The sequence below is a fragment of the Notamacropus eugenii genome, chromosome 7 (assembly GCF_028372415.1).
Source record: "Notamacropus eugenii isolate mMacEug1 chromosome 7, mMacEug1.pri_v2, whole genome shotgun sequence".
NCBI classification, from domain to species: domain Eukaryota; kingdom Metazoa; phylum Chordata; class Mammalia; order Diprotodontia; family Macropodidae; genus Notamacropus; species Notamacropus eugenii.
Genome location: NC_092878.1, coordinates 57,753,821 through 58,042,178, shown reverse-complemented (window position 1 = coordinate 58,042,178; position 288,358 = coordinate 57,753,821). Strand labels below are relative to the sequence as shown.

Below are 288,358 nucleotides of genomic sequence, written 5' to 3'. Positions count from 1 at the left end.
TGAAAAGAGGGATGACCTGGGGAGGCCTGTGCTTTAGGAAGATTACTTTTGTGGCTGAGTGGAGGATATTCTGGAGCAGAGTGAAATTTGAGGCAGGGAGACCAATACAAAGCTACTGCAATCATCCAGGTGCGAGCTAATTAGGACCTGTACCAAGGTGCCAATATCAGAGGGGGGAAAGAAAACTATGTAGCTCTTATATAAGAGAGAGGCATAGAGGAGTTAGATGGCAGAGCTGGCATTTGAACTCAGGTCTTGACTTCAGGCTTAAGCACTCTTCTGAATGCAACAAGCTATCTCTAATGCCCTCATTTTACAGAAGAGGAAACCAAGGCTCAGGATAATGGCAACTCACCCATGGTCGTTTAAGTAATCTTCTTGTTGAGTTCTTTTATCCAGAGGCATCTGACTCTTTGTGACTCCATTTGAGGTATTCTTGACAAAGATACTAAACGGTTCATTTCCTTCTCCAGCTCCAAAGGTAGTCTTTAAGGAGAACAAGAATTGGAACCCAGTTCATCTGAGTCAGCATCCTAAGCCGTCCAGTCCTAGAGATTTTAAACTTGGTATGTACTAAATCAGTGGAAACTGTTTAAGGAATTTGCTGAAACAGATCGAAAGACAAGAGTAAGAACTCTGGAAATAACTGGGCAATCTAAGAACTGACATGGTATTTCAAAAATGTGAGTGAGTAGGAAGATCTTCATGTGGGCTCTATTTCCATTCATGAGAAAAATTATTTCATATGGTCCCCAGAGATTATGGTTACAAATAAGGCAACCCACCAGGAATAACTAAGATCTATACCCTATTTCTATGTTTTATGCCTTGCTTCATATTAATGATAGAGGGTTCCTAAACAAAGTTATCTCTGTTGTCAAAATGGTGAAAGACTCTATAATAGTTTTTTTCCTCCAATCCAGATGGTCTTTTAAAAAACTTTGTAAAGCCAAAACTGAACTGCGTATTAGAATTCCTTAGCCACTTCAAATTGTATTGATATTGTATATCAATGGAATAAGCATATTTCTACTTTTAAAAAAAAGGATAATATAAAAGGAAATTTTAAAGAACTTCTAAATTTGCAAGTCTATTTCTAGGTAATTTACAGTATACAATAAAAATACTTTTATTCAGATTGGATAGACAAACAATTTCTCTTTAGACATATCAAGGAGTTTTCTTCTCCATGAACCCTTAAGACTGCATTCCTACCTTAATACACTAAAGGAATGTTACAAAAAATTGAAGGTAACTTAATATTTAAAAAAAAACAAAACAAAAACCTCTATGGTTTGTTTAATTTCTAGTGAACAATGTATTAAAGGTGCTTTTCTGTTTCAACAAAAACTGAACCTCAAGCCCCCAACTTCACAAATTCAGTTATAAAAAAAAAAAATTAAAAAATTAAAATAAAAAAACATACCTTGGCTCATGATGAAAAAAAAATAAATCCAAATTGCCTTCAAAAACAATTTTTCAAAACCACTTAAAACACTTGGGAATAGATAAGGATTTTCTTAAAAGAAGTCTAAATAGGCCATCTCATGTCAAAAGCTGTCAGAGTGTATTTAATAAGATCAGAACTGATAACATATCATGAAAGTGACCCAAGTAGATGTGTACCACACAAAAATGATACAACAGAGCTCTAAGAATTTGGGGATATGGAGGTTCCAGAGACTCTTACAAGAAGAATCAGGAATCAAGGAGGCTAGGAGATTTTTAGAAGGTTCTTAGAAAGACAGGATAGTTGAACTATACAAAATGAGTAAAAATCCTTCCTGAAGGAAGGTCATTCTTCCAGTGACTGTATTCAGAAAGATTTCTGAAGCTTGCTTCATCAGTATTAGGTGATACATATCTACTTCTCATCACTTTCTTCATTATTATTATTATTTGTATAACAAAACTTGTGAAGTTGGAGCTCCTAGCTGTTAGCAGCATCAAGATATCAGAACAAGTCACGAGCTAGGATCAGTTCCCTGAGGGTAGTTCTGTACAGAAAGGATTTAATCTTGGAGAACTTTCATAGTTATTGTGTGCTAATAGGAAGAAAAGGGAGAAAAAGAGAAAAAGGGTAGAGAGAAGGGAGAAAAACCAGAGGTATAATACCATGGAAGCCAAGGGGAAGGAATCTTTAAAAACAAGGGAGTGGCCCCCAGTGTCAAATGTGATGGAAGAGCTGATGAAAATGGGGACTGAGCAAAGGTCAATGGATATGTGAAAAGCAGGATACTAAGACCTAAAGGGACAATGCGGTCTAATAGAAAGCTTTGGAGCTAGGGTCCTGAGGTTCAAATGCAAGCTCTGCTCCTTGTTACCCGTATGAACTTAGGAAAATCATTCAGCTTCTCTGGACCTTTGATTTATCATCTATAAAATTAGCAGGTTATATTAGATAATCTCTAAGATTCTTTCCAGCTCCAAATCTATGATCCCACGAAACACAAGAGAGTGGTACAGGCAGGTCTTCTCTCAAGACCTCATTTTTGGCATCCTCTGCAAGACTCTCTTATTCATGTAGCCTAAGGTTACCATGGCACCCATTGTGGTGTCCAAAAAGCTTTAATCTCTCACCGGAGGGCTCTGTTTTGGCTTATGTGGATGCCTAAAAACATTTCCTCTCGTGAAATAGGTTGAGCGTCTATCTGACTCCACTGTTGCCTTTTCTAACTTGCCTTCACACAAGTGATTACTTACATTGTACATATAGGATCTAAGCATACTCTCTCAACCCACTTTTAGACTCCAGGTTGGATCCCCAGAGCTAGGTTCTAGGTATAGCCCTGAAGGGCTGAAGGGTATCATTCTAGTGCTACAGTTCATAAGACCCCATCCAGCAATATTTCCACAATATCCTCCAACCAGTAATTACTATCCCAATATTAATAGACCAGTTTCCATCTCCTTAATGTCAACTAACTAGTGATGCTGCTTCAATATCATTTTGGCTAGTTGATCTCTCCTCATTATCAATCAACCAATTAATATCCATTAGGTTTTACAAAGAGATATTTACTGAAATGATATAGCAAGAACAAAAATCTCCAAAACTGGGAGTCCATTCTCTTTCTCCATCTTGTTCCTTGGAGACAGAGGTAGTAGTACTTAAAATAGTAACTAACAATATATCCACACTATTTCTTGGCATCCACAACCAGAACCTCCAGTGAGAGATTAAAATTCTCATCTGGGTGTGGCATAGGCAATAAATTAGTCTCTTCCCTACTTCCTTACTTGCAGGACACAGTGTTCTCAATAGCTGGATCAATTCACTACTGGTCATGGTCAAGCAGGTTGTTCTTCAGGACTGATTTCTCCCTAGACTCTGTTGCTATGACTAGCAAACTCTGCTGTTGACTCTTAATTGCTGGATCTTTGGTGGCTCTTCCTGCCTTTCAAAGTTCACAAGGTTATAACCTGTCCATTCTATCTCTAATACACATTTACCTAAAATTAGGGAAGAACAGACAAAACACGGACAGAAGGAACATAGGGACTATGGGTTCATGACCTGTGGCTACCATTTTATCTTTATCTTTCCCCATCCAGAGGCCTACAACATTTCTTTCTCCTTATTCAAAAGCCACCAGGGAGAGAGAGTTTTGTTTTTCCAAGTCTTTTGTACAAATACTCTGCTCTAGCTCAGCAGCCAATTAAAAAGCTTTCACCATAAAATAAGCCAACAGGAAAGAGTGGAAGGATACCTGTATATGCTCTGAACTGGGTAAAGGCCCCTAGGGAAAAGGTCACACATTTCTAGATTCACATTACCAAGTTTCTGTAAAGGTTGGTACCAAGCAGAGCATATTATATATGCTCTAAAGATGAGGCCCTCATGGGCCAGTCTCCCCATTACACATCTTTCAATGATCTTTGGTTTAACTGGTGTAGTTTTTTCCTATAAAGCAGTAATAGGTATAGGTAAACACCTATGTAGGTCACAATCTTCCTATGTCTCAGTAGATGATCTTCACTAGTTGCTATGGCTACATAACTAATCATCTGGTGGTCAATCAATTAGTGATGGATTTCTTTGAATTTGGGCTACCCTGTAAACCATTACCTACAATTTGTCTAGCTGGTAGAGTCAGAGCTTATGTACCACTAACATGGTCTTCATGAATAAACGAACATCCCTATGCCATGATGCACTGGAGGAGGACTTTGTTTTTTTAAAGGAAGTGATTGCAGTCATTGAGTGAACAAGATATGACTGGGAGCATTTCATAAAAAGGCTAAAAAAAAAAGCAACCATGTTCACTGAAATGTCTAGCAGGAAATTAAAGAGGAAAAATGAGCTTATTTCAGAAGCAAAGCTGGAGATATAGTTTTGAGGAAGCTACAGAATTTGAGGAACTAAGAAATAATTCCTCCCACAATGTCTAGAAACTCATGACTTTTTTTGGAGACAAAAAAAAAGAAGAAATATGTTGGATTTGGAAAAAATAGCTTACTTTTATTGATATCTTTTGTTTTTATATCATCTTCATTTCTGAATATATTCCCCTCCCCTGCTCAGCAAACCAGTCCTCATTAACAAAGATTTTTTTTTTAAAGGAGGGGGAAAAGCATGTTGTAAAACTAATTGATGTATTAATCAAAGTACCATATTTTTTGTCTATGGTCATACCAAAGTTACCTCCCCTGCAGTATTTTCTGGCACATGAATAGTTAGGTGAAGTGGTGGATGCTACTCTTGCTTTTATGCACAGTTGCTGTTTGTCATTTTTGTATTCTTAGCACCTAGCCTACTGTCTTACACTTAGTAGTGATGATTATGATAGCGAATATTTATATACCCCCTACGAGATGTCAGGCATTTTACTAAGCACTTTATAAATGTTATCTCCTTTTATCCTCATAACAGCCCTGGAGGGTAAGTGCTATTAAATGCTATTAAAATGAGGATAATCTCACTTTGCAGATGAAGAAACTGAAGCCAACAGAGGTTAAGTAACTTGTCCAGGGTGACCTGGTAAGTGCCTGAAGCCAAATTTGAATTCAGGTCTTCCTGACCTTAGGCCTGGCCACTCTATACACTATACCATGTAGGCACTTAATGTTTGCTGGAAATCAATGCAACCAAAATTATAAGGAAAGTGGAAAACTTGGAAAACAATTTTGCAATAAGTATTTCTGATAAAGGCCTCATTTCATATAAAGAACTGAGTCAAATTTACAAAAATATAAGTCATTCCTCAATTGATAAATGGTCAAAGGATATGAACAGGCAGTTTTCAGACAAAGTCATGTGTCTATATGTCAAAGGATATGAATAGGCAATTTTCAGATAAAGTCATATCTATAGTCAAATGAAAAAAATGTTCTAAATAACTACTGATTAGGGAAATGCAAATAAAACAGCTCTGAGGTACCACTTTACATCTTTCAGTTATGATAAAAAGGGAAAATGATGCATATTGGAGGGGATGTGGGAAAACTGGTACACTGTTGCACTGTTGGTGGAGTGTAAACTGATTCAACCATTCTGGAGAGCAATTTAGAACTATGCCCAAAGGGCTATTAAACTGCATACCCTTTGATCTAGTAAAACCACTGTTGGGTCTATATCCCAAAGATATGTTTTAAAAGGTGGGGTGGGACCTATTTGTACAAAAATATTTATAGCAACTCTTTTTGTGGTGGCTAATAATTGGAAATTGAGAGGATGTTCATCAGTCGGGGACTGGCTAAACAAACTGTGGATATGACTGTGATGGAATATTATTGTGCTATTAGAAATGACAAGCAGAAAAACCTAGAAAGACTTACATGAACTGATGCAAGGTGAAGGGAACAGAACCAGGAGAACACTGTACACAGTAATAGCAATATTTTATGATGAAGAATCGTGAATGACTTAGCAATTCTCAGCAACACAATGATCCAAGACAATCCCAAAGGACTAGTGGTGAAGCATACTATCCACTTTCGGAGAAAGAACTGATATTGTCTGAATATAGACTGAAACACGCTATTTTTCACTTTGATTCTTTTTCTTTTGAGTCTTCTTGTACATAATGACTACTATGGAAATGTTTTACGGGATTGCACATGTATAACCTATATCAGATCGCTTACTGTCTCAGGTAGGGGGTAGAAAAGAAGGAAGAAGGGAGAACAGAATTTGGAATTCAAAACTTTAAAAACCATGTTAAAAATGGCTTTAACACGCAGTAAGGGGAAAATATATTTTAAAAAATAAATGTTTGCTGGACCTAAATGAAAGTAAACAAATGTTTATGAGGAATTATCTGGATTCATTAGCATTTGGAAAGGCTCATTTAGTGCCAAATTTGGAAGAGAAAATACCCTTAGAGAGATCAGTTTGTGTACCAAATTAAATAAGAACTTAAGTATTTTACATGGGGCCTCATATAGGTATACTTCAGTTTAACTGTTAAACTCAACATAAAGATTAAACTTAAGAACTGACAAACTAGGAAATAAATTTACTTCAAAAAACTTCACATTTCAAACTTAAGGAATTTCAATTGAACTACAAACTCCCTATTTAAATTTCTAAGGGCATTTTCTCTGTCTCTGGCTTTTCTTTGTCTTTCATCCCTTCTCCTATGTGTTTTAGCTATTTGAGTACTTGTTCTCTACCCCCTAGTGGATTATAAATTCTTTAAATCCAAGGCCCACTCATAGCTATCTTTATATAGTAGAAACAGACAGGAGGCACTTAAGCTTTGTTGCAGTCAACTTCTATTATGCTAGCAAGCGTGATACTGCTGTGTAGGGTCACTAGACGCCATAAGTATCCAAACAAAATGAAAAGGAGAGAAATTAGCCATGACCATTGAGATATGGATCCTCAAGAATGGGAGAGATAACAGAAAGCTAGTGGCAAAGGCAAAGTGTTTGTTGAAGAAAACAGTGGTATAATAAACTGGTTATTATTAGCCTATTCCTTAAAAAAAAAAAATAATTCCTCCCTAAGAATATGTCTCCAGTTGTATAATTGAAGTTAGTGGGAATATAAGATTTGCTTTACAGATAATCTTTTTTTTTTTTGAAGGGGGGAAGGCAAGGCAATTGGGGTTAAGTGACCTGTCCAAGGTCACACTATAGATAACCTTATTATAATTATTTTGTAAGGTGAGACACACCTATATTTCAACTCTTGATTATTCAAGAACTGATCATTCATTCTGGGAACATCCATGCCTCTTTTCTTCCTTCTGGCTGACTTCCTGTTAGATGTTTCACAGATCATTAGCACCTCCACTAGTGTGTGAGTAAGGGGAAGAAAAAGTCGAGACTCAGATCATTCAGATGTGTTTACTTATTGGTCCATATCAAGTTGCTCAGTTAGTTAGAGCATGCTGTTAATGAGACCAAGGTCACAGGTTTGAGTTCTGTATTCGGGTTGGCTACTTTCACGTAGAGAAAAAAAATGTTTTTTGAATAGCCATAGAAAACCTGGAGGAAAGAACAAAATGGGCTACTATTTCCTAAATCCCATAAACCTACTAAGAAAACAACTGAAAGTTCATAACCTAATGATAATGGGTGAGTATACTCTCTGCATAGATCATAAGAATTTATAATTTCCATTCAAAATGGTGTTTTAGAGTTCAAAGCACTTTACACATATGGTAGGAAAAATTCTGGTTCTGGAGTGAAAGGACCTGGTTAAAATCCTAGCTTTGCCACAAACTGCCTCTGTGCCTTGGGGAAAATGGTTCCTTCTCTTTGACCCGTGGTTTCCCCATCAGTAAAATAAGGGGGTTGGACTAGATGACCTCTTCCTTACCTATTCTAAATCTATAATCCTGTGATGATTTGGTTCTCACTACTACCCCACGAGGTATAGGGCAAATATTATAATCTCTATTTTACAATTCAAAAAAACTGAGATCCATAGATGTTAAATTACTTGCTCAGAGTCAACAGCTTCTAAGCAGAACTGGAATATAAACTCAGGTGTTTTTAATGTCTAGTGCAGAATTCTTTATACCACAGCATTCTGGCCTTTCAAGATATCCTTTTACTGCTACATATGAGCAGCTTCTGTACATGTTTGGTGGGAACTATATGTGAAATTTTTCCTTATGATTTCCTTCACTGGCATTTTAAATTATCAACAAATATTTCCTGAGCATTTGCTATAGGTAGGACCTAGTATCCTTGGGGAATGCAGAGATTGCCTCTGCCCTTGAAGAGCTTACAAGCTAGTCATAGAAATAGAACACATACATAAAATACTAACATACATGATAGCATCTGCTTAAAGGCAATAATTGTCAAGGCCAAAACTAGCAACTGATGGAATGAGATAGGATAGGACCAGGAAATCAGTTAGACCAGAGGGGCCTGCTTGAATTACAAAATCTCAGAATCATAAGGGACTACAAAGGTCTTCTAATCCAATCAGCATTCCTAGTCTCTCCTTGAAGACCTTCACTGATGTAGAACTCAATATTTCTGTGTTATAGCTGACCACACTTTTATACTGGTCTATTTGTTAGGAAGCTTTTACTAATCTCACCAAAGTCTCCAGTGTAGCAAGTTGGGGATAGGGACATGATGGAGACTGCTGACTCCTCTCCTGTCACCTTCTTCCCAGAGTTTTTTTCCTTCAGCAATCTGCAGTGGGGTTGGCATCTTCTATCTTCTTTCCTGAAGCTGGAAGCCAGAAGTTTCCTGAAGTGAATGCAAGGCTTAAAGAGACTGAAGATACTCCTGAAAAGGCTGAAGAAAAGTCTCATGCAGGCATAGGGCATTTATCTCCAACAATGAGGAGAGTCCCTTACCTATGGGCTTTGGGACTTGGGTTATAATGTACTTAGAAAGAGACAAAATCAGTCTCTGAGCAATCACTTTCCCATTGTTCCTATATGCTGTCTTCTGGGATCAAGCAGAAAAAAATCTAATCCCTCTTCTTTTTTTTTTTTTTTGGATGCAATCAGGTTTAAGTGACTTGGCCAGGGTCATGCAGTTACTAAGTGTCAAGTGTCTGAGCCTAGATTAGAACTCAGGTCTTCCAGATTCCAGGGCTGGTGGTCTATCCATTGTCCCACCTAGCTGCCCCTTTCTTCTTTTCTATATAAGCTTTTCAAATACTTGAAAACTCCCAGCATACTTCACTCTCTTTTCTAGGCTTTAACAACTGATTCTCTGGGACATGCACAACGAGATACATTTTTAAGTTTATCTTGCATCATTAACATTTTCCAGGGGGTATTCCCAAGATGGTGAAGAAAAGTCAATGACTCAACTGAGCTCTCCCCAAAACCCCTCCAGACACCTTTAAATAATTCCACAAAACAATTCCTGGAGCAGCAGAACTCACAAAAGGATGGAGTGAAATAATTTTTATAGTCAAAGAAAACTTAGAAGGTTGGCAGGAAAGGTCTGTCACACCTGAGTGGGAGTAGAACACAATCCAGCACAAGCCTCACCAGCGCAGACCCAACCCCAGAAAACCAGGAGCAGGCCTTGGAAACTAATGAATCAGCAGAGCCAGCAGCTACTTCTGAAGCTCTCAGCCCATAGATGGTAAAGGGGTGAAAATAACTCGTCAGAAAGAGATTACAGGCACTGGGGCAGGACTCTCTTGCTTTGCCCATACTCAGATCTGGGTAGCAATCTTGAGTGGCAAGGAGGAAAAAAGCATATTAGAGCTTGCAGAAGCAGTGGAGGAGGGACCCTCCTCATAGTTCCAGGGCAGAAAAGGGTGCTTTGTGGTCACAAAAAGACCAGAGCATAAGCCAGGAGAGTAGTAAACACACCTCTCATATCATACCACCTTGGAAAAACTGAAAATTCAAAAGTTCCTAGAAGTATCTCTGAAAGCAGCTACAAAAAACCCTCTGAAGCTTGGGACAGTGCACCCTCCACCCTGTAAGTACAACCATCCTTTAACTAAGAGCTAAAAGTCAAGAAATAGGCTGGGAAATGAGAAAATAAGAGAAAAGAATTTCTGACTATAAAAATTTACTATGGTGACTAGGAAGATCAAAACATAAACTCAAAAGAAGATAACAAAGTCAAAGTTCCTATATTCAAAGTCTCTAAGAAAAATATGAATTGATCTCAGGTCATAAAAGAGCTCAGAAAGGATTTTGAAAATTAAGTAAGAGAGGTAGAGGAAAAAATGGGAAGAGATATGAGAGTGATGCAAGAAAATCATGAAAAATGAGTCAATAGTTCAGTAAAGGAGACATAAAAAAATACTAAAGAAAATGACTTCTTAAAAAACAGACTAGGCCAAATGGTAGAAGAGGCACAAAAAGCCAATAAGGAGAAGAATGCCTTAAAAAGCAGAATTGGACAAATGGAAAAAGAGGCACAAAAATTCACTGAAGAAAATAATCTCCTTAAAAATTAGAATTGGTCAAATGGAAAAGAAGGTACAAAAGGTCACTGAAGAAAATAATTCCTTAAAAAATTTTTTTCCTTTTCACTTCAGTTTAGACAATCAGCCAAATAATAAATCAAGCCAATTTGTGGGTTTTTTTTTTTTTTTACTGATTTCCAAAATTATAGATTTTATTTAGATTTTCCAAAATTTATTTTCAGAACTTCCTCAAGAGCCAGTTCATGCTGCCTCCAGTGTATCACTGAGAGTAAACCTCTCCAGTTCATTCAGGAGGCTAAGTAAGGGAGCTACAGATGGAGAATGGAAAGGTCTACTCAGTATACAGAAAATGTTGTGAGTACCATGCAGTCAATGGATGAGGTTGAAATCAGAGTCTGGGTTGTCATGCCAAAACAAAGGAGACAAGCAAGGTGTGGAATCAAAATAAATAAGCTATAGTCAATATCTGCAGATTCCAGTGAGTATAGAAGCACATTGGCAGGAGAGACCAAAGCAAGGCTTGACATTTTTTGCCCTCAAAGATCACATGTTTTACATGATTAGTGGAAATCAAGGTTCCACACAAAAAGTCTGGAGTCAAAGGGGGAGGAGCTAGAAAGTAAGACAGAATCCACCAACCAAAAGGATGAATAATAGTGGTCTTGACTTTTGTCTTGACACTGGACTTGGATGACTCTGGCAGAGAGACTGAGACTGAGAACTTTATGCAACTCTGCCTCACTTAAGTCCAATTAACGAACAAGTCAGGATATGACCCTGTGATGTCATTGATCCACTTCAAAAATGAAGGATCAATAACAACAACAACCAGGAGTGTGTGTGTGTGTGTGTGTGTGTGTGTGTGTGTGTGTGTGTGTGTGAAGGGGAGGCGTTTGAAGGTAAATTGGAAATAAGATGATTAATGTCAATCAATCAACTCTCAAGAAAGATTTTCATCTTTCTTCAAACTTGACCTAGGTAGCTTTTGGCACCAATGATCACCCTCTCTTCTTTCTAGGTTCTCAGGACACTACTCTCCCGGTTCTCCTTCTACATATCAGACTGCTCCTTCTCAGTCTCCTTTGCTGGATCTTTATCCCAGGTTACACTCGCTAACTATGCATGTCCCATGAAGTTCTGTCCTGGGCTCTCTTCTCTTTTCCCTCTATACTACTTCACTTGGTGATCTTCTTAGCTCCCCTGGATTTAATTACCATCGCTATGCTCATGATTCTTAAATCTGCTTATCCTGTCCTAACCTCTCTGCTGACAGTCTCACTTCTCCAACTGCCTTTCTTATATCTCAAACTGGATATCCTGTAGATATTTTAAATTCAACAAGTCCAAAATTGAACTTGTTATCTTTTCCTCTAAACTCTCTTGACTACCAAACTTTCCTGTTACCATTGAGGATACTATCTTCCTTCTAGTCATGCAGGCTCATAATCTGGGAGTCATCCTTGACTCTCTCTCTCTATCACCCTCCATATCTAATCTAGAGTCAAGGTCTGTCAACTTCACCTTTGCAACGTCTCTCAAAAATGCCCCCTTCTCTCCTCTGACACTGCCACTACTCTGTTACAGGTCCTTATGACCTCATTTGAACTATTGTAATAACCTGTTGCTGGGTCTGCCTGCCTCAAGTCTCTCCCTACTCCAGTCCATCCCCTACTGGGCCATCAAAGTGATTTTCCTATATAAGATATTGGAGTTTGGAGAGACCTTACAGATCATCTATGTCAATCCCCTCATTTTACAAATGAAGAAAGGAACAAATAGACACAAACACAGGGCTAAAATATCCAGACAACATTTTTCAACCTGTGTTGAACCTACCTTTTCCTTTGGTTTAATAAATATTTTTGAAGCTCAGTTACTTCTTCAAAGACTAAACTGATTCTGGTGTCTCAGATACCTGGGAATACTCCATTTGAATGGACCTACAGAGTATCATATGTCATGCCATGATGTGAACTAGTCCATCAGGACAACCAGTGGGAAAAATAGAAGTTTGACTTGGCTCTAAGGCAGCATGCATTCACAGTTCAGTAGCTTTCAGAAATTTCAGTGCTGGGTGTGTTTGTTATGGAGACTTACTGTATTGAAAATGTGTGAGAACATAGGGCTATTCTAGTCCATGGAAAAGCTGGCAAAGTGACAGCCCAGAAGTCTTTTGCAAGCACTACATACTTCAGGCATGCAAACAAAACAAGGTATTATCTAGGAGTCCTAATACCACTTTTTACTTGAACTTATTCCTAAGATTTGACAAGAAATATTGCAAAAACTATAGATATGATTCTACATATGAGTATAGATTGTGAGTATAGAAGGGTATAGAACAGTTAAAAACTACTTAAACAAAACTTTATCCTACTGATGCCAAGATGCCAAGGTAGATTCCCTACTACCACCACCACCACCTTGGCTGCCATGAGCACATAACTGCTAAAGCATATATCCTGCATCGGCAAGCCTGAGCTTGAATTGGAGCTGCCTCTTTTACATTTGTTCTTTCCTGATCTTGGGTGAATGAGCTCCTATCTGAAATGAATGTGTTCAGGCTTAGAAGTGACCTTGTGAATTCAAGATGTCCTAAATTTCTGAGTTGAAGCTGAATGGAAGTTAGAGAGGTGTTCCCAGTAACACTCCAGTCTTCTTGGTGAAAATGGCCACTAGTAGAATTTTGCACAGTGCAGAGCCAAGGTGAAACAAAAAATGTCTAATCAGCAGTTCTGAAAACTTCTTAAAGTTATGATGAGACTTAATCAGTCTCTCAATGAACAAATTATGGAATACGAATGTAACGGAATACTACTGCACCATAAGAAAGTGTAAAAAGGACAGTTTCAGAAAAACCTGTAAAAACTTGTATGAATTGATGCAGAATGAAGTGAGAAGAATCAGGAGAACAATGTATTCAATAACAACTACGTTACAAAGACAAATAATTTTGAAACTGATCAACACAATGACTAACAGTGATTGAAGAGGATCAGTGATGAGTATGCTTTGAGAGAGGGTGGACTCAGTATGAAGAGTAAGATAGATATATGGGTGTGTGTGTGCGTGTATGGACATGGCCAATGTGGGAAATTGTTTTGCTGAACTATGTACGTTTGTTGCAAAAATTTTGGTTTTGTTTTTTAAATTCAGAGGTAGATTGGGAGGAAAACAGGATAGACTTTGTTAATTTAAAAAAACGTATTTTTTTTTTAAGTATCAGCATCCCAGGAGATTGCAACTATAATCGCAAGTTGTTACAGAAAAGTTTTGTTTTCGTCAAATGTAGGCTTGTGATTGTACTACATTTAGCATTCCTTTTGTGTCAGAAATAACCTGTCCTATATCTGATTCATACAACATACTGCAGATGTTTCTACCCCCCACTTTTGGGGATATTCTACATATGTACCATAATTTAATTTTCTTTAAGTAAAATTGTCTCCAGGGTACTAGGGTGGGAGGCTTAATGAACCAAAAAGTGTGATAAGAGGGAAGCTAACCATTCTCATTAGAGACCAGGCTCCTTCCTCCCTCCTTTCCTTACCCTATTCCACTTCCTCCACCCCTCACTCCCCCTGCCACTGAACACAGTCAAAAGCAATGCCTGGATCCTCCCAGTCAACAAAGGAATGGCACTGTAACCCACTCCCTGTGGTCTCAGCAGTGGTTCCTCAATGTTCAGACATATAACAAAAGGAAATTCACAGTCGGACACGTGGAAGCCAAATTAAGCGAAATGCAACATTACGCTGAGAGTAAAAGAAAACAATTCATAGTTAATTTTAAAATTTGGAGACAGGGCTAATTCTAGATATTTTCCTTTATCTGGGGCAGGCCTAGTGATTCTTATTCATAACCCCGCTCCCTTCCCTTACTCTCCTTGCTAGCCGAAGTCACCCCTTAGCTAGTAATAATAGCTAGAGTAGCACCTCTCAACCTTTCTCAGTCTATAGTTCTATAGACGCGAAGGTGATGGCTAAGATGAGGAGTAGAAAAGAGGTTAATTCTTCCTGCCAGGTATTTACTCATTCAGCTATCTTCCCATTCATATCTCACAGGAATTTAATATATACTTATTGACAAATCTCCCAAAGAAAAAAAGAAAGGGGAAGAGAAAGGAAAGCAGACAGAAAAGTCGAAAAATAAGTGTTTACTAAGAAGTGAAAATGAAAATATTGGAGAAGTAATGTGGCTTAGTAGGAGTGTGGGAGTCTGGACATCTGTGTTTAAATTTTGCCTCAGATACCTACTAGCTGCATGACCCTGGGCAAGTCATTTAATTTCTCAGAGGCTGAATCTCCTCATCAACAAAATCAGAGTAATATTTTAATACTTGTACTATCTATACCACTGGGTTGTTGTGAGGAAAGCATTTTTTCAAACCTTAAAGCAGCATATAATTGTGTGTTATTGTTACTATTATTATCTCCACCTATGAGTTTATTGTTCTGGGGAACCCCAGTGTGGAAATTCTCATTATCAGTACAGATCAGCCACTCCTCTAATTTGTAGGTTTAGAGAGTTGGCTACATCACCGAAAAGTTAAGCAATGGTCACCAGTTACTTTGTGTGAGAAGTCAAACTTGAATTCAGGGCATGCTGACTCCAATGCCAGCTTTCCATTCATTCAGTTGCTGTGCCTGTAATGTGTGGGCGTGCGTGCGTGCGTGTGTGTGTGTGTGTGTGTGTGTATACACGTACAAGACAAGTTGCAAAGCAGAGGCTGGTCTGCTTTTGTAGAGGACCTTTCCTACACCTTTGAAATTACAGACGTGGTTGTAAACATACATACATATATATTATATATAATATATACACATATGGCTATACAAAAACAAAATATACACATGAAGCACAAAATTATAGTCATGATGAACCTTTGGTCAATTAGTTTAACTCTAATTTTTAAAAATTTAATTAAAATGTTTTCAGATCTACATTTTCTCTAATCTCAATTAAGAAAGCTAGAAAAACAAAACCCTTGTTATAAATATGTATAGTTAAGCAAAACAAATTCCCACACAATCCATGTCAAGAAAGCAAACAAGCAAGCAATATTTGTATTCTGAGTTTATCACCTCTCTCTAGGGTAGTTAACCCCCTAATTTACTAGTTCAGCATGAATGTATGAATGAAGGGAAAATTCACATCTTAACAGGTTGCTGTTGAACAGGTTTGCTTATATATTTCAGTCATGGAAAGCTCACCAGGCAAGCCACGCTACTCCCTCTTAAAGCACTCTGGTCAGAGCCCTTTCAGAATGGAGTATTGGAAGAGTGATAAACAAAAGAAGTAACTAGAGAGGAGACTGGGGAAAGATTGGTGCCTTTAAAACCAAAGATGGTGAGAATAACCAACAGAAGGGCTCTTAGTATCAGAAGCAGCAGAGAAGTCACCAAGGATGAGGCCTGAAGAAAAAAAATCATTGGAGTTGTCAATTAGGAGGTCATTGGTCCAGTCTAAGAGTCGGTTCAGTAGAGTGGTGGGGGCTGAAGCCTCATAGTAGGGGATTGAAGAGGGAATGAGTATGGGGGAAATAAAAACACTAACATAGATGACTTTTCTAAGAAGTTTATGGGAGGAGAATTATGGGACGCTAATGAGGTAGAAGACTCAAGGTAAGGACCAGAGGATATTTATAGGTTGATGAGAAGGAGCAACAGGAAAGGGGGAAATACATGAGAGAGAGAGAGAGTGGATGATTATTGTAGCAAGGTCCTGGAGGCGGCAGGAGAAAACAGCTGTACCGTGATGAAAAGAGCACTCACTGACAGACTTTGGAGCCAGAGGACCCAAGTTTAAATTTTGGATTTATTACTTACCACCCATAATGGTATTTAATGGCCTAGAGCTGTGATTTTATCAGGCCAGATTTGTATTCCCTCTGTAATTTATAGTCTCACTGAATGTCTAGGGGTCCCTGAAGGTTTATGGTTACAACACTGGTATGTCTCAGTGGCAGGACTCAAACCTATCTCTTTTTGAGTCCAAGGCTAACCTTCTCTACAGAAGAATATACAAAGATACATACATAATAAAAATACATACATAAAGTATATGCTGGGAAATGCATACCTATTTCTTCAAGACAACCAAAGATATAGAACCAACTGGAAAACCTCCTAGGTTGACAATAATAGCTGAAGAAAAAGAAATAATCAGTGAAGTAGGAATAAAGCTTTGAAAAGCTAAAAGCACTTGTGGTAAGTAGCAATTGTACAATGAAAGGGTTAGACTAATTGGCCTCTGAGGTCCCTTCTAGGACTAACTGATCCTATGAGCATAAAGCTTGATGAAAGATTTAGAGGTGAATTCATTCAGTTACTGGCTCTGTTTTATTCCTTCTTAAGGTGAAGAAGTGATAGCATCCCACAGGCTAGTGGAAAATTATCTGACTAACCTCTGGAATCAGTTGTGACCTTGACTTGATCAATAATATTAAATGTCTCTCCAATTCATGCCCCATCTAGGTGCCAAATTCCCAAGCACAGATCTGACCAAGGTATCCCCTTCTTCAGAAGGTTCTAGTTGCCTTTAAGATTAAATACAAATTCTTCTGTTTTGCATTTAAAGCTCTTTAAAATCCGGATCCAGACTACATGTCTTTCACACCTTTGATTTTTAAGCTACTTTGCACTACTTGGATATCCAAGACTGATGTGGGGTGGACATTAAAAGGGTTTCCATCATGAATATTGAAAACCCTGACAAAGATAAGATATAGAACAGAAAGGAACAGAAATATAGTCAGGTTTCTATCTTAGAACCTGATCACTGAGGAAATGAAGAGGTTGGTAGATAATAACAAACCCAACTATTCCCCCTACATTGCTATTTCTCTTCTTTAAATTTCTAAAGCACTTAGAGCCTATACCCCCAAAATGAGCATTTTTACATACCAAACCACAGAATATTAAAACTCTGAGAAGCCACGTAATCACGTAATTCAGCTCCCTCACTTCACAGATGAAGAAACTGAGGCCTAGAGTAGTGAAGGTAGTTGTCTTTAGTCACACAGAAAATGAAAGGGCTAGGAGTCCAACATTCTTTTGACTCCAGATATTTTCTCCTATATCAATTTGAATCAATTCAATAGACATTCATTGATCAGTGGCAAAGGGCAAGGCAAATCATCCCACCTTCTGGAAATTGATTCTTAGTTTTAAAACTCCTACACAAAAGTCTTATTCATAACATCATGTATGAGCTAGTAAAAAAATAAAGTAAACCCAAATTTCGATTGTTGCATTCTTGTCACATAATGTTTGATTATCTAGAGTCACAAATCATTGTCTCTGTATTTAGTAGCCGCCTAATTCATAGGATCCTATACAGACAGTACAAGGAGGCACCTTAAGAGATCATCGAATTTGACCAGAAGCCCAGAGAGGAAGTGATTTTGTTACGATTATAGCCTGACTCATACTAGCTCATATCTTCTAACTCCAAATCAGTGTAATCCTAACCACACCATGCTGCCTTATCTTGTAATGTTGTCTAATCGTTTGTATGTGTATTTAGTTTCTCCTCCAAATAACTATAAAATCTTTTAAGAGCAGAATCCCCTCCTCATGCTAGTACCTAGCATATAAGCATGGATTCCAGGTTTCCATGTATTCTTCAATTCTGTCCTTTTCCCCTTTTCTTTGCTCAGTCAGAGAGGTTGTGATAGCTATCGTTAGGTCTTTTAACTCTTGACAATTTTGCTTTGGACAAATATGGCATTTAACCTCTAGCACAGAGACTCTAATGATGCTCTTCCCCATCTCTGATTTGAGATGCACTTTGAGCTCTTGGGAAACTGCAATTCATAATGCAGAAGTTGACCATCTGGAGAGTTGACAGCATTGGTTGTGGTCTATGAGACACCAAATCCTGGAGAAGTACCTCTTTAGAAAAGTTATTAATACTTCCTTGGTCCACGTGCCAGGATAACCTTTGGCAAGGAAAAAAAACTCTCATGTGCTTGTGGAAAAAGGTCCTCTTTCTCCTTCCTTCTTCTTGTTTCCTGTTCCTATCTCTTTGTTAAGAGAAGTACAGCATCAACATATAAATGAACTGTGTATTTCAGGATGTTGTTTGAGGTATGTCATATATGATTGAAAGTAGGTGGGATATGGGAGGGAAGAGATTTTCTTTTCCTCTATCCATTTTTTTATATTTTGTTTAACTCTCCTCTCAGTACTTCCTTAATGACTTTTTTTAATTCAGGTATTCTTAGTGATATCATCCAGCAATATTACTATGAGAACTCTGATCCTGGTACTTCCTGCCTTTAGTATATAGGGCAAGGTCCTGCTAGTTTATCTTCAGGACATAGTGTAGATAGCACTGATGAAGGACACCGAGCACAATGCAGAGTTGGTATGTAGTTCATGTTTCATGCCTAGAAAACAGAAAATCTATCTAAATAGGAATATATAGATATTATTTTTCGAGGCACAGTTATCTGTACAGTTGAAGGAAGTATATAGTGGATGTCATGTGTCTTTGTATTAGATATAAACATCTTCATTGATGTTCTAGCAGAGCAAAAGGCACTGATAAAAATCATAAAAGTGTGTCATGAATATCAAAGAAAGACAGCCAGTCAGTCAATCAAACCAGAATCTCCAATCAATCAAAAAGTATTTATTAAGTGCTTATTAGTATGTGCCAGGCATTGTGCTAGGCACATAAACTGAGTAATGTGGGAATTAAAAACTAAAAACCAAACAAGGTTTATAAGAACATACATATGTATAACATATGTATATAAACAAAATACACTCTAAGTATTATATCAATCTAGGTTGAAGTCAGGGGACCAGGTTTTTATTCTTAGCTCGGGCAATGATACATTATATGATTTGAGGAAAGTTTACTTAACTGTTTTAGGTCTCAATTTCTCCACCTGGAAAAAGGAAATAAAAATAACTGAAAGAATGGGAAACTAGAAAATTCACAAACTTCTTAGAGATAAAAGCAAAAACAGTATTTAACTCGAAATATAAATGATAAGCTTCCATATCACTCCCAAACCCCAAACTACCAGGAAGATTCTGATTTATTCAGCAAATATTAAGTGATGCCTCTTCCTCCCATTATGTAAAGCACCTCTTTTACAAAGAGGTAAAAGATCCCTGTCATCCAGGATTAGTTGCCACTAGTAGCCAATAAACAAATTACTATGACACAAGGCAATGTAAAATAAGATTGAGATGTATTCTTTTGTAAATATTCAAGTAATAAAGGCAAAGATTTTTGCTAATGTTTATGTAAGCAAAGATATATCATTAAAACAAGAGTACTGGTAGCAGAGAGGAGTTCATGGCTTCTCAGCGGCTGGCTGACAAACAGCTTCCCTGTGCAGCCCTATCTGGTTGGGAAAACTGGAAAGCGGTGTGGCAGAAATGGGAAGATCAACATCTCATATCACACACCCACAATAAGCTCCAAATGGATAAAATATCCTAGATATAAAAGATTGTGTCATACAATTACAGGAGGAAGGAAAAAGACGCTCTTCACAACTATGGATAGATGAATTCATGACCAAATAAGTGACAGAGGTCATGTACAGTAAAATAGAAAATTATAATTACATAAATTGAAGTTTTTACACCATCAAAATCAATGCAGTTCATGTTAGAAGGGAAATAGTTAACTGGGGAAAAAAATCTTTGCAGCAAGTTTATTTGTTAACGGCCTGATTCTAAGATTTAGAAGGAACTGATACAAATACATTAGAAGAGCCATTCCCCAACAGATAAATAGTCTAACAGGCAATTCTAAAAAGAAAAAATCCAGGTTATCAACAATATTAAAAAATGCTTCAAGTCACTAATAATAACTGAATTACAAATTAAACCAGATTTGAGGTTCTACCACCCACTCATAAGATGAACAAAGGAGAAGTAATACGACAACAGTTGTAGTGGGTGTGGGAAGACAGACACACCAAAGCTTTGTTAGTTGAACTATGAAATGGTCCAGTCATTCCAGAAAGCAATTTGCTTTATTGTTTTGTTTTGATTTTTCCCCACTTAATAGTATTTTATTTTTTTCCAATTACATGTAAAGATAGTTTTCAACATTCACTTTTACAAGATTTTGAGTTCCAATTTTTTTCACCCCTTCCCCAAAACAGCATGTAATGATATAGGCTATACATGTACAATCATATTAAACATACTTCCACATTAGTCATGTCATGAAAGAGGAATCAGAACGAAAGGGGAAAACCACAAGAAAGAAAAACAGTTAGTATGCTTTGATGGGCACTCAGACTCCATAGGTCTTTCTCTGGATGTGGGTCCATCATGAGTCCCTTGGAACCCACTGCATTGCTGAGAAGAGCTAAGTTATTGCACAATGTTGCTATTACTGGGTACAATATTCACCTGGTTCTGCTCACTTCATTTGGCATCAGTTCATATACATCTTTCCATGTTTTTCTGAATTCTGCTTGCTCATCATTTCTTACAGAACAATAGTATTCCATTACATTCATACACCACAACCTATTCAACCATTCCTCAATTGATGGGCATCCCCTAATTTCCAATTCTGCAAAACCAGAAAAAGAGCTTCTATATTTTTGTACATGTGGGTCTGGAAAGCAATTTGGAACTATGCCCCTAAAGTTACTCTGTTGTACACTATTTGACTCAGAGATAACATAAAGCATCTATTAAGCCTTAACCATGTACTAATGTACCAATACTAGTCTATACTCCAAAGAGATCAAAGAAACAAGGAAAGGACTTACACATAAAAAGAATGTTCACGACATCCCTTTTCACTATAACAAAGAATTGGAAGCAAAGTGGGTGCCCATTAATTGGGAAATGGCTGAATAAATCATGGAATATAATGGGATTTTATCGTACCATAATAAATGACAAAAGAATTGATTCAGAAAAACCTAGATTTAAAATTGATATAAAAAAGCAAATAGAACAATTTATATAATAACATTGTAAAGAAAAACATCTGTTTTCATCAATTTGTCTATCATCAATTTGTTGGCTAAGCATGACTCCAGAGAGTCAATGGTGAAATATCACATCTACCGCCTGACAAAGAGGTAAGGGACTCGAGGTGCAGACTGAGATATACATTTTCAGGCATGGTCAATACATGGATATGTTTAGATTTACCATGTCTATTTGTTACGAGTACTTGTTTTTATGGAGGTGGGGCAGATGGGGAAGGGAACAGCATTGACAGTAATATCCCCAAAAAAGAAAAGAAATAAAAGAGGATTAGTGTATTTGTTTAAGAATGGAGGAGAGGGAATTTCAGAGGGAGAATAGGACAGCTTTGAAACTAAAGCAGAATTTATTATAGTAGTTTTGAAAAGAAAATCAAGATGAATGTAAGGGAGATGCGAGTTTCATACGCAATCCTTTTTCTGTTCTTTGTATATGGAAATATTAATGCTCATCAATGTTTGCTAAGTTAAAAACAAGAAAAGAGTAAAGGCTTTTTTTTTCTAATGTGATGCCCAGGAGTATGAATCCTGTCCCTCAACTCCATGAGGATTAAAATATCTCCTAAGAATTCTATGAACTGAGAAGGCATTCTCCCAAGGAAACACTAAGACACAGAGGGCTGTACAGAACTTAAAATAAAAAACCATCGCTTTATATCCCATCTTATTAGCTATGTGACCCTGGACAACTCATTTAACTCCTCTGAGCCTCGATTTCTTCATCTACGAAACAGGGACAATGAAAATAATATAATAAAAAATATTATGACCACATTGGTGAAGATCAAATGAGATAACATATAAAATGTTTCGCAAACCTTAAACATAAGTTTTTATTAAAGCAGCAATACTATATTGAACGACCTTGAAACCTAACAAGTATTTATAACATTTCAATAGTGTTCCCCTTTAAATTCACATACATACACACATACCTCCTGTAGACAGTCCTTTCACCTACCTACCTACATATATATGCAAATGTTTATGTATATACACATACATACATACATACACACATACACTCCTAATACATGGGACTTTCATCTACACATACAGAAATACCCACACCTTAGAGATGGATCTTTCACCTACACACACAAGCACACACACCTTATAGGTTAGGACTTTCACCTACACACAAACACACACAAGACACATGAAATGGGACTTTCACCTACACATATACACCTTAGAGATGGGACTTTCACCTATACACACACCTTAATGACTGGACTTTCAACTATGGACATACCCTAGATATGAGACTTTCACCTACACACACACCTTAGAGGTGGGACTTTCACCTACACACACCCCCCTTATAGACGGGACTTTCACCTACACACACACACCTTAGAGGTGGGACTTTCACCTACACAGACACACCTTATAGACGGGACTTTCACCTACACACACCCCCCTTATAGACGGGACTTTCACCTACACACACACCTTAGAGGTGGGACTTTCACCTACACAGACACACCTTATAGACGGGACTTTCACCTACACACACACACCCCTTATAGATGGGACTTTCACCTACACACACACACATACACACCCCCCTTGTAGACGGGACTTTCACCTACACACACACCTTATAGACGGGACTTTCACCTACACACACACACCCCTTATAGATGGGACTTTCACCTACACACACACACCTTAGAGGTGGGACTTTCACCTACACACCCCCCTTATAGACGGGACTTTCACCTACACACACACACACACACACACACACACACACACACACACACATACACACACACCTTATAGACGGGACTTTCACCTACACACACACACATACACACACACCTTATAGACGGGACTTTCACCTACACACACACACACACACACACACACACATCATAGAGACACACACACACACACACACACACACACACACACACACACACACACACACACACACTCTCCGCAGGTACCAGCCCCCGTGCCTAGCGCACACTCCGAGGGTCACCCACAACCTCCCCCGTATCGGGCTTTCACTTCCACAATATCGGGCCCTGGGGGGAGGGGATCAGAGCCCGAAGGGGCGCCTCGCCGACACCTCTCCAGCTGGCCAAGCAGGCCAGCCCGACCCGGCCCAGCCCCGGCGCCCTTCCTCTCCCCGGAGGCTGCAGGCCAGCCGGGCTCAGACGCAGGCCCAGCTCACGAGGAGTCTTTCCGGTCCCGGCTTCCTCCCCAGGACTTTGGGGCGCTCGGTAGCATCAGCACACCACCACCCCCGACGCCCCGCCTCGGGCCTGCGTCCGTGACCCCGCGCTCCAGCACAGGCTGTAAAGCCCGCTCTCTGGAGACGTCTGGAGCGCCCCAATCGCCGAGGCCCAGGCCTGCGTGAGCGGCAGCGGCAGCCACATAGTCAGCGCCGGCGCGCGGGGCGGGCCCTCAGAACGACTCCGTGGCCTTTCCCCATTGGGGCTTGGTTGTGATGGTATCAGTGACCCGAGAAGTCTCGGGGACAGTTTCCGGAAATTAGAGAGAAATTACTTCCAGGGTTGCCCTTAGTAATCATGGCGGATAGCGACGTCTACAATATCAGAAATGCAGGAATTTAAGCCACTGACATTTAGCTCAAGTCCCTGTCTGTAATGTACTGCTTCGCGCGACTGTCGGTGTTTTTGCTCTCGTCCGCTTTCTCTCCAGGTTTCCCTACCCGCCGTCTGCCAGTCTCCAAGATGGCGTCGGCGGCGTCTCTGTGTCGGAGGCTGGTCCCATGGTCCCCCGGTTCCGGCACGGTGGAGGCCCCTGCAGCCGAAGCGGTCGCCAGCACCATGTCCCGGTTGTCTGATCCTCGTGTTCTCCGCGGCCCCGGCCCGCTGGCGTTGCTGCTCCTGCTCCTGCTCGGCCCCAGCTCGGTCCTCGCCATCTCTTTCCACCTCCCCGTCAACTCCCGCAAGTGCCTTCGAGAGGAGATCCACAAGGACCTGCTGGTGACGGGCGAGTACGAGATCACCGACCAGTCTGGGGGCGCCGGCGGCCTGCGGACCCACCTCAAGGTGCGGGGGAGCAGCGGGCCGCGAGCCCGCGAGGGCGCTCCCGCGGTCGGGCACGGACTCGGGCCGCGGTGCAAGGGTTGGGCGGGCCGAGGCCTAGGCCTAGGGACTGGGCCGGGCCGCGGGGATCACCTGGGGCGTGTCAGCGGGGCAGCCCCTCACCCGCTTCCCCTTTCGTGTTAAGGGGAACGGGGGCGCACGACCCCTGCCCGAAAGCCGGAGCTGGAGAACTTTCCGGAAGTGCCCCGGCCCTTGTCCCGCCTCTTCGGGGCCGGGGCCCAGTCTGAGGGCGTCCCCGGGTTTGGGCTCCCGTGGCCTGTCCCTGGTGGTTCAGAGAAGCCCCCTGCCAGGAGGCGCGGCAGGCTCCCCGCCGGCTGGTCACATCCCCAGCAGGGGGTCCCCCTCGCTGCCCGCGGGATCCTGAGAAAACCACTTCTCCTCCATCAGCCTCAGTTTCCTCATCTGTTAAAAAAGGCGGGGTGGGGTGGGGTGGTGGTGGATTAGATTATCTCAGAAATTCCTCCCCGTTTCAGAACTTCCAATTGAGTGCGGTTTAGTCATAGTGGGGACTTCCATATGTTCGGGGGGACTGCCGTACTCGGGGAAAGGAGACGAATACATTCTATTTTTTAGTGTTTGGGGAGGACTTGGGGGAGGGGATGTTCACTTTCTGCATCTCGATGCCTTCCCCTTCCGAACCTGACCCCCCAGGAACAGCAGCCTGTCTTCCCGCTGTTGTCCCCCAGCTGTTGGCTGCCATCTGGTCTCCCATGCTTTGGGTGAGCGTCTGGGGTCAGGGTGGGGGGTGTCTGCCCCCCACCCCAGCTGGTTACCCCCGCTCACACCGAAGAGTGAGGGCAGCTTTGCTGTAGGAGAGGCTCCCACAATGTTACAGGAAGCCCCAAGTCAAGGCAGCAAGCTGGAGTCCAGGTGCACCTCTCATCCAGTGAGCACACTCCACTCCCTATTGTAGCACAGTTATTTTTACACTGTTTTAGTTTCCCGTCTAGATTTCAGATGAAGAGCAAGGATCATATTCATCTGCGTGGCTCCCTCATCATCATCGAAATTCTTTGCACATAGTTGGCACTCGGGATGAAAATGAATGAATCATCACCACCCTCAGTAGCAGTTTTTTGAACTAGAACTAGCTTACTCTGCTTTTTCCTTTCATGATTTCTTTAAAAAAAAACAAAAGGAATAGAACTTCCCTGTGAACAAAGCAAAAAATTCTAGGGCAAGGCAATTATTTTCAGTTGTTTCAAAGGCTTACCACATAGTTTTTCAGAGTTTCTGTAAGACCATGACTTGTGTCTGAGGTCTTGGTACCCAGCCATTGGTGTAAAACTTTTTTATTTGAGTTTATCATGGCACATAAATAAAAGACCCGCTCCCTTTTCTTTGTTCTACCTTTTGTTACAAGTGGTCTTTTCTTCAGTTACTATCCTACCGCAAACTTTTGTCTACTCTAGATGGATCAAGAAAGTGATTGGGGAGAAATTTTAGAGGCTCAGATATGACTCTGTGGGGTTCATATTTCAGTTTTAAAGTGGAAGTTCATGGTTACAGCATCTCATAGACTCAGAAGTTTAAAGCTGAAAGGAACCTTAAAGCCATGTAGATCAGAGTTGTCTGAACATGTGGCCCACAACGCTTAGGACTGTGGCCCATACCAGGCTAATAGTGAGTGGGAAATATTGAACAAAATTAATAAAAACTGTAATAAAGCACAAATAATAGTGTGTTTTAGAACTCTCCGTATGCGCCTGCCAGGGTCCTCACGTGTGGATTCGTGGCCTGTTTCTGTTTGAGTTTGGTGTCGTTGCTCTGGATCAGGATTCACTGGAGAGATGACGAAACTGAAACTCAGGAAGGTTAGCGACTTACCTCAAGTCACATGGCTTCTTAGTGGCAGAGATGGGGGTTTTATATCTGATTCTATGGTTCTGTCAGTACAAGACACCTAAGTAGAACAGTAATAGTGTTTTGGATTTACCTAGTGAGAGAGCGAGAGAGAGAGAGAGAGAGAGAGAGAAAGTAAGTGTGTGTGTGTGTGTGTGTGTGTGTGTGTGTGTCTGTCTGTCTGTCTGTCTGTCTGTCTGTCTGTTTGTCCTTCGTTGCCAAAGAAGACCATGCCATCAGAGAAATAATGTCTGCAGGTCACCAGCCTCACTTCCCCTCCACAGCCATCTGAATCCAGTGACCAGATATTCATCAGGATGACTGCAGATGATCCAGGATGAGGCAGTTGGGGTTAAGTGATTTGCCCTACTCACAGACAGCTAGTGAGTGTCAAGTGTCTGAGATGAGATTGGAACTCAGGTCCTCCTGACCCCTGCACTGGTGCTCTATCCACTTAACCACCTAGCTGCCCTACTTATTATGTCATTACATTTTGAATGAGTCTACTGCTAAACAAAGATGAGATCCCAAGAAATGTAGCTAGTATTTCTCAGCTATACATTGGGGAATGGTAAAATGACAGTTTGTCAAAGGGCATACACCACCAACTCAGTGTCTTTAGGTTTTGTTGTTGGATAGAAAGAGGGCCTGATAAAGGCAAATAGCTCTACAGTGCCATACAACAATAGTCAATAGTAAACATTTATTAAGCACCTACTATGTGCTAGGCACTGCTCTAAGTGCTGAAGATACAAATATTTTTAAAAAGACATCTTATATAATACATCTTATGCAAAGAAGACTCTTAAGGGCAAGGACCATATCCGATCTCTACTTTAAGTAGTAAGATACATCTTAGGAGTGCTTAACTATTTCACAGTAAAATGTTAATAGTATTTTCCCCCTCTTGGTTCAAAACTGAGTGGATAGTCTGAATCTCCTATTCTATTTGAGACAAATTTCTGTGACAGTGGCAGGTAAGGGATACTTTTGACCACAACGAATTCTAAGTATTATCTTTCTGAATTCAGAATCCTAATGTTGTACTGAACAAGGAAAGCTTTGCTCTGGAGACTCCAAGGCTTTCAGTTAATGGAGTCTCCAGTTTTTCTAGGCCTGGGCTACACTACATTGTGTGTCTGTTAAGTGGTGCTACCTAAATTGGAGGTCAAGTAAGTCAGTCCTTACTTCAGCCCTCTTATTTTAGCTACAACCAGATATGCTTCCTCCCATTCATCAGGACAAAAGGGCCTAGCTGTCATGGGCATCTTGTCATCTCCCCTCCTATTCCTGGGGGTTGGAATCCCTTTTACCCTTCTCCCTTACCCCCACAGACTTTTCAGCTCTTGATAAGAAAACAGTAATTAAATATCCCTGCTACTGGAAATGGTGAGACAGTATACCTCACCTTGTATATCTTCCCAACTGCCTAGGTCAAAGATCCGTTGCTTGGCCAGCGCTCCCCAACTTGTGTTGTATCTTTCTAGTAGAATGTAAGTTTGAAGTCAGGAATCATCTATCTCTCTTTTGTATTTATCTCCTTAGTGCCCAGCACTGATTTCAATACTGTAGGAAACTCCTTGAGGAGGAGACTCTCATTGTACCTTCTCTGTGACCTTGGAGCACTAAGGGATTGAGTGACTTGCCCAGGGTCACACAGCCAGTTTTGAGGTCAGCTGTCTACCTGCCTTGTGTTGGATATGGTAGATACTCAGTAAATGCTGATCTAAGCTATAAAATTTACAAAGCATTTCACTTACGTTATTTCATTTTAGGCTTACAGCCGTCCTGTGAAATGAGTACTTCAGGTATTAATCTCCTTATTTTGCAGATGAGGAAACAGACTCAGAGCAGCAAATTGAGTTACTCAGGGTCTGTTCATAAAGCTGTTAGTGGCACAGCTGAAATTCAGACTGAGATCTCATTCCTACTACACCTTAGCTCTTTTTCCACTACAGTATCTGGTCCCATTCTTTTAGACTTATTGTTTGAGTAGCATAAGCCAAGAGCAACAGATAAGTAAGTATATCTGCTGTTGGATTCAGGCAAATGAGTAGCTTTTGATGCCCAAGGCCAGAAACAACTTCTTTGTGACAGAAGAGAGTTGAGTGTTAATTAGACATAAGTTGCAGTTTAGTAACCGATCATCAAACTATAAACAGTCCTTGTCCTTAAGGAGCTTATGTTCTAGCTGAGGAGATGGCGTTTACAGAACTATATGAAAAATAAAAAGGTAGATTTCTTGTAGCAGGAGGAGCTGAGGGCATCAGGAGGTGCTTTACGAAGATATCTCCCAAGCAGAGTTCTGAATAACAAGAGATTCTCAGAATCAGTGGTAAGGTGGGATTACATACTAGGCAGTCTCTAAAGGAAGTGCTTCTTGTTTGGAACAGCACCAAGGCCAGTTTGGCTGGAGCAGAGTGACAGAAAGGGAGTAAGAGTGTAAATTAGGACCAAGTTGGGGAGGGTTTAAACAGAGTCTAATTTTGATCCTGAAGACAGTGAGAGCTACTAGAGTTGATTTAATGGAATAACATGGTCAGATCTGCACCGTAGGAAAATCATTTTGGCATCTGTGTGGAAGGTGAATTGGAGAGGGGAGAGACTTGAGGCTGGGAGACCACTTAGGAGGCTACTGAAATATTATAGGTGAGAGGTCATAGGCTTGTTCTAGGGTGCTGGCTGTGTGAGTAGAGAGAAGGGGACTGATTGAAATGATGTGGGAAGTGTAGACAAGATTTGGCACCTAATTGGTTGATGGAGAGTGAGGGGGAGAATAAGGAACCCGGGGACTTAAGGGTAGGGATTTGGGGACATCATGCTGTTTCTCATATCCTGTTGGGGTCATCATCCTGTATTTCCAACTTTAAAAGATTATGAAAGAAAATAATGTTTGTAAAATGCTTTGTAGACTTTAAGTCCTATATAAATCCACTAAACTTTTTTTAGTCGCCGACTGTGTACCAGGCATTACGTTAGACACTGACTGCAAATTCGAAAGTGAGATAGTCCTTGCCTTCAAGGAGCTCACATTCTGCTACGGACTGCAGGGACGCTGAATTCTTTTGATTTATATCTCATAAAAATTTGTGTTTATGGGTAGTTCTGTTCATCATTTATATTGTGTTAAATGAAGAGCTTCATTGCCAATCAAAGTAAAGAGAATTTTAATTTTTCTATTAGATGAACTTAACAGGATCCAGAGATAATTTACTTTTTTTAAAAAAATTTTAATTTATGGAATAAAACAAACATTTCTATAACATAATATAATTAAAAAAAGATGATTGCAAAAGATAATTTACTTTTTAAAGTGTTTGGATCAAGTTCAAAGGAAGACTGGCTTCTATTCCCACCTCTGATGTATATTAGTCCAACAACTCTGGACAAGTCACTTAACATTTCAGGACCCCCATGCAGCTCTCTAAGACTTTTAAGTTGTAAATCAGGTGTGGCTCTGCATTTCTAGAGGCAGGGGTTTTTTTGTGTATTTCCCATTAATGAAATCATTTGGTCCTGTCCAAAAATGTGTTTTTTATCACAAAATTTTGGCCAGGTGGATACCAGAATCAGTCAAATGACTGCAAGAACTAGAACTGCTTTTGGGTGATATGTACTGGGGAAGCTTCACTGAAAAGTCCTCTATGAAAGACTTTACAAATTGTGTATAAATCATTACTGAGGAACTAAAACTAATGCTAATCCAAATCCCTCGTGAGTTACTTATTTCATTAGTACCTTCTTTAACAGTCTCATTGATCTAATACTTAGAAATAGTTATTTCTCATAAATGCTAATTAATGATGTATTTAATAATGAAATTATCCCTTGTGTTGTTCACATGTGAGACCCTAATAAATAACTGCCAAGTGGCTTATAAGTAGGGAGAGCTAACCAGATGACTGCAAGAGCAGCCCAGGCTTAGATTTTTGATACTCCACCTAAGACCAAACTGAAAGTGTTAATGAGACAGTGTGGCATATGGAAAAACATTTCGCCAAAGGCTTCAAATGCTTTTTTTTTCTTAACTGCAGTTTTCAAACAATTTTTATTTGGAATCAAAACAATTCAACTTACCGTAACAAGTAAATGTCTCCTCCAAGATATTGTCAAGAAAAGGCATGTTTGAAGAAAGGGAACAATTCTTGATTTCAATTCAGAAGCAGAATCATTTATTTTTATTGACATTTTTCCTGAATCCTTTACTTATACTAAATTGTCTTCCCCATCTCCTGCCCTCATATACTAGGGAACTTTAACATACTCGTTTCCCATAAACTACACCATTTCTCTGCTATACACAGAGGTGGTTTCACCCTTGATATTGCTATTTCCTATAGCTATTCTACTTAAATATTCACTAACTGAAATTCCTTCGTTTGATCATAATCTTTTTTCTTTTCATTTTTACCTGAGTTATGACTCCTAACTTTGTCCTCACTGTGACCTACATTTCCTCCACTCCTTTTCATCCCCAGGCCATCATGCTTCACCTGTTTCCTCCCTTCCCTTTCTCAGCTCCTTGGTGGACCAGCTTAGTGTTAAACTGTTCTCTACTATCAAGTCTGCTGCCTTTTTTTCCAGTTGCCAGTAATACATACCTTGCCAAACCCCAACCCTGGATCAGTCCTACCACTTTGCTTCTATTCATGTGCTTCTGAATGGAGCTGGAGGAAATCACAATAATTTTCTTACTCTGTCCACTATAGATTTATGTTATTGCACCTCACATTACTATAGTGAGGCAAATGAGCCCTTCCATTCACCACAGGGTCTTTGATAACCTTTTTTTCCCACACTTTCTATAGTACTTCCTTCCTTTCCTTCGAACTGAGAACCTTGACTCCTATTTCACCAAAAAAAAAAAAATGAGGCTATTTAGTGAGCATAACCCCCTTCTTCCCACTCCCTTACATATCATTCAGAGAATTTCCTCATACTATCTTCTTTCACACTGGTCTCTGATCAAGAGATAGTTCTTGCCAAACCCTCTCTGTGTACATTTGTCCCTGTTATCTCCTGACCTTTCTGACAATTATCTGCACTGTCAACTCCATGCTCTTATTTTCTGACTCTCCCTGTCTACTGGCTCCCTCCCTGCTTCCTGAAAATATGTCCATGCCTCCCCCATTCTTTAAAAGCCCTCACTTGATCATTTATGTCCTCATCACCTCTTGCCTGGATTATTACCCTAGATTTCTGATTGGTCTCTCTGCCTCAGGGCTTTCCAATTCACTATCACTTCCTTTTTTAAAAAATTATCACAATATTCTTTTTTTGTAAATAGTGTTTTATTTTTTCCAGCATTGATTTTTATAAGATTATGAGTTCCAAATTTTTCTCCTTCCCCAAGACAGCAATCTGATATAGGTACATGTACAGTCATGTTAAACATATTTCCACATTAGTCATATTATGACAGAAGAAAGAGAACAAAAGCAAAAAACCACGAAGAAAAAGTGAAAGTGGTATGTTGCATTCTGCATTCAGACTCCATAGTTCTTTTTTCTGAATGTGGAGAGCATTTTCCATCATGACTCTTGGAATTGTCTTGGATCATTGTATTGCTGAGAAGAGCTAAGTCCATCAAAGTTGTCAATATCACTCCCTGTCACTGAATTCCAGTGACTCCTTTTTCCTTCCAGGATCTAACAAACTGTTGGGCTTTTAAGGATTTTTATAACTTGAGTCCTTCTTGCCTTTCTAGTGTTCTTATCCTTTACTTTCCTCCATACATTCTACTGTCTGGTTACCATTCCTCAAAGCATAATATTATTTCCACATGCCACTGTGCTGCATGTCCCTGTTATCTAGAGAACACACCCCCTTGCGTGTGCCAAGTTGTTTATGTGTTGCCTCCCCTATTAGAATATAAGATCCTTGAGGGCCAAGACTAGTTTCTTTTTTCTTGAATTTCTTTGTATCCCCAGGCCTTATCACAGTACCTGGCACGTGGTAAAGCCTTGAATAAATATTTGTTGACTGAAGGGTAGGTGAGATTAAAGGAGAGGGGAGGGAAGGGCCCTTTTACCATAGGCTCCTGGTCATTGGAACTCCTGGGCTTCAGTGTCCTGGGGGCTGAATGGCTTAAAGTAATAAATGACAAGTTTTCTTTTGTCTTTTTACAAACAAGCTTATAAATTTAAATTTAAAAACTAATACTTGTGCTTCCCTTTAAAGAGGTGGTCATTTTAATATTGTTTCTTACTTACTGAATGAGTTAATTAATACTTAATATTAAACTGTGGAGATTGGCTTGTTTCTTTAGCTATGATAGAAAAAAAGACATACTTTACAGTTTGAGTTTGCCACTTTATTTCTTTGTGTTGGCCCTGGAAATCAAGTATGACTTATAGGGAAATTTAATTTAAATTTAAAACATTGTCATTAGTGTGTTAAAGCTTGTTCTTTTTATATGAAGTGCTGACTAGTGGTTAGTCCCAGGGTACAGACTCTGTGTATGCACACACCACATGACTGTTCTGTCAGTGGAGCTCTGTGAAGTCAGCCAGCTGACCAAGAACCAGAACTTGAGCTCTCAAGCTTCTGGGCTGAAGGAGGCTGATGTCATCTTCTTTATCCTGGGTCCCCACCTCATTGTTCAGTGTAACCATGTTCAAATCAAAGGAATGGTTGTTAAGAAAGAATAAGGCTTTGCTTGTGACTGAAAGGGTCATGCTGAAGGTTTTTTACCGTAAATAACTTTGGAACAGAGTAGAGAAAAAAAACAACATTTGATCTGGCTTCACCCCCGCAACAGCATTGTCTGGGTGGCAAATGGTCTTTGTTGCTCTGTTTAAGCTGAGCTGAAGTGACGTATTGTCTATGTTTGGGTATTGTAGCAAATGCTGATTAAAGCTGGGAGAGCTGCTTCTGGCAGTTATCTTACAAGTGCCAGGAAAATTCTATTTCTGGGTTTGAACATGTTTGTTGTATAGAGTGTCTCCTAGCTCTTGATCATATACTAGTTTTAGTAGTATTTCACTTTGTGGTGCAAAAATGAATTATGTTCTCGGGTTAAAAGCGTTTGGTGTAGTCATATACTACTTCTGGCCTATCTGTGCCAAATTTGACTTTCCTTATGGAAGTATACTTATGTGAAAGAATAATTAATGGTGGGAATGTTGACTATAGAGTCAATGTTAAGTATAAATTAATTAAGGTGGGGATATTGGCTCTGGAGTCAGAGGATCTGAGTTCAAATTATAGTTTTGCTACTTAATACCAGTTTGACCTTGGAGGCAAGGCATTTTATCTTCTCCAGACCTTAGTTTTCTTATCCATAAATAACGAGGGTCGATGATCTCTAAATTCTGTTCCAGCTCCAAGTCCTGTGATCCTTGGTGTTAAGAAACAAACCCCTATATTGGATGCTGTGGATGATTTAAAAACAATAATTGAGATTCATTCTGTCTATGCATGGGTGTTACAGAGAAGAAAGAGGTGAAGGAACCACAGAATCTCAGCCCCTGAGAAGCCATCATAAGGGACTTTTATATAGCTCTTTAAGGTTTCCAAAGCACCTTATACATATTATCACAGTAATTCTGTGAGGTGAATACTTGTAGATGTGGTTATCATCACTTTACAAAGGAGAAAACAGGCACAGATACGTGACTTTCCTATGTCTTTCCAGAGCCAGAAAGTGTCAAGAGACAGGACATAAACACGGGTCTTTCCGACTCCAGTACTGTTTCTACCATACCACACTCAGCACAAAGTTCTTTCTACAGTACACTTGACAAGGGGTCATCTGGCTTTTGCTTTAAGGAGGGGGAGTTCCTGCTTCCATTTGTATTTTGCTGGCTCTGATTGTTAGGTTGTTGTTCCCTACATCAAGTTTAAATCGGCCTCCCTGTAGCTTCTGACCATTGCTACTTGCTGTGTCCTCTTTCTTCCACATGACAGCCTTTCATGTTTTTGAAACGACTATCATGAGTCCTTCCATGCTTCTTTCAACAGCCTTCATGACTTGGCCTTGGCCCGTCGTTGTCTTAGCCATTTTCTTTTGACCATTCTTCAGCTTACCAATGTACTTCTTCCAGTGTGGCCTCCAAAATTCAATATTGTTTTAGCTACAGCATGGCCAGAATGAACCCGAGAGGCTGTATTATTGACTTCATTCAGGATGTTTTGGGCAGTGCAGACTAAGATCAGATGAGCCTTTTTGATTGCTGCTCTTGATGCATTTTGAACACCTACCAGATCTTTTTCAGAGATACTGCCTCTTAGTCATGATTCCTTCATCTTACAAATCATTGATAAAATACAAACTTGCATAGGGCCAAGGATCTCAGTCTCTAAGGTACTCTAGTAGAGAACTCCTTACAATTTGACATTAAGCAGTATATGACTTTTCTTTCTGAATGACCATTTAGCCAGATCTGTATCCAACTAACTGTACTATCCTTGAGACTCCATCTCATCCACCAAGATACCATTAGAGCCTTTTAATGCTGTGTAGCTTAAAAAGGTAGATAAATTACTGTTATTGTGTTACCTTGATCTGCCAGTCTAGTATCTTGGCAAAAAGGGTTAGTGTGATATGATGTGTAATTGTCACTTACTTGTCTAAATATATACATTATAGAAATTTTCCAGGCATTGAAATCAAACTCATTGGCTTATAGTTGATTAACTTCATTTTCTTCCCTTTTTTTGAAAATGGAAACATTTGCCCCTTTCCAGTTCTGGTGCCCCTAGTCCTGTTCTCCAGTCTTTGTTTCTTTTTTTTTTCTTATTTTTTGAGTTTTCTATTTTTTAATGTATATTAATTTTATTTATTTTTAGCGTTCTACAATCACTACCATAAAATTTAGATTTTCCCCCCTCCCTCCCCAGTCCTCTCCCTCCTGAAGATGGCATACAATTCTATACAGGATCTACACATACATTCCTATTGAATACATTTTCACTATAGTCATGCTGTGTAGAAGAGTTAAAATGAATGGGAGAAATCATATAACAAACCAAAACATAATACACACACAAAAAAATGATCTGCTACATTCTGTGATTGAATTCCATGGTTCTTTCTCTGGATGTGGAAGGCATTTTGCCTTAGAAGACCATTGGGAATTTTTTTTTTTTTAAGTCCTTGCATTGATATGAAGTTCCAAGTCTACCAGAAAAAACTCTCACACACTGTGGTCGTTGCTGTGCACAAAGTTCTCCTGGTTCTGCTCCTTTCACTCAGCATCAGGTCATATAAATCTTTCCAGGCCTCTCTGAAGTCTTCTTGTTCATCATTTCTTATAGCGCAAAAGTATTCCATTACATTCATATACCGTAATTTATTCAGCCATTCCCAATTGATGGGCATCCCTTTGATTTCCAGTTTTTGGCCACTACTGTTCTCCAGTCTTTCAGAGATCATTCACAATGGTCCACAGTCATATCCACCAGTTCTTCCTGTAGGTTATCTAGGCCAGGTTGCTTGTATGCCTCAAGGTCAGATACATCTCTCTACTAACCTCATCTTTCAACTCCCTATTAGTCCTTTTTCCCCCTACTTCGTTATAATCCAAAGCTGATTTTCCTTTCCAGAGAAAGCAGGCAAAATAAGGACTTTTCCTCTGTTGCCATCATTATCAGTTATCACTCTGAACTCCACACAGCAGTGCTGTCCCTTAATAGAGCCTCTTTTCCCCCAATGTAGCTTTATAAACTCTTTTTTGTTGTACACATAAAATGTGGAAATGAGCTTAAAGAGGTACACTGTATTAGTTTAGAGAACAGACACAGGAATTAAATACCTTTATACCAGAAGTGGTATATCTATCTAAGCAGCATCCTAAGAATAAAAACTAAAGTAGATCTGGATTAGACAGAGGAAGGATGTGACCATTCCTTAAAGATGACTCCAATCATCTTAATCTGGTCACAGTATGTGTAGGAAGAATTGGAATAAGGAGAGCTTGGAGAGAGGGAGATCAATCAAGAGGCAGTTGGAATATCCTAGGCAGGAGATGATTCAGGCTGAAACTAGGGTTGTAGCTGTGGCACTGGGAATAGGGACATAGAGAACAAGAGGGCAGTGTGCAAGGAACCTAGAATACAAGGACAAAAGTAGAACTGTTCCTGCCCTTAAGGAGCTTGTAATCTTTTGGAGATGGAGGGTTCTGTAAGAAAGCTAGTAAGACTGGAAGTTATGAAGAGGAGTAATGTAATACAGGATTGGAAAGGTAGTAGAGGGATAAACAGAAATAGGGAAGCTTGGGGGAAGAGTCGATTTGAAGGGAAAGATTAGTAAGTTTGAGGTGCTGAATACATACATATTCCAGAAAGGAGCTGGAAGTATAACTCTGGATTTCAAATGAGAGATTGGGTCCCAAGGTGGAGATTTGAAAGGCATCAGCCCATAAGTGGTCATTGAAGTTGTGGAAATGAAAAAAATCAGAAAGGGAGAGAGAGTGAGAAGAGTGCCAAGAATGGAACCCTAGAATAGTTAGCTTTTAGAGAATAGAAAAAAATAGTCCACAAGGTAGACAGAAGGCACAGCCAGAGAGGTAAAGAGAATAAGGAGATCACATTGCACAGAGGTCAGGGGAAGAATGGGTTTCAGGAAAGATGGGCATGATCAGCAGGGTCAGGTGCAGTAGAGAGGTCAAAGAGGAGAACTAATAAAAGGCCATCAAATTTGATGAAGTCTTTGGTTATCTAGACCCCCTGCCCCTCCTTTTCACCACTCACTTCTTCAGCCCCTTGCAGTCTGTGTTTGGTTCCCCCCCCCCCCCCCACTAGAACTACTGGCTTAGAGAATATATTGACCTCATTTCATTCTTCATTCTCCTTGACCTCTCTGACGTATTTGATATTATTGACTGCCTCTCAGAGCCTGTGTATAAGAGAATATGCAAAAAATTACAGACTACTTTGTGTAGACTGCATAGCACCACCGACTGATGATAACTCCTCTCCCCCCTCCAAGAAAAAGAAACTGATATCACATAGCATTGTACACTGGGGAAATAACATATCTAAAGATTTCATCACCGATACAGAATTGTAAATTTCTTCATTATCAAGTGAAGCAAAGTAGGAAGGGAGGCTAGCCTGTTCTTAGAATGTGTCAAAAAAAAAAACCCAAACAAACCCTCAAACCTATAAATAGAACTACAAACTACCTTAATGAGCAGTTAAGAGTAGTTCTTTTCAACTTTCTTACAGGTAGGAAGAGTTGGACCTATCACCTCTTCGGACCCTGCATAATTGTGAAAGGGGAGTGATAGGCCTCTGCTTTGTTTCAGCTCAGTCATCTAGCTTTTTCCTGATTTATGAGTATGCGCTTGGTGTGTCCTAGCTAAATTGTAAGCTTCTTGATAGCCTGAACTTTATTTATTTTACAGTTACCTTTTAAGTCAGGAGCTGATGAGAGAGACTGACCCTTTTTGATTCTTAAAGAAAGGACATGAGAGACCCTGTAGGACAATAGAACCTTGCCTGGGGTACCTGGGAGGGATTCATATGCAAAGTATAGCTAATGTAGTTCCCCAGATAGCCTGTTCCCATTCACTTTTTACTCCTTGGTACTGCTCTTGTTTTTTATTACCTTTCATGGGCATTTCAGCATGAATTCAGTGATTACTAGTGGTAGTTAGCTGCACCATCCCAGTATGCAGCAAAAGAGAGTGGCAAAATTAAATAGGGCTGGGCAGCTGTATGGGAAGGTAGCAAGCAGGGCAGTTAGTTATCCAGGCCTATAATAGGACAATATGGAAAACAGGATAAAATATAATGTTTATATAGATTTCTCCCACATTTTGTCCTTTAAATTGAATTACCAGAAAGGAGTTGCTAGAGCTTATCCCCACAGTCCTTAGAAATGCCTTCATGGAGCTACAAAGTCACACCATGGCCTCTGCCTGTAGAACCGCCAATTTAAACAGTTCTCCCTCATCAGACTCTAGTTGAAGATATAGTCCACTGTGTTAAGTATCCTTTAAACAAAAATCTTCATTATAAATTTCTTGATGAGTTTTTAATTTCATGAAATATTTTGCCTGTGCTGATGAATTTGTTTGCTTTCTATCAGAAAATGAAGTCTATGCAATTCATTGTTTCCGTTTTTTTTGCTTAGTTGCCAGGGAACATAGATAATTGCATTGCCTTAGTATCTACTCAGTTGAGGTGCATAGTAATACCCACTCCTGTTTCTTCATATAGATTCTTTTTTTCTGTTTTTTTCTCATGTTTGCTTTTGTTTCTTAAGAACACTTCAAATTTCTTTTATTGTCTATCTTCTTTTCATTGACGATTAGGCTCAGGTTTGCATAGTATGTCATTTTCTATTGCATTTTGGAATACATTATTCCATTCCCTTCTGCAGTCTCTGATGGGTGCCTACTAATCTTATGTTTTTCAAATCTGAGGCAGCTAAGTATTACAGTGAATATATTGCTGGGCCTAGAATCAAAAAGAACTTAGTTCAAATCTGGCTTTCAACACTAACAGTGTCACAACTAGTGACACTGAGCAAGTAAGTTTTTGCCTGCTTGCCTCAGGTTCCTCAACTGTAAAATGAGGAATAATAACCCTACTTTCCAGGGTTGTGAGGATCAAAGGACATGCGTGTAAAATGTTTAGTACAGTATCTGGCATGCTGTGTAAATAAATGCTTCTTTTCTTTCCTCTATACTTCATGATCTTTTCCCCTGATCACTTGCAGAATTTGTTGTCCTTGGACAACAACTATTGTTACCATAGTAAATCTTAGAATTTGAAGTATTGAGTTTTCTTCTGGAGGCAATCAGTATCCTTTCAAATTGAGTTCTTTGTTTTATATATTCAGAAGTCCTCCTCAGTTTTCTTGTATTATATCTTGAATTACGGTGTTTGTGGTTTTTTGGATTATTATGAACATCTGTAATTTCTTTCTATGTATTCTATCTTCAAATCAATGTGTTTTGCTTGTATAGAGATCTTATGTTCTTTTAATGTTACTGCTTTTTTCTGTTTTTCTTTCAGATTGTCCTTTATTTCAATGTATTTGAATTCCCAATCTGTTTTCCACTTCTTTGGAGAGACTGTCCACTGTGGATTCAAATTTTTCTATTCTACTGATTATTTCTGCTTGTGCTACCCATAAATTCTGCCATTTGTTCCCTTGTGACTTCTCAAGATTCTGATTTTTCTCTTCCATGGTTCTTTGCTCTTTTGAGAATCCATAGGGTTCCATGTTTCATTGAGTGTTGTCTGATTTCCTTTGGCTTGCAATATTTGTTTAGAGAGGTTTGTAATTTTGTGGATATTTTAGTATTCATCTTTCCTTCTACTTATAGCATCATCTGTTGATTTATATGCTTCTACTCTATTTTTTTTATATAAATTAATTTACTTTTAGTTTTCAACATTCACTTCCATGAGTTTTAAATTATCTCTGCCTACTTCCTTTTTCCCTTCCTAGGACATATACGTTCTTATTAAGAATATTTTCACATGTTGTACAGAAAAATTAGCGTGAGTGGGAGGAACCATGAGAAAAAAAACAAAGAGAGCAAATAGTATTCTTCAATCTGCATTCAGACTCCATATTTCTTATGCAACAGAGATTAAGTTTTTTTATCTTGAGTATTTTGGAATTGTCTTAGATCCTTACATTGCCGAGAAAGAACTAAGTCTATCAGACTTGGTCATTACACAGTGTGGCCGTAACTGTGTCCTAGTTCTGCTCACTTCTCTCAGCATCAGTTCATGTAAGTCTTCCCAGGTTTTTCTGAAGTCCATCTGCTCATCATTTCTTATAGCACAGTAGTATTCTATTACATTTACATACAACTTGTTCAGCCATTCCTCAATTGATGAGCATCCTCTCAATTTCCAGTTCTTGGCCACCACATAAAGAACTAAATAGAAATATAAATATTTACAAATACTTTTGTACATGTGGGTCCTTTTCCCATTTTTGTGATCTCTTTGGGATAGAGCCCTAGAAGTGGTATTGCTGGGTCAGAGGGTATGCACATTTTTATAGCCCTTTGAGCATCGTTCCAAATTGCTCTCTGGAATGGTTGGACCAGGTCACAACTCCATCACCAATGAATTAGTGTTCCAGTTTTCCCTACATCTTCTCCAACCTTTATCATTTTTACTCTTAAGTTTTTAATAGACACTTGTTCTTCTTGAAATCATCGGTAGTTTTGATATTTTTTCTTGTTACTCACTTTCTGACTCCTCACCCATGAATAGTAGCTTTCCTACCATGGTTACACCCCAGTGCTGTCCTAGTCCTTAGAGGAATTTACTTAACAGTCATCTTAGTCCCTGATCCAGGTAGGTTTGGGTGGGATAGGACTGTACTCGTCTCAGCTGAATTTCATTCCCCTTACTTTCCGGCCTGGTATAACCATCCTCACTAATCTCCTACTCCAGTTCCCTATGTTCTTTAGTTCACTGGCTCAGCTAAGTCTGCCCCAGGCAGAAAGAAAGCATGTTCTCCCCCTTTGATACACATACAGGCGTGTTTGCCGGTATTCCTGAGGTTAGGTAAAGGCGAGGCTTTCTGCTTGTTGTTACAGGACAATGGGGGAAGGCCAAGAATAGGATGTGCTGGCAAAGAACTTAAAGCAGTAGGGAAATCCCTGAGTGTCTCCCAAAACACAATCTCCAGAATTGATTTGTGGGTCTTGCCTTGTTAGACTTCTTGTTGTCTTGTCCTGTGTGTACAGCTATAATTTCTTAATCTTTGTTACATAATTTTGTTTTGGTTTGGTTTTTTTGAGACGTAAGAGGACTGGAGAAAATATCTACTCTTCCTGACGAGGTTCAGGGGTGATGGGGACCCCAAAATACCGACAGTCTGGGTCGTGCAAGCCGTCTTAAAGCCAGAGAAAACAAAGTTTATTAAAGATTCACCAAATTGGATTGCCTCTTAAGGAACCTAAGCATTTCCAGATAGAATCCCAGCTAGACAGAGTCCGAGCTAGATTGAATCTGAGCACCTTCATGGAGGCGAGATGGAACTTAAATACAGAAAAAGAGTATAGGAGGGATCTGGGGGGGTGGTCTGGTAGTCCAGGGTGATGGGAGAAGGGGTTTAGGAAGGGTCTTGAGGAGAAATCCAAAGAGGGTCAAAGGCTGGAGGCTATCAGGAGATATCCAACTAGGGGGCACCTAGGTGGGAGGCAGGTGGGGCAACCAAGAAGTAATAGACCATGGCTACAGATTTGAGTGTGAAAAGCCAGGTTAAGTGAGGAGATTCCAGGAGAGTTCAAGAAAGTTCCCAGAGTCTGAACCCCATCATTCCATCTGGTTGGTCAAGCGACCAACTCTTCTGTAGCTTTCTGCTTTATTCTTAAATGTTTTGTTAGTACTATGTTTAATATGAAAGTATCTGTAGATCCTTTTAGAAGTAAGGGGAAAACAAGTTTAGAATGAGTGAATGGCGAGGGATTGGGGAAGTACCTGAGAGCAGAGCTGAGCTAGAGGAAGCAAAACCCAGAAAACTTTAGAGCTACCTGCAGAACGGGTTGCATAGCAGTTCTTTATGTGTCTCTTCTGTTTGTCTCTTTCATTTTTCCTCTCCAGTCTGTATTTTCACAGTTATTTAGGGTGAGTATTCACATTACAGCACATTCTTGACATCAGCTACAATGCAGGTGGCAGTTGGCACATTTTTTTTGTTTTCTTACCTTTTAAGTTGTGAGCTTTGGTTGACTTTTTTCAGAAGGTGTTATTTTAAAATAAATCTTTGTATCTTTGTATTACTTTCAGGATATGATATGGGATAAGCAGAATGGTTGAAACAAATCTATAGTTTAATATCACTTTCCATCTAAGCAAAGGTTAATATCATGCCTCTATACCTGAAAACTATGTTTTGATTTGTTTTTTTACCAGAAGGATAAATATAGAATCCCTTTGAGGGTATACTATCCATACATAAGAGGCAGAGGGAGAAATTACCTAGAATATTGCTGGATATGTTACCTGAATAGCATTTAAACAGAAAATGTGAAATTATCAAGTTGAACTCGTGAGAAATTGGGTGACCTTAAGTCATCTGTAGTTAGAAGATTTTAATTAAAGAAAATTAAAAACAATCATTTTATCCTATTAGCCTTTGCCAATTCTGGTTAGTCACCAAGCTTGGCCCAGTTTCCTATTCTCTAATTTTAGCTACCTGCTGGTTTGTGTAAAGAGATTGCCAGGGAGGGAGCAGGTCAAGGAATTTTGAGAAGATCTGTGGCTTGATGTCTAAACAGCCTCAAAGTGCCATGTGAGAGATGGAAGAGCCTACTGAATCGAGGGACAGGAAATCTCTAGGACATGTAAAAATTCCAAACCATCCATATCAGTTAGCAGGGTCTCAAAGGTAATGAGTTGTCTGGCTTCATATTTAAAAGTTAGTCATCAGAGATGTGTATGATGCCAGTAGTTTTGTCAGCTTGAGAATGTATAGGGAATATAAAAGTGAAACACCTTTGGGGAATTATGGTCATTAGACACACCATTTCTGGTTAGCAAATTTCTTGCTAATAAAACGCTTGAGTGGAAATAGAGCTACTTTTTGCCTTGAAGTACTTCTTTAAATAAATGTGTGTGTATGTGTTTTCATGACTTGCACAGGTGTATGTATAAGTTGTTTTGGGTTTGTTGTTTTTTTTAAACATCTGTATCACTTCCCAGTTCATTAGCTTCCATGGAACTTCCCTCCAAACAAAAAAAAGAAAAGTTAGACAAAATAAACATACTGACCGTGTCTAACAACATGGGCTCCATTCCATACCCATAGTTACTCATTTGCTGAAAGGAGGGAAGTGTATTGTACTGCCATTTTTCTGGAGTCAGTATTGGTCATGATGTGAAAGAAGAATCAGAAAACTACCAAGAAACAAAAAGGGAGAGAGAAAAGATTTCAGTCTGTATTCAGCCTCCTTTGTAGTTCTGTCTTTGGATGTGGACAGCATTTTCCATCATGAGTCTTTTGGAATTGTCTTACATATTGCATTGCTGAGAAGAGCTAATATCAAAGTTGGTCATCAAACAATATTGTTACTGTGTACAATGTTCTCCTGAGTCTACTTACTTGGCTCAGCATCAGTTCATGTAAGTCTTTCCAGGTTTTTCTGAAATCTACCTGCTCATCATTTCTTATGGAACAGTAGTATTCTGTTACATTCATATACTACAACTTATTCAGGCATTCCCCAATTGCATATTATGTGTTTTAAAAGGGACATTTTGGAGTATTTTAGTAAAGCAGAAAGGGGATGCCTGTGCCAATCTCAGCTCATCTTAACCTTATTTCATTTGGTTCATTTGTCCTAGGTCAGTGACCTGACTTGATGAGATTAAATCTCTGCTTAATTTTTTTCCATTCAATAGCATATCTTTAATGCATGAACCATATTCATTTGCACTTAAATATTGCTTATCACTATTTAATCATTATTACCTTCCTTAAGAACTAAGCTAGTACAACGAGCAAGTCTAAAATATTATCTTTTATACAAATGTACTTTGGGGGAGAAACTGACTTTATTTAAAACTTTGGGTCTTAGCTGCTAGCTGCATTCAAACTGGGATTTTTATCTCTGTTCAAAATGTAGAAATCAAATATCCTTATTCACCTTTTAGAATTTTCTTGTTCTTAAGAGCAGAAAGGTGATACCTGGTGAGAACAGCTAGTTTTCGTGGCCCTATGTATATACAGATTCTTAGCTTCTTGAACTTTTCTGTTATTGAAACATTTGATTCTGGGGTGATGGAAGAATGGCATTAGACTGGATCCTGAAGTCTTGCCATTAGGAATTCTGCCCAGGCAACTTTTTGGGTGTTTTGCCCCTACCCCCAATACTTCCAAATTGAAGATCTTTCTGATCAGTCAGTAAGCCTTTAATGAATGAAATAAATCCTGTCCTTAGGAGATTAGAGGGGTAGAGGATATATGTGAAACAGTCAAGGCAGTGATTTCACCTCTCCAAATTGTTAGATGGGTGCTGGTTTCACAACTTTTATCATGTATCCAAGAGTTGGTGATGCAGGCTAACCAGTGTTCTGATCAGTTTACAGATTCCTGACATTTATTGGGCTCTAGGCATGCCTCAGATTATTTTCAGCATTCCTTGGCTATGTGGGTGTTGAAGCATAGAGAACTCGAAAGAGACCTAACAAAATCTTGGTTATTTCCAGTATGGGCTGCCTAGCTTCCCTCGGTGGGAAGGCAGTTTTTAAAAAGCCTTAATAAGAATTTTTTTATGTTTACATTTTTAAAAAAAATTTTGAATGGCAATTTCTCTCCCTCACTCACTTAGAAAGTAAGCAGTATATACTATACAGAGGAAGTTATGCAAAAATTTCCATAATAGGCATGTTGGGAAAAAAAGGAAAGAAAAATAAAGTGGGGGGAAAATGCCTCGATCTGAACTTGGAGTTCAACAGTCTTGATAGAGTTTCTTGAATTAAAATGGACGAGTTTTCTATTTAACAATCTCACTAAATTTATATAGTAGAATCTTGCTTTTAACTTGTGTGCTGTTTGATCCAGTGAATCTTGTTTTGATGATACTTTAAGCATTAATGGTTGAAAAGATGTCTTTAAGGCTCTCCTTGACTAGGAGTTCCATAGTCCAGGCTGTAGACAAACTACCAGATGTTCATAAAGCTTTGGTTACCAGGATGGTTCACATTGCAATAGAGGACTCTCTGCCATTTGTTTATCTATATGCTGGTGGCCCTCAAAACAGTGATTCCCCTAGGACTACTATAGGTTAGGCTAAGAACTCTTATCAGCTAGTTACTATTCTTTAGGGTGAAAGCCAAAATAGAATACATTGCTGTAGCCCTCCCCACCCCACCAAAAAACAAAATCAAATGGACTTTAGAAAGTTTATCTTCTTGAAATGACCACTGTTTCCAGTTTCTTTCTTTGGTCCTATCTCTTTTCCTATTTTCAGTTCTTTCCTCCTGGCAGGTGTGACAGTTACCTCCCCTGGAGGTAAGAATTAATTCCACAGAGAAAATTTAATTATCCTTAAAGTTGTTGGGTTTTAACCTTCTTTTTCATGGGTTATCATTTAATTTTTTATGGAATTTTTTTTTTTTTTTACAGAATGAGTTTAGACCCAACTATTTCTGTAAAAATGAGATTTTTGCGTTAGTACTAAATTTATAGACTTCTAGAATTTCTTCCTCTCCCTTCCCCCATCAATATTGGGTCTCCCTGTCTCTCTTAGGCTTGAAAGTTCAGGGACCATTCTCACTGCTAATTGTCACAGAAGCTTCGACCTACTCTGTATCTGACCTGGGCTACTTCACCCCTCCCTAGGCATCTCAATGGCCCTTACCCCTCAGCCTCATACTAGCACCCACTTCCCCCCATCCCAGAGGCTCCCCCTGTAGAGTCAGACCCAGTGCAAACACCTGATTGGCCCTTGTCCTACTGTAGCTCAGAACTTCAGACTCAAGTAATCCACTTTTCTCAGCCTTCTCTGGTAGCAGGGATTAGACTACAGGTGTGTGCTACCACACCTGACATATTCCTAAAATTTAAGCATGAGGGGAACTCCTCCTCTTCTCCCCACCACCACCCACTTGAAGTCAAGAGTTGTAGGAGTTGTAACTCCCTAGAAAACTCAAGTTTTTTCCCCAGCTTTCCTGCTTCAGGAAGACTCAATCCCAGGGTACCATTCTAAGTCTGAAATAAGTGTCCTATGCAGTGACCTAAATAGGTCACTGAGGGAAGAGAAAGTTCAATAGAGAATTTATTAACTACCTATGAGCTTGACTATGAGCCCTATCTATAGTCTTGGTTGTATTTAATAAATAAAAAAGGAATTAATTTAATCACATAAGACATAAATGTTATATATAGTGTGTGTGTGTGTGTGTGTGTGTGTGTGTGTGTGTGTGTGTGTGTGTGTGTGTGTGTGTGTGTGTGTGTGTGTGTGTGTGTGTGTGTGTGTGTGTGTGTGTTATGGCAACTCTTCAGTGTGGTAGGAAAACCTGTGGGAGAAAACTCAAATTTTGCACGCTGGAATCTACCCAGACTTCTTGCCTCAGTCTAGAGCCTGTTTCTGGGGATGGTTGGATAAACCCTAACAAAGACAAGTGTGAACTACTTTCTTTGGTTATACCTTAGAGATGACAGGGAAGGGTTTCTACTGCCTGTTGTTCCCTTCCAGAACTGTATTTATGATCTACTTTTATTTTCTTTTGCAGATTACAGATTCAGCTGGCCACATCCTATATTCTAAGGAGGATGCAACCAAAGGGAAATTTGCTTTCACCACTGAGGATTATGATATGTTTGAGGCATGTTTTGAGAGCAAGGGTAAGTGACCAAAGAAGGGTCTTCCTAGATGATAGGTGCTTTCCCCACTTTTGATTAGTTGTCAGAAAGGCAGGGAACTCAGGAAGGGCTCTCAGAAGTTAGGCAGAGCGTGAACTTCCTGTGTCCTGGATGGCTATGAAGAGGAAATGAGATCTGAGCATATACTCACGTAAATAGAAGTGAAAGTTAGCCAATTAGGCCTCTTCCCTCACGTGCAGTAACTGGAATTGCTGTGTGAGTCCTGTGACGTAACTTAGGTTATATAGGTAGGCCTGATTTTGGTATAGATATCTGGAAAACAATACATTGACATTGAAGCACAGTTTTTTATCTGTAGTTTGGAACAAGATTTGATACATTTCTTTCATTATGTGATAGAGCCAGGAACTCCTTCTTGGTCTTGGCTATTTCTGGGTATGAGTGCTTCAGTTGAAATTCTTTTACTTACTTGTTACATTTTTGTCTTTTTATTTTTGAATTAACAGACATTCATTTTCTCTTCTCCCCTAATTTTACAGAAAAACAAAACTCTTGTAACAAATATGCATAGTCAGTCAAAACAAATTCCCATAATGTCGGTGTCCAAAAATGTAAGTCGTTCTGCATCTTCAGTCTGTCACCTCTTTGTCAGTAGGTAGGTAGCATAGTTCAGTCCTCTGGAGTCATGGTTGGCTGTGCTGTGCCTTTAAAAATAATCTCTTATTGATAGTTTTTGTTTTCACACCACTTATGTTTCCCAAGATAGATACACTCCCATTCCCTAAGAGCCATCCCATGTGAAAAAAGAAAAAACAGTTCAGCAACACTGACCAGTACATCCCCCAAGGCTTACATTATATAGTAGGCCTTGGTTTTAAGACCGTTTTTTAGCAGCTCATGCCCCCAAATTCATTATACTTTCTGAGACTCAGCTAGGAGAGTGGCCTTTGCGCAGTAAGCAGCACATGCAGCTTCATTAAGCTGGTTAGAGTTCCTGGTAACTCAACCAAGAACTGCTTAGCTTGAAAGCTAGTGGTGATATTAACAGTGGTAGTAGCTTACATTTCTACACACCTTTCCAGATTCAAAGTACATACATCTTATTTAATCTTCATAACAGTTCTATGAGTAGGTATTGTTATTGCTTATTTACAGGTGCAGTAGGAGCTGAACCCCTAAAGAGGCTATAAATACCTTGCTTAAGTCCACACAGCCAGTGAATGGCTGAGCAAGGAGCTGGCTGCCATGCACATTTGGTGCTTTTCACATTGTATCATACTATGAACTGGCTTTTAGGTAAAGAAGTAAAAAACTACAGAACTTTTTTTCTCTAGTGTTAATATTCCATCAGGCCTCATAAGACCCTTGCCTACTAAATATTTTCACTTGCTAGCAACTCAAATGTAACACATTTAAAAATTCTTTATATTCTTTTTTCAAACTGGCTCTTTCCTGACATCCACATTTCTGTCAATGGCACCATCTTTTTCTCAGTCATGATATACTTAAAATATTGAAAGTCATCTTGGTCTCCTTCCCCTTCACTGCATATATCAAATATGTCATCAGTTCTATTAATAATTCCTTCAAAATTTTTTTAATTTTATTTGTTTCTTTCTATTCTCACTTTAACCACTTTAGTCCATGCCCTAATTATTTCATTAGCCTCTTATTACCTTGCTTTAACCCATCCTGCAAACCACTGCCAAATTAATCTTCCTCCAACTACTTTCATCAGCCTCTTCCAACCCTAAATCTTGTGATACTATGATCATATTATTCCCCTGTTTAGAAACTGTTGGTGAGCTCACTGATGCATACAGGATTAAGTTATAGAATTAAAGAATTTTAGACCTGGAAGTCTGCCCTGAGCCTCGAATTTACTATGTTATTTAAGTATTCCACTGGCAGCTCCAGCTAGACTCCTGAAGGATAAGTACTGGGTCTTACATTTATTACATACTTTCTATAGTGCTAGCGTAGTTCTGGGCAGAATTCAGCACTTATTAAGCATTGTGCTAGAAGACAACACAAAAACAAAATGGGATGTATACGAAAAATGAGTTAGAGGAAGAAGAATTTGATGGAAGTTGGAGTTAAGGGTGGAAGGCACTTTTAGAAAGAATACCCATACCCTACAGAAGACCATTTTCACACTTGTTAATATCTGACACCACATAGGCTCAAGTCTATCCTTACAAACTGATACAGTGCTGGAATAGGTTTTTTGAAGTGGAAAACACTGGACTTACTAGGGACTATGTTATCTTGAGTCAGACCTGGCAAAGGGCTGTAGTTAGTTAATGTATGCAGTGGCAAAGTGGAAGATGGTTAGAAGAAACTGTTAGGGAGAGGATATCCTGGGCAATGGACCAGGTGCCTTTATGAGCTGCTTGGATTTCATGAATCTTTCAATGAGGAAGGGGAAATGAAAAAATGCTTTTATATGTCCTGTAGAACCTACAGCAATATAGGGTTGCATTAAAAAGTCCTAAGACATCACCACTTACTGATGAGATTAGGAGTCAGATATTTGGCTTGGCATTGAAAACTTTCTACAGCTCTATCTTAGCTTGCCTAGCTATTATCCAGTGAACCTACTGTTCAAGCCATGTTTGACTGTATTGTCTTCTGAACATGCTGGGGTTATTCCCAGCTTTGGACTGTGTCCACCCTTCCCTCCTTTCATTCCCTTCCTAAACGTTTACTATCTCATCTCCTCCAACTTGAGTGTTGTACCTAATCCTTTCCAAATTCTCTCAATCCTCCCAGATCCTTCTCAAATTCCGACTTCTTCATGAAGTCTTCATTCCCTACATTGTTCCATATTCTCCTTCCTCTGATCTTTTGTAGCATTTATTGTTTATGCTGCTGATTTTGGCATTTAGTTGGTGAGATTCTTGAGTGTAAGTATCTTATCCCTGGCACATAGGTTATCAGTACATATTTATTGAGTTTAACTCCACACTAGTCCTAGTACCAACTCTTGTTTTCAGAGGATATGTTCCTTACAGCTTGGTTGGCTTTCTTGGTATAGTAGAGAGAACTTTTGACTCAAGCAGAGCCTTGATTCGAGCTCGAGGTCTGTAGGTCAGTGAATATAACCTCCTGATTTTACTGATGAGAGAATTGAGGCCTAGAGAGTTTGAGTGACTTGTTCACAATCATTGGCATCCACTCTGATTGTCAAAAGGTAGAGTTAGAATTCGAACTCTGGTCCTTGGACTCCAAACACAGAATTCTTTCCACTCTGCCTGAATGTCACTTGTAAGAGGTGACTTCCCTTGCAGGACTGCTATAAGAAATCAGGTGAGATAATATATGCAGAGCACTTTGTGCTATAGAAATGTGAGTTAGTAATTTGATGCCTGAGCTGCTGGATTTTAAGGTCTCAGATCCTAGAACCTTCCAGTTGCCTTTCCCTTTTCACCTACTTGATGAATGAGGAAAGAATTCCATTTCACCACTCTGGGTCAGAAATGAACTTTTTGTTAATATGAGCATTGTTTTGTTGATCCCTGCCATCATAAATAGACCTCTTCTTTCTGAAGAACAGAGACCTTCCTTTGCAATGACATCATCTCCACCAGATCAGAGATCATAGAGTCATAGATTTCAAGTTGCAAGGGACACTCAAGGCCATGAAGTCCAACCCCCTGATTTTACAAATGCGAAAACTGAGGCTAAGTGATGTGCAAGCTGCTGGTGAGTGTCTGAGACAGGGTTAAACTCAGGTTTTCCTGACTCCATGCTCAGTCTACTACCATCCACTTTGCTACCAGGCTGCCTCTTTGTCCTTGCTTTAAGTTGTTCTAAATTTTAAGGGTTTTAAAGTTATGTGTAAGGAAAGAGAGAGAGATTTCTGTTGCGTTGGTGTTGCGTGATGGAATCTGTGGTCTCTCAATTTAGTGTCTTTATTGACTATGTTGTATCTTATTGGAAACACTTTAAAACTCCTCCCTGGGGGAATTTCTCATTGTAGTTCCTTCAGATGAGTATAATGTATGTTTCTGCCTAAGCCTAATTAATGGTCACCACCAGTTGATTTATCTTCCCACCAAATTCAAGTTGTTTTGACTTTGTGAGCTTTATTTCATATATCCCTGTGTTGGTTTTTTTTTTCCTCTCCCTTGTATCCCTCTACCACCAGCTGCAGTATTTTGTGTCTTTATACACTTACTACTGTTTGCCAGCAGCTTGTTCTCTTTGCTTTCCGGAGTCCCACACAGATCCAGGCTTTGTCTGGAGTGCCTGCGATTTTAAGCAGCGACGGGAATTCTCTACAGCTGAGTAGGGGGAGGGACTGCCTGTTTCCCTCTATTGAAAGGGTGGGGGCAAGGAGAGAGTGGGTGGGTGATTTCCTGGAATGTTAAATATTCCACACAATGAATCCTTTCATTTCGTTTCCAGGAACAGGGCGGACACCTGACCAGCTCGTGATCCTCGACATGAAGCATGGGGTGGAAGCGAAAAATTACGAGGAGGTACGTCCTACAGTGATACCCAGTTAAGTGGCAGCCAACTATGCTACTAGGACTCTGTGACCCACTAAGGCTAGTAGGCTGTGCTTTGCCCAGAATACTGTATTTTTCCCAGCAGTCACATGACAACCAGCTGTTTGTAATCTGATGTCTTACTGATACGGAAAGTTGGTGTAGTAGTCTTGAAAAACATTCCAGGCTTGGTTGTTTTAGCCAAAGAGACTCTGCTGACAGTCCTTTGGAAATGTTGGGGTGATAAAACCCTCATATGCTTGCCATTAATTCTCTTGAGGCAGACTTCAAATGTGCGTAGTTCTAATTTTAAAAGCTGGAATTTGTTTCTGTGTTGAAGTCCAAGGCTGGGAAAAGTGGTTTGGTTTGGCTTTTTGAATGTCAGTAGAGCAGTTTTCTTGGGGGAGTAAATTCAGTACTATTTAATCTTGAACAACAGTACTCTTGAGACACAAAGGACAGAAGTCACTTTTAGTGAAAATAATATTAAGTACTAACAATTAGAAAACTGTGAAAAATTGTAGGAAACTAGTTTGGTGATACATGGCAGTAAGATGCTGACATAAAAGTGTGGTAAAACCACAAACAAGTCATTGCACTTGGGGGCAGAGGTTAGGAGAGAGACCAGTTGCATATAATGAATGAGGCATCACATCATAGAACAAAGGAGCACAGAGATTCATCTCTTCTTATAAGGGCCCAGCTGGAAGACTTTGGAGGTGGCAAAAAGGATTTACTAAAGTAAAAGAGACATGGGGGAACCACAAGGATAGGAGAAATTAATCTCTAATTAAAGAATATGTTTTATTTGACTGAGCAACAGTTTGGTCTGTGGAAAAGAGGGGGAGAACAGGAAATATAAATTATTTTGAAGACTAAGGGAGGATAGTTGTTCAAAACCATTTAAAGAAATCAGGAGGTAAGATAATCTTATTAGAGAAGTCATGAGAGCCTCTGCCATATGAGATTTGTACCTTTGAATCAGACACTGGAAGGGAGATGCTCTGACATGAATGAGGAGTAGAACTGAACAGTTAGTTTTGAAATGGGAAGTAGTCAAGTGGGAATGAGTTCGTTGAGATGTTTCTGCTTTTTTCTGTCCTGGGCCCCAAATAGTTTGTCCTGTTCAAATGAAACCATTCTGAGTTATTTGTCAGCAGTAAATCTGAGCAAATGATCCAGCAGATGCTCCCTGGAGACACTGCAATGCTTGCCCCTGACTACATTCTGATCAATAGAAAAGAACAAATTTTTGTTTTTACTAGATAGTTTAAGAATTAAGAGAAAGATCTCAAGTCTTCACAGTCCCAGAGACAAGGAACTCTATAAAGTGAGGGAGGAATAGGATATTTTCTAGTTAGTAGTGAGTGTCTACGTCCAGATCTTTCTCCTTTTAGTCAGACACTAAGCAGGTATCCTCAAAGACATTTAAACTAGCTGACTATGACACTATGAAGGTACAGTAATTTTTCTGCCTAATCTCTTGTTCTGAATTGTAGCAGCTCCCAAGGAAACACTGCTGGATTTTTATAGCTTAACAAGCAACAGACTCTCTTATCTGGGTTTTTGAGTTACAGTTCAGATTGATCTCTTCTTTCTCTCAGCATGATGGAGAACTATTTTACTAGCATCAAATAATATTTATTAAGTTTCCAGTAAGACTTTTTATGTACCAGTTTCTTTTGTTCTCTAAATTAGAAGACACATGGATGGTACCTTTCTCTAACATTTTGGTGCCTCTGAACCTCTCGGAATTCCCATAAGCTTTGAGCTTTGTTTGTTAATATTGGGGAGAAGAGCTTTGTGTCCTCTGACTCCTAGTTAATCCAGCTGGGGAATCCCTAGTAGAAAGGAAGCCGCCACTCTTCCTTTCCTTACTTCTGCTTTGCATGTCTGGCACATCCTCAGCTTCTCCTCAGCCTGTCTTTACGTACGTGGTTACAACATAGCTCAATGCTTCTGCTTCCCAATTATGAAACTCCTCTGCCCCAAGATGGTATGCCATTATTGGGGCTCTGGAAAATGGGAACTTAGCAGCCACCAGAGTTTGGTCATTATTGTTATTATTAAACAGGGAGTGGTTGTGCTTTATCCCAAAGACTGTGCTTCTGTGTTTTTGCCCAGACCCTGTTGTTCTTTGTTTAGAGACAGCTGTTGCATACAGTCTTTAGAAATAATGGTAGCTCATATGCAGTTTTCCTGTGACATGAGATCAGTAGTATAAGTATTTTTATCTTCATTTTATAGACAAGGGAACTGAGGTTCAGAGAATTTGTGACTTGCCCAGTGTTACACAACTAGTAAGTATTCAAGTCTAGTGTTGAACCTAGATGTATCCTCCTAACAGCCCTGTGAGGTGGGTAATCTCTATTTTATAGATGAGGGAATTAAAATTCAGAGAGGTTAAATGACTTGCCCAGCTGGGGTCACATAACAATTTAAAGATCAGGAATTGAACGCAAGTCCTCCTAACTCTGAAGTCCATGCTTTTCCCACTGCATTATACTGTTACTGCTGTGAGCAAAGCTGTGACAGCGTTTGCCCTTATTGTGTACTAGAATAAAGTGTGAGGCCGTGAAAAGTGGGAGGAATTAACTTTCAGGAACCCACTCAGATCCAGACTCTGTCTGGAGAGTTCATGTGTTCCTGAGATGGCTGATGATAGGTCTTAATGTGGTAGAGAGTATTAGACAAGAAGGTCAGAATCTTGAGTCTGTTATTGCAGTCTGAGAAGGTGATATGTGCTCAGGCTTTTTAGTCTTCTGATACTCTATACATCTCCCCCTCCTTTGAATTCATACCTTAGCACCAGGGTTTGAAGGTCATCCATTGGTCGTCTTTTGCAGTCTACCTGCAAGTCCTTTTAGTCAGTCTCTCCTACGTGGTCAGTTACCTTTTGGGTCTCTAAGAAATGAGATCAGCACAGCTGAGATGAAATATTTAGTCCCCTACCCTAAAAGGTATAAAGCTGCCCAGCTTGATGGTTGTAAGGAGAAAGTGCACTTCTGTCTGAAGAAGGATGGTACTTATGCTTGATTTCTCAAGGTGCTTTTTCAAGGAGAGCATATCCATGTGTCATCTGACTTTGTCATTAGAGTGCCTTGCCTTTTGCTTGATTCATATGAATTAGCATGTTTCTGGTCCTTTATATGTTGGAGCAGGAACTAATCCTGATCAAGTACATTTCTAGGAAAGATAGTCATTCCTTATCAAGAAAGCATTGATTAAAAAAAAAGAATACTTTAATTGCTCTAAATTTTAATTCTTAAACCCTACACACACACACACACACACACACTCACACTCACACTCACACACTCACACACTCTCGCTCTCTCCCTCTTTCTTTCCCCCAATCCTTATGTCTTCTCATGATATTTTTTTTCCAGCAGTTTTAATACTTGTAGCCTGCTTGTGAGCTCCTCAAGAAAATATAATTATAGAACACATAACACAGTTTCTTGGTTTGAGGACTTTCCCCATAGCTCTCTTCCCTAATACTTAGCAGGAAAGGAAGAAGTATTGTTCTAAAACACCAGGACCAAAATCTGATGTTCCAGAAAGTGTCAAATTTCATTTCAGATATGAACACTTGCAGACCTAATTTTGCCAACATTAATTCTTAAGACGCCAGTAGACAGGCCTTTGCTTTGTTTTCCCCAGACACAGGTAAACGTTCATGGATTTTGTCCATAAGAATATTTTGTTCCTGAATTTGTGCAAGTTGTGCTTGTGTGGTTAACACTTATTGCTGTGGTCTGGAATCCATCATAAGAATGTTCTGCCACTTTCAAAAGTCAGTTTCGGACTGATATAATGCTTTCATTAAATCTGGCTTGTTACAAAGAAATTTCTTTCTTAGATCTTGATGCTATATGAGGGGAAAAAACTACATGAAACTCTTCAGTGTAAAATCTAGAGACTTTCAGGCTGTCTTCACACATCCTCTTCAAGAAACTATTTTTTAAGGAATTAACACCTTTCTTTGGTAGAACTACTTTCATATAGATTGTACCGAAAATACAGCATCAGTAGTAATTGAAAAGGCTTTGATTTTGGACAATGAAGAACTCCATTTTTGCTGATTTGGGGGGGAGGCGTTACCTAGATAGACATTTTTCAACAACTAATGAATAACTTCTGTGGGGAGGTGGTTTGGTATAATTATAGGTTCGAGTCACAGTCTGTTTGTCAATCATGTGACCATGGGAGAATTAATATAAATTTCTTCAACACAATGAATTATTGAATTTTGTTGCTGAATGGAATTCTCCATGATATAAATCTTTAGTTTGCTTCAGGGCTTTAACAATCACAACAGTTTATCTTCTGTACTTTGATTCACTATCTTAAAGGCTGTATCTTTGGCTTTAGGTTTCTGTGGTTGCTCTCCCTGCCACAAGTCTCTCCCCACTCCAGTCCATCTTCTCCTCTGTTCTCACAGTGATCTTCTTAAACTGCAGGCCACACACGCAGTCAATAAATTCCAGTGAGGCTCCTTATCCACCTCCAGAATGAAAAATGAAATCCTTTCTTTGGCTTTCAAAGCCATTAACAACCTATACCTTACACTGCTCCACATATTCTGAGATTCAGTGACACTGAATCTCCAAGCCACTCCATCTCCCAAGTTAGTGCATTTTCACTGCCTGTTTCCATACTTAGAATGCTCTCCTACCTCATCTCTGCCTCCTGGCTTCTGTCAAGTTCCAGCTAAAATCCCAAAATCCTGCAAAAGAAGCCTTTCCTGATCCTTCTTGACTGACTAGTTTCTCTTCCAAAATTTTCTTTGGCTTAACATTGTAATGATAGTGAATATACTGTACCAGGTTTTCTCTTGCCTTGCTTTTCCTTTAAAAAAAATACCTTCTTACTTGTGTTTCCTTAGCATATGAGGACATGAATGGTCTTATTGATGTCACACATCCTGCAGAAACAGTTTTCTGTTGTATGAGTCCCTTTACAGTTCTTCAAATGGCATGATGTAATAAAGTGCTTGCAAAGCTGATATAAATGTTAGTTACTGCTATTCATGTGGACTTTAAATAGAAAGTTAGATAAGCTGCTCTCGGGAGGGAGAGCCAAGTGAGAGGTGTAAGTTAAGGGTATGCTAAGATAGTGATAGAGAGGTATTGGATATTAATTCATTCAGAAAGCATTTATTAAGAAATCCTCTCTGTGTCAGGTATCTCTTAGACATTCTAGATTGTGGAGATGCAAAGACAAAAATAAAACAGCTCTTTTCATCTATTGGAGTCAGTCACTGAACATGTAAGTCCCCACTATATGCCAGTGTACTGTGCTAGATGAGAGTAGAGGAGATGTTTTGTTTGAAGTTTTACCTTACTATAGTCAGTAAACTAGGAGATCATTAGTATTATAATTATTTTAATCTGAAAAGGTTGTGCCTTGTCTTGTATTTTAGATAGGAGTGTGTTTTATTCTTCAGAGGTGATTTGGGTACTGTACAGTATCAGTCAGTACTGTATCAGTCAGTCCACTATTCCTTTCTTTCCCAGATCGCCAAAGTGGAGAAGCTAAAACCTCTGGAAGTTGAGCTTCGACGTCTGGAGGACCTTTCCGAATCTATTGTTAATGATTTTGCCTACATGAAGAAGCGAGAAGAAGAGATGCGGGACACTAATGGTCAGTTGTAGTTAGCTTTTCCCCAGGTATTTCCTAGAACTTTCTGTGTTGTTCTTGGACTTAGCAGAACCTCACAAAATTCACTGGACCAGCTAAGGTGAAGTAAAGGAGTTCCCTTCTCACACTTTTATTTGCTACATGTGAACAAGTAGGAATCAAGTAGTAATTTTGCCACTTAGACATTTTAACTCACTTCAAAGTCTTTTTCTTTCTAATTGATATAAACTCATTCATCTAGTTTATTACAAATCAAATTAGTAGTAGTAGAATCAATATGCAATGTTTACTGTATTTGTAAAGATTTTACAGTTTTTTTCTTATTCCTTTCATCATACTATGAAAGAGATTAGTGTGAAGGATAAAAATCTCAGTCGCCATGTAAATCAGGGGTATTTCCACCACAGTCAGTTGGCTGCTCTGTCTGTTCCAGGTACAAGCTAGTGAAGAAAGCTGAATGGTACTTGAGAAATGCCTCTCCACAATCAGGCTGATAAAGAAAATGAAGTGTTCATTCCCTTATACAAAGCAACAGCAACAAAAAACCCCAAAGAGACAGAAACAGAGCTTCACTGGAGGGAAAAGAGACCCGAGGTGAAGGAAGGGGAACTTCACCCATGTCAGTAAGTTAGAGAGGAAAAGAATGGCACGAAAGGGAGGGAAGCAAAAGGGGCAGGTGTACATCGGATTTAAAATGTAATTTTAGGCTCTTCCTAAGGAGGTAACTGGATACTCTGAGGAGGAAGAACCTGTTTATAGTCTAAAGAATGATGTAGTAGAGCCACAAAACTTGTGAAGAAGTCATCCAATACGAGTAAGAAAGATAGAAAAAATTGTGGTGATTGGTTGACTCCTGTCCAGGGATTCTGAGGAAGCTTTTGACCTGATAACGAGAGGTCTGTTGTCTTTCTGGGGCACAGATCCAAGGCATAGCTAAGAATTTTCCAAGACTTATAAAAACCAATGACTAGTATTCACTTCCAGTGATTCACTTGGGCACAAATTATACTGCCAGAAGAGACCTAAAATATGTTGCCAAAGATAATAAAGTCTCGGGCATGGGGGATAGAGGAGCTGGTGATAGGATCACCAAAAAAAGGGGATCAAGAAGCATTTTTAAAAACACATAGACATTAACTGAAAGAGGTTAAAAAAAAACACAAGTAGGACATTTTTTGAAAGTAACATGTTGAATTGACATGCACAAAGAATATATTTACCAAGTGTCATGCAGATCACATCAAAAAAGCTTCATGGTAAAAAATGGATGAAATAGAAAACTACCTAACTTTAATCCATCAGATATGATTCTGTAGAGCATAGTTGCAAGAAAAGAAGAGGAAAAGCAGTTGTAATACATAGAAGTGTACAGGAAACACAAATCCAAGAAGGGAGCCAGTAGGAAAATGCTTGTTCTCAAAAATAATATATAGAGATGCCCAGAGTTTTGGCAGCAAGCAGAAGGAACCAAAAATCCCAATATCAGGTAGGAAATTTGACTTCATAATGGTACCACTGAGATTTTGTGGAATGTTAGAAATATGGTTCTTGGATGGGTTCACCTTATTTGAACAAAACATGATATGTAAAAATGTTAGCACTGTATATTAAAGGGAACATTTGTGAAGTAATTAAGGAAGCGTAGTGGATGGCATTTGGGTGAAGATCAGAGAGCTGAAACACACACAATTTTATCACAATGCACTATGCTGTATATTGCTTGGATAGAAACAGGGACTAGATGAATAGTTCCCAAGCTTGGCACAGAACCATGATAGAGAGCGGTGACAGGAGACTTCAGTTATCGAGACCTCTTAAGGCACTCCCTCTCTACCAAAGACAGGAACCAATGACTTTTTGACTTGCCTTAAAAATAATTTTAAATCTTTAAAAATAATGCCAACAAGGCTAAATTTTATCCTGGATTTGGTTCTCGTTAATTAACAGGGAAGAATTAGTTACTAGGCTGGGAATGATAGGTGAACCTTGAGGAAAAGTGACAGCTATCCTGGGCATAGGTTATCGTGCATCTTAGAATTTAGGAAAGCAGATTTCTAAGCGTTCAGAGAAAAGATAGGGAGGATTCTATTTCTAAAGGGGAAGTCAACCCAGGAAAGATAGGAAACTCAAGAATGAAATTCTGAAGACAAAATGGGAACTAATTCCATTGAGAAGGAAAAATGGAAACTTTCTGAAGTGAGATAGTTGTGAAAGCCCAGAGAGCCTACAACCCAATTTAAAAATATGAACAAAAGGTAGAAGCGAAGAATGTGTAACTGATTGAATATAATATTGTGGTCCAATAAAACTGAAGTTGGGAGGTTCAGAGCTTCAAAATGAACTAAGTCTATGGGGGAAGGATAGGACAGGACAAAGGTTTGAGAATTTTTTAAGCTTTTTAATAGGTCAATGATCAAAGAGGGAATAGGTCCCTGCTCCAGATGAATGGATAATAGTTGAGAACAATTTTTTTGGTTCTGTTTCCCCTGCCAAGTAGAATAGTGTCTGCTTTGGCAACAAAAGTTGCTATCAAGGATTGGCTACCCAAGATAAGAAAAGAGAGAATAAGAAAGCTCTTACCTAACCTTGATGGACTCAGGTCTCCTAATCCAAATCACATCCTCTGATATTGAAAGAACTGCTAAACCGTTGTCTTTAAAGGGATCTTTAAAATCTTTAAAGGGATGTAGAAAATGGGAGTGGACTGGCAGACAGGAGAAGAGCAGATGTTCCAGTTTTCACAAAAGGGAAGAGAACAGGTCCTATAAAGTACAGGCCAGTGAACTTTGAAATTCTAGAATAGATCATTAGTGAACTCCCGAGAAAAAGGTAGTTTATATATAGCCAATTCTGGCTTCACATAGTAGAGTCTACCATTCTGCAGACTTTCCTGCACCTCCCCTCAAAGGGATCCACATGACCCCACCTTCTCCACTTCTCTGAGGTTGTGGAACTAGGATCCCTAGCACTGGGCTGCATCTCCTCAGCGCCTGTCCCCATCTGTCGAATTTATGTAAAGTGAGATCTCTCTCCCTCTCCCCCTCCCCCTCCCTCTCCCTCTCCCCCTCCCTCTCCCCCTCCCCCTCCCTCTCCCTCTCCCCCTCCCTCTCCCTTTCCCTCTCCCTCTCCCTCTCCCTCTCCCTCTCCCTCTCCCCTCCCCCTCCCCCTCCCCCTCTCCTCTCCTCTCCTCTCCTCTCTCTCTCTCATTATATATTACAGAAATACCCAAAAACTCAGCATGATTTCATCAGGAATAAATCATACCACATTAATCTTCATTTACTACGACACAAAAGTGGGAGGGATGGCTAACATGCTAAATGATAACATCCAAAAAAATCTTTACAAGCTAGAACATTGTGCTACATCTGACAGATATGCTTGGGTTCAAAAAAAATGTCACGGGTACAAGATGGGGAAACATCCATAGATGTTTAGATAACAGTTTGTCTGAAAAAGCTCTCTGGGCATGATTAGTGAACTGTGATGGGAGTCATCATTGTGATATGGGAACTAAAAAAGTTAATGCATTCTTGGACTGCATTGAGAGGCATTACTTTCAGGGATAAAGAGGTGATAATCCTCCTAAAGTCAGATTTCCATGATCAGAGTATATCTGGAGTGTTGTATTCAGTCCAGGAAGCCATAGTTTGGGAAAGGCATTGATTAGCTGCAGGATGTCCAGAATGGGCAACTAGATGACAAAGGCCTTGACTCCATGTCATAAAGTGAGAAGTTGGGAAAGCGGGGATGCTTACAGACTGCTAAGGGAAGACATGATAAATGTCTTCAATTATCTGAAAGGCTGTCACGTGGAAGAGAGATTAAACTTGTTCTACTTGACTCCAGGGAGCAGACCAGGAACAATGGGCATTAGGTACAAAGAGGCAAATTTTGGCATGATATCCAGAAACAAAATAGAGCATTCCAGAAATACAGTGGGCTGTATAAAGGGATGGTGAATTCTCTTTCGCTGGAGGTCATCAAGCAAAAATTCTGTGACTGTTTCTGGTGTGTTATAATGGGCCATCTGGGTATCATTGGACAGTGAAGCTAGGTGGCACAGTGGATAGAGCACCAGGCTTGCAATTAGAAAGAGCTGAGTTCAAACACCACCTTGCATAGTAGTTTGTGGCAAGTCACTTAACCTCTCTCTTCCTCAATTTCTTCAGTTGTAAAATAGGGATAATAATACCTACTTCTCAGAGTTGTTGTGAGAAGCAAATGTGATCATATTTGTAAAGTGGCTTGGACATAGTAGCACATCAGTAAGTGTTTTCTTTCCCTGTTCCTGGGTATGGATTGGATTGAGATCCTTCTAACTTAAAAGTTCTATATTTTTGTTTTTTCTTTGTATCCTGAGCACTTTACACAGTGTGTGGCATGTAAGTGCTTAATATGTTTTTTGATTGGTTATTATTATCTCTTTTTATACATTAGCTAACTGAGATTAAGTAATTCACTTAAAATCACGTAATTAGAGATAATAGAATTTAAACTCTTCTTTGAGTCTTCTGCATAGTTTAGCCAACTGAGCTTTTCTACTTCCATTTCCAGAAGGACATGTTTACAGCTTTGTTTTTTATCTTTTAGAGTCAACAAATACCCGGGTCTTGTACTTCAGTATCTTTTCCATGTTTTGCCTTATTGGATTGGCCACCTGGCAAGTGTTCTATCTTCGACGTTTCTTCAAGGCCAAGAAGCTGATTGAATAATGAGGCAATCCTTTCCCACCCTGTCTTGCAGCCAGGAGGACACCACTGGGACGTACCTGGCCTGAGCCACACCACAGACAGCACATTCTATCTGCTGACCCTGGAGTTTTCTTGTCAGAACTGGCCTCTTTTGGGGTGGGAGGAATGGGGAACTGCCTAGACTCCAATATAGGCCAATAAGGGAGACTCTTTTTAACTTGTTGGGTAGTAGGGGGTTGGGCTGGTTTTGCAACATTGGAACTATCATTAAGGCCACCTATGATAAGAAGTAGGTTTCCCAGATGCTGAAGCCAGCATTGCCACTGAGTTTCCTCAGAATGATCTGTTTGAACCCTGTGACTTCTTTCCTTTTCCCACTCACCCGTTGGCTTGGACTTCCAGTCTAGTTCTGTCACCAAGATTTCTATGACCTTGCTACAGAATGACTTGCTGTGTTCTGATTGTCCTGTTTGTTTTCTTCGTTGAGGTTACTTTAGCAGTATGAACATCATATTTTAGCTGGGATGAATTTGGTTGGGTGGCTTCTAGTGGTATAAAAATCCAAGAGCTGAAGGAAAGGTGAAGGATTAGATTCCTGATAGGCCTCAAATTTGGAGCTGTAATACCATAAAAAACTCAGAGCTGAATATAGAACTAAGCTTTATATACTCTGTCTACTAGATTTCTTAATGTAACCTACAGAAGCAAAGTTGAATAACTTTTCTTACCTTAGCTATTTAGTTTCCATATTTTTATGTTACATTTAAGAATTTGGTTCATTGAGGTATAAAATTGTACAACTGGGAGCATCATGAATAAAGTAGGTGCCAATAATACATGGAGGGAATGCAGGGCCAAAAATCAGTGTGAGATTGAAGGGTGAGGAGAGGCCATTGTCAGGTGTGTTTATGTATGTACGTGTAGAGAAGGATGTAGTGACCATGTTCTTATAGTTATGAAAAATCGATACTGTTTTCATTTTGAAATAGAATTTCTCAGTTGATCCAGCATTAGGAGGAATATGCTCTTTATGTAGTCTCTTCCCAAAGTTACACATCTACAAAGCGTTTTTAAATAATTGGGAATTTTGAGGCTTTGTAACTCCTTTGTAGGCTTACTTCATCTTGGCAAACCAATTTCTAATTAAGATTTCTTAAGCAGCAACTGGAAGAACTGTCCCCTCAGTCATGTGATTGATTCTCATTATCATAACGTATGAGAAAGAATTGAGAGACTCCTGAGGTAAGAGGAAGGGGACTTACTTAAAAGGGAAATTGAACAATGTTCAGACTGGATAAAGTGACAACTGTTAAGTGTGTGAGGGCCCTTTGTGTGAATTCCTCTTTTCCGATTTTTGAGAACTAGTGCAGCATCTCCATCTGCTGGTAAAAGCTATTAGTTTCTGCTCCTAGGAATCCCGCAGTGGTAGATAATAGCAGTCTCAGTGTAGCAAAAATCCACAGTAAAAATCGTCATTGATCATCTACCATATTCCACATGGAATTTTCTAGGGCTAAATGTCAGTGTCCAGGAGGAAGAGAAAAAGTACATATCTGTCTGAGGCACCTTCCCCAGAAGTCTGAAGGTGAACTGCTAGCATATGCCACCAAGGGCTCCCTACCAAAGCAAAACGTGACACCAGCTGTTCACTACTGGTCTCTGATTGCAGTATCTTTCCTCCTTGTCTACCATGGTCATCACCGAGGTGACGATGCCATCATTTGACAAAGTGTCTGTCTGTGACAGAAAGGAGAAATCTTCGTTTTATTAACTCTCTCCATCCCCAGTTACTTGAGAACCCTCAATTTGTTTGTGCAATTTGAAATTCTGTTTCATGTTTGTTCCCTTTTTAAACCATGTGGAACTTTCTCCTGAACCTTCTGCTTTTATTCTAAAGCTAATTAATACTCTGCTTGCTTTTATCTAAGAAGAATTAATTTGCTTTGAAAGACTGGTGCTAGACTAAGTCTGCTTAGAAAATAAGAGCATATTGTGTGTTCTCTGCTTTCTCTCTCATGTGTATGTTATCAAAATGACCTCTATAATGTAAATGAGGTGGTAAGGTTTACAGTAAACTTTACTTGTACCATGGTCATAAATTAAATGCAATTCTTGTCATAAAGCTGTTTTCACACAACTTGTTTTATAGGAAAGAAGCATGTGGGATTTGTACAGATTTACCTGTAAGTATTGGATTGGGTATTTTTGTGTAAATTTTCTGAAATAAAGTTTAGGGGAAACCATTGTAGTTGTGTGTTTATGAGTCTAGTTTATATCTTTGCCAGAGTTTATATAGTCTTATTTTTGTGAGATTTCCTCGATTCTCATGGGGCACATATACGTACATACATATATACATACTTACATGGATTTTTAAGGGTGAAAGTATTGCTTTCATTAATTTCAAGCTAGGCTGAGGAAGATACAAGTATAAGTGAGCTACTAAACATTGAATAACAGCGCCACCTGCTGTTAGAATGGATAGATCACCCCCCTCAGGATCTGGAAACAATGCTGCTCTAGGTGTAGTAAAACCACAGTGGGCAGAGCTGTTGAAAAATCATATCTGTATTATTACATATGATATGATGCTATGTTGTGTCACCTGGAAAACTCAGAAGATAGCCTTTAAGCTGAATTTTCCCTTCAGAAAAATTCTTTTCATGTGAATTGTTGCTAGAGGCTTTCTTCTCTCTTCCAATTCCCCAAAAGGTACCCCCAAATTATACCCACACCTGGAGTTTACTTCTGGAATGAGTAGTCTGTGGCAGCTAATGTTAGATTCCCTAGCAAGTGAGATAGTGTATCTTCTTCCCTTATTTGCTATGTAAAGCATTCTTGAAGTCCTTGCCTTAACAATAATCTTGAAATATGCATATTCACTTAATCCTCTTAAGATCAGATAATAAAAGTTATCTTTTATCTAAAAGTTTATCTTTAATAAACTGAGAAAAGTTTGCTGTGAGGTAAATAGTTCCATAGCTGATTATTGTTCTTACATAATGAATAACTCAGTATAGTTATTCCTACTCAGTTTAGTTTCTTCTAGTGTAGGCAAAGATACTTTTCGTGAGGGTGGATATCATTTGCACTTATATTCTCTATTAATCACAGCTAATGCTTCTCAGTTAACAAATTTGATGGGCTGTTCAAACAGAAGGCTAAATAGTAAATAAAGATGTGTCCGTCCCCCCCTCACTCAGCTTTTCTTTGTGAATTTGCAAAGCTAATGGAAGGTAGTTACCAGGCTTTCATCAAGCCTATCTCTGGATTATGTATCTTTAAGCTTTTGACTGTGGGCAAATGCAGTTATTTTACTCCCATCATGAATGAAATCTATATCCCCTTGTTCCTTAATGAGTCTCAACACAGTCCAAACTAAAACTTGGCCCTTAGAAATTTCTGAAATGTAAATTTTCTTCCCTACACCTGCTAAAGCTAAATCACCAAAAGTTGTTCCAATGCCACATCAAACTATTAAGCGAAGTTATACCAAACCCTATGTCCATCATTTACTCTTACCTAGACTGAGATTTTTAGACTTCTACTTAAACTTAGACTTTTAGTTTACACTTTGGTACTGTGTAGTACTGTTTGTTCAGTCATTTCAATTGTGTCTGACTCTTCATGACCTCTGTGTGGGGTTCTCTAAGCAAACATACTAGAGTGGTTCCAGCCCTCCCTCACTCAGAACAAAGTAGTGCAAGTCGTCATTATTTCTCTGATGGCATGGTCGTCTTTGGCAATGAAGGACAAACACACACACACATAGAGTGGTTTGCCATTTCCTTCTCCAGTTCATTTTACAGATGGGGAAACTGAAGCAAACAAGGTTAAGTGACTTGCCCAGGATCACACATCTAGTAAGTGCCTGAGGCTGGATTTGAACTTAGATCCTCCTAACTTCAGGTCCAGTGCTCCATCTACTGCATTACCTAGTATTTAGTATCTTTAGTATTATAGCATGGTCATATCATAGAGAACAATATAAAGAAGTATGGACTGAATGCTAGAGTAGACAGGTAGATATATAGCTAATCAAACAGTCATACCCCAAAACAAGTACCAACTTGGAGGGAGCTTTTTTATAGTGTGCTATCCTTCGCTCTCTTCTGTATATTAACACAATTTTTTAGTGACAAAGACTTTGAATCTATGCTTAGTGAATTTGTTAGGCTGGAATGGCAGGGTGGTTACTTTATGGCAGAATCATGACTCAAAATCATTTAAAACTTGGCAATCATTCCCCCAAGGGAAGAGTTTAAAGTGACTGGGAGGGGTGATGAAGAGAGAATCAGTTTTTCTCACTTTTTTAAAAAGCAAAGTTGGATTCAAATTAGGTTTATTGGTATTTAAAACCAATTATGATTTTTCCACAGTACCATACAACTTCATGAGACCTAGGGGGTCATGTTAACAAGCATTTATTAAACACCTACTATGTGCTAGGCACTGTGCTGTGTGCTGAGGATACAGAGAAAGGCACCCCTTCCCAAAAATAATTGCTGCTCAAGCTCACAGTTCAATGAGGAGGACAACATGCAAAGGATGTACAAGAAAGAATACATACAGTTGGTATAAGTTGGAGATAATCTTTGAGGGAAGGCACTAGCATTAAGGAAGATCAGGAAAGGCTCCTTGCATAATGTGGGATTTTAGGTATATGAAAAAAGCTAGGAGATGGAGATTTGAGTTTCCTGTTCAAGGAGCAGCATGGATGCCAATGTCCCTAGATTGTAGTGGACAGGGAAGGGAAAGGAATAAAATGTAGTAAGATTGGAATGGTAGAAAGGAACTGGTTGTAAAGGACTAAAAGCCAAACAGAATTTTATATTTAATCCGATAGGTAATAGGGAGCCAGTGGAGTTTTGAGTACGGGCATGACAATCTCAGACTTGCACTTTAGGAAGACCACTTTAAACAGCTAAGTGTATGATGAGGTAGAGCCAGGAGATAACCAGAAAGCTATTGCAGTAATCCAGGTGTGAGATGATTAGAATCTGCACCGTTACGGCAGCTGTGTCAATAAAGTGAACATATAAGAACTCTTGGAATAGTAGAATTGACAGGACTTGGCAACAGATTGGATATGGAAGATGGGTGAAGAGTCAAAGATGACACTAGGTCTTGAACCTGTGTGACTGGGAGGATGGTGAGAAGTTTGGAAGAAGGGAGGGTTTGGGGGGGAAAATAAGTTGTTTTGGACATTTCAAGTTTAAGATTCAGATTGAAATGTCCTATAGGTGTTGAAGATATGAGACGGGAGGTCAGGAGAGAGATTTGAGCTGGATAACTACCAGTGGGGCCAACAGCTAGTGACAGTTAGTGTCAGAGCTAAGACTGCAGCTTAAGATTTCTGGTTTGAAATTTAATTTTCCATTATACCATTGTGTGGGATGGCTCAGGTCCCTACATAAATCAATTACTCAGAGGCCTCTCAAAGTGATGACAGAAAGTTGATTTACTAGATTCTCGAGAATCGGGACAATCCTACAGCAGTTCACCTGGAGTAGGAAAGCTGAAGACAAAGAAAAGGCAGTGATTTATACAGACCCTAACACAAGTCCCTCCTCCCCCACTGACCATTATCCTCATTAGCTGAGAATATGATCTTACATTCTAGACACGAAATCTAACCAATCCCCTTTGAAATGAAGACATTGAAGAATTTGGTAAACTTTATCCAATCATTGAGACCCTAATGTACTACACAGTTTTATGTCCTTATATGGAATTATTCTGTTCTAAAAATATAGTAACCTTGAGCCACTCAGTCTTACCTCACCCCTGGGAGAAGAATTCCAATCTGAGAAGTCTTCACTAAACCTATCCCACTCACCATTATTCCATTAATATTCCATTATCTATATAACTGTCCAGATTGGGATATGGGCACTCCCACTATATTCTGTACTTAGACTAGATCTGAAGAACTGTGTTTAGTTCTGGTGGCTACACTTTAAAAAAAAATCAGTAACAGATAATGAGATAATGGAAGTTGAAAGAACTAAGAGATGGTTACCCTAGAGAAGACTTTTAAGGTTGTGATAATCACCTACTAATATTGCAAGTGTTATCATTGACTTGAAGATTCCTAAGACCCCTCTTAGATCTTCAGATTCTGGGGGAAATCTTGATTCTAGAGAACTGATCATGAAACATTCCCCATCTCAAGACATTTACTAGCTGTATGAACCCTGTGTGACTTTCAGAGTTAGGATGTACCTCAAGGGCTTTCTAGTCCAGCAATTACATGAAAAATAATTTCTCAACAAGAAGTCATCTAACCTTTTCTTGAAGACCTGTGATCAGGGGGAAATGATACTCTGAGGCTCTTCATCTTGTTTTCTCCACCTCCCTCCACCAGAGTGATCTAAACATAATACCCAAATGTGACCTGACCAAGGCAGAGTATAAAGAATGATCACTTTATTTCTGGAAGCTATGCCTTTCTTACATAGCCTAGGATCATGTTAGCTTTCTTGACTGCTTTATTGCACTTAATGATTCACACTGAGTTTAAAGGTCCCTGAGTTTAAAGGTTCTTTGATTCTTTTCAGATGAACTACTTTCTAGCCATACCTCCCACATCTTATAAGCATGAAATTGATTTTTTTGAACCCAAGTCAAGCTTTCTACATTCTAGCCTATCAAGATCTTTTTGAATCCTGCCTCTCATCTAGAGAGCAGAACCAGGAATATACACAATGACTGTATAAATGAAATATAACATATAACAATAAGATGAAACTAAAACAACATTATATCAACCAATGTTGGCCCTAGAGAAGAAATGAAGAAATACAGCTCATACCCTTTGTTAAAGAGATGATGATTTCTCGATATGGAATGTTGTATGTATAGTCACACATGTAATATGCCAGTTGGTTTTGCTTAGTTTTTTTTTTCTGTTATAAGAGGAGCATCACTGCAGCAGAAGAAGAAAAGGAAGAATATAGAGGGAAATACCTAGTGAAAATGAGTTATCAACAACTTTTAATAATTCCTTTAACAATCAAGTATTTTTTTAAATTATTTTTTAATGTTTAACAATCACTGCCATACAATTGAGATTTTATCCCCCCCACACCTACCCCCCACTACCCCCTCCCTCCCCATGTCTGCATACAGTTCTGTATAGGTTCTACATATACTTTCCTGTTGAGTACATTTTCACTATAGTCATGCTATGTAGTCGGACTAAAATAAATGGAAGAAATCATATAACAAATCAAAACATGATACACAAAAACATACACATACACAAACATGATCTGCTACATTCTTCGAATGACTTCCATATTTCTTTCTCTGAGTGTGGAAGGCATTTTGCCTTGAGAACCACCATTGGGATTTTTTTTTTTATAAGAAGTTCTTGCGTTATTACAAAATTCCAAGTCTACCAGAAAAAACTCTCGCACACTGTGGTCGTTGCTGTGCACAAAGTTCTCCTGGTTCTGCTCCTTTCACTCAGCATCAGGTCATATAAGTCCTTCCAGGCCTCTCTGAAGTCTTCTTGTTCATCATTTCTTATGGCACAATAGTACTCCATTACCAATCAAGTATTTTTTAAGCATCTACTCTGTATCAGGCAACTGTGCTAATAAGCACTGGGGATACAAGTCCCAAGACTGAAAAGATCTGTATTCACAATGAACTGATATTATAATAAGGGAGACAACATATACAGATACAATATAAAGCTAATAAATATATGCAAGCATGTGTGTGTACATACATATGCACATATATACCCACAAAGTAGTTAAATACTAGGTACTATAGGAGGTAGGGCAATAGTATTTGGGGGACTCAGGAAAGGCTTCATGCAGGAGATGGTGTCTGTGCTGTATCTTTAAGGAAGAAAGGGCTACCATGATGCAGATGTAAGGAGGGAGCGTATTTCAGGCACTGGGGATAACCCAGTTCTTTATCCAGTACTTTTCCTTCTACCCTAAGGCCATGGTATCCAAGCATATGTGTAAGATTACTCAGTTAAAGACTTGAGCTATAAACACATCCAAATTTAAAAATATTTATGCAGGTAGTACTTGGAGTATTTAAGCTATCCACTGCTTTTTATGTAGTAGACGTCTAATAAATGTTTGGTGATCAACTTGACTTTTGTGTATGTGAGTTGTTATTTGAATTGAGTTTACTTTAAAATAATGTTTGTAAGTTGTGACCAAATCATTTATATCTTAGGCAAAATTTATATAAACACACACACATATATATATGTACATGTGTGTGTATATATATATACATATATATATATTTTTTTTTTGCTAAGAAGTTATATGGATAATAGTATTGAAGTGAAAAAGTGTTAACTTAGGAAAAGTACTAGAGCACTGGACCGTGAAATATAGAACCATGCGCATATGGATGTTCTGCATAACATGCAAATAATATACATTTATACCTTTTCTATTCAATGATTGTCATCCTTCCTGCCAGTTCTGCACATCTGGTTCTCAGCTTGCTTATTTGTTTACTTACTAACTGGTTAGATCTGTAATTTGGATTAAAGCTCTATCTTTAGCTGCCAAAATCCTGTCAAAGGGTTCAACATCAGAAATGAAAATGGTTTTATCAATGGAAATAACATTTTAAAAATGTATTACCATCTGCTTTATCACTGTACCCTAAGAATCATGGCTCCTTTCCATTTGACTTGCTGCTGAAACTTCCTATGTGTTGTCTCTCCCTATTAGAATGTGAATTCTTTATAAGCAAGGACTGTATAGTTTTTCTATTGGTATCCCTAGTGATTTGCACATAGTAAGCACTTAATAAATGCTTTTTAATTCCTCCACTCATCTGACTCATATCTTTCCATCTTTCCCATAAGAATAGCATTAGAAATTTATTGCTTTGCTACCACATAGGTAAATCATATTTACAGCATTTGCCTCATCTACCAATGTAGTGACTGTCCACAAAGGAAATACATTTATTCAGGATGGTGTTCTTTTTTTCCTACTTTTGAAAAAAAAAAAATCTTAACAGACTTAAAATAAAATGAGCACTTTCTTATATACAGAACAGAAATTGAATTGTACATGAAAGTACAAATATCTATTATGTACAATTTGCTTTTCTTTTTAAATATATGATGAATTCAACATGTTACTTTCAAAGATGTCCTGCTTATCTCTGGTTCCTTCTGGCTTTGCTTCTGTTCTTGGGTATGTTTCCCTTTTTTTTTTTGATTCCTGCGAAAATTGGATTTAAGTGAGGCAGAGTTGCACGAAGTTGTCAGCCTCACTCTCTCTTCCAGTCATCACAGTCCAGTGACAGCACAGGGAGTCAAAACGGCTGGCAATGGCTCAGGATGCGGTGGATTACCTTGGTGTCTTTGGTGTCTAACCAAGCTCTAACTGCTCCACATCTTTTGCTTCATCTGCCTTAATGGCATTGGAACAAATTGTTCTCATCCACCCAGAGGAAGTCTTCACATGCTTAGGGTACACCCCTCCCCAACTCACCAATGGGTTTGAGAACCCTTGGTTACCCTCAACATAGTTTGGCCTGTCTGCTGAAACAGTTTACTCAGGTGTGGCCGCTGCGCATGCTGCAGCTTCTTGGAGCCACAGGTGAGAGTTAGGTGGAACAGGTGGACACCAAAGATGGAAAGAGCCTCAAAAAGTGTTCAGCAGCCATCACACCAAAGGTATTGGTCCTCCCTGAACACACCCAATGGTATGTTTCCAATACATATTTAAAGAGCCCCTAAAAAAAAGAAGCCCTATCCCCACTTTTCCTCTACTTTCCTATCCTGCATCCTCAAATTGAGAAAAAGAAAAACAAAGCCATTGTAACAAATACTCATAATCAGGCAAAATAAATTCTCACATTGGCTATATCCAAGAAAATGGATTTCTCTTTCTGTGACTTGAGTGTACCACTTATCTGTCAGGAGGTAGGTAGCATGTCTCATCAATAGACTTCTAGAATTGTGGCTGATCATTGCACTGATCAATATTCTTAGGTCTTTCAAAGTTGTTTGCATGATATGTTTTTGAGGAAGCCATGTTGGTTGACTCTCTCAAATAACTTTCTTCTAGATGTTCACTAACTATACCTTTTAATATGTGAAGTTACTGATTTCATCTAGAGGAATAAAAGATTAAGAACATTAAGAGAAATAATGAAAAAAGAGGGATGGAAGAACTTAGATCTCAAATTATACTAAAAAAATAACCATTAAAAGTATTTGGCATTGAATAAAAAAATAGAAAAATTACTACAACAAAGATTGTAGAGAATGGGCATGAAATGAGTTGAATGAACTTTGTCATCTCACCATTTATCATCCTACCCTGGAATGGGGTGGTTCAATCCCTTCTTTGATCCTCCTTTTTTCTTAATACGACTTTTAAAAAAAAGAAGTCCATGCTCTCCCCCCTTCCCGCCCCTTCTTTATCCTTTGCATTAATTAGCTTTGCCTGGCAGCTTTGGCTCATCCTAACCCCTTTTTTACAGGACCTTGATAAATTCTTTTATTCATCTTCTGCTATGTGCATTTATTTTCATCTTCCCTAAATGCACTTGCCTTTATTTTTTAAACATTCTATGGTTATAGATCAATTTCCTGTGCATCTACATTAGTTTCCTTTAGAAAACACAGCTATTTCTATCTAAAGAATTTCATTCTTGACAGCCTGTCATCTTCTGCAGCTGACTTCCCCTGTAGAATTTACTCTTTGGGTTCCTACCTGTCTTCTCTAAATCATTTTAAATCTACTTCCCTAAGATCTAGGATACATTTTAAATCTACTTTCCTAATATCTAGGATACATGTCATATTACCTCTCATCTTCCACTCTTCTTTCCCAAGTGGAGTGGTCATTTCCTTTCCTTGCCTGTTCCCATCACTTCCACCCCAGTCAACCCTTCCTCCTGGCTAGTGAAAATCACATGCAGAATAGAATTTTCCTATTCTTGCCCCTTCACGTAAAAGTTCCACAGGTGGGACTGTTATTATAGTATGATGTTAAAGCAGCTAGCTACGTAGCACAGGGACAGAGCACCGGACTTGGGATTCCAAGACACTTTCCAACAGAGATTCTCCGGAGAAAAGTCCTTGAGCCTCTTAGACTCACCGTAAAATAGGGGAGGAATAATGGTTCCCAACTCATAGGGTTGCCCTTAAGGATCAAAGGAGCTAAGTTATTTATATCCATGTTATGTAAATACTACCTATGAGAAATCATGATTTCAGCCCAACATAAGGAGAAACAACCAACAACTAGCCCAGGGTCTGGCCCGTAACAGACGCTTTAATTAATAAACGCTTGTTGATTTCACCTGTGTTGATTTCGCCTGACTTATCCACACGGGACGGGCTGCGCAGAGGACAAGCAGGGCTGAACTGGAAGCCCGCCGAGGCCAGCGCTGGTCTGGCAACAATGTTACTGCTCACGATACAATTGTTGCTAACAGTATCACTGAAACCAGCAGGAGCTGTCCGACAAGGCGGCAGCCTCGGGGGGCTAAGGTCCCCGTCTCCAGCCTGGGGTCCCCGCGGGGCGGCCGTGGCAGGCAGGGTGACCTCCCAAGGTCCCTCGTGGCCCTACAATAGCTGCAACCCCTTCCCCCGCCCCCACTTTCCCCTGTCCCAAAGTCCCCGGCGCTTCGTCCTCCCGATCGACGCGCTCTCCCAACGCCCAAGGTGCCCTAACATGCCGGCATTCCCTCCACTCCCGCCGCGAGGGCAGGAGGAGAACGACGCTTTCTTCCGCAGGTTAGGAAGGACTACGACAACACCAAACAGGAGGGGAGGCGGCGGGGAAAAGACTCGGGACCGGAAGAGGATACAAGTACTTCCGGGTCAGACGCAGAGAGGGCCAACATGGAACCCTGCGCATCTCGGAGCCTAGCGGAGCCGCTCTGCGGGCGCTGAGACACGGGCATCCGCCGCCGCCGCCGCCGCTCATCCCGGCCGGGCCTTTGCGGGGGCCTCCCTTCCCCGCCCCCTCCCCTCTCCAGGTCCGCGCCCCTCCCCTCCGCTGCCCTGCCGGTCCCGGCGAAGCCGCTTCCGCCATGTCAGTGCTGGGCGAGTACGAGCGACACTGCGACTCCATCAACTCCGACTTCGGGAGCGAGTCCGGCGGCGGCTCCGTGTCCAGCCCCGGCCCCGGCTCGGCCGCCCGCCCGGGTGGCGGCTTCCCGATGGAGCAGGAGGAGTTGCATTACATCCCCATACGCGTCCTGGGCCGGGGAGCCTTCGGGGAGGCCACGCTGTACCGCCGCACCGAGGTAGAGCGCAGCCGGAGCCTGCGAGCCGTGCCCGCGGCCCTGCCCCGCTCCGCCGCCTCCCCGTTCTCCTTCCCCCCTTCCCTCTAGGCGGAGAAGCGGAGGCTCCCCGCCTCTGCAGAATGAAAGGGCTCCACTGCATCGTCTCTGCAGGCTTTTCTCAACTCTAACAAGAAAAACAATTCGCCTAATCCTTCCGTTTCTCCTGACTCTTCCTTTTCTTTTTTTCTCTCTCTCTTTCCCTTTTCTTCTTCCTTTCCCCCCTTTCCCCATTTATTGTCTGTTTTGGGGAGATAGGAACTGAGGCCCTTCATCGTTCCGTTCCTCAGTTTCCTCATCTGTAAAATGAAGGGACTTTGCCAGATTACTGCAAGAGCCCTTTTCAGCTTTAAAAAAGAGAAAAGTTTCCCCTAATCCTCTTTCCCTTGTCTCCGATTCTTCCTTTTCTTCAGTCTTTCTTCCCTTCGTCCTCCCCCTTTCCCATCTATTATCGCCATCCTATAGATGTAGAAAGTGGACTCTTGATCCCCTTGTTCCTCAGTTTTGGCATCTGTAAAATGAAGGAGCTCTGCTAGATTATCTACAATCGTTTCTCAACTCTTAAGGAAAAAAAAAGATTTTCCCCTAACACCTCCTTTCCTTTCCCTGCCTTTCTTCTCTCCCCTTTCTTTTCCCTTTTCTGTTCACTTTTCTTTTTCATAGAGCATTTTTAACCTATCCAGTCTCCTGTCCCAACAGGGGTGGGGAACCTAAAGCCTCAAGGCCACATGTGACCTTCTAAGTCCTCAAGTGCATCCCCAATAAAAAGATTTGGATTCAGTCAAAGGGCAGCACTTAAGAATCTCTTAGAGGGCTACATGTGACCTCGAAGCTGCATGTTCCGCCACCCCAGCTAGCATCATCAGAGCTCCACTGCAGTTGAGTATTTATCAGATTTCCACAGGGTATGGCCCCTGGTGTCATCTTCCCTATCTGGCTTTCACATTGCCTTCACTGAGAGACTAGAGTCATTAGTTACTTGCCATTTTGATAAAGTTTGGACTAGGGTATTGTCATGAATGCCTGCTGTCTTGTCTTCTCACCAATTAATTTTTCCTTCCTTTCATCCATGTCTCTAAACTTTTTGATCATATATTTCCCAAATGGCCTTATTTCTCAGTATTCTTCCTAATCTTGTGCCTTTCTTTTCCAGTAATCACTCTCTGATACTACCCCCTTCTCCCCCCACCCCAAAAGCCCTTGCAATTACTGTTTTTAAATTCTTACATACCCACACACCTAGGACTGTTCTTGAAGGCCACTGGGAAGTTCCATCTACTTTAGGATTCTGATTGGTTTCTCCTGCAGTGTTTATCATAAGAAGCCTGTACCCCTGCATTGATGACTCAGAGTCCTAAAGTAAGCTAAGGACTTTTGGTTGTATCCCTAAAGCCAAATGTTACAGATCCAAAGAAGTCCAGATTTCTGAAGACTTAAACATTTATTGATGACCTAAATGTCTTGGGAGCATTATATATTTTGTTCATCCATATTTCTCTGTCTTGAACTTAAGCTCTGTTGTGTATTTATAGTTTAGTCCAATTTCTTCATTTGAGAATCAGGAAACTGAGATCTTCAAAGTAATGGTAAAAAGAGGAGTGGGGCAGAAGAAACCTGTTAGAGAATTGTTTTGAAAGTTCTTTCCCCCCAATACTGGAACTTTTGGAAGAGGTGCATAAAGATCCTATATTCATGAAACATCTTTTGTGAGAATATTGCAGGGATGCTTTGAAAAAGTAAAAAAAAATATATACTTTGCATTTGTAAGATATTGTTATTTCTCCGTTGTTTTAAATTTGTCCTCACTGTAAGCTTATTGGGAGATGAAAGGCATTATCTGACCAAAGTCAGAGAGCTGGCCCAGGGGGCCAGTGAGACTCAGGTTCAGGTTCTATCTGACACGTACTGGCTATATGATCCTGGGCAAGTTACTTAAAACTCTTGATGCTCTAAGCCAGAGGTGTCAGATTCTGTGCAGGCAGTTGGCAGAACTATCCGAACCAAATTAAAATATAATCTAGAAATGCAATATGTTAATTTGTGGTTTTCTGAGACCACTGCCACTGCAGTGATCCATATTTTTTTGAGTTTGACGCCGTTGTTCTAAGTGACAGAGAAGGTGCCACTCTGCATTGGTAGGAGTTTTCTCATGGAGTAGTTCCCTATGTGATTGAAATTATAGGTTCAGTTCTGGTCTTTATCTCACATTTATATAGCACTTTAAGGCAGGGGTGTCAAACTCAAATATAAATAAATCCTGTCAGCCATATATTTACTTAGAAAATCACAAGTTAACATCTCTTGTATTTTCATTTTGTTAAACTTTTCCCATTTACATTTTAATCTGTTTCAGGCCTGCTGCTGTTTGCAGCCTATGAGTTTGACACCTGTGCTTTAAAGTTTGAAAAGCCTTTTCTTCAGAACAGTCCCCTAAGGCAGGTAATATTAGTACTATTATTCCCATCTTATAGATGTAGACACTGAGGCTTTTCATCCCCCTGTTCCTCAATTTCCTCATCTGGAAATGAAGGTGCTCTACTTGATTAGAGTCTTTCTCAGTTCTAAAAGTTTCTAGAAGAGATGAATTTTTGAGTTTACTTCAAGAATTGGAACAATTTTTGGGCAGGGGAAGTGGTAAGGGGAGTAGCAGAGAGCTAATTCCAGACCTGGGGAGTGGCACGTGGGTTTACATAGTTGTAGAATGGAAAAATAAAGTGCGTTTGTACTTAAGCTACAAGCTGAAGACAGTAGCTTAAATTTTATAACACTTGAGCTTAATCTGTTGTTTTCAGGTTATTAAGAAGCTGGAATTAGAGTAGTTAATGCTCTCTTAACAAACATATGTAAAGCCTTTTGCAGATCTTAAAGGGTATATAATGTTAATTGTTATCACTACCTTCCTCCCCATTACCTCTTCTACCCCCACTGTTCTCATAGTGTCACTCTGTTGGATCTTTGTATTCTACCTTGTTTCAGACCTAGATCTTGCATTTCATAAATCAGCGGCATACCGGTTTTTTGTTTTAATATTTTCCTTTCCCTAACCAAAGATTACTAATACAAATAATCCTCTATATAGTTTCTGCCTAAAGTCTGTTTTGTTCCTTTTAAAGGAAAAAAAAATAAGCAAGTGTCCATCTGGCCTTTCTAGGCTTGTGGACACAGATGTGGATTCATTGACTTCCAAGAAAGAAGAAAGCACCATACGTATGTTACTATGTTGTAGGATGACTCATTGGTTGTGTGGAAGGAAGTTGATTTGACCCGATTGTCTGAGAAAGAACGTCGTGATGCCTTGAATGAAATTGTTATTCTGGCTCTGCTACAACATGACAACATTATTGCCTACTACAATCACTTCATGGACAACAACACCTTGCTGATTGAACTAGAGTATTGTAATGGTAAGCACAGATCTTAATGACACTTCCTATAATTGCACAAAATAACTGTCATCTGTAGAAGGGAGTTTAAATGTTTTCGAGAAAAATAATGTGGTCCCTGGAATGTTTTGAAATGATAGTAAATAAATGGGACTGCTGATTGTGTCTGTGATTACAAATTTCTGCCCAGTGTCATAGCTTTGTTTCTGAAGCATAGTTCTTAGACATGTTTTTAGCCATTTTTGTTTCAGCACATAATACAGATCTCCACCATAATCCCATTTTAATCCCTTACAATGTACAAACCCCCAAAACAGTTAAGTGAAATAACTTGAAGAGAGTACTTGCAACCGACAGCCTGCAGCTTCTTTCTGAAGTGGTTTCCCATCATTTAATAGAAAAGATGAGATATGCTTTATAACTTTAAAAGCAATCTTATCTCATGCTTTCTTTCCATTCAAAGATGTCTTCACTTACATTCTTGTAGGAAGTTGTAGTAATTGTGTTTATGGTCATTTAGATAATGCTTTGTGTTCTCTCCACCACTTCATACAAGTCTTCCCGTATTTGAATTCTTCTGCTTTGCCATTCCTATGTCCCACTGCATTTATAGACCACAGTTTGTGAGCAGTTTCTCAGTCTTAGGCATGTTTTTTTTGCTATTACAAAAAGTGCTGCTATGATCATTTTTGTGCAGCTAGATCAACTCCTGTCAGATATCTCCTTCTCGATATCCTGTAAGCATTTCAAAAAACATGTCCAACCTTCCACCCCAACCTACCCCAGTCTGCTTTTCTTCCAAAATTCCACCTCCAAAATATTTCTCTAACTAGCACTTTCAGTCTGTCAGCTTCCCAAATTCAGAGTCACCCTTAACTCTTTCTTCTTCCTCATTCTCCACATGCAGTCGTTGGTAAGCTTTGTCTCTTGTTCCTCCATAACATTTATTTTATTTGTCCCTTTCTCTGTACTCATAACGCCATGACTTTAAATGATGAAGCTAGGTGATACGGTGGATAAAGTGATGGGCCTAGAGAAAACTCAGGAAAACCTGAGTTCAAATTCAGCCTGGGACAGTTTTTAACTGTATGACCTTGTGGAAGTCACTTCCTCTCCATTTGTCTCAGTTTCATCGTCTATAAAATAGAGATAATAATAGCACCATCCCAGGGTTATCTTGATCAAATGAAATAATATTTGTAAAGCACTTAGAGTTCTGGGCACATAGTAAGTGCTGTATAATTTCTGGTGATTAGCCATTGTTATTATAAATTCATACCCTCATTACTTTTCATTGTAAAAGTCTTCCTTTTTCTCCGTTTTCTAATCTATCTAATCCATTGCCCATATAACTGCTAAAATAAGATCACAGGTCCCTAAGTCACAGATCTAGCTATGTTACTTCCTGCTCAAAAACTTTTAGTAGTTCCTCAGTGTTTATAGAGTAAATTACAAACTGCTTAGCCTGAAATTTAGGGACCTCCTCAATCTGGAAGGCCCTTCCACCTATTTTTTCTACCTTATTTTTTACTGTTCCCCTTCATGAACTCTTCATTCCAGCCAAACTGTGCTACCACCTGTTCCCTGAACTTAACACAGTCTCTTGCATACATTCACACAAACCATTTTCCAGACCCAGAATGCCTTCCTTGCTTCCACCTTTCAGAATTATTGGCTTCCTTTAATAGTCAGCTCATGTGCTTCCTCCTTTGTTAAAGCCTTCTCTGATCTGCCCAGTTACTAGTACTCGCCTTCTTATTTCCTTATACTATATTTATATAGTGCTTACATGTGTACATATCATTATTCCTGGAGAAGAATGGGAATTTTTCAGTGGCGAGGACTGCTTTCTTTGTGTCTTTGTTACTCCCAGGGCCTTGCGTATAGTAGTTACTCAATACATTTTTACTGAATTGAAGTATAAAACCAAGAGTACAATTGCAGGGTCAAAGAGTATGAACAATTTGGTAACTTTTCTTGCATAATTCCAAATTGTTTTTCAAAATGGTTGAACCAGTTCATCAGTTTCACCATCAATGAATTATGTTGCCTATTTCCCCATTACCCCTTCATTACTGAATGTTTCCATTTTTTTCCACTTTGGTAACTGTGAGTTAATAGCTCAGTTATATTAATTTGAATTTTTCTGATTACTGATTTTTAAGCACTTTTGTATGTGGTTGTTGGTATTTTTTGAAAACTATGTCCTTAGACATTTTCTGTTCTTAGGCTCAGTTCTTAATCTCATAGATTTTTGCCAATTGCTCCTAAGTTTTGAATGTAAGACTTTTGTTAAAGATGTTTTATGCAAGGATTTTTATTCCCTAGGCTATAACTTATAGGTGCATTTATTTTTATGTGTACAAGAGTTTTTTATTTACGTGTAATCTAATTAGTCTGTTTTGTCTTTTGTAATATCTGTCAGCTGGTCATAAATTCATCCCCTAACCATAGGTATGAGAGCACTAACCCTGTATTCTCCTCTAACTTTATAATTGTATGACTTCGTATATTTAGTTCATTTTTCTCTTTTCCTTTTTAAGTTGTTTCATTTGTCATCATGGCTAAATAACTTATTGTTTAGTGATCAGCCTGTGAGGAAATCCTCAGTTTGGAGTCCCTCATTTTGCTGGGGAGATTCAGGAGTAAAAGTGTTTTCTCTTAGTCTGTAAATTCTTTGAATACAGGGATCTCTTAACCTGAATTTTGTATGTCCCCAGTCCATAATAGAAAGTAGGTACTTAATAAATGTTTATCTTGTTTCTTTTCCCTCATCAGAAAAAGGTCTCAAAGCATCTTTTCAGACAGTTTCCCTTCTTGCGTATCTGGATTATTCTTGATCCCAGTCATACGTAGATCTGGAAAGTTGTGATTTTCTGAATTAGTAGAAATTGCAGTAAGTTAATTTCTTTACCATGATTAGGACAAATGAAAGCAAATGATAGAGTTGATGAAACTTTTATTTGCTAAATTTCAAGGAATTAAAGATGCAAAGTTTAGCTAAGTTTGAAATATGATTTAGAAATGCAGGTAGAAAGTAGGCAGTCTTTATAGGGAAATATGCAAGAGAGAGATGATCAAAACCACTTATTGAGTGGGAAGAAGATAACTTAGGTAACAGTTAATGACTGGGGAGAACTTGAGGGCAGACTTTGCATACAGAAACATTTTTACTTAGCAAGAAAAAAAAAACTTGGTCTGGTAAAAAAAAACCTAAATATGTCAAAACAACTCAACTGCGGAAAAGGTTGGTAAAGGAACATCAAAGGAAGCAAAATAAGTGGTATTGATCATATCCAAGGCCTGATCTAGAGCAGCTCTTAAGATCCTTTCCCCCTTTAAATCTTAGGATCAATGTGACCTGAGTTTTATTTTCTGTATCCAAAGGATCTTTTGTACTCCGTCATCTTTTCTAAAAACACTACTTTTGCCTTTTGGGCAATTAATCTACTTGTTGGGGTAAGGAATACTTTCTTTAGGGCAACTGTGTTCTGTGGAACCTTAGTACTTTATGAAAGATGCATTGGGATTTCACGAGAATTTTAATACATTCCTCCTAAAATGTTAAATATGAAATTATATGCATATATGTGTGTATGGCAAAATTTTCCAGTGTAACAATAGACTTAATTCCCTCTATTTCGAACTAAAATTTCCTTGACTCACCCACCTTATTTTAAAGGTGTTCCTCAGTTTTCCCTGAGCAGTATTTATGGGTTCCATCCATATGTTTTCAGATGCAAAGTTTTCCATAGTTTGGAAAATGCTGCCTGAGGGGAAATTTTGATAAGATATTTAAGAAGTGAAAAGCCAAGAGATGTTCTTTCCTGTGAAGAGGCTTTGAGAGCTCTGCCTTTCCTATGTGGGTGGATAAAGCACTGAAAGGTAGAGGAGCTAAACATCAGTTTGTTAATAAGCAGAGTTTTTCTCTGAATGTTCTTTTTTTCCATTGTTTAATTTTAGGAGGAAACCTATATGATAAAATCCTGCGTCAGAAGGACAAATTGTTTGAGGAAGAGGTATTTCAACATGGAAGGGGCGAAAATTGTTCTTTAATCATTCTAACTTCCGGGGTTCTTTGCTTACGTTTGCTGTCCTCTCCCCTGCTCCTTTCAGTCTGCTGTCAATGCCTTTCTAGGTTTGGGGTATTCAAGAGACTACGAGTACAGTCACTCATGAAGAGGAGGACTGTCTGTAGCTGCTTTTAAGTTTTTCCTCCCACAAAATGATGCTTTATGAGCTCTCCCCGGCTGCATTTCTGCTTACTGATTGCTTTGTTATCTGTAGCTCTCCTTAGAAATCTGCTTAGTTTTCTTGCCACCATGTATCATTCTGAAAGTTCACAAAAGTCTGTGTCACTGGTGTACTTTGTAACTGCATAAAAGCTATATTATGATGATGATCTGCTTTTGCCTTCTCTGTCTGCTGTTCTGTCTAACCAACAAGAAGGACATTTACTTTGACTCGGAATCCAACTTTGGCTGCAGCTTCTTTTGTGTTTTCTTTTCAGTGAATTTGTTTGTTTCAATACAAAATGTAATTTCTTCTGTCTTTGTAGATGGTGGTCTGGTACCTATTTCAGATTGTCTCAGCAGTGAGCTGCATCCACAGAGCTGGGATACTCCATAGGTAATGAATGAAGAGAAGTTCAAGGAACTAGGAACCCAGTGCTTTCATAGGCATTTTTTTTGCTTTGTTGGTAGAGTAGTAACATCTTTTCCCATAGAATAAAATTCAGAAATGAAAGAATGGCTAATGGTGGGTGTTGTCCTTAGTTCCTGAGACTAAACCATGTTTGGGCTATAGACACATCTTCCTAATAAGCTAAGCACTAATTAAGACTACTAGTGTTCATTTGCTAGTGAAAGCTGTAAAATTTAGAGTTCAATAAATTCATGAACATGTCCCACACTTAAACAGGAAGTTGTGTTAGGTTAATTAAAATAGAAAGCAGATTATGTTCTCTGAGCCACTCAGACAATTAGAAAGTACTGTTCTTTTGCACGTACATTATTTTTGTTTAATTTAAATAAAACATTCTTATTTTTCCTGCTATAATGGTCTATTTTCACTATTTCCTAATCAAGGAACAAGACCATTTTGAGACCATGGCCAATTTGCAGACTTTTATTGAGTAAATCATTAACCAGTGAAGATTAATTATAATAATCTTCTTTTTGATAGTTGTTGAGTGGTGGTTGCTACATGCTCCTTTTTTTCTCAAAGCAGTCAGCTGTATTACTATGAATCGTACAGCCCTTCAGCAAGGGTAGCCAAAGAAGGAACTAGATAGAGCTTACTTTAATCTGATCATATAGAAAACATATTTAGAAATCTAGCTCTGTAGGCAGCGATGGTAACATGTTTGGCCACATTGCTTGCTGGGACTTAAAATCACTTTTCTTTGGTATGGTAAAGACCCTGAAACTAATCAAAGGGAAGATAGTAAAATGACTATAATAACTCTTGATCTGAAGCGGCTGTTTGCCAGAAAATTGTGCTTGAAAAGGCAGCCTCGCCCACAGGAACCAAAGTGACCTAGAACATGGGTTTTATCATCTTTCTGTCCCACCCTTCTAGAATGTGGGAGACATTCCTATTGTTTGGAGAGTTAAGGATTCAAGTTATTTGTTCGTCTTTTGGATGTTAAAATACAGTTTCTTAAAAGTTGGTAGTCGTTGTGTTGGAACTTTGACTAGGGTCTCATAAGAGGATCTGTGTAGGAATATGACAACGCTTGCACTGCATTAATAGTATCACTAGGATGGTTACTTTGAGTTCTAAAGAAAGAAGATAAAAAAGGAACTAGTCCAGGGATTTAATATGTATTGTTTCTTTTTTCAGAGATATAAAAACTTTAAATATTTTCCTAACTAAGGCAAACCTAATAAAACTTGGAGATTATGGGCTGGCAAAGAAACTTAATTCTGAATACTCTATGGCTGAAACTGTAAGTATATATTGCCATTGTTGTCAGTTGTGGTTTTTCCCTTTTCTGTCTACTTGTAGGATAAGGAACTTTTGCATGCTCTGTCTATGGCATAGACTCTATACCATCTAGTTCATATGATCCTAGACCTAGAACTGGAAAGGACCTTAAAGATCATTGGAGCAGCTCCTTGTTTTACAGATGTGAACACGAAAGCCTACCCAGAATCATAAAATTTGTGTCAGAGGTGGGCTTTGAACTCAGATGCTCTTCCTCTGGAGCCAGTGCAGTGATCTCTTCAGAGCACTATACGTGTTTCACAGTCCTCAAGCCAGTATTTAGTAATGATTCATCCAGAGGCAAATTTTCATGAGTCTTTTTTCTTATACTTACATGTTTTTTTGACATTTCTTCTTGCAGGAGTCTTTGTCCTACGTAGCCCTATTTTTATATTCCCTAGAACACCATCTAGTTATCATTGTTATTCAGTCATTTCAGTTGTTTTGGGCTCTTTGTGACCCAATTTGGGAGAATTGTTTGGAATGTTCATCCTTGTAGGAGTCATAATCTCTGTCAGTCGTTTCATTTTATAGTTGTTGTCCAGTTGGTTCAGTCCTATTCGACTCTTTACGACCCCATTTGGGGTTTTCTTGGCAAAAGATCCTGAAGTAGTTTGCCATTTCCTTCTCTGGCTCATTTCACAAATGAGGAAACATGGTGTCATACAGCTCTATCCATTGCGTCACCTAGCTGAATGGTCGTTTTATAGTGCTTTCTTTTAAAAAAAATTTTTTTAAACTTCAGTAAATTAAAATATGAAACAGTTCCTAGACATCTCCAGAAATACTGAACTAGGGGGTGAATTAGGTTTGCAAATCACTACTTTAGGGACTCAGACTGTTTTGGATGGTGACAGCTAGCCAGTGAGTTTGCAGGGAGAGAAAGACCATTGTTGAGGTTTGAATTTACAGTCGCTTTCATTTGGTCAGTTGAAATTCAAGAAAAAAATTACATAGAAACAGAAAACTTATCATAATCTTTTTCTTCTAAAGAATTTCATCTGCCTTACTGCCTTTTATTCATACCCTTCCTTCATCTCTACCCATTAAAATTCTACCCATCTTTCAAGACCTAACTAAAGAGTTGCTCCTCCTCTGAAATTTTTTCCTGATTTTTCTAGTGCCAGAAAATTGGAGTTTCTCTTTCCTTTGCCTTTACCTAGAACTTTGTGTATCTCTCACCTGCACTTACCACATCCTATTTTGTGTTGAAGTTACTTGTGTTGCATACCTTCTCTACTACGTTGTATGCTCCCCAAGATCAGGAACCATATCTTTGTATCTTTTCCAACATCAGTCGTATTCATAGTGGGCGCTTGTTTGTGGAGTTGAACTGCATAACTGAACCAAAATAGTGACTCTCAAATTTAGTAAAAACAAGTTCATGTTGGCGTATTTGTAGTCTTTTCTTTTAGGATATGAAGGACTATATATTGGTGGACTGAGAACATGTTTTCAGAACCATTCGATTAGTTGGAAATACTTGTCAAATTGGAGCAAATCTAGGAAGCTGGAGTATTAGAATAGATATAAAACTGAATCATGATAAAAGTTGCTTTGGGAGCAGTGTATTTTAGTTGGAACACTATTACTCCACCAAATTGTTGTATTCATCCCACTTCCAGCATTTTTTCCCCCTTGGTGAACTTTTGGCGAGTGTGTTTGTGTCTGTGAAGCTTGACAGACATTCAGCAAGTTTGAACCAAAGAGTCTAATAATATTTTCTCACATGAGCTGTACATATATCATATAACTGGATTCTGTTTCTGATACTTTGTTCGAAACCTCTGAAATTGTCTTCTGGAACAAGTTTAACATTGAGCTGTTAGCAATAAGAGCTTCAGGAAACCGGATTAATTAGAATGGGGTTTTTTATTGGTTTTTTTTTTGTTTGTCTTTATGGTTCAGCTTGTGGGCACACCGTACTACATGTCTCCAGAACTCTGCCAGGGGGTGAAGTACAACTTCAAGTCTGACATCTGGGCAGTTGGCTGTGTGATTTTTGAGCTGCTCACCCTAAAGAGGACCTTTGATGCAACAGTAAGTTGGTGTGGTTTTATTATATAAAGGTGACAAAAGTCAATTTACAGGAAAAAATTTCCTTTGTGAGACTCTTAACTGTATTAAGTTCATTCATTTTAGTGTGTGTGGTATTGCGGTGATAGCTCACTTTTGTGGGGTGCTTTATAGTTCACAAAACATTTTCCTCATAACAACTCTGTGAGGTAGGTAGTACAATACAAGTAATATCATCATTTCTTAGATTGTCACTTCTGCAAACAGGTATAAACGATAAAAATTAATTAAAGATTATGGTAGGATGCTCCAGTTTAGGGAACTAGGTCAGTTTTCTTTTGTTTTTAAATTACATTCCTTCTCCTCCCTGGGGGCAGTTAGGTGGCTTAGTGGATAGAGCACCAGGTCTGGAGTCAGGAAGACGTGATCAGTTAGTAACTGTGTGACTCTGGGCACATCATTTTACCCTGTTTGCCTGGATTTGCTCATCTATAAAATGAGCTGGAGAAGGAAATGGCAAACTCCTACAGTATCTTTGCCAAGAAAACCCCAAATGCGGTCACAGAGAGTTAGACATGACTGAAACTACTCAACAGTAATACCTACCTTTTCTCTTCAGTGAGCTTTTCCTGGTGACAAAGGAAAAACAATTCAGTAAAACCAAAGGAGGTATCAATCTCTTCTGACAGCAGAGGAGTCATTCCATATATCCCCACTCTCTAGTAAAGAGAGAAAGGCCTATTTCCTCATCTTTTCTCTGACCATGCTTCGTCATTTCAGCATTCAGTTTTTATCGGCTTTCCATTTACGTTGTTATAGTCGTCGTGTATGTTGTTTTCCTGGTTCTGCTTATTCACTGTACGTTAGTTCATTTAAGTTCTCTCAAGCTTCTCTGTATTCTTCGTATTCATTATTTCTTACAGCTCAGTAATTCACAATATTCATGTACCACAACTTGTTTAGCCATTCCCTAGCTGACGGGTACATACTTTGTTACCTACCACAAAAAAAGTGAAAATTTTAACAACTATGGAGAGACTGAAAAAATTTAAATCATATTCATGAGTGTTTATGGAAAGGAGAAAAAAATGATTTTCTGCCTACTAGTGTTCAAGACAATATTTTGTCATGCTTGATCGTCTCCTAATAGCCAGAATGCCCTGAAATCCACTTCCCACTATGATAGTTTTAGATTTTTCTTGGACAAAACCAGCTCATCATTCCAATGGTTGTCTTATTTTGTGAATTACTTACTTTAATAATTCATTCTCTCCAACATCTTTCTTGTATCTTGGGTCTTGATGTTTATCTACCCAGAATCATTGCCTTACATACTATAACACTTGCAGGGCAAAGAAGCTACTGGAAGCAAAGAAGCATGATTGTTCTGCGTTTTCTTTTCATTTGGTTCAGATTTTGTTACACCCTGAGTTACACTTTCCATCCCTCACGTCCAGAATTTGTGGTTTGACTCTTCTTCCTGGCCTTGTCATGACTTTCTTCTCATTTCTGTCTGGTTAGTTAAGCTGCAGTATTGTGATCTTGAGGTCTGGAGGTAAGGTTTTTGTTCCTCATGTTGATCAGCTAGCTGCATTCAGTATAATAGTAAACCATACCTCTGACTGACCAGGTGTCTTAGAAATGCCTGCTAGTAGCTCATAAGAGGTATTGGGGTAAGAAAAGATAAATTGACATAAAACTATCACCACTTCTTTAAAAAGATGACCAAAAAAATCCTCAGTTTGTATAGCATCGTTCTTTTGTACAGAAGATGACACATTCGTCATTGACTCCTAGAATCCTCTTAATCTGTGTGTGAAGATCGTGCAAGGGATCCGTGCCATGGAAGTAGATTCCAGCCAGTATTCTTTAGAGTTGATCCAGATGGTTCATTCATGCCTTGATCAGGTGAGCATTACTTGATTTCAGTTTGTCATCTTCTGTCTTATCCCCACAAACTGAGGCTAAGAGCAACTGAGAGAATTGATATGTGTGTGTGAATGTGTGTGTGTGTATGTGTGTGTGCGCTATGGACTCACATATACGTGCAAACATATATACATACAGATATATATGTGAGATGTATGTGTGTGTTGTACATCTATGTGTATATATAACATATATGTGTGTATATGCACAAAAAAAACACTTTCCACAGAGCCCTGTATAAATTACAGTTTATGTACTGTCTGCTTCCACTCAAAAAAAATTTAGTGAATGTTTTCCTGAGAGTATCGATTTATAATTTTTTAAATTTTATTTTATTTTTAAAATCTTACTTAGTATTTTATTTTTTCCCAATTACATATAATAATTTTAACATTCTTTTTTTTTTCAAATTTTGAATTGAGGGTATCAGTATACATTTTAATACCTATCTGTGGCTCAGCAGAAGTACGAAATATTTTACTTATAAAATATACATACATCAAACTACCCACTGATGCTGTCAATTTATTTACTGTGGGTATTATTAACAAGGGCAGGTAAACATAAAATACTCCCACTGACCTACAAACATGGGCTGCTGAAAAGTTGAGCCTATGGTGTTGAATCTTTTCAGACTGACATGCCAGTGTTTAACAAATGCCTTTTGACTATTGTTGAGCCCTTAAGTGCAGGTAAAATGCTGAACCTACCATTCCCTTGAAAACAAACCATCTGTTCAATTTTTCCCCTCAGGACCCTGAGAAAAGGCCCACTGCTGATGAACTTCTGGATTGTCCACTTCTCTGTAAGCGAAGGAGGTAAATATGCAAGCAGGTCATTCTGCTCTCTCTCTGCAGAATGTTGTTTGGTGAGAGACCTACTCAGAGAAGCCTAACTGACCCCTTCTGATGCGTATGCTCAGTTTAAGATTTGTGTGTATGTATATTCTTTGATTTTTGTCTGATATCTCTTATGTCTAGAGTTTTGGTTTTCCACTAGAATCGGTTGAGGGAAATCAAAATTTTTCATCTCTCTGGCTCATGTTTTTCCAAAAGTGTATAGACGAATCTATAATGTTTTGTTCGGAAGAGTTCTATACTTAATGCTTTTGAATCAAAAGGAATTAGAACTCAGTCTTCTCCTGCAAATTATGACAGGGTTATTATCTACTAGTGTAGAGACATGCCCTGTGGAAAGTTCATAGGGTCATAGATGTAGAGCAGACCTCTTATTTTACAGACAAAGAAACTGAGGTGCAGAGCGGCTGAGTGATTTGGCACATAGCTAATACGTATCTGAAGTGGGATTTGAACCCAGTTCATGATTAAAGATCTAGTACCCTGTCTGTTGTACCTTGCTGCTTCTCCAATAGCAAATCCGTCAAACCTTGTGATGGAGGAAGGTAATTTTGCTGTGACCGTCATCATTTCACAATAGTATCATTAATACATTTTTAATCCAGTCCTCCCATAAAGTTGTGAGATACATGATGATATTGTTTAATTAGTCGTCCAGTAATGTAATTTATTGCATTATTTTCATGGAATGGACTCCAGTAATGTCATTTCACCTACATTTTGTTTTTGTGGGACCAATTAATCATGTTCAATAGGCTGTACTTATACCTAGACTGTGTGATTTGTGAAAGGATTCAGATTAATCAAAGAGGCAACTTGGTTCTGTGGAAAGAATGGTGGCTTTAAAGTCAGAGAGACCTGGTCTCATATCCTGGTTCTGCCATGTATAACCTATGGGACCTTAAGCAAATCATTTAGTCACTCTAGGACTCAGTTACCTCATCTGTGTAATGAAGGAGTTGGAGTTAATGACCGCTGAGATTTTTTCCATCTCTAAACATATAATCTTCTGGTAAAGTAGGAATCCCACAATGTCCATAAAGGGTATCATCCCAAAGTAAATGTTGTCATCTTATTGTTTTATGTGTTTTTACCTTTCTTCTGGCAGAGAGATGGAGGAAAAAGTCACACTGCTTAATGGGCCAACAAAGAGACCAAGGTAACTGTACCCCATTGAGTAGAGAGTCTTACGAAGTAGACTTTACCCTAATTTGCCTTCATCACCTCCTTCTGGTCTGTGCTTTAGTCTGATGTCATTTGTTTTTTTGTATCTTGCCAGGAGCTCTCATTAGTTTAACCTTCTGATGGTCATTTCTGAGAAGGAATGTGGTGTACGTGACCAAAATCCTAAATGAGAGTGGGTACAGTGAGGTACCTTGGCCAAACTGTTACAGAGCTGCAGTGCTAAAATTATCAAGGATGCTGTAACTGAGGATTAAGACTGTAATGAATTGATAGGAAGAAAACTGCCATATCCTTAAATACCCATTGTCATTCTTTCTTTTCAGGAAAGAAACTAGAAGCATTCCATTTTGATTTAGTATCTGTTAAGTGAGTCCATGTTTTATGGGATTTTTGTGCAGGTCAAGTACTGTGAGTGAGACTCCCATTGCAGTGGTAACATCACGGACCAGTGAGGTTTATGTTTGGGGAGGTGGAAAATCCACTCCCCAGAAGCTAGATGTCATCAAGAGTGGATGTAGTGCCCGGCAGGTGTGTGCAGGCAATACTCACTTTGCTGTGGTGACAGTGGAGAAGGAGTTATACACCTGGGTGGTAAGTGAGAGAGAAACTCTTCTTTAATCCAGCATGCTACGCAGAGATCTCTCCGGGACAAAAGGTGCCTTAGTATCTTGTTGGAAGGACCCATACTACAGAATCCCAGAAATAGAAATCAAAAATTCTGAAAATTTGAGGGATTAAAAAAGACTCGAGAGAGACTGGGTGGAGCTTCTGTCATTGTGGACTGAGAAGTTATAGATATTCCTTAGAGAGGTAGTTTCTTGACCATACTCTGAGAGTAGTGGTAGATTTTTTTGAGCCAAATGTTTACCACTGAAGAAAGGGCTCGAGAAATTTAGCCCACAAGGAAGTGAACATTAATCTTGTTATATAATTGGTTCCCTACAATTATTTACTAGCAAAGGACAGAACCCGTGTTTCAGTGAGGCTGTGGATGAAATTGCAAAGTGTGTGTTACAAGAAAAATAGATAGTCCCTCTTAGCAAAAACAGTAAGTAGTTAAAACAACCAAAATGAAATGGTTACTTTAAAAATGTGAGAATCCTCAGAAGATTGTTTGGGATAAATCACTAAAGATTCCAAAAGGGTATCAGAGAAATAGTGTTTGAGAGAAGTGAGAAAGGAGGTAAGAATGGAAAGGGCTTTTGTGAAAAATTTTTTTTTTATAAACGTTATTAGTTGACTGAGGAAAAGAAAACCATAAAAAACAGTAGTAGATTACACCTAAGATAGTGACAATAGAGATACTACATAATAATCTTAGAGGCATAGTCATGCAGTACTGAATTACCTTTATTACTAGTAAGAGAAAAATTTAATAAAGTCTGTACCTAAAAAACTTAGGAACATAGCATAAACAACAACAAAAAAACGCTGAAAAAAGGGTAGTATCCAAGATCAAAGTATATATCAATACAATTGAAAGTAAGAAAACATTTAAAAAAATAAATCCAAAAGTTTATGAAAAGACACCATAAAAACCTGCTGAACAATTAAGTCTAGTTTTTTAAAAGCACAAACCCAAATCAAGAAAATTAGAAATGAGAAAGAGCCCAAAGAGGAAAAATAATTTAAAAAATTATCCAGTACTGAAGTCTGTGCTAATAAATTTAAGATTCTTTGAAAAAGAATAAAGAATGATTATCTTTAAAAAATCTAAAATTCCAAATGAACAAACCTTGGAAATGTGGGGCTGAAGACTTGGTGATCTCATCAGCTCTCCCAGGGATTTAATTATCTTCTGTGTGATGATAGGTAGATTATCAAATCTCCAGTTATCCCTTCCACATCGAGGCTTTCCCCATCACAGTTTCAACACATCGCAGGTTGGCATAAGAAATGAAGTGGAAATTTTGGGGGAGTCATGTGGAAGCTGCAGACAACACACAAAGGCCAGTAGCTGACATCGAAGAAGTTTAGAATCTCAGAAATGCATAAAATAGATATATAGTATTGTATAATACCAACATTTTTTTTAATACTGTATACACCACATAAAAGAAAAAGAAAAAATTCAGAGTTCTCTGGTATGAAAGGAGGGCCAAAAATTTTTATTCAGATTCCTCAAATTATCCAGATCCTAGGGGCACGGCACCCTTAACCCCCATGATGTGGAAGGGATAACTGTACCTATCTTTCCCCAGCCTCTCTGCTAACCTCCCATCTCCATCTGCCTTTCACATGTCTCTGATTGGACATCTAGACATCTTAAATTCAACATGTGCAAAATGGAACTCATTTTCTGTCCTACTAAAACCCCTCCTTTCCTGTTCTCCTCCCCACCCCACCCCTACCCTTTCCTTATTATTATGGAGGGCACCACCATTCTCGCAGTCTCACAGGCTGACAACTTAGGAGTCATCCTGTATTTCTCCTCCATATCCAATCTTGCCAAGACCTGTTGAGTTCACCTGTGCAACATCTCTCATAGGCCCCCTTCTCTCCTCTGACGCTGCCACCATTCTGGTGCAGCCCTTCATCACCTCATGCCTGGATTATTGCAATTGCCTGCTAATGGATCTGTCTGCCTCAAGTCTGTCCTCACTCCAGTCCATTCTCCATTCAGAAAATCAGTGATTTTCCTTTAAAGCACAGGTCTGACCATGTCATTTCCTACTTAATAAATCTGAGTGGCTCCCTATCACCTCCAGGATCAAACATAAAACGCTTCATAGCCCAGTCCGCTCCTCCCTTCACATCTTATTCCCCTCCGTGTGACACTGGCCTGTTAACTGTTCCACACACAGCATGCTCCGTCTCTCAGCTCTGACTGGCGCCCATGCCTGTAATGCTCTCTTATCTCTGTCCCCTGGCTTCCCCTGCTTCCTTCGAGCCCTAGTTAAAAGCCCGCCTTCTGTAGGGACCTTCCCTGACCCTTCTTAATTCTGGTGCCTTTCTTGTGTTAATTATTTGCCACTTACCCTGTATATACTTGGCTTTGCATATATTTATTTGCATATTGTCTCTCCCATTAAATTGTAAGCTCCTTGAGGGCAGCCACTGTCTTTTTCCTCTTTGGTATTCCCAAAGCTTAGCACAGTGTTTAGCACATAGTAGGTGCTTAACAAATGCTTATTGATTGATTAAGACATTGGCTTCTTCAGGCTTGTTAACAGCAGGTAGCTGAGGGGGTCTTCTTGTTTTAAAAAACTGTCTTGACCCTTTAATAGGAGTTTTTATACTGTCATAAAAGAGTTTTTTATCTCTTACTCTCTTTTAAGTTTATAAGTATCTGGTTTTTCCCATTTTTTCCAAAATTCCCTTAGATTAGGGTTAAAGACACTAAACTTAAGCCTCACAAGATTTGGACGTGTGTTTTGTGTGTGTGTGTTACAGAACATGCAAGGAGGCACCAAACTTCATGGACAGCTGGGCCATGGAGACAAAGCTTCCTATCGACAGCCAAAGCATGTAGAAAAGTTGCAAGGCAAAGCCATCCATCAGGTGTCTTGTGGAGATGACTTTACTGTATGTGTCACAGGTGAGACAGAGCTGTAGTATTCTTTCTTTGTCATCATCATCATCATCATCATCATTATTATCCAGAAGCATTTCTCATGTACCTTTGTAGTACCGTGCTAAATTCCGCATGCATTTTGTTAGAGTGCCCTCTAGGAGTTAACTACTCTCTAGTTAGCAGTTATGCGAATAGACTCAGGATATTTGTAGACATCCAAAAAGCATTAAAAGAGTACACTCACTGTGTTCACTTGTATGATTTGAGCAGGCATGTGTGCATTATATTGTGAATGGGAAAGGCAGAGAGATTACAGCTATGGAGCAGATAGGATTGAAATATTTTGTTCACTTTCTGCCATCTAGTGAAGGAGTGACAAAAGTGATGGAATTTTAACCTAAAAAGTCCCCTTTTATAAAGCTTTCCAAGTAGAAATTTTCTGCTCAGGAGTATAATCCAGTTTAGTTTTTAGGATTATGATAACCCCAAGTAGAGCTGAACCAAAAAAGCTGAGTTACATTTATAGCTGTGTCACTAATTATGTTATAATTTTTGCTTTCTTTATACTAACCCTTAGTGACTCACTTTTCTTATCTGTAGTATGAGGCCCTAGTACAATTGTTATATAAGAGATTATTACTTCTTTATAATTTTAAAAATATTGACATTTGATGTATCTTATTGTGTTTATCATCTCTTGTCATCTTTTAAACAAAGATTAGCCCTTAGTCACGCTGGGCATCTTTCCCCTTCTTTGAGTTGCACAGTCCTCATCTGTCAAGTGAGGAGGTCAGACAAGATGTTCTTCCTAGGCTACCTTCAACTTGCACGCTTTTGGATTTCAGTAGCTGACCAGCTCTTCTCATTCAATCCCTACCTCACTTCCTGCTTAGGCAAAGAAATTTAGAACACTGATACTTTTTCCTTTTCTTCATTTGGCAGATGAAGGTCAACTTTATGCCTTTGGATCGGATTATTATGGTTGCATGGGAGTAGATAAGGTTGCTGGGCCTGAGGTACTAGAACCCATGCAGGTGGACTTCTTCCTTAACCATCCAGTGGAGCAGGTGTCCTGTGGAGATAATCATGTTGCAGTTCTGACACGAAACAAGGAGGTCTATTCATGGGGCTGTGGAGAGTATGGTAGGTGGAGCCACTCTAGCCACTTGGGCATGTGGATGTAACCTGCCTCTAAGCCTGCTTGGTGGTCTCTTTTGAACTAGTTGTATTAGAACTGTGTGGGATGTAGGTCATCCATTTATGGTCTTTGGAAATTTTATTCACTTCATTTATGGTGCCTGGAATCCCTATCAGTTAGGCTATGTAAAACCTCAGAGCCTAACAAATGAACCATTCCATCTAATCTCTTTGAGAAATCAGTTCAACACAGGAAATTTCTGTAGAAAGCTTTTACTGGGCTTGTGTTTTGACTAATTTTTTTTCTTCTCTGTGTGTCTTTTTTTTTTATTCTTTGCTGAAGGACGACTAGGTTTGGATTCAGAAGAAGATTATTATACACCACAGAAGGTAAAATTTATGCCAGCTTTTTTCTGAAAACCTATCTAAGATCACAGATTCCTGTAATCTGACTTTTCTCCCTCGCTCCATATTATGCCTGTCATTGTGGCTGCTCCCCAGGGTACTGTCCTGCTTCTTTTTCTTCTCTCCCAGTGTACTCTCTGTGTTGGTAACTTCATTAATTCCAATGGGTTTAACTGTTGTTTCCATAGAAATAACTCCTAGATCTACACATCAGTCCCATTTCTCTCCTCAGTTTCAGTCTGACTAGATGACCCAGAGACATTTTTAAGTTCAGTATGCCTAAAGCTCAACTTTTATCTTTCCCCCTAAATCATCCCCTCATCCATACTTCGTTCTTTCTGTCGTTGACATCTTTCTGGTGTCTGAGTGTAATCTGAGCATTATCCTCAACTCCTCACTCTCCCTTATCCTACATATTTAATAAGTTGCCAAACCTTACTGTTTCTACATTTTACAGTGTCTCACATCTGACTCCTTTTCTCCACATACTCAACTACCACCTTAATTCAGACCTTTATAACTTCTCACTTACATTATTACAATAGCTTTCTAGTTTATTTTCCTTTTAGTCTCTCACCACTCCAGTATCTTCTGCACACTGCAGCCAAAGTGATTTTCCTTAAGCACAAATCTGACAGTGTGACATCCCTTCTCAACCAACTCCAGTGGCTTCCTATTAATTCTGGAATAAAATATAAACTCTTTTTTTTGGTTTTTAAACCCCTTTACAACCTGGCCCCAACCTGTCTTTTCAGCCTCATTGCACCTTACTCTCCCTTCCATGCTCTGTGATCCATCCAAAATGACCTTCTCTCATTTACAACACTCTGTCTCCCACCTCCACACCTACCAGTCACACACACACACACACACACACACACATACACACACATATACACATACACACACACACTCATATCTTAGATGTACTTGTCTTCTCTAGTAGAGGTTATTTTAAGTACATTGCTAGTAGGAATCATTTCATTCTTCATACATCTGTCCTCAGTGCCTAGTACACTACTTGGCTCATAGCAGGTGCTTAATAATACTTGATGTTTGATTAATCCTTCCCTTATACTCCTGCCATGTAGGGGTACATTATTATTCTTGCAGTCAGGTATAAATCCCAAAGAAGGATGAAGAGTCATTTCAAACTACTCCTGAAATGGGAAATCATCGCTGTGGTCCTTGACTTTAAAGGAGCCAACCACAGGACTTTGTACCCTAGAAGGAGCAAGCTACCCCAGTGTTTTGTACTACCAGTTACATTGTTAGATCATTTTTTCCCTATTTTTATGCATTCAAGAGTAGGGCTGTGATTCTGAGCTTTTGTTGAATTGAGGTCTTGGGTTTTCATGTCCATCCGCTTTGTATTGTCCCTGTTTCTACCACTCCAGAGCTGCTAAAGGATACTATGCCATGTGGAGTGATTTGAGTACAGGGAAATAGGGTCTGTGTCCCTTTCTCTGTATTGGTCATCTTGCTTGTAAAATGACTAAATTTGGACTCTGTAAGGTAACATAAATTCTCTGTAGACCTATTATGTTCTTTGTTAATTCTTATTTCAGGTCCAGGAGAGAAAACATGGGATCATCCCATACCATCCCAGAGGTTTTATAATACCTGCAAAAGAAACTTAACAGCAGTTGGCTTAGTAATGGTCTAATTCAATTATGCTGGCAACCTCTTTGATTTATATTTTAAAATTTGGGCTCTTTGTTTAAAAATAGTAGCTAATAAACTACAAAACAAATCTGAAGAGAAATAGGACCACCGTTCTTTCTGGTAGCTGTGCCAGGTAAAGTTGGAGGCAATTTGAGGTTTCACTACATAGTTAAACTAATTCATGTGTACTTGGGATTTTTCTGATTTGTTCATGTAGGTAGAAGTGCCTAAGGCCTTGATTATTGTCTCAGTTCAATGCAGCTGTGATGGAACATTTCTTTTGACACAATCAGGCAAAGTGCTGGCATGTGGACTCAATGAATTCAACAAACTGGGCCTGAACCAATGCATGTCTGGCATCATCAACCACGACGTGAGTGCTGCTCATCACCATCTTATCTACAGTGTCACAACTTCTCTAGGTCGGAATTTCTTTAGAATTTTTGTAATTTATAACTAGACAATTAGAGTTACAAGGGATGAGACAAAATGTGCCCTGTCTCAAGTGACAAAATTCAAGTTCTTTTTTCCAAACGAGGGACAGATATATCAGAATTATAAAAAGAAATATTTTGATGTTACATCTATAAGATTTATTTCCCAGAAAGTGCTGCTCCTATTTTTTACTATGTCAGATAACCAAAAAACTAAACTAAAATTAGATCTACAACTCAAACTTGTCCACTCATCATTGCTGGCCTGCAGTGTTTTGTCCTGCTTATCCTTGTATCCTTAATGATATTTTCTTAAGAGTTCAGCTAGTCTTCAGAAACTCTATGGCCCACTGTTTTGTTCTGTTTGGTTAAGAATGGGTCTTGAGTAGTTTTTAAAATATTGAAATAGTAGCTTTTAGATTGTAAGTCTTGAGAGGGAGCTCAGGGGTTTTTGTATGCCTGTAGTAGATACACATCCAAGGTATAGGCTGGCGGTTCTCTTATTAAATATCTCCTATGAAGTGGATTTTATCCCTTCTACTTTATACCTATAGCAAAGAGCCAATTAAAATCAAATGAAATTGTAGTTGTGGAGCACTTTATAAACCTTAAAGCCCTGTATCAGTGCCAGCTGCTCTTATTCCATAGCCTGGCTAAATTCTCTGACCATTTCTCTTTTTGCCTCCATCATAGATGACAGCTAGCTATTGTCTTCCATATAATTACTTAAATGTTTGAAGGCCATTGATAAATACTACTTAGCCTTCCATCTTCTTGTGTACGTAATCCCCCTTCTTTCTCCCTAGGTCCTTGGCTTAAGTTTCATAAAACTCTTGTTTCAGGCTTACCATGAAGTTCCCTACACAACCTCATTTACTCTGGCCAAGCAATTGTCATTTTACAAGATCCGAACCATTGCCCCAGGCAAGACTCACACTGCAGCTATTGATGGTGAGATGACTTTCCAATCTGTACCACATGCAAGGATCCCTCACCTTCAGCAGAAGTACTTCTCAATACTGTGTAAACTTGCCTACTTTTATATGCATATCACTAGATTTAGTGCAGCATCATATACACTGAGGTATTTTTTGATAATGATGATCTACTTACCTTATGTACATCTCTTAATAAAGGATCCATATTTATTCTCCCAGAAACCATCTCTTCCTTGGTGTTGGTAGTGGTTTTGCATTTCCTGCAATTGCTCTAAAACAGGTTCTTAATCCTTTCAGTGTCACCCTTTGGTTCTCTGGGAAACCCTATGGACCCTTTCTCAGAATCACGTTTTTAAATTCATGAAATAAAATACACATGATTACAAAGGAAGCCAATTATATTGAAATGCAATTATCAAAATATTTTTTAAAAACAAGTTCTTGGATCTCAGGTTAAGAACCCTTGCTCTAGAAAGTTCCAGTCTTTAAAAATACAACATTGGGAGGCTCATTTTATCACCCCCTCAAAATTGTTTCAGTACTTGTGTAACTTAACTGTCCAAGATTTAAGGTTCAGAATAATGTAGGTGCTTCTTGTATTTCTCATGTTGAAAAACCAGAAAATAGACCACTGAATTCTGCATGGCCTTCATTTTAGCTTTTATACATTGACCATGTTGTGTTGCTTTCTTCTTAGAACGAGGTCGCCTGTTGACCTTTGGTTGCAACAAGTGTGGCCAACTTGGAGTGGGGAATTATAAGAAGCGCCTGGGGATTAACCTGTTGGGGGGACCCCTTGGTGGGAAGCAGGTGATCAGAGTCTCTTGTGGTGATGAATTTACCATCGCTGCTACTGATGGTAAGTATTCATATTGTGGCTTATACTTTATTTCAAGAGATTTTTGGAGCTCTTTGCCTTGATTGTTAGGTTATTTAAACAGTGTTTTGAGGTTTTTTTTACTCCTAACTTTTCTTTGTAAGATGGAATGGGCATGTTATTGCCACTTGTATTTTTGATGGCTACTTTTCTAAACTTATTATAATACACTTCCTTGACTTAATCAACAAATATAGTTAAAGAATCTGTAATTTCATTGGTGTGGAAACTCCTTCCATCACATATATGTTGTAACCTATATGCCTCAGGCCCTGGTCTTCATGAGTTGCTATGGCTGAAAACTTCATTACCTGGTGGCCTATCTAGTGATGAGCCTCTCTAGGCTTACCAAGGCTGCTTCTTGGAGTTAATCATCTATAGACATAGCCTTTCCAACTTAGCAGGACTGACTCAAGCTTTCATTTCACTGGCTTCCCTATAAGGGTGCAGTGTCATTTTCATCCCTTGCTGAGGCATCGGGGTGGGCTTTTAGCGTCCTGAAAATAATTTAGCCTTGAATGGTTACGAGTGGGCCACGTGCATCTAGTACAGTAGGTGGCTTAGGCCCTGTTGAGTGTGGAGAATTGCTTGTCTCTACACTAGATTCCCTCAGAATAGCCTTTGGTTCTAATTGTTTTTTCTTTGGATATTTTCTGCTGGTGCTTATTTCCATTGTTGCTTCTAATCTTCATTGACCTTTGTGTTGTCCTGTGTTCTCTCTTATTTTGCTTCCACTTTACTTTTTCCTTTTAACTTACATCTTCTCTTTACTTTTCCTGTTTCTTTTATCATTCTGTTTCCCTAGCCACTTCTTCCAGTTGCTAAACAGATCATTTTGCAGGCTTTTCAGTTGCCTGGTCTTCACATTTCTCTGCAATATTTGTTACAATTCATGATTTTTAATGGCTTCTGGATTTGTGGCCATTCTGTTCAGTTGAGTGTTTTGGATGGCAACATTCCAAATAAGTAGGGCTCTTAACTATGCTTTAATGAATGAATAGACTTCTGAATGAAAATATTTCATACTGATTCAAAAAGTTAGACTTGAAAATATTTAAGAAGCAACCTTAGAGGATTTTTTGAGGATGCCTTAGAAAAACTGAAATTATCTAGAGGCCACAGTTGAGGAGAAAGAGAAATGAACAATAATAAAACACAAAACCAGGGGAAAGGTTTTGGTTAAGATTTTCTCTTTGATCCACTGATATTTTTGGGCAGTATTTCAACACATGATTTTTCCTCTAAACTGATATGTACTCCCAGAAAGGAGAATGTAGAGCAACATTTTTCATCTTGGCATGTCTGTGACTATTTCTGGAAGTTTTTTGTCATATACTAGATAGTGTTTTTATGGTTAAAAAAAATTTCCAACTTAAGAACAGTGATCAATGCCATGGTCAGTCATGATTCCAGATGCTACCTACCTCCTGAGATGCACTCAGTAAGCAAAATTAGGAAATATTTAGACAACGGAAATATGGGAATTTGTTTCGTTAACTGTGCTTATATGTTAGTAGGATTTGGAGTTTTGTTTTGGGTGTCTTTTTCCCTTTTTTGAGGATGCTATCTGGCACATGGTAGGTGCTTAATAAATGTCTGTTGACTGACTTAGGGGAAGTCGGAGGGAAAAAAAATAAATGTTTCCTAATTGAAAAAAAAATTCATTAAGAAAAGAAAGAAACTTTCTCTTGTTCAGTTCTGAGAGAGCTCTTAGCAGGAAGGATGAAAAATGAAGAACCCAGTTATGTAAATGGAAAATCTCACAAAATAAGATAGCTTATAGAAGTTACTGAAAAGTAATAAGGGTGAGGGAGAGAAAGAAGAAAAGCAAACCTAAAGAAAAGTATTTCTGAAGGAAGTGACACAAATACAGCTATCTCCTCCACACTGAGATTCTCTGCGTTACAGTTTTGATACATCTTGGATTGACATAAGAAATTAAATGGGAATTTGGAGGGAGTTTTGTGGAAGCCACTGATGACACGTGAAGGCCAGCAGACAATACAGAAGAAGTTTATAAACTCAAAAATGTATAAAATATAGGCATAGTATTGTATAATATTAACATATTTTAATACCATAATATTTTAGACTTCTCTGGTATAAGGGAGGGCCAAAAAAACTTTACTCAGATTTTCCTGATCGACGAGTGGCAGGATGGGTGAGGAGTAGGGCATGACACCCTGCTTCTGACCCCTGAGATGTGGAAGGAATAATTTTAAAGATTTCTTTTTAAAAAAAGAATAAAAGAAAAATGAGGAACTCAGAGGGGTAGAAGTTGGTAGCCTGTTTAATCTCTCTTCTCTTGCACATTTTCTTCCAGATAATCATATTTTTGCTTGGGGAAATGGTGGGAATGGCCGCTTAGCAATGACTCCCACAGAGAGACCTCATGGCTCTGATATATGTACCTCTTGGCCTCGGCCTATTTTTGGATCTCTGCACCACATCCCAGATCTGTCTTGCCGTGGCTGGCACACCATTCTCATTGTTGGTAAGATTTTGATGCACATGAGAAATGAGACATAAATGGAACAGGGACATAGGGATGCATCTTTTGAGGGGTCATTGCTGCATGTCCACTTTCTGAATAAGAAGATTGTTCTAAGGAAGAGAGAGGGCTATTAGTTTAGTAGTTACTTCTTTTAACATGGAATGTGCAATATACTTTTAGTCATAATCATTCTTTTGTTTTTTTAGTTTTGCTTAGCTGTCTTAATTTTTTTTAAAGGATCAAATGATGTTTATTTTTTAATTTTTAGTTTTCAACATTCATTTGCACAAAATTCTGAGTTCCAAATTTTCTCCCCATCTCTCCCCTCCCCTCACCCCAAAATGCCATGCATTCTGATTATCCTTTCCCCCAATCTGCCCTCCCTTCCATCACACCCCTCCCTTCCCTTATCCCCATCTTCTCTCTAGTAGGGCAAGATAGATTTCTGTACCCCATTACCTGTATTTCTTATTTCCCAGTTGTATGCAAAAACAATTCTCAACATTCATTCCTAAAACTTTGAGTTCCAACTTCTCTCCCTTCCTCCCTTCCCACCCATCTCCACTGAGAAGGCAAGCAAATCAATATAGGTTATATATGTGTAGTTTTGCAAAAGACTTCCATAATAGTCATGTTATGTAAGACCAACTATATTTCCCTCCATCCTATCCTGACACCCATTTATTCTATTTTTTTTTACCTTGTCCCTCCCCAAAAGTGTTTACTTCTGATTACTCCCTCCTCCCATTTGCCCTCCCTTCTATCATCCCCCCACTCCACTTCTCCCCTACTTTCCTGTAGTGTAAGATAGATTTTCATACCAAATTGAGTGAGCATGTTATTCCCTCCTGAAGCCAAATGTGATGAGAGTAAGCTTCACTTTTTCTCATCTCCCCCCTTTTCTCCTCCATTGAAAAAATTTTTTCTTGCCTCTTTCATGAGAGATAATTTGCCCCATTCCATTTCTTCCTTTTTCCTCCCAATATATTCCTCTTATCCCTTAATTTTATTTTTTTAGATATCATCCCTTCCTATTCAACTCACCCTGTGCTCTGTGTGTGTGTCTGTGTGTGTGTGTGTGTGTGTGTGTGTGTGTGTGTGTGTGTGTGTGTGTAATTCCTCTACCCAAATACTGAGAAAAGTTTCAAGAGTTACAAATATTATCTTTCCATGTGGGAATGTAAACAGTTCAACTTTAATAAGTCCCTTATGATTTCTCTTTCCTGTTTACCTTTTCATGCTTCTCTTGATTCTTATGTTTGAAAGTCAGATTTTTTATTCAGCTCTGGTCTTTTCATCAAGAATGCTTGAAAGTCCTCTATTTCATTGAATGATCATTTTTTCCCCTGAAGTATTATACTTGGTTTTGCTGGGTAGATGATTCTTGGTTTTAATTCTAGTTCCTTTGACTTCTGGAATATCATATTCCAAGTCCTTCGATCCCTTAATGTAGAAGCTGCTAGATCTTGTGTTATCTTGATTATATTTCCACAATACTCAAATTGTTTCTTTCTATCTGCTTGCAGTATTTTCTCCTTGACCTGGGAACTCTGGAATTTGACTACAGTATTCCTAGGAGTTTCTCTTTTTGGATCTCTTTTAGGAAGTGATCGGTGGATTCTTTCAATATTTATTTTGCCCTCTGGTTCTAGAATATCAGGGCAGTTTTCCATGATAATTTCATGGAAGATGATGTCTAGGCTCTTTATTTTGATCATGGCTTTCAGGTAGTCCCATAATTTTTAAATTGTCTCTCCTGGATCTAATTTCCAGGTCAGTTGTTTTTCCAATGAAATATTTCACATTATATTTTATTTTTTCATTCTTTTGGTTTTGTTTTGTAATTTCTTGGTTTCTCATAAAGTCATTAGCTTCCATCTGCTCCATTCTAATTTTTAAAGAACTATTTTCTTCATTGAGCTTTTGAACCTCCTTTTCCATTTGACTAATTTTGCTTTTTAAAGCATTCTTCTCCTCATTGGCTTTTTGGACCTCTTTTGCCAATGAGTTAGCCTATTTTTAAAGGTCTTCTTTTCTTCAGCATTTTTTTGGGTTTCCTTCAGCAAGCTGTTGACTTGCTTTTCATGATTTTCTTGCTTCACTCTCATTTCTCTTCCCAGTTTTTTCTCCAACTCTCTTACTTGGTTTTCAAAATCCTTTTTGAGCTCTTCTATGGCCTGAGGCCATTACATATTTATTTTGGAGGTTTTGGATGTAGAAGCCTTGACTTTTAGGTCTTCCTTTGATGGTATGCATTTTTCTTCCTCATCCAAAAGGATGAAAGAAAATACCTGTTCACCAAGAAACTAGTCTTCTGTAGTCTTATTTTTTCCCCCTTTTTTTGGGCATTTTCCCAGTCAGTTGCTTGACTTTTGAGTCCTTTGTCAAGAGGAGGGTATGCTCTGGGGACCTGTAAGTTCTCAGTTCCTCCAACATGGCACAATCAAGGGAGAGGAGTTTACTCCTCTCCTGGCTTGCACTCTGGTCTGGGAGAAACCACAGGCACTCTGTTGTGCCAAGGATCTGCCTGCAGGGTTGACTCTCCAGAGCCTCCACCAGCTCCTCTACCAGCACTCTTCCTCAACCCAGGAGAGCCACTCAGGTCGATATTCAGATCAGTGGCTCAGTTCCCCCAGGGTCTTTAGGTGGAGGGCTCCAAAAATGGAAGCTGCTGCTTCAGTGGCTGCTGCTGGTGGGTCCAGATCATGTTCCCTTCTTACCCAAGTGAAAGAGCTTTCTCACAGACCTTTGAAGCTGTCTTTGGCATTTATGGGTTGCACAATCTGGGAAGTGCCGCTGCTGGTGGCTCCCTGAAGCTTGTTCCAAGTACTGTCCCTGCTGTGCCGTGCGACCCACACTGGGCTGTGCTCTGCTTCGCACCCAGTGCGATAGATCTTTCTTGTTGGCCTTCCAGGCTGTCTTGGGCTGGAAATCTCTTTCACTCTGTCTTTTTGTGGCTTCTGCTGCTCTGGAATTTGTTTAGTCATTTTTACAGGTATTTTATGGGCTGTGGAAGGGAGCTTCTACAGGTCTGTCTTTCTGTTCCATCATCTTGGCTTGGCCCCCCCATCATCTTTTAGGCAGTTTTGCTCAGCCATTTTTCAGGAAATATACTTTGGTGGGGAGGTATATGTTGGAAAGTATCTATTGTGTTTTAAAAATACCATTTTCAAAATAGTTTAAGGGCATGAAAAAACATAAGTCTTGAAACTCCCATAGCCATCAGTGGGAATGGGACATTTCCATTTCCTGACTTGGTGACCTGCCTCCACTTGACCTTTCTCCAACAAGATACCTTTGTTCCCAGACCTCCTCTGACGCATTTCTCCTATGTTTTTAGAAGTGGTTCATTACTCAATATGTGATCTGTTTACATTCTCTAGTTTAGCAAATTAAATTATGCGTACTTTTAAAAAGAAACTTGAGATGGTAGTAAGCTGCTTTCTGCGTAAAAAACATTTGATAGTAGCTACAAGGGCCAGTGTCAGGATTTGCTGGTTTGTTTTTTTTAAGTCTCTTTTAGATAAAATAAATATTAAAAGCTTTCCTAAGCCCCCCTCCCCAAAAAAACAAACAAATAAGCAAATTATACAAAGCAGTCTGGAGATTGAGAGCAAGAGACCTCAATTTGAGGGTTCTAAACAACTTCTTCAATTTTTAGTTTTTCTTTCACTCTTATTAATGATAAGATTATTAATGATACATGTACACATGTATATGTACATACAGAATGTGTGTGTATATATACAGACACACGTATAAATATGTACACACACAAAATATATACATGTTTCTTACTAAATAAATATTCTTTTTCTCAGAGAAAGTACTGAATTCTAAGACCATCCGTTCCAATAGCAGTGGTTTGTCGATAGGAACTGGTGAGTAACAAACTTTGGACAGTGATTATTTCCTGAGGGGTACATCTCTGTGAAAGGGTCTTCTAGGGCTTCTCTGTTATTCCTAAGAAAATGGGGAATTAGATTCATTGGGAGGGAGGAGCATGGTAGCTTAGAAGACTCACAGAATGACTGATTTTACAGCCGCATTATACTTGCTGTGGAAGGTTTAATATTAACAACATGGTAGCAACCAACCATACCCAAGTTGGTACCAACTTGGTAGAAAAATTCAACTCTGCTTCTGTGGCATATCAAGTAGCTTCAGAGACCCTATTAGCATTGTTATGTGATGAATGAATGACATATATTCTGTCCCTTCCCATCCTGTACTAAGTGTTGTAGGTTCTCACTGTCTTCTCCACTGATAGACTCAGAAGGAATTTTTAGTTTATAGGAATATCCTTCAGAATCATTTCTTCTAATGAAAAACCCAACTAAACCCAAAATACGCCTAGGAAATTCAGGCCAGAGCTGTTTGATCACTCCTTTTGAACTGCCTTTTCCTCATTTCTTTTTTATATTTGTGCCAAGAAGCTGTTTCTGTTCCTCTTGGTCTCTACGTATTCTAGTACCCCAAAAGACTGTGATGCTTTAGGTTTTGGGTTCTAATATCACAGGGTGCTGTAGCAGGTAAAGAACAAAAGGAAAAAAATCCTTTTTCCTACTAATTTCTCAAGAGAGAAAATACTTGAAACCTGGTTTAAATCTGTTAAATTACAGTTTATTTATATCACAATACTTTCTCTTAATTTGTTCAAGTCATCTGTGACTCTTAATTTCATTTGAACTCCAAATATCTTTTATAGTTGGTTAAATATCTCTCTGCCAGGAACATTTACTCTGTCACTACTTTGTTTTGCTGGTCTAATATTCAGAGAAAGAAATAAAAAGATTAAAAAGTAGGTCCATGAATGAGCTTTGGCGTTGGGGGCAAAATTGGGCTTTGTGAGACTTCTATGCTTAAATGAATGGTGTAGCATGATGGTAGAGACTATTCTAATCATCTGTACTAGAGGTCAACAATCTACAGCCCACATAGGCACAATCCTGGGAGCCCCTTGTTTCTGTGTGTCCTTCAAGCTACATTTTTAAATAAAGTTGTATTTGCATCAGGGTCAGCCATCATTTGCCAGTAATTAATCAAATGTTCTTTTGTATTTTACTTTGAAATATACTATGTAATTATTTGTTAATTTTTCCTTCCTAATTATTTTTTTTATCAGTGAATGAAATTAGTTTTCATTTTGCAATTCAGGAAGCATTCACTAAATGCTAAGCTTTGTGCTAGATACTGGGTATACAAAGATCAAAATGGAATAGTCCCTGAACTCAAGGAACTTTAGTTCTGCTTAGGAGAAAAAATATGTAGATATAAATATATGCTAAGTAAGTTCTCAGGTAATAAGAGAACACTAACAACTGAGAAGAATTAGGAAAGATCCCATGTAGGAAGTGACATTTAGTGGAGCCTTAAAGAAGCTTGGGATTCCAAGAGCGGAAAGTAAGTTGGTTATAGGCATTGGAGATAGTCCATGGTCATAAAAGTAGGAGACAGAATGTCATGTATAGGGGAGAGAAAGTAGGCTTGTTGGATTAGAGCATGAAATGTATGAAGTGCCCTCAGTAGAAATGGAGAAATTAATAAAATAGTGCAGTCAGGGAGGAAAAATGAATTGTGTTTTGGATATGTCGAGTTTGAGATGCTCATGGTACATGTAAACAGAAAGGTCTATAAGGAGTTTAGTGATATGAGACTGGCACTTGGGAAGGAGATGAGAACTGGATGTGCAGAGTTGTAGGCCTCTTCAAAGAGAGGATAACTGACCCCGTAGGAGCTGATCCCAAGAAAGTCCTGGTTACCAGCCCTAGGCTTCATTGAAGTAGCCTTGAAACATGCTGTGTTTCAGAGGAGGAAAGAGCCAGCCATAACAGTTGATAATGAATAATCTACAAAGAAGTGAGTCTTCATAGGCTCAGAAGGGCCTTTCCTGGGGCCGGAGCTTGCATTAATTACTTTTGGAGTCTGTAGGAGGTATTCACTTCAGCTCTTTAGACCACAAGAAGAACAGTTACAGGATTCAGAGAAAGGTAGAGATGCAGATGATATTAGAATAGGACATGGTTTTAACAGATTTGTTGAGACGGAGAAGGGGCCTTGGAGTAGCTATTAATGATAGAAAAGGGGGATTTATTTGTAGACTGATGCATTTGAGGTAACATTTAGATCACTTTTGAGTACCAGAATATTAAGTAGGTTTTTAAAATAGAGGAGAAATGAATCTTCATGTAGACATTGGATGAACAATAACATTTTTTAAAGAAACATTCAGTAAAAGGATGTCACATCTACCTGCTGACCATTTAATAATTGCAGTTTCATCAGGGGTGTATAGCTTGTTTCTTAACAGTCCTTTTCCAGTGTTAAGTGGATCCCCTAGGATGACAATTCTCCATTTCAAACGGCAAAGCAAAACCCCCTCTTTCTGTTTCTTCTGTTGTCAGTGGCTCAGAACTCCACCCAAGAAAGAGGGAGTGGAGAAGAGGAGGAGAGCCAACAGGAATCTGAGACCCCTGATCCAAGTGGAGGCTTCCGGGGAACAATGGAGGCAGACCGAGGAATTGGGGATTTAATCAGTCCAACTGAGGCCATGGGGATCAGTAGTGTGGGCAGCAGTTCCTGCCCTGGCTGGCTGCGTAAGGTAATTGCTTTAGTGGAAGAATATGTTCCTTGTATTAAAGTTTGGACCTCCTATAAAGACCTGAAAAAGAAACTCTTATGGCCTTCCAGGCCTACCCATGTAACATTTAGCTGTTTTATAGCAAGTTGCTCTTTCTGATTTCTTAACAAATAGTAAACCTTCCCTCTGGTATTTCTTTTTTGCCTAGAGGATATCTAAATATAAAGGCGTGTGACTTATTTTTATTAATCTAAGCCACTCTTTGAATGGGGTCCAAAAGTTGGAAGTAAGAGTAGCATAGAACACATATAGCCTTATTTTCCATCAGTTAGACACTTTGTCTCTCTACTATTGCCAGAGTAAATGAGTTTTCAGACCTGAATGGACCTACATAGTGATGAGAAAGGTGAAAAAGGCCAGATTGCTAATACTGTACCACCTTGTTCTCAGGAGCACATTTGACTGTCCATCACAGCTTGTCCTTTCTTAATAGGACAATAGAAAGGTTTGATGAATGAAGTGTAGCCAATAACCACAACTATCCCCCACCACTAGAGAGGGCAGACAGAAAGCAAATAGCTAGGGGAGAAGAGAATGTTGGAAGAAAGGGGCTGTTGACAGCAGACCAACTAAAATGCTTTTCTTGATACCTAGGAGTTAGAAAATGCAGAATTCATCCCTATGCCTGACAGCCCCTCGCCTCTGAGTGCAGCTTTTTCAGAACCTGAGAAAGATACTCTGCCCTATGAGGAGCTGCAGGAACTCAAAGCAGCCTCTGAAGCACCTGCAGAATGCAACAAGTCTACAAGAGAAGCCTGGGTAATGGAGCTTTTTTGAGTTGTGACTCGATAAACAGTGACTGCTGTATTAAATTCTGACTGTATGCCCTCACTGTCTAATAAGCTTTAATTACCTCACTGCCCCATAGCAATTTAGCACATTCTATATTTCTCATTCAATAACTCCTAAAACCATTATTCAGAGCTAATACTCATGGCTTTTAATGGTTTTTAGGTTGTTTTGGCAGATTCGGAGTACCAGTATAAAACCCATCTTTATTATCATCATTTAATATTTGTTTATCAATAAAATCCCAAGGTTTTAGTAATCGAATTCTTTCACAATACTTTTTACTGATACCTTAAAATATCCCCAGAAAGAATTGCCTCATAGATAGTACATTTGGAGGTTCTGCGTGCTTGTGATGCAGCCCAAAAGGTTTGTCCCACTTGGTTTTAGCACTTCAGATGACATCTCAACGTACTCAAAATGCTTGTTTGAAACTCCGTAATTTTTCTGGAAGGCCAGTCATTTTTACTTCTCATTTTTGGATAGGGATCTGAGGTGCTGAAAGGGAAAGCAACTGAGTCAGAAGATGGTGAGGCAGGACCAAATTCTCTGCTCATCTCCATCAGTTAGTCTGCCATTGCTTCCTGAAGTTCTTCTCACATAGAAGCTTTAATCTTGTAACTTATGGTATAATCTGTTAAGTTTATTTAGAGGATGATTAGGTAGTGTCATATTTGTTTATTTTTTAAAAGGGAATTGTGTGAGTTTAGCATGAGAAGTTAATAATTAGATTCCTGTTTCATTCTTTGCTTCTCTAGCTCCCCCGCCTTACTCCAGCACTAGACTGTGCTGGGAAGGGAGCCCCATTGGCTGCTGCCTGTGTTTGTAGCAGCCTGCAGGTGCAGGTGGAGCGGCTAGAAGGTCTGGTGTTAAAATGTTTGGCTGAACAGCAGAGATTACAGCAGGAAAACCTCAAAATTTCAACCCAGCTCCAAAGGCTCAACAAGGAGACAGAAGGAGTGCAGAAGGTGAGAATATTTGATGAGGTCCAGATAATTTCTCTACCTCCTTTGAGGCCTTTGAATCCCAGCATCAGGTGATCCTCCCATGTGCCTCAGGTGTGAAGAAATGATGATATGCATGTGGCTGGGTTTTTCATCTTTTCTGAGTGACCTTCAGATTGCCAAAGGGAGTACCATCATGGACACTCACTAATCTTTCAGAACCAGACATTTCACTTAACAGGTTTATTCTGAGGCACTTTTCCATAACTTCCATGTTATTTCCATAACTTCTATGTGATGGAACTTGTGCAGTTAACCACAGAAGCCAGGATAGGCAGTTGTGAGCATTAGTGAGTGTGAGGTAACTGACAGATAGAAGTGTGACAGAAGAAAGGTGATATTGAAACAGCCTAGAAGAATAGATTTAGAGCCATTGTAGCTCACGAGCATCTTTCAAAACTGAGACAAGATTATTAGGAATTAGCATTAGAAGAATGTACTCAAAAACTGACAACATGCTGCTAACACAACACTTTTATCTGAATAGTTGGAGACTCATTCCAAAGGAACTCAGACAGCAAAGGAAGAGATGGAAACAGATCCAAAACCAGACTTGGATTCAGATTCTTGGTGCCTTTTGGGAACAGATTCCTGTCGGTCCAGCCTTTAGTTTCCTGATCTCGTACGTCCCCAATAAGATGGGATCCCTGCAATTTCACAGCACACTTACCGAATGCAGAGAACGGCTTTCCTGGCTTCGTTTCAGTTGCTGACAAGGAGCAAAGCAGGAGGCTCTGAAGTGCTTCTAGAGTACAGATGGAGGGAAGCATCTCCTTTTAGATAGGAACTAGGAGTGTTTTTCATTTGTTTTGTTTTATTTTTTGAGGGGGAAGGGCCCTGTGTCCCTGGCTTTGCCTTCAGTGACTGCCACAGCAACAGCAGCTCTGTACCTCATCCGTTGATCCTACCTTTAAGGAAGAGAAAGAGCCCTGCCATGCTATTTGCACTGGTAGCAGCTTATACCCATTTATAATTTTCACCTCTTGTTGGGAGCTATCTTGAGAACTCAAACACCAGTCACTGTACTTCTAAGTGGAGGAGGGGAAAGTGAAAAGCTTGAGAGAGCTTGTTAGGAGCTGGCTGGCTGTGACGGAGCCCTAGTCATGCCAGCTTAAAAGATGGCAAAGTGTTCTGTTGCCATCTCAGAGACAGAGTCTGAGGAAAAGAAGTTTTACAGACTAGTTTTTGGTTTATTTTCAGAGTTGAAACACTCATGCAGCTAAATATTGGAGGAAAAGAGGGTTTTGATTGGTATTGCCCTGGAAGTTGACAGGGATTTCTCCAGTGAGAGTTAGAGAAAAAAGGGTAGGCCTCTCCCATGCCGTACTCTTGGTGCATAATGCTGGAGCTTCTGCACTGTGGATGAGACAGGGAGAGATTTCATAGCCTTGAAAAGGATTGAAAACGTTGGAGAAGTGAGAGTCGCCTCAAGACTAAGTCACAAGGGAAAAGAGGTCCTCTAATGATACTGTCCTCAGCAGCTGTGCTTGGCTTCTTAGAGGCTGCCAATGACTGCCATGGCCCCTTCTCTTGTGAGGAGGCCCTTTCCTGCTTCACTGCTTGTTTTTGTTCTAATCCTGGCACCAGTAGCACTAGCCACTGTTGTTCTGTGTCTAGTCAGTATTTTTTTCCCTTTGCTTCTTATGAAGCTATGTAGTAGCCAGTGAATCTGTATCTTTTCTTTATCATGTGGCTCTTAGCCAGCCCCAAAGTTCCTTGAATACATAACAGACTGAATAGAATTTAGGAATGGAAGAGATGACCTTTTTTGTCTATTGTGCCATGATAAGGGGGAGCAGACTACCTTTCTCAGAAAGAGTTAATTGTCTTCTTTCTTCCTGAACCCCTGATCTTAAGCCCCATAGGTTGTATACTATGACTTTCTGGTTTCCCTTAAAGGTATGGACTTTATATTTCAGTTTATGAAAATGAAGTGTCTTGATTTCACAAGTGCTTGCTTATGGGTTTCATATCTACCTCCCTGCAAACGGCCAAGTTGTTTTGTTGTTGTTTCCTCTAACAAAAAGATGAGATTTTAGTTTTGTTTGGGGTTATGAGATGGATTTGCTACCTTCCTGGGCATACTTTTCTAGTCTTTTTGAAACTGATATTAAGACTAGAGCTTGGAAAAACCCCATGGCTGGGGTGGAGGGTTTGGAGGCAAGGAGCAGCTGTCTTTGTGGATCATGTTCCCATTATCTTCACACACAGTTAGAGGAAACCAATTATAGTAGTACTAATGTAATCAATGTATTCTTTGAATAAGGAAGAAGCCAGTTCCAGATTAAGAATTTAAATTCTAGGAACTTGGGGTTCTGCTAGCAACAACGACAACTTAGTGTGTTTTCTTTTATCATGTAAATGCAACTTTGATTTCTGAGGGCTGATGGGCCTTGCTCCTGTAACCTTCACATTCACTGTCTCAGCAGGACTGGGAGGTGAGGTTTGTTTGGCTATAAACCTTGAGCATTACTCTTGAGGGGGAAATGAAGGAATTTGTCACGTTACTAAGACTGTGAGATGTAAGTGAGCATCAGAGGGGAAAGAGGCCTACTCTTAACTCGGACAGCAGGTGATTTGCTAGCAGCGTAACACTGGTCATTTTCTGTATTATGTTGCCTTTGAGAAGCCTTAATTTCCTGTTCATCTGGCTGAGAATTCAAGTTCTGTGCCTTTAAAGACAATTTGCACTTATCCAAGATAGGCTTGGGAGAATCTAATGATTTTCACACCAAGCAGCTATGCAAACAGAAACCAGTTCAGAGCTGGCAGCCATGCATTGGATGACATTTGCAGAGGGCACATAGGCAGAAGTGCCTTTGAATGGTTCTTGTTCTCAACCCCCTTTTTATTTTGTCCTGTTGTATTTTTCTTCTTTCAGGACTAGATTTGTACTTGTTAAGCTTCCCAGTAGTATTGCTTTTGAGTTACAATATAATCTGATTAAAACGTCTGCTCTGACACTTTCAGAACTAGCGTGCTGTTAGCCTCATGTTTGAAAGGTTAAGGGTGGAATGGTTTGGCATTTGTTTAAATAAATACGTAAACTCTTAAATGGTGCATTTCTCAGTAAGCCTACGTGTGCATTGGGGCCACTAGTGATAAAACTTTTTTTTTAATGTTGGGTCTATACTTGCCTTTTTATTCTCTGAAAAAAAAAAAACCACACACACACACATCCTAGTTGATATTCTAGCGAGGGGAACATTGTAAGGAATGTATTTAGGCAGAAACCTTTCTTTCTCAATCCTGAATATTTTAAAGTCAGAATCATTTATACAGTTACAATTCATAATATAGTGCTGGAAATAGTCTTTTTATTTTACATTATCTATTTAGCCTTAGAAACTTCCATGTGATAATTCTGCTTTATTTAGAAGCATTTCCCTGAAAGAATTGAAACCATATTTATTCTCCCAGCATAGAACCGAGTACCAGAAAAACTGTGGAGCCAAGTTGAAGAGTTGTCATGGGATGTTTTGTTTTGCTTAGATAACAGTCTCTCTATCTCACTTTCTGTCTTCATATTAGGGACTTTGAGCACACATTGATGGTCCCTCAAATACCCTAACTTTCCAGTTCCTGAGTCTATTCAGAAATGGTCATGCCCTTAATTTTACTCCTACTCACAGATTTACCACTTCCATGTTTATGAATTCTAAAGTATCTTTATCTGAACCTATAATCTTTTATTATCCCATCTTTCTCTCTGTCTTATGATCTCTAATTCTGTTCTTTTTTCCTCTCTGTAACCTCCATTCCCTCAGTTTTTTCCTAGGCTGTTACCCTACATTGACTACACTCACTTTCCCTTTGTCACCCCCTTGGTGAGTCTACGCTGTCCTCTGTTGTCTGATCTGTTGCCTCCCCTTTTCCTATCATCAGTTACTAGACTTCCAACCACAGTGGCATCTTGTGTACACAGCTATCACTTTGCTGCAGGCTCTCATCACATCACTCGCAGACTATTACAATGGCCTTTTTGGTTTCTCTGCCTCTAGTTTTTCCCCACATCACCTTCCACCTACCTGTCAGACTACTTTTCTGAAATCACACGTCTGAGCATTTCATACACTCACCCCTTCTCAATAAAATCCCTTGGTTTGCTGTTATCTCTAGAATCATATGTCAAGTTCTCTGGCATTTAAAGCCCTTTCTACCCTTCTTGTCTTTTGCTTTACCCCTCTCCCCTTTGCACTTGATCTAGCTCTTCTTCAGACATAATACTCCTGTCTTCTGTTTCCAGGCTTCTACCCTAGAAGGCTCTTTTTTTCCTCACTTCTGTGTCTTAGTTTACCTCGCTTCCTTTAAGACCCATCCCAAATGCACCTTCAGGAGGCTTTGCCTCATCCCCTTGGTGCTGTCCCTTTGAAATTATCTTCTATATACTTTGTGTATATCTTGTATGTATACATTAGTATGTGAGCTCCTTGAGGGCAGAAAGAATATGTTTTGTCTTTCTTTGTGTCCTCTGTATGATGCCTGGTACACAGTAGGCACTTAATAAATCCTTGACTGACCAGCCACACAGTGGAAAGTGCACCTGAGGAGCAAGGAAGTAATTTAAACAAAAATTCCTTCCAAAACTCATTCCTGAACGTTCCTCAGAAATGGTGTTTATGACAGGAGATCTGTAGGATCACATCCCATCCTGCCTTGGAGCTTAAGAAAAACAAAACTTCTTATTATTGAACGATGATTAACTTTAGAAATAAATATACTGACCATTAATGGTCATAGAATTATTGAAAATTAAAAGGGAATTTTTTTTTTTGTATTACATCATTACCTGTCTGTTTTTTCTGGGGCTGTGTGTAATGAATCAAAGCAAAGTTGTGTAGAGTATTTTGTAAGTGCAATGAAGTATCATTAACTCAGCAAATTAATGTACAATTATAATATTATGAATGTGATAATTATATATAATTATAGCATTTCCTCAAGATCCTATTTTAAATCTCCCTAAAGAAGGGGCTGCCAAATTAATTTTATTTACCATGAGAAGATTTTGTCCTATTTAAATTTATTTAGTTTTTCCTTAGTTTTTTTTTCTTTATCCTTTGTAAAATGAATCAACACCAAGGCTTCTTGGACCAAAAAAAGGTATAAATAAGAATTATCTTACATTCTCTGTCCTGTTCTGGAGACAATCACCTCATTTCCTTAGCGTGCCACTCCCGCCTCTCCCCTACACCTGCAAATACCCTGATCTCTGTTTTCAGACTACATTGTGGGAAATCTGAATGATAAATACCTTTCCAGAGAGTAGATACAGCTAATGGTCCTTCAGGTTTTAAGGAAAGGTCATAAATAGAACCAGAGAATAACTATTTCTCCTATATTTGGCACATGGTAGGTGTTTAATAAATGCTTGTCAATTGTTTGATAAGGCAAACCTACTAAGCAGTCATAAACCAAGTTAACTCTGAAAGAATAGCTGTGCTGCTTTGTTTATAAATAATATTTTTTCTTAATATATATTTTTTAATCTGAGCAGCACTGTGGTTAGCGCATAGGGAGTCAGCCTTGGAAACAAATACCTTGGTTCATTTTCTACTTCTGATACTGGCTGTATGACCACAGACAAGCCATTTAACTTCTCAGTGCCCCAGAAGTCTTTAAGACTAAGTTACAGTTAAATTATCAATCTGCACTAGTGAAAAGAAATCACAGTTTTGGATCAGAAAAAAAAATTGATCTGACCCAAATAACAGAATGTAATCTTAAATAGTTATTTTCATGTATGTGTTAAAATGTTCAATATTAACAGTGTACTTTAGTAGACAGCCAACACCTTGGGGTAATGTCTCCTTTCACTGCATAATGAGGCATTCAGGTAGAATCTAGAAGGGGCCTTGATTTTAAAATGCCCACTAAAAGACCTTAAGAAAAAAATCAAAAAGATCTCAATTCAATATGTTTCTTAGAAGGCAGATTTTTAATATAATTTTTATTGTTTAAGTTCATATCTCTAGCTGAGTTGATTTGTTAGCCAAGATGCTGTATGGCTTCAGGAAGAGTGGCAACAGACGTAGATTAAACTAATTAAACATCTGCTACTGGCAATATGTTCTGTTATCTTTCAGATCCCTCTCGTGGGCAGCCAGGTGGTGTAGTGGATAGGGCACCAGCACAGGAGTCATGAGGACCTGAGTTCAAATCTCACCTCAGACACTTGACACTCACTAGCTGTGTGACCTTGGGCAAGTCACTTAACCCCAACTGCCTCATCCTGGGTCATCTCCAGTCATCCTGATGAATATCTGGTCACTGGATTTAGATGGCTGTGGAGGAGAAGTGAGGCTGGTGACTTGCACAGCCCTCCCTCACTCAAAAACAAAATAGTCAAATGCAAGTCATGTCATTATTTCTCTGATGGCATGGTCTTCTTCAGCAACAAAGGACAAACACACATACAGATCCCCCTCTCATTCAGCTGATGTTGGGTCAAGTTATCTTTTCTGTTGGAAACACATTGTGATGATTCTTTTAGCACACAAGGCAATAATCCTAATAGTATTTCTATATCCTACCACTACTTTTGCCTAATTTTAATTTACTATGTACACATATTAATGCATCCTTGAAGATTGTAGCCTACTTCAAAAATTTCCAGAAATTAAATAATTCTTTCATTCTACAGCCTTTTTTTTCTTTTAGAAATGAGACATATACACTTTCTTTTGGGACCTGTGCTTAGTGTCTGTCAGCATTACAATTTTTACAGTATTTACTGAAGTGCCTAATTCTGCACATCATTGTGCCAAGGTACTACTTCACGGAAAATTACAAAGATCTGGTCAGTCCTGCTAAGCAGAAATGATTCAAACAGTTGTCCTGACAGTATTTACATGACATTTTAAGCTAGTTGATGTTGCAGCCCCCTAAAACTACAGATTGTTAACTGGTGGGAGAGGTTTTTTTTTACTTTAAATTATTCAAATGGACAACATAAAAAAATTATAATAAAGCCTTATCTGAAGCTGATTTAAAACTTAAGTTTTCATACACATCCTGGAAATACAGACTCTATTTCCAGAAATTACAGAGTATGTTCCAATAAAGGCAGAAATAGCATTACGTTCACTGCAAGTTCTTGGATTCCTATTACCAAATTAATGACTCAAAGAGAATCTTGTTATAATTTAAAAGACATACTGGCTGTGGTTATTCTCTTCTGACAGCATACCATCTTAATAGGTCAGCTAAGACAACCACATTGTTAGATAACTGCCAGAGGAGTTAACAAGAACAACGAACATGTGAAAAGACACCCAAATGAGTGCTCTTTATCTATCACAAATCACAAGTCAGACTTTCAAGAAGAGAGAGCTTTAATTCAGTCTTTTCATTGCTCCTAAGTCTCCCTTCCCATGGAAATAATGTAAGCCACTTCAGTTTTGCCTAAAACCTGAAGCTTTCTTCTCCTTCTCAGAAATGGGATTCCTCTCCAGCTCTGGCATTGCAGCCAATTTGGGGAGATGTACAAGTCTACTCCTTTCTAGTTTTATTCAGTTCTAATCCTTTGGGTTGCTGAAGAGAAGGTGCTGCTCACAAGGCCACCAGGAGGTTCTTGGGTGATTCCTTTTCAACAGCAGCGCTTCCGTGGGGGAGGAGGGCGGTTCTTGATGGTCTTACATTTTGGAATGTGCCTATCAGCCACCTCAGGGGCAAAGTGACGACTACAGTGGGGACACTGGATGTAGTCAGGGTTTTCTACAGGTGGCATGGGAGGCAGGTCTGAGGGATTTCCACCCCGGGCGATCACCTGCTGTATTTCACGGGCCTGACGGAGAGTTCGGATGAAAGATTCATGTTTTTGTCGCCAATTACTCTTCTTTGGTGGCTCTGGCTATAAAGTAGAGGGGAAGATTAGTTCTCCCCAACACAGGTAGGTACTTAATGATATGATATACAAGTGCAAGTCATGTCATCATTTCTCTGATGGCATGGTCTTCTTTGGCAACAAAGGATGAACACACAGATAATCCCTGATGGAAAAAAAACCCTAAAACATGAAGTTCCTATAATTCATCTTAGGGAGGCTCTCAGAGGCCCCCACAGTAAAGCATCCCTTATTGAGAAAGACAAGGAGGAGAATCTTGCTAAGATGAATTATAGGAACCTATTAAGAGAACTGTTAGAAAAATGTTTAGGATCAGATTTCTATATTTTATGCTTTGGGGGTATAAAGGGGAGTGGGGGTGGGGAGAAAACAAAGTAGCTTTGGCACACTGGTAGTTATGTGAAGATGAAGGGCTAATAGGAAAATCTGTCTGGTGATGACTGGAGTACTTAGATGATGACAGACTTAACTTCCCTATTATATAAAAGTTAGGGTATAGATCTTCAATGGAACTCATTCTTCCAGAATGACTTGCTTAATCCTAGGAAGTACAATGTCACAATGACCCAAGGTTTATGTTTATGGTATTTCGATTTCGTTTGTTTTGGCAGGGGCATGGAGAGAGAATTGTTTTTTGTTTGCTATTACTCCATTAAGAAATTTAGAAGCAGCAAATTCTTTTAAGGTTCTACTCAAATCAATTGCAGTGTAACAGAAAATACTATTTGATAGGACATTAAAGAATATGATCAGTAAGAATATAAATGTATCAAAAATCAGCTCTATTGATGGAAAAAGTGCCTAGAGGGACTGTCATATAAGTTACTGTGGTGGAAGCCAGATCTGCAAGACAGTTGTTTTTAAGTGTCCTGAATAAATGAAATCCATTAGGGATGTACCTCTGTAGATAGGCACCCCATGAACAGGAATTTAAAAAGGTCCCCTCCTAGCACCTACCTGCCCTATAACATAAACTTCAGAATTCTGGGAGAAAAACTTGTGCTTGGGGCAATGAATAATAGAGGCAGGAAAAGGAGAACAAGTTGATATTTTCATAGAATTATAGAATTTTAGAGTTGGATGATATCTTCCTCATTTGACAAATAAGGGGAAAGGACAAGTTAGGTTAAAATGACGAGAAATAGGGATAGATGGAAAACTAGAACCCTGGGCTCCTGACTCTGATTTTGCCATTCTAATTCAATTCATTAATGTGTTCTCCAAGACAAGAAACTTCATTTACAAGTCTCCTTATATGTAATCATCCCAGACGATAAATGGTTATGGAATTCTCAGAATTGTGCCACAGAAATGGTCACATTTTTTACAATGTAGTTTTTCTAAAGCTGTCAACAAGAAAAAAATTAAAAATTTGCGTTTGATATACTCAGAATCTATTTGTATATGAAACTATAGAAATATTGTAAGGCATATTAAGTAGATGATTAGAAAAATCTATCAAATAAAAAGTTAAAGCAGCTCTCCCATGGTATCAGTGAAACCTAAGGCAATAAAGTCTACAGAGTACAGGCAAGAGTCCTAATTAAAACTTTTACTCACTTCCTGACTTTTAAACCTTCATGTTCTCTTATCTTTACAGGGTCTACTTCTATTAGACCTTGTAATTTGCACTGGTAAAGTTAAATGTCCTGGCAATTTGGTATCTGCTTTAGATACAAGTTTAAAAATATGAATAACTTGGAATTAAGAATTGTCAGGGTTGTTTTTTTAACTCCTAAGAAACCAATACCAGTTTGTGATACAGGGTGGGAAATGACAGTGCTTCATGAAAAAGACCATGATTCTTACAAGATTCTAGCAGATCAGAACTGGAGAATGTGAGAAATGCACAAAGAAGTTCTACAAAGGTTAGGTTACTTAACTTCTCAGAAATACAAGATGGTAGTGTTACACTCCAGCTCTATTTCAAATTCCTTTTCCCTGCCTCCCACTTAAAATGCTTTTATAAGGTAAGAAAATAGTTCATATTTCTTTGATTACCCTTCCCAGTCCCCAACCATCCTTCACCCAAAATAAAATCCGTAAGCTTATAGGAGTTAACATTACTTACCTTGGCTAAAGTTGGGCCTTTCCAGGCCAGGTACTGTTCCAGTTCAGTGCCCTTAGCCCGGGCCTTGTATGAGTCAAACACTTTCCTCTTGGAACCCTGGATCTTGCTACAGACATTTGTATGTTTCTCTAGCCTTAGCAAGAGAAACTTTCGTCCACAGTAGCTGCACTCACCAAGCTCTGGTTCTTCAATTGAAGAGCTGGAACCTAAGGTGACTGATACCTGAGATGAACTATAATTGGGGGATTTGGGCAAAGAAATTCCAGGATCTTCTTGGTGCTGTGAAAATGACTCAGGGGATGATACTGAAATTTTATCTCGGATTTTATTATTACTTGCCCCTAGTCTTTCCTTTTTGAGTCTTTGTACTCCATGGTTGAAGAATTGGGAACATACTGAAGATGGACTAGAATTCTCTTGGCACTTTTCCCATGTTTCATCACCTCTGCTATGACTATTGAAGACCTCTTCAGGCCTGAATTCTGGCGAGAAGATGAGTTTGGAAATGCTGCTGCTGCTACCTGTGCCTCTTCTCCTTGGAAATGTCTTTCTCTGTAACTCCTTTTTTTCTTCTTCTTCTACCAGCTCCTTTTCTTTTTGGATCCTTCTAAGTTCTTCCTCAGTCTTCTTCAACTTTTCCCTTAGGAGAGTCTCTTTTCTTCGAATTTCTTCCTCTAAGCTCTCACTTGCTGCCTCTAGTTTTTGAATCTGCATTAGCTCAGTTCTGCCTGGATTTAACAAGAATTTTTTGGGCTGAACCACTGGTAGGGGAGCAAGTAGCATCTTAACTGAAGATGAACCCCCCCTGTTCCGTGAACTGAAGTGACTGGGTGTGACCTCTTCTGATTCAGAGGGTTTCTGGAAGAGGTTGTGGCAGTCAGTCTTAATGTGAGTAGCACTCAATGATTTTCGGTGAAACACTGGTTTGAGGGGATAGGCACGATCCACACCAGCTCTCTTTTTTGTGAAGGGCATTGTGTTTTCCTGGTTATCTGTTTTGGTATGTCTCATATGGACTCCAACTGAATAAAAATCCCCACTTCCTGGACCCTGCTGATTGTTTCTTGAATCCTGTTGGCTGCTTTCTACAGAATGAGAAGAGGGATAACTATGGGCTTTAGTAAAGGTGTTCTGCTGGTTATGAGTAAATATATTCTCCAGCTTCTCTTCTTTGTCTCTTAGAAGTTTTTGCTGGAAGTTGTTTTTCAGGTGCTCCAGCCGAGACTGATGGGTAGAGCTGCTCTGTTCAAAACGGGCTGGCCTACTTGAATGGAGTTCCGAAGTTTCCATTTTGTTAAAAGGAAGCATGATGTCCACATGTGGACAAGGAGCCAACTGGAGGCGAGCCATTCAGTGCCTGACCTGAAGCCTGAGAGAGAATCAAAATCAGATTCGTGTTAAAAATCTGATGCTGGGTCTGGGGTGTTGAAGCAGATTCTAAGTTTCCCTTGCTTTTCTCTACCACGTTACTAATGGTGCCAGGCCTGATACAGAGAAAGGATCCTGATAGCACGACTTCCCCCTTAAAATAGCTGCATCTCTCTCCAAAGCCCTTGGTGGGCAGGTTTAGGTATTCACCCAAATCGCCTCTGCTATTTAGTGCCCTAGTAAAGTCTCCTGTGGGGCATGTTACTGCTCCAGAACCTCATGTACTACTGTTTGACTAGTAACGGCTGCAACATGAAAAGAAAAGGGTTTTACAGCTAAGATCTGAATTATTTAAATTTCAAATTGTAATTTTAAGACTAATTAAAGCACTGGATTTGGGGGCAGGTTCGCAGGGCACCAGAAGTTTCCAACAGAGCCCATTTTTAATCTTCTGCCCTTTATGAGATGCCTGACCATGGACTCGCTCGGCCAGGCCTCATTTTCTAATCCTCTTGAAAATGGAAATAACCCTACAGCCGAGGGGCAGTTACGAAGACCCAGGGCTGTGCTGGGCAGTTTGGGCATCTTTACCATCCAGTTCCGTCCCTCTTATTTCACACAGAGGTGACCTGCCCGAGCGCGGACGCCACGGTCGGGGGTCCTTCCACGGTTCCAGTAATGCCAGGGCTAAGGGTGCGACAAGCGATCCCGGAGGGCAGTGCCCGCTCCCCGTCTGCCCGGGCTGCCATCTGGGCCTGATGCACAGGTGGCGCATGGAAGCCGGCGGGGAGGGCGGAGGCGGGACGAGATAACGTCCCGGGGGTCCGTCTACGCCGGCTCCCCCGCAGCCCCGCTCCGCAGCGCCAGCCAGGGGCTGAGGAGGCCCCCGCCCCGGTGCGGGAGCCGAGCCGGGCCGCGCTCCCCGCACACTGGGCAGCGGCAGCGTCCCCGGGGCCGGGCACCGGAGCCCTCGGGCCTGCCGGGCGCTCGGGCAGCGGGGCTCTCCTGGAGCTCTCTGCCCTCGTGGGGAGCGGGCCGGGTGGGCGAGCGGGGAGAGGAGTACCGCCATCCTTCCGGGAAGCCTGCCCCTCCAGGTACCTGAGGCTCCGCCGCGTCCGCTCCGGCTGCGGGAGACCGTGCCCAGGGCGCCAGCTTCCCGGCCCGACCCCGACCGCGGTCCCGGCGCAGGCGCTCTGGACCGCTCTGTTTTTCCGTTGCCTGGAAACAGCGCGAGCCGCGGCGGAGGTGGGGGGGGGGCGGTCCCGCCTCCTGCCCTAGACCCGAGCCCCGCGAGGCCGGGCGTTCTGTTCCGCACGTGCGCCGGCCTCCCCAAGGCTCCCTGGGAGAGGAGCGCGCGTAGGCCGGCCTCCCCAGGGCCTCACCTACAGGTGCCTTGGGAGGAGGAGAGTGTGGCCCGGAGCGGCCCGGACCGCGGGGATGGAAGAGCACCCGGGACGCGAGGCCTCGAGGGGGCCAAAGCGCGGGCCGCTTCGAAGGCCTGGCGGAGGAGAGCCCCTGCGTGTGCCCGCCTGGAGGGCCGGGCGTGCCGGCGGCCTCTTAGTGCGCTCAGCGGTCTCGTGCGTGCTGCGGGCATGCCTGCCTCAGTGTGCCCCTCTCGGGGCCCTTTGCCTGTCCATGACTGGCCGGGAGGCTTTAAAATTATTTTTTTCCGCATATTTTATGGCCAATCAGACACTAGCCCCTGGCGTTTTTGTGGCACTCCATCCCGGCCCAAGCGGCCCATCCCTTAGGGCCTACAAATGACCCAGCGAAGTGGAACGGTCCTGAGGACCGAAGGCCACCGACGGCTTCAGAATAATCCGTTAATACTTGCGCCAGCACTAAAAAAGCCTCCATAAAGGGTCGGCAGAAGGCCTTTTCGTGCCTCAGCTCGCTTTTGCAAACTGCTTTGGAAAACTCTGGCTTTTGTAGTCTTCACACAAAAACCTACGGACCTTAAAATCTCAAAATGTTGTTTTTATTGTAATGTCACTCACCAGTTTCAAAGGGAGCCTGGTTATGAGGCCCTGCTGTAGACTGAAAAAGGAATAACTCATTGGCTGTAATGGAAGTCAGCAGCTTCCTGAGGTACCCGAGCATATATGACAGTGGAGAGGAGACCTGGAACCAAGAGGATATGCTGTTTTAGTCCTTTGTGACCTCTTTTGAGGTTTTCTTGGCAAAGATACTGGAGTGGTTTGCCATTTCCTTCTCCAGTTCATTTTACAGATGAGAAAACTGAGGCAGACAGAGTTGAGTGACTTGCCTAGGGTAGTAAATAGCTGAGGCCAGTTTGCACTCAGGCCTTCCTGACTCCAGGCCCAGAACTCCATCTGCCACTTGACCACCCAGGGTTCGTAGCCGTGTGACTGTAGACAAGTTAGTTTTACCTCTGCCTCAGTTTCCTTAATTGTAAAATGAGAATAACAGCACCTACCTCACAGGTTTGTTGTGAGGAATTGATAACATTTGTAAATCTCCGGTCAGCAAGGAGCCTATATTTTTGGGGGGATGTTCTAACTAGAAGGAACCTTAAAAGTTATCTAAGCCTAGAGCTGTCAAACATTACTCCAGGCCCCATGTGTCTATTACATTACTTAGTGCAGCTTGCACCAGATTAAAATGTAATTGGGAGATATTGAACTAAATAAAAATACAATAAAACAGTGATAATATTACATTTTAAAACTAAGTCAATATGAGGCTTACAAGGACCTTTATATTTCATGGCCCTCATTTCTATTTGAATTTGATACTATTGATCTAACCCACATTTTACAAATGAGGAATCTGAATCCCAGAGAAGTTAAGTGATTTATTCACAGTCACGTACAGGTGGTAGGAGATGGCAGAGGCAGCATTTTAATCCAAATACTCTCCAAATCCAGTGTTCTTCTGAGGGCAACACACGGCTCTCTCTGACCTTGCCACTTAATAGCTGTTGGGCTTGAGCAAATCACTTAAAACTTAGTGTGAGCTGCCTTATTTTCCACACGGGGATAACTACTACCCCACCAGGTCGTGATAAAAATGCTTCAGAATATTAGTCAATGGACATAAAGTTCGGTATGCAGAGCTATAAACTCCTTTTAAGTGTCAACTAAAAGAATGTTTTTGACCAATACTTGAAGGATGGTTCATCCTGCCAGGATTAATACTGATACTGCATATTTTTCACTTGGTTTCATTCTGTAAGCAAGATTTTAGTATCTAAGTATAACCACCTCTCCTGCCTTCCATTCTCCCTGTTTTCCTTTCCCCAAATGAGTCCTTAAAATTTGGTATATGGGATACATGGAGAGAGAGAGTCTGAGATGACTGGCTCAAACATAACTCTGGAGTCCAGGGTTGCTTGTTCTTGTCTATTTGGCTGGCCCTATTGAGTTAAGAGCATAGTAAGGAAAACCAACAGTAATTCATAGCTGACAGCTTCCAGGGGGACGCCAAGGCTGGAAGCATCTTCTCTGCCCATCCAGTCCCACCACAAATTCACCCCTAGTTTCAGTGGTGAAGGAGGATAGGATCAGGGGTGGTCACGTGAGGCTCTCGGCTCTTTCGCATCCCTCGCAGGTGGGCGGGCTCCTGGGCGGGCCGGCCGGCCCTCATTGGCTGAGCGGGGCCACGGGCCTCTCTAGCCGGGAGCGGGGGGAGGAGGAAGGGGAGGACCACAACTCGATGCTCTCCAGGTGCGGGCAGTTGTGACCTGGAACTGACGGTTGGGTGAGGTCCTCCGCTGGCCGCCCTGCGACGTGCTGCTGGGCGAAAGCCGAGCAGGGCCAGCCGCCCTCGGGGGGGTAGGCATGAGGTGTTAGTGGAGAAGGGACGAGGCTGAGGGTGAGCAGCGGAGGGGGGGGGCTGAGGGGGAGCAGCGGGGGGGGGGGAGGCTGAGGGGGAGCAGCGGGGGGGGGAGGCTGAGGGGGAGCAGCGGGGGGGGCGGCTGAGGGGGAGCAGCAGCGGGGGGGGAGGCTGAGGGGGAGCAGCGGGGGGTGGGGTTTGAGGGGGAGCAGCGGGGGGGGAGGCTGAGGGGGAGCAGCGGCGGGGGGGGCTGAGGGGGAGCAGCGGGGGGGGGAGGCTGAGGGGGAGCAGCGGGGGGGGGAGGCTGAGGGGGAGCAGCAGCGGGGGGGGCTGAGGGGGAGCAGCGGGGGGTGGAGTTTGAGGGGGAGCAGCGGGGGGGGGGCCCCCCCAGAGATGCCCCGCTCCCGCCCGGGCTGGCTCGCCAGCGGGGGGCTCCGGGGACTGGGGAGGTGGGAGGGGGCGTCCTTCCTGCCGGGAGGGGGAGGTAGCCTGGATGGCACCTTTGGTGGATGCCCGCCCTTGGGCCCCTAGCCACCAGCACGGCGAGGCTCGAGGGTTTCTGCCAAGTGGAGCGCCTGCACAGCTAGAGGGGGAGGAGGGAGGAATCGTGCCGGGAGGGCCTGCAGATCTTGGGCGTGTGTCTTCGTGTGCATCATATGTATTGTGTAGTGTGCCAGTGTGTATAGGGGGCACTTAGGTTACCCGGTGAAGAGAGCCCTGGGTATGGAGCCAGGATTCGGCCTCAGACGCTTACTGGCTGTGTGACTCTGTTTGCCTCAGTTTCCCCATCTGTAAAGCGAGCTGGACGAGGAAATGGCAAACCAGTCCAGTATCTTTGCCAAGAAAACCTTTTATCATGGGATCGCATAGTGTCAGACACTGCTGAGCATCAGTCTGTGTACACGCACACCCTGTACATTGTTCATGCATGTATATATACACATGTACATTGTATGTGCACATACATGTGTATACACATAAGCATGCATGGTATATGTGCATATGTCTATGCACACGTCTGTATATAGGTACACATAATTCATGTGTGCATATAGTCTGGTATAGCAGGTACATATAGATAGATCAACTGTGTGCTTATATACACATAATGTGCAAACATACATGTGTGTATACATATATACATGCATGCATTGTATGCCTATGCATTGTGAATGTGTGCACACATGCAATACACATATGTGTACATGTGTATATGATGTGTAAAGCAAATGTGTATTACATGTATATATAGCGGACATAAACATGTATATATGTATACATGTATATAATTATATACGTATATATACATAAGTGTGTTTGTGTCCTTCGCTTGATTCCAGTTGAAACATTTATTGTCAGTCACCTGCATTCAGAGCAGACTAAGATAAGATTTCTACTTCTATAGAGTTTACCATCTTAATAACAGGTTCCTTTAGGACATTTTTTGTTTTCTTTTTCTTCCTTTTTATTTTTAAATTTTTTTTGGTGAGGCAGTCAAGGTGAAGTGATTTGCCCAGAGTCATGCATCTGGTAAGTGTCCAGTGTCTGAGGCAGGGATTTGAATTCAGGTCCTCCTGACTAGAGGACTGGTGCTCCATCCACTCTGCCACCAGCTGCCTCTCTTTTTAAAAAAGTCTTCCTAAGGACCTACAAGAGTACATTAGGGACTCAATAAATGTTTTTTATTTGTTTTTTAAACGAATGAACGGATAAAATGACAAAAACCCAGGATGTCCAGAGTTGGACTTGTTTTTGTACTTCTTTTGCTCTGCTTGGTCACCAGCAGGTCTTACCATGGCTGAAGGACACACCCTGTTGTCAGTGGATTATGAAGTCTTTGGGAAAGTCCAAGGTGTATTTTTCCGAAAGTACACACAAGTAAGTGTTCCACACTGGATTTGGAAGATGCTAAATAATGTTTCAACAAAATGAATGTTTTTGTGGATACACATGAACTGTCCATGTTGGAGATGAGACTATAAAGAACTGGTTATTAAAACAGTAGGGCATAGGTTTGGGTGTGAGCTGTATTTTATCCTTTTTGTGCCTTTTGTTTTAATCTATTTCCTTTTTTATTACTTGTGATGTCTGGTTATCTAGACAAGACAGGAACACTCCTTCCTTGAAGGAAAAGAAACACTTCCCAGCTCTTCCTTTTACAACATTAAACTAATTTCAACACTAAAGAAATCAAAATTGCTTCTTGTATTCAGTAATTCCACATTTCACTTTCTCTAATAGGTACTGCTATTTTTCCAGGTTGCTTTTCCAAATTCACCTTCTCAGAGAAGTGACTAAAAGGAAACATACCTGGTCTATGTCCATGTGGAGTATAGAGCTTTGTCACAAAAGAAACTTCTTTAAAAGTTCTGTGTGTACTGAGTACTTTTATTACCTAGATGTCATAAAAGATTATTTCCTGAGATATACTTTCTAATTCTCTGTCCAGTTTTAAATGTCTCATAGGATAGAGTTCCCATTATTTTGTGAGGCAGTTCTGCAATTTAAAGGATTATACATTATCAGCAGCAGCAAATATTTGGTGAGCTATATGTGTGTGTATCTACAAGCTTGAGTATCTTCATTTTGTCCTGTTTCTGTTATTCATCATAACACTCATGTTACCATCTTAAAGAAGAAAATAAAGCAAAGTGTTATTCCCCCATATAATTTTTTCTTGCCTCTTTTCAACTGTGAGTTAAATTAAACTCATCAAATATGTTTTGTAAAGTGCTGTGTGTTGGGTGCTAGGAGCACAAAGACAAAAAAGAAATTAAACAGCCCTTAATGAAGTTACATTCTAATGGAAACAACTTTCTAGCTTTCAAGCAACTGTTGTTGCCCACAGAAGCTTCTCTAATTACAAACTGCATTGTCTATAACAAGGCAGGTAAATGTTTAGTTAAATTAAGGGAATAGCCCTCTAATTTCCACAATCTCTACCCTTTGTACTTCTTCTAATCTGGACAGGTCAGACTATTTTCCCTTGTTCCCCTCCTTTGCCACCCCATCACTTTAAACCTTACTGGGTAAATAGGAATAGTGAATTGGAGCTGTAAAAGTAGGTGATCCTAATTTTTTGGAACTGAAGGGCTTAAAACTCAAATCTCAATCTTGAAAGGAAAAGAAGTCCTAAACATAAGTACCGTCTTTCACTTGCACATCATTTTCTTCTTCCTGTTCCCTCACAGACACAAAGAGCATTCTTTAATTGGAATAGGATTGCAAAAAGAGAAATATTTGAAGAGGTAACAAGTGGCATTTGTATCTTAAAGTTTAGAAGGTACTTTATGAAAATACAGTATTTCCTTTTAGCCTTACAACCTTATAAGGAATGTAGTATAAGTGCTATCTCCATTTTACAAATGTGGAAACTAAAATTTAGAGACAAGTGACTTGAACAGTTTCCTCGTGATTCCATATTCAGTGCTTTCTTTCTCCACTGTACCATACTGCCTCCATCTCCTATTTGTGCTGTTTCCCCTATTAGAATGTGAGCTCCTTTAAAACACAGATTGTTTTGCTTTTTTTTCCAATTGCATCCCCGTTGTTTAGCACAGTGCTTTGCAAACAGTAAGTACTTAATAAATGCTTTATTTTTCAGTCATTGATTCCAGGAATATACATTCCAATTAGCTTTATCATTGATTGTTTCTTAACTTAAGGCTGGTCACTGTTCTTTAGTAAATGGAGAATGGAACTCTCAAAGACAAGCAACAATCAAGGCCCCAGATGGTGGCAGAATTTCCCCAGCAATTTGGTAGAAAATGATCTTAGCAAGGGAAAGGAGGGAAATGATATGACATAGTAAAATTTTTAAAAGTTCACTTTATAGTCATGTCACATCCAAAATTATAAACCATATTTTTAAAAAATTTGTTTTACTAAAGTTTAATCAGTGATTATTACTAATCATGGAAATAATTAAGTCTTATCTGCCATAGAAGTGGAGTGCTCTCTTGGAACTATATGAATGACATTTAAATACAAGTTATGTTGGTGAAATTTGTTCACCTAGTTTAAATTCCCTGGTATGTATTTGCAGCAGAAATTGTGGCTTGTGTGGGCAAATTAAAGTAATTCATCGGGATTCTTCTAAGTACGATACTTTTTTTTTCAGCCTAAACTTACAAACTGAATTTGTCAACAAATGTTGTTTGTTTAAAAAGTAGGCATAACAAGTGAAAGTAATGCCTAAATACATATTGGTCTTTCAATTTATGGCAGTAGGATACTGGTAAATGTTTTAACATTCCTGGTTGGGGACAGGAAATGGTGGGGATTGAAGCAAGACACTTTTAAATTTAATCTGCATTATTACCATTTTCTCTACCAGTTTCTGTAGTTGAGACAATCAACAAAACGCATTTTCCAGTTGCAGAGGTGTAAATACACACACTGAAAATTTAACATTCTGCTCACAGGTACAAGTTGGCTCCAACATACCACTGCTTTAAAAATAAGAACTTGGAAAAAGGATATGAGAGCTTAGCTGCACATACACATACATGGATTTTTTATTCATATGTCTTTTTCATCTTTAAGGGAACTGGTTTTATTTAGCCTAGAGAAAAGAAGTCTGAAGGACAATTTCTTAGAATTTCATAGAATTGTAGATTTTAGCCCTAAAAGAGTCTTATCTTCATAGATGAGGAAACAGGCTTATTTGACAAGGTTAAATGAATTACCCAAGGTAAGTGAGCTCCGTAGTGGCAAAGCTGAGACTAGAATCCACATCTTCTGATTCTTGATTGAGTATTTTTCTATCTTACCACCAAGATCTCCCAAGCATATGAAGGTTATTATACCAAAAGTAGCAACCAGCTGCTCTTCTCTAATTTGGAGGACAGAAAATGGATTTTAGGGGCACCATGAAGGATTAGATTAGACATAAGAATTCCCTAACAGAGATAGCAATTAAATGTGTTACCAGGAAAAGTTGGAAAATATTTTAAAAACATGATGAATATTCTCCCATTTGGAGTAGAGGTCATGATGGCAGAAAGTGGAACTAGATGACCTTTTAGTGTGACTTCCAGGCTCTTTTAATTTTTTTTCTTCCCCTATAACCAATGGATTCTTGACTAAGAAAGGGGAAAATTAGCATGCATAATCTGAGAACAAATGGATAATCTCCTGGGAGGTTTTTGAAAATAGTGGTTTTGTGTTTGCATCTTTAGTACTAATGGTTGCTAGTTTCGATGTTAGTGGAAAATCTAACCCCTGGTGTTAGTAGACTAGGGAAAGGAAATGGCTCCAGATGGGTAACACCCCTGCTTTAGAGTCATTGTTGCCTTTGTATTCTAGGAGTATCTGGGCAACATCCGTCCGCTCCCATGGCTTGATTCCAGGACAAATTTCTGACAACAGATTGTGATTTCACTTTATTTCAGACAGTCTCACTTAATCCAACTCTATTTTTTTTCCTTAGGCTGAGGGTAAAAAGCTGGGACTGGTAGGCTGGGTCCAGAACACTGATCAGGGCACGGTGCAAGGACAGATACAGGGTCCCACTGTCCAGGTTCGAATCATGCAGGAATGGCTTAAGACAAAAGGAAGCCCTAAATCCCGCATTGACAAGGCAAGATTCCACAATGAGAAAGTCATCCCGAAGCTGGAACACAAAGATTTCCAAATTGTGAAATAATAGTAATCAAAAGAGTATTTTTCCTAGTGTAATATGCGTGTGTGCTTATTTGAAATTGTATTAAATTGCTTATTTTGTCATCTGTATGTTAACATGCAGAACTCTTTGTTATTGTTCATGTTTAGGTGGTCATTTAACATGTTATTTAAAATAATTTCAAGTATGTCTTGAATGTAATAGGTGGACCACATTAAAGGATTGCAGCTGTAAACAAGAGCTTCATAATAAAGCAAAGAGACAATTGGAATTCCTAACTTCGGTGTTTTTTATTTTTACTGAGAGTTTCCTCTGATAAAAGATATAATAATGATGATAACAATATAAATAAGAGCTACACAATGTGACTTGGAGAGAAAGGCCTCTTGATGGCACTTGAACTGCTGTGAAACGGACAGGAAAGAGGTGAATTCCAGGAGTTAGGGACAGCCAGTGCAACATTACAGACATCAGAAAGCAGTGTGTCTTGTATGAAGAACAGTTTGGTTCACAGTGTGTAAAACAGTGATTATTGGGATGGTGATCCCCTCAACAAAAAGAAACAAGTGGGGGAAAATATACTGAAAAGCTCAAAAACTGCAATTCTGTGAATTTTTTAACCATTCTTTGCCGCACACAAAAAAGTCATTGATTTAATTAAGTCTGTGCAAAATGACATAATATGAAAGCTGAAAAGGGCGTGATGGATCAGCTAGTCCACCCTTGCCCTTTTATTCTATGGCAGAAACTCAGGCTCATCGTATGAGGGTGTCACGTGTTCATTCGGCCTGGGAGGCTCATTATAAATTCAAGGGGTATTTCAGAGTTTGGCCATTTCTTCAACAAGTACTGACTACGAACTTATGGTTAGCAATATGTGAAAAACGGGATGGAGGGATGGAATGGGCCGCTTACAAGAACCCTCCAGAAAGCTGATAACTTTTTATTAACTAATTAGTAACACTGTCATGATGGGGGCGGGGAGACTGTCAATTTCTTATGCCTGGAAAGTGACAAGGATCGTTTGCACGTGGACATCTTGGCCTAAGTTATCACCCCACGTGTCCTCCACCCTGGTTCTCGTAAGTCCACACCCAAATGGAAGATACCATTTTGCTCCGGAAGGGCAGGGCATCAGGGGAGAACTACGGCTCCCAGAGTGCCCCTGGGCCCTGGCCTGCGTGCGCTTCCGGTCTTCGTGCGCGCTTTCGTCACTGGCGGTCGGTGAAGCTACCCTTAGAGGTGACTGGAGAACCAGGGAAGGGAGAAGGAAACGAGCGCTGACGGACGCCCCCGAGGAGTGATGGGCAGCCTCCGAGCGAGGGTTTCTGCAAACATTTATGCCTTCATTTCCCCTGGCTGAGTGTCTGGGGAGGCGGTTTGGTCTGGGGCGGAGTTAGAAGAAGGAAGGACGGGGTGAAGTAGAGGCGGGTTGTGAATGGTCGGGCCCGGGGGGGCGTGGTGTCCCTGAGGGGCGTGGTTTTCCCGACCAGGGGCGTGGCCTGCCGGGGGCGTGGCCTGCCGGGAGCTGTTGGTAGAACTTTTGCGGAGTTACGTGGAGCAAAAACTGGGGAAATTGAATTGAGTAGCTTCTCAAGACTTTAAGAAAGGACGTAGTTTCCGTTTTTGTTCCCTGGGGACTTGGACTCTCTGGGTGGAAAGGAGCATCTTCACAGTAAGGGCTCGTGTAAATAATTGCGGAGTGGAGTGTAATTGGAGTGTTGATTAGATCCCCGGGCTCGAGGTGATGTCACCTTTGAAGCTCAGCCTCCCCCCCCTCCCCTCCCCCCCCACCTCTCCCCTCCCCCTACCTCCCCCCCCCCCCCCCCCCCCCCCCCCCCCCCCGCCACTTCAGCTGTGCTGACGTTGCGGGGTGGCTCCTTCTCCCCTGTACCTTTTGTGGGAAGCTCAGTCCCTGTTGTCGACAGTTACCTTAAACGGAGCATACAAGGTAAAAGGCAGAATTTAGAGCCAGAATAGCTCCTAAAGGTGATCTTTTAATTAATTTTAAAGATGAGGAAACAGATCTCAGCTACTCGGTTGTGATCAATTTAGTTTTAACAAAGTCATAGTTTAGTAGCAGAACTGGGATGATGCTACTAAATTGTTACAAAGTAGCAGCTTAGAATATATAAACGTGGGAGTGATAATGTAACTTTATCCTTCCCCCCCACATAGTCATAAAATCTAACATTTGTAGAGTGCTTGTTATTTGCAGCACACTGTGCGAAGCTATTTAATTTGATCCACGCAACAACCCTGGGAAGGAGATGTTATCACCCTTTTACAGATGAGGAAACTGAGGCCCCAAGTGACTTGCTCAAGGTCCCTAGGCTAGTAAGTGTCTGAGGGCAAATTGGAACTCAAGTCTTCCTGAAGATAGGCCTCCTGTACCACCTAGCTATCACATCATGCAATATGACTTTTTTTAAGTAAATTTACTTAGCTTCCTCTAATCATCTTAAGTACACTAGAAAAAGTTTACCATAATCCTTGATGGAGTTTCATATCATTCCAAAGCCATGGTTTTTGTATAGATATTATGAAACTAGCTAACAAGTGGAATTTTAAAAAATAATTCGTCCTATGTTTTCCATGGTGGATTGCGTTTATTCAGCTTTTGATTGTGAAATAACTAGAATTTTCTTTGTCTCTATTGTAGATCACTTTTGGGATGAATGTTAATGTCTGCTTTTTTCATGAGGCTTATGTTGTCTTATGCTATCAATACATTGCACTAAATAAGAGAAGTTCCAAGATAACTGTCTGTTAACAATATGAGAGAATGAAATTTATTTTAAATAATATTCTCAAACTATGATTATGATAAAACATGTAATTATGTACCAGATAATTTGATTCAAATGAAAAAGTTTTAAAAATCATCAGAGCCTTAATTTCCTTTTTTTTCTCTAGGGAAATATTTCTGATCAGAGAAAGATACCACATCTCTTACCAGTTTTCCACCTGCCATGATCAAGTGTTTGTCTGAGGAAGTGCAAGCTAAACTCCGTTCTGGTGTGGCTGTCAGCTCCCTTAGCCAATGTGTTGAAGAACTTGCCCTCAATAGCATTGATGCTGAAGCAAGATGTGTGGCTGTGAGAGTAAACATGGAGACTTTCAAGGTTCAGGTTATAGACAATGGATCTGGGATGGAAAGGGACGATATAGAGAGGGTAGGAAAACAGTATTTCACCAGCAAGTGCAAATCTATAGAAGACTTAGAGAACCCAAAGTTTTATGGTTTCCGAGGGGAAGCAATATCCAGCATAGTAAATATGGCCAGTGCTGTAGAAATCTCATCCAAAACAAACAGGACAGTGGAAACTTTTATGAAACTGTTTCAGAATGGGAAAGCCCTGGAAGCTTGTGAAGCTGAGTTAACTAGACCAAGTTCAGGGACAACAGTTACTGTATGTAACCTATTTTACCAGTTACCAGTGAGAAGAAAATGCATAGATCCCAGACTGGAGTTTGAGAAGGTTAGGCAGAGGATTGAAGCGCTCTCCCTCATGCACCCGTCCATCTCCTTCTCCTTGAGAAATGATAGTTCTGGTTCTATGGTTCTTCAGCTCTCCAAGACCAAAGATACACGCTCTCGATTTTGTCAAATTTATGGATTGGGTAAGTCACAAAAGTTGAGAGAAATCAATTTTAAACATAAAGAATTTGAACTAAATGGATATATCAGTTCTGAAGCACATTATAATAAAAATTTGCAATTTTTGTTTGTGAACAAAAGGCTGGTTTTAAGGACAAGGTTGCATAAACTCATTGACTTTTTATTAAGAAAAGAAAGTATTATTTGTAGGCCAAAGGGTGGTCCTGCAAGTAAGCAAATGAACTCAAGCCCTCCTCGGCTTCGGCCAAACACAGAACTCCATGGGATCTATGTAATCAATGTCAAATGCCAATTTTGTGAGTATGATGTGTGCCTAGATCCAGCAAAAACTCTAATTGAATTTAGAAACTGGGATACTGTCTTGGTTTGTATTCAGGAAGGGGTAAAAACTTTTTTAAAACAAGAACAATTATTTATAGAATTGTCAGGTGATGACATTAAAGAATTTAATGAAGACAATGGCTTGACTTTATTCAATGATCTTCTTCAGCCTATGGCCTCTGATGAAAAATGTGTCCAGAACAATTTTCAGGAAGCATGTGAAAATATCATGGATTCATATGAAATATTTAATATGAAGTCTAAAACTGTGAAAAGAAAAGCTGCTGTGGAAGACATTACTTTCAAGACTTGTAGGAGTGAAGAAACCATCAAACAAATAAAAGACTACCAAGGGCTGACCAACAATGACTCAAATGAAGTGTGCTTCGATGATATGATAGAGTCATCTGTAGCTTGTCAAGATGGTACCTGCTCAGGACCAAATATCTTAACACAACAGGAAGCCAAATGCACAGATTCTGAAAAAAATACTAAAAATATTTGTTTAGAACTTGAGTGTTCAGAAAATCGCTGTGGAACCAATTCAGAATTGTTAAAGAGTTGTTTTTATACTCCACATTACCTTAAGGACAGTGGAAAAAATCCATGTCTACAAGAGGAAAAGACCGATGATGATAAAGTAGTTGTCAACAGTGTTTGTGAGGGACAACAACAGAGACTTAAAGATATGCCTGAAACGGCAGGCAAACTTCCACGTTTTGGGAGAATACTATTGGAGACATGTGATACACTTAAAGAAGATGAAAGAACAAAGAGAGACTCTAACTGTGACAGAGGAAAGGCAGTTAGTAGTTATGGAGAAGTTCAGTTATGCTCCACTGGCTTTGTAACGCATGTGATGCAAACCCAACAGTCAGAAGCATCTGAAATGGACTTTACATTAAAAAATAGTTTTCAGCCTGGGCCTGTTAGTGCTAGGCAAATATTTGGAAACAAAAGCCAAAGTTCAGCTGAGACTCCAAACGTAGACTTAAATATTAATTTAAGTGAAGAATCTGCTAAACCAGTCAACCAAAATTTTTGCTTAACAAATATGAAAGATGGGCCGAAAAGCAAAACCATAGGAATCTATAAAAATAAGGCGTATTTTCAAAAGGAAAGCAGTAAGCAATCACATACAAATAACTTATTACCTAATGCTTCCTTAGTTTTTCCTTGGAATGTACCCATTTCAAATAATGAGAATAAAACGGAAAAGCAGATTGGTTTTTCCAAACCCTTTACTCATAATAAACTAAGCTTGTTTTCACAATCAGTGTCTTTAGAAAAGTTTAAGAGACAATATAGTGAAGTTGAGAGTCCTTTGCCTACAAGAATTCAGGATATTAATAATGATTTTGAAATAACTACCAATAATGGTTCCCTAGTTGAACCTGACTTTTTCCAGGAAGGCAGTAGCCACTTAGACCACTCCAATATTTGCGAAATTCCGACTATAAATAGTAATGAATCCAGTGAGAGTGACCAACCAGTTAGTCACATCTTCTCAAAACAGTGTCCAACTTCCAAGAAAAAGGAAACAGAGCAACTGAAGGCTTGTGTGAGAGAAAGTCCTATGACACTGGCTGACTATTCTCAGCTTAACAGAAAACCTTTGAATGTTAATAGTAGACCGTTGGGATCATTAGCATCTAAGCTATCCAGAATGAAAGGGCATAACAAAGAAGCTTTAGTTACTGAAAGTATAGGACACACTAATGACTTTTGCCAATTCAGCTCCAATACAAAAGACAGTAACTTGTGTGATGTATTAGCCCAGGATTCTCATAAGTTACCTGATAACATGCACAGAATTACAGGAGATAGTAGCCTCATCCTAGATTCAAACACTGCTGTGCAAGACAGTACCTACGATAAAGATAAAAATTTACTTTTTACTAACCAGTCCTTCATAATCAATACAACAGAGCACTATCCAATGAGACATAATGTTCCTTTGGTGTTATCCAGGAATGCATCTTTTGAAGTCTGTGAAGACCCAAGTATCCCCACCATGTCTTCAGAACAGCAGTTGGAAACAGCCAACCATCTCAGTACAGCTTTAATAAGTCATGTAGACATTGCAGCAGATGATCAAACTGCAGATTGTTTTCAGAAAGAGAATACCAAAACAAGCGTTTCTAAGGATGAAGAGACAGTGGCACATTCCTTTGATTGGCACCAGCATTTTGATGTGTCACTGGGTAGAACAGTCTATGTCAACAAAGTAACTGGACTTAGCACATTCACTGTCCCCCAGGAGGAAAGTTTGGCCAGTTGTACAAACGACCTAACAACCATGGCTGTCAATATTGTCTCCAGAAATGGTAGGTAAAAAGTTTCTTTTCAAAGCAAATGTATTATAAATATGAGATGCCCTAAAAGAAAATATAAAATAACCACTATAACATAACCGTTCTTTGCCTGAGTAAAAGCAATACTTTGAAGATTTAATATTCAGCCACAAAATATTCACTTAGAGAAAAGTGTAATTGTGGTGAATAATAATAGCTCTCCTTTAAATAATGTTTTAAGGCTTGCAAAGTTCTTAACATACATTATTTCATTTGGTTCTCACAACCCTGTGAGGTTGGTGCTATTGTTATTCCTGTTTTACAGATGAGGAACCTGAGGCACAGTGACTTGCCCAGGATCACACAGCTGCTCAGTGCCTACACAGACTAGATAGCTGTTCTGATTTTGTGTCCTACAATATCTGAAAATTCCCTTGGTCAGAAGCAATTAAATTAGAAATGCTGTGAAATTCTGATTGATGTAGCTCACATATCAGGGACATGATTGACATTTACATTATGAATTATTGTATTATGGTGGGAGTAGTGATGTAAGCATAAGACTCATTATTATCCCTGCCATCCCAGGAATTATCTCTAGTGCCTCTGCAATGCCAATAGTGGCATTATTTTTAAAAAGTTTTTTTATTTATTTAGTTAAATATTTCTCAATTACATGGAAAATATTTTAACAATCATTTTTCAAAATTTTGAGTTCCAGATTCTCTCCCTCCCACCTTCTTGACAAGGCAAGAAATTTGATATTGATTATGCATGTGAAATCATACAAGACATTTCCATATTAACCATGTTGCAAAATAAAACAAACAAAATAAAACAATAAAAATAAAGTTTAAAAAGTGTGCTTCAGGATGCATTCAGAGTTCATTAGTTCTTTCTCTGGAGGTGGATAGCATTTTTCATCATAAATCCTTTGGAATTGTCTTGGATCATTGTATTGATCAGAGTAGCTAAATCTTTCATGGTTGATTATCCCTCCATATTGCTTTTATTGTCTTCAATGTTCTGGTTCTGCTCTAAGTTCTGAAGTCATCCTACTCATCACTTCTTATAGCACAATTGCACATCACAATCATATACCACGATTTATTCAGCCAGTTGATGAGTATCCCCTACAGTTGATGAGTATCCTCTCAATTTCCAATTCTTTGCTACTGCAAAAAGAGCTAATTTTTTTTTTGTACAAATAGTTCCTTTTCCTTTTTTTTTTTTTTTTAACTTTTTGGGATGCAGACCCAGTAGTGGTATTGGTAGTTCAAAGGGTATGGACAGTTTTATAGAACTTTGACTACAATTCTAAATTGTTCTCTGGAATGGTTAGACTAGTTCACAACTCCATCAGTAGTGCATTAGTGTCCCAATTTTTCCACATCCCCTCTAGCATTTATCATTTTCCTTTTCTGTCATATTATCCAATCTGATAGATGTGAGGTGGTATCTTAGAGTTGTTTTAAGTTGCATTTCTCTAGATAATCAGTAGTGATCTAGAGCTTTTTTCATGTGATTGTTGATAGCTTTGGGGAACCTAAGTGGCAGAGAGGTTAGAACACCCAGCCTAGTATCAGAAAAACCTGAGTTCAAATGTGCACTTAGACACTTACTGTGTGACTCTGGGCAAGTCATTTCACCCTGTTTGCTTCAGTTGCTTATCTATAAAATGAGTTAGAGAAGGAAATGGCAAACCACTTCCACATCTTTGTCAAGAAGATCCCAAATGAGGTCACAAAGAGTTGGACTGAAATGACTGAACAATAACGCTAACATCGATAGCTTTGAATTTTTCTGAAAACTGCTTGGTCATATCCTTTGACCTTTTGTCAATGGAGGAATGGCTCTTACTTTTACAAATCTGACTCATTTCCCCAAATTTGAGAAATGAGGCCTTTATCAGAGAAACTTGTGAAAAAAAACCTTTTTTCTCAGTTTCCTTTGTTCCTTCTAATTTCAACTGCTTTAATTTTATTTGTGTAAAAACTTTTAAATTTCATATAATCAAAATTATCTATTTTACTTCCCATAATCCTCTCTGTGTCTTGTTTGATCATAAACTCTCCCCTTATCCATAGATTTGATAGGTACATTTCCCCATGCTCCCCTAATTTTCTTAGGCTTTCATCTTTTATGTCTAAAATCATTTAACCATTTTAACTTTATCTTGGTATGAGTGTGAGATGTTGACTTATTCCCACTTTCTGCCAAATTTCTTTCCAGTTTTCCTAGAAATTTTTGTCAAATGTGGAGTTCTGAACCCCAAAAGATAGGATTTTGGAGTTTATCAAACAGTAGATTACTGTATATTGTATATGTATTCTGTCTCACTGAGCCATCTATTTCTTAGCCAGTACCAGATTATTTGATGACTACCATTTTCTAATATAGTTTGAAATCTGAAACTGCTAGACTGCCATCCTTAACATTTTTTTCATTGATTACCTTGATATTCTTCACTTTTTTTGTTACAATTTTGTTATAATTTTTTTTAGCTCTGTAAAATAATTCTTCGAGAATTTGATATGGCCGTAGTTAAGGAAATTAACTGGTAGAATTATCATTTTTATTATAATGACTCAGCCTACCCATGAGCAATTAATAGTTCTCCAATTGTTTAGATCTCTTTATCTGTGTAAAAAGTGTTTTGTAATTGTGTTCATATAATCCCTAAGTTTGTCTTAGCAGTCAGACTCCCAAGTATTTTATGTTATCTGTATTTTTTTAAATGGAATTTCTTTTTCTATCTCTTCCTGCCAGATTTTGTTGGTTGTTTCTAAAAATGCTAATGACTCATGTGGGCTTATTTTATATCCTGCAACTTTTCTGAAGTTGTTCATTGTTTCAGTTAGTTTTTTAATTGATTCTCTAGGGTTTTCTAAGTAAATCATCATATCATCTTCAAAAAGTGATAGTTTTGTTTCCTCATTGCCTATTTCTATTCCTTCAATTTCTGTTCCTTTTTTTAGTGCTAGCATTTCTAGTACAATATTGAATAATAGTGGTTATGATGGACATCTTTGTTTCACTTCCAATTTTGTTGGAAAGGCTTCAGGTTTTTCCCTATTATAGACAATGCTTGTTCTTGGTTTCAATAGATACTACTTATCATTTTAAGAAAAGCTCCATTAATGCCTATTCTTTTTAGTGTTGTATTAGGAATGGGTGTTGTATTTTGTGAAAGGCTTTTTTGAATCTATTAATATAATTTTATAATTTTTATTGTTTTTATTGTTGATATGGTCAATTATGCTGATAATTTTCCTAATACTGACCTAGCCCTGCACCCCTGGTATAAGTCCCATCTGACCACAGTATATGATCTTTGTGTTCTGCTGTAATTTCTTTGCTAATATACTATTTAAAATTTTGCATCAATATTCATTAAGGAAATATTGCTATAGTTTTTTTCTCTATTTTTGATCTTGGTTTTGGTGTCAAAACCACATTTGTGTCATAAAAAAATATTTGGTAGACTTCTCTTACCTCTTTTTTTCAAATAGTTTATATTGGGATCAATTGTTCCTTAAATGTTTGATAGAATTCACTAGTAAACCCATTTGGTCCTGGGGATTTTTTTAAGGGAGCTCATGATGGTTTGTTCAATTTCTATTTCTAAGATAGTGTTATGTAAGTATTCTATTTCTTCTTTTGTTAATCAGGGTACTTTATATTTTTTGTAAATATTCATCTATTTCATTTAGATTATTAGATTTATTGTCATATAATTGGACAAAATAGCTCCTAGTAATTGCTTTGATTCCATCTTCATTGGTGGTTAATTCACCCTTTTCATTTTTGATATCATTTTGATATTTGCAATTTGATTTTTTTTAAATCAAATTAGCCAATGGTTTAGCTATTTTGTTGGTTTTTCATAAAACCAGTTCCTAGTTTTATATATTAGTCTAATTTTTTTACTTTCAATTTTATTAATTTCTCTTTTGATTTTCAGGATTTCTGTTTTAGTGTTTAATTGGAGATTTGAGAGGGTTTTTTTAGCTTTTTTTTTTTAGTTGCATGTTCAATTCATTGACTTGCTTTTTCTCTCTTTTATTGATGTACGCATTTAGAGATATCAATTTTCCCCTAAGTCTCTGCTTTGGCTGCATCCCACAAATTTTAGAATGTTGCCTCATTGTTATCATTCTCTTTAATGAAATGATTATTTATATGATTTGTTCTTTGACCAATTCATTCTTTAGGATTAGATTATTTAGTTTCTAATTAAATTTTTATCTATACTTCTATAACCCCTTATTAAATTTATTTTTTTATTGCATTATGGTCTGAACAGGGTACATCTTATATTTTTGCTTTTTTACATTTGGTTGTAAGGTTTTTATCCCTTAATACATGGTCAGTTTACGAAGGAACATGTATAGCTAAGAAAAAGATATATACTTCTTTCTATTCTCATTCAGTTTTCTTTAGAGGACTATCATAGCTAACTTTTCTAAGATTGTATTCATCTCCATGTCTTCTTTCTTATTTATTTTATGGGTAGATTTACCTAGCTCTGAGAGGAGAAAGTTTGTATAGTTTTACTGTCTATTTCCTCCTCTAATTCATTTAACTTTTTCTTTAAGAATTTGGATGCTAAGGCATTTAGTGCGTATGTGTTTAGTATTAATATTATTTCATTGGCTATGATTCCTTTTAGCAAGTTCTAGTTTCCCTGCTTATCCCTTTTAATTGAGACTATTTTTGCTTTTGCTTTGTCTTATATCATGTTTGCTACCCCTGCATTTTTTACTTCACCTGAAGCATAATAGATTCTATTCTGGTCCCTCATTTTAACTCTATATGTGTCTCCTTGTTTCAGGTGTCTTTCTTGTAAATAACATTTTGTTGGATTCTGACTTCTAATCCATTCTGCTCTACACTGTGGGTGAATTCATCCCATTCACAGTCACAGTTATGATTACTAATTGTGCATATCTGTCTATTCTATTTTCTTCTGTTTATCCTTCTCTCTCTTTTTATCCTGTTTCTCCTAAAAAGTCTGTTTTGCTTCTGATTACTGCTTTATCTGCCCTCCCTTTTATCACATGCACACACCCATCCCTTCCCCTTCATGCTTTCTTGTTAGTTAAGATACATTTCTATTACCAGTTGAGTGTGTGTGTGTGTGTGTGTGTTTCCTTCTCTGAACCAATTTAAGGTTCAGAGGTTCAAGCATTGCCTCCCCACTCTCACCTCCATTTTCCCTTCCACTGTGAAGCTTCCATCCATGCCACTTTTATTGAGATAGTTTTTCCCATTCTTCTCCTCTTTTCTTTCTTCTAGGGTATCCCTCTTTCTCTTATTTTTACATCATCCCAATATAATTAACTCAGTCCCATACCCTCTTTCTGTATAGCATCCTTCCTATTGCCCTAATAATGAAAATGTTCTTAGAAGATACATATGTCATCTTCCCATATAGAGAGGTATGCAGTCTAGTCTTATTGAATCCCTTATGATTTCTCATACATGTTTCCTTTTAATGCTTTTCTTGAGTCTTGTATTTGAAAGTCACGTTTTCTGTTTAGCTCTGGTTTTTCCATCAGGAATCTCTAAAAGTCCTTATTTCATTAAATAAACATTATTTTCCCTTGAAGGATTATACTCAGTTTTGCTGGTTATTCTTGATTATAATCCCACATCTTTTGCCTTCTCCAAGCTCTCCATGCCTTTAATGTGGTAGCTGCTAAATCTGATGTGATCCTGACTGTGGCTCTGTGATATTGGAGTAGTTTCTTTCTGATTGCTTAAAGTATTTTTGCATTGACCTGGGAACTCTGGAATTTGGCTATAATATTCCTGGGAGTGTTCATTTTGGGATCTCCCTCAGATGATGATCAATGGATTCTTTCTATTTGTATTTTACCTTCTGCTTCTGGGATTTTGAGGCACTTTTCCTTGATAATTTTTTGAAATATGATGTCTAGGCTCTTTTTTTGATTACAGATTTTAGATAGTCCAATAATTTTTAAATGACCTCTCCTTGATGTACAGGTCAGTTGTTTTTCCTATCAGATATTTCATATTTTCTTCTATTTTTTTTCATTCTTTTGACTTTGTTTTGTTTATTGTTTCTTGATGTCTCATAGAGTCATTAGCTTACACTTGCCCAATTCTGATTTTATAAAAAAATTTATTTATTTATTCTTAGTTTTCAACATTCACTCTTATTAGCATGCAGTGTGATATAGGCTATACATGTACAGCGGTACTAGACATATTTCCACATTAGTCATGTTGTGAAAGAATAATCCCCAATTCTAATTTTTAAGGAATTGTGTTCTTCAGTACCTCTTTTCCCCATTTGTCCAATTCTGCTTTTTAAAGAGTTCTTTTCTTCAGTGAACTTTTGTGCCTCTTTTTCCATTTGATCAGCTCTGTTCTTTAAGGCATTATTTTCTTCAGAATTTTTTTTGCCTCTTTTACCAGGCTGTTAACTGTCTTTTCATAATTTTCTTCCTTTGCTTTCATTTCTTTACCTAATTTTTCCTCTACTAGTCTTCTTTTATTTTTTAAAATCTTTTTCAGACTCTTCCAAGAATTCTCATTGGGCTTGTATCCAGTTCATATTTTTTCTTTGAAGCTTCGCTTGTAGCTACTCTGACTTCATCGTCATCCTCTGAGTTTGTGTCTTGATCTTCCCTATCACAAAAGTAGCTTTTTATGGTCAGGGTCTTTTTTTGTGTGTTTGTTTGCTTATTTTTTTTCACTCTCTTTCTTGATTTAGAATTTTATGTTGGACTCTATTCCTGGCATGGGAGGAAAGGATAGGAGGGTCTGTCTTAAGTGTTAGGCTTTTTTGCACAGCTGTTTCCATAGCTGATTTTGGGGCTTTGAAAGTTTTCAGTGATTACCAGGTGGTGTGATCTGGGGTGAGGTGTGGCCACTGCTCTTTTCCTCTGCACTTTGGTACTTAATCAGAAAGGACCCCCTGATCCCTTGGGACGGCAATTGATACTTCTCCTCAGGGGCCCTTCCTCCATTGGGACCAGAAATAATACTTTTTTTCAGGGTCCTTGATCCCATGGGATGGGAAGGGAAATTTCCCTTCAGGACTTCTATTCCCTCTTGACCAAAATTGTTCTTCTCTGCCCTTGGACTATATTTTAGAAGTGAGTATAGGCAGTAGAGTTGTTAAATAGCTTCTGGTCTTGTATCCAGTGCTAGCATAGGGGTACCTTATAATCTCTTTCTGACCAGTTGGCAGGTCCCCTTACTATTTCTGTCTTGAGAGCTCCTAAAGCTGTCTCTCCTTCTGTTACCACCACCTAGTCCAACCACTGGTGTTTTGTCCACGTGGGTTTCAGGCCAGCCTTTACTCACTTGTTACAGATCTCTCTTTCTGGCCTCCTATATTGTCTTGGGCTGGAAGAATGACTTTTTATTGGCTTTGCTACTACAGAATTTTATTTGAAGCATTATTTTAAAGTTGTTTGATAGGGAATGTTGAAAGAACTCAGATGAGTGCTTTCTCTACTCCACCATCTTGGTTCCACCCCCAAAAATCCAGTGGCATTATTTTTAATGAGCTATACACCCTATTGTGGCTTTAGTCAGGAACTAGAAGGACCCTGTGATGGATGATATTATCATTGGTCTTTCTAAGGACACCTGAGTCATCAATATAAAATTAAGCTTAAATCCGTTCCTCCCCCAAAGAAGAATTGATTACTGTAAATTAAAATTATACTAAAAATAGTGCATATTTGTGTAGTGCTTTAAGGGGGCAAAGCACTTTATATACATTATGTCTTTTGATCTTTAAAACAACTCTGTGAGGTAGATGGTATGATAATTTCTATTTTGTAAATAAGGAGAATGAATAGAGTAGTTTAGGGACTTCCCCAAGATAAACATATTTTTAGTAAGTGTCCGAAGCAGGTTTCAAACTCATGTCCTGATTTCAAGGTCAGTACTTCATCAGGCTCTGTACTGTACCACACAAATTTTAGTCATATCCTATTGTTTTCTCACTGTATATTAGTAAATAAAACTTCATTTCTAGAAGTTGAAAAAACTTGATATTTGGACTTCAATATCGCATATATTTCTGTAACAATCTTTTCAGAAACACTTTATAATAATAACTGTACATAACTTCTTTACATAAAGAAGTTGCTGTTATTCTGAAAGGTTTTAAGGTGCCTCATAGATGACACCATAAGACAGCAGAGCGAAGCTTAGGACTCTGAGTTCTCAATTTTCAGTTAAGATGAAAAGTGACAGTATTTTGGCAGAACGTTGAGGCCCAGATGTTAGGAAATGGTAAAGCAGATTTCTGTCTGGCAGTAGCACCAAATTTGCACTAGAATGATAAATATTAAAGCAATATACATATTAAAAGGCTACTACTAAATATAAATACATTTTTAATTGGTTTTGTTTTTTTTTTAGTATGAGTACTGCCAGCAGGAGCCTATAAGATGCTTAATGTTGGATAAAACTATTACTTTCCAATGCATACCTTAGTGTTTTGCTACAAATAAGGAATCACTTTTATGGGGAAAATCCTTTCTATTAATAATGCTCCTGAGAATACAGCTTTGCTCATTGGGACCTATGACCTTTTCAGTATGTATAGTTACATGTCCTAATTTATGTAGCATGCTTATTATGTGATCAAACTCAAAGCACTTCATAAATTATGTCAATATATATTATTGAAATGCATTTGCTTCTGGTATGGTGCCAAAAAAATAACTGGAACACAAAACAGCAGCAGTTGTCAATAAAGGGGAAAGATCTTGGCTGTTATAACCAGGGTAAACATCTGCTCCTGTGAAATTAATCTTGATGTTCAAAGCACCTCAACTTACATAACTTTCTAGACCAGCCAACCTTGTAATGAACTTTAGAAGGTCATGTCAACTCATGGATTCCTGATGAAAAGTAAAGTTTGTTGAATACTCAAACAGATTTGCAGGAAGAAATTATTCTGAACAATTTCAACTGACAGGGAAAATTACCCTTTAGAAATATGTGCGCATTTTGACTGCTTAAAGACCCTACTGTACCAAAGATAAAAGAGATCAGGCAAAATGAGCTGGTTAGATGAAAAATTTAGTGAGGGCAAATAAAATTGTGGCAGTAATATTAGGGAATAATACAAAGTCACCCAGTTCTGTAAGTTCTTAACTTCAAAATATCTTCTTTCTTACCACTTGTATGCCCCTCGTTTCAGTCAGTACACCTGAACTATTACAGTATTCTCCTAATGGATCTCTTTACCTTTAGTCTCCTGTCTATTCTTTATACCTCTGCTAGATTAATCTTCCTTAGACATTTCTTTCACCACTTTACTCCCTTCCTGAAGAACTACCAACAGCTCTGCATTGTCCATAGGATAAATTTCTAACTTAAGCTCATGGTCTTTTCTATAGTCTCTGAATTCTTTTAGCATTTATTGTATTGTTCATCTAGAACCTTTCATTTTTAGTTAAATCTCTGTCTCTGTCTCTCTGTCTCTCTCTCTCTGTCTCTGTCTCTCTCTCTCTCTTTCTCATACGTAGAATGCCCTCAAAGAGCTCAGTCTAATGGAGAAGGGGGAGACAATATGCAAGCAACTATGTAAAATTTATGTACACATTATTCAATTAATATATAAAAATATTTAGATATATATTGTACTTCAACTAGATTGTAAGCCCTTTCGTGTGCAAAACCATGTCTTAAGTCTTTGTATCACCCAAAGCACTGCTCGTTCATGTTCTTTTCAACTCTGGAGTCCTGTGATTCTATGAATGTTTACTAATTAGTCAGTAAGCATTCATTAAGTGTCTGCCATATGCCAGGCACAATGATAAGTGCTGGGAGTACAAAGAAAGGCAAAAGATATTCCTTGACCTCAAAGAACTCACAATCTAATGAGGAACTGAAGGGGAGGGAGAGGATAAGGAAGAAATAACATGAAAACAATTACGTACAACTAATGTACAGATTAGTCAATGAATATATAAAAATACTTAAACCTAAATTTGAATTTAACCAAGGCATTTTTTCTTTGGGAAGGTATGTTTTATTCTCTGAGCCTCTTTTACATGTGAATTGGAAGGTTAAGAATCTCATCCCTAAATTTTAAAAAATGCTGTGCCAGAAAGTACTTGATGAACTCCTGTTCTATGCCTAGCTCAGTGTTATATCTTCCTTGTCCAGATGACGAAAGTGAGGCATTAGATTTTATCCCTAAAATGGATTAGGCTGAGGTATCTTGGTGCCTTATCCATTGGACTACATTTTGTCTTGGATCATTTATTCAATATGGAAAGATATTTTGTATTTCTGTTAGTTTTATATAATTTAAATGATCATAATCTTCTGTATGAAATTTCCACAATGGATTTTTTGTTGTTTATTTTGATTTTGATTTTTGGTGTAGTGAGTTTGTTTTTTTCCAATATTTAGGATTTCAGTACAGGTGCCATCCATTTAGAAGCAAGCTTGTCCTGCCCTTCCTTCGTAGAACTAGAGAAGAAAGGACCATGATGAGACAGGAATATAGAGGTAGAGTTAGACTGTTGGAACACACACCTAATTCACAAAACAAAGCAAAAATGTGTTAATGTTCTTGAGCAGAGCCAGCTGTGATTGACGTGAACCAGAAATTCCCTAAGGTCCTGTTTAACCACAGAACTAAGTGATTCAGCTTATGCATTTTAGATCAGAAATTACTTTTTCAGACTCCAGAGTCAGTTACATGGTCTGAGGTACCTTATGATTTGGAAAGTTATTCCTCTTTTGATGCCAGAGATTGGAAATGCAACACATGTTTTAATTTAAGCAAAATTCTTATATTAGAAAGAAGCTATAGACTTTGTATTTTTGTTTTAGTTTTCATTTCCTATCTCTTTCCCTCCCCCACCCATTTTCACCCATTTTACATAAAGGGAATAAATAATGAATAAAAAGGATATTTTGATCCATGTTTTTTCATTTTTCACGTTGTGTTTGGTCTGGAGTAATAAATATAAAGTCAAAAGATACTTCCATCAACCCTTTTAAATGTGTTGAAATATGTTGGGACCATTTACTCTGAAAAATTGTGGAATATGGCAACTAAATATGTGACTTTCATTTCAGAACCACAAAAAATAGAAGACTGCCATTTTCATTTCTTCCAAAACTAACTTTACATTTTTTCTTTTATCTAAGATTCTGTGGATGAACCTATTGACACTGATTCTCTCCAAACTTTGTTCTCAGAGTGGGAAAATCCAGTGTTTGCTCGGTATCCAGAGGTAAGTCTACAACACTTACTATTTTGCTGATTTTAGAGTCTGAACTTTATTTAGGCTTGGAGTCAAGACATGAATGACTAAACTAATTTTCAGATAACTCAGCAATGGAAATTGGCAATATTCCTGGTGTATTTGTAAAGTGAAATGTCATGTGTGAAAGGAGAAGGCATTAAAATTAATAAGATTTTGGCATCTTTGACGTTACAGGCAAATCTCTTAGGTAACCAATGCACGGACCAAAATAGCCTGAAGTGTTGTCGGAACTCCATACAATCATAGGATCAGAGACATAGGGCTGAAAGAGACCTCAGGGGCATCTCACTGAAAGCCTCATTTTATTGATGAGGAAAGAAGTCCCCAGAGACTAAGTGACTTATTGAAGTCATAGAGCTGGCTCATTTCATCAATGACGTCATCTGACTCTAGACTTGGTGCTTTTTCCACTATAGGGTAGTAGTGGTAAAAATTGTTATCATTAGATAAATGGGCACATCTTCTAATAATGGAGTAGCTTGTCATTCCAGTTGGCACTATGTTTTCTCTGAAGTATATGTATTAGAAGAATGAACTTTGTGAGCTGCCTAAGTGATCTTTCTAAAGGGCAAATTAGTCCTCCAGGAGCAAATGTAGAATCTTCTTGGCTTTTAAAGCCCTTCACGACCAGGTCCCTTCTTACCTTTTCAGTCATTTTGTGGTTTATTCCACTATGTACTTCATGAGCCACAGATGACCGTCTTGTTATTCTGTGTGCACGACACCCCCTCTCTTCACGCCATGTTTCCTGCTGGCTGTCCCCCATGTCTGAAAAGCTTTCACTCCTCACCTCTGCCTCCTGGCTCACCTGGCTTTCTCAAGACTTGGTTTTAATCTTGAGGCCTTTCGCACCTATGCTTTTCACCCCTTGTGCTAGTACCTTCTCTCTAAGGTTAGCTCCCAGTGACATGGCACATATCTTTTATGTATTTAGGTAGGGATTTTCATATTGTCTTCCCCATTAGGATGTGAGTTTGTCCTGGGCAGGAACTGTTGCTGCCTTTTTTAATATTCTCAGTACTTAGCACAGTGACTAGCACATAAGAAGCACTTACTAAATTCTCATCGATGATGATGATGATGACGATAAGTAATAATCCAGTAATTGATTACTGGCTGTTCAGTAGTTCTTGGCTAAAGTTAGTGACAGTATCATTTTCATCAGAAATATTCAGAAAGGATTTTACTTAAAACAAGAAGTTTGGTGTTTATTTAACAAATTATAATTCAGGATTCTTTTACATTATTGTTAATTCTCTGTATTCATTCTTATTACCTACAGGTGCTATGGAAATGAATGCTTTTAAAAGCACATTGAGAACCTTCAGGAAAAGGCAGTATAGATATATAAAAAATGTAGATTTAAGGAGTGCTGTTTGTGATTTTCTTCATAGGTTGCTCTTGATGTGAGCAGTGAACAAGCTGAGAGTCTAACGGTGAAAATTCACAACATCTTGTATCCCTACCGTTTTACCAAAGAGATGGTTCATTCAATGCAGGTAAAAGACAGATTGAAGCTTAATAAAAAAGTACATACAGTGCCCAAACTAGCTGCCAAATTTTAAGCAAATTACGTTTATTAAAGATACAAAGTGTTTAGTTAGGTTGTCATTGTCTTCCTATAATTTTTACCACGAAAGGGGAGAAGGCAAAGAAATCAAAGAGAAATTGTTTATGCTGTGAAGAAAATAATTTGTTTAGGAATGTGAAAGATCCCAGAGAGATGAGTTGCATTTTCTGACCCCACATTTTCTCTTTTTAAAAAAATGCATTTTACTGTTATCTAATATTTTTACATCAACTGCATTTCCTAATGCATTTCTGCCTCAAACCTCTTTCACAGAGCCATCTCTTTAAAAAAAAAATAGAGGAAGAAAACAGTTCAGCCCAACTAACCAGTATATCAAAAAAATCTGTCTTTCCATGAAATGTTCCACCCCTCTACAAAGAAGTGGTCTCAGCCTCGCTTTCAAGGGCTAAGAGATTTTTGCACAGGAGCAGGCACTTGTTTGTTGTAAGATATTTAGGAATCAACCAACTATCTTGTTGACAGTTCCCATAACAGTGGGGAATTTTCTGGAGGCAGCTAAGTGGTGCAGCAGATAGAGCACTGGGCCTGGAGTCAGGAAGACCTGAGTTCAAATCCAGCCTCAGATAATTACTAGGTGTGTGACCCTGGGTACATCACTTTACCTCTGCTTGCCTCAGTTTCCTCAGCTGTAAAATGAAGGCCATAGTATGGCATCTTTAAATTAGAAATTCACAGGGGTTATCTGATTTTAGGAGTGAACATATAAATGAAAAATAAGGACACTATTAAAACATTTTAAAAAGTCAAAGTATTAGGGAGAAATTTCAAGGTTAGAGCTGAAGAGACAACTCAGTCAGTGCTCTATGAGTTACTCAAACTCTTAGATATTTCAGAAGTGCCAAATACACGCACCAACAGTAGAAAGTAGTACTTGGGAGCCAGTACTGCCTCCTGTAACTCTGGGTAGTTGGTCAGGAAAGTAGAGGTCTTAAATGAGCAAAGGGGGCCTCATGGCAAAGATATTAAGGGTGGTGATCAAGTCAGAAAAGACAACTTACCCATGAACAGGGCCAGAGCTAGGTCCCCTGTGGCAGAAAAGGGAGCCAAGCCTGTAGATTGGGCTTAATCTAAATTTCCACAGTAGGACAGCAGAACACCTCCTGTACAGGAGACTGAGTTTAAATGTCTTCTTGTGGAAGAATATCTTAAACTGGAAAGCTGAGATCAATCCTGTGATCAACTCAGTGTAGAATGTTCAGGCCTCTGACTTAGAGAAGACGGGAATGTTGATGAAAAACTTCATGAAGGAACATAGGGACTGGTACAGGGGCGAAGGCCAGACAGCCTGACATCATGTGACAAGAATATGCACAAAGCCTAGAGAGTCAAACTGATGATCTGAGATTTTACAAGAAGTGTATGTCACACTCAGTCATTGTACAGTTCAAAACAAAGAAGGAAACAACAACTGAGTTTGTGATTTGAACAGATAGCAGGCTATAGAGACTGAGATGCAAAGCAACAGAGGCGACTGAGGATGAGGATGTGATCATGTTGCAGTAGGTGAGGAGAAGTAGAGGTACAACCTGCACGTGCATGTAGCACCAGCCATGTTTGAGATGCAGTGGAATCGACCACATTTCTACCAGCTGATGAACATAGCACATAAGTCACACAACAGGTGTTCAGCTATAAAGAGGGATTGTCACCAGGAAGGCCAAACCTCAGCTAACTCTGAAACATCCCTCTCATGTGTAGGCCAAGAAAATAAGGCAAGGAAGCCACATTGTGAATGCATTTTCACACCCTGAAAAACCACGGAACTCTGGGAAGAGATAGAACCATGGACAAAACCATGCTATCTGGAGACCATAACACTAAGGAATAAAGACTATGAAGTCTTTATTAATGTCCACGAACATTATTGGGAGACAACCAGAGGAACACTTCTACTTTCCATTAATAAACTTGTGAAGAAAATGCAGCTTTGGGGTTGCAGAAACTAAGGTTTATATGTAGCACCAGCATTAGTAAAAGAAAGATGGGACCAACAATAAAAGGTTGCCCTGGGCCACCAAAACAGTGAGTGTTCCTTTATGATTGATTACCTATGGGTGAATGCTACCTGGACTCATAAAACCTTACATAGAAGTGATGGTGGAGACTAAGGATGTAACATGCAGTGCTATCAGTACCATATCCCAGACTACGCTAAAGAGCAGTAATTAGCAAAGCAGCCTGGTACTAGTTATGAAGTGGAGAGGTTGACCGGTAGAACAGATTAGTCATACAATATACAGAAGCAAACAGGCCCATCCAGCATTTGATAAACCCAGAGATCCTAGCTATTGGGTCAAAAACTCAATATTTGCAAATACGTCATTGTGACATCATAATTTAGAAGAATAAAGAAGAAATTATCTGTCAGATCTATGGATGAGGGAAGAGTTCATGAATTAATAAGAGACAAAGAGGAACACAGAAAAGTGGAAAATTTTGATTGCATAAAATTAAAAAGTCTTTGCAAGAAAAGTGCAATTAAAATTAAAGAAGCAAATAAATGGGGAAAAAATCTTTGCAGCAAGTTTCTCAGATAAAAGCCTCATTTCTAAGATATTCAGGAAACTGATTGAAACTTGTAAGAGTTAGGAGTCATTCCCCGCTTAGTAAGTGATCAAAGGATGTGAACAGGCAGTTTTCAAAGGAAGATATCCAAGCTATTAATAGCCTGTGAAAAAAGTATCTAAATCACTAATAATTAGAGAAATACAAATTACTGAGGGGCCATCTGTGATGAAGGGGGCAGTTACCTTTCGGAGGTCTGTGGACAGACAAATGTGAACAAGAGTTTGCAAATTGACTTGTACCAGGTTCACAAATTCTGCTGTTTCACATATGTACCAGTATTTGCCCATGCAAATACAAACAAGCTTTTTGTCCAGCATACAAATAGCTTATAGCCTGGAGAGCTTGAAAGCAGTCCTGTACCAAGAGGGACATATGCTCCAGAATTAAGTTGCATTTGCCTGCAGAGGCTAAGCAACAGGAAGATTGTTACCCTGACAAGATTTGAAGCAGAATGTCATAGAGAAGTCAAGCCAACAAGCATGTGCTAAACCCTTCCTGAGGGTCGGCTACCATACTAAGTTCTGGGGATATAAAGACAGTCAGAAAGAGCCCCTGCCCTCAGAGCACTCATGATCTAATAGGCGAGACAATGTGCTAACACCTTTGTACAACAAAATACATACAGGAGAAATTGGTAAGTTCGAAGATTATGTATACAGAGCAATGTTGTGAACTGACAACCATCCCCAGCTTACATTCCAAACAGTGTCAAGTTAGATGTTTCTTGCCAGAGATGAGGAGCAACACGCTGTAAATTCTATTCACTGCCAGTCAGGAAAGGATACAGGTACCTTATCTTCAAGGCCATATGATACTGATGATGTAAATATGCCTGATAGGAAGAGATGGAGGCTATTTGTGACACCCAGGGAACTAGACTAAGTGAGTGGCAGCTAAACTGTGAGACTGGGATTCCCACCAGGCAGTATGCCAGTGGCATGTGTGAACTGGACTGCCTCAGCAGCCTGTGGAGAAGATGGTGAGAATGGTCCAAAGCCAAGAAGCAAGCAGCCAAGCCAAAGGACTCAGGGCCCCCGCAAGTGGCCTTCTCTTCAGATGAGGGCAGATGTTGGAGTTTTGTAGAGGACACTGGCCTGGACTGTCACTGATTCCACATGTGGTACCAACAAGCAGATAGTGCTGCCCAGAGCACACTGCACCACAGGTGGGAAAGTTGTACATGACGACTTCGCACACTTTGGTCAAGCTAGGACCCTAGAGTTAGGAGGGAATGGATTTTACTGGCCCACTCTTTGTAGAAAGCATTAAAAAAAATATGAGACTCTCTGTTATAATAACTGTTGGGGAAACTAGAAAGCAGTCTGGAAGAAATTAGGCTCACACTCACATCTTATACCATATACCATATTCCACAATAGATCCAAAGTGGATATGTGACCTGAATATTAAACATCATATAGTAGAAAAGTTAAAAGAGAAGTAGATCATATACCTCTCATAGCTGTGGGTTAAGGGATGAAATTTTTTTAAATAAAATGATATTAATATCTTTTGTTTTATATTACCTCAATTTCTCCCTGTGTCCTTTACCTTATTATTTCTCTTATTATTTGAGATAGCTTGGTGGCACAATAAGGACTTAGAGTGCTGGGCCTGGAATCAGGAAGTCCTGAGTTCAAATCCCACCTCAGTCTCTTATCAAACTCTAACTGAGAAATTTGATTTTTTTTCCCATTCATCTACTTCCCTCCTTATCCTGGATGCATTTTTGTTTGTGCAGAAGCTTTTTATTTTCATATAATCTATTTAATCTTTATAAACATCTCATTTGAGCCACATAATAACCCTGTGAGGTAGTTACTATAGATATTATTATTCCCATTTCACTGATGAGAAAACTTAAGAGTTTAAGTGGTTTTAAGAGGTTGAGTGACTTGCCCATGCATAATGAAGGGCAGGGGCAGAATTGGAATTACAGGTCTTTGTGATCCAAGTCCAGCACTCTATTCACTGTGACACACTGCCTCTCAACCATGATTATCTCTTTTTGCCCTGTTTTTCTATATCCTTATTTTTTCTCTTTTGTGTGTCTATCACTCCCTATGTCTTCAGCATTTTTATCTTTCCCATTGACTGCCACAACATATCAGCCTGAATTCTGTATCTTATCAAGCTTCATTTTCATCTGTCCACTTGAATTTTAAAACTTAACATTATGATTAAATTCTCTACATTTTTAAAGAACTTTTTCACTCCTCTTAAATTCTAGATTTGTATGTGATTCATTTCAAGTAAATGTTTTTGAGCACTAGCTCAAGGTAGTTATAAACATGCTGTAAATGTTAGAAACATACCACCTTTAGCCTCCAGCAGTTTACAGTTAATCCAGTAGAAGGGATAGGGCAAGTTAAAAAAAATAAATGTAGTACAAGGGAGACTATGTGGTATATGCCATAAAAAGAGATATATAAGTGAATTGGGGTTCATAAGAAGGAGAAATCCATTTCAGTCAAGGAAGTAAATTTTCATGGAGAAAGTACATGAAACTAGACTTTGAGAGGTTGATAGGATTTAACAAGTGGAGCTGTGAGGAGAAAATATTGTAAGAGAAGAGAACATGAGCTTTGGTGCAGGGGTAAAGGTATTCAGGAACCAGTCCGGTGTGGTTGGTGCATTGTTGCAAATGTAGTGGAGTAGTGGCAGATAAAGTTAGAAAAGGAGGCTGGAGCTTTAGCATGACTGAACATCAGTGAGATATAATAGTCCTCTAAATGTAGACCATCTTTGTACCCCAGATTGGGCTGGTGTAAAACCTCAGAGTTATTTTTGAGCGCACGCACACACACACACACACACACACACACACACACACACACACTTACACTTTATTTTCCTTTAAAATCAATCTCATTTTAGAGGAATGTTTGAGATTCCAACGATAACCCTAAACTAACACTGCCTTGATTTTTTTAAATAGAAAGATATATTGATATTAAACCTGTTGTTGTGGTTTCTAACTCCTTTGTACCATTGTTGTGCTGTTAATTTGAATATTTGGCAGGTTCTCCAGCAAGTGGATAATAAGTTTATTGCCTGTCTAATGAGTACAAAGCAGGAAGAGCATGGTGAGGCAGGTAAGAACAGAGCCTGCCCTTGATTAATACTCTATTGACCTTCAGTTAAGAAATGCATGACCTTAATTTAAGGAAATTTTGTGTATACAATTAAATATTGCTGATTTAAACCAACTGGGAGGGAGAAAAATTATCAAAATTCTGAAATTTTTTAAATAGAGGATATTTTAAAATAAATATAGTTGTTGCAAGTATGTATATAGTATATAATTCCTTTGGATCTGTTCTAATAAACAACTAGGAATGATAAGTAATGATGTAGCTGAACCATAGAGTACATTGAGGGAAGAAAATTGTTAAGATTTGAGAAAGTAAGGTTTCCGGTTGTGAAGGGCTTTAAATGCCAAACAGCATGTTCCGTTTGATCTTGGGGTCATCAGGAGCCGCTGGAATTTATTGAGTAGAGGTACACTCTACGGAAATCAGTTTGGAAGCTTAGTGGAGGATAGATTGTAGTAGGGCGAGAATGAAGGCAAGAAGACCAACCAGAAAGCTTTTGCAGGTGTAACATGATGAGGACCTCAAACAGGATGGCAGCTGTGTGAGTAAAGAAAAGAGCAGATTTATAAGATATGTTGTAAGGTTAGAAATGAGAAGACTTGAAAACAAATTGGATATATGGGGGTGAGCGTGCATCAGGAGTCGAGGATGACACCAGGATTAGAAACCTGAGTAGCTGGAAGGATGGTGGTGCCCTTGACAGTGCTGGTGAAGTGGGAGAGAGAACAGGATTTGGTGGGAAGATGGTGAATTAATTTTGTTTCAAACCTATTGAGAAAAGGATAATGTTAAACTTTAGACTTCATAACACTTTTAATTAGTTTTTATTAGAAGCTTCTAAGGTATGCTAAGATAACTTTGGTATTTTTACAAGTCAAAATACCAAAAGTTTTTCCACTGTCCAGGTTTTTTTTTTTTTTTAATAAATTTTTTTAGTTCTATGAATACAAAAATATGTACAAAACTTGTAACTTACTTCCTTTACTTTTGGCATTTGCACTTGTATTTTGTTATGTGGGCAAGCAAATTATTGTTCTAAATTACAGATAACTGAGTACCTCTAGCTTGACATTTCACGTTCCTTAGTTCAACTATAGTTAAATACGATTATCTAGCTATGAAGCCCAGAAGACAAAGGTTATATAAAATATATATAGTTTCTGATATAAATAGGGTCACTGTCCTATCTCCTTTTATATCTAAGAAGTGAAAAATGGAAGGAGAACTATAATCAGAAGAAAGAACAAATATCCTTCTAGATAGGCCAAGGGTGGGTGTGGTCCTGATTTCATAGCATCCCTTACTCTTAGTAACTAATGAACATTGGCGTCAGGTTCATATTGGATGTTATTGCCTCATAGTTGATTATTTATTCAGTTGTGTTGCCCAGCACAGGATGTACAGTATTCATCACAACCAGCTGCAACTCTCGTCCTCAGAGGAGTTTAAATTACAGCACTGGGGAACTCCAGTACAAAAAAAACCTGCTTCTTTTTCTAGACTTAACCTCTCATGCCCTGGGCTCAAGAGTGTCCTAGAGGCAGCATCTTTCATCTCTTAAGTGGGAGGAAGAGCAAATAGCCATTTGGCATAATCTACTTCAACAAATTTCAAGAACAGAATTTCATTTTTAAGCTGTTCTAATAAACTTTAATTCTTGCAGTGGCCCTTGGCCAGAGCAGTAAAGTTCTAACATAAAACAGTAATGTCAGCCAAAGTTACTTCTTACAGCAAGATGTTCATGACAAGTCCTCATGAGAAAAAGCCAAGATGACATGTTGAAGAATATGGCTGCAGATGTTCCTATTGTATTTAGGAAGACTAATTCTGCTATCACAACAGAAAGAGCATGGGATTTTTTTTTACTTCATTTTCCTACACATTGAAAAAGAAACATAACCTGAGATACAGTATCCTATGGCCTTCTGCCAAGATGTTTGGATGCTCTTCAGATGAGATAAAAATCACAGTCTTGATGGATCTCAAAGTAGTACGCAGTCAATTCAAATTATTTTAATGTGGTGTTTAATGAAACTCCATTTTATCAAATTAAAACTAATAAAGCATATAAGTGTAGGGTTTAATCTTTAGTGAATGCTGACAACATTCTCTCATCAGAAATAAATTCAGTGCCTTTTTTTAAAAAGGCATTAAAATATTCCTAAGCTGCATCATGGCATAGACATGAATATTGGTTCTTGAAGGATATATTGATAAAGTACAGCCTGTGACATCCTCTACCAAGCTGGAAAGGCTGCCAATATGGTTCCAGCAAAATCATCTGAGAACCAGCCTAGCAGAATTCAGAGAGCCTCATCACTGGATGGTTGGCTCCTGGGTGAGGAAGCTTTTTTAGCCTAAGATACTCATGGAAATCATCCTAAGCACAGAAAGGCTTAGATCTGTATAGCTGAAGGGAATGCCCATATGGAAATACTGATTCTGAAAGTAGGTTTTGTGAGCATCTTCATCACAATTCCAGTACTTTGGAAAGCTAAACGTATACTGTTGCTATTTAGTTAACCTTGTTTCATCTTGCACTTGTAGTGTGAAGTGATTTCACTCAGCTTTGTTGCTCTATATAAAATCATTCTTTTATTCTCATTCTACCGAATTTGGGATGCAAATGGTCCTCATTTCTTCTGATTTTCCTAGGTGGAAACCTGCTTGTGTTGGTAGATCAGCATGCTGCCCATGAGAGAATTCGCTTAGAGCAGCTCATTTGTGGTAAGACTTAATTGCGGTAACAATTATAGGGCAGCTAGGAGGTGCAGTGGATAGAGGGCCTGGCCCTGGAGTTAGGGAGATTCATCTTCCTGAGTTCAAATCTGGCCTCAGACGCTTACTAGCTGTGTGTCCCCTGGGCAAGTCACTTCCCCCTGTTTACTTCAGTTTCCTCATCTGTAAAGTGAGCTGGAGAAGGAATGGCAAACCTCACCAGTATCTTTACCAAGAAAATCCCAAAATGGCGTTATGGGGAGTTGGATGTGACTGAAACAACTGAACAACAACAAATGGCGTGGAATAATGGAGATGACTGACTTCTCAGCAGGGACACACCAAGAAGTACCCAGGGAATGGGTAACTTGAAGAAAGGCCCTTTCATGATCTCTACTTTAAGTTAAGAACATAACAGTCAGACCCCTCATGCGGACAGGAGGGTTGTAGTTATGGTCAGAGGCTTATGACATGTGCCCACTGGCACCTAAGGTTTCTTATTCATGACTCAAACACTCAAATTAAGTTTAGGTCACTGAGGCTGGCCCTTCCACTTCCTTGTTCATTGGGAAACGGTTTCTAGAATCCCAGAAGGATTGGTATGCCTTCTAAAAACACCATAGACCATTTTTCTCATCATCAGACTGTGTGCTCTCCAACAGATGAAATTACAGAAAAGCTTTACTTTTGCGGTTAAGTAATGAAAAACACTAGTGACTGAATTAGGAAAGGGTAGAGATGGATGATTTTATTGAGTAGAAATGTAACATTTTCCATGCTATTTTTCACTTCTCTTTTAAAGAGGAAGGCCTAAGAAAGAGACAATATGTTGCAGTATCCCAGTTACAGAAATTTCATTGCAGTGCTGTCTAGACTGAGCTGTCTTCTCTAGTGACCTCTTGGAAATAACTGATAAAATCTCAAGGGTTGTACTGGAAAACTTGTTATTCTTTCCCAAGTCCCCACAATATTCAGTGGTTTCAGTGAAAAAGTAGTCGCTGTTGACTGTCTGCATGTATAGACAACAAGAGTCGTCTACGTGTGTGTGAAGTTGCATCTTTTGTATAGAAGATGAAGATTTCTTAGATTGCCCAGTCACTATGCAAATGTGTGGACAGGCAGGATTCTATTTGGAGTCTTCCAAAAGGCTGAAACCTAAACCTCTGAAGTTAAAAACTCTTGGTCTAAAACTAGGCAGTAGACTAATTAACATTATTATGCTCTATCATATTTCATGCTTGGTCTTATTTCTCCTTGTTCCCACCTATTAAACTTTCTGCCAATAGATTCCTATGAGAAGGAACAGCCAAAAAGCTTTCACCACAAGAAACTGCTGTCTTCTACCATCTACCCGCCAATGGAGGTCACGGTGACAGAGGAACAGAAGAGGCTTTTACAGTTAGTACCATGCTCAACTGATGAACATTTTAAGGATATGATATTGAGTACAGGATAGAGTGTGCCTCGTACTCTGGTCCAGCAACTAGAACTTAGATCATTTCCACCCTTTCTTGGAACAGAGTGCTCACTCTTCCTGTCTCTCTGCAAACAGCATTACAGCCATAATTGCTCCATTCTGCTTTGTATCAGTGTGTTCTCATTCCTTAGATGTGGTTCCTAATTACGTTGGAGGAAATCTAGCACGGAGGAGCATGGCAGGGATCAATCATATAACGATTCCCTCGATAAGACCTTTCCCAGCTCCTGGGATAATAACAGACGTTTATGGAAATGGAAGGAGAGAATTGTCTCTTATTCATTTCAGATTTGGAAATAAGGCTACTGCCAATACTTCATTTCTCCTAGGGCATAATTTAGATTCGCTGCAGATCCAGTTATTTACATCCACTTAATCAGGAACTTCTCAGATCCAGCAGCCATTAATTACTTCCCTGCTTTCATGCTGATTTAAAACATTCTGAACCCTTTGTTTTGGTGCCAGGCTTCTTTAAGAGCCAGTTGAAATCAGCTATCAGAAATGAGTAACTCTCCAAGTGAAAGAGAAAAGTAAATCCTGGTATTTTAAATCTCTTAGGACTGTTGTTTCCTTGAATGAAATGGGGAATAAGTAGAGGTTACTGTGGGGAGATAGTATAATAGTAAATCCTATAATAGTAAAACCCTAAAAGAACACTAATTATGAGAGAAGCTTTTAAAAACGAGGACAATTTCTGAAAAATTACAGAGTATTTGTAATTGAAATAGGAACAAAAGACTCTTCTTCAAAAGCAGTCTTTGATATACTCTAGTGAGTACATTGGAGACTATTCATCTCTTTAGGTGTTACCATAAGGGCATGGAAGATCTGGGCCTGAAATTGATATTTCCAGAAGCCCCCAGCTCCCATATCCTTGTGGGAGAGGTGCCACTCTGCTTTGTAGAAAGAGAAGCCAATGAAGTCCGGAGGGGAAGACCTACTGTGACAAAAAGTATCCTGGAGGTGAGATGTGCTGGGAAGGTTGCTTTGGGCTGGTCCTAGTGCATTCTGTCTGGAGAGGCCAGGGGCTTTTCAAAATAAAGGCCATGAGGTTGACCTGGCTACATCTTCATAGATTGGATAAGGTGTCCTTTGCTATACTCATTCTCTCAGCAGTCTTTACTGTGGGATTTTTACCCTAACCCTCCCCACTCCCGCCTTTTTTTTTTTCATTAATAGACTTTGCTATTCAGTCTCTATAAACTAGAAATCTAAAACAAAAATTTTGCAGCACACACATCAAAGACTGTTCGGTTTGAAATCAAGCTTATGATGACCAGAAAATCTTACTCATGTTCAACCAGACTGATCGAGATAATTTTTTGTTGATTATGAAGGGAACTGGAATGGCTTTACTATATATCAGAGGAGGAGTAACCCCTTGACTTCTGGCAGATGGAACAAGTCACTAACATGCTCCCAGTTAAAAGAACAAATCATTTAACATTAGTTGAACATAACAGTTGTAATAGTTGCACTGGTATTATTAATAATAGTAATGATAGCTCACATTTATATGAAGATTTATAATTTCCAAAGCTCTTTTCTCACAACATTCTCCGCCCCCCACACATGCACACATGCACTCCCTTTTCAGTGTAATGTTGGGCAAGGAACTGATCAGGGAATTGTATCCAGACTTTGCTAGCTGAAATTTTTAATCTAAATGTGTTAGTTTCTGGAAGCACCAATGGTAGAGAATGTGAGAGGAGTCAGTATTTGTCTCTGTTGTAATAACTTTGATAACTGGGTCGCTTGGTTTCTGTTTGTTTGTTCTCTTGGAAGAAACATGGCTGTGATTTTGAAGCAGTGCAGTGTCTACCCCTTGGCTTTGAGTAACTTTGGGAGTTAGAACATGGCTGAGGGAGAAGAGGAGAAGGGAGTATTTTCTAAGTCTGAACTAAAAGAAAGACAATTAAGAGTGATAGGAGCCTGGAGAAGCTGAAGAAGGAAAGAAGGAAGGGAGGGAGGGAAACCTTTATTAAACACTTGCTGTGTGTCAGGCACTGTGCTAAAGCACTTTATCCCTAATAAAGAAGTCCTGTGATTTATTGTAAAGAAATTGTTGACAGAGCGGTGTCTTCAAGCAATGCTTTTCCTTGTAACTGGACTAGCATAACTTCCAAAGGTTTTACAAATTGGTAGCATGGGGGGAAGTAAGTGTGTCTGGTAGAAATATCTTCTAAGTTCATTTATAATTTTAGCATCTGCTGGGGGAAGCTAGGTGGCATGGTGGATAGAGCACTGGCCCTGGAGTCAGGAGGATCTGAGTTCAAATGTGCCTTCAGACACTTGACACTAGCTGTGTGACCTTAGGCAAGTCACTTAACCCAGATAGCCTTGCCAGAAAGAAAAATTATCATCTGCTCTGATGAGACTGTTGAAAAGGATATATAATAGAGCAAAAATATGCCAGACAATTTTTTTAAGTATTATAGATTTTTTTTTTACTCTAAAGATAGGAAGTTCCTAAGAAATACTGTGGAAACTTGAATGAAAAGTTTCTGGTGTTTATCATTGTAAAATGTGGGTTATGTTGAGTTTGTAGTTATATTGATTATTTTCTTAGTTGCCTTTATTCACAATATGTGTCCAACATTACACTTGTTCTGGCTAGAGTTTTAAGCAGAAACAGACCATCCCTTAATAAATGATCAAAGCCACTCTTACCAATTACGTGTCCTCATAAGCTGTTGGGAGCTGTATCTGGACTGAGTCTCCTTTGCACAGATACGTTTAAATCTTCATAGAACGTCTTAACTCAAAACAACTTTATGTTTTATAAAGCCTCATGTTCCAAGCTTCCTTTCCTTAAGGCTGCTGGTCCTTAAAGGGGTCAATTCAAATATTTGTTTTTTAGTAGAGAAAAGACAGAATAACAGCAGCTTACTTGCACTTAATTTTTTGCTTTGCAGGAATTTATTCGAGAACAAGTAGAGGTAAGCAATTTTTTTGTTTGGGGGAGGACAGGCAGAGGTTTCACTTAGGAGGCATCTATCACCCTCTGTTCCTACTAAGAAGAGTTTAATCATGTACTACTGCTTTTAGCTGCTTCAGACTACAGGAGGAGCTCAAGGGACTTTGCCACTCACCATCCAGAAGGTGTTAGCATCCCAGGCCTGCCATGGTAAGATCCTCAATGTAGTTATTAAAGATCTGCTCTATGCTAAGCACTCATGGCAGGTAGATGAAGAAAGAGGAGGATGTAAGACAAATGGAAAAATGCCTCTAGAAGCATACAGTCTGTATTAAAAAACACACACATATGAAACAATCAAAGGAAAGTATCAGCAAGATCATTTGAGTTTAATACAGATATTGGATATAGGAGTTCAGTAGGAGAGCAAAGTGGAAGAGCAAACAGAATCAGCCTTCCTAGAAGAAGCGTTTTGAATGACTCTCAATGTGTATTAGTTGAGAGAAGAAAAAAAAAGAAAACATTATAATGGATGGAAGGAATGATATGAGCATAGGCCTGCCAAACGTTCACATGTGTGGAGCACCAATTAGATTAGCTTAGTTTGAATAAAGGATTCATATAGAGAAGTATGAAGAAATTAGATTGAGATCGAGGGATAGAAACCTTGAAATCCAAAACGGAACATTTTGTTTTGACACATAGAGTTTAGAGCTAGAACTGACCTTGGATTGGATCTCCAACCACCTCGTTTTTCAGAGAAGGAAACTAAGGCCAAGGGATGTATTTGTAAAGTAGCAAAATCAAGATCTGAACCATTAGGGCTCCAACTGCACATCTAGTGCACCTTCTTTCATACTATATTGTCCAGGTATTTGATACGGGATCTTGAGCAGGAGGAAAATAAAATAGTATTTGAGGAAAAGTTCTGGCTGCTGCTTTTGTGCGATAGATCAAATTGAGTCTATTATAATAACATAAGCATGAGCTAGTGAAGGTTTACATTATGGTGGGATTTGTTGAAGTAGAAAAAAAATGGCAAATCAGAAGGGACATTTTGAAGAAAGATTAACATAACTTGTAGATTGAACCTGAGTCAGAGGAAAGAAAGTATTGAAAAACAACTTGAATTACAGAAGGCTTAGTTACTCCAAAGAAAGTAAGGCTGCTTTTGTCACTCAGAGGAACTCTGAAAACACATTATATGACTCTAGTCTAGGACACAAAATGTAATCTTCTTATGAAGACGAGAGTGTCCTTAAAGAATGGCTGAGGAGCATGGTAAAGCAGGAAGCCATAAGTTCCATCCATGGTTTTAGGTGATGGTTCAAGCAATTGTAAAACCAACAGAAAATTTTCCAAGATGGATTTTCCTTTATTTAGGAGACATTTGGGTGATAGTCAGGACTGGCTTCCACTGTACGTGTGAAATTTCTCTTGTGCTTCTCTCTTGTTTTTAGGAGCTATTAAGTTTAATGACAGCCTGAGCCTAGAGGAGAGTTGTCGGCTTATTGAGGCTCTATCTCAGTGCCAGCTGCCTTTCCAGTGTGCTCATGGGAGACCTTCGATGCTGCCCTTAGCAGACATAGACCATTTGGAACAGGAGAAGCAGGTACCTTAGTAATTAAGAGTGAAGAAGAGGAAACTGAGTTTTCTTTTTCTTTTAAAGGGCAGGGAGCAGTCCTCCCTTGAGTAAACTACCATCTTTTCTTCCCTCACCCATTTTGAAATGCCAACACACACGCACGCGCGCACACACACACACACACACACACACACACACACACACGGTTCAGTATTCTTGAGATTAGTAAAAGTACAGATTTATGGATCCCTCATGTCTAGTGCTGACTTGCTCTTGTCCTTCTGGATAGGATACAGCAATTCTTTTTCCTAGCACTGCAGAGGCTTGGTAGGAATACAGAAAATTAGCTTTTGACTAAACATGGTCTTGCTACCTGGTCACTCACCATGATAGTAACTTATTGTAATGGCATTGGCCAGTTTATGGGGGATTTTGAGGCTGTGGTCATGATCCACCCCAGGAAGTTTGGTGTGGATAATGCTACAGGGACACAGAGTGGTTTAAATTAAGAACATTTTCTGTTCTCATTTATAATCTTAACTGAAACAGAACATAAGACCATATTAAGAATGCCCACATTACTGTGTTCCCAGAGCCAATTGTGCTTACCTTTCCTGCTCTTGCAGTGAGTCATGGGCATTAGAGCTTTGTACACAGCCCAGTTGAACTCCCTAGTGCTCATGAAGACTCTTTTGTCCCATTCTGAACCACAAAAAATCTAAGTTCCATGACTGTTAGAGGAGCATTTTGTCCTGGACAAACCTATCACGTTGCTCATTTAGTCTTCCCTGAAGCCTGATTTCAATATACTTTGGAAAATTAACAATTTACTTGGGATTTGAGTATCCATGTTTGCTTTAGTATGTTAACAATTATGATAATTCCATTTTTTTCTAGTATCCTAAACCCAACCTTGCTAAACTTCGTAAAGTGTCCCGGGCCTGGCATTTGTTCAACAAAGTAGAGACTCAGAATGAAAAGCAAAACAAAGGTTGAAACCACCTTGTGAACTTCCATGAAGACAGAACTCTCCAGACAGCCCCACACCTGTGAGAAGATGAAGGGATGTTAGTTGCCTGCAGGATGAATCACTGGGGTTGTGACACTTTCATGCCCAATTCACAGAACTGGCTTCAAAAGCATAATATCCTTTCTTGGGCATCTCTGTTGGCAGCCTGCCATATAATAATTTAAATATGAAAGCTACATAAGGGGAAATGTATCAGTGTATACATTTGTATGACTCAGGAGATTGAAAATATCTTTCCATGTCTATTTATAATTTATTTTGGAGTAAAATTTGATAATTGATTTTTTTAAAAAAAAGGCATCTGTTTAGTTTTCATTTAATATGCATTACCAAGGATTAGTAATGCTGTGCCATCCATGTTCAGTGCTAGTCCCTTATTCCCTCTCTGTACTATAGTTTTCCTGAACTCTGTCCCTTGCCTAAGTTTAAAAGCCTAAACCTAAAAAGTCTTCTTCCACCCAGTCCGATCCCACAATAACAATTATTTGAATGACAAAAAAGGGCCTGAGATACCATCAAGGCCAACCCATACCTGACCAAGAATCTCCTCCACAAACAATCCCAACAATGTTATTTTTTTTCCATCTAGTTGAAGATAAGGTCCTTACCCTTCCAACATATTCAACTAGATGACTTTAGGGAACTGACTGAAGTAAGTCATGTTGGTCAAGAAAAAGAAACGGAATGAAAACTGGATAGAGAAAATTCCAAGTTTCCATTTTTTTGATGTCTTTAAAACAGTTGTCTAGCTAATGATATTGTATGCATTTACAACCACAGAAATATCAAGTTTATCCTTAAAGATGTCTGGGGTTGGGATTTTTTTTTTTTATAGCGAGGGAGATACTCATAATGGATCTGTGACCTCTCTGATTTAGAGTTCCTTCCAACAGTGCAGATCATGACCGATTCATACATATCTGCCCATTCTGTGTCTCAGCTGTGTCATTTCATAAGGGGAACCTACCCAGGTGCTACAGGCCTTCCTCAATTTTTCTTCCCATATGTCCTCCTTCAGTATCTGACTCTGATGTGGAGATGATGCTGGGTTCTCAAAGGCCATGCTGGTGGAATGTAAGCTCTTACAGGTTCCAACAAGCAGGTTCCATCATGTTGGAAATGGTGGGTGAAAAAGCAGGGTACTGGCCACAGACTAAGGCTATGTTCTGAGGGTTGACTGAGATAAGTATGGAAAAGCTTATCACCTGGAACCTGACCACTTAGGGATGGATTTTTTTGACCATGGCAGTCCATTGATTTTTGATGTTTATTTTTAAAAGCTTCCTATCTCAATACTTGTTCTTTTAGTAAGATGCCTAACTTTCCCCAAGCAGTTATAATCTCTCATAATTTCCCTTGTAGTTTTCTCAAGGGGTAGGGGTTCTTTTGGGTCCAACGCAACTTCCATCTAGGCACCTAGGTGTCACAGTGGATAGAGGCAATGAGCCTTGAGTCAAGAAGACCTGAGTTCAAATTTAGCCTGATACTTACTAGCTGTGTGATCCTGGGTAAGTCTCAATTTCTTCATCTATAAAGTAGGGATAATAATAGTATCTACCTCCCAAAGTTGCTGTGAGGATCAGATGAGATGATTATAAAGTGCTTGACCCAGTCCTGGCACAGAGTAAATGCTATATAAATATTAGCTGTTATTATTATCCATGCATAATTATAATCTACAGTCTTACTCATGGCATAATTCCATCTGAACATAGGCTTTTTCCTTCTTGCAAAATGCTTCCAAGCAGTCTCCTTTATATATTCCTACTTCCTTGACAGATGAATTGGTTAGAAAAACATTTTCTGTGTCTCTGGCTAACAATAATGCTTAGTGGATTAGACATATGGAAAAAGTAGTACTGTGAATAAACTGTAAGTCTGGATAATATGAGTAAAATGTTGCTTTGAGAATTTTTACCTTAAATTTGGAAAAGAGAGATAACACAGTGTCTCTTATGAGGGCCATCAAGTGGAGACGTTTGAGAAGCATTGCTCTTGTATTGAACCAACATTTTCACAGACTCCCAGGATTAGAAATACCTTCATAAGTGATTTAGTCCACCTTACTAGCCTGCCTTTCCTGTAGCAGAAGTTATGATATTCTATACCCTGTTCCATTACCTGTACTACCCTAACATCCAAGGAATTGTTCCCGATATTTAACCTGATAAAAGTCTGTGTCCCACCACCCCTAGAGAGAAACAGGCTTCTCCAGAGTGTAAAGTGAGGATAGTTTTACTACATATGTAACTTCTTAGTTATTAAGAATAATAAGTTACATTTTTTATCAGCAGTGCAGCCTTATCAGGTTCATATTTATGGAAACTTTGACCATGGCAAAATAGAGGTTGTATTTTTTTATTCTGTTTCTTTAGTCTTTCAGATTCTTCCAGCTCAAGTGATATCCGATGCCTCCCTTCCTCCCAGGTTATCCCCCATGCTTTGACCTCACTTCCCTCACTAGTTAAATTATACAGTGTTTTCTTCCCTTCAGTCCCTCACTGCCTTGTGCTGTTGCTATTCATGCCTTGCCCATCCCTTTCCCTCTATGCATGTGGGCAATCAGGTGGTGCAGTGGGTAGAGAGCTGAGCTGGTCTTGGAGCTAGCAAGACCTGAGTTTGAAGCCTGCCTCAGTTGTTTAGAAATGCCAGTTCTTAACAAGCTCCTGAATCTTCTGTTGCTGCCAATTGACAATCCTTTTATACTTCCTTGATTAGCCTCTATTATGGTCCCCATAGTTGCTGTTTAGTCATTTTTCAATCATGCCCAACTCTTCATGACCCCATTGGGGGTTTTCTTGGCAAAGATACTGGAGGGCTTTGCCATTTCCTTCTCCAGCTCATTTTGCAAAAGAGGGAACTGAGGCAAATAGGAATAAGTGATTTGCCCAGGGTCACACAGCTAGTTAAGTGTCTGAGGCTGGATTTGAATTTAGGAAGATAAGTCGTCCTGATTCCAGGCCTACTGCTTCACCTAGCTGCCCAAAGCCTGTCAAAGTGAATGTGTCCAAACTGTGTCCAAAACTGAACTCATTAGTTTTCCCCCCCAAACCCATTCCTCTTCATTTCTTTCAAAGACATCACCATCCTTCTAGTCACTCAGGTTCACCATCTCAGAGTCACGCTTGATTCCACCATCCCTCAAACCACATATATCCAAACAGTTGCCAGGTCTTACAGATTCCAGTTACTTACACAACATCTCAGTCCTTATTTCTCCATTTCCATGGCCACCACTAGTTCAACGTCTGTCCCCTGGACAACTACAGTCACTTCCTGAGTCGTCTTACTGCCATTCTCTTCCCTCTCCATCCTCCACACAGCTATCTAGTTGATGATATTCCTAAGCTACAGGCCTGAACATGTTACTGCCCGTGATTGGTTCTCTAATAGGACAAAATGCGAACTTCTCAATTTGTCCTTTAGAGCTCTCCACATTGTTGGCTCCCACTAACTCTCCCAACTGATTTCTTATTCGTTCCTTTCAGATATTCCCGTTCCTATTTTCTGCTTCCCTTACATGTCTCCTCCTGTCTGTTTAAGCCTCGAGGCCATAGGTTCCTCACCCCTGGAAGCTGGGATGATCTTTCTCACCTGTCTCTTGGAATCCTTAGCTCTATTCAAGAGTCAGCATGTGTTGCCTCCAACATGAGGCCTTTTTTGAATGCTCTCCCTGCCACCACCAGGAAATATCCTTGTATTTATGATGTATTTACTCATGTGTATACATAGAAGGTGCATTCCAGCACCTAACAGTGCCTCATGCATTGCAAGTGCTCTGTCTACCTTCAAAAATTTGTTGAACTTCATTAAATATGTGGGTTGGAGTCACCTGTATGAACAATGAGAATTAGCCCGATGGGAGCTAATAAAAACACTAAATGAGTGAAGAAAGAGAAGATCAGGATAGAGGCTTGGAGGGGATACCCAAGGTCAGGGATTAGGGCATGGATGATGCCTACAAATCAGTCTGGAGAGGTTCCATCAGACAAGTAGGAGGAGTGCCAAGAGGAAGTATTACAGAGGCAAGGGAGGAAAAGGGATGGGGGGTGGGGGCAGGGAAAGTGTCCTATGATGAATGAATAAGTGAATGAGTGAAGAATGAATGGAAAAAGATTTTAAAGTTTCTTTTATGTGCCAAGCACGAGACAGAAATAGAATAAGGTGACAGTCTCTGATTTCAAGAAGCTCATTGTTGTCATGCCCAACTCTTTGTGACCTCACGTGGGGTTCTCTTGGCAGACATACTGGAGCAATTTGCCATTTCCTTTTCTAGCTCATCTTACAGAAGAGGAAACTGAGGCAAACAGGGTTAAGTGACCTGCCCAAGGTCACACAGCTGATAAGTGACTGAGGCCAGATTTGAACTCACAAAGATGAGTCTTCCTGATTCCAAGCTCAGTGCTCTATCCACTTAGCTCGTCTAATTTGAGGAGACAATGCATATAGAGGGAACCCATATGAAGAAGTCTCTTTGGAATCTCCTAATCTTCTCAGGTGAAAAGGTTCTCTCCTCAGATTTTCCTAGGGTGCTTAATCTGGCAAAGGGAAATAAAGAGGTGTGTGGTGAGTTATGAGATATAACCGAAGAAGAACTCCAAAGAAAAGGAGTAAAGGACTCAAGGAATTGTATGAGAGGATGGTGGACTGGTCATATGGTCACATTAGGGGAAACTGCTGAATTGAGGTAGAGTATCACACGTATGCAGTTCTATAGAGTCATTCGTTAATATAACTACATAATTTTAGCAATAAATAAATAAGACAAGTTGTTTGAGATGTTTAAACTGTGTCCCACATTTAAGAAGCAGAGGCACCATCTTCTTATTCCTTGCTTTATCACTTCGTGCTGATTAAAACTTTACTTGGTAAATATCTTTTAAAGATTTCCTTCCTGCGTCTTACCTAGGAATTCTTATCCCATGTAGACGTTACGTGAGTTAATCTCTCCACCCGAATTTATAGAATCACACTATGAGAAGATGAGTGCTTACAAAGCTCAGTAAAAATTAAGTTATGAGACAAATACCAAACAAAATCAAAAGGCTGAAAAAATAGAAGAAAATTTAAGATACCTCATAGCAAAAATGACTGATCTGAAAAACAGATTGAGGGATGAGGCCTAGGCTGGGTTTTTTTTGAAACTTAAAAAAAAGTTTTTTAAATTAAGAATTATTGGACTGTTGGAACACCATTACCACAAAAAGAGCCTTGGCTTCATATTTTAAGATAAATTAAAAGAAATCTACCAGAGGGCAAAGTGGAAATAGAAAAGACCTACTGGTCACTTCCTGGGGAAAAAAACCAAAACAAAATGAAAACTCCCAGAAATACCACAGCAAAAATCCAACTTCCATGACACAGAGAAAAATTACTACAGGCAACCAGAAAGAATTCAACCACTGGGAAGCCAGAATCAGGATCACACATGATTTAGCAGCCATCTCTATAAAGGAGTGGAGAAGATGGAAAAATATTCCTGAAGGCAAAAGATACGGATTTATAGCCAATAACCTACCCAACAAAACTGAGTATAGCATCACACAAGAAAATAAAATGGATCTTTAAAGAAATAGAGGACGAAAATACCAGAGCTGTGGAGAAACTTTGAAGTTTACACACAAGAGTAATGAGAAACATAAAAAGGTAAACATCAATTGACAATAATGCACTAAAAAAAGGTAAAGTATGTGCATTCAAATATGAGATGTTGAGGCCCTCTGAATCCTATCACTATCAGAGTCCATAGAGGGAGTAGTTAGACAAGGCCTGAGAGTATATCTATCTTTATATTAAGGGAAAGAGAGGGGAAAAGAAATACACTGGTGGTGGGAGGGGAGGAAGGAAGGTCAGAGAAAATTATCTTCGGTCATCAGGATGCACAAGAAGACATCACTACAAACAAGGAGGGGGTGGGGAGAAGTGGCTGAAACTTGAACCTCACTCTCATCTCTGAACTGGTCAAAAGAAGAAGAAACACACACAGCTGGGGCAGAGAAACAAAGAAAAAGGGAGAAGGGGGAAAGAGTTAAAGGGAGGCCATGAGGGAGGAATTAGTCGTAAGCAAAAGAAATTCAAAAGATTGAAAACTATATAGTTCACAAAGAATGGGAATCTAAGGTAGTGCCCATAAATTGGGGAATGGATGAACAAGCTATTGTATATGAACATGACAGAATACTATTGCGCTGAACTCTTATCAATACAATGACCAACCAGGATTTCAGAGGACTAAGGATGAAACATGCTACCTGCTCCTGATGATGGGGAAGGACTCAGAAGAATGAGACAAGTATTTTTTAGGACATGGCCAGTGTCTATTCTTCTGTTTTTAATGGAAGGGAACAGAATTAGGGTGGGAGAGATTAAAACAAAAAACTACATGTGTGTGTACACATACAATACATATATGCACATAAATATGCATGTATATAGCCACATGTGTATATACATGTATAGAAAGAAAACGAGAAATCTGATCAACACACTGACCAACTACAAATTCTGAGGAGTCATAATCAAACATACTCCCCCTCTCCAAACAGAGGTGATGAACTCAGAGTACAGACTGGGACATGTTTTTAGACATAGCCAAGGTGAAAATGTTTTGCTTGACTGTACAAGTTTGAAACAAGGATTTTGGTTTTTTTGTTTTCTCAAAGGGGAGAAGGTGGAAGGAAGTGGGAGAGAAGGCTAATCTGTTTGAAAATAAAATTTAATTAAGAAAAAACTTAGGGGGTGGTGAGAACTGAGTCTTGGAAAAGGGCATATGTACTTTTACAGTATTATTTACAAATATTCCCCCTGGGCATGGGGATAAAACTAAATGGAGGGTCGAGGGAGTAGAGAAAAGAGTCCCAAAGGATGGTAGCCCAAGCAAATAAATACTGTGTGTAGTTCCAAATTTTCTGCCCTTCAGATCACTGTCTCTCCATCCAACCTTCCTCCACTTGGAGAAGATATAAAGAACTGTATGAAGCCAACTCAACATGTCGACCCTTCAACTTCCCTTTACATATAGTTCAATTTTATAGAACTTACATTTTCAAGAGTCTGCTGGACCAGGTAACAAGGATTTACCCAACCAAAAAGAGCTCAGAACAGATACTCCAAACAAGGGAGCATTATCACAACTAAGGGTCCCTTCTGGGATTTTGTCAGGTATAGCTAAATGCATCATAGAACAAAAACAAAAAAATATCCCTAAGAATGCCCTTCTCTTCTAGGAAACTAAGGTAGATGGGATACCCTTCAATAAAACTATGGAGCTAAAATTACTACTCGAATCTCTTGACTCACTCCTCAAGCTTTATTTCCAAACCACAATAGTTATATGTTAAGTTGGGAGTGGTTAGAATTGGTGCCTTTGGAAGGGAGAAAATTACCAGAGATTGGTAGCTAGGAGACACTTCATCCAGAAAGCTGGTGAAGATTTTACTTTGGGTACTTCTTCATAAATTGACAAGCTGGGGCCTGGTTAAGTCAGTCACCTCTGAGTCATATAATTTCTAGATCAGTCTTTTAGAATCTTGCTCAATGTTGCTTCTTGCCCAAAATCAGTACAAGGCAGAAATAATTTATTTTCACAGAAAAGCTATTAGCACCAGGAGGCTGCTTTTGTCTCAAGTTTCCTTGGGCCACTAAAAAAATTACTGATATAATTTTCTGCTGTACTCCAAAGGAAATTAAACACTTTCTTTTGTAATGCTAGGGTTCAGAGTTTACCTCTAATTACAGCCCTCCTACAGGCACATTACTTTGTAAACACTGTAAGTGGACCACGCTACTGCTGTTTCAAGCAGTTTAATCATAGTAGAATTGTAGACAAGAGTCATAAAGTAGCTTTTATTGGCACATCCCAGGAGAAGGTGCAGAAATATCTGAATAAGAGTGTCTATCTCAGCAAAGAATCCCATGTGACCCATAACACACCACTGAATAGTACTTTTCATACTCCACAGAGATGTAGCCAGGTCAATAGAGGATTCCAAATCAATAGGTCAAGCACCGTTGTTCCATTAAGATCCAAAGAAGAGATCCTGGAATTTTGCCCATGTATGTGTATGGCTGCAGAGGCAGGAGTTTCTACCTAGAGTTCAAGTCTTCTTTGGAGGGAACTTGACTCCCAAGTCAGGAGCAGGATGTCTCCATCTCCATGCAGTGTTACACAAATGTCTACCTGAGCTCTCTCATCTCCTGACTTTAAAGTATGTGATCATCAGGATGGTAGAGCTCACTCATGAGGCGGTAAATGTAGGAGGGCGCGTTCCCACCAATGTTGGAGATAAAGAGGGTGATAAGTTCTGGTGGGACATAGTCAAACACGGGGCAATGAACACTGACCTTCTCCAAAATGTCCCCTGAAAGGCAACAAGAATAAATGTCAGAAATATTGTCTAGTTTAGTTACTTTGATCAGTACAATGATCCAAGAAAAAGCCAAAGGATTCATGATGAAAAATCCTATCCACCTCCAGAGAAAGAACCTATGAACTTTGAGTGCAAACTGAAGTATAGTTTTCTCACTTTCCTTATTTTTCTTGCTTTTTTGGGGGATATAATATGGCTAATATGGAAATCTGTTTGGCATGATTTCACACGTATAACTGATATCACATTGCTTGTCTTCTCCATGGATGGGGAGTAGCAGGAGGAAGAGAGAGAATTTAGAACTCAAAAATTTTTTTAAAGTATTAAATGAAAGAAATATTGTTGAGGCCTCCAGCAACAGCAATTAGGAAGAGTTATTGTTATAAACTCAACAAAAAGAAGAGTATGCAGTGTTTAAGCCTGAATGATGGGGCTATGGTATCAAGCCCTGTGTTTTGCATCAAGAGCTGTTCAAGTTAGCATTAATTGTTTCTAGGCTGGTTGCTAGGCCCTTACTCAAGGAATTAAGCTGCCCAGCTCTGAGAAAAACAGAAAATGGGGCCCACAAGCAGTAGGTAGTTTCTTTCGTAAGGAGAAATGATTCAAAGCTACCACGCTGTGGCAATAATATTATCAAAATAACCCCCAGAAAGACTAGAACTGAGCTTCACAGAGACACAGAGCTATTTACTGTACTTCCTATAATTGTTAACATTGTTATCTTTTCCCACAGATCCGTTATACTAAAATATCATAGTCCATTTTCTAGCTCAGATCTAGTTATCTTTAGTCTCCATCATGTCAGCTAAAAGCTCAATTAGCCTAAAATAAATCAAATATTTTAAAGCCATAAAGTCCCCAAATGCCATACATGGGGTTAAGAGTCACAGCTACTAGAAAAAAATAATTCCTCTGTTTCCTTTCTCCTGGGCATCACTGAAGGTAGCAATGGGGTAGTCCATTACTATTCCCTGCATGATAGGGAACCCTGAATCTGAATTGCAACCCAGTCCCATCTAATCCTACAAATTAACTTTAAAAGACAAAACTGTACCCTCTGTGAATGGTAAGACTTCTTCAGGAGCTACAAACTTGTGGAATGAGTCTTCTTCATTGGGAAACTAGAGGAAAAAAAAGATACAAAAAGAAATAACTTAAGAAAAATGGCTTTCTTGTGGGCACGCATCAGTCACTCTCTATCAGGAATAGGCCCTACCACTAGGGCTAGAGGAAGAGTACAGCTCTTACCTGTGGTGAAAGTTTAAACATGGGTGCACAAACAATGAGTGGAGTGGAGTGGTGCTTAGCTGCAAGGGCCAGGGTGTGTGTTCCTGCTACTGCTCTCAGGGCACCGTTGGCTAGGATGGTCTTTGTACCAATGATCACCTTTGGAATGAAAAGAGCATGTTAGCTACTTAGGGAACTGGAAGATGGGAGTTTGGGGGTAGGGGAAGAGGAGAGAGACAAAGGAAAAATCCAGAAAAAAAGTCTAAGTGGAGGCCACTGAGAACAAAGAATCAAAGTCTTGGGGTCCTCTAGACAAGATAAAAAGAGGCTGAGTCCTGTAATTACTAACAGTGAATTAGATCTCCTTTTCTCAACTGCCTAGTTCATGTTCTGGTTTTTATAGGAAAATGGGTGAGGAATGAGGCAAAAGGTCTCTTCAACTCTTGTGATATCTTGATAATAGACAAGTTTTAGTCTCATGACAGCAGGCTGTGGATACCTTTCACTACAATTCATTTGCTGGAGGGTCACTCTAATCTACTGCTCTACCAGATCAAAATGAAGAGATCTCAAACTGAAAATGTAAGAGAATTCCTAGGCCAGTAACAGAAAGGGCCTTAGATGGATATAAAAGGCCAAAGCTGCAATTTTATTTACTTTGTCATTAATGTTTTTCTTTCCCTAAAGCGCCTTCTCCTAGGGCCAGTAAAATACCTACCTATAGTGGAAGTTTCTATATGTTTGCATGTCTCTATGCTGTTGATAAGTGAGCAGATGCCAGAAAACATGTGAAATTCAATCACCATATATATGCAACCAACAAAAGTATTACGCTTGCCACTTTTAGCCACGTTCACTACTTAGTAGAATATAAAATTTTATCTCCTCTCAGTAGAGGCCCCTATTCGTCTACTACATTTCACCCTCCAAGTTCTCAGTGACATCCAAACCCAGCACAGTCCCTTTTTTCCAGACACTGAGGGTTTACATACATGTTGTTTATCCCACCTTCAGCCCTATATTCCTTTCATTGCTCTCTCAAATATCTCGGAGAGTCTAAGCAGGGACACAGAGAATGGGAATAAAAATAGTGACAAGGGGAAGAGTAACTGGATCAAGTCTCAACCGGTATCTTCAAATAATATCAAGAACTTTCCTTTTTCCCAGCAATATCATGAGAAAGAATGAATACTTTAGGAACCCATAGAAAAGGAATATTTCTTCTGTTAGCAGCCAATATCTCTACTATTTTTACTCATTTCTAATAATTCCAAATATACTCACTTTGTTGACTCTTGACATAACAGCAAAAATAGCAGCATCAGTCATGACAGTTGTTTCAATATCCTCCTTGGCCAGATTGACTGCCATCTTATGGCCCTGAAATAAGAGGCAGAAACTGATGAGCCCTGCAGTAGATAGAGAGTGTGCTTTCAAATGTAATTTGGGATGATCTGATTCTAAAAGTTCATTCTGCTACAGAAGTTCTTGAAATAAGTTCTGGCATCACTGAGGAAGAACTCTGACAACAGATGGGAAACTAGTAAGCACAGTGACTAGTCCTCAACACTAATTAGAGCAGCCATAAAACTAGATGCTCTATTAGATGAAGCCATTAGGTACAGCTGGTCAGGCTGGTTCCAGCTCACAATTCCATCTTGGATGCTGAAAAATGTCCTTTATGTTTCTAGAAATTGAGGTCAGCCCAAGCACCAATCATTTCTAAAGTTCCTTGCCCTATTTAGATCCCTACACCACTGACTTAAAGCCAAAAGGAGCCTTTGAGACCATTAACTTCAGCTGCCTCGTACTTCATATGAAGAAAAAGAGGGCCAGGGAGATTGTGACTTCCCCAAGGTCACAATGATAGTAAGGGACAGAGCTGGTATTTGAATCCAGATCCTGACTCCAAAGCCAATGCTCTTTCCACTACAATGTGCCGTCTCAACTCTTATGTCCTAAGCTCTGCAATTCACTACTGCTTTCTCAAACCAACTATCACACAATTTTTGACCAGTCATGTGATTTCACTTCTGATGAGGCAACTCCCTCTCCCAACACAGATGCAGGTACAAGACATATCAGCTTTTAGTTAATTCCACTAACGTCTCACTATATAGAGTTATCTTGATTTTTTTCATTATATCAGACACTTTCCCCCCAAGTCATCATTACCCCTTGCTTACCAATTCAGTCAGAATGGATCCAACCACCCCTTCCTTTACTACCTCCTCCCATCTTTCTCAATTTTCTGTAGCTCCTTCAGTACCTGGCAGAAAGGAGCACACTCTGCCACAATAACATGAAATTTCCGCTTTTGGGCAGCCACTTTGAGGAACTCTTCCACGGTCCGGGAGTATCCAATGGTCATGATCACCTCATTGGAGTGAATGTGCTCCAGAGCCTGCATTGCTATGTTCTCCGTTGTCCCTTCTGCAAGTACAATCAATTTACAGGAAAATTAGACACCAAGTTGGGAAGAAAGATTTGTGTCCTTGGCACAACATTCCACCAGCACACATTACAGGGAAACTACACCTTGGGGCACCACATCAAAAATGTCTGAAATGAAAAGTTACAAAAGCCGAATTTTTACTCCTAATCAGACAAGTGCAGCCACCTTGCCCCCTCTGGTATCCTCTACAAAAACCCACCCCTATTTCAAGCCCATGTCACTGTAGCTACTGCGATATATACTAGCTCCTTTTGGGGCAACTGGTTCTGAAGATAATGATTATCTAATCAAGAAAATTTTCAATCTGTCAAACCTAAAATTGCTGAAGAAGGGGAAAGTGGAATTTCCATTAAAAGGTTCTCTTTCCAAAAAAAGCTACAAGTCAGTATCACTGCATGCCAGAAAGACCCCAAGGGAAAACACAGGTGGGGAGGAAACACTAAAAACAAAAGCACATGAAACTGAGATGCTAAAGGGCACTGTTATTTCTCTGATGAACTTTTGCAAATCTCCAGAGACCATGTTTAGTGAAGCAACATCACAATAAAAGCGATAATCACAGATAATGTTTACACACAGTGCGCTAGGCTTTACAAATACTCTTTTATTTGATCTTTATCACAACTCCGAGGTACTGCTATAACTATTTTATAGTTTTTATTTCATAATATATACACATGCACATATATGTGTGTGTACATGAATAATTATAAATGAAAAGCTTCCTGACTTTGACTGTGACAAGTTAACAGATTTGGTCAGGGGCACAGGGCTAGTAAATATCTGAGACTGCATTCAAACTCAGGTCTTTCTGCCTCTCAGTTCGGCACTCCATCCGCTACACCACGTAACTCCTCTAAGAAGAAAGGCCTACTAACCATGGTTTGAGTATCGCTTTCTCATATACAAACCCAAAGCACCGTCTCACCCTCTGAATCTATTTATTCATTTATTCCTGTATTGGTGTGAGTTCAATTTATTTACTGAGTCTCTCTCTGCCGGCTCAGCTCAGGGATCCGAAGTCCGCTATTGGTCTGCTAAGCACCCAACGAGCCCCATATTTCAACCCTTGCTTCCGACTAAAGAGCCCAGGAGAAGAGGTCAGAAGACCTGCAGACCAGACTACTTTCTGTCCATGTCGCCAGTCAGCCCCGAAGCCCGGGCCCAGCCACGCACTCACCCAGCTCTATCAACAGCTCGCTGATAACCTCAATGATGTTGGCCTGGAGCTGGGCAGAGTGGAGGCTGAAGTCCTCATTCAGGCCCCCAGCGGTCAGCAGCTTGTGTAAGGACTCCTGCTGGTCGCTCTCGTCGCTGCGTCCGTGGAGCCTGGGGAGATAAGACGGCATCAGAGGGGCGGGCACGGAGAAAGGCTCTTGGGAGAGGCGGGCACGGAGAAAGGCTCTTGGGAGGGGCAGCAAGTGCCAAGATGGTACAACGGGAAGTGGCCCACATCTCCTGCATTAGTGACCGAAAGATGCAGAGGCCAGGGCGGGAGCTCGGCCTCCAACCCGACCCTGCCTCGAGTCCAGCCCGCTCGTCCCCGCATCACAGAACCTCAGAGGTTAAGGCCCAGAGAAACAGCGCCTTCCCCAGGTGGCGGAGTCAGGGGCTGGCAAGGGACGGGAGCCACACGTGCCTTGGCACTGTCTGCACACACCCGCCACCGCTCGCACCCCACTTCCCCGCCGATTCCAGCTAGAGTGGATTCTGTCCCTCCGGGCCGTCAGCTCCCTGGGGGCAGGGCTGTCTTTTCGCCTCTCTTTGTAGGCCGAGCGCAGTGGCTGGCAAACAGTGGGCGCCGAATGAATGCTTACTACCGGCGGGGGGCGGGGGAGGGGGCTGGGCCGCCGGGGCCGCTGACCTGCCGTACTCCTCGCGGATGATCTTGAGCACCCTCCGAACCATGTTGCCCACGGTGGTCTCCGAGGGCTGCGCGGCCGTCATCCGCCGGCCCTCCTTCCGGATGAGCGCCATCAGCTCCCCTGCAGCCAGGGAGGGAACAGCGTGAGCGCAGGGCTGGCGGGGCTGGTCCTCCCCCCGACCCCCGAGGCCGCCCCGGCCTCTCCCGCCGCGCCCTCACCGGCGTTGCTCCAGCACCCGTGGGCCACGATCTGGCGGAGCAGCCCCACCGTCTCCCGGGCCATCTCCTCGGAGCTGCGCTGGCCCCCGCCCCGCTTCAGCGCCTCCACGAAACTCTCGATCCGCTCGGACAGCTCCGTCCCTTTGTCAGCGGCGCCCGGCATCTCGAGGACTGACAGCTCCACGGGAGAACCGACGGCAGGAGGGCCGAGAGAACGACGCAGCCTTCTACTTCCAGGGCGATCAGGGTATGCTTCCGGTCCTCGCGCGCGCTGCCCCGCCCCCTCCTCGTGCTGCCTCCTCCTTGGAACCAATCAGAGACTTGAGGCTCTGCGCCCGTTTGCCATTCGTAAGGAGAAACGGAAGTGTGAATGAATGCTCCCTCACCTGGTAATATCTGTCCCCAAGTCCTCCAGGCTCTATGACCTGTCGCTATGGAAACGGCAAGCCAGGCTTTCCCCTTTCGTCTCTGCGTGGAGCTCAATGAAGTTTGGCTCCTCCATGGCGGTGGCACAGAATCTCAAAGCCAACTCATATCCAGAATATAAATGGCATCCGATGGCGGTGGTTATCCGATGGACCTGGATACATTTTTCCCCCTGTTCAATGGTATTTTATTTTTTCTAGTTACATGGAAAGGTAAATTTTCAACATTCCCTTTTATAAAATTTTCAGTTCCTTTTTTTAAAATTTTATTTATTTAACTTTTAACACTCATTTTCACAAGATTTTGGGTTCCGAATTTTCTCCCCTTTTGTCCCCTCCTCCCCCACCCCAAAACACCAAGCATTCTAATTGCCCCTATGACCAATCTGCCCTCTCTTCTATCCTCCCTCTCTGGCCTTGTCTCCATCTTCTCTTTTGCCCTGTAGGGCCACATAACTTTCTATACCCCTTTACCTGTATTTCTTATTTCCTAGTAGCAAGAACAATACTCGACAGTTGTTCCTAAAACTTTGAGTTCCAACTTCTCTTCCTCCCTCCCTCCCCACCCCCTCCCTTTGGAAGGCAGGCAATTCAATATAGGCCAAATCTGTGTAGTTTCGCAAATGACTTCCATAATAGTCGTGTTGTGTAAGACTAACTATATTTCCCTCCATCCTATCCTGCCCCCCATTGCTTCTATTCTCTCTTTTGATCCTGTCCCTCTCCATGAGTGTCGACCTCAAATTGCTCCCTCCTCCCCATGCCCTCCCTTACATCATCCCCCCCACCCTGCTTATCCCCTTATCCCCCACTTTCCTGTATTGTAAGATAGGTTTTCATACCAAAATGAGTGTGCATTTTATTCCTTTGTTTAGTGGAATGTGATGAGAGTAAGCTTCATTTTTTTTCTCTCACCTCTCCCCTTTTTCCCTCCACTGAAAAGTCTTTTGCTTGCCTCTTTTATGAGAGATAATTTGCCCCATTCCATTTCTCCCTTTCTCCTCCCAATATATTTCTCTCTCACTGCTTTCATTTTTTTTAAAGATATGATCCCATCCTATTTCATTCACTCTGTGCTCTTTGTCTCTGTGTGTGCGTGCACATGCGTGTGTGTATGTGTATGTAATCCCACCTACCCAGATACTGAAAAGTTTCAAGAGTTACAAATATTGTCTTTCCATGTAGGAATGTAAACAGTTCAACTTTAGTAAGTCCCTTATGATTTCTCTTTCCTATTTTACCTTTTCATGCTTCTCTTCATTCTTGTGTTTGAAAGTCAAATTTTCTTTTTCTTTTCTGGTCTTTTCATCAAGAATGCTTGAAAGTCCCCAATTTCATTGAAAGACCATTTTTTCCCCTGAAGTATTATACTCAGTTTTGCTGGGTAGGTGATTCTTGGTTTTAGTCCTAGTTCCTTTGACTTCCTTAATGTAGAAGCTGCTAGATCTTGTGTTATCCTGATTGCATTTCCACAATACTTGAATTGTTTCTTTCTAGCTGCTTGCAATATTTTCTCCTTGACCTGGGAACTCTGGAATTGGCCACAATGTTCCTAGGAGTTTCTCTTTTTGGATCTCTTTCAGGCGGTGATCTGTGGATTCCTTGAATACTTATTTTGCCCTCTGGTTCTAGAATATCAGGGCAGTTTTCCTTGATAATTTCATGAAAGATGATGTCTAGGCTCTTTTTTTGATCATGGCTTTCAGGTAGGCCCATAATTTTTAAATTGTCTCTCCTGGATCTATTTTCCAGGTCAGTTGTTTTTCCAATGAGATATTTCACATTATCTTCCATTTTTTCATTCTTTTGGTTTTGTTTTGTGATTTCTTGGTTTCTCATAAAGTCATTGGCCTCCATCTGTTCCATTCTAATTTTGAAAGAACTATTTTCTTCAGTGAGCTTTTGAACCTCCTTTTCCATTTGGCTAATTCTGCTTTTGAAAGCATTCTTCTCCTCACTGACTTTTTGAACCTCTTTTGCCAATTGAGTTAGCCTATTTTTCAAGGTGTTATTTTCTTCAGCATGTTTTTGGGTCTCCTTTAGCAAGGTGTTGACCTGCTTTTCATGCTTTTCTTGCATCTCTCTCATTTCTCTTCCCAGTTTTTCCTCCACCTCTCTAACTTGATTTTCAAAATCCTTTTTGAGCTCTTCCATGGCCTGAGCCTATTGAATATTTATTCTGGATGTTTGGGATACAGAAGCCTTGATTTCTATGTCTTTCCCTGATGGTAAGCGTTGTTCTTCCTCATCAGAAAGGAAGGGAGGAGATATATGTTCACCAAGAAAGTAACCTTCTATGGTCTTATTTTTTTTCCCTTTTCTGGGCATTTTCCCAGTAGGTTACTTGACTTCTGAGTGTCCTCTCCACACCCACCTGGCCTCCAGATCCACCCAGCCTCTACCCAGCCAGCACTTGGGGTCTGAGATTCAAATGCTGCTTCCCAGCCTTAGGGCTTTGGCGGGGGTGGGGTTGCTATTCAGTGTGAGATTAAGTTCAGGTGCTCAGGTGGGGGCAGGGCCACCTCACGGGGCTCAGTTCCCTCAGGGGGTTTATGCAGAGATCTTCAACAATGGATCCGAGCTTCTGCCTGCTCTGGGGGCCCTTGTCCGCTGCTGCCTCTGCTGCTGCTTCCAGAGGGGGCCTGAGTTATAGGGGCACCCCACTCCCCTCTCCTCAAACTGAAAAGCCCCTCTCACTGACCTTTGCCTCGTGTGGGTGGAGAGACCTGCTCGGCTGCTGGAGATTCTGTCCCTGAAGCCTGCTCGGATCTGCTCCTCTTGGTGCCTTGCGGCGAAGCCAGGGCTGGGCTCTGCTCCGGGTCTGGTGCGGGAGGGACCTTTCGGGTCAGTTTTTCAGGTCTCTCTGGAACAGAAATCTCCTCTGCTCCGTTGTTGTGTGGCTTCTGCTGCTCCCGAATTTGTTGGGAGTTCTTCTTTATAGGTATTTTATGGGCTGTGGGTTTGGAGCTAGCATATGTGTGTCTTTCTACCCTGCCATCTTGGCTCCTCCCCCAAGATTTTCAGTTCCATTTTTTTCTCCTTTCCTCCTTCTTTTCTCTCCTCCCCAAGACAGCAAGCAATCTGATGTAGGTTCTACATGTAAAATCATATTAAACAAATTTCCACAATAGTCATGTTGTGAAAGAAGACTAGGAACAAAAGGGGAAAACTATGAGAAAGGAAAAAAAAGTGAAAATGGTCTGCTTTGATCTGCATTGAAGCTTCCTAGTTCTTTTCACGATGGGCTGGCATTTTCCATCATGAGTCCTTTGGAATTGTCTTAGAACCTTGCCAAGTCTATCCAAGCTGATCATTGCACAGTGTTGCTGTCACCAGGCACCACGTTCTGGCTCTGCGCACATGACTCAAGATCAGTTCGTGTAAGTCTTTCCATGTTTTTTTTCCCTGAAATCTGCCCGTTCATCATTTCTTATGGCACAGTAGTATTCCATTACATCCATAAACCACAATTTGTTCAGCCCCAATGGATGGGCATCCCTTCAAATTTCCAATTCTTGGCCATCACAAAGAGAGTTTCTATAAACATTTTTGTACATCTGGGTCCTTTTCCATTTTTTTATGATCTCTTTGGCATTCAGTCGTGATAATGTATTGCTGGGTCAAAGGGTATGCACAATTTTGTAGCCCTTTGGACATAGTTCTAAATTGCTCTCCAGAACGGTTGGATCAGCTCACAGCTCCTCTAACAATGCATTAGTGTTCCAACTCTCCCACACCTTCTACAACATTGATCATTTTCCTGTTCTGTCATGTTAGCCAATCTGATAGGTGTGAGGTGGTACTTCAGAGTTGTTTTAGTTTGCATTTCTTTAATCAAGAGTGATTGAGAGCATTTTTTCATATGACTATAGATAGCTTTAATTTCTTCATCTGAAAACTGCCTGTTTATATCCTATGACCATTTATCAGTTGGGGAATGATTTGTATTCTTACAAATTTGACTCAGTTCTCTATATATTTGAGAAATGAGGACTTTATCAGAAACACTGGCAGTAAAAGTTGTTTCCCAGTTTTCTGCTTTCCTTCTAATCTTGATTGCCTGGGCTTTGTTTGTGCAAAGACTTCTTAATTTGATGTCATCAGAACTACCCATTTTGCATTTCAAAATGTTTTCTACATTATTTGGTTATAAATTCTTCCTTTTTCCATAGATCTGATAGGTAAACTATTCCCTGCTCTTCTAATTTGCTTATCACCTTTTATGTCTAAATCATGTACCCATTTGATCTTCTCTTGGTAGGCAGTATAAGATGTTGATCTATGCCTAGTTTCTGCCAAACTGTTTTCCAGTTTTCCTGGCAGTTCTTATCCTAGAAGATGGAGTCTTTGAGTTTATCAAACAGTAGATTACTTATAGTCATTGACGACTGTGTCTTGTGTAGCTCACTTATTCCACCAATTTACCACTCTGTTTCTTAGCCAGTACCAAATGGTTTTGATGATTGCCGCTATAGATAGTTATAGATTTGCTGCAACTAGGCCACCTTCCTTTGCTTTTTAAAAATTAATTACCTTGATAATTGTTGGATTTTGTTATTATTTTTTCTAGCTCTATAAAATAATTTTAATTATTTATAAATGTAAATTATTTCTAATTTTTTTTGGTAGTTTGGTATAGCATTGGAGTTCACCATTTTACAGGCCACACATTATGAATATTGGTCAGCTTTAATTTTTAGAAGGCTTTTTATTTTTTCTTATATTGAGTAAAAAGTTCTGCTTTTTTAAAACCTGTTGCTGCCAGTTGTACCCTTTAGAGCCAAGTACAAATCTGATCCCTCTTCGTTCAAATATTTGAAGACAGCTACCATATGTCTCCTAAGCTTTCTTCTCCAGGTTAGCCTCCCTCAACTCCTTCAGCCAATCCTAAAATGGCATGGTTTTGAGTCTCCTCACTATCATGGCCATATTCCCACAAACTAGATTCCAGTTAGTTGGGGGCAGGGAGGGTGAGGCTTTGTTTGAGACTACATGCCTTTGGTACCTTCTAGAGAATGGGTTTCACCAGTGCAGTCTGGTCTGATTCAGAATGAGCTCATGATAGAGGTTACCTCTTTGGGCTGCCCCATAAAAGGGCACCAACAGGCTGGATGTAAGGAGGGTTTTGTTGTCTTTCTTAGAGTTAGTTTCTCAGAATCCATGACCATGGGAATGTCTCCTAGAATAGTCTCGAGGATCCTCGATAGCAATTCTCAGAATCATAGCGACAAACAGTCCTGCTGAGGTTGTTGTGTGAGATAAGGGGTGATGTAATTGATATTTACTATGCTTGTGCACAGTGATGATATTGCTAAAGTTAAACCTGTGAGTTTAATGTTGGCAAGATGCCTTCTTTGTCTCTTGCCCTGTAAAGCAAGTGGACACTGGTCAGTGAATGGGAAGACCATGGGGAATCTATGGGAAAGACCATGGGTAATGAATAGAGGAATGCATGTACCTGCTTCAATCAACCCCCATTGAGGTTTGAGGGAATTTAGGGGAGTGTACAAGCTGTGCCTGTCTTGATTGACTCCATTGAGAAATGGGGATAGTTGCCCCTCCCCCTTCTTGCCAGCCCCTGCCAGAAGGGTGATTAGGGAATGCTGTAGGTGCTGATTTTCCCAAAACCCTTTGAAAAGATTAGACTAGAGTAAAGCTGATTATTAATCCTTCCAAAGCTGTCTGCCTGTCTGATGAGATCAAGAGTGAACCTGTTAGAGGTTAGAATCCCAAAGCTCCAGTGCCTCCTGTGTGTTATCTGTGAAACATAGGCCCTTATTGGTCTTTTCCTTTCTGTCTCTTTTTCAGAGAGAGTAGCAAAGCTGAGAGAAGACCTTCAGAAAAGTAGGATAGGTCTCTTCTCCCTACCTTGCCCCCTAAACATACATACATATAAATCTAGGAGTCATTAAATTCTTCCTTGGAGAAGCATATGATGAACTGTAAGCTTGAGTCAATGTGGACCAAGAGAAAAGTTTCTGAACCTCAAAGTCTGACAATTTTCACTCAGTCTTACAGATTCTTGATTTAAGAGACAGCATTAATTGAAGTATCACACTTTTCTGAGGAAGGTACATAACACAGCCAAATATACTTACCTCTCTAACATGACAGTAAAGTTCCTGAACAATGCTGAGTTCTTGGTCCCAGTCATAGAGCAGCAGGGGCATAACCTCTCAACTACATGGTAGTTATGGAAAGGGGAGGCATTTGTCTAAGTGTTGGGCATTCTTAAGGGTTACTTCTCTGGCATCCCCAAGTTTGAGTCATGAAATCTACTTATGAATTCTAGTCAGAAAAAAAAGGACATCATTACCAGCATGATGCCAGAATCTAGACTTTTAGCCAGTGTTAGCTGTGGGGTCTGTTTTGTGAGCAATCCCAAATGGCAAAGTTTAAGGATCATACCATCTTTTGAAAGAAGGGGAGTTTTCTGAGAAGTTCCCCTTTTGGCAAGAAAAGATCATCAAGAATATGGCTCTTGGTGCTGAAAGGAGCTGTGACAAGAGGGCCCTGATATGGCAGGACAAGGGACCCCAACTTTGCACTCCCCTGTAAGAATACTTTATTTGAGAAGAATGAGTTTGATAAGAAAAAGGGTTGATTGTCTAACTATCTTCCCTTGTGGAAGAATTCCAAATGGTAAAGTTGTACTGTAGAGGACTCTAGGATCTTGGGGCAAGTGAAATAGCACCAAAGGATAATATTGAATGATTATGAGCAATTGAGATTCCTTTATTTATTTTCTGTATTTCTTTATGGGCTCCCAGGAGATCTTTGCTTTTTTTGTATTTTCTATGGGGCAGAATAAAAGCTGTTCTGTACCTTATAAGCATACTGTTACCTTCAATGCTTGTACAGGATTATGAGTATGGTTTGTCCTTCATTCTCAAAGAGGACCATATCATTAGGAAGGTGATGCTATGACTTGCAATTGAATTCTATTTGAGTGAGGGAAGACTGTGCAAAGTCATCAGCCTTACTTTCTCCTCCTGAGGCATCTGAGTCCAGTGACCAGATATAGATCAGGACAACAGGAGATGGCTCAGAATGTAGCAGGAGACCTTGGCCTTTTGTACAGGACGGGGAGGAGCCATGTTACCCATATGTGGGAAGAGCTAGATAAGAATTATATTTGGAGATTTTCCTAGAGTAAACTCTTTTAGGGTGGGGAACCTGTGGCCTCTAGGCCACACATGGCCCTCTAGATCTTCAAGTGCAACCCTTTGACTGAATCCAAACTTCACAGAACCAATCCCTTTAATAAAAGGATTTGTTCTGTAAAACTTGGACTCAGCCACTCAAGGACCTAGAAGGCTATGTGTGGCCTCAAGGCTGCAAGTTCCCCACTCCTTCGAGTCTAGGTGAAGGAACAACAAATGAAAGAATAACATTTTTGGCACTATCCTTTAAACTCAAACCCAGTCTGTGTAAACACAGAGCTTTGGGCTTCTAGGCTATGGATTACAACCAAATGACACATTTATTTGGTGCTTTGTACTTTTCAAAGTACTTTCTTTCACAACCCTAGAGATAACTTAGCATAGTGGAAAGATCACTGCATTTAGAGATGAAAGACCTGGGTTTAAATCCCAGTTCATATACCTTCTTTCTTGGGACCTTGAACAGGCCCCTTTAACTCTCTGGTCTCAGTTTCCTTGTCTGTGAAATAAAGGAAATATAACTAAATGAGCTCCAAGGCCTCTTCCAGGTCTAACATTCTGTGATCTACATGTCTGTGTTGTTTAGTAGAGAGAGCACTTTCTAATGAAGAAACTTGGTTTCCAATCCTGACTTTGCTATTTACTTATGTGACTTTGGGTTCTTTTCTTTGGCCTCCAGTTTCCTCATCTGTAAAATGAGGATATTTGTTGCTAAATTATTTGTGCCCTAGACATTTCATACTTGGGTATATATCCTAAGCAGATCAAAGATACAAAGAGAAATTTTATGTATCATGTAACATGGGTTTGCTCCAGCCCCACCGTATGAGGACCAAGGTTCTCTAGTACATTGGAGGGGAGTGGGAAAGAGAGGGGCTCTTCTCTCTGCTGTTGGCTAGAGTAGAGGTTCCCAAACTTATTTGACATACTTCACCCTTTGAAAAACAATCACTCAGCACCCCCCTGGATATCTACTTTCTTTAACCTTTTAATTTTTTTACAATTTGTGACATTTCAAGAAAATATAGTTTTTTTAAATGACGCATCTTGAATTTACAACTTATTGTAAATTTATGGACTTTTTTCGGCTTTGAAATTTTGATGATACAATATTGCACCATGTATACATATAGTATCATATTGTAAACAAGTGATTACATGTATGCTGACCCATGCTAGACTTCCAGACAATGCTTGCCAACACTTGCTTTTTAAGACCTGTTGGTGGACTTGACCTCTGATTGGTTATAACTTGCATTTTGTGTGTTTATTTGGAAAATAATATAACCACTATGACTTTAACTCTGTTACACAACTAATAAACATGTATGAAGGATTTTTCAAAGGTTTCTTATCTTCTTTTCTTTCCTTATGTTTCCTCTGCCCTCTTATTTTTATTCAATGCCCTCCAATTGCAACTGAGGCCACTACTGCCCCCATGTATTGTTCCATTGTCTCCCAAAGAGTGGTATCACCCATTTTGGGAACATGTGGGCCACAGGATCCTTTGACTGTGTTTCCTGAATTTTAGGGGCTGAGTAGGACCCCAATTCTTTAATTTAAACAAGACATCAGATTATCTTTTACCAAGGAATATTAATTTCAAAGACATAGCAGGAACAAACATACAAACACTTTCCCTAACCCCTGAGAGCATAATCCCCATAACCCCCCCCCCCCACCCCCCCACCCCCCGCCCCATATACCCTTTAACTTCAGAGGAAGGGTGGGGGATTAGGCTCATAGTTTAATTCAGTTTCTACATAGCATTAGTCTTACTTAATTTATGTTAAAAGTCACCTCCTACCCAGGCTAGCTTTCAGGGACCCTGGCTTCTTGAAGTATCCCTACTGGACTGGCTATAATTTCTGGTTTGGAATCCTAGGCTCTGAGATCCCCGTAGTTCAGGCTCCTGGGTCGGGGACCCAACTTCCTGAAGTTAGAACTGAAAAGATCAAGTAAAACTCCAAGCTCATTTCTTGGAACCACATCGCTGAAAAGTGTAGGGGGCGGGTTGGATGGGGTGGAGGGAAGGCTCAACCAAAGGTGTGTAGGTTGCTGTTTAACAACCAGCTTGGAGACAGGAGAGTTAGTGTCCATACAACACTTTCAGGTTTGATTTGCATTATTAACATTTTCTCCATCACTTTCTTAAATCTGAACAATCAACAAAACAATAAATCAAGCCTTGATGTGCAATCGATATGCAAGGTATAAATGCTCACGCTGAGAATTTGACAATAGGCTCCCAGTTTGAGCTAGCTGCAGCACACCCCATAGGTGAAACCATTTTAGGTCATCTGGGCATGTACCAGAATCTTATTACAATCCCATAATATTAACAACAGCATTTTTTTGTAAAAATAAGACACTGAAAACAAAATTAGTGTTCACTGATTATGGCTAAACAAATTATAATGTATGGATGTAATGGGATGTTATTGCACCAAAAGATATGACAGTTTCGTATAACTCAGAGAAACATGGAAAGGACTGAGTGAAATGGTGCAGAGCAAAGTGAACAGAACCAAGAGAACAATAAACACATGATCACAACAATGTAAATGAAGGGAACAATATGAAACTGAATGCTGGGTAATCATAATAAATCTTATTCCTGGAGAACAGGTGAAAAAAAGCTCCTCTCTCCTTTCAATCAATCAGTAAACCATTTAATAAATATTTATTAAGTACCTACTGTGTGCTAGACTAGGGCAGCTAGGTGTCACAGTGGATAGAGTGCCAGTCCTGGAGTCAAAAAGACCTGAGTTCAAATCTGGCCTCAGACACTTACTAGCTGTGTAACCCTGAGCATGTTACTTAACCTTGTTTGCCTCAGTTTCCTCAGCTGTAAAATGAGCCAGAGAAAGAAATGGCAAACCACTCCAACATCTTTGCCAAGAAAACCTCAAACAGGGTCATGAAGAGTCTGACACAACTGAAAAATGACTGATTAGCCACAAAAATGTGCCAAGCCCTGAGCTGAGGGCTGGAGTTTACAACGTAGTGCATTTTTCACTGGAGAGATGGAGTTCTTATAGAATACTGCACCACTGTCTCATAGAGTTGATACACATTATTCAGTTTTACTTCACTCTTTTTTCTCCCTTGTGTTACAAAGGAAAGTTTACTGGGAGCAGAATGCAAGAGGTAGTACATCTGGAAACGACAGGCTATAAATACAAAAGGGAAAAATAAACCTTAAATAAATAGAAATAACATCTAGCCACCCCACCCAAAAAAACCCCAAGCAATTAAATGAAATGATCTCTAAGGTCTCTCCCAGCTTTAAAATCTATTCTCTACTGTACCCACATCCCAGTTTGAACGGATGCATCCTTTTATTAATTCTTTCAACAAAATCTTCTGCTTCTGCAACAAACATCAACAAATATTTATTGAGAGCCTGTTCTCTGGGGAGGGGAGAGGAGGAGGGAGGGAGGGAAAGGAGTCAATGATGATCCAGAGGTTTTAATCAATCAATTAATTCACAGGCATTTCTTAAGCATTTAATATATACCAAGAATAGTGCTAAGCAGTGGGTAAACAAAGAGAGACACGATCACAATCCTAATTGGAGAACATACACACAGGCAAACATATTATATATAATAATATATCATAAATGAGTACATAGAAATGATACGATAAATATATACATTCATTATTTGTAATAAATATATAATAAACAGATGCATACATACATGTATATGTATACTTATCTCTATATGTCTATTTATGTATTGTCTCTCCAATTAGAACGTAAACTCTTTGAAATCAAATACTGTTTCTGTGTTTTTCTTTGCCCACTGCTTAGCACTATGGTTGGCACACTCTTAACACTTAACAAATGTTATCTATCTGTGCTATGCACCTATGATTGTCAATAAGTATGTATGTGTGTATTATATATGTATATATGTATCTATCATCTATCTAACTTTGAGGAACTTGGTGGGCCCATAGGGGCTGGAATAATGCTCCTACTTTCTGTTCTGTATCCACGTATGCAGTCCTAGGAAGCCAGAACCAGAGTCCTACTCTCCAATGAGGACTGTTAGGTTCCTTGTTTTCATCCTCTTCAGCTTGTTAAACCAGTCCTTGGGTTATGATTTCCCCAAAAGAGGAAGTTTTCTACTCCAGTGCAATATGTATCAAGAATGGGACAGGTGTTTTATTCAAAACCAGGAAGAGTAACTGTGAGCATGTTCATTGGACCCTTCTTACATTTACAAGTTCCAGAGCAGATACCAGATAACCTCAGAGGACAGGGCACTAGCAGCTGGAGGGGAGCCAAGAAAGACTTTCTAAAGAACTTAGCATCTGAGGTGATTCTCAAAGGAAGCCTGGGATTGCAACAGGGGGAGTTGAGGAGGCAGAGCATTCCAAGGCATGGAGTAGAGCCAGTACAACAGTACAGAGACAGGAAATGAAATGTCATGTGTGAGAAACAGCACGTAGGCCAGTTTGGCTAGACAATGGAGTCAATGGAGTAATATGTAAGAGAACTGGAAAGGTAGGAAAAGATCAGATTGTGAAGAGCTGAAATGCCAAAAAGAGAAGTTTAGTCTAGAGGTAAGAGAGCCATTAGAGGTTAAGTAGAAGAATGATACGATTAGACTTGAACTTTAAGAACTTCTAAGAAAATCACTTTGGCAAGTATGGGAAATGGATTGGAATGGGGAGAGACAGGGAAAACAATTAGTGGTCTATGGCAATAATCCAGGAGGAAGACAACAAGGGACTGAATGAAGGTAGTCTCTATGTGAATAGAGGGAAGAAGATGGCTTGAAAGAAGTCAGGGAAGCTGATGAGATGAGAAGGGAGATAGTTTACTGGGGTCAACCAGTAAAAATGCCCAGTAGTAAGATGGAATGTCTTGTGCAAGGAATGGCAAAGGGATTGATATCACTGACTTGCAGAGTACGTGGAAGAGAGGAAGATGTAAGAAAACTGGAAGGGTAGGAAGGGGATGGGTTGTGAGGGGCTTTACAAGCCAAACAGAAGATGTTATATTTGATCCTGTAGGTAATAGAGAGCCAATGGAATTTTAAAAGGGTGTGTGAGGGGATTGAGGGGAATGACATGCTTGTATGTGTGCTTTAGAAATAACACTTTGATAGCTGAGTGGAAGATGGGGAAAGACTAGAGGTAGAACCAACAGAAGGCTATTGCTAATCTAGATGTGAGGTTATGAGGACCTGAAGCAGGATGGTGGCAGTTTCAGAGTAGAAAAGGGGGTTTCTTTGAGAGATGTTATAAAGGTAGACTCAACAGGACTTGGCAACTGATTGGATAGGAGAGAATGTGGAGTTTGATACCTAGGTTCCCCATATGTGACTGGGACGGTGGTGGTACCCTCAACAGTAATGGGGAAGCTAGGAAGAGGAGAGGGTTTCTGAAGAAAGAGAATAAATTCAGTTTTGGATATGTTGAGTTTAAGATGTGTATGGGACTTCTACTTCAAGATGTCCAATGGGCAGCTGAAGATACAAGACTGGAAGTTAGGAGAGAGGTTTGGAGAGAAGTTTCAGCTGAATGATGAGACTGGAAGCCAGAATGCAGAGAGTTAAGAGTGAGAGAAAAAGAGGTTGAAGCAAAGGTAGTTGATAACATGGACTGGATCTCAAGAGTGAGATCAGAGCTAGATATATAGGTCTGGGAATCATGTATATAGAGATGCTAAATGAGCCCAAGGGAGCTGACTAGTATGCCAAGTAAAAGAGTATAGAAATGAGGAAGGGTCCCGAAAGAGTTTTGGATTTTTGTTCAGTCTGGTGCCCTTTTTAGATTTTTGCTGGAGTGGATGTAGCGGGAAAGGCATTGTGTTTTAGTGGATAGACAATCAACCTAAAAGTCAGAAAGATCTGGGTACAAGTCCTGCCTCTAAAACATACTGACCAAATGACTCTGAGCAAGCTGCTTAAACTCTCAGTGTTCTAGGAAGTTTTTTTTAAGTCCAAAAGTTGCAGAGAAAGGCGCTGACATGCATCAATAGAGGGTCTTTCCTTACACAGGATTTCCCTGTACCAATAAAATCACAGGTCTAATCCCTATATGAAAGGACTTTGCTCCTTTTTGGCCTTTCATGTAACTATCTTAAAAGAAAATTCCAGGTTTATCTCTTAAGGACCACCTAAAGTATAGCTGACCTTTTCCCCAGTCAGTGTCCGGACTTCCCTTCCAATTGAGTCAGAGAACTTTTTCACACTTTGTGAAAGGATGACAGGACACCACAGACCTATCTTTGCATTTAGCATACCTCATTACCTCTGTTATTTGCCCCATACTTTTCTATGATTATATCAAAGTAGCTAAGGAAAGGGAGCAGGTTTACCCATCTACTGCTCCTGTAACACTACACCTGTAACAAAGAAGAGAAAAGAAAAAGAAGTTCAGCAAAACTAACCATTATATTAACTGAGTTTTGTGGTAGATGCAATGTTCCACACTGATCATTTTTCAAAGAGGGGAGGGAGATACATTTTCTCATTTCTTCTCCAGGGCCAGATGATTATTACAGAGTGTTCCAGCTTATCAGCATTCTTAAATTTTGATCCTTGGAACTGAACACAATATTCCAAATGAGCTCTAACAAGAGTAGAAGTGCCTGGAGGGAAATCCCACCCCCACCCCCAGGTAGAGCATTCTCATTTTTAGGAAGATAGAATCTAAATTTGTACCTTTCTAACTTGTACCTATTGCTTTAGCATACTCCATTATCCAATATCTATCTCTTATAGCTTGTAGCATCTGCTCATTTAATAAAGATGCCATTTATTCCTTTATCATAGTCACTGAAACAAATGTTAAATGGCCTATAACCAAACAGATCCCTGGGTCATTCCACTGGAGATTTACTTGCAATTTGACATCAAGTCATTATTGGGGTCCAGTCATATGGGTCCAGCCACGCAACTACTTCTGAACCCATTTAATTGCACAGTCACACAAGCCTACATCTTCCATGTTTTCCACAAGAGAAACATATGATACTTTATTGAGCACTGTTAAAATCTAAGCAAAATATATTATACATATATACGTATATGTGTATATGTGGGTGTTTGCACGTACTTGTGTGGGTGCATACATCTACATATGTACAGAGACAGAAAGAAAGAGAATATTCCTCTATTCTACCAGTTTAGTAATCCTGTCAAAAAGGATCCATAAGTTATTCTGGTTCTTTGGTATCATAGCTTCCTGTTCACTACACTGTAATTTTCACATTCCATTCTTCCTCCACCCTTTTTTATTTTGGTGAAAATCAAGATATTTGCCCTTGTCCAGTGGTGCAAACCTCTCCTGTTCTTTGCAATATTTCAAATGTAAATGACGGTGACTCAGTAATCACATCTGCCAGTTCTTTTCATACCTGAGGATGTAGTTCATGTGGGTGAGGTAACTTAAATTCTTTAATGTCAAATAGGTGCTCTTTGACTTTTTCCGTATTTATCTATATTGGTCATTTTTTAGTCCAAGTTTGTCCTCCTTGGCAGAGTAAATAGAAGCAAAATAACCGATCATCTCTTCCTTCTCTCATTTAAATATCATTGTTCTATTCACCCCAAGCAATGGTCCTATCCCTTCTTCTCAGATGAGAGTAAGGTTCAGACCACCACCTCCTCCATCTTCCCCTCCTCTGTAAAATCTCTTTTGGGCTTCTTTTATGTCATATGATTTATCCCATTTCTGCCCTTTCCTTTATCCTAGTGCATTCTTCTTTCTCACCCTTTAATTTTAGATAATCATCCCATCCTATAAAATCCATACCTGTACCTTTTGGCTATGTATACTCCTTCAAATTGCCCTAAAACTGGGAAAGTTTTTACAAATTACAAGTATATTTTTGCCCTGTAGGAATGTAAATAATTTAACCTTATCGAATCCTTTATGATTTGTTTTTCTTGTTTACCTTTTTGTGTTTCTTTTGATTCTTGTATTTGAAAGTCAAATTTTCTACTCAACTCTGGTCTTTTTTTCAGGAATGCTTGAAAGTTCTTTTTCATTAAATATCCATTTTCCCCCCTGAAGGCTCATACTCATTTTGGCTAGGTAGGTGATTCTTGGTTGTTTTCTTAGCTCTTTTGCCCACCAGATTATCATATTGCAAGCTCTCTGATACTTTAATGTAGAAACCGCTAAATCTTGTGTTATCCTGACTGTGGCTCCACAATATTTGAATTGTTTCTTTTTGGCTGCTTGCAATATTTTCTCCTTGACCTGGGAGCTTTGGAATTTGGTTATACTATTCCTGGGAGTTTTCATTTCACAGTTTTATAACTATTTGGACATAATTCCAGATTTCTCTCCAAAATGGTTAGATCAGTTCACAGTTCCACCAACAGTGTGTTAACATCTCATTTTTCCACATTCCCTCCAATATTTTTCTTTTTCTCCTTCTGTAATTTTAGTAAATCCAATAGATGTGAGATGGAATCTTTTTTTTTTAAAATTAATTAATTAATTATTTTTAGTTTTCAATATTCACTTCCAAAAGATTTTGAGTTCCAAATTTTTACTCCTTCCCTTCCCTCCTCCCTCCCAAAGACAGCATGCAATCTGATATAGGCTATATATTTACATTCATATCAAGCATATTTTCACATTAGTCACATTGTAAAGAAGAGTTAGAACCAATGAAAAAAACCACAAGAAAGAAGAAACAAAAACAAAGGAGAGAGAGAAAATAGTATGCTTCGATCTGCATTCAGATTCCATAGTTCTTTTCTGGATGTGGAGAGCATTTTCCATCATACGTCTTTTGGAGTTGTCTTAGATCCTCGCATTGCTAAGAAGAGCTAAGTCTATCAAAGTTAGTCATCTCACAATGTGTATTGTGTATAATGTTCTTCTGGTTCTGCTCACTTCATTGAGCATCAGTGCATGTAAATCTTTTGAAATTTTTTGAAGTCCACAAGCTCATCATTTCTTATGGAACAATAGTATTCCAACACATTCATATATCACAACTTGTTCAGCCATTCCCCAATTAATGGACATCTCCTCAACTTCCAATTCTTGGCCACCATGAAAAGAGTCGCTATAAATATTTTTGTACGTGTTATATTCTCTTTGAGATGCAACCCTTGAAGTGGTATGACTGGGTCAAAGGATATGCACCTTTTTATAGTCCTTTGGGCATAGTTCCAAATTGCTCTCCAGAATGGTTGGATCAGTTCACAACTCCACCACAAATTCATTAGTGTTCCAATTTTCCCATATCTTCTCCAACATTTATCATTTTCCTGTTTTGTCATGTCTGGTAGGTATGAAGTGGTACCTCAGAATTTTTTTGATTTGCATTTGTCTAATCAAGAGTGCCTTACAGCATTTTTTTTCATATAGATTTAATTTCTTCCTCTGAAAACTGCCTGTTCATATCCTTTATGGCCAAGGGTAACTTACCCAGAAAAGTTAAGTATAATCCTGAATGAAAAAAAATGGATATTTAATGAACTGAAGGACTTTCAGGTTTTTGTGAAAAAAAGAAAAACAACTCCAGAACTTAATGGAAATTTTGACATGTAACATCTAGGAGAAATATAAGATTAACACCAAAAACCAATTGAAAGGGACTCGATAAGTTTAAATTGTTTACTTCTTATATGTGAAAATGTTAGCAGTACTCATGACTTTCATCATCATTTGGGTAGTTTGAAAGAAAGGTGTGGGCTGAACTGAGTGGAATGGGGTGATTCTAAAAAAAATAAAACTGTGTAGGGAGAGATAAAATGGAGTAATTATCTCAAACGAAGTAGAGAAGGAAAAGTTGATACAGAAGAAGCTAGTAGGGGGAGGGCAGGTAGTAGTGGAACCTTTTTCTCATCGGAAATAGATTAAGGAGGGAACAACAAAAATATCTAGAAGGGTATAAAAACCTTCTAAATTCAGAAAGAAATAAGAGGGCAACGGGATAGGGTAGGGAGGAGAGGATAAGGGAGGGACTCTTGGAGGCGTGGGTAGATTGAGGAATATGAGAGTAAGGTAGCAGGTAGAAGTAAAGTAGAGGACTGAGGAGGGATAGGGTAAATAAGGTGAGGGGGATAGTGAGGAAAACTAGGAAGGAAGAAACTACATAACAAATAATTGTAGCTTAGAATGTGAATGAATGAATGAATGGGATGAATTTACCCATAAAACAGAAAAAGATTGCAGATTTAAAAATTGAATTCAACAATATGTTGCTTTTAGAAAGGGCAGGATTAGAATTTATTATGTAAAAAAATCAGGGGTAGTAATCATGATCTTAGATGAAGTTAAAGTGAAAATAGATTTACTCAAAAGTGAAAAACAGAGAAAATACACCATGTATTAACAATGTTATTTGACATTGTTTTAGACTATTTAAAATTCAACTAGACAGTATAAAATACCTGAATGTATATGTGCCAAAATACACACAGGAATTATAGGAACACAACAATTATATGAACAAGTAAACTCATCTAAATAATTGAAGCAATATTTCTTGTTCATGGATAAGTAAAGCCAAAGTAATTTTTAAATGGTAATTTTACCTAAATAATCTATTTATTCAATGTCATCCAATTAAATTACTAGAAATTATCTTACTGAGTTAGAAAAAATAATAACAAAGTGTATTTGGAAGAACAAAGGTCAGGAACTTCAAAGAAACCAAGGAAAAAAGATGTAAAGGAAATAGAATTAGTGGTATCAGACCTTAAACTATATTATAAGTTGAGAGCATTGTTGAAGTGAAAAATAGGTGATTCTGAATATTTCAAATTAAAATTTTCTTGTATAAATAAAACCCATGTAATCAAGAATAGAAAGAATGCAGAAAATTGTGGAAAAAACTTTCATAGACAATCTCTTAAGAAGGATGTGAAAGGGTTGAAATATTGCTGTGGTGCAGGAAATAATGAGCTGGGTGATTTAGAAAATCATGAGAAGATTTGGACTTACGAAGAAAGAGTCTATCCACCTTCAGAAAAAACAATGACGGGTGGAAATATGCATAGTGCATTCTTACATATATGTGCATGAGCATATATATATACATATACATATATATGTGCATGTTTATATCTATCTATCTATATCATCTCCATGCTTTTTTTAGGATGTGTAGGGAAGAATGAGAAAAAAAAAGGAAGTAAAAAGTACACAGCAGAACAAAAGAAAACCAACAAGAAAGCAATGAAATGCTGGGAAGCTTTGAAAACAATGTTTAGCATTTATTTATATAGGTTTTCTTGAAATGGAAATTTATTGTTTCATATTGAATACTCTCTTGTGTTCTGCTGCATACATGGCAACATTTCCCTCCCCTCAATTTGTATTTGAGTTTAAAATAAATTTTAAAAATTTATTTAAAAGTTTATATATATACATATATATAAAATTTTCACACATAGGAAATAAACAGTTCAATTTTATTAAATCCCCTATAATTAGACATTCAGGTTTATGTTCTTATGTTACTCCTGATCTTTGTGACTTACACTTTTTGTTCAGTTCCGGACTTTTCCTTAAGAATACCTGGAAGGATTTTTAATTTAATTCATTAAATGTCATTTTTTTTTTCTCTTGCAGGATTATATTCAGCTTTGCTGGGTAGGTTACTCTTGGTTGCAGACTCAGCTCCTTTGCTCTTCAGAATGTCATATTCCAAATGGTAAATTTTGTGTTATACTGATGGTAGCTCCACAATATTTAAATTATTTCTTTCTAGTTGCTTATAATATTTTCTCCTTGACCTGGGACCTTTGGAATTTAGCTAAAAAGTTCCTGTGAGTTTTAGTTTTGGGATCTCTTTCAGATGGTGATCAGTGGATTTTTTTCCCATTTCTAGTTTACCCTCTAATTCTAAAAATTCAGAGCAATTTTCCTTGTAACTTTTTGAAATGCAGTGTCTAGACTCTTTTTATCATAACTTTCAGATAATCCAACAATTCTAACATTATCTCTCCCCAATCTATTTTCCAGGTCAGTTGTTTTTCTAATCAGATATTTCATGCTCTTCTCTTTTCTTTCTTTTGATTTTTAAAAATTATTTCTTGATGTCTTATGAAATCATTAGTGTCCTCTTGCCCAATTCTAATTTTTAAGGAGTTACCTTCTTCATCTAGCTTTTAGATCTCTTTTTCTAATTGATTGACTTTCTTTTCATAATTTTCTTGATTTTCCTGTCTTACTCTTATTTCTTTCTCAATTTTTTTCACCTTCTCTTGTTTGGTTTTTTAAGTCCTTTTTAACCTCTTTCAAGAGCTCTTTTTGGCCTTGTCACCATTTTACATTTTTTTTGAACAACTACCTGTTTTGACTTTATTGTCTCCTGAGTTTGAGCCCTAATCTTCACCTATATCACCATAGTAGCTATCTATGGTCAGGCTCTTTCTCTGTTGTTAACTCATTTTTTAAAAATAGCCTATTACTTGGCTGTTAACTTTGTGTTAAGGTCAGGCTCTGCTCCCAGGATGTGGGGAATAATGTCTCAGGCTTCAAGGTTTTGGTGCTGTTGGTTTCTGAGCTTTTTCTGGGGGTCTTTGACTTTTTGGTTCTTCTAGCATTCTATGATTCAAGGCCAAGGTCACTGCTACTCTGGCTTATGCCTTGGTTTATGAGTGACCTCAGGTACTCTGCCCCTGAGCTGCAGCCAGCGCCCCCAGAACCACTACCACCACAAATGCTTTTGCTCCCTATGATCCTTCCTGCTGCCTCAAACATCATCTTCCCCATATGCCCTGGAACCCAAACCAGGGACTCCAGTCTCCTGAGAATGACCACAACTGGCAGGGTTACTGCCTCTCTGCATACACACTCACCAGCATGTGTTTGACTTTCCTCACCCACAGCCACATCCTGGGACTAAGTCTGGTCAATACACCTGGGCTGTGTGTCCAGTGAAGTTCCACGCTTTCCAATCTCCTCCTGACCAACTTCCTGATACTCACTGTCTGTGGGACACAAGTTCCTCAAGCAGAGGCTGTGTCCTAAACAGCTGTCCCCAGGGCTTGCTGTTTGTTGATTCCACTGTATCTGCTCTTTGCTGAGGTCAAGTCTTTCCTGACATCCTCCCAAGCTGTCTTAGGCTGGAGGACTACTTTACATCAACTTTTAATTATTAATTAATAATTATTTAATTGTATTCACTTTGAGGCATTATTAAGTTATTTTGGGGAGAATTTGAGAGATCCAGGTCATGTCCTGCCTTATTTCACTATCTTCCCACAATTCCCTTCCTGCTTCTACTTATTTTCTGTCAATGCACACTCAAAGGATTTGCAAAACAGCAGGCAAGCAAACATATTCTTACCAGCCTTTGTGAGGCATACTCAATTTCTGAACAGAAACCTGTTATTCTTTTTGTTCCTGCCAGTTCAGAAGTCCCAAACTCATTCTCAACCACCACTTTCTCAAGCACTTGTTCATCTCTCACATCAACTTTTCTCTTTTACATCTCTTGCCTTAAAGGATGGTCGTGACAAAAATACCACCATATCCCTGTGGCCTTGAGTTTCTTGCCCAGGACTTGGTCATCTTTGGCAACACTTTCCTGGTTCCTCCTGGAAGCCTTGTTGACTTATGCCCACGTGAATCACAAAAAGAATACATTTGTTTTAATAAGGCTTGAGAGTTTCTCTGTTATGCCTTGGATTCATTCTGTGGGAAGACATTAATCTCTAGTATGATTGTGATTATGCTTAGTAGTAGTTTAACAAAAAGCTGCCCCGGTTCTCCTCAATAGGAAGTCACCAGCTATCAGTGCCCTTTTCTTCTTCACCTGATCTTTACTGAACGTTCTCCCACCTGACAGAATCTGTGGAGATCTACACCATCCTTCTTGGAGGACAAGCAACTGCTTCCTCCTTTGAGCACTGACATCCCTTCTCTTCAAAGACAGCTTGAAGTTTGTTATTTTTAAGGCATTTTAAGACATAGATATCTTATTTTTGCATTAACTTTCTTTCCAAATGCATCCTGTTTGGGTCCTTCTTCTTCCCTTTCTCCTCGGTGGGACATTATTTCATTCTCCTTTCCCAGAGAGCCATCTCTTATAACAAAGAATTTTTTTAAAAAAATATTCAGCAAAACAACCAGCACTCCAACCAATTCCGACATCATCTGTGGCATCTACACCCAGAGTCCTCCACCTCAGCAAAGGAGAACAGGAAGTGCTTGTCATATCTTTTCTCTGGGGTTAATCTTGGTCATTTTAATTATACTGCATTCCATTCCAATGTTGTTGTTGCTCTTTCTATTTACAATCTTGTCTTCATTGTGTCTATTTTTCTGGTTTTACTCATTTCCCTTAGCAGCATTTCACATCAGACCTCCTACGATTCACTCATCATGTTTATCATTTCTTACAGTGCAGTAATATTCCATTATGCATTCATTTACCACGATTTATTTAGCCATTCCTCAGTCAATGGGTATTGACTCTGCCTCCATCAAATTGACTTCCTAGCTCCAGATGTTCAGAGTTTTTCCCTTTGTACCTCTGTGTGTCATTATTCCATCCTACAACCATCTAACAACACAGGTCAGCAGAAAGGAAGGAAGGGAACAGGCATTTATTAAGCTTCTAATATATGCCAGACGCTGTGCTAAATAAGCACTTTTACAAATGCTGTCTCATTTGGACAAGACTATGCTGTGATTCCTCAGATCCTTTTCCTTCTTGATTTTCATTCTAGAGGCTTTCTTTTGTTTTTGTTTTCAAGGAAATACTTTATCTGTCCCAAAATCTGAAGTTCCTTCACTTTCTCTTCTCATAAGACTTCACTTTTGAACATTAGTAGAACATCACAATCTCCTTGAAAGTCTTGGCACATTTCTTCCTGTCCTTCATTCTTATTTGTAGCTTGATACCCTTTTATACCTGTAAACTCCTTTTGCTCCCTTTCCAGGTTATCATTCTTACTCCTGTAATTCTTGAAATTGGAGGTTTCTCCCTTGGGAGAAAGGGGTCACTTTAGGACCTAATGTGCTAGAGGTTCACTGAAAACTTCCAGGGACTTCAGGGACATGCAGCATGGAGGGGCTCGTATTTTGAGATGACAAAACAATCTCTTTAATGACTTGTGAACAGGTAGATGACTTCATGAAGCTTAAAAAGTCCATCCCTGAAGAAGGAAAAAGAATTTTGCCCTTCCCCTTCTCATAGTAGCATGGATGTGGTAGCTAGAGTGGGGACATTTAACTAGGTAAGCTTCAGCCAGGGTCACTGACTGCTTCTTTTGCTTTGTGTTTCTTTGTCTTATTATAGGCAATTGAACATAAACTGTGCGATGGATATGTCCAGTCTTGAAGGCAACCTTGTGATCCTAAGAGGTTGGAGATCCTGGACCCCTTAGTGAGGATTGGCAGTAAGTGGGAGTTTATGCGTTGGAAATGATACGATACCAACAAGAGCATATCCAAAGCCTTGGCCTGGCTTGCCAGAAGTTGCAAACCTGCAGGGAATTGTTTAGACAGTACAGTGTGGAAACTGGTTGCAAAATATAAAGGGTCTAGTTAGCAGTCTCATCAAATGTTTTAGGTTTTCATGGGTTTAGATCTCAACCTTCAGGGAGCATACATCAGTAGTCATAAATTATTATATCCTGTTTGTCTTCCTGTCAATATGTACTTGAGGATCTTGTGTATTAAGCAGTTCTTTTGTGGTAGGAAATAGCTGTCCCATACCTTATTTATACTATAAACTGAGTACTGTCTACTTCCTTTGGGGAGATCTTAGGCATGAGCCAAAACCTAAGCTTTAAATACATTTTTTTCTAGAGTGTTAGAAGAATTAGAGTGTAATGAGGCTAAGAGTTAAAGAAAAAAAAAGTCTGATTGTTCTTTTAGAGATAAGACCTTCCTATTACTAATCTAGTTATTCTATGTGGGCCCAGAGCAAAGGGATCCCTAAAAGTAAAGGGAACCCCTGTTCCTCTGAGTAGCAAGCATAATTGTTAGAATCCCTTTTAATCCCATCAATCTTAATAACTTGATAGTTACATAAGAACTTTCCTTTCTTTCAATAACTCTTAGATAATCATATTCAATGTTCTCCCCTTTCTCTCTTGGCAACCTTACCTTATCTTGCTAATTAGTCTGATTTGCCTTTTCTTTCTTTCTTTGCCTTGCCAACTACTTTTGTTGTCTCTGATTTTTTCTCCTCCTCCTTGGGTTCTTTTCCTAAATCCCTTTTCCCTTTCAAATTGAGTCCTGTTTCAAACTGAGTTTTCCTTCTTCCCTTTCAGCTAGGGTCAGTATCCTTCAGTTTTTCCTCAATTCCCCCAAGTTTCTCTTCCCCAAATACAGTGTTTGGCCTGGTGAAATCTATAGATTCCTTCTCAAACTATATATTTTTTAAAATTCATAATTGAGTTCATAATCTACATTTCAGTTAGTAAAAATAACGATGCAATTTTTTTCCAATCCAAGTTTGTAGACCACCTGAAACCTATCCACCAATACAATTACGGATCCCTGGAACCTAGGTTAAGAATCTCTAATCTACATTAGTCATCAGGCACAAAAAGGATTGTCAAGATTATGCTGTAATAATAATAAATGAATCATTACTGCACTCTATCATGAACACCCCACCCCAAATGCCTCTGTATTGGGGCAGAGCACAGTATAGTAGGAAGAAAACTGGTCTTGGAATCAGGAGATATAAGTTTAAATCCTAACTGCCACTTACTAGTTTGGCAAGTTTGCCTTTTTGTTCTTCAGAATCCTCATTCACGAAATGGAAATCATATCGAGTCCTGTACAGATTTGCCATGTGGCAGAGCCATAATGAGCAATTCAGGTACCCTGTGCAAGCAGCACAAAATGTACTCTCAAATCAAGTTCAGAATTCGCAATATGAAAAAACACAAAAAGCAATTAAGGCAAAATTGACAGTATTAATTTCATATTTAACTTGTATTTATGTATGCTTAATGTTAAATTAGAGGCAGCTGGGTGGTGCAATGGACAGGATCGATTTAGAGTGAGGAAAACCTGAGTTCAAATCCAGCCTTAGACACTTACTTGGCTGTGTGGGCCTGGGCAAGTCACTCAACCCCCTTCAGCCTCAGTTTCCTCATCTGTAAAATGAGGGTTGTGATGAGGATCAAATGAGATAACATTAAAGGAGCTCTGCAAACCATAAAGGATCTATAAAGGTTAGCAAATGTACTATTTTGTTCATAAAATGAACAAAAGGACAAGAACAAAATAATCACAAGTACCAATCCTGATCCAATTACCATTCAACATTGCTGCATAGGAACTGACAAATTATTTAACCATGAAGTAATAGAAGAGAGTTTTGCATTGGTTTCTTCATTTCCATTTCACTGAATTAATTGTATTCAAGCTATGTGATTCTGCTGCTTATGTATCATCTACTTTCTTTGATTTACAACAACAAAAACTTATACATAATTATACAAATTACAACTATTTAAGCTTTAATAACTTTGAATTGCACTAAGACTTTTGCAACTTCCTAGGAAAAAATACACACACACGTGTGTGTTTGTGTCTATATGTGAGTGTGTGTGTGTACACACAAACAACTATGTGAGCCTGGGCAAGTTACTTAACCTTTCAACCTCAGTTTCCTCATCTATAAAATGGAGATAATAGTAGCACTAAATTACAGAGTTGTGATGAAGATCAAATGGTATGTGTGTGCATACAATATGTGTGTGTGTGTGTGTACACACATGTGTGTATGTGTGCTTACAGAGTTGTGATGAAGATCAAATGGTATGTGTGTGCATACAATATATGTGTGTGTGTGTGTGTACACATGTGTGTATGTGTGCTTACAGAGTTGTGATGAAGATCAAATGGTATGTGTGTGCATACAATATATGTGTGTGTGTGTGTGTACACATGTGTGTATGTGTGCTTACAGAGTTGTGATGAACAAATGGTATGTGTGTGCATACAATATGTGTGTGTGTGTGTGTACACACATGTGTGTATGTGTGCTTACAGAGTTGTGATGAAGATCAAATGGTATGTGTGTGCATACAATATATGTGTGTGTGTGTACACATGTGTGTATGTGTGCTTACAGAGTTGTGATGAAGATCAAATGGTATGTGTGTGCATACAATATATGTGTGTGTGTGTACACACATGTGTGTATGTGTGCTTACAGAGTTGTGATGAAGATCAAATGGTATGTGTGTGCATACAATATATGTGTGTGTGTGTGTACACACATGTGTGTATGTGTGCTTACAGAGTTGTGATGAACAAATGGTATGTGTGTGCATACAATATATGTGTGTGTGTGTACACACATGTGTGTATGTGTGCTTACAGAGTTGTGATGAAGATCAAATGGTATGTGTGTGCATACAATATATGTGTGTGTGTGTGTGTACACATGTGTGTATGTGTGCTTACAGAGTTGTGATGAACAAATGGTATGTGTGTGCATACAATATGTGTGTGTGTGTGTGTACACACATGTGTGTATGTGTGCTTACAGAGTTGTGATGAAGATCAAATGGTATGTGTGTGCATACAATATATGTGTGTGTGTGTACACATGTGTGTATGTGTGCTTACAGAGTTGTGATGAAGATCAAATGGTATGTGTGTGCATACAATATATGTGTGTGTGTGTGTACACACATGTGTGTATGTGTGCTTACAGAGTTGTGATGAAGATCAAATGGTATGTGTGTGCATACAATATATGTGTGTGTGTGTGTACACACATGTGTGTATGTGTGCTTACAGAGTTGTGATGAAGATCAAATGGTATGTGTGTGCATACAATATATGTGTGTGTGTGTACACATGTGTGTATGTGTGCTTACAGAGTTGTGATGAAGATCAAATGGTATGTGTGTGCATACAATATATGTGTGTGTGTGTGTACACATGTGTGTATGTGTGCTTACAGAGTTGTGATGAACAAATGGTATGTGTGTGCATACAATATGTGTGTGTGTGTGTGTACACACATGTGTGTATGTGTGCTTACAGAGTTGTGATGAAGATCAAATGGTATGTGTGTGCATACAATATATGTGTGTGTGTGTACACATGTGTGTATGTGTGCTTACAGAGTTGTGATGAAGATCAAATGGTATGTGTGTGCATACAATATATGTGTGTGTGTGTGTACACACATGTGTGTATGTGTGCTTACAGAGTTGTGATGAAGATCAAATGGTATGTGTGTGCATACAATATATGTGTGTGTGTGTACACACATGTGTGTATGTGTGCTTACAGAGTTGTGATGAAGATCAAATGGTATGTGTGTGCATACAATATATGTGTGTGTGTGTGTACACACATGTGTGTATGTGTGCTTACAGAGTTGTGATGAAGATCAAATGGTATGTGTGTGCATACAATATATGTGTGTGTGTGTGTACACACATGTGTGTATGTGTGCTTACAGAGTTGTGATGAAGATCAAATGGTATGTGTGTGCATACAATATATGTGTGTGTGTGTGTGTACACATGTGTGTATGTGTGCTTACAGAGTTGTGATGAACAAATGGTATGTGTATGCATACAATATATGTGTGTGTGTGTACACACATGTGTGTATGTGTGCTTACAGAGTTGTGATGAACAAATGGTATGTGTATGCATACAATATATGTGTGTGTGTGTACACACATGTGTGTATGTGTGCTTACAGAGTTGTGATGAACAAATGGTATGTGTGTGCATACAATATATGTGTGTGTACACACATGTGTGTACGTGTGCATATGTATGTACGTACACACATATATATGGATATTCATATATCTATACATATGCATATATATGAGTCAAAATACCTTTCAGACATTATCCTTGTCAAATTCTAAATGACTGTATTTGCATATGGAAAAGTCATGAATTCCACCGAGCAGTTAGCAATGACCTAGATGTTGTTTGCTTACATGCCGTTTCCCAGCACACTCATATACATGGGTGAGTGAGTGGAATTTAGAGATGAAAACTGGTAAAATCGCAAACACCAGAGTTACCAGGAAAATGACCATTGCCTGCTTTTTGGCCTGATCAGCAGAGATAGAACTATGGGAAGTATATTAAGTAGCTGAGTAGTTGCGGTGAGTTCTTTGATCAAGAGAACCCAGCCCTGAACCAGGAAAAGGGATCCCAAGTAAATACTAATCCTGAGTAGAGCAGCATTGAGGGGAGCCGTAAGTATCTGGTAATAACCATCAGAGTAATGTCTGGCAGAAGCTATGAGACCAAGGTCAGTGGGGCAGTGTAAGAATATCTACGTCTCAGTAGCATCAGAGGGATAGCATCTACACCCCAGTACCACTGAGGGTTTACATGTATTTTCTTAGTGTGGAGACCTGTGATGTATGTCCACTCTCTGTCCTGATGCTGTGTGTATTTGTGATGCTGTGTGATTAGTATGCCCCAGCTAGGGCATAAGGAAAGTTGCTGATTGTGGGAGGGACTATCCCATGGAGCATGCTTGGAGTTGTCCTTCTATATGAGCAAGGACCCCAACATATACAGGAAGATCTGCTGTACAGGTTCTTCGATCTGCTTTTCTAAAAGGAAAGCAACTTTTGAGGGGTCAACAACCACTTTGATCAAGCACATGTATCATTCACCTAGTTCAAGAGAGAAAATCAGCGCCCTGAACTTCAGGGAAAATACAGAGAAATCAAAGACCAACAGACATGCTTCCAACTGTCTAACATAAGGAGTACATACACCATAGATCAACAGACAGATCCAACTCTCTGACCATTACATATATACATAGTTACCAGAGAGGGAAGCACCAACATCTGGGTTTTCAAAGCCAGGGGACTGCCTAGTGGCTTCCCAGAGTCTCATCTGGCACACAAAGCTTCTTCCAAAAACTAAACCCCAAAGTAAAACCTCAACTTAGAGTATTTATACATTTTTTAGAGCCAGAGGGAATCACAACCCTTGAGAACCAGTGCCTCATTAACAAAAGGTGTGAGCCTTCCTACAAATCTTCCCAGGTCTATTAATGGGTAGGTAAGATCTTTTTTAATCACATTATTCAATCAGAGGCACTTGATTATACTAAACAAAAACAGCAAAAGATCCTACTTTGCTTGCCTTTAGACCTTCATGGTTCAGCTAAACAATGTGGAAGCTTTGAGATCTGCTTCAAACCTAGCACTGGGAGGGATTCCTTGATGGGGGAAGGAGCAGGGAGGGGGGAGGGAGAGGGATGTGAGGTACTGCATGAGCTAAAAAGAAGAGACAATTTCTGGTTCTACCTCTTAACTTTGACTCCACCGTATAGCAAGTACCCCACTCTACCCCCATGGGTAGTCTGGAAACAGATGTTACTATTTAGGAAAGTCAAAGATGCGAAATCATAAGCAGATTCTTCTTTTAAAAAACAAGGTGGCTTGTCCCCTGCTTTTCACGTTTAGTGTAAAGCCTTTGACTGATTCAATAGAAGTACTCAGGTCTTGTTCACACATAGTTCCTACTTCTGACTAGTTCAGTGGAGATATACTCTCACCTGAAAAATGTATTACTTTATAATTTCTGGAAGTCCATATTTCAAGTTCTCACTTGCACTGAGCGGTTGGGGCAAACACACCAAAATGGGGACCTTTATTTGTGTCTGTCCGTATATATGTGTACATACACATATATATACATATATAAACACACATATGCATGTATACACATATGCACACACATACATATTATATATGTGTTGTTATATACACATATTTAAAACCACACTAAGACCACTGGGGTACCATGTTTGTAGAGAATGTGGGGTAAGGCAGAAAATCCAACCAACACATCAGTAGTATGTGTAATATTTCAAACACATAGTTCACCCTCCTCTACAATGAAGCAAGATAAGATGCATTTTCTCAACTTTTCTCTAGGGTCAAGCTAGGTCATTATGATTATTTATCTTCAACTTAATTTTCTTTGTTTTTGTATTACTGTAGTCATTGCTTTGTTTATATTGTTGCAGTATATTGTTTTCCTGGTTCCATTTACTTCAATCTGCGTTAGTTAATATATCTTTATGTGAGGAATATGAAAATATTCATTGTTTCTTTTGGTGAAGTAATACCCTATTACATTAATGTATCACAATTTGTTTAGCCTTTCCCCAATTGATGCACACCTATTTTGTGTCCAGTTCTTTGCTATCCTCCAAAACTGCCACAATGAATGTTTTAGTATATGTGGGATCTTTGTTTCTAGCAATAGAATCTCTAGATCAAAAGGTAAGAAGATTTTAGTCACTCTTTAGGGGTAATTCCATGTTGCTTATTGAACCAATTTTCAGTACCACCAACTGCATTTTTGTCACTGTCTTCTGGCAACCCCTCCAGCATTTACTATTTCCATCTTTTGTCCTCTTTGCCAATTTTTTAAATGTGAGGTGAAAAGTCAGTTATTTTAATTTGCATTTCTTATTATTAGTAATTTGGAGAAATTTTTCACATGATTGTAAATTGCTTGCAATTTATCTTTTGAGAACTATTTGTCACTATCATCTGACCACTTATTCATTGAGGAATGACTTAGTCTTTTGTTTGTGTTAACTTTTTACATATTTTCAGATCTTTACTATACTTTAGATCTTTATCAAAGATAATTAATGCCATGAATTTTCCTCATAATCAGATTTTTGCATTTATAGTAGTTGCATCAATTTTGTTTATGCAAAAGTTTTTTAATTTAATGTAATCAAAATTAGCTATTTCTCTTTTGATGTCTTCTATCTCTTCTTTGGCTAAGAAGACTCCCTCAACTGTAGATGTGAAAGATACCTTTTCCTATATTTTAAAAATAATATGATCTTTCATATTAAAATTGAACATCTATTTAGAGCTTATTAAAGATTATGATGTGAGATGTTGGTTTAAACCAAATTTTTACAAAACTGTTTTTCAATTTTCCCAGAAATTCTTTTCTAATAGGGAATACTCACCCAAGTAATTTACGTTTGTGGGTTTATCAAACACTGAGTTATTAAATTCACTTATTTCTGATGCTTCCTTATTTAGTCTATTCAATCGATTTTACTTTTAAATTTTTACCTAATACCAAATAGTTTTGACAGATTGCTATTTTATAATATAACTGGAGGTTTGAAAGTGTTTTTTCTTCTTCATTTCTACTCCCTCCCCCATTTCCTTTGAGATTAGAGATTAGATTAATTCCTCTCAATGAATTTTACTCTGATTTGGTCTGTTGCTGTTCTACGTTCTTTGATTCAAAAAGCACCAAATCTGTAAGTTAATTTAGGTAGCCTTGTCATTTTGATTACTTCATCAAGGCCCAACCATGATAAATAATGTCACTGAAATTATTTAAGCCATTCTTTGTTTCTTTAAAAGCTATTTTAGAATCATATTTAATGTGTTTTAACATATTGATTCCCAAATATTTTATGAATCTTCTAGTTATTTGGAATGTTTTCTTCCATTTCCTTCAAATTTTCCATGAGATTTCTATCATTTCTTTCTGGGTTCTTTTTTTAATTGTTATCTAGAAAGACTGATGATTTCCGTAGATGTCTTTTTATCATACTACTTTCCTGAAGCTATTAATGAGTCAATTGTTCATTTTCTGTGATTTCCTAAGTAAGTCATCATGTCATCTGAAAATATAGATAATTATGTCTTTTCTCTCCTAATGTTTAATGCCTTTCATTTCTTTCTCTTCTATTACAGCTTTTGCTAGAATTTCTACAACTATGTCAAAATAAAAGTGGGTAGAGGAGGCATCCTTGTTTATTTTCTAGAAAAGCTCTTTTTCCTCATCCCAAATAATGTTAACTTTTGGTTTTTTATGATATTAAAAATGGCCCTTCTATAGCTTTACTTTTTTGGGTTATTAGAAGAAAAAACTGTACTTTGTCAAAGGTTTTTTCCCTGAATCTGTTGATATAATCATGTGGTTTTAAATTCTAAAAAATTTTAAATAGAATTCCATTAATTATTTTTTGAATAGTGGGCCATTATGTAAGCCTTGGTCAAATAAAACTTGGTTAAAGTGAATAATTTTTTTTTTTTTACTATATTGATAGTAGTGTTCAATAGAATTTCATTTAAAATGTTTGCATTAATATTCATTAATGATATTGAGCTAGATTCCCCCCCCCCCAAATATTTATTTCATCAAAGGAGTTTGGTATCATTTTTTTTCCATTTGTGAGGGTTTTTTTGTAGCATAGTTATTGCTTGCTCCTTAAATGTACAATAGAATTCATCAATATAAATCTGTGTGGACCAGCTTTTTTGTTTCCATATTTGGTAGTTCCATAGTAGCTTCTTCAAGTTAATTTTCTAAGATTGCATTGCTTATGGTCACTATTGTTAATTTTAGTATTTTGTCTTTTTTAGGCAACCATCCATTTCCTTTAAATTCTTTGGTTTACTAGCATAGAATTGCATGTAGTAGATTTTGACAAATAAAAATGATCTTACTTCATTTTTATTTTGATAATTTTGTTTTCCTCCTATTTTTGATTACATTAACTAAAGATTTGTCAATTTTGTTGGTTTTTTCAAAGAAACAGATTTTAATTTTTTTTATAATACCTGCAGTCTGATTTCCATTTTATCTATTTCTCCCATAATTTTCAAGATATCATTTTTGTACTTATTTGGGTTTTTTGGTTATTTTCTAGTTTTTTAAAGTTCCATGCCCTTTACCAGTTCTGACTTTTATCATTTTGGTAATGTTTTCAGAAATATTTCCTTTTAGGTTTGTTTTAATTCTAGTATGTTGTCTCATAATTATCATTCTTTTGCGTAGTTATTGTTTCTATTATTTGTTCTTTGATCCATTGTTTAGAATTTCATTATTAAGTGGATATTTAAGTCTGTATCTTTCACTTGTGTTTCTTGTATTAATTGCTATTTTTATTGCATTATTGTCTGTAAAAGATAAGCTTAATATTTATGCTATAAGAATATTCATGATTTCTTTGGGTCCTTGTACATAGTCTGTTTTTTTTTTTAATGGTACCTTGTGGTACACAGAAATGTACGTGTTCTTTAATATTCCTATTCAGTAAAAGTGTCAGGTCTTTCAGATATATAACATCTAACATATTTAATTCTATATATTGTTTTAAATTTCTTTCTGTTAGATTTATCCAGTCCTGAAAAGTTAAAGTCTGCTATAATTGTGGTTTCTACTTTGTATTTTTGCAATTCATTTAACTTTAACTCTTTGAATTTAGATGCTTGGCATCATTTCATCATCTATGGTGCCTTTATATGTAATGCAATTTCCCATATTTTGAATAGTAAGAGACTAAACCTGTGATTTTATTGGTACAGGGAAGTCCCAGGTGAAGAAATATCTCTATTACTGCAGGTTGGTACCTTCTCTGCAGTTTATAGTCTTAAAGAATTGTCTAGAGCATTCAGGGGTTAAGTGACATGCCCAGCATCACACAGGTGTCAGAGGCAGGATGTAAACCCCTCTTTTACTGGTTTTAAGACCAACTCTAGATCTACTTCCTCCATGCTATCTTTCTGTCCACCATAGCACTGTAAATTTTTGCCCTTTGCCTTGTTAGATAATATCATTGCACTATTGCTTTTTTTGGAATCACCTGATAACATTTGTTCCAGCCTCTCATGTTTACTCCATATGTGTCTTTATTTGTTAAATATGTCCTGTATAGAGAAAAAGGTCAGGTTTGGTTTTCTTATGTATTCTGTCTTGCTCTGTTATTTATTGGATTGTTTAATCCATTGCCATCTAAGATTATGATCTTTTTGGCTTATGTGTTCCTCCATTTCTTTAATTTGCATTGATTTTTATTCTATTCCTTAAATCAGCATTTTGTCACTAAAATTAATTCTGCTTATATTACTTCAATTCTGGTCTATTCCCACAACTTCCCCTTTCTTATTTCCCACTTCTATTTACTTATCCTATCCTTAGTTTCCTTGAGTTTGCTTAAATGTTAATTTCCTTTTTTATTCACTGATTTATCTATTTCTCCTTCTAGCTTGATTTTCTCTTTTGTTGCCCAACTAAGCATGTGGTTCAAAAATCTTTCCTTCCCACTCCCCACCACTTCTTAGTTTAACTTTTTTTGTCTGGTGCATTTTTTTTTTTTTTAGTCAGTAACCCAGAAAAAGATGATTGCATATGAAACTACATATCTCTTTTATGCACTATTTGTTTTTTAAGTTATATTCAGCAAATTAGTTCCAAAGGAATCTTGTTTATTTCTCTCCGGATTTTTTCTCCTTTCAAAATGTTTCACTGACTCTCCTTTCTTTTCATCTTTTTTTTTTTTTGCGGGGGAAATCATTGTCGGTAGCCTCACAAGAGTTCTCCCCCTGCCCCCGACCAAGTCCTCCCTCATAACAAATAATTAACCTCGTACCTGAGGTCTGTCACCTCACTTTGAAGAGGTAGAAAGAATATTTTATAACTGTTCTTCTGGAATTGTGATTGGTTACTGCTTTAATTAGAGTTCTGAAGCCTTTCAAAATTATTTTTCTTTATAGTGGTATTGTCATTGAATAAATAATTGTTTTCCTGTTTTTCTCACTTCAGTCTGTATCACTTCACTGAATCACACTTTACTCTGAAGATGTCATATAAGCCTTCCTAGGTTTTTCTGAACTCATCTCTTTCATCCTTTCTTATGGTGTAATAATATTCCATTCCATTCATATTCTACAATCCGTCAATTGATGGATACCCCTTAGTTTCTAGTTCTTTGCTACATCAAAAATATTGCAATAACTTTTTTTGTACTTATGGATCTTTTATCTCATCTCTTTGGGGTATATGCCTAGTAGTAGTATAGCTGTGTCAAAGACTATATGCATACAGTTTAGTTTACTTTTTAGATATAGTTCCAAATTGCTTTCCAGAATGACTAGATTGACCCACAGCTTGTTATCCCCTTTTCCAAAGAGACTTTTTAAAAAATTTTGCTCATTTCCATATTGCTCCCCTTCTAATTCCATTCTATTCCATATTCTCCTCTTCTAATATATTCTGACTATGATAATCTAGGTCTCCCATTGCATCCTGGACCATTTGCAGTCATCCTGATGAATATCTGGTCACTGGATCCAGATGGCTCAGGAGGAGAAAGTGAGGCTAACGATCTTGCACAGCCCTCCCTCGCTCAAAACAAAGTCCAGTGCAAGTCTCTGATGGCACGGTCCTCTTCGAAAACGATGACTGACAAGCACAAAAACAACAACAACAGCAGTTCATAGGTTATAACCTTACTTGTACCTTCTCTGAGTCCCTCGTGCAGGTAGAGTTTCTAGGACAACAAATTTGAGTTTACTCCTCTATCCTACTTCTGTGTTAATGAATTTGTAGTTCTTAAACCTTTCTCCTTTTCTTCCCCACTGTGTCACACTCTTAGAAATAGAAATTCATTAAGGAAACAAATTGGAAATGGAATTCAAATGGAAGCATTGTCATGTGATGAAAGTCATTCTGTATTTTGAGACATAAGCCCTCATCATGACCATTCACTTCTTCTAAGAGCAGGATATTTTGTTTGTATTTCCACATTTCATCTGCCTCCTTCATTTTTGACTGCCTCTGGTGACTCAGATGTCCCCAGTACTGCGGTGGAATGCAGTTCTTTAATGCAGTTCTGTCTTAGAGGTTGTCCCTTAACATTCAAATTCTTTTCAGGTGCAACCTCTTTTAAAGTGCCCAATTCTTATCACAGATGCACATCTTCCCCTTCTCCACATGGCAAGATTCTTTTTCTTCTTTTTTTAAAATAATAAGTAAACTTACTTATTTTTGTTTTCAACATTCACTTCCATAAATTTTCTCCCCTTCCTTTCCCCTCCTCTCCAAGACAGTATGCCATCCCATATAGACTCTACATATACATTCCTATTAAACATATTTTCACATTAATTATGTTGTATAGAAGACAAGACTCTTTATGGCCTCCTTCATTTTCAGCCTTTTTATTGGTTGAGAAACTGAAGTGCAGATAAGTGGGACTGTGGAGTTGTTAAGACTATGAAAGGGCAATTGAGTTGAATTTTCAACTTATTAAGAGGAGATAATTGACTGTAAAACTTTTAACAAGCTGCTTAGGGTTGATATGTAAACACTCACAAATAGTTCCCCTAAAAAAGGATAAAAATCTTAATCTGTATGGAAAATAAGGGAAATTTTGCCATGACATACCCTGATTTCATGATATTTATATTTCAGTATTGGGCAAATGACTATTATCTGTATTTTAAGTGTAGGCTAATCTTCCCCAATGAAAAGAAGATAAATTGACTCAAAGAATGCCTCTTCACACTCCAAGTTATTAGGATGAGTGAATATAGAATATATTCTATTTTAGATATAGATCTAGATATAGAAATTAGGTTTCAATGGAAAAGGAGGTTGGAGATCTGAAGAGGAAGAGACTTGACCCTTTTCATGATACTGGAGAGAATATTACACAGAGAGGAAAGGATAGGAAAAGTAGGTGCCTGTACTTATAAATTGCTTGGCTCGGTGCTTGCAAAGACTTTTCCCAACCTAAAGGGATGCACTCTGATGCACTTTGTAAAACATTTGTTTGTTTGTTTAATTTGCTTAACTTTATATTTTAGGAGAGTGCAATTTTTCCCTTTAAGTTTGGGATAACATAAGAACTGTGCCCTATGGACTTTTTTGAGACTCTTTAGTCCAAGGCACTGGAGACAACAATCAAAAGGAAAATGGTTAAGCCTCCCTAGCACCCAGAGAACACAGCACAGCCAACATACATCTGAGCTGGTTTGCTAAGGTCAGCAAACATTTAATTGAGGGAAGAGTTTAACAGAGGCACAGAGCATGCTCAGATTTGCCCTTCCTGGTAGGCTGTACATAACATATACTGATGTTCTCTGCCTGCTTCCAGTCTGCCACGTGGAGCTTTGGGGTCCTGCTTCCAACAATTTGAGACTGAGGGGCTTGTATTGTGTGATGACGAGTTCTCTAATTGGCTGCTGAGTCTGAAGAATGGATAATTCACAGAATCACAAAAGCACAGACTCAGGGGTTGCTGAACTGAAATGTTTACTCCCTTGAGTAAACAAAAGGACCAACTTGCCTTATGTCACTTTTTTTCCTTTTTGAGTATGAATGAGGCAGGGCTACTTTGAGCTGTTTTCCCTAGAGCTCTTTTGGGGAACAGTGACTTCCCTGTGTCCCAACTTGCAATGGATTTGACAACACATGGCTGGCTCTGTCTCTTATCATTTGTTCTCAAGTATCCCAAGATTACTTGTTTGATAGACTTATCCAAGAGGTTGCTTCACTTGGGAGATTCAAGAGGCCTATAGGTCAGTGAAGGCAGCATTAGTGATTGTGTCCATTGAAGGCAAAGGAGCAGTTGTGACTGATGGCAGTGGAAGCAGCTGCCCCAAGAACAGAGAGACACACTAATGATAGATGGCTTCAAGAAGTATTGACTCATCATGATAGAGGGAAATTCTGATTCGAGTTAAAAAAAAAATTTTCTTTCCATGTGGTAATGTAAACAGTTCAGGTTTAGAGAGTCTTGTATGATATTTCTTTCCTGTTTACCGTTACATGCTTCTTTTGATTCTTGTCTTGGGAAGTCAAATTTTTCTATACAGATCTGGTCTTTTCCTCAACAAGAATGATTGAAAGTGGTATATATCATTGAATGACCATTTTTTCCCCTGAAGTATTATACTCAGATTTGCTGGGTAGGTGATTCTTGGTTTCAATCCCAGTTCCTTTGACTTCTGAAATATCTCATTCCAAGCCCTTCAATCCCTTAATGTTGAAGCTGCCAGATCCTATGTTATTCTGATTGTATTTCCATAGTATTCAAATTGTTTCTTTCTAGCTGCTTGCAGTATTTTCTCCTTGATCTGGGAACTCTGAAATTTGGCCACATTATTCCTAGGAGTTTCTCTGTTCAGATCTTTTTCAGGAGGTGATCAATGAATTCTTTCAATATTTATTTTGCCCTCTGGTTCTAGAACATCAGGGCAGTTTTCCTTGATAATTTCATAGAAGATAATGTCTAGGCTCTTTTTTGATCATGGCTTTCAGGTAGTCCTGTAATTTTTAAATTATGTCTCCTGGATCTATTTTCCAGGTCAGTTGTTTTTCCAGTGAGTTGTTTCATATTATCTTCTATTTTTTCAAATTTTTGGTTTTGTTTACTAACTGCTTGGTTTAACTCAAAGTCATTCGTTTCCCTGAACTCAATTCTCTCAACGAATTATTTTGTTCAGTGAGCTTTTGAACCTTCTCCTCCATTTGGCTAGTTCTGCTTTTTAAAACCTCCTTCTCCTCATTGGCTTTTTGGACCTCTTTTTCCAATTGAGTTAGCCTCTTTTTAAAGCTGTTATTTTCCTCAGCATTGTTTTGGTTCTCCTTTAGTAAGCTGCTAACTTGCTTTTAAGGTCTTCTATTGCCTGAGCCCAATTTAAGCCCCCTTTGGAGGCAGGTGCCTTGACTTCCTCTGACAGTATGCCTTATTCTTCCTCATTCGAAAGGATGAGGGGAGACACCTGTTCCCCAAGAAAGTAACCTTCTATGGTCTTATTTTTTTTTCCCTTTTTGGGCATTTTCCCAGCCAGTTACTTGACTTCTGAGTTTCCTCTCCACAACCACCTTGCCTCCAGTTCCGCCAAGCCAGCACTTGGGGGCTGAGATTCAAATAAGCTGCTGCAAAGCCTCGGGGGCTTTCAGCGGGGGCGGGGCTGCTATTTGGTATGAGATTAAGTTCAGCTCAGGTCGAGGCAAGGCCACCACATAGGGTTCAGTTCTCTTAGGGGCTTTCTGATGAGACCTTTAACAATGGATGCGGGCTGCTGCCTGCTCTGGGAGCCCCATCTGCTGCTGCCTCTACTGCTGCCACCTGAGGAGGCCTGAGTTATGGGGACACCCTGCTCCCCTCTCGGCCAGCCGAAAAGACCCTCTCACTGACCTTTGGCACCTGTGGGTTGAGGGATCTGCGCTGCTGCTGAAGATTCTGTCCCTAAAGCCTACTCAGATCGGCTCCTCTTGGTGCCACGTGGCCAAGGCAGGGCTGGGCTCTGCTCTGCGTCTGGCGCATGGCAGACCTTTCCCTTCAGTCTTTCAGGTCTCTCTGGGACAGAAATCTCCTCCACTCCATTGTTCTGTGGCTTCTGCTGCTCTAGAATTTGTTGAGAGTTCTTCTTTACAGGTATTTTATGGGCTGTGGGGTAAGAGCTAAGCATATGTGCTTCTTTCTACTCCACCATCTTGGCTCCTCCACCCTGACTCGGAAATTCTGGCTATAGCCCTTTGGAGCCCAGCAGACACCAGCACCTAAAGGGAGCATTATGAGGATTCCAGCAAGGGAGAAAGAACATCCAGTACCAGAAGTTGTGCAAGGTACCCCTTTAACACCTTTATTCTCTACATGTATTTATTACCACTATATTTTAAATTCATGCTCACTTTTCCTTTGGTGTTTGTATACCTGTGGGAGACTGTGTTCCACATTTTGGGGAAAACATTTTCTCCTAACTGTTCTTATTATACAGCTTTTAATACAAGTTAATTTTCTACTGATTGATTGCTGATGGGGAAACACATAGGAGGAGTTGAGGAGATACAGCATTAGTGACATACCTATCTGCCCAGATCACTCCTAGAGCTCTAAGAGTAGTTGCTGTGCTCTAGGGACCCCTAACTATGAGTGCAAATGAGGCTTGGAGGAGTGGCCCAGGAGGGCATATTACATATGTATCCCTAAAATTCAGATGAAACTCATGACTGGACCACACCTCCAAATGGGTATGACATTAAAAAAAAGAATAGATAAAATTGAGGTGGGGTGGCATTTTATATTGAGAACACAGATTTATGTGAGGAAATCTAGAGCTAGAAGAAGGAAATTTGACAGAAAGTATTTGGGTGAAGGTCAGTGGAAAGAGAAACAGACAAAATTTTGTCATTGGAGTATTCTCCACTCTACCTGGGCAGAAAGAGGAAATAGATAAGGAATTTAGGAAGTAGATCACAAGCCTTGCACAGAGGAATGATATAATAGTGATGGGAGACTTCAGTTATCCAAACATGATCTGGAGCTCTCTCTGATAAAGAGAAAAGTAACAAATGACTTCTTGGCTTACTTTAGTGATAATTACATTCTTCAAAATATGGAGGAAACAACAGGGGAAATTCTTATTAATAGGGAAGAATGGTTTGCTGGGATGCAAAAGATGGAAAATGTGGGAGGAGGTGACAGTTTTTTTCTAGAATATTGACAGAGAAAGAGAAGAAATTCAGGTTTATAACATGCACCTTTGATTTGTGGAAAGCAGATTTCAAAGGGTTCAAAGGAAATATTGGTAGGATCTCATGAACTGAAATGCTACAAAGGAAGGAAATTCTGAAAACACAAAGGGAAGCAATTCCCAAGAGGAGGGAAAGTGGGATTTATCATAGAATGATGTAGACCCACAAGGAACTCACCAACCAACTTAAATTTTAAAAAAGAAAAAGGAAAAAGAATTTACAGAAGATAAAAGCAAGGCCAAGTAAGAAGATGAATATACAAGCATGGCATGGTCCTATTCAATAGTGTCATGAGTTCTAAAGCTCAGAATCAGCTAGGGCTGATAAGAGAAACAAAGAACAGCAAAAATAGTTCATAGAACAAAGATAAATGACAACAGAGAAAAGACAAAGCTACTTAATTCTAATTTAGCAAAGGGGATAGAGAACTGACCTTAAAACCAAGAAGACTTTGGTTCAAGTTCAATTTCTGAAACATACTGGCTTTGTGACCCTGGCAAAGGCAACTTTCTAAGACTCTAAATTGTAGAGAAGATACTAATCTGCATTGGCAGAAGAAATTCCTCCCTAGGAACTCCCACTCTCGATGAAATTACAGGTTTAATCCTTATCTCTATACCTTTCTCTGCTAAGGATAATGACCACTGGAAACAGTAGAACAAAGATGACTAAGAAAGAATGGACACTGAAGATCATGAAGAAGATGGTAAGATAATGCCTACTTGCTCTTGATGAATTCTGGTCACTTGATCCAGATGAAGTACATCCTCCATACTGAAAAAAATGGCAAATGCCATTGTTGAGCCAATGTCAGTGATATTTAAAAGATCATGAAAAACAGGAGAGGTCCATGATTGGAGAATAGCAAATCCTGTTTTTTCACAAAAGAGAAAAGAATAGTGTGCAAACCATAGACCAAGGAACTTGATTTCAATCCCTAGGAACATTCTAAAATATATCATTAAAGTGATGGCAGGTGAATGTTCTAGAAAGGGAAGCCCAGATTACAAAGAACCAGAATGGTTTCTTCAAGGACAGATCATACCAAACTAACCTCATTTATTTTGATAGGGTTGGTAACTTAACAAATGAGGGAGATGTTATGAATATAGCTTATCTAAATTTTAGTGAAGTGTTTAAAAAATATATATATATTATATACTCATATATATCCCTATATCATACTATCCTTGTTGGAAAGATGACAATATGTGGACTAGATGATAATACATAATACACTTAGATGGAATCAGAACTGGTTGATTGCTGGTCTCAGAGTAATTGTTAATGATTTAATTTTAACATGGTAGGAAGTCTTCAGCAGACTACTCTAGGGATCTCTGCTTGGCCCTGTGCCATTAAAGATTTTTATCAATGACTGATATAAAGACGTAGACAGTAAGGTCAGTGGATTTGCAGAGGACACAAAACAGGGTCCATAGAGTCAGGATTCAAAAAGATCTTATATTGGGTTGAGTCTAAAAAGACAGACTTCAAAAGAAATGACTTTAAATCTTATACTTGGGATTAAAAAAACCTTTACCAATACAAAATGGCAGATACATAGATAACAATTGTGGGAAAAGATCTGAGGGTTTTAATAGACTACAAGCTTGCTATGGATCAGGAATCTGATGGAACATCCAAGAAAGCTAATGCAATCCTGGGCCAAATTAAGAGGCGCATATTTTCTAGGTGATCCAGTGATTAGAGTACTGAACCTAGACTCAGAAAGGCCTGAATTGAAATCCTGCCTTACATATTTACTAGCCAGGCACCTAGTTTCCTCCCAGATTCTAGTTCCTAGCATACTGTGGGCCCTTAATAAAGGCTTGGTTTTTTTTCTTCCTTCCTTCCTTGGCATAAGAAAGTGACAGATGCTCTTTATTCTGCCCTTGTCAGACCTCATCTAGAGTACTATGTTCATTTCTGGATATAATAGTGTTAAAAGATTTTTGATAAGCTAGAGAGGGTCCAGAAGAAGGTTATCAGGAGGGTGAAGGGCCTTGAATCCAGTTTATGCGAAGATGAGTTTAAAAGAACTAGGCAGAAGAAAAGGCTGCAGGAGGAACATGATAGCCATGATCATGTATTTGAAGGGCTATTGTGCAAAGAAAGGATTAATCTGTTCTGTTTGACCCCAAAGGACAGAACCAGGAACAATGGATGGAAACTGCAAAGAAGAAATTTCAAACTTGAGGATGGGAAAAATTTCCTAACAATTAGAGGTGGTCCAATAATGGAATGGACTGTCTCTAAAGATGCTGGTTGTCCTACATTGGGGGTCTCAGAGCTGAGGGTGGATGATACCTTGCAAACTTATATCATAGGGAGGATTCCTTTACACATGGGTCTGACCAGATAGCTACTGAGGTCCTTCTGGCTCTCAAACTTTGTGATTCTGTTATTATTTCATAATCTTGGGGAGGGGTCTGAATTTTCTTTTGCATTGAGAATTTTGGTTCATCTTCCGTTATACTATAAAAGTAGTTCATTATGTCCTAACCCTTCTTACATTGTATCTTTACAATCCTCTCTGTTGCTTTATCTGCTTGTCAGCTGTATTTTTATTTAGGTTTTCTCCCTTAGATTTTTAGTTTACAGCTTCTTTATCAATTTCTCAATTGCTTTTCTCTGATCCCTTATTATTCTATGACTCCTCCCCCTTCCACTGCTGTACAGATGGCCCTAAGACTGGGCTTTATACTCAGCTTCCTTATGCTGTGTGCTTTGGCCTGGGGGATGTTACATTTTCAGTGTGAATATTTTACACCTCGGAAATCAGCAAATTTTACATTTCAGAACTTAAGTTTGTTGTTTTGTTGATTGTCTAAACTTAAGAAAGTGACGGAGGAAATGTTAATGCAAATCAAACTGTAAAGTGTTTATTTTTCTACTTAAATATTTCTATATTTATATTTATTTAAATTTATTTTTCCTGAAAACCATCATTAAACATTTACCAGAATAGCCCTGACTGTGGTGGCTTAGCCCAGACCACTTCCAAGAAGAGGCCTAGGCCCTGCTAGATTTCCAGTGCCCTTTCCTTCCATTATGTAGAAGCGATTCCCCCTCCACTAGGCTCTGGGTGCCTTAGGCATTTACTAGCTAAGTGATGCTGAGTGATTCTTTGCCTCATTTCTTACCTAGCATTAAATCACTGAATGGGTGTTGTCTCAGTCAAACTGAGACCTGGAAAAGACTTTAGTTTAAAAAACCAAGGTCTCCCATTGCATCTGGGGCCATCTCCAGTCATCCTAGTCTATATCTTGCCTCTAGACCCAAATGGCTCTGGAGGAGACAGTGAGGCTGGCAACCTTGCACAGCCCTTCCTCACCTAAATTCCAATTCACTTGCAAGTCATGATATCACCTTCCTGCTGTCTTGGTCCTCTTCGAGAAGGACACATAGCAACAACTCTTCTGCATTGCTTACATTTTCCATATTACCTTCTCCTCCTTTTGCTGCCCCTTTCTTTCGTGTGGCTTAGCACGTTGCTCATTATACTGGCTGTGTTGGCTGCCTGTAATGGGTGAGGAGGCACCTTGGAAAAACTAGGCAGGGACCCTCACAGCTGAGCTCAGAAGTAGAAGCCTGTGAGATTTCTAATGCAGCTTGTGTTTCATATGTGGAGTGGGTCTGGAGGTAATGTTAATCCATGCACCATTCTTCTCCCTTAAACACAGATAGGTTTTTTACCTTGCATAACATGGTTAAGAATATAATGTCATATAGATTATATAAATCCTGGGGACACTGCTAAAATAAAAATCCAAATCTTTTGGATATTCGAATCACCTAAGTTCTGAATTGCTTGGCTATTTATAGAAGACCCACAGGGTAGACTAAGCCCCTTAGCCAATAATAAATCTAAATAACAGATATCGTTGATTTCTTTTGTTTGCACATTGTCTAAATTTTCCCCTGTATCTCTTTCCCACTTTCCCTTGTTATAAACCATTCCTTTTAACAAAGTTTTTAAAAAAAGATTTAAAACATTAGCAAAACCAATCGACATATCAGAATAAAATACTGATATTGTATGTAGTGTTCCACACTGTGGACAACCTATCCATTCCTGCCTCTCTCCTAGAGCCTGCGACCTCTGCAAAGGAACTGAGAAAGGTGGCTTCTTGTATCTCGTAGTTGGTTTTTATTTATTAGATGATTTTTGAGAGTTAATGTGGTCCCAAAATTCATTCCCTTGTGACCAACTTGGCAATGGACCTTTATAGATTTAGCTAGGCTGGCCCTAAGACAATGGACATATACTACATTGCTGGGCCACACTTCAAGCCTTTCCACCAGGTCCTGTAGTGCCTTCCTCAGAGGTTCTTAACATTTCTTGTGTCACGGACCCCTTTGGCTGTCTGGTTCATTCTACTGACCTCTTTTCAGAATAAAATTTTTAAATGCATAAAATAAAACTAAGATTACAAAGAAAATGAATTATATTGAAATGTAATTATAAAAAGATTTAAAAAAAAAACAGGATCCCAAGTTAAGAACCCCTTCTAGACCTTAAGAAAATTTCAGAAGAGTTGGTGGTGCAGTCCTCCATTTTCTTTCCCTTCAAGTTTTGATTCAGGTTTTTCAAGACAACATGGCTCAGAGTAGGAAGGCCTGTCTATTGCCAATGAGTTGCTGTCTTCCCCGCAGCTCAGCACAGTCAGGCCTATGGGTGAGAACTCAGTAAATAACCTCGGGACAAAATCTGTTGGTTGCTAGGAGAGGCCTTTTCCCTCTCCCATCTGGCCTCCCTATGTCCTGGAAAATGTTTCCTTTACATTTGATGCCTGTGGCCACAGAACATGTTAACAACAGCTACTTAGTCACTGTCTAACTTCAGATGGTAATTTGATTAACTGGTTCCTGGCCAGAAAGAGAAGAAAGCAAGGCAGTGTCTGATGGCAGATTCTTGTTGCAGAGTGTCAGTGATAGCTCCATTCCTTATGGAGAAGGTCATTCCAGTGAGCTTTGGTTTTCTCTTCCAAATGGGAATAAATAGCAATATCGTCCTCTCTGGTGTTCCAGTAGGAATATAGTTTATATATAGTGCTCAGCTTTTTAGAGAATGGGCCTTAAGAATCACAGGCCACCACTGAGTTTGAACTCCAAGTCGAAAATGAAAGGGAAAAAAATGAATATCTGGCCAGTCGCCCCCTCATCAATTTCATAAATTCATCTCAAATAAACCTGAGATGATAAGACATGGAACTTTGTGGAATAATGATAATAAATACCATTTATTTGTCACTTTTAGATACGCAAAGTACTTTACGCGTGTTTTCTAATTTGACCCTCACAGCAACCCCATGGGTAGTTGCTATTATTATCTCTACTTTGTAAATGAGGAAACTGAGGCTGAGAGGTTATGTGACTTGTCTGAGGTCACACAGTTAAGTAAGTATTTGAGACAGGATTTGAATTCTGATCTTCCTAACAGCCACCACCACCACAACCACAACAACTTCCTGGCTCCAAATACATCACTCCATCCAACTGTACCACCTAACTACTTCTAAAAAAGGAACGACCAAAGTAGAGTAGATGGTACTTTCACCCTTTAATAAGGGAAATTCCCCCAATTCAGTCTTAGTGACTGGTGCTTTGTCTAAGATGACTGATGACTGAAGGCTAAGGGTAGTTGACCATGGTGGGAAGAGAAACTGTAGTCTGAAACTACTTGGTTCTTTTTTGTCCTCTTTCCCTTGATCATCATAACCCTATTACATATAGGTATGTAATTCAGGTTTTTGGCTTGGGGCAGAGGGAAGGAATGGTGGTCATTTTTTTGAAATATGGCACCATAAACATTAGTTTTTATAAACTAGTTTCACTAACTTCAAGTCAATGGGCGGGTGGGGAGGGAGAACAGGATATAAAATACCAAGAATTGGACAAGCTACTTATGTTCAGACCCCAGATTTCAGGCCTTTATGTTGTCAGTCACTCATATGCCTTCCTAGGAATGGGTCAGATCCCAGATACAGAATTCATCACTGAGGACTTTGACTAGACTTTGGTGGAGGGGGAAACATCTGGCTTGAGGGAAGTGGGAGTCTTGAAGAGAAAGGCCAACATTTCAGCCAAAGCCTCTGTTCCTGCCACTCACTCAGAAAATTGATAGGAAATCTACCAGGGCAAGCAGGCCTATGCTTGGGGATGAGGGTGGCTCTGTGAGGTCCAGTTGACCAGTCACACCCCGTGGGAAAGCCTCGCCCCCTGGCATGGCCTGGGAGCCACCATGGTGCCGCCTCCTGCCCACACTGGCTTCACTGGTTCCCAAGTGATTTGTATTTCCTTTCCCTACAGTCCCATGGGAAGCCCTGCTGGAATCAGCCACATAGTCAGTCATACTCTCCATTCAAGTTGTCCGGGAATGAGAGGCCCCTCCACCCTCTGGTCTCGAGGCTTATTCAGGGTGAAGGGTTACAGAAGGGTAAAGAACTCTTTCTCCAACTCCTTCATCACATATACATACAGGCACACATCCACAAGCCAGGGTCTGTATAGGAGCAGCAGCTAGGCTGTGTCCCCACTCCTTCCGCTCGCTCCGAGGCTCTGCTTTCGTCTGCAATAACAAGGCTTTGGGTTCAGGCTGTTGTTTTTGCAGCTGGGATGGGGCGGGAATAGCAGTGGAAAGAAGTCCCCATGGTATAGACTGTCTGAGAAACCCGGGATCCCTCATTCCCACTGAGGAAAGGAGCAGCCCATCTTCAACCAGGGTGACTACTCTAAGATGGGAGAAAGAAGACCAAGGCAGCAGAGAGCAGGAAAGAACTGAAAACAGGGGAAAGAGCTAAATCAGGATAAAAAATAATTGGAGTAGCCAGGCCTAAAGTGACCATCCCTCTATGCCAAGTGCCCTGGTCTCTTAGCTTCTGTAATTTTAACTGGCATGAGCCAGGCAAGACCTTCTCATTCCCCCACTCCCAATTCCATGAAAAGCCTGTGTGCCATCTGCTTCATTATGGTTCCTGAAAGCTTCCAGGCCTTGTTTTCAGACAGTTCAGTTTTATCTTTAAGCATCTTGCCCGGTACTGTTTTAATCTATGCACTATTTCTGGTAGCAACTGCGAGTTTAAATCTTAAATAAAAATTAGTGAGCTAGCAGCAAAGAAAGGGTTACTCAAAGAAGAGAAAAGAAAATCCAAGTTCAACACTCCTCTCTCCCAGCACTGATTCCCTTCCCTGGATGAGGAAGAGGTCCTCTTGGATAATAGACTTTAGCTTGGGATATGCCCAGGTCTCCCACCCACCCAGGTCCCATAACAATACCCTTGAGACAAGGGACCCTCTGAAAAATGTGGTCAGGAGTACAAGTATTTTTTTATCCCTCTTTTAAGTAAACAGATGTATCCAACAAACTAGGCAACTGCAGGAGTTCTGGGAACCTTTTCTGTCAGTGTGGTGCAATAGAAAGAGTGTTGGATCTGAAGCTGAAAGATCTGAGATTGAATCTTAATTTTGCTGTTTAGTACCTAGGAGGCACACTGGATAGAGTGCCAGGCTTGGAGTCTGGAAGACTCATCTTCCTGAGTTCAAATCTGACCTTAGACACTTCCTAGATGTGTGACCCTGGGCAAGTCACTTAACCCTGTTTGCCTCAGTTTCCTCATCTGTCAAAGGAACTGGAGAAGGAAATGGCAAACCACTCCAGCATCTCTGCCAATAAAACCCCAAATGGGGTCACAGAGTTGGCCTGAACAACTACAAATAACAACCTGTGTGACCTTAGTCACTTAACCTAATCTTTAAAATTAGAGGGGTGAAGTAAATGACCATAAGATCCCTTCCAGTTCTAGAAATAAGATTCAGTGATCATTCTGCCAGCCCCACAGTCCATCATCAGTTAGACCAGTTCCTGGCATCTGTCTGCCAGTGAGGGAGGGGTTGATGCTTACTGGCCAGGAGGTGGCAGTGCTGAGCTGGCCAAAGGGTGGTCATCCCTAGTGACTTTCTGCTCTGGCTTGGAGCCTGCTCTGGAGGCCAAGTAGCTGCTGCAACAGTTCTGGTTCTCCCAGTTCTGGGTTGGAGTACCAGGGAAGGGCTACAGAGAAAAGCATCTATAAAGCACTAGGGTGGAGTGGAGGATGCCTCAGAGAGAGCTCAGAATTATCAGAGAATCCATCCTGGCAGCACAGTTTCCCCTGGGAGGAGAGGGTAGTTTGGGGGACATGTAGAAGAGAGATAATCAATCATCTTAATAATATATCCCTAGAGTGTTTTAGGATTTTAAAAGCATTTTTCTCTACAATTCTGTGTGGTCAGGAGTACAAGTATTTTTTTATCCCTCTTTTAAGTAAACAGACTTGGCAAGTATAAATGACTTGCTTCCTTTCATACAACTACCATACATCAAGCCACGTGATGCAGTGGATAGCGCATTTGTTGAGCCTGGAGTCAGAAAGACCCGAGTTCAAATCCCACCTCAGATACTTACTAGCTGGTGTGACCTGGGGCAAGTCACTTCACCTTGTTTGCCTTAGTTGCCTTATCTGTAAAATGAAGAAAAGGGCAAACCACTTTAGTCTCTTTGCCCAGGAAATCCCAAGTGGAGTCATGAAGAATCAGACATGAGTGAATGACAACAACCACACAGCTATTAAGTGTCAGAGCCAGGACTGTGTTCATCGATGCTTACCAGAATACTTCTCATGCTGTCTTGTAAAGATCTGACATTGGAATAATATCTTTGCATCTCATTCTTTCTAAAGCATGTGACATTTGTTAACTCATTAGATCCTCCTAATATCCAGGGATCATTTTACAGATGAGGAAACTGAGATCAAATAGTTGGTAATCCAGGACTCATACCAAGGTTTATTAACTCCTAGTCCTGTGATGTAATTTTTTTAAAAGGTGGGTTTCAGAGGTTTTTTTTTAATTTTTATTCTGAACTTATCAAACACCAGTTAGAATGGATATATGTCTTCTCACTGTGGGATGCAGTGGCTGTGCTTGAACTGTTGCTGGGAACCTGAGACTGGTGAATCAGGTTGATGGAGCATCATGCATGGCTGATAGTTTGCAGGAAGGGGATGGTGCTATATCCTATTCTCCCCCTCACTGAGTCCCCCAGTATGGAATGAAGGACAGATCTCAGACTAGAGATGACTGCCAACTTGGAATGGGGTCAGGCCTATTCCTGGACTCTATGAGGAGCTCGCCTGTCCCCCAACCAGGCACTGGGGAGGGGATCGAGGGCAGCTCAGGCAGAGAAGTCTGATGAGGGTGGCGCCAGCACACAGAGAGCCTGATTGTGTTACAGGCTCTGTTCTTTGGGAAAATAAGCATCACGAATGCCTCTTGCTTGGGACAGTTCAGTATCCCAGAGACTTGGAGCCAAAAAAATGTTAGTTGAGAAAACAGTGCATAGGAGGACAGTGAATCTGAATGTGAAGTTGGGGATGTCCTAAGGAGATGGAGGCAGGTGGACAAGAAGAGACCTTGCTTTCAGCTTCCTGTGGCAGCCTCCCTGAGACTGAAAATGACAGTTCTAGAGTGAGTCAGGATGTCTCCATTTCTTGAGCTCTTCCGTCTCCTCTAGAGAAACCAGAGCAAACAGAAGCACTAGAACATGAATTCTTTACCCCAGGACCCCAGACTCCCAAGGAGTCCATGAAGAGATTTTACAAGGTCTGTGAGCTTGGAAGGAAATATTACACCTTTACTTTCACTTTCCTCTAAACGAAATTTGCATTTCCTCCAATTATGAATTTTTAAAAACCAACAAATCAGAGAAGGGGATCATAGGGTTCACCAGATTGCCAAAGTTTAGAACACAAAAAAGGTTAAGAATCCCTGCCTGAGAGTAGTAATTGAAACTTTCCCCAGGCCTAAACTGTTGGGAAGGAAAAGGGGAATCCCCTGATTTTGTCACCTGAGGTATGCTGGGAAAGCTGCCAGGTTAAGGAGGAAGATAAGAAGAGTTCACATTCATATAACATATTAAAATTTGCCATTTTATTATGTTACTTCATGTGAGAATCACACTAATGCTATCGTTATCATTCAGATGTTACAGATTCCATCCACCATACCACAACAGCCTCTCATTGGGTTTTGGGCGGGGCTAGTGAGGACAGGTAGGTGGTACAGTGGATAGACTCATCTCCCTGAGTTCAAATCTGGCTCCAGAGACTTACTAGCTGTGTGACTCCTGGGCAAGTCACCTGTTTGCCTCAGTTTCTTCATTTGTAAAATGAGCTGGAAAAGGAAATGGCAAATCTTTGCCTAGAAAACCCCAGATGGGGTCACAAAGAACCGGACATGATTGAAATGACTCAACAATGGCAAAAGTGATTCATCGAATGACCTTGAGTGGGTTGCTTTTCTGCCTGGGGGGGGGGGGGGGGGGGGACGAGGAGGCCCAATCTCATTGTCTGAAAAAGTTATATTCTCCATCACATCCCCCCAAAACTGAGTTCTTGAATGTATGTGCACATGTACACGTATGGAGATCCATGTGTTACCCAAGGAAGCAGTGTTCTACAAGCCCAAATAAGGCAGCAAGCTTTGATTAGAGCAGCCTGTGGACCTTTGTCTGGAGAGTTTGCTATGGAAAATAATGTTTTGGCCAATGCTTTCCCGGCTTAAGGGTGCCTCCTTCAGCAACTAGGTCACTGGTGGGGTATGGAAGCTTTGATTGGACTGGTACCGGGGCACCAGTTCCCAGGGTCCCTGGGGAACCTGTCTCAGTCCAAAGAGACAGGAAGGTAGTAAAGGATGCAGGGGGAGAGCAGAACTTCCACCCAGAAATGTTCCAGAGGGTTGAAAATCCCAAGTGTTCCCTTTTCAGGGCCCTGAAAAACCTGTGTTGAGACAAGCTAAACTGAGGACTAGCCAGATTTGGATGGGATAGGGAGAGAGCTCATTGCACACAAAAGGAGAGAATTGACTAGGACAGCCCAGAATGCTTCTAGTAGGATTCCCTCTGGGGCCATGGGGACAGAAGTCAGTGGTGCCCAAAAGTCCAAGACATGCCCAATTGACCTGGCACAGGCTGAAAGGGTGACCCATTTGTATTGCAGTCGCCAGCCAAAGCCAACACAGGAAATGCCAGCCAGACCACGGCTATCCGGGGACCTCATTTACTCTGGTTGGCAGAGAGAGTCTAAATTCCCAGAGCTATAACATAGCCAGACTAGGGGGAAGGGGAGAATCCAGCTTTCTCTACCACTGGAAAGAGATATTTGCTCTCAAGGCATTCCCTCATGGGGCCCTTCTCAGTTCCACTATTAGAAGGACAGAATTCAGATGAGGCTTCTTCATCCCTTTGCATGTCCTCTGGGAGGTCTAATTTTCAGTACGGAAAAAAAGAGAAAAAGCAGGCAGGCAGGCTTTACCCTGGATTGGAGCCACAGGGGACATTGGCTAGATGTAAAACTTCCCTCTCCTTTGAGTAGACAGGATCGCAGACAGTTGTTAGACGCCGCCCATAATGATTAAATCCAATGTTATTGGCCTCCCAAGTTGGGCTGGAGATGGGCCCCCACTGCCTTTGTCCAGCTGTGTCCAAAATCTTGTTGGGTTGGGAATGGGATTGGTGCGGGGGGAGGAAGGGACAAAGGGAAGAGAGCAGGGGGAACAGTGTGTGCTGCTATTGCTTGCTGTGATCAGCTGAGTTCATAGAACATCCCAGCCATTCTGGCTTATGTGCAGAGAGCAGACATCATGATTTAGTGGAAAGGTGATTGGATTTGGAATTAGAGGACTTAGCTTCAAAGCCCACATCTTCGAACACTACTTGTGTGACCTCAGACGTTACTTTTTCCCTCCTTACCTGTAAAATGAGGACTTTGGACTGAATGATCTCTAAGGCCCCTTGTACTTCTAAATCTACAATCTTATGACCTTAGCACTTCTAGGTCTCTTCAAAGATATAAAATGACCTTACTCGTTATTCTACTATGCATCAGAGCCAAGATGGATAACCAGACACCTCTTTTTTTCTTTTTAAAAAAACAGTATTTTATTTTTTCTGATTACATGTAAAGACAATTTTAAATGTTCACTTTTTAAAAAGTTTTGAGTTTCAAATTTTTCTGTCTCCCCCCTCCCTAAGATGGCAAACAATTTGATATAGGTTATATGTGTGTGATCATGTAAAATACATTTCCATATTAGTCACATAAAAGAAAAACAGGCCAAAAGAAAAAAAATGAAAATAGTGTGCTTTGATCTACATTCAGATTCTGTCAATTTTTTCTTTTAGCAGACTATTCTTGAGAAAGAACATGGTCACTCATTCCCTAGAATAGGGAATGCCTATAACTCCGGTTTAGAGAAGATCCCTAAAGCCTATGACGTACCTTGGTGGATAAAAACAGTTAGTGTTTATTTGGAAGCTAGGTGGCACAGTGGGCTTGGGGCCTGGAGTCAGGAAGACCGAGTTTAAATCTAGCCTCAGACACTTCGTAGCTGAGTGACCCTGGGCAAGTCACTTAACCCCATTTGCTTCAATTTCCTCATCTGTAAAATGAAATGGCAAACTGCTCCAGTGTCTTTGCCAAGAAAACAAGTCACAAAGTGACAGCATAAATCAGCATAACAACAAAGAGAGCCTGGACAGGTAATTTAACCTTTGCTTGCCTCAGTTTCTTCAACTGTAAAATGGGAATGATATCAACAACACCTACCTCACAAGTCGTCAGAAAAGATCAAACAGCAGCAGCAGCAAAGCATTTACGGAGGGTCTGTAAAGTGCTTTGTTATCTCATATGTTAATCACACCAACCCAGGAAGGTGGGTACTAATTTAAGATCTCCATTTTATAGATGATGAAACTGAGGCTGAGAGAAGTTAAATGACTTGCTCAGGGCCACACAGTTAGTAGGTGTCCTTACTCCAGTTCTATGCACCTTGGTACCTAGCCACTTCTTTGTGCCTACATTATATGTTCCACAGAGCCACGAGTATCTAATCTCCATGTGCATGGGCATTTCTCCATAGAACCCCAGGGTGTAAAGGAATTTCTGGAGATTAACTGGTTCATTCCTTTACCCATAAAACCATTTCTCAAAAGTGGTTGATATATTCTATACATCTGCTGGGCTTTTATATTCATGTGGTTGTATAGGCGTGTCCTCCCTAAGAGTATGTGAATTGTGCATGTGGGAATGTGAGCTCAGATGAAGAAACTAGACATTTGCTTTTGGGGTAGAAATCATTGCTCATCAGCGTCTCTCACTAAGTTCCCAGGGCAGGGAAAAACTGGGTTAGGTGTCAGTGGATGATGATTTTGGGGCTGTGACCTTTTTATTGCCTCACACTAATGATGTAGCTCAACCCCCCCATCAAAGGCAGGGTTGGTTGTGTTTGGGAGAGCTGAGCTTGAAGAGACTAGAGCCAGGTGAGGCAAAATTCCTTCCCAAGGAACTTACCTGGAAGCTAACTCCATCTCTAACCCTGGAAATTCTTGCTGTCATTCCTGTTGCCACTGAGGGGTCATGGGGCAGGCTCCCTGGCTGAGGGAGGCACCTCTGGCCCATCATGGGCAAGGTTGGTTTGCTGTTGCTGTCCACTGGCTAGCAGAGTCTCTAGCTGGTCATTTTCGTGAATGGAAAGCCCTTGAATGGGGCTTTATCTTGTCTCCCCTGGAGGGCTGGGACATGTCAGAGGCCTGAGAACAGCTGGAGACTGGAGGGAAGTGTAGGACGGTAGCTGGGCTAGAGGAAGAGAGACAAGCACCATCTGGTCAGCATTAGCAAGACAGTGGGATTGGCTGCCAGCACCCGGAGAGAATTAGGCAAGAAATGCCCCCCTGGGGGCTCCAGGGAGTGGGGGGAAGGAGGGGGAAGAATTTGTTTGCTTCGAGGTGCTGTGAAGATTGAAATGAAATCTCTCTCTCCCTGCTGACTTGGGCTCCACACCAATACCTCTCTGCCGCCAGCCTGGCTAGGCTATGCTCAGCCTTGGGTCCCAACCCAGGCCCCTACAGTGGTTCCAACTGGGCAGAGGCCTCGTCTGACAAGAAGTACCTTCTCTGGAGCAGCCCTATGCAATCTGATAGAAGCAGACTTTGTTTCCCACTCCTAAATTCTGTATATCCTCCTTTCTTTGTCACTCTCTACTCTGCTTCTCTGTCTTCACAAAAACATGGCTTTTCATTCACTGTTCCTTTCCCTTGAATTTTGCCTCAGAGTTAGGTAACTAAGCTCTCACTTAATATTCATCCTTCTTTCCCCCAAAGTGGTTAGAGCAACAGGGAAATAAAGAAAGAACTAGGGGGCAGGGAGGGCCTTGGGAAAGGGGTGGGGGTCCTTCTACAAAAGAGCATTCCTATCTGGTCCTTTAACTCCTTCCCAGAATGAGGAGGCCTCTCCCCACTCTTTCTGGCCCCAGAAACCCCAGGATTCCTGCATTTCTGTAGCTGCCAGTAAACTACTCTGGTGGGCACTGACCCTGCTTTAAATCATCGGTGAAATTTGAGCTGGAAGAGATCCGTGAAGGTCTCATGGCATCCTGTCACCTGAAGGTGCGAGGGATCTTTTCTTTCAACATCTCCCTGCTTATTGGACTTGGACTCATGGCCTTTTCTATTTTATATCCTCCAGGGTCAAGGTTTTCACAGCACCATCTGTAATTCAAGGCCACCCAGAGAGAAATACTGAGCTGAGCCTGGGAATGGGAAGCAGAGGCAAAGGGGGCATGGTCAGGGCATCCCAGAAAATGATGGGCTAGAGAGATATTTCCCCACATGGAGATCCTCAGAAAAAACTGGATTATCCTTAAAAAAACTGACCCTTCGTTCATCAGAAGGAATGTTGAATTTGGAATCCTGGGATTCAAGATCTAATTTGAGCTCTGACCCATGTGACCTTGGGTAAATCATTTAACTTCTTTGAGTCTTGGTTTCCACATTGGTAACATGAAAACCACTAGAGAGTCTCTAAATCTATCTAAATCTAAATCTTCTAAATTTATCATCCTACAAAGTCTATCTTATAGCTTCAAATCTCAAGTCAGAATAGTCTGTCCCTTCCCCCCTTTTCCCCCAACCCATGCACCCTTTAAGCCAAAGACAGATCCATTTTTCTCTCTCCACTCTACAGAATCTATGTGGTAGGCACCAGTTCTACCTGAACACATTTGTCAGTATAGCTCTTCCTGAGTAGAAATTGCATTTTACATGTTCCTTATAGTGCCTGGTACAGCACTACATGTTACATAATTCATCATGAATAATGGTGATTAATGACTCACCTCCCATTCAGCCTCCTGCTAGCTGGCTCCCCAGAAGCAGCCAGTTCAGACCTCCCATCCACTAGTAGGACCTAGCCTGGAATGAGAAAGAAAACAAAGACCAATGCCAAGGATTTCTCTCCTGTGCCCTCCTGGTATCTGCCTAGTGATTTTTCCAAGGAATTGATCTCTAGAAATGTATCAGAAAGCCATTTGGAGAACTTACACATTAAAATAAAATGCAACCAAGATTGCCAAGTTCCTCTGTTCTTTTGAAGTAGAGGAAAGGATGGTAGAATACCTGAAGCCCAGAAGAGGAAGAAGAGGGGACACAGTGGCTAAGACATGTCTTTGGTTGATATCACTCACAATGTTGTATAGGCATTGCTTCACTCAGGTCTACCCTGGTGGACAGTATGGCATCCAGCTTTTCAGTTTGGGGACTTCTCTGCTTCATCCAAGCTCTGTTCCATCTCATGCCCAAGACAAGAATTCCATTGGCGTCTCTCCTTAGGGTTCGGCTAACTCTCTGGGCAATAGCCAGGGGCCCAGAGATGCAGCCTAGGGATGAGGCGAAGCTAAGTTGTTGTTGGTACCCAGTAAATATTTAGGGCTACTCTCCAGGACACTAGTAGGGAAGAGGCCAGTTTAGGTACATGAGGGTAAGGTACTACTGAGGAGCTACTTAATACTTAGTGCCAAGAGAAAGGAATCAGGAGGATAAAGTGGTTCTGGAGGAGTAGTGAGAATAATATTCACAAGACAGAGGAGACAGTTTATCAAACTATTCCTTTTCCTTTGGACGCAACCCCAAACTCCTTTCACAAGGCGCAGTGCCCTAGTCCTCTCACAGCTGCAGAAGACAGATAATGGTAAAGCCAAAAGTAAAAATCACAATGGAGAAAGGGCAGAAGTATTTGTGGAAAGGCACCCTTCAAAGCTTCTGTCTGGCACTCAACAGTCATGTTGATTCCTTTTAATAATCACATAGCTAAAGGATATTTCCAAAGTTTGTCGAGTCCAATCTCCTGCTGGATGTAGCTTTGTAGAGCTTAAAGTGCTACAAGTGGAAGTTATTATTATTCAAAGGATAGATGTCTTTTTATTATAACTTTGGCAGATTATTATAAATACATTTTTAAATTAACAAAAATCTATTTTCTCCCCACTCCCCTATTGAAAAAAAGAAAGAAAAATACCACCCTTGTAACAGTTATGTCAAGTCAAAACAAAACAGATTTCCACATTGGCCATATGCAAAACATATGTCTCAGTCTGCAACCTTAGTTCATCACCTCTCTGTCTGGAGGTGGTCAGTGCAGCTGGTCACTGCATTGGTGAGAATTCTTAAGTCTTTCAAAGTTGATTTCCTTTACAGTGTTTAAGTTATTATATGCGTTATTCTAGTTCTACTCACTTCATTCCATTTCAGTTCATATAAGTCTTCCCAAGTTTCCCTGGAATCATGCCCTTTATCATTTCATAAAGCACAATAGTATTCCATTACATTCATTATATATATATATATATAAAATTTGTTTCATCATTCATGAATTGATGGGTACCCCCTTAATTTTTAGGTTTTTTTGTCACCGTAAAAAGAACTACAATAAATATTTTTGTACCTATAGGTCCTTTTCCTCTTTCTTTGATCTTTTCGAGTTTTAGACTTAGTAGTAGTATCCCTGGTCAAGGGATAAGCACAGTTTAGTAACTTGTTGGGACACAATTCCAAATTACTTTCCAGAATTATTGGACCAATTCATAGCTACACAAACAGTGCATTAATGTACTTGTTTTCCCATAGTCCCTCCAACATTTGTCATTTTTCTTTTCTCTCAATTTTGCTAATCTGATGGATGAAAAATTGCTTTAATCTGCATTCCTTTAATTATTAGTGATTTGAAGTATTTTTTCTTATGACTTTTAGTAGGTTGGAGTTCTTCCTCTGAAAACTGCCCATTTATATCCTTTCATCATGTGTCATGGGGAATGGCTCTTATTCTTATAAAATTGAATCCATTCCCTATAAATTGTAGAAATGAGAACTTATCATAGAAATTTGCTGCAAAGATTTTTTTTCTCCCAGCTACCTACTTCCTTTTAAATTTTAGCTAAATTGGTTTTGTCTGTACAGCAGTTTAAAGTTTTGCATATCATCAAAATTGTCCATTTTATGTTCTGTAATCCTCTCCATCTTTGGGTCGTGAGTTTTTTTCTTCCTCTCTCTATAGATCTGAAAGGTAGTTTCTTCCTTGCTCCTCTAATTTGTTTATGGTGTCACCTTTTATGTCTGTCACATACCAACTGATATAAGATATAAGATGTTAATCTACATCTAGTTTCTGTGAGACTATTTTCCAATTTTCCCAGAAGTGTTTGTGGAATAATGAGCTCTTACTCCAATAGCTGGAATCTTTGGGTTCATCAGACACTAGGCTACTGTACTTAGTTGCTTCCGTGTGTGGAGAACCTAATATGTTCCTGATCAAATTCTATTTTTTACAGTATCAAAGCATTTTGACAATTATTGCATTGTAGTATAGTTTGAGATCTGGTACCCCAGAACTCTTTCCTACCTTTTTTCATTATTATGACAACAGATTCTATAGCTTACCCCCAGTAGCCTACTTTAATATGGGAATTCCTCCTTTAGTCTCCTAAATCTCTTTTGCCTCAATTTAAATCTTCCCTTACTTCATCCTAAGTGAACATAGATAAACTGCTAGCCACAGATGAACAAATTTTCAGATCTATAAGAGACCTAAGAAACCATGTAGCCCAGATTCCCTCTGTTCATAGAGTAGAGGAGGCTTAGAGATGTTCAGTGGTTTAATCAAGGTTGCTGCTGCTGCTGCTGTTCGGCATTTTCGAAGAGTACTATGGAATCAAGAAGGTGATGTCATGACTTGCAAGTCAATGGGATTTAAGTGAGGGAGAGCTATGCAAGGTCACCAGCCTCACTTTCTCCTCTGCAGCCGTCTGGATCTAGTGTCAAGATAGTGAATAGGACAGTAATCTAAGTCAATATTTGAGCTCTGAAGGACACTAAAACATCCAGTACCAATCCCAGGTACCAGGTCTTACTCTATTCTTCCAAAGTTCTCATCATGGAAATCCAGGGGGAGGAACAACCCATCATTTCTCTATCTCTGTCTCTGTCTCTGTGTCTCTGTCTCTCTCCTTCTCTCTCTCTCTTTCACAAACACACACACACACACACACACACACACACACACACACACACACACACACACACACACACACACACCCCTTTGAACCTTCAGCTCCCTGTGGGACTTGGAATGAAAACCACAGAATTAACAGGTTTCATTCCATTCTCCAGGAGCCATGGAGAAACAGAAGAGAGCAAACTGGATTCTAAATCAGTGGACCAGGGTTTGAATCTCAGCTCTTCTGCTTGCTACATGTATCACCTCAGGCAAGGTCACCTCACCACTCTGGACCTCAGGTTCTTCCTTTGTAAAATAAAGGGTTTGTACTCACTGGCCTCTAAGGTTACTTCCAGCTTTAAATCTATGACCCTATGAACCTATAACTAGCTTTCCACACAACTCACCTCCTGGTTCACAGCCTACACATGAGACTATGGTGGGGGATTATAGCAGGGTCTGAGGTCTTGAGGTAGGGGAGAAGTTACCATGTACGTAGGGGCATGTGATACCCACTAGCAGCTCAGGGCTGGTTAATACAAGGAGGCATAGCCTTGGAGTCAAGAAGACCTTAGTTCAAATCCTGCTATGGATATTTATCAACTGTGACCCTAGGCAAGTCACTTATATTCCCTAGGCCTCAATTTTTTCATCTGTAAAATGAAAGGATTCAGTGTTCTCCAAGATTCCTGCCATCTCTGAATCTATGACCCTATGATTCCGTTACCAGTTTCAACCTGAAAAGTCATAGGAATTTGATATTTATTACTGCAAGATATCAGAATCCTTCAGTCAATGCTTCTAATGGGAAAGGAGGAAAGAGGACTTTCTGTTCTTATCCATTCCCACCTTCCAAGAAACTCTCTTGGGCTATATAACCAAATGTTTACAAACATATACATACATACACATGAATGGCAATCTAGTAACTCATCATCTGGTGCAACATGGAGCAGGAATGCTCCATGGTCATTAGCATGGAGCTGGAAGAGAAAGGGGAGGGAAGGAAGAAATTTTGGATGTCAGAGGAAGATGACAGCTGTTCTGGAGAGTGTGTGGCTAGTTCCCTGGGGCCCTCCAGAGTGCTTACAGCTGGGAGATACCCGAGAAGCAGCCTGAGTTGTTTGCTGAAGAGAGTGCTGAACTTGGAGTCAAGAGGATCAGGGGTTCAGGTGAATGACAACCTCTGTGGGCCTCCATTTCCTCATCCATAAAACAAGGAGGTTAAACTAGATGTTATCTGAAGTCCCTCCCAGCTCTCCATCCATATTTCTATGGGGCTGATGGAAGGGCAGCATGTCACACCAGGGAGGAATGAGCTGGGGAATGGAGAGACAGGTTAATCCTGTGGAGCTCTCCCACCTAGTCCCAGAAACTTCCCAGAGACCACTTCAATGGATCAGGCTGCTACTGCCACCAGGAAAGGGGTCTTCTTCTTAATGATTGTTGTTATTCAGTCATGTCTGATCCTTCATGACCCTCCACTATCTCCCAAAGTCTGTTCATTGCTTCCATGACACTATCTATCCATCTTACCCTCTGCTGTCCTCTTCTATTTTTGCCTTCAACCTTTTCCAACATCAGGGTCTTTTCCAATTGCACCTTTTTTAGTGGAAATATAAAATTCAAAGAATGGAGTGGGAGCCAGTGTCTTGCCATGACAGGAAGATTCAGAGCAGATCTATGGCAGACACTATGTGGCAGACACAATTAAGGGATGTCCGGTTCACTTAATGCACTTCTTGGAAGGACCCTGAAAGGTTTTAAAAGAAGAGGTGGTAAAGAGGGTACTGCAGGCAGGGGGAATTATATAAGCAAAGATATCAAAATGGAAGAGAATGAGAAATCATTGAGGGGCAAAAAATAACCCTTGGTTGGAGAAGAGGCTTCTGTGAGTAAATCAGTGAATAAAAATTTTACTAAGTTCAAAGAAATCACTGTGCCACATGCTGAAGATACAAACGGAAAAGTAAGACGGTTCCTGCTCTCAAGGAGCTCACATTTTAATGGAGGAGACAACACATATGTAAGGTTTTAGCTATGTCAGATGGAAACCCCCATTGACCTTACAGTGAGTGCAGCAGCAAAGCAAATGTATACCAATGCCTCTTCTTTTTAAAAAATTTATTTTATTTTTAATTTATGGAATAAAACAAACATTTCCATAACATAGTATAATAAAAAAGATGATTGCACATTAAATTGCAAATCGATTATGTACAACTTGCTATTCCTTTTAAATATATAATAAATTTGTCTTGTAAATTGCTTTTTTTTCCTTCTCTCTCCTCCATTCCTGCCTTAGAGATGGCTACCATTAATAAGGTAATAGAGATAGGGTAGAAAGAGAGGTTGAGAAGGAAAATAGTGAGAAAAATAAGATGAAGCGAAATTCACATATTGTATAACTTATAGTATAACTAATACTATTAGTATATACTAATAGCATAACTTTGAATGTGAATAGGATGAACTGTTCCATAAAATGGAAATGCATAGCATAATGGATTAAAAATCAGAATCCAACAATATGTTCACAAGAAACATATGTAAGAATGAGAGATACACATAGAGTTAAAATGCCTCTTCTTTAATGCCATTTCCACTGATAAAATTATATTATTTTCTGACATTGAACTAGTTGACAGTGTCAAGGACTCTTGTGACAAGGACTTTATCTTCTGGGTCTTCAGTAGTTGTACTTGAAGGCCAGGCTTCATTTCCATAAGAGTTGTTTCCCAGGATGATGACTGAGCACGCTGGAATGGAAACATTGCTATATCCAAAGCTCTTGGGCATAGGATCCTGAATTCTGTCTATCAGAGTCTGAGAGAAGATGGTGGTCAAGGTGGTGGTAGTAGTTTGACTTGCTTGGCACACACTGACTCCTCTGTCTCCCTCAGGGTGCTTTGCTGCTTCAATTAAGCTGATTCACCTGTTCTTTGGATGGCACTGGGTTGACAGTTGGTGAAAGCCATGAGAGCTAGGCTAGAAGCAGTACCAGTGTCTGAGGGGTGCTTCCATTCCTGGTTCCTGTACTTTTCTGCCAGTTGATAGCAGTTGGTCAGTAGTTATTGCTGGTGGAGATGAGGGAGGTGGATCTATTCTTTGTAATAACTTCCCCTGTCAATGATGACTGTGAGGACTGGGATGGAAGTAGATCTGTTGGCTTGGGAGTTACTGCTATTCCCAAAGTTCTTGGGTCTGAGGGGATATGGCAATCAAGATGGTGGTGCTGGTTTGTCTTTCCTGGCACATGCTGCCTCCTCTCTCTCTCCCTCAGGGTACGTTGCTGCTTCAGCAAGACTAGCTTGACTGCTCTTCTGTGGGATATTCATTGGAGATACATTTGAGGGCACTTTGCGTGCCAAGCTAAAGCATTGGCAATGAGGAGGCAATGAGGAGGTTTTCTAGCAAGGGAATGATATGATCAAATGAAATAATATTATGTAGAGTGCTCTATAAACCTTAAATCTCTATATAAATGTCAGCTTTTACGAAAATAGTAAGAGCTAAGCGTTCCAAAGTTTAACCTGCCGGAGGAGGGGCTTAGGGATCTTGAGGGAGAGAAGGAAAGCAAGGATAACAATTCAGAGGTTCTTGCATTAGCAAAGGTGAGAGTGGTAAGGAAAGATTGAATTGGAGTGGTGGCAAAACTTCCACTTTGCTACCTCTGTTACCTTGAGCAAATTACATCAACTCTCGATGCCTGAGTTTCCTTATCTGTAAAATGAGAGGGCTAGAAGACATCTGTGACTCCTTCCTTTCCAACACTGAACTTGTGATTTTACAATCTGGAAGGAACCTTAGAAATCATTCTGTTTAATCTCTTCCTTTTACAGATGAGGAAACTCTTAAATTGTTTGTCTGTGTTATAATTTATCATTGTTGTTCAGTTATGCCTAACTCTTTGTGATCCCATTTGGAGTTTTCTTGGCAAAAATACTTGCCATTTCCTTCTCCAGCTCATTTTTACAGATGAGGAAACTGAAGCTAACAGGGTTAAGTGACTTGTCCAGGGTCACACAGCTAGTAAGTGTCTGAGGTCAGTTTTGAACTCAGGAAGATGAGTCTTCCTGACTCCAGGCCCAGAACTCTATCCACTCAGCTGCTCCCACCTTATAATTATTGTTATTTTCCCATGAGAGGTTTCCTTTCTATATACATCTTTCTATCCCCCAAAACAGTGCCTGGCATATAGTAGTACTAAAAAATGTTTGAATCCTGAATGGAAAAAAAAAGAACATTTGATGATCTGAAAGACTTTTAAGTATTTGTAACAAAAAGACCAGAACTCAATGGAAAATTCAGTATAAAAGATCCAGAAGAAATATAAGGAAAATATTAAAGACTAATTATAAGGCACTCTTTAAGGCCAAACTGTTTACTTATTATATGTATGAAAATTCTTAAAACTGTCATCATTACCAAGGTAGTTTGAAAGAAAGGTTGGGGCAGAGTTGTATATGATGGGATGATTCTAAACAACAAAATTGGATAGGAAAAGGAAAAAGGGAGCAATTATAGTATAAAAATGAGGCAAATATAAAAATAAAAATTATAAAAAAGATTTTTTGTTAATTGAAAGAGAAAGATTTGTTGAATATTTGGAAGAAGGGAGAAATAGAACTGCCAGGGAACCCAGAAAGTGCTTGCTTTGCCTAAGAGCTTCAGGTAGCCAGGCAGGAGGAGGCTTTTCTGCAAGCAAAGGTGCCCTGCTCTGTCCTGGCTAGATTCTAGCCCTCCTGATGTGCTAAGGATTGAATTTCCAGCCAGAATCAAATGACTTCAGCCAAGCAGGTGGGACAGATCTCAATGGTGACAAGCCCTGAGACATGATCTCTAAGACTCATGACTACTGCATTTCCTGCCTCTATCCTGGGAAAATACCAAAAAGGCTCAAGTGACTCTAGTGCTTGAAGATTTTCTGGGGTAGCTAAGCTGCAGTCCTGGGATATCCATGGTGATCTACTGAGTAAAAACCAAGTCTGGAACAAATGTATGTGAAGATAATGGAATTCTCTAGTTTGATGACAGAAATGATGAAGGTCATAGTTTCAGGGACTCTTGGGAAGACTTGTATGAATTGATGCGTAGTGAAGTGAGCAGAACCAGGAGAACAATTTATACAATAACAACAACATTGTAAAGACTAACAATTTTGAAAGAATTAAGAACTTTGACCAATGCAGAGGACTCATGATGAAATCACCTCCAGACGGAGAGGTGACAGACCCAGGGTGCAGATTGAGGCATCTGGTTTTTGGATGTGGTCAATGTGGGAATTAGTTTTGCTTGACTCTGCATATGCGTTGCAAGGGTACAAGGGTTTTTTTAAAAGTGGGGAGTAGATGGGAGGGAGAGAAAACAGATTTTTTGTTAATTGAAAAAGTTTAATTAAAAAAATCCTAGTGAACAGAGGGGAAGAGTGTAAGCTGCAACCAGAGATGCCTTAAAAGGTAGTGGGTTTTCCTTGAATGGAGGTCTTCAAGAAAAGGCTAGATTGACTGCTTTTCCAGTGTACTGTAGAGGGGAATTCTTGTCAGGTAGAAGTTGTATTTATTGGGAAAGTACGGAGTTTAAAACCTTGCCTCTGATGCTTGTTACTTAGGTGACATTAAGCAAGTCACTCTCTGGTCTCCAGTTTTCTTGTCTGTAAAATGAGAGGGTTGAACTACATGACTTTTAAGGTCTCTTGTGGATTATGGGAATATGGATTTAAGGCCAGAAGGGACTTCAGAAGTCATCGGTCCAAACTTCTCATTTTTCATTTTACATTTTCCTACTGCAGAGGAGGAAATTCAGGCATGGAGAGGTTAAATTATTTATTCATGATCACACAGGTAGCAAGTGGCCAAAACACGATTTTTTTTTAATGTTGTGATTAATTACTTTATGTAACTAGCAAATTCTCAACTAATTAGGCAGAAATTATAAATGTAACTGTAAATACCAGGAAGACTTTGGGCATAACATCTGCTTTCTTTCCTGGTGGGGGAACATGATGAGTGGGAGGGTTGGGGGTGGAGTGCAAATATCTAGGTCTGAATCAGTCTTCTTGTTCAGTAACAGACCTGCCTCTTACCTGGGCCCTAGGCATATGACTATGGTATAAGAAGACTACTCCTGGTCCCCCCCTCCCCACTTCATGGTGGTTCATCTCTAGTAGCGGTTTATCTTCTGGGTCTCAACCCTGTCTCTAGCAATCTCTCCAGTCATTGTTACCAGAATCACCCACTGGAGCCCCTCTGACTCTTAATCAAATAGTTGACTCATCCTGAGAGATTCTTCCTGTAGGGGGAGGAAATGTCACTGTCCTTTGACGCAGCAGAGCCAGTATTTTGAACTCAACACTTTGCCCACTAGACCATGATGCATACCAGGAAGTGTTGCAGCTAGGCTTTGAATCCAGCTTTTCTGATTCCAAACCCAACACTTTTTCCTCTCTACCTCACTGCCTTTCTAATGCAAATCCAGATCAAGCTGTGTAGTTCCTGTCCCAAAGCCCATGGATATGAGACTCTCTCTTTATTAGTGGAGATGGAGATCCTGCCCTGAGTGAGGGGTGGGGAGCAGTTGGCAAAAGGACCGAAAGCTCCAGCCTTTGCTCGTCCCTTTTGGAACTCTCCAAGTGAGTGGGGACTTCAGAACCCTTCAGGGCCAATCCCCTTTGGGACTTGAAAAATTTCAAATATTTTTCCTTGATCATTGAGTCACTCTGGATGCTCCTGGCTTCTCGTGTGGAGAGAGAAGATGGAAGAGGCCAATCTCACTTCAGGTTGCTTAAGGAAAAGGCTCTGGAAAAGCATGAGAGGAACTAGTAGTTTCCATCATGTCCCTATATACAGCTTGCTACTTAAGAGGCTCTGGAGAGTTTTCTCCTTGGGTGAGATCTAGGATGCTCTCTCAGTTAAGCTGAGTTATCTTACTCCCAGTGGAAGAACTTCACTCTGCTGTCTGGCATATATTCTTCCATGTATATCTTCTCTGGTTTTTGTTTTGCTACTGATTTGGATAATTAGCTTTCTTTGCTATTTTCTATGTGTGTTCATGTGGAAGTCTTGGGGTCATCCTTCTTCCTTAAAATGGCAAAGTAATCAGGAATTAGTTGTATTCTGATCATATCCCCTAGTATTACAATCTTTAAGGGAGTAGATAGATATATTTCTAATCTCAAACCTCTTCTCTCTGAGGAGAGCAGAGCATGGTTACTGGCCCCAGCTTCCTACTTCCCTCCCAGCAGGAATGAACATCTCCCTTGGAGAAGGGTAGGGGGAGAAGAGGCTAGAGATACCTATTCTGCCTCCCTCTTAGCCATACAACAGCAGCCCTCACCATAGGTGGGCCCCTCTCTATTCTTGGGGTTCACCCTCTCTTTTTTAATACCTCTGAGTATATGACTCTGAGCCTCTGAACTCCCTTCCAACTCAGAAATTCTGTGACTAGTTGACACCAGCCCTCATTGGTGAGAATCTCTTATTAGGGTTTCTTAAGGCAGAAGTAAGGAAGTGCCACATTTTTGGAAGATCATTAATAAATTGAATCATATTCTGAGAAGGGTAACTAGGGCTGTAAAAATAAAAAGTCAGAATTGGGATGATATTGTCAGCTTCAAAAGCCAGGGTCATTTTCTTTTCTACCTCCCTTCTTTCTTGATGCCGGGAACACTTTGGAGAGGATTTTGGAATCACTTCAGCCTCCAACTCTAGGCTGTTGTCCATTTACCGCAGGAAGTGCTCATCCCAGCAGTATAGGGACCTGCCCCTAAATCCACCTGGAGAGGGGCCAACTTGGCAGAAGCCCAAATCACACAAAGCCCAAGGGATGTTGTCGGGAAAAGAGAAGGATGAGGAGGAAGTGAACAAGCTCAAAGACTGAACTGGTTTGTTGGGGAGAGGGGAAGGAGGAAAAGGAAAAGAAGAGGAGCTATGCTTATAAGGTCCACCTTCGACCTTAAGGTCTTCCCTGATGTCAGGTACCCTTGGTGGCAGAGTAACAGTCCTAGTATGCCTCTTTACATACTGAGAGACCCAAGACTTCAGGATTGAGTAATGGATTTGAAGTCAGGAAGACCAGAGTTCAAATTCTGCCTAATATACTTAGCCGTATGACCCTGGGCAACTCACTTAAACTCTGAGCCTCAGTTTTTTCATCTGTGAACTAGAGATAATTACATTTCACAGGGTTATTGTCAGGATCAAATGATGAAATAATAATATATGTAAAGTGCTTTGCAAAAATTATCATGCTATATAAATGTTAGCTGTTGCTGCTGTTCCTACTTACTACTACTACTACACCCACTACTGAAATGACTACTACTACTACTATTAAAGTTTTCATGCTAACTACTTAATTCTGGGCCCGCTGGAGACCTCAGGTTCTATCTTCTAAATTCTGAAAGGAAGTCAACAAGAGACACTCGTCCTTTGAACTAAGGTCCTCTTTTCAGCAGCCAAGAGCTTGTAACAAGCTTCAGTCATTTAGGAAGCAGCCTGTGTGTGGTCAAGCTGTGTTCAAAAAAACCTGAAAACCCAGGACCTGATGTATCCCTTCCCATCCCCCTGCTAGGTGCCAACCCTACTGGGGTACCCATGTCCCTGTCTATTCTCAGTACTCCATCCTCTTATCTATCTTCTACTTCATTCTTGTTGGGCCTTTCTGATATCTTTTGGTGCCTGGAATCTCCAAGAATACAGAGAGGACTGTAGGGTAAGAACCCGAGAGCCGGGCTGCCTGGCTTGCCTTGTCTTACCCTGCGAGATCTATCTTAATCTGAACTAGCCAAGTCTTAGACTTTGTGCTTGTCACCCAGGAATATGGGATGAAAAAAGAGAGGCAGAGAAATGGAGGGGGGAGGGAGAAAAGAGGAGGGGAGAGGAGAAGAGGGAAGGGGAAGGGAGGGGAGGGGAGGGGAGAAGAAATAGAGCAAACACCACAAACCAGGACTGGATTTATTATTGTGTTGATTGTATAGACTTAATAACGTGATCAAGAAGGTGTCAACAGGATGGATTAATCTTAACAGTGAATATTCATGCATCTGTTTCACAGGAGATCAGTTGTTAAGCATTTATTAACACATCCCTGGACTTTGGTGGACTATGAGCTCAAATTAATTTCATCTAGAATTTCATGAATAGAAACAAGACATCCAGAACAGGGAAGTGGATGGTGGTGGCAGTCCTCATCCCTTCTAATCTGATCAGACTCTAGCTATTGTATGGTGTCCATTTCTGGATGCCTCACTTTAGGCAGAACTGAGGCATGACCAGAGGAAGGTGACCAGGACAGTGAGAAGACAACAGTAAATCGTACCTTAAGAGGATGAGTTGAAAGATCTATGGATATTCAGCCTGGAAGAGAGAGGACAGGGGCCAACCACTAGAACAAAAGGGCTATTATATGGAAGGGGAATAAGAATCATTTTGTTTGGCCCCAAAGGCCAGGACATGGATACAAGTTGCAAAGAGAAATATTTCAGCTCAATGAATGCTAAGGAAGGTTCCCCCCCACTGGAGATTTTCAAGCAGAGACTGAATCAACAAACATTTATTAAACACCATCTGTGTGCCACGAACAACACTAGGCTCTGGGGATACAAAGATAAAACTCAACTATTCTCTGACCTCAGGGAGCTTATACTCCATGATGGGAGACAACCTGTACTCATATCACCCCCGTTACATGTTCAAAATAAATACAAGTAATTTCACTTTGTCAATAAATATTTATTAAGCATCTACTGTTTGCCAGTGCTAAGTGTTGGAGATATGAAAGGAAGGAAGGGAAGAAGCATGCCTTTTGTCCCCCTGTATTCTATCACAGGATTTCAAAGAAATGAAATGAAACTGAAAATGGTTAATTAACACTGACAGAAAATGGGAGCTTACTCAATCTTTATGTTTCACTTTCGAAAGTACATATTAACCAGAATTACAAATAATCAAAAGGCATGCCGTCTGTTACAGAAAGAACATTGTTTCAGGCACAGAATTATTGAAAACACTATCCACTAAGTGCTTGCTTCTTTAAAAGCAAGTCAGCTATTATTTTTAAAATATATATAAAAGGATAACTTTAACTTAAATGAGAAATTTAGCAAAAATTGCTCTCATAGCACATTTAGACAGTTTTCTCCCTTGAAAAATAAAAACGAAAAGAAAGCTAGTAACACATAAATGCCTTTTAATTAAAATTACATACTTGCAATCTTAGAGAAATAAAATCATGAAATTAGAGTTTCCAGAGATTTAAGAGCTCATCTTCACTGTAGGTAGTAATCAGATTCTGATGAGGATGGTGAGCGATGCCAATTACATCTTTTTCATGAACTGCTTTACAAGGGAGGCACTCTTCTGACCCCCCATTTTCTAGTTGAGGAAATTGAGGCAGAGCAAGGTTAAGTGACTTGCCCAAAGTCACACAGCTACTACATATATGAGGTCAAATTTGAACTCAGGCCTTCCCAGGTGCAGGCCCATCATTCTATTCATGACACCACCTGACTGCCTCAAGGTAAAAAAAAGACAGAAATAGCTTCTGCCTTCAAGGAACTCATAGTCTAGTGAGGGAGACTTGTAAACGATTAGGGACAAACAAGCCATATACAGAATAATTTGGAGACAGTAAAAAGAGGGAAGGCTCTGTATGCCAGAGAAATCGGGAAAGGTCTCTTGTGAACTCGTTAAAATGTGAGCCACTTACCAGCAGGGGTTGTCTTTCGCCTTTCTTTGCATGCCTAGTGCTTAATACAGTGTCTGGCACTGTGTTAATAAATGATTAGTAAACTTAATAAATAAGTGCTTAATAAACGGTTGTTGACTAACTGACTTTTGTAAGAGGTAATATTTGACCTGAGCCTTGAAGGAGACTGGGAATTCCGTTTATCAGGGAAAGAGTAGAGAAAATGGCTTTTGGTTTGTATATAGACTGGACTTGACCTCTGAGGTTCCTTCCAACACCAAGGGTCCATGTATCTCTGCTGCTTTGGGGCTATATCATCCATGTACCCCCAGGGTCCCCTCAGCCTTGGCAGGGAGTGTTTTCTCCCTCTCCTCGACCACAAGATCCCAGCTCCTGGCAAAGAGCAGAGGGAGGGGAACAGGTGGCAGAGCTTGTTGCAACTGCAGGTGCAGGCTGCCGCAAGGGATATCCGGGGGTCCAGACACATTTCCCCCTCACACATCCTGTTCCCCCTGCCCAGTATCCTTGGAGTGGGCTGGTGAATTGACCCTCAGCTCGAGGGAGCCGGCCCACAGCTGCCGAGCAAGGTAAACAGCGGCAAGCATTCCAGCCGCGTGCAGGTGCCGAGTGAGTAAACAGATCGGTGCTTCCTGCCTGCTACCCCTAGCGACAGTGGCCTCTCATGTTCACAATGCTCTCAGAGCCATGGGGCACAGTCACTTCCCTGAATTGTCAGCCTCTGAACACCTGGCCTCTTTGGGAAGCGCTCATGTCCCAGGAGGGCCACCCCCCACCTCCAGCTCAGCCAGTTGGAATGCCACGGTGCCAGGTGACCAAATTTGCTTTACCAGGCAGGAAGGACACTGTCTTCATGGGGCACCTGCTGCAAGCACCAGACAAAACATTTACCTTGTACCAAGGGAGCTCAGAAAAGGTTTGGGCTTTGGTCCAAATAGCCTAACGTACCATTCAATCAACCAACAAGGACTTATTCATTAGTCACCTACTATGTGCCTAGTAAGTATGTATATACATACATACAATACCTAACAGGTACTGTTAGGCTATATGGATTAAACAGTTGATGGATAATAGTGAAATTAACTCTTCCGTCAAAGAGCATATATTCTATTGGTGAAACAACTTGTGCGTATATAAGAGTATATGAGAAATAAAAAAAAAAATCCCACAAGAATGATGTACCTTCAAGTTCATCTAGTCTAACCTCCACCATTTATAGATGGGGAAGTTGTTGCAGAAGTGAAGAGACTTAGTCAAGGTCACATGAATAGTAGATGTCAGAGAAGAGATTTGCATGCAAGTCTTTTGACTTAAAATCCAGTGTTCTTTTCATTGTTCAGTGCTGTCTCTCAAACCTGTAGTGCCAGTCACTGAGCAACTATTATTGCATATTCACTGTGAGTAGGGAACCATTCCAGAAAGTCTTGTCTGTCCCAGTGAATGCCCTGCTTTCTCTCCTGAGTGAGGACTATTCTGCCCACACTGCTGTATCTTCTGTCTGGGTAGGACAACTGCCTAACAGTCCATGGGTCAACTCCCTGGATGCCTTTAAGCAAGTCATCTCTGATCTTGATGCCTCAGTTTCTTCACCCTTTTTATAAGGGTGATGTGAGAATTCTGAAGATTCTGTGTTTGAGAAAGCTCTTTGAAGAGTATAAAGCTCCCTACAAATATAAACCAATAGAATATAATCTCCTTGAGGGTAGGAACTATTTCCATTTTTATCTCTGTATCTCGGCTTGCCCATTGTAATGATAGATAGGTAGATAGATAGATAGATACACATATATACATATATTCATAGACAAATAGATACATACATACCCAGGCAGATACATAGATACACAGACACAGACACATATAGACAGAATACATATATAGATAAATATATAGATAGATACATATATACATATATAGACAGATACATACATACATTCATAAACAGATACATTCATACATAGACAAATATATAGATAGACACATATATACACAGATACATAGATACATACATCTATAAACAGATTCATACATTCATAAACAGATACATACATTCATATATAGACAAATATATAAATACATATATAGACAGATACATTGATGGATACATACATTCATAGACAGATATGAATGTTCATACACAGATACATAGACAGATACATGATACATATACAGACAGACATATAGATACATACATGCAACATTTCATAGATATATAGACAGATAGATACATATATGCATTCATGGACAGATACATAGATACATACATAGATACATAGATGTAAACAGATAGATGCATACATAGGTACATACATAGATACATAGATGTAAACAGATACATGTATACAGACATATATAAGCACAAACATGGATACAAAGATGCGAATAGAGAGACAGATAGATACATAGACACATAGATAGGTAGACAAGCAGTCAGAGAGCCAGGCAGAAAGAATGATAAAGCATTTCTCACTGTGCTAAGTCCTGAAGATACAAGCAAGCAATAGCTTCTTTTCCCTCAAGGAACTTTATATTCTAATAGGAGAAGATGATTTACAAAGGGGGCACTTGAAATGGAAGAGGGAAGGATAGGAAATGACATGGAAACCTGGGACCAGACAAGATAAATTTCAGTGGGAGAGAGACCAGTATGTCAGCCCCAGAGTGGGCAGTATGATGGGAAGGGGGTTGGAAAATAAATGTTTATTGGACTGAATTGAATTATGAATGCAAAGAAATCTGAACTTTTCAGATTTTTCCAAAGGAACGAAGGAATTAAAGAGTGTGCCAATCCCAGAAATTCTTTGTAATAATCTGGCCCACCCACATGATAGTAGGCAGAATATGTCTGTGGGACAGCTGGTGGCACAATGGATCAGGAAGAGCAGAGTTCAACTCTATGCTCAGACATTTACTATCTGGGTGACCCTGGGTAAGTTATTTTAACTCTGCCTCAGTTTACTCATTTGAAAAATGGAGTCAACAAGAGGATCAAATAAAATAATATTTGTGGAAGTACTTAGCACAGTGCCTGCCACATAATAGATACGACATAAATGCATATTCCTTTCTCCTTCCACCTACTAATAACTGTCTTTGTGGTATGCTCCTCCACTCTGTCAGCAGACCTGAAATTCTACATTTACATATTAATTCCTTTGGATCCAGAGGATTTCTAGTACTTATTCAAATACAAATATTCCTGGGAGGTATCAAACACCTTATTATTTCTCTCATTTCTCAATTTCCTTAGTCCCTTGGTCCTACTTTTCTTACCCAAACTTAATCACAATTCTCCTTTGCTTGGAAAATGGCTATTTGTGTAGTTTTCTTATTCTCTTCTAGCACAGTGAATTCTTTGAGGGCAGGACCCATGTTTAATATATAATATGAGCATGTTTCCATGAAGATCAAAGATAGAATTGGTTTGGCATGACAAAATATTTTAGTGAAAATTTGCAAAAAATTTCTTTGTCAGATCATAGATCCTGGTTAATACAACATGACCAATTTTTACAGACTTTTATATCTGTACGGTGCCTTTTATTGAATGCAGGCATTCAATAAATTGGTGGAATGAATGCATTAATCCAACATTAGCTAACATCTTGGGGGGGTGCAGTTACAGGGATTATTTTGCAGTGAATATAGGTTAGAAGCATGAAAGGCATATGGGAATGAGCTGTATGGTAGGTAGGACGAATAATGAGTCAGCTCTCAGGACAATGAAGCGCAGAAAGATGTCAAAAATTCAGGTGGGGAGACACTGAAATAAACCTTCCTTCAATCCTCTGCTGGTGTGATTTGGGATTTCCTGTACCCATCAAGGCTTGAGCACATTTTCTTCTCTGAAGGAAAGTTCTGGCATCATAGGACCTTCAGAGAGGAATCTCTGATGTTATCTAATATTGTCAAAAGACTGGGTTTGGAAAGATGTCCACTTCAGGATGGTGGAAAGTGCCACCATCTATTTGTTTTCTAAAGGCTCTCGGTTCATTTCTGCCCCACCATTCTCGCTCCCAAGGGAATCAGTTACTAAATGAAATCAACCATTGCTTCACTGAAATTCCTTCCTGGGCTGCCCAGGAGTCATTTAGGTTTTACTGGAGAGAAGGGAAAAGATGGGACAGACTGTTCCTAGAGAACTGGGAGCTGATATCTGAATTCTAACTATTGGCCCCCTGTCTAACACATCAGTAGGAGAAGAGGTGAAGGGAGCCCTAATTCTCCAACAAAGCATATGTCATTTAGATTTAGCAACATCTATCAAGGAGGTACTTTCCTTCTGCAGGGCACAGAAGTGGATATATAATTTCATTTTCTTCTGTATCTGCCCTAAGAGGAAAGGAGTTGACTCATTGCTGTCAGAGATGGGCCAGAAAGGCACAGAGCTGAAAGCAACTTGTCCAAGCATCTATATCCATCAGACCAATGGTTCTTAAATGTGGTCCCCATTCTTTATTTACCTAGATTTTTAGTTATACTTGTGAACAAAATGGAGGCATGGGGTAGGTGTTAGTACAATAAATGGTCTCAGAGCTGATTGAATGGCCAGAACAAGGGGTGGGGAACCAAAGAGTAATCATGAAATGGTTCAATGCTAATTTGGAAAAAGGTCTCTAGCAGAAAGTGTACCAGAGATCTGTGCTTACTCTTTGACCATATTACATGGAATCATTTTAATATATGTTACACTTATCGCATTTGTAGTCAACACCAAATTGGAAAAATGAGCTAACACATTAGATGACACTATCATAGTCCAAAAATATGTTGACAGGTTAGGATGTTTGGCCAATTGTGATAAGAATATATGTAACAAACAGCTTTTAAATAAAGAATTATAAATTAAAGAATACTCCAAATCACTAATAACAAGAAAATGCAAATTCAAAAAATAGTCTCAGGGTTTCACTTTGCACTCCTGCAAAGTGGTAAAGATGATGAAAGATGGGAAATTAATATGGGAGGGGTTGTGGGAAGACAGGCACACTAATGCAATGTTGGTGGAACTGTGAATCACTGCAGTCATTTTGGAAAGCAATTTGGAATTATGCAAATAAAATGAATAAAATGTTCATACTCTTTGACACAAAAATTCCACTACTAGGCGTATACTCTGAGAAGATCGTTGATAAGAAGAAAGTCTCCATATATTCTGAAATATTTATAGCAGCATTTTTTTTTATGTGATAGCCAAGATTTAGAAACAAAGTGGATGCTCATCCACTGGAGAATGATTAAGCGTATTGTATTACAAGAATGTAATGAAAATATTGTTGTTCTTTAAGAATCAATTAATAATAATGAATGAAGTGTGGAAAGATTTGCATGAACTGATGTAAAATGAAGTAAGCAAAGATAAGAAAACAACATACGCAATACTACAATAATGTAAATGGAAAGAACAACCACAAAATAATCCAAAGTGAATGCTGAAATATCACAAAGCTTAAACATTAATTCAAAGAAGAGATATAGGGAGACATGCTCAAAAAATGCTTTTGTAGAGGTGGAAGGTCCATTGTAGACATGGTACTTTGCATATATTTTCAGACTTTTTTTGATGTATTGAGCATTTTGCTAATTTTTTCTTTTTTAAAAAATTTATTTATTTAATTTAAGTTTTCAACATTCATTTCCACAAAATTTTGAGTTCTACATTTTCTCCTCATCTCTCCCCTCCACCCACCCCAAGGTCCTGCGCATTCTGATTGCCCCTTCCACCAATGTGTCCTCCCTTCTAACTCCCCATTCTTTCCTTATCCCCATCTTCTCTCGTTCTTTAGGGCAAGGTAAATTTCTGTACCCCATTACATGTATTTCTTATTTCCCAGTTGTACGCAAAAACAATTCTCAACAATTCTCAATTTAAAAATTTGAGATTGTCTTGCCCCTCATTTCTTCTATTCTCTCTTTTGACCTTGTCTCTCCCCAAGAGTGTTTATTTTTAATTTTGCCCTCCCTTCCATCATCCTCCCCACATCCTGCTTATCCCCTTCTCCCCCACTTTCCTGTAGCGTAAGTTAGATTTTCATATCAAATTGCGTGTGCATGTTATTCCTTCCTTGAGCCAAATGTGATGAGAGTAAGCTTCCCTTTTTCCCTTTCACCTCCACCCTTTTCCCCTCCTTTGGAAAAGCTTTTTCTTGCCTCTTCTATGAGAGATATTTTACCCCATTCTATTTCTCCCTTTCTCCTCCCAATATATTCCTCTCTCACCCCTTAATTTTGTTTTTTTAGACATGATCTCTTCCTATTCAACTCACTCTTTGCACTTTGTGTGTGTGTGTGTGTGTGTGTGTGTGTGTGTGTGTGTGTAATCCCTCCAACTGCCCAGATACTGAGAAAAGTTTCAAGAGTTACAGATATTATCTTTCCATGTAGGAGTGTAAACTTCAACTTTAGTAAGTCCCTTATGATTTCTCTTTCCTGTTTACCTTTTCATGCTTCTCTTGATTCTTGTGTTTGAAAGTCAAAATTTCTTTTCAGCTCTGGTCTTTCATCAAGAATCCTTGAAAGTCCTCTATTTCATTGAATGACCATTTTTTCCCCTGAAGTATTATACTTGGTTTTTCTGGGTATTTTCTTGGTTTTAATCTTAGTTCCTTTGATTTCTGGAATATCGTATTCTAAGCCCTTTGATCCTCTAATGTAGAAGCTGCTAGATCTTGTGTTATCCTGATTGTATTTCCACAATATTCAAATTGTTTCTTTCTAACTGCTTGCAATATTTTCTCCTTGACCTGGAAACTCTGGAATTTGACTCCAATATTCCTAGGAGTTTCTCTTATTGGATCTCTGAAAGAGGTGATTGGTGAATTCTTTCAATATTTATTTTACCCTCTGGTTCTAGAATATCAGGACAGTTTTCCTTAATAAGTTTCATGAAAGATGATGTCTAGACTCCTTTTTTGATCATGGCTTTCAGGTAGGCCCATAATTTTTAAATTGTCTCTCCTGGATCTATTTTCCAAGTCAGTTGTTTTTGCAATGAGATATTTCACATTATCTTCCATTTTTTTCATTCTTTTGGTTTTATTTTGTAATTTCTTGGTTTCTCATAAAGTCATTAGCCTCCATTTGTTCCATTCTAATTTTAAAGAACTATTTTTCTTCAATGAGCTTTTGAACCTCCTTTTCCATTTGGTTAATTCTGTTTTTTAAAGCATTCTTCTCCTCATTGGCTTTTTGGACCTCTTTTGCCAATTGAGTTAGCCTATTTTTCAAGGTATTATTTTCTTCAGCATTTTTTTGGGTCTCCTTTAGCAAGGTGTTGACCCACTTTTCATACTTTTCTTGCATCTCTCTTATTTCTCTTTCCAATTTTTCCTCCACCTCTCTTACTTGATTTTCAAAATTCTTTTTGAGCTCTTCCATGGCCTGGGACTATTGCATATTTATTTTGGAGGTTTTGAATGCAGAAGCCTTGAATTTTATGTCTTCCACTGATGGTAAACATTGTTTTTCCTCATTTGAAAGGATGGGAGAGAATACCTCTTCACCAAGGAAGTAAACTTCTATGGTCTTATTTTTTTCCCCTTTTTTGGGCATTTTCCCAACCAGTTACTTGACTTTTGGGTCCTTTGTCAAGAGTAGGGACCTCTTATACTCTGGGGACCTGTAAGATCTCAGTTCCTCCAAGGTGGCACAATCAAAGGAGAGGAGTTTACTCCCTGGCCAGTAGGCTTGCAACTGAGATTTAGATCAGCTGTTCAATTCCCCCAGGGGCTTTAGGTGGGGGCAGGGCCACCACTCAGGGCTGAGGTTCAGATCAGCTGCTCAGTTCCCCCAGATGCTTTAAGCTGAGTACTCTAACAATGGAACAATGGATGCCAGCTCCTACCTCCAGCGGCCACAGCCTCACAACACTGCCACCCCTCTGTTGCTGCCTCCACCACTGCCTGGGGATGGGGCTGGGGAGGACCCTTCTCCCTTGTCACGGAGGTGAAAAAGCCCTCTCACTGACCTTTGGTGACTGTGAGTTAAGGGATTTGTGAACCGCTGCTGCTGCTGCTGCCAAGAATTCTGTCCCCAAAGCCTTCTCTGATCCTGCTTCTCCTGGTGCTGCAAGGCTGGGCTGGGCTCCACTCTGTATCCAGTGAGACAGACCTTTCCTGTTGGCCTTCCAGGTCACCCTGGCCTGAAATCTCCACTCCATTGTTCTGTGGCTTCTGCTGGTCTAGAATTTGTGGAGAGTCTTTCTTTACAGGTATTTTATGGGCTGTGGAGGAAGAGCTAGAGTATGTGCATCTTTCACCTCCACCATTTTGGCTCCACCTCAAATTTCTTTTCTTTAAAATATTGTTATATGATTTGGTTCTCTGGGAGGGAAAGGGGGAAGGATACTGGGGAAAATTTCGGTGGTATAAAAAAGTTATCAATTAAAATGTATTTTTTAAAAGAATAAGTCTTAAGCCTTCCATAAGGGTTAAAAAATTAACTTCACAATGTAAGATGGAGAAGGATAGGGAAGGGCTTTATGATCATATCATATGACAATTAGTTGAAAGAAAAAGAGCTGTTTTAGCTCAGAGAAAAACTAAAATATAGGATCATAGGTTTAGAGCTGGAAAAAACCTTTTTGTTGTTATTCAATCAGTTTATCAATCATATCTGACTCTTTGTGACTCCATTTGGAGTTTTCTTGGCAAAGATACTGGAGTGGTTTCACATTTCTCTCTCCAGCTCATTTTACAGATGAGTAAACTGAGGCAAACAAGGTTAAGTGCCATGCTCTTAAGAGTCACACAGTTAGTACATGTCTGAGGCTGAATTTGAACTCACAATGATGAGTCTTCCTGATTCCAGACCCAAAACTTTTTCCACTGTGTTACCTAGTTACCCCAGGAAGGGGCCATTTAGTTCAGCTGTGGATGCTGAGGCCCAGAGAAATTTAGTGACTTGTCCAAGTCCAAGGTCTCACAAGTCCCAAGTGTTAGAGTCAGTTAATTCAGGTTCTTTGATTACAAATCCAGTAAAAGAACTGGAGGCTTGCTGCCTCTGAGATTTAGGGAGAACTGGGTGGGGTTTGGGGGAATGATAGCTATTTTCAAGCATTTGAGGTGCTTATCTCTAGAAAGAGAGATTAGATTTGTATAAAATGCCTATGTAAGATGTTTATATGGGCTATCCCTATGCAGCTCATGGGGAGACATTACTGCATATTTCTAGAATCTTGACCTTCCTCTCCAAGTGAGATTTTGATTCCCACCTAGAGGACTTCAAGAGAAGGTACTATGAGGCTAGCCACTGTTTTTCTCTGAAAAAGAGGTATATCATGCAAGATTTCTATCTATCCACCATTCTAAATATTGCTGGTCTAGGAGAATTAATTTTTTAGGTTCGAGTTTTCTAATCCCTATCTCTTAAAGGTGAAGGGGTAACCACAAGATTATGCCTGTAGGCTTAACCCCTTCCAACCAAATGCTAGTTACACAAGGAGTTTACAACATGAGTAGTGAATAACAAATTAAACCCTTTTGTCCAAGGAGATAAAAAATAGAAATCACAGAAGTTGTGCAGATTAGAATATATCAAAAAGCAGACAAAATGAATGAGTTTTTAGATGGGGGGGAAGCTGAGATCCTGCTCAACCAAGAGAAAAAGAGACTCTGAACTCACCTAAAAGGAAGAGTTCAAGGCTCTGATCTCACCTTCCTTCCTCGCCCTGTCTAGGAAGGTAAGTTAGAAATCATGGATCTGTTGAGGAAACAACTTTCCCCTACTCATGTACTTCCAAAATATTATCCTTTCTCCATAGATCTCTATCTAAAAGGAGTCTAAAACTGTGTGTATCTCTGGAAGAAAGAATGAAATATCTCTTCCTTTTCCATAACTCGTGAATTAACTCTGCACCCTCATTCAGGAAAGTACTGTTCTGTCATCATTCTCCCAGTCAATGAAAAAAGCAAGCCTTCTCTATAGGCCTTCAAGAAAAGGCTGAGTGGGGCAGAGCCAAGATGGCAGAGTAAAGGCAGGGACTTGCCTGAGTTCTCCTAAATTCCCCTCCTAACAACATTAAAATAATGCTTCAAAACAAATTCTGCAGTGGCAGAACCCACAAAAGGACAGAGTGAAATAATTTGCCAGTCCAAGGTAACTTAGAAAGTTAGCAGGGATGGTCTGCCTCACTGTAGTGAGAGTGGAGTGCAGTCCAACAAAGATCACCTTCCAGCAAGCCAGCAGTAAACCTTGGGGGCAGCTGAATCAGTGGTAGCAGCTTCTGAAGCTTTCAGCCCACAGACATTTAGATGGTCAGACAACAGATCAGAGGAGATTTCAGGGCACCCTTTGCTGGCATTGGCACTGTTCCATTGTCCATATGGCGTTTTATGTTGAAGTCCCAGGGTGAGGAGTAGCACTAGCAAGAGCAGGGACCTAATCACAATTCCAGGGCAGAAAAAAGTACTTGTGGTTGCTCACAGAGCACAGGCCAGGAGAGCAGTGACCACAGCTCTCCTTGGAAGAACTGAAAAGTTACAGACTCCCAGAACTACCTCTGAAAATAGCAGCATGAAAAACCTGAAGCTTGGGACACTGTCACTTCCACCCCAGGAGGGTGGAGCAACTTTACCATAAAGTTAAAAGTTAAGAAATAGGCTGGAAAAATGAGGAAATAACAGTAACAAAAATAATCTGCTCATAAAAAGTTGCTATGGTGATAGGGAAGATCAAAACACAAACTTAGAAGAAGATCACAATGTCAAAACAACTACATGTAAATCCTCAGAGAAAAATGTGAACTGGTGTAGGCCCAAAAAGAATACCTTGAAGAGCTCAAAAATAATTTTAAAAGTCAAATAAGATATGTAGAGGAAAAACTGGGAAAAGAAATGACAATGATGAAAGAAAATTGTGAAAAAAAAGTCAACAGCTTGGTAAAGGAGACACAAAAAATATTGTAGAAAATAATGCCTTAAAAAAATAGAATAGGCCAGATGGCAAAAGAGGCACAAAAGTCCACTGAAGACAAGAACTCATTATAAAGCAGAAATGGCCTAATGGAAAAGATGGTACAAAAGCTCACTGAAAAAATTAATTCTTTTAAAATTAGAATTGGGCAAGAGCAAGCTAATGACTCCATGAGACATCAAGAAACAATAAAACAAACTCAAAAAAATAAAAAAAAGAAGAAAATACAATATATCTCATTGGAAAAATAATTGATCTGGAAAATAGATCCTGGAGTGATAATATAAGAATTGGGCTACCTGAAAGTCATGATCAAAGCTAAAAGAGCCCAAACATCATATTTCAAGAAATTATCCAGAAAACCTGCCCTGATATTTAGAATCAGAGGGTAAAATAGAATTAAAAGAATCCATTCATCACTTCCTGAAAGAGATCTCAAAATGAAAACTCTCAAGAATATTATAACCAAATTCCAGAGCTCCTAGGTTAAAAAGAAATTATTACAAGCAGCCAGAAAGAAACAATTCAAATATCATGTCAGGATAACACAAGATTTAGCAGTTTCTACAATAAAGGATCAAAGGGCTTGGAATATGATATTCCAGAAAGCAAAGGAGCTAGGATTTCAAACAAGAATCATCTACCCAGCAAAACTGAGTATAATACTTGAGGGGAAAAAAATGGATATTTAATTGAATAGAGGACTTTTAAGCATTCCTGATGAAAAGACCAAAATTGAATAGAAAATTTGACTTTCAAATACAAGACTCAAGTGAAGTACAAAAAAAGAAAGTAGGAAAGAGAAATCATGAGGGATTCAATAAGGTTAAACTATTTACATTCCTACATGGAAAGATAATACTTGTAACTCCTAAGAACTTTATTATTATTAGAGCAGTTATTAGTTATATAGTCATATAGTCTATGCATTAGACAGAGATCATGGTATGAATTGACTCTGATAGGATGATATCCAAAAAGCAAAATTAAGGAATGAGAAAGAGAAATGCACTGAGAGAAGGGGGAAGGGAGAGGTAGAATGGGAAACATTATCTCACATAAAGGAAGTGCAAAAGAGCTTTTACAGTGGAGGGGAAGATGGGGAGAGGGACAACGTTTGATCAAACCTTACTCTCATCAAAACTGACTCAAAGATGGAATAACATAAGCACTCATTTGGGAATAGAAATGCATCTTACCCTACAGGGAATCAGGAGGAGAGGGGGATAAAAGAATTGGGGTACTGATAGAAGGGAGGGTGGATTGGGGAAGGCCATGACCAGAAGCAAAACACTTTTGAGGAGGAACAGGGTAGAAGGAGAGAGGACAAATAGGATGAGGGGGAAGCAAAATGGAGGGAAATACACAGTAATTATAACAGGTCAGTAGGGAATATCTTACCTGTCAGATCTATGAATAAGGAAAGAATTTGTAACCAAACAAGAGCGTTACAGGATGTAAAATGAATAACTTTAATTACATTTTAAATTAAAAAGGCTTTACACAAACTTCAGTCCCAAATTTTTCTCCCTCCCTTTTTCCCCTCCCCTCTTCCTAAAATGGTTAGCCATTTGATACAGGCTATATATGTGCAATCATGTAAAACATATTTCCATTTTAGTCATAATATGTTGTGAAAGAAATAACACACCAAAAGGGAAAAAAACATGAAAAAAAAAATAAAGTGAAAATAGTTTGCTTTGATCTTCATTCAGGCTCCATCGGTTCTTTCTTTGAATGTGGATAGCATTTTCCATCATAAATTCTTTGTAACTGTCTTGGGTCATTGTATTGCTGAGAAGAGCTAAGTCATTCATGGTTGATTATCACACAATGCTGCTGTTACTATGTACAATGTTCTCCAGGTTCTACTCATTCCACTTTACATCAATTCATACAAGTCTCTCTGACCTTTTATGAAATCCACCCACTCATCATTTCTTATTAACAATAGCATTCCATTACATTCGTATATCATAGCTTGTTCAGCTTTTCAGTTTGGTCTATCTTTCTGCAGCACATCACCACTTCTTCAGTGGACATTGGCTCCTTTAAATAACCATCTCCCAATTCTGATGAAAGGCAGAAGACACAATCTGAATAGCTAATAGAGTCCATTGAACCAAATGGGGCAGTTTTTCCCTCTGTTCATTAAGCAGTCAAAATAACTGGGCACTCATCATGTGCAGGAGTCAGTATTCTTGACACTAAGGAAATAGGTAACATGGTCTCCACCTACTTAGCATTTGCATAGTTCATATATTTTGGGAGGCTTACTGCTCCACACAATGACATTTGCTGACAGTTTTACCCTAAGCGGTAAGCTCATTCTAAGGCTATGCAAAGGTTGTGGACATCTTTGAAGTCTGGATTTTATTGGGCTTTATGTGATTCTGTAGCTGCTGAAGATCTTAGGATCTGCCACAGACTCAAGAATACTTAGTCACAGTTCTAACTTCATTTATCCTCCTAAATTTATACCAGCCAGCTAAGAATGGTAGTAGGATTACTATCCCCATTACACATGTGGGAAAACTGAGGCTCAGAGCTGTTTTTTTCTAAGGGACTTATGCCCAAGATTAGACAAGCAATCCAAAACCAGACTGGGAGAAGAAAAGTCAGTTCACAGTTCTGCCTGCAGGGGTCAGGGCCTCCTTTCTGGCTGAGTATAGAGGTAAGTAGGAGACCTCAGACCTCCATGAGTGTACCCAATAAATTCTCCCCATACCATCAAGTACAGAAGGAATTTCTAGACAGGTTGTAGATAGACCCCCTAGACCTCCCACCTTCTCCCCATTTCTCCAACACTGAAAAAAACCAGATATAAATATAGGGGAGGCCATAAGTCACATTCACACACCTTCTATCTCCCCCCTTAGAACTGGAAGGAACCAATTAGATTTGAAACTAGAACCAAACCTAACCTCCTCATTTGACAAATGAGGAAAATGAATAACACAGAGAGAGAATGACGACCATGGTCACACAGGTAGTAAGAAAGAGATGCCGGATTCAAACCTAGATCATTTGACTCCAAATTCAGGGAATCCCCTGATGTTTATCTTCAGTCCCAATGGAGGCAATTGCAGAAACAATACTGGAAACCAAATATTGTAGCAATAATATCTCTGATATTAAGAAGAGATGATTTTTAAGGGGGGAGGAAGGCATTTCCACTTTCTTATCTCTATTTTGCTATTATATAAAACTCTATAATCTCAAAATCAAATTCTTCCTTACCAAAACTTTTAAAAATCAAAGACACATATGAGCAAAAGAAAGTTAGGTCAACAATTCACAAAAAAGTATAGACATCTTTTTTTTAAGTGTATATCTTATTTTTATTGATATTTTCTGCTTAAATATCACCTTTACTTTCAAATATATTCCTCTTCTCCCTTCTACATAGTGATCTATCCCTTGAATCTACCAATTCAAGTCAGTACATCCCTGTAACTTATGGTCTTAAAAAGTTGCCCAAATAATGGAGAGGTTATCACAAATATATAAAAAGTCATAGAAATTATACATTGTAGTCAAATGGGATTTATGCCAGGAATGTAGGGTTGATTCCATATAAGGAAAACTGTTAACATAATAGATTGTATCAATGACAAATGTAATAAAAACCATGATTATATTAGTAGATGCAGAAAAAGCTTTTGACAAAATACAACAATCATTACTATCAAAAACACTCAAAAGCGTACGTATACATGAATATGATAAGAAGCATCTATCTAAAACTATCAGGAACTATCTATAATGAGGATAAGCCAGAAACCTTCCCAGTAGGATCAGGAGTGAAAAAAGGATGCCCATTATCACCACTATTATTCAGTATTGTACTAGAAATGCTAGCAATAGCAATAAGAAAAAAACTGAATGAATCAGAATGAGCAAGGAGGTAATAAAGCTATCTCTTTTTGCAAATGATGTGGATGGCATAGTTGGAAAATCTCAGAGATTCAACTAAAAAGTTAATTGAAACATTAATTTTGGCAAAGTATCAAGATATAAAATAAACCCACATAAATCATCAGCATTTTAAACCCTGCAAAAAGAGATAGTAAAAGATAATTCATCTTTCATCAAACAATATCTATAGTAAAAGATATTTCATTTAAAAGAAATAAAGAATATATACATATAAATATATTATCATATAATATATATTATACGATAATATATACTATATAGAATTATATGTAATATGTAATATTTTATATAATATAAATGTATTTACATAAATAAAAATAAGTAATAAATAAATAATAAAATATTTGGGAGTATGCTTGCCAAGACAAATCCAGGAACTATATAAACATAATTATAAAATACCTTTTATACAATTAATACAAAAAAGTCAGATTCAAATAATTGAAGAAATATTAGTTGTTCATGAGTAGGTCAAGCCAATATCGTTTAAATTCTACATAATTAATCTACATAATTCTACATAATTAATCAGTCCCATACCAATCAAACTACTATGAACTGTTTTATAGAGCTGGAAAAAATAATTAACAAAATTCATCTGGAAGAGCAAAGTGTTAAGAGTATCAAAAGAATCAATGAAAAAAAAATGTGAAGGAAGGTGGCCTAGTCATACTAGATCTCAAATTGTATTAGAAGGCAGTAATTATCAAAACAATCTGGTACTGACTAAGAAATAGAGTGGTGGATCAGAGGAATAGATTAGATACACAATACACTATAGTGATCATTGTAATTTAGTGTTTGTTAAACCCAAAGATCCAAGTTTTAGGGGAAAAACTCATATTTGACAAAAACTGCTGGGAAAAGCAGAAAACAGTATGGCAGGAACTAGATATAGACCAACATCTCATACTATATACCCAGATAAGGTCAAAATGTGTACATGATTTAGACATAAAGTGTGATACCATAAGCAAACTAGGAGAGCATGGAATAGTTTTTCTGTCAGATTTATTGATAAGGGAAGAATTTTGGACTAAACAAGATATAGAGAGCATCACAAAGTATAAAATGGATCATTTTGATTATAAGTAAAAAGCTTTTACACAAATAAAACCAATGCAACCAAAATTAGAAGGAAAGCAGAAAACTGGGGCAGGGGGAGGGGGAATTGTATGGCAAGTACCTCTAATAAAGGCTTCATTTCTCACACATATGGAAAAATGAGTCAAATTTACAAGAATACAAATCATTCCCCAATTGATAAATGGTCAAAGGATATGAACAGGCAGTTTTCACAGGAAGAAATTAAAGCTATCTATAATCATATGAAAAAAATTCTCTAAATCACTGTTGATTAGAGGAATGCAAATTAAAACAACTCTGAAGTACTACCACCTCACACCCATCAGATTCGTTAATATGATAAAAAAGAAAAATGTTAAATGTTGGAGGGGATGTGAGAAAACTGGGACCCTAATGAAGCTATAAATTGCTCTATAGCCCCAAAGGGCTATAGAACTAGGCATACCCTTTGATCCAGCAATACCACTATTAGGTCTGTATCTCAAAGAGATTAAGAAAAAAAAGAGGAGGGGAGACAACATATTTGTACAAAAACATTTATAGCAGTTCTTTTTGTGGTGGATAAGAATTGGAAATGAGGGAATGCCCATCAACTGGGGAATGGCTGAACAAGTTGTGGTTTACAATTGTAATGGAATATTATTGTACTATAAGAAATGATAAGTGAGATGATTTCAGAAAAACCCTGAAAGATTTCTATGAACTGATACAAAGTGAAGTGATCAGAACCAGGAGAACATTGCACACAGTAACAGCAATATTTTACAATGAACAATTGTAAATGACTTAGCAATTCTTCTCAACAATACAATGATCCAATCTGATCCCAAAGAACTCATAATGAAAAATGATATCTACCTCAAGAGAAAGAACTGATCTTGTTTGAATATAGATTGAAGTATACTTTTTTCCTTACTCCCTCCCTCCCTTCCTTTCTTCTTCCTCCCTTCCTTCCTTTCTCCCTTTCTTTCTTCTATCCTTCTTTCCTTCCTTCCTTTTTCATTTGAGTTTTCTTGTACAAAATGACTTATATGGAAATGTTTTACATGACTGCATATTTTACCCTATTTCAGATTGCTTAGAGTCTCTGGGAGGGCGAAGGTGGAGGAGGGAAGAATAGAATTTGGAACATAAAAGCTTTTTAGAAAATGAACATTAAAAATTCTATTTACATATAACTGGGGGAAAATTTTTTTATGTAGCCGTAGAAAATATAAAATACCTGGGAGAATACCTGCCAAAACAAACCCAGGAACTATATGAACATAATTATAAATACTTTTTATGCAAAAATGCAGATTTAAATAATTGAAGAAATATTAATTGTTTGGGGTGGGGAGAGGCAAGCCAGTATAATAAAAATGACAATTCTGCCTAAACTAATCTGCTTATTCAATGCTATCACAATTAAATTACCAAAAATTATTTTATTGAGCTAGAAGAAATAATAAGAAAATTCATTTGGAAGAACAAAAGGTCAAAAATATCAAAGGAATTAATGAAAAAAATATAAATGAAGGAGCTCTAGCAATATCAGATCTGAAACTGATGGTAACTATCCATAAGATGGTAACTATCAAAATTGTTTAGTACTGGCTAAGAAATAAAATGGTGGATCAGTGGAATAGAGCAGATATAGAATCCACAGTAGTAAGTTATTATAGTAATCTTGCATTTGAGAAATGTAAAAATGTAAGTTTTGGGGATAAGAATTCACTATTTGGTAAAAATTGTTGGGAAAACTTTAAAGCAGTTTTACAAAAATTAGATATAGTTCAATATCTTACACTGTTTACCAAGATTAGTTCAAAATGGATACATGACCTAGATATAAAGGGAGATATCATAGGTAAATTAGAAAACTATGGGACATATTGTATCAGATTTATGGATAGGAGAAGAATTAATGAATAAAGAGACTGAGAGCATTGTGAAATGGAACATGGTTAATTTGCATTACATTAAATTTAAAAGTTTTTATACAAATAAAGCCAATATAGCCAAGATTAGAAGGAAAGCAGGAAATTGGGGGGACATTTTATAGACAGTTTCTTGGATAAAAGCCTCATATCTCAACTATATAGGGAGTTTTGGAAAGTTTATAAGAATGTGAGTCATTCCCCAATTGATAAATAGTTTAAGGATATGAACAGGTAGTTTTTGAAAGAAGAAATCAAAGCTATATATAGTCATGAAAAAAACACTCTACCTCATTACTGTTTAGAGAAATATAAATTAAAACATCTTTATGATTCCATCTCACACCTATCAGATTGCTAAAATGATAGAGGGGGAGAATGACAAATGTGGAAAAATTGGAATACCAATACACTGTTGGTGGAACTGCAAACTGATTCAACCATTTTGGAGAGCAATCTGGAATTATGCCCAAAGAGTTATAAAGCTATGTACACCTTTTGATTCAGCAATACCACTGTTAGATCTGTTTCCTAAGGTGATTAGGGAGAAAGGAAATAAACCTATATGTTCTAAAGTATTTGCAACAGCTCTCTTTGTGGTGGCAAAGGACTAGAAATTGTGGGGATGCCCACCATCTGGAGAATGGCTGATTAAGTTGTAGTATGCGATTGTGATGGAATACTACTGTGTTGTAAGAAATGATAAGCAGGTGGATTTTAGAGAAATGTTGAAAGATTTGCATGAAATAATGCTGAGTGAAATGAGCAGAACCACGACAATGTTGTGTGTAGTAACAGCAATAGCGTTCAAAGGGTAATTGTCAATGACTAAGCCATTATTAGTAATAGGAATATTCAAATCAACTACGAAGCATTTATGAAGGAAGATGCTATCCCCCTCCAGAGAAATAACTGATATACGGAAGCATGTTTTTATGGTTTCATATATATATATATATATATATATATATATATATACACACACACATATATATATACACACATATATGTATACATATATGTATGTGTATGTAAGTGTGTGTGTGAAATGTTGGCCTTCTCTAATGTGAGGTTGGGAGGGAGGGAGACAGTTTGGAACTCAAAATGGAATAAAATAATAAAATTTAAAAATAAATAAATGAGAGGTTACGTGGTTACCCAGCACCACACAGTCAGCATGCATGTCCGTCAGTAAACATTTATCAAGTGCCTGCTGTGTGTCAGGTACTCTGCTAAGCCCCGGGTGTACAAAGAAAGTCCTCAAGGAGCTCATAGTCTAATGACGGAAACAACATACAAATTATTATGTACAAATAAGATGTATTCAGGAGAAATTGAAGATAATCGATAAAGGGAAGGCACTAGAATTAAGGGGGAAAGGTTTCCTGTAGAAAGTGAGGTTTTAGCTGGGACTTGAAGAAAGCCAGGGAACAAAGCTGAAGATATAGAGTATTCCAGGCATGGAGTGTCACGTGTCAGAGGTGGGACTTAAACCCAGGTATTGCTAGACACCACACCGTACTACCTCTAACACATTTCTTGTAACAGAGTTTAAAAATGAACATCAGAAAGGCAGTTCATCAAAACTAACCAATACATCGATCTTGTCTGACAGCAAATGCAATATTTCATACTCCTAGTCCCACCCTCTGTAAAGAAGGATGGGAGGTTTATTTTCTTAACTCATTTCTGTGGCCAAGCCTGATTATTAAAATTGCACAATGTTTAGTTCGTTTTTTTCTTTCCCAACTATAATCATAAAATAACAATGGATATAGTAAAAGGGATGATCAACAATCTAGACACACCCTCTCATTCAAAGGAACAAAATATAGTCAGCTGGTCTTCTCCCATGGATGGAAGTTCAGCACCTGTGGAAAGCAGTTTGTAGGGATCTCTGTCTACTCATCAGAAACCCTTTCAAAGACAATGAAAATGAAAAACACACCTGTTCCGAAACATTTCTTAAAGACAAGGCCCTTCCTGGGGAGATCCAGTCAGTCCGCTAAGGTCCATAAATGATGTGGCTAACGGCATTGTTTTTATGTAAGTGTTCACACTAACAAGATATGCAGGTACAGCTGTTGAGTGGTAGAGGAAGAGGAAGGAAGTAGGATTATTTCGTCAGCATGGGGAACTCTTGTACCAGAGGCACAACACGCAGCCAGTCTGTGACCTAATAGTTCAAGTCTGAGGAGTTTCTTGAGGCATAGAGAGATTAAGTGACTTGAGAATGATCACACGTTAAGACATGAAGTGTCAGAGGTTATACAAGCCTAGGTCTTCCTCACTTCAAGTGTAAAACTCTATCCACTAGAATCAGGGATGGGGAACCTGTGGGCTAATGGCCACATATAGTCCTCTAGGTCCTCAAGTGCAGCCCTTTCACCGAATCCAAACTTTCAAGAACAAATTCCTTGAGACTCCATGCGACTCTCTAGGTTCTCAAGTGTGGCCCTTTGACTGAATCCAAACTTCACAGAACAAATTAGAGCCACACGTGGCCCACTAGGTCCACAAATGCAGACCTTTGACTGAATCCAAACTTCACAGAACAAATTCCTTGAGGCCACATGTGGCTCTCTACATCCTCAAGTGCAACCATTTGACTGAGTCCCAACTTCACAGAATAAAAATGTGGCCGAGAGCCCATAGGTTCCCCATCCCTGCATATTTTCAACATCACACTGTTTTCTATTCATCTATAACTGTAAATGCCTAATATTAAAAATTGGGAACTAGATGGATAGAGTTTGGAATAAGGCTCATCTTCTTTATTCCTGAATTCAAATCTAGCCTTAGACACTTATTAGCTGTGTGACCCCGAGCAAGTCACTTAACCCTGCTTGACTCCATTTCCTCATCTATAAAATGAGCTGGAAACGCAAATGGCAAAGCACTCCAGTATCTTTGCCAAGAAAACCCCAAAGGGGGTCATGAACTGTCAAGCATGACTGAACAACGACTGAACAAAAATATAAGGTGTCTGAAGCCACCTTTTTGAACTCAGGTCTTCCTGACTCCAGGCCTGGCACTCTATTCACTGTGCCACCTAGCTGTCCCATTGTAACCTTAGGCATCCTTAGAGGATCCTTGAGAATCACTTTCTCAGCTACCACATTGAGCTACATTTCAGCTACAGCATTCTACTGTTCTAAGATGTGTTGGGGCTGCTGTCAGGAGGAGTGGATTCGACACTAGGGGGACCCACACACAGTCTGGGGAATCTATCTCATAAATGTGCAGTTATGCTAGTGCCCAAGCTGTCCTGGTTTCCTGACAAACCAGTCACATTGTATCGAGTTCTTCTATCCTCAAGCATTTTATTATGCATTATAGGGGATATGGAAGATGTTAGACATAATGTGTTTCTTGAAGGGACTTCTCCCTCATTTTCTCTTTTTTTTTTTCTTCTCTAAATCCATTCTAATTTCCCAGGGAACTGTCCATTTTTCCAACATTTTCTGAGGCAACGAAATGGTGCAGTGACTGATAAAGTATTGGACTTGAAGTCATGAGGAACTGAGTTCAAATCTGGCTTCAGACGCTTATTAGCTGTTGGACTCTGGGCAAGGTGCATAGCTTGCTTCAGCCTCAGTTTCCTTCTCTGTAAAATGGAGATAATATTAGCATTTACCTCACAGGATCAAATTTGTGAGGGTCAAATGAGTTACCATATGTAAACTCCTCTGCAAACCTTGACACACCATATAGATAACTAGCCACAATTAAACATTCTGCCCTTTACATACCTAGAAATCTCCTAGAGTGGGGATTCTTCACCCTTTGGCAATCCCTTCTTCTCAGAATAATTTTTTCAGATGAATAGAATAAAATATATAATATTACAAAGGGAACAAATTATATCAAAATATATTTATCAAAATTTTTTTCATTTCATAGATCTGAGTTAACTCCTGCTAAGTGACTGCATGTGTATCAAATATCAAATTGCTTGCCTTCAATTCATTTCATTACCCAGTTGGTGTGGGAAATGGAGGGAGGGGAGAGAGAGAATTTTGAACTCAAAATTTTAAAAAATGAATGTTCAAATTGTTTTTACATGTAATTGGGGGAAAATAAAATATTTAAAAGTATATTTTAGAAAGGAAAAAAAAAGAATTCCTGCTAAAGAATAGATAGTGATCTGTATGAATGGTTCAACTGTTCACCTGCCTGAAGGCAGGAGGCTTGACCAGATGCTTTCTTAATGCTCTTTCCAAAGGACAAATCACTACCTTAAAAAAGCAGCTAATTCTATCCCATACTAATTAGTCTCAGTCCATGCTGCTGCTGCTCTGGGTCTTGAAACCATCTTTTTCTCTGCATCTGAGCTCAAGGCCAATAAACGCATGACAATGTTACTGACTCATCCCAGGCCATGTACGTATGGAACAGCAGATCCTTGGCAGGCAGTGTGCCAAACAGTGATGTTAGAAGATGCAGAAATCAGCAAGGATCATCAAGTTTTAGGTTGCTCTAGTTACAAGATGTTTAGTCTATACAGTCTCTCATCTCTCATCACAGTTCATAACAAAGCACTGTAACTGCTAAGAAGAGGTGAAGGCTCCCTGGGACCTCAGGCTCAGAGGTGAGGTGATGTTCAGCCATCCCCCAATTGTACTTCCTGTCTGAGTCATCCAAATGAGCTAAGATTTAGGTTCCTTCATGTATACGTGGTGATTTTAAGTTTCTTAAAGCAAAGATCTGTTTCTTAGAGTAGATTGGGCAAATTCCCATATTATTTGGTTGAGCACAGCTTAGTGGTAACAACGCTGAATGCAACCTTGGCCAAGTCACTTGACCTCTACATAATTGTTCTGTGAGCCTTAATTTCCTTATCCGTAAAATGGTGATAATACTTGCACTATCTACTCCCACAAGGTTTTAAGAAAAATACTTTGTAAGCCTTTTAATGTACCCATAGCTCCTTTCATTTTTAAGAGGTGGAGATGGGGGGGGGGGGGGGAGTGGAAGATTTCATTGGTTTAAGAAATTTCCAGTATGAAACTCTCTCCACTAATACATATGGGTACCTTGTTTGTAACTTAAGAGTCTTAGAAAATTGCTTGGGGGCATTAAAAGGTTAAGTGACTTTCTTGTAGGTCAGAAAGTTAGTCACCATTTTCCAGTGTGGAAATTCCCTTCACTGATACATATTGGCAACTCCTCTGTAATTTATAACTTTAGAGATTGCCCAGGGAACTGAGAGGCTAAATAAATAACATATCCATAGTCCTACCTCCAATATGTGTCTGAGGCAGGGTTTGATCCCAGTCTTGATTCCTGGACTCTATCCACTGTTCTATGCTATCTTTCACACATGGACCATTATTAAGTGTTTGTAGGAGTGATATGTAAGCTATGTTGTTTTTGGAAACGGTTGCTACTTTTGTCCCTTGAAGATGTGTTAAAAACATAAATGACTTTTTCCTTGTCCTCATTCCCCTCACCCATGCAATTTCCTAGACAAAGGCCTCGATGCTCACAGGAAAAGTCCAGTATTATACATTTACTGAATGCCCTCCATGTGCAAGGTACCGTGCTAGGTACTGAAGAATCTAAAGTGGGATGAGGATTAAGGTACAGTCCCTACTTTCAAAGACCTTGTATTTTAATTGGTAAATACAGTGTAAAATAACAAATATGGTTGGGGGGTTGATAGGGAACCCTGGTCAATTGACTTCCCCATAGCCTACCTGATGAGATTATAGGACTAAAGGAAGTGTTATAAGTCAAGTCAAGAAGGATTTATTAAATGAATACTATGTTCCTGGCACTGTACTAAACACTGATGTGCTAACACCTTAAGGAATTAAAGAAAGTGTAAAGAAATATTTATAACTCATTGTTCTTTAGGAAGTATAAATTTATATTTATAAATATTAAAAATTCCAACAATGGTAGAATTATATAGCTGCTATCTCTTGGCTGGGTGAAGATTGTAAAGAATGTATTATCCATTTGGTAATACAAGCAGTGTGAGGACACCTTCATTGATTATTGCAAAGCCTTGACTCAAATCCTCACTCATGACTTGTTAATATATGGAAAATATGTGAAAAAAAGAAGACCCAAGTATAGTGAGAATTCTTGAGTATATGATAGCCACATAGAAAGATGTTCCCTATTTAAAACATACCACCAACACAATAAGGTCAAGAACAACTGCCATAAAATCTAGTATTTTTCAGCTAGGTGGTGCAGTGGAAAGAGCAGCGAACTGGGAATCAGGAAGACTCATCTTCATGAGTTCAAATCCAGCCTCAGATACTAGCAAGTCACCCCTGTTTGCCTCAGACTTCTCAACTGTAAGATGAGCTGGAAAAGGAGATGGTAAACCACTCCAGTATCTTTGCCAAGAAAACTGCAAATGGGGTCATGAAGAGTTGGACATGACTGAATAAACAACATAGTATTTTTCAGGAAGACAGGGGTTAAGCCCTTTATGTTTCTTCCAAGTCTTTAATATATCATCATTCTTCCTAAATAGAACTAAGTATGGTTTCCAAATTTAAGAGGGAGTCCAATCAAAACATCACATATATATATATACACACACACACACACACATATATTTACATATTTGTGTGTGTACATATACTTGATATATATATAGACACACATATACATATACATACATACATATACACACACAGACACACACACTTGATGTATATGGATAACATCAACTAGGGTTCCACCAACACCACCAACACATGGTCAATAAGTATTTATTAAGTATCTAATAGGCACCAGACACTATGCTAGATCTGGAGATACAAAGACAAAAAAATAAAATAAAATGATCCCTGCTCTGAGGAAGTTCACATTCTTTTGGGAAAGGCAATGCGGAGATATATAAATAAGACAAGAGAGAATAGGTTGTGCCATAGACAGAATCAAATCAGGAGGAAAAAATAGATTGAGGGGAAAGACTATAAACATAATTTTGGGTGTGCTGATTTTATGTAATCTTTCTCTAATGATATAAAAATGTCATTTAGCCTCAATCAATGTCAAATTCTTTAACGTATATAGAGGAAAGATACAGACTGACATCTTAAAACTTGAATCTCGAGGTCACATTAAAGCACATGTGTGAAGGTGATACTTACTGATATCTTTGTCTCCTCTGGGCAAGACACGACAACAAAGAGAAGGCTGTGGATGAATATGTTAAGAGACTTACTAGCATCCTGCAATCAAAGCCGAATAGGAATAATATGTTTAAGTTATGCATGATTTGTTTTAATATATGTTTTAATATATACTAATAAATATTAGTTATATATTAACATATACATAAATTAATAATATGTAATAAATATTATATATAATTATATATATTTATACAATATATAAAATTGGCCATAACAGATTTTGAAAGTATCCTGACCAAAACCTGCACAGTGCTAATGAAACACAGGAGACCATTGCTTTTAATATAACCATAGAAAGATCCACACTTCCTCACCAAAAAGGAAGAAAGGGATTGCTAGGCATTCTTAGAGGCCATGACAAACAAATCAAAAACCTGCCGAAATACTTTTGAGAGAAGTCCATATCATTTCACCAAGCAATGGTAAAGGCTGATAACATTGAAATTGTCAAATGTAACCAAAAGTCGTTTCCTTCTGGGTGGAGCATATGAAATGCCTAACATCCAAGAATGGAATTAAAACCACCTGATAGAGGGTATCTACATGAACTAAGTCAACAAAGAAGTGAACAAATGTCTTAGTCATGCATATTTGTTTGTGGAAAGAGGGATTATAATGATAATTGAGCACATGGCCATTGTTATCAGATATCACAAAAGGGTTTTCTTCAAGGAACCTGGTTTTAGTAATTATGGAGAAAAGCAGATTATTCATGCAAAGCTGTAGAATATGTCCAATGTGTTATTTACTTCAGGAGTAAATTAGGTGGCTGCACTTAGAAAGAAACCTGCTATCTTTCATAGACTGGCAGATGATAAATCCTTATATTACAAATATAAACCTTGAAATATCCTTGGGAATTCCACCAATAAACTGCACTGGATCTGAACCATTATTACCAATCTAATTTTTTTCTCATAATTCCCTAGATTTATTATTGATCCATAAAAACTTATGAACAAACTTCTTAGTGGATGTTATCATACCACATACTCCATTTCCAAGCTTTATGGTCAACAAGCATTTATTAAGCACTTACTATGTGCTAAGCTAATTGGAACATTGGATAGAGTACAGGACCTCAAGTCAGTGTCTTTGACAAGAAAACACCACAGAAACTATGCCCAAAGAGCTACAAAAATATGCATACCCTTTGACCCAGCAATGGCGCTTCTAGGACTGTATCCCCAAGAGATCATAAAAATGGGAAAGGGTCCCACATATACAAAAATATTTATAGCAGCACTCTTTGTAGTGGCCAAAACTGGAAATCAAGGGGATGTCCATCAATTGGGGAATGGCTGAATAAATTGTGGCATATGAATGCAATGGAATACTATTGTGCTATAAGAAATGATGAACAGGAAGACTTCAGAGGGGCCTGGCAAGACTTATATGATCTCATGCTGAGTGAAAGGAGCAGGACCAGGAGAACTTTGTGCACAGCAATGACCACAGTGTGTGAGAGTTTTTTCTGGTAGACTTGGAACTTCACTGCAATGCAAGGACTTAAAAAAAATTCCCAATGCTCTTCTAAGGCAAAATGCCTTCCACATCCAAAGAAAGAACTATGAAATTCAACTGCAGAATGTAGCAGATCATTTTGGGGGGTGGGGGGAGTGGGGGGGTGTATTATGTTTTGGTTTGTTAGATGATTTCTCTCACTCATTTTAATTCTTCAATACAGCATGACTATAGTGAAAATGTATTTAATAGGAATGTATGTGTAGAACCTATACAAAATTGTATGCTGTCTTGGGGAGGGCAGGAAGAGGTAGGGGGGAGGGAGAGGAAAATAATAATCTAAGTTATATGATAGTTGTAGAATACTGAAAACAAATAAAATTAATTAATAAAAAAAAGAAAAAAGAAAGAATAAAAAAGAAAAAAAGAAAACACCACAGAGTCAACCACAACTGAAAAACAACAGTCTTCCTGGGACAGCTAGGTAGTGTATCGGAAAGAGTGCTGGGTCTAAAGTCACTCATGTCCCTGAATTCAAATCTGGCCTCAGACACTTAATAACCGTGTGACCTTGGGCAAGTTACTCGACCTTGTTTGCCTCTGTTTCCTCTTCTGTAAAACAAGTTGGAGAAACAAATCACACTCCAGTATATTTGCCAAGAAAACCTCAAATGGTGGTCACAAAGAATTGGACAAGACGGAAAACAACTGAACAACAAAAAGGTGCTAAGTATTAGAAATACAATATGAGCAGAAAGACGGTCTCTCCCCTAAAGGAACTTATATTCTAGTGAAGGAAGATAGCTCAAAAAGGGAAGCTGAATGGGGAATGGGTAGATATTGGAAGCTGATGGGATCCATAGTAGAGAAAATATGGAGTATAGCCTGGAGAGGAATAAAGATATGTTGTCCTAGGCAACCTCCTTAATGGAGGTTTTGAGAGGAGTCATTCAACCAGACGGAGAGTCCCCAGGGCCAGAAGATGCTGAGGTCTGAGTCCAAAGCCCAATGTGATCTTTCAGGGTAAAGAAATTCCTGGAACATGATGGAGACGCCTGGAGGAATGCAAAGACCTTGGGTGTTTAGTGCAAATATCAGTAGCCCTTTTATAGATAAGGAAGCCGAGACTCAAGAGGTAACAAGCAGAACTAAGAGTAGAGACTAGGCTTTCTAACTCCAATATAGAGTAATATATTTTAAGGGTCAAATGAATAGCACCACACTAAATAGTAATAGTTGAAAAGAAAGAAGGCTTTGTTCCAGCAAATTTTCATGTAAGAAATGTCATTTGACCTTCAAGGCAAGTTGCTTAATCTTTCTGGGTCTCAGTTTCTTATTCTGGAACATGAGGTGATTGGACAGGATAGACTCCCAGTTTTCTTCTAAATCTTTATCTGTGATCATATAAAAGGTGGGTAGATCTTACATAAGTAAGGGGGAGAAGGCATTCCAGCCAGAGTAGAATGCTTGGGTAAAGACAAGGGAAGTGAGAATGCTTATAATGATTTGGGAAGGAGGTGAATGCACCAGTTTTGCTGGAATGGATGGTTTTTGCAGTGAGAGATATATAGCTAGTTGTGAGTGATATGTGGCAACTGCTTCTTCTCTTTGTAGGTAGTTTTTGGGTGAATAGGAAGGGGAGCCTACTTGCCCTTTGCAGAGTACACAAGAAAAGTCAAATGGACTTTTCCTCTAGAAAAGTTTGCCAGGATCAGAGAGACAATCTACTCCAAGTTCTCAAAGCTCCCAATATCATACACACATACACACACACACACACACACACACACACACACACACACACACAGAGCTTCATAACTTTCAAGGAGCTTCTTTCTCCATCTGAGATGCCATCAAGGTAGAATCATTTGGACAGACAGACTTGGACCTTTACACATGCCTCTTGGGCACTCCAACTCCTTAGGGAGGTTTTGTCAATCTATAGATTGGTCTAATATATATTTATGAGCGTGTGTATGTGTGTGTGTGTGTGTGTGTGTGTGTGTGTGCGTGTGTGTGTGTAGAGACAGAGAGGGACAAATATGGAGACAGAAAAAAGCAGAGAGAGAGAAAAAAGAGAGAGAGACAGAGAAACAGAAAGACAGAAAGAGGAGCAGAGGCAGAGAAACAGAAAATTAGTTTAGCTCAGCCTCCCTTCCCCTTTTCTCCTTCCCTAACAGAACTCTCTTTAGCTGATCTTTTTCCATCTCTATGGCTTTCCCAGAAAAGGAGAGGGGGGGGGACAAGTGATGACTGGTAATGAAGAGCCATCCAGCCAACAGAGGAGACAGCCCCGAGCTATCTGCCTGTTTCTCCGATTAGCAGGATGGTGGTGGGGTGGATTGTAAGGGGGGCTGTGTGGGGTAGTCACAGCCAATTAGTTACAAATATAGTTTCCTCCTTTAATGTATCAGTTACACAGCAAAGAGAATGGGATGATTGTTCTGAAGAAAAGGAACCTTTCCCTGCTCTCTTCTCTTCCCCCCTCCTCCTACCCACAGCAGCTTAGATAGAGATGCAACAGGGAGGGAGAGATGGGGGTGGGGGAATCACATTGGACAAAGGAAAAAAAAATCAGGATATCATGGAAAAAGGGAGGAAGGACCAAAGGATAAGAAAAATATTGAAGGAAAAGAGACTAGAGAAGGTCAGTAGGTAGGACAGGGGGGATGCTGGGGAGAAGGGAGAACTCAGACAAAAGGAGATGTGAAATGGAGGGGGGGAATGAAAGGGAGCAAAGATGAGGGTTTTGGGGGATTGAGCAGGGGAGGAGAGGATATGCACAAATAACCCCACTTCCTTGATGGCAAGGCCTTCCAGATGGCCCACAGCTGGGCTGGGATTGCCAGGCTATCGGGTAGCAGAAACACAGCAGGTGCTGGGCCGGTGTACTTCACAAACCCTATGGATTTTTTGCTGACCCAAGTCACTACCCTCTCTCACTGCAACCATAACCAGCTTCTCCCAATCTCCCCTGCACTACACAGGGCCTGAACAAAATGAAACACAACTCAGAATACTCGAGTTTGAGGGTTAGATTGGGTTATCTCAGAAGGTCAGTGCAGGAAAAGGACCTTGCTGGTCATTTCATCCAACCCCTCATTTTACAAATGAGGGACCTAAGTCTCAGAAAAGTTACTCAAACCCAAGCCTTCTAATTTCATGGCAGGCTTCCTCCCCAGTGGGGAGGCAGGGAAAGTCAGGGGTTTGGAAAAGAAGAGAGGGCCTCTGGTGATATCAACCCTCCTAGGTTGTTTTGTGGAGGCCATTGAGCCCAGAGGGAGCAGGGAGAGGAGAGTACTGGGGTGGGATTCAGGCCTTAGTCCAAAGAATGGACCTGTTAGGAATCCCAGCTCAGCAGGCACTGTTCACAGCAGGGTCCTCCCTCACAGGAAACAGAGAAGGAGAGGCCAACACTCCAGTAATGACTTCCTAATCACCAGGAGCTGCCTCTTTAACTTCCACACGGCCACAAGGCCTGTAAATAGGCCTCTCATCCAGCACATGGAGGGGTTTCCCCTCCCCCACCCCAACTAAGACACAAGAGCCTTTATTCTTCTTTACCACTTTCATGCATTTTCCGGAACCCCATATAGGTAATTCTTAGAAAAGTGAGAGTTGATAAGATCTGTTTATATTGTCCATATTTGAGTTTTTAACTTGCCTCAACCATTAGAACATAGACTCCTGGGGGGGTGGAACCAAGATGGTGGAGTAGAAGGGTGTACCTGTAGAAGCTCCCCTCCACAGCCCATAAAATACCTGCAAAAAATGACTCTAAACAAATTCTAGAGCAGCAGAAGCCACAAAATGACAGAGTGAAAGAGATTTCCAGCCCAAGACAGCCTGGAAGGTTGACAGGAAAGGTATGTAGCACCAGGCACAGAGCAGAGCACAGCCCAGCCTTAGCCATGGTGCAGCAGGGACAAGACAGGAACAGGCTTCAGGGGGTGGAATCCCTGGCAGCAACTGTGGTTCCCAGATTGTTCAACCCACAAACACCAAAGATAGCTTCAAAGGTCAATGAGAAAGCTCTTTCACCTACATGAGAAGGGAATGGGGTCTGGCCCCACTGACAACCACTGCAGCAGCAGCATCCATTTTTGGAGCCCTTGGCCTAAAGCCCCTGGGGGAATTGAGCTGCTGATCTTAATCTCAGTCCTGAGTGGCTCTCCTGGGTTGAGGAAGAGTGCTGGTATGGTGGAGCTGGAAGCGGTTGTGGAGAGGCAATTGTACTTGCAGATCTTGGGCAGAACAGAGTGCTTGTGGTTGCTCACAGACAAGAGCATAGGCCAGGAGAAGAGTAAACTCCTCTCCCTTGATTGTGCCACCTTGGAGGAACTGAGAACTTACAGGTCCCCAGAGTATACCCTCCTCTTGACAAAGGACTGAAAAGTCAAGTAATTGGCTGGGAAAATGGCCAAAAAAGAAAAAAAATAAGATTATAGAAGGCTACTTTCTTGGTGAACAGGTATTTTTTTCCATCCTTTTGGATGAAGAAGAACAATGGATACCATCAGAGGAAGATCTAAAAGTCAAGGCTTCTGCATTCAAAACCTCCAAAATAAATATGCAATAGTCCTAGGCCATGCAAGAGCTCAAAAAGGATTTTGAAAACCAAGTAAGAGAGGTGGAGGAAAAACTGGGAAGAGAAATGAGAGTGATGCAAGAAAATCATGAAAAGCAAGTGAACAGCTTACTAAATGAGACCCAAAAAATGCTGAAGAAAATAACACCTTTAAAAATAGGCTAACTCAATTGGAAAAAGAACTCCAAAAAGCCAATGAGGAGAAGAATGCTTTAAAAAGTAGAATTAGCCAAATGGAAAAGGAGGTTCAAAAGCTCACTGAAGAAAATAGTTCTTTAAAAATTAAAATGGAGCAGATGGAAGCTAATGACTTTATGAGAAACCAAGAAATTACAAAACAAAATCAAAAGAATGAAAAAATGGAAGAAAATGTGAAATATCTCATTGGAAAAACAACTGACCTGGAAAATAGATCCAGGAGAGACAACTTGAAAATTATGGGACTACCTGAAAGCCATGATCAAAAAAAGAGCCTAGACATCATCTTTCATGAAATTATTAAGGAAAACTGCCCTGATGTTCTAGAACCAGAAGGTAAAATAAATATTGAAAGAATCTACCAATCACCTCTTGAAAGATATCCAAAAAGAGAAATTCTTAGCCAAATTGTAGCCAAATTCCAGAGTTTCCAGGTCAAGGAGAAAAGATTACAAGCAGCTAGAAAGAAATAATTTGAGTATTGTGGAAATACAATCAGGATAACACAAGATCTAGCAGCTTCTACATTAAGGGATAGAAGGGCTTGGAATATGATATTCCAGAAGTCAAAGGAACTAGGATTAAAACTAAGAATCACCTACCCAGCAAAACTGAGTGTAGTACTTCAGGGGGAAAAATGGTCATTCAATGAAATAGAAGATTTTCAAGCATTCTAGATAAAAAGACCAGAGCTGAATAGAAAATTTGACTTTCAAACACGAGAATCAAGAGAAGCATGAAAAGGTAAACAGGAAAGAAAAATCATAAGGGACTTACTAAAGTTGAACTGTTTATATTACTACATGGAAGGATAATGTTTGTAACTCTTGAAACTTTTCTCAGTATTTGGGTAGCTGGAGAGATTATACACACACACACATACACACACACACACAAATATAGAGAGAGAGAGAGACAGAGACAGAGAGCATAGGGTGAGTTGAATAGGAAGGGATGTAAATAAAAAAATAAAATCAAGGGGTGAGAGAGGGATATGTTGGGAGGAGAAAGGGAGAAATGGAATGGGGTAGGTTATCTTTCATGAAAGAGGCAAGAAAAAGCTTTTTTAATGGAGGAGAAAAGGGGAGAGATGAGAGGGAAAAAGTGAAGCTTACTCTCATCCCATTTGACTTAAGGAGGGAATAACATGCACACTCAATTTGGTATGAAAATCTATCTTACACTACAGGAAAGTAAGGAGAAGGGGAAAAGTGGGGTGTGGGGGAATGATAGAATGGAGAGCAAATGGGAGGAGGGAGTAATTAGAAGTAAACACTTTTGGGGAGGGACAAGGTCAAAGAGAGAATAGAATAAATAAGGGGCAAGATAGGATGGAGGGAAATATAGTCTTACACAACATGACTATTATGGAAGTCTTTTGCAAAACTACACATGCATAATCTATATTGAATTGCTTGCCTTCTCAGTGGAGATGGGTAGGGAAGGAGGAAGGAAGAGAAGTTGGAACTCAGAGTTTTAGGAATGAAGGTTGAGAATTGTTTTTGCATACAACCTGGAAATAAGAAATACAGGCAATGGGTTATAGAAATCTATCTTGCCCTACAAGAAAAGAGAGAAGATAGGTATAAGGGAAGGAAGCGATATGATAGAACGGAGGGCAGATTGGGGGAAGGAGTAATCAGAATGCATGATGTTTTGGGGTGGTGGGAGAGGAGAGATGGAGAGAAAATTTGGAACTCATAATTTTGTGGAAATGAATGTTGAAAACTAAAAATAAATAAATAAACATAAAAAAGAACATAAACTCATATTTCTCCATTTATTCTTTAATCACAGAATAAATGTTTACCAAATATATTCTACGTTCAATGTATATTAAGTACTGAAGATACAGAAATAAATAAAATATTGTTTCTGTCTCTCAAAAAGCCTACAATCTAGTAGGAGAGAAAGCTATGCACACATAACTATGGCATGATATATGTACTCAGAAAAACTATGAATAATGAGGTTTGGGGAGCAGCTGGATTGTGCAGTGAATAGAGCACCAGCCCTGCAGTCAAGAGGACTTGAATTCAAATCCAGCCTCAGATACCTGACACTTACTAGCTGTGTGACCTTGGGCAAATCACTTAATCCCATTGCCTTGCCTCTCCCCTCCAAAAAACAAAAAAAAAACAACAACAAAACAACCAAGAATAGTGAGGTTTCCTAGGAAGGAAAGAATACTTCTGGCTGAATGGATCATGGAAGACCCCATAGAGAAAATTTAGATGGGTTACAATTTTCAGAATAAAAGGATATCTCAGGCATAAGAAACAGGTGTGGTCAAAGGCATATAAATAGGAAAATACAGTTAGTGATCCAGTTTGAGTAGAACATGAAATAAGTGAGGAAGATAAAGAATGTGAAGTAAGACTGAGTAGGCCAATGAGAGCGGGAGGTTCTGTGACTAGGAAAGGGCCATCTCCAGCCATCCTAACCTATGTCCTCCCACTGGACTTGGATGTCTCTGGGGGAGAGAGTGAGGCTGCCAACTTTGCATAGCCCTGCCTCACTTAAATCCAGTTCACTTACAAGACATCACCCTCCTGATGTCATTGGTCCTTTCTAAAAACAAAGGACAAACAACAGCAGCATGAATTAGGAAGATGAAAAATAAAGAATGGACTAACTGGAGATGGAAAGACCTATTAGGAAGCTAATTGATACTGTCTAAAGAGGGTAATAATGAGCTCCTGTCACTAGTACAATGGCTGAGGAAAAGGAAAGTGGGATGATAAGAGAGATACCTATATTCTTTGTATTTATCAAGCAATCAAACAAGTATCATCTGGGTCATCGATGATTTTCCCTGCCCTACATTATGTCCTCTAAGGGACACAAAAGAAGAATGAAACACTTCCTGTCCTCAGGAGTTTGCAGTCTAGCTGGAGAGAGAAGATGAATAGGAAAGAGGAAATGCAACAGGATGTAATGAAGTACTAAATTGTGTAGCGCTACATCAACCTGGGAGCCATCTTTATCCTCCATAGCGCCTTGCTGCACACAAAGTTGATATTCAGTAAATGTTGCTGCCAGACTACACCATGGTCACACGCCCATGAGTTCTGTGTCTGCAAAACTGCTTCTTGGCTTTCTGGCTGCTCCCTGCACAGGAATCTTTGGACGTCATGCCTTTTCTGGTTGCCTGGAATGCTCTACTTCCTTCCCTCCACCCCTTGGCTCAAATCCTACCTTCTGCAAGACACCTTTATACACCCTCTAAAATACCTGTGCTCTGTTTCACCTTCCATTTGCCCTTCATCTTTCGTTTGTACATAGTTATCGGTGTGTTGTCTCTCCTATTAGACTGAGAGTTCCTTGAGGTCAGGGACCGGTTTGGTTGTTTTGTTTCTTTTTTCATTTTTTTTTTATCCTCAGTGCTTAGCTTAGTGCCTGCCTGGCAAATAATGTGTTTAATTAATGCTTATTACTTGTTTCCTGATAATTCTTTGAGACAGACAATAAACAATATTATTATACCCATTTAATACATAAAGAGAAACTTAGAGAAACTAAGTGATTTGCCTAAAGCCATGAAGCCAGCAGGATTCAAACCCAGGTCTCTCGACTGCAGGGCCAATCCTCTTTCCCCTTTATGATGTTCTTTCCATGATTAGTGGAGGCCGGACTACCCATTTCTGGAACAAAATGATGACTCCTTCCTACTATCCTTAAGCTTCTTAATCTATCATCTTCTTCTGCCCAAACCTACCTAGGGGATGTGAGGAGGACTGGAAAAGATGCTGTGTTTGAAGCAACGAATGTCAGGCTAGGGCTCAGGCCCCAACCATGGCATCCCCAAGCCTATCCCCGGGTATATACCTACTTCCACCATCAGCGGCCACACCTTTTGGAATAACACTGATGTCCAGGACATGGCAGTCTTTAAGAAAATTAACATGGCTGCTCTACTTAGGCAAAAGGAGGTAAAAAATGAGAGGGAGAAAATGAGGGGGACCTAATAACAGAGGACTTTTGTTCTGGTTCAACTTCCAACCTCCGCAACTCAGGAAACCAGGTACTGAGGGGTAATCTCTAGAGTGGGAGGTTGAGAAACAGACCAAGAGAACTGGGAACCTTCAGCAACCCTGGGGTAATTCAGGAAGGGAATGGGCATGTTGTGCCTTCATCCTTCACACAGAAACGTACACATACTCACATTCACCCTGGCCCTGGCCTCTGTGAGTCTGTCTAATCAGCTCCTAAAAGCCAGAACTTGTCAGAACTTGTTGGAATTTCTCTCTCTAAATGAAAACTCTCTTGCCCCCACGTAGCTGGTCATTGGCCCAGTTCAAATCTGCATGCTTATGGGAACATGCTCCTCTCCTCCCCCACTCTGGGTTCAGGGACTAGGATGTGGAGTGCCTTTAGAAGCCACAGGGTGGGTGGGCAGGAAAGCAGGACCCAGAGGTCACCAGGGTTAGGGTTAGATCTGGCCCTGCCTGTCCTTCTCCCCACAGGAATGTACGCCTGCAGAAGTTCTATTCCAGGGCCCTCCCCCATCCCCAGTCCAACCTTCTGACCTAGAGCCCACCAACACATGTGGTGGAAGATGACATGGGGGAATTGGGGAGAGGAGAGGACAGGGCAGAGGTAGGTCAGAGTAGCTGCGAAATGATTCCAGGACAGCTGGAGTACACACATGCACACACAAGCAAACACCAGCTGTTCTGGGGTTGTATGCACACACATGCTTCTCTGGAGAGCATGCATACATACATACACACCTCCGATTCTGCATGACTCTGTCATGTATGCAAACACACACACGTTCACACTGATCTTGAGGATAGAGCACATCCCCTACAAGCACACGCCAGAGGATTTCCTTCTGTGGATGAGGAGGAAATGCCTCATTAGGACTGCTCACCACCAAGTGTTATCCCAGGCAGGAAGGGCTAGGGAGACAACACATTTCCGAATGAGGAAAATAGATGCCTGACTCCCTGGCCAGGTGTCCTGAGGTGTGTTTCTAGTTACCCTGAGCAGAGTTAGAATGGGTATTCTTCACAGAGCTTGTCTACTGTCTTCTCACTCTTTAGAATTCTGAACACTTTCTATAAGGATAAAGATTTTACACAGATGGGAAAACTGAGGTGAAGAGAGAAGGATATGATCTAGGCTCCTAGTAAAAAGCCCAAGAACTGTCCTCCAACCCCTGTGGCTCACTCTTCTAGAAATGCCTGGTGGTCCTGGTGGGTGTCATTGTCCCCTAAGACTTATCTGAGTTGATCATTCCAACCCAGAGGGCAACGAGGCCCTGTCCTAATGGCCCGACTGATCAAATGCATTCCCTTCTCTCACATTTCTAGTGTTGGGCAAGGAAGCAGCCATAGGTAGAGACCTTGAAAAACCCTCCCTGCCAGTTTTGTGTTACAGGTACCTTACTGGTCCCAATTCATGGAAACAGTCATAGATTTGGAGTTGTTGGAATAAATCTTGAAGTCATCTAGTCTACCCCCACTCATTTTACAGATGAGGAAACTGAGAACAGCAAACTTTAAGAGATTTGTCCAAGGAAGGTCACATAGGCTTTTAAAGTTAAATTTTATTTTTTGTTATTAACAAGTGTTTTATTCTCTCCCAATCCCCTACCCTGATGGGAAAATAAAGAAAACTACCCCCTATGACAAATAGTCAAAAAAAAAAAAAAAAAAGAAATTCTTATATTGTCCATGTCCAAAACATTCGTGTTTCATTCTGAATACTGAGTCTATCACCTCTTTATTGGAAAGTGGGTGTTCAGATGGAGTATTGAGTTTCAGACTCAGGATGTGAATCCAGGTCCCCTGACTTCCCAATCTAGTCTTCTATCCACTGTACCAAGTTTGATCCCACTAGGGCTCATGCTTTGGAAACTGCATTTACCTAGGGTTTCATAAGCTATATCTCAGAGATAACCTGGAGATTGCGTGGCATTCTGCTCCTCATCCCTTCCCCTCACACCTACACATGGACATGCTCTATCCTCCAGCCCCCGGCCCAATCCCCTAGCTTCATCCCCAGCTGTGTGAGGTTACCTGAAACAAGGAGTGCCTTCCCTCTCCCAGGGCTCTGGACAAAGACTACAGCCAGCCCTCACTTGGGGCTCCCGCCAAAGAGCACAAAGTCTGGAGTTTGCTCTGGGGAACCACTGAGAAGAGAGGGGATGTGAGTGGTGTCAGGAGGCTCCAAGGAGAAGGAGAGTGAGATAGAGGAGGCCAGGGGGCAGTGCTGAGCAGGACAGAGAGAGAGCCCTGGAAAAGGACAGTCTTCTCCTTCCTTGCCACCCCATGCCAAGGTCAGGCTAGGCACAGGCCACACCTGAGTTACCTGTGCGTTCCTCAGAATCAGCTCTAAAGATGTGTGCAGGGATGGCCTACGTCTACAACAGGCCAGGCAGCCCTGAATGAGGACTTCTTGTGAATGGGACCACCCCAAATGGAGCACAGGAGTGGGAGAGTCCCTTTCATTCACCTCAACTTCCCTCCCTTGGGTGTCTGCATTTTGTTTTGGGGAAGTCTTTCTAAGGGCCCCCTGCTTCTGTGGAAGCCCCCTTCCACCAGGGTTCTAGGCTAGGCGGGCAAGCTGGAGTCTTGCCTCACCACAGAGGCAGCAGGGAAAGGAGGGAGGGACTTGGGAGGAGGAGCTCCACCCTCGGCAGATCCCAGCCCATGAAACAGAGTTGCAGACAGCAGCAGCTCTCAGATGGGAGCCGATCTCTGAGGCGGCCGGGAATCTCGAGGCACTCAGGACCGAGCCAGGCGCCGCTCCCTGCCAATCGGACCTCTGGGCCGGGAGGCACCAGCCTGGGACAGTCACCCCCAAACTCCCTGCCCGTTCTCTTTTCAAAGATCTCTCCACGACCTCACTCACCTGCCTGCTCCTGGAGTTTCCCAGAACCTGCTTCAAGATGCTCAGGTTATGGGTGCTGGTCCCTCTGCCTCCCAGACCTAAGTGAAGTGGACTTGCCAGGGTCTCTTGCCCCACTCCACCCCAGCAAGGAAAAGCTTTCCTTGGTGTCTTCTCTCCTCCTTCCCCCTTCCCGGCCCCCACCTGGGCATCCTTCGTGGGGTTGAGTATGTTGGTTTCCCTTTGGATCTCAAGTCCCATGGCCCAGGATTTCTGAGTCGATGTCAGCCATGCGGCTGTTCACGTGTTTCCTGCAGCTCTTGGCTAGTCTGTCCCTGCCTGCTGCATCCCCCCAGGTAAGGATTCTCTCTTCCCCTAACCTAGCTCCCTCTCCCTCCCCACCCCCAACATCTGTCAGGGAGTGGGCTGGAGAACCCAGGAAGAGACTGTGGGCAGAGATGAGAGGGCACCTCCATGGACACAGACAGACACCCCTCCCCGCCCTCCCCCCCCCCCCACCCCGGAGACAAAGATAACCACGGGCTCCAGGTACTTCCTAGAACTGGAACTCTCCTCACCTCCTGAATGAAGAACTCAGGTTAAGCCAGCCCCCTAGAGGAAAACCAACCCTAGCTAAGGTTTCTATCCCGGAAGGGGGTGGAGGGGGTGTGGGGGTGAGGCTATAGAGAAACCACAGTAAAGGGAGGGAGGCTTCCTGTCTGGCCCCAGGGCCTTGGTGGTTATGCTAAAAGCATCTCCCAGTTAATCCCAGGGCTGGGTTTGGGCCCTGTGGTCAGGGTCGAGGCCCTGGTGACTAGCCCAATGCCTTTGGGACCTCTGACCCAAAGGCTCTGGGGAAGCAGAGATTGGAGGGGGCAGGATCACCAGGGAGGTAGACTCACTGGGTGGTTGGGAATATACCAGACCCATGCCTGATTGCTCCAGTTACTACTGAGTGCAAGGGGGCTGACATAGACAAGAGGAACCTGGGGGAGGAAAGGGGGATACGGGAGTGCCTATTCCATGGCTTGGTCTTAGGTCAGAAGCCCCCCTGGGAAGGGTTTCAGGTAGTCTAAGAGGACAATGCTCTGTCTTCTTAAGTCTGACCTCACTCCCCCAGGGTCAGCCCAACCCCAAGGTCCCCATCTGCTGGCAGCTGACCCGGAGGTCCTGAGTCCCTGGGCCAAGAGAAGCTCCCAAGTTCTTTTCCCAGGAGCTAGGGCATGTGGCTTAGGGCCTTGGCCCAGTTCCAGCCTGGGTAAAGACGTCCTGCCAAAGGCAATAATGTCCCTTCCCACTGCCTAGGGAAGTCCTCTTTCCCACCCAGGTCCTTAATGCTGAAAACAGGGGTGTTGGGTGAGTAGGACGGGGAGGGGAGGGAAGAAGAATGGGAGATGGACCAGGAAAGTAGGGGGATCACTTCCCAAGCAGAGCGGGGAGTGATGGTCCTGAAGGAGCCAGTCTGCTGAGTGGCCTTGTTATAGCATTTCTACAGCTACTAGCACCAGTGGCCCCCTGCTCCCACCGGCTGATCTCCCTCCCCACAGGCCTCTGGCACCTAGCCAAGCTGGGACATTAAAGGGGCCAAGGGGCTCGTGTGGGAGAGCACAGGAAGGGGGATGGGTAGAAGGGAGGCAGAGCACAAGCAGAGAGGGAAGGCAGCTATAGACTGTAGAATGCTTGAGTTGAAAAGGGTCACTTTTTTTTTTACAGGTAATGAAACTGAGGCCCTGGTGGGTTGAAGTGTCTTACCTAAGGTCTCACAGCTGGCCATGGCAAAGATCTGAAAGATTGGGGTGGGAGGGGAAGATACAAGGTAAATGTACAAGTGAAAGGAGTTGGGGAAGGAGAGGTTCACAGGTGTCTAGATCCCAAATAACTCCTGAGAAGGTCTTGTAAATAAATAACTGACCACTCACCTGCCAAAGCAACCATGTCCCAGCATTCTTCAGTGGGGGGGACTCTGCCTGACATTAACTTTTCCTTATTCCCATGCTTTCTTTCCCTAGCAGTGGGATGTATCTCCTGAGAACAGCACAGCAGAAGTAGAAGGTAAGTTGGCCATGGAGACCAAGGGGAGTTAACCTTTTCCCATCCAAACTTGTGCCCCCCAGGACTCATGTTCTGGATTCCCCCCTAAATGTTTGTTGGTGTGAGAAATGGGGGTAAAAGAGTCGCAGAGGGTTTGGCTTGAAAAGATACAGGGAAGAGAAACTGTCCAGGGACCCTAAAATCTATGAATCCTGAAGTGGTAGTAAAACTGGAAACACTGATTTACTCCATCCCCCTCATTTTTATAGAGAAGGAAACTGAGACTTGGAAAAGTGGATGGATTGTTCCAGGTTATGTAGCTAGTTGGTAACAGAGTGGGATCCGGAATTAAGTTTTCCCAAGTTCATGTCTAGAGCTTTCTCCAAGGTTCCCACACTGAGTGTGGGATAGGAAGGGGCCAGAGTGTCAATAAGGCAAAAGATGAGTGTCCCCACCTCCATCCTCGCCACCATGCTTGGGGAATCTAACCAGAACTTCCCATTGATTACAAACAGACAAAACCTTGGTAACACCCTCCCTCACTTATGTGGAGAGGGAATCTTCAAAGCGCATGCAGGAGTTTGCCAAGCAGTCATATGTGCAGAAAGCAGGCTGTGCAGTGCCAGGCTCTTCACATAAATGTGCTGAGTGTCCACATGCCACCCCTTTAACCCCTGACAGTCACTTCCCTCCCACCCCCAAAATGAGACATTTCTGTGGGGGAGGAAACATGTGCAAACAGGCACACGAACACGCGTGCTGTTCCCCTCTGGAATAATATCCTGTCTCAGATCAGGAAACACCCTCTGCCTGCCAGCATCATCCCCTCTCTACCTTCCCTTTCCCTCTCTTCTCCAAACACTTACCTGCCCTGTGTTCTATGACCCTCTTGAACCCAGCCAGGTGAGAGTAGTCAACCAAATCTTCCGAGTTAATGAGCACTTCAGGTGTGCCTGTCACTGACTTAGGCACTGTAGAGGTATGGGGAGGTGCCCAATAGTCCTGCTTTTAAAATGCTCACAATCCAATTCAAAACTATCGAGGTAAACCCATTCCTATAAAGGAAAATCGCAGCACCTCTATAGTCCATGTTACAAAGAAGCAAGGTCTGCTTTCTTCTACTGAATC

At 39.6% G+C, this 288,358-nt stretch overlaps 7 protein-coding genes and 2 long non-coding RNA genes across 23 annotated transcripts in view; 7 read left to right on the top strand and 2 right to left on the bottom strand.

Moving 5' to 3' along the window:
• Positions 1-23,740: 23,740 nt before the first annotated feature.
• On the top strand, positions 23,741-63,553 carry TMED10 (transmembrane p24 trafficking protein 10). The gene is made up of 5 exons (XM_072625011.1): positions 23,741-24,325; positions 46,385-46,496; positions 50,886-50,959; positions 56,488-56,614; positions 61,205-63,553. Exons 1-5 carry the CDS (start codon positions 23,918-23,920, stop codon positions 61,324-61,326), a joined length of 843 nt encoding a protein of 280 aa, XP_072481112.1. The 5' UTR covers positions 23,741-23,917; the 3' UTR covers positions 61,327-63,553.
• Positions 63,554-73,149: 9,596 nt separating this feature from the next.
• Positions 73,150-111,915, top strand: NEK9 (NIMA related kinase 9). Of its 2 annotated transcripts, XM_072625008.1 has the most exons (23): positions 73,459-73,569; positions 75,959-76,044; positions 76,832-77,009; positions 80,952-81,007; positions 81,547-81,617; positions 82,833-82,938; positions 84,885-85,016; positions 86,790-86,900; positions 87,675-87,739; positions 88,887-88,937; positions 89,362-89,554; positions 92,357-92,501; positions 93,420-93,620; positions 93,958-94,004; positions 95,902-96,057; positions 96,961-97,069; positions 97,754-97,915; positions 100,257-100,427; positions 104,249-104,308; positions 106,832-107,028; positions 107,662-107,826; positions 108,615-108,824; positions 109,348-111,915. In XM_072625008.1, exons 3-23 carry the CDS (start codon positions 76,967-76,969, stop codon positions 109,468-109,470), a joined length of 2,574 nt encoding a protein of 857 aa, XP_072481109.1. In that variant the 5' UTR covers positions 73,459-73,569; positions 75,959-76,044; positions 76,832-76,966; the 3' UTR covers positions 109,471-111,915. The 2 variants fall into 2 exon arrangements, with proteins under 2 accessions (XP_072481108.1, XP_072481109.1); XM_072625007.1 differs by lacking the exon at positions 75,959-76,044 and having other exon boundaries at positions 73,150-73,569.
• ZC2HC1C (zinc finger C2HC-type containing 1C) lies at positions 108,222-121,332 on the bottom strand. 2 transcript variants are annotated; one of them, XM_072625010.1, is made up of 3 exons: positions 121,244-121,332; positions 118,778-120,146; positions 108,222-108,354 (listed from the first exon to the last, which is right to left on the bottom strand). In XM_072625010.1, the coding sequence occupies exons 2-3, from the start codon at positions 120,125-120,127 to the stop codon at positions 108,322-108,324; spliced, it is 1,383 nt and encodes a 460-aa protein (XP_072481111.1). In that variant the 5' UTR covers positions 120,128-120,146; positions 121,244-121,332; the 3' UTR covers positions 108,222-108,321. The 2 variants fall into 2 exon arrangements, with proteins under 2 accessions (XP_072481111.1, XP_072481110.1); XM_072625009.1 differs by lacking the exon at positions 108,222-108,354 and adding an exon at positions 116,177-116,712.
• Positions 121,333-123,758: 2,426 nt separating this feature from the next.
• On the top strand, positions 123,759-129,841 carry ACYP1 (acylphosphatase 1). 6 transcript variants are annotated; one of them, XM_072625017.1, is made up of 3 exons: positions 123,759-123,831; positions 125,727-125,818; positions 129,372-129,841. In XM_072625017.1, the coding sequence occupies exons 2-3, from the start codon at positions 125,735-125,737 to the stop codon at positions 129,585-129,587; spliced, it is 300 nt and encodes a 99-aa protein (XP_072481118.1). In that variant the 5' UTR covers positions 123,759-123,831; positions 125,727-125,734; the 3' UTR covers positions 129,588-129,841. The 6 variants fall into 6 exon arrangements, with proteins under 6 accessions (XP_072481118.1, XP_072481119.1, XP_072481114.1 ...); XM_072625018.1 differs by having other exon boundaries at positions 125,724-125,818; XM_072625013.1 differs by having other exon boundaries at positions 123,815-123,979; positions 125,724-125,818.
• A 716-nt stretch (positions 129,842-130,557) lies between these two features.
• MLH3 (mutL homolog 3) lies at positions 130,558-164,359 on the top strand. 7 transcript variants are annotated; one of them, XM_072623482.1, is made up of 13 exons: positions 130,558-131,238; positions 132,480-135,833; positions 146,217-146,315; positions 146,964-147,049; positions 148,477-148,581; positions 154,264-154,336; positions 156,992-157,063; positions 158,341-158,452; positions 159,335-159,494; positions 161,447-161,470; positions 161,580-161,658; positions 162,909-163,060; positions 163,931-164,359. In XM_072623482.1, exons 2-13 carry the CDS (start codon positions 132,536-132,538, stop codon positions 164,027-164,029), a joined length of 4,359 nt encoding a protein of 1,452 aa, XP_072479583.1. In that variant the 5' UTR covers positions 130,558-131,238; positions 132,480-132,535; the 3' UTR covers positions 164,030-164,359. The 7 variants fall into 7 exon arrangements, with proteins under 7 accessions (XP_072479583.1, XP_072479588.1, XP_072479586.1 ...); XM_072623483.1 differs by having other exon boundaries at positions 130,755-130,887; XM_072623484.1 differs by lacking the exon at positions 130,558-131,238 and adding an exon at positions 131,809-131,900.
• A 7,535-nt stretch (positions 164,360-171,894) lies between these two features.
• On the bottom strand, positions 171,895-178,451 carry EIF2B2 (eukaryotic translation initiation factor 2B subunit beta). The gene is made up of 8 exons (XM_072623490.1): positions 178,198-178,451; positions 177,979-178,099; positions 177,295-177,443; positions 175,929-176,092; positions 174,944-175,039; positions 173,681-173,818; positions 173,487-173,553; positions 171,895-172,423 (listed from the first exon to the last, which is right to left on the bottom strand). Exons 1-8 carry the CDS (start codon positions 178,358-178,360, stop codon positions 172,266-172,268), a joined length of 1,056 nt encoding a protein of 351 aa, XP_072479591.1. The 5' UTR covers positions 178,361-178,451; the 3' UTR covers positions 171,895-172,265.
• A 111-nt stretch (positions 178,452-178,562) lies between these two features.
• On the top strand, positions 178,563-246,109 carry LOC140513636 (uncharacterized). Of its 2 annotated transcripts, XR_011970262.1 has the most exons (4): positions 178,563-178,835; positions 197,348-197,429; positions 201,027-201,126; positions 245,442-246,109. It is a non-coding gene; the product is annotated as an uncharacterized lncRNA (long non-coding RNA). The 2 variants fall into 2 exon arrangements; XR_011970261.1 differs by lacking the exon at positions 245,442-246,109 and having other exon boundaries at positions 201,027-204,391.
• On the top strand, positions 205,239-221,337 carry LOC140513637 (uncharacterized). The gene is made up of 2 exons (XR_011970263.1): positions 205,239-217,116; positions 218,659-221,337. It is a non-coding gene; the product is annotated as an uncharacterized lncRNA (long non-coding RNA).
• Positions 246,110-285,433: 39,324 nt separating the features above from the next.
• Positions 285,434-288,358, top strand: part of PGF (placental growth factor) — an 18,319-nt gene continuing 15,394 nt past the window's right edge. The window contains exons 1-2 of the mRNA XM_072624431.1: positions 285,434-285,555; positions 287,209-287,251. Coding sequence (XP_072480532.1) covers positions 285,481-285,555; positions 287,209-287,251 — 118 coding nt within the window. The 5' untranslated portion in view covers positions 285,434-285,480. The remainder of the gene's footprint in view (positions 285,556-287,208; positions 287,252-288,358) is intronic.

Bases quoted from the DNA above. Each gene is read 5' to 3' on its own strand.
- MLH3 (XM_072623482.1), top strand. From the start codon at position 132,536: ATGATCAAGTGTTTGTCTGAGGAAGTGCAAGCTAAACTCCGTTCTGGT. The intron at 147,050-148,476 runs GTAAGTCTACAA...TTTTCTTCATAG, and splicing joins TGTTTGCTCGGTATCCAGAG to GTTGCTCTTGATGTGAGCAG. The intron at 161,659-162,908 runs GTAAGATCCTCA...TCTTGTTTTTAG, and splicing joins AGCATCCCAGGCCTGCCATG to GAGCTATTAAGTTTAATGAC.
- ZC2HC1C (XM_072625009.1), bottom strand. From the start codon at position 120,127: ATGGCTCGCCTCCAGTTGGCTCCTTGTCCACATGTGGACATCATGCTT. The intron at 116,713-118,777 runs GTAAGTAATGTT...TCTACTTTATAG, and splicing joins AAGGCCCAACTTTAGCCAAG to CCAGAGCCACCAAAGAAGAG.
- TMED10 (XM_072625011.1), top strand. From the start codon at position 23,918: ATGTACTGCTTCGCGCGACTGTCGGTGTTTTTGCTCTCGTCCGCTTTC. The intron at 46,497-50,885 runs GTAAGTGACCAA...TTTCGTTTCCAG, and splicing joins GGCATGTTTTGAGAGCAAGG to GAACAGGGCGGACACCTGAC. The intron at 50,960-56,487 runs GTACGTCCTACA...TTTCTTTCCCAG, and splicing joins AAGCGAAAAATTACGAGGAG to ATCGCCAAAGTGGAGAAGCT.
- EIF2B2 (XM_072623490.1), bottom strand. From the start codon at position 178,360: ATGCCGGGCGCCGCTGACAAAGGGACGGAGCTGTCCGAGCGGATCGAG. The intron at 178,100-178,197 runs GTGAGGGCGCGG...CCCTGGCTGCAG, and splicing joins CGGGTGCTGGAGCAACGCCG to GGGAGCTGATGGCGCTCATC. The intron at 177,444-177,978 runs GTCAGCGGCCCC...TTATCTCCCCAG, and splicing joins ATCCGCGAGGAGTACGGCAG to GCTCCACGGACGCAGCGACG.
- NEK9 (XM_072625007.1), top strand. From the start codon at position 73,354: ATGTCAGTGCTGGGCGAGTACGAGCGACACTGCGACTCCATCAACTCC. The intron at 92,502-93,419 runs GTGAGACAGAGC...TTCATTTGGCAG, and splicing joins CTTTACTGTATGTGTCACAG to ATGAAGGTCAACTTTATGCC. The intron at 108,825-109,347 runs GTGAGAATATTT...TTATCTGAATAG, and splicing joins AGACAGAAGGAGTGCAGAAG to TTGGAGACTCATTCCAAAGG.
- ACYP1 (XM_072625017.1), top strand. From the start codon at position 125,735: ATGGCTGAAGGACACACCCTGTTGTCAGTGGATTATGAAGTCTTTGGG. The intron at 125,819-129,371 runs GTAAGTGTTCCA...TTTTTTCCTTAG, and splicing joins TTTTCCGAAAGTACACACAA to GCTGAGGGTAAAAAGCTGGG.